This window comes from Bombus bifarius, unplaced genomic scaffold (assembly GCF_011952205.1).
Source record: "Bombus bifarius isolate JDL3187 unplaced genomic scaffold, Bbif_JDL3187 scf7180000007979, whole genome shotgun sequence".
NCBI classification, from domain to species: domain Eukaryota; kingdom Metazoa; phylum Arthropoda; class Insecta; order Hymenoptera; family Apidae; genus Bombus; species Bombus bifarius.
The window spans coordinates 578,322-855,892 of NW_022884364.1; the positions used below are offsets into that span (position 1 = coordinate 578,322).

Here is a 277,571-nt window from a genome sequence, read left to right on the forward strand (position 1 = left end):
AAAATTCAATATGAATAAATATGGTCGTATCGCGTGAATATCGAACATAAACGATTAAAGATTCTAGGAAAATAATCCATTCGCGATTCATGAAATTATCTTAATGCGCGTACCTACATCCCATTTCATTCTCCGTGCAAACAAATCTGAGAATTGCAGGGCTGCGTTTATCACGGTGCAATCGTAATAAACAGCTGCCATCCCGGCGAAATTAAAACCGAGCCATACTCATAAACCAGGCTCTTTCATAAGCGCTTACATGCGGCACACGTGAACAAGCAACCTTTTTTCACGTGTTTTCACGTGTTCACATTTACTCTCTGTGTCTCTTTCTCCTCCTTTTTTCTTTTTTTTTTTATTCGCTACGCTGCTATTCAAAGATACATACGAGCTTTAATAACAGCTGCCAAAACATTCAAAAAGCACGCGATTATAGGAATCGTTCGTTAAAGAACGAACATCTTTTTGTACATTTAGAAAAAAAAAAAGAAAAAAGCACGACAGAGAACTAACGAATATTCTGGTTGCAGGAAACGCACGATAAAATGTGACGCGCAAATGAAAACAAATTCTTCTACGTTTCCGTTTCGCTCGGGGATCGCCTTGTCAAAACTAATTTCACATAACCGAACCGTATCGTGCGAAAACGGACAAGAATGGAACGAAACGGTACCCCCGACGTTCACCATTGTTCTCGGTGCACTTCCGCAACGACCGAACGTCTGTTGACCATCAACAACACTGGGGACCGGCGATAGCTTTTAATAACTTGGCGCTGAACGGGATCGAAACCGAAATACCATCGTCCGATCTATCGTCGTTATTTCTTTCTAAGGATTATTCGCGATGCCGCGACTTAAATCGTCGAGTTTCCATCGAATGGAATTATTTCATCCATTTATACGGCGATAGTACAGCTTAATAACGCAGAGTGTAACATTTCTCTGCAAATTCCATCGATACCTGAGAAAGCGACGAACGAGTCGTAATACTTGAATTGTTTCGCGTTCTTTCAGATTCGAAGAATTCGTTACAAATTGATAATTACCACGATATTTCGCGTAACGCGTCACGAATTTCATTTCGGTAACGAGAGAAACGATAAAAAAATCCTCCGCATCCCTGGCATAGATAAGCTTACGCGAACGAGAGCGTGTTCTAATTGCGAAATTAACGTAATTAGAGCGGCGATGGTAAAACGGAACGACGATTCATCATTTCCTCGTCGTTTAGCAAATTTATCGATGCGAACTTGCCACCGTTCATCTATCAGCCTCCGGCTGTTATCGCTGTGTCCGTCTTAATAACGTCATTCGACGTACACATACGATAGATGAACAATTGAAGAGGAATTACGAATGATTAAATTATTATCGGGAAAGATTGCCGTGGATGTTACTTTGGCTTAGATCATTTTATAAAAATCAAGTATCGAGTAAACGTGACGATACTATTTCGTACTTTGAGAAATCTTCGAATCTTCGTCTAATCTAACGAATCGTTCGTCGCGGATGATCGCATGATATTCGTACAGAACCTATTCGTCGCGGATCGATTCCATTTCTAGGAGCTTGCAATAACCCTTCGATCTCCTTTGACACGCTCTCCTCTTCGGGATTGAAAAAAGTTAACGCGAAAAGCGTCTAACGATAACCGAATCCTTTTCAATATTTTCCTACCCAAGTGCTCGTCTAAGGTTGCCAATGCAATTCCTGACGATGCGACATAAGGATCCATTAGATACTGCGAATCCTCGAGGATTGTAGCTGAAACCCGATGGTAGAGGCGTATTCGACTTACGTTTCGTTTACTTGTAAAATATCCATGTTACATCTTAGTTATCCATCGATATATATAACTGCGATTTTTAAATCATCAGTAATCGCAATAATTTCATAATAGCTACACAGGTCATCGATTGTAGTAGTTCCTGGAATTCGATCACAGTTGCAGCATCTCTGTGCCGAGCGGGAAGGGGGTGATTCTACGCGAAAAAAGAAGTCGAAAATATAGAATAAAGATTTTTCGTTTGAGGCTTTGTTTTCGAGAAAATCGACTTTGAACTTTGGCTCGGCACGCGTGCGGTACGTTATAACGGATCTCACTGTAGATCGTTGTCTCGATGGAAAAATTAAAAAAAAAATTTTTATTCTATATTTTCGACTTCTTTTTTCGCGCAGAATCACCCCCTTTCCGCTTGTACCACCAGTTACCAACCACCCTGTATACAACTGCGATTTTTAAATCATCAGTAATCGCAATAATTTCATAATAGTTACACAGGTCATCGATTGTAATAGTTTCTGGAATTCGATCACAGTTGCAGCATCTCTGTGCCGAGCGGGAAGGGGGTGATTCTACGCGAAAAAAGAAGTCGAAAATATAGAATAAAGATTTTTCGTTTGAGGCTTTGTTTTCGAGAAAATCGACTTTAAATTTTGGCTCGGCACGCGTACGCTGCGTTATAACGGATCTCACTGTAGATCGTTGTCTCGATGGAAAAATTAAAAAAAAAAATTTTTATTCTATATTTTCGACTTCTTTTTTCGCGTAGAATCACCCCCTTTCCGCTTGTACTACCAGTTACCAACCACCCTGTATACAACTGCGATTTTTAAATCATCAGTAATCGCAATAATTTCATAATAGTTACACAGGTTATCGATTGTAGTAGTTTCTGGAATTCGATCACAGTTGCAGCATCTCTGTGCCGAGCGGGAAGGGGGTGATTCTACGCGAAAAAAGAAATCGAAAATATAGAATAAACATTTTTCGTTTGAGGCTTTGTTTTCGAGAAAATCGACTTTGAACTTTGGCTCGGCACGCGTGCGGTACGTTATAATGGATCTCACTGTAGATCGTTGTCTCGATGGAAAAATTAAAAAAAAAATTTTTATTGTATACTTCCGCTTGTACCACCAGTTACCAACCACCCTGTATACAACTGCGATTTTTAAATCATCAGTAATCGCAATAATTTCATAATAGTTACACAGGTCATCGATTGTAGTAGTTTCTGGAATTCGATCACAGTTGCAGCATCTCTGTGCCGAGATGACACGAGCATTTTGAGATTCCGTGCCCAATGCTGGAAACCCAATAGGGCTTAGATGTGATAGGTGGCTCAGGATCGAACGTAGAACCGTCTCTCCTTCTTCGGCTGTATCATGAAAAAGGATTGAAGAACTTGGCTCGTAAATGTGTTTCGTTCCAACCCACTCTTCATTCTTCTCTCGCGATACTTTTTCCATTCTGAAATCTCACGGAACGATCTCGAAGAGAATTTCAAGCAATGTTCGTTGACAGGAATTTTGCGTTTTAGGTTATGTTTGACTACATTTTCTCGTACTCATAAGGAAAAAGTGAAGCTCGCGGGGATACCTTCTATCTAATCCCGCTCTTCATTTTCGTACTGTAACGACTACCTAGCCGCGGTAGCGGCGCTCGAGAACTGCGAGCGTAATTTCTACGGAACCGTTTCACGTCAGATACATGGGTGCAAGTGCAATCCGCAATCGCGGAGGAATCCCTGGGAAGGAATTAAAGCTGACGCGAAGAGCTCTCAAAATATCTACGCGCACAACGACAACATTGTGTTCATGTGGCCACAAATAAGCGCATACGCGAATATTCTCCTACGTAATCTGCATGAAATTACGTAGTTAGAACACTGGCATTAAACGTACGCTTATAGCTGCGAGGAAACTTAGGCTAAGATTCGAGACGAAAGATCTGAACGTTGGATATCTCCGGCAGTGCTAATAGATCTTTCATTTTTCGAAGATTCAACGAAAACAGGAGTTTCGCATTAGAAACTACGAGGAACATCGACTTCCGGTCGAGAAAGATTCCATCTCGTTGCTAACTGGTCTTGCGTTGCCCTACTAGAGCTGAGTCAACATCCCCTAGATCTATTATTTCCCTTGCAAACAATTATAAGGATTCTCTGGACGAATAAATCTAGCTAAAGCTCAATGCATCGTCAGTTCGGCCAGAATTTCAAATGAAACGCGAACCTATCAAAGGGTTCGAGAGAAAAGAGAATCATCGCCGTAATTAACATTTCATCTCGTTCGAAATGTTATCGCGATTCTCTTTGCTTCTTAGCGTATCTATATTTGCATAAATTATATTCTATTTATTCTTTCCTTATCCTGCATCTCCTGTTATTTTCTCCCTGTTATTATCTCCTGTTATTATTATATTATATATTAATATATATTACAAATCGTTACGTTATCGTGAATTTTGTTACATTGTAATTTATTAGGATATTAAAAATAATTGCAATACGACTAAATACGAATTAACGATCGCAAAATTTTCGATGTTGTATAAGATTGAACAAAATCTGAGTAGATCTAGGCGGCAGAAAGGATTTCTACCGAAAGCAACACTACCGATCGAAGTGAAATATATAATTGATTAAATAATCTCTTGGATCGCGTTCGACGCATTAACTGACTTCTAGAAGCAAACCATCAGACAATATCGCCCAACAGGAATTTAATAAAGCCAAACTGTAGAACGTTGCGTAAGATGTGGCTAAAAGAAATGAACGCGGAACGTGCTTTGCATACATACAATCACTTTTCTTCTTTCCTCGTCGGTCTTCCGATTCTTTTTCTTATACCTTTTTCTTGCTTTATCAATCGGTATACTAGCCGATGCTTCCCTTTTCCGTATTTTCTTCGCGAAAATGCTTTATACTATACATCTTTTACCGAATCGTCCTTTTTTAATCTGAAAGAGCCTCCTTTTTACTTCCTTATCGGATATACATAATAGACGGAACGATACAGATTGTACCCACATGACCTCGATTTCCATTTTATCTACTGGTACGAATTGAACATGAACATGATTTATGGATCTCGCTGATAGAGGCATTCCTAAAAAGGTATATATAGCTCTCAAGAGGATATAGAATAATTACATATTATAGGTACTAAAGGAAGTAAGAGTATGTTGTACGAAATTTATTATTCAAAAATACATTTGCATTTGATTCATAAAATGAGATATTATACACTGCTGAAAATAATTAGCGGATCGCTATTATTGACTTGATAGATTGACATGTTATTCGTATAATACTGCGACAAATATTAGCCCTAAGACAATCATTAAAAAAAAAGAGTATACATACCTAGTAAATAAGTAGTATAATCAAACACGGAAAACGATCATTTAATTATTTTGAGCAGTGTATATGAGTAAAAGATCAACATCGTAAGTATGTAATATAACAAAATTTAGTTAGATCAATATTGTGTTTTTATTTGGTTAGAGCAATGCGCAAATGAAGCTACTGTGAAAACAAAATTTCTTCGACTTGTATATTAATTATTACTTTTAATGATCATTAAAATATCCTGTAATTAAATCTCAAAGAAGTTTACGTTTTATTTACATTTTACAAAACAAATCAAATATCACATACACGTATATGGATTGAGTATTAACAAATGGTTCACGTAGAAGTTTTTAATTTGTAAACCATACTAACATCATTTTAAGTTTCAACAATTTTTTTCTGTAGTTCATTTTCGTCTTTTATTCGTTTCTCCCTATAAAATCTCAGAATTGTATTCTAACAAATTGGTCATTTTTGGCGACGCATATCTTGCTCATTAATATCATATAACTAATATTCCTCTTGAATTTTTCTTCATAAAGAAAAATATGTTTAACACAAAGATTCCTAATTTGACATGAAGCGATAGATCTCTATACAAAAAAATTTCGAAGTCAAAAAACATTGGTATCCTAAACTGTTTTACTTTTTATGTGTTATTCTATTATATTGTCTATCAATTTACTGTTTTAATTTATACGAATATGTAACTTTCTATTAGAACGTTACATTATCACAGAATATGTACTGTACAGTATTTATATGATACAGGTCTGTAATCAATATAATTGGTCGTCATTATTTCCTTTATATCATCTTCTCTCTAAATCACGAATAATTTTATTATTTTTGACTAGGTGTTAATAGTTATTCACCAATGTTTCTTGTCAGTGTCAGAATTTTCATATTCAAATACATTGAAATACGTTTCATATTCGAAATATGTAGGCTAGATCACGAAGCTTGGTAAATTTCATGATATTAAAAACATATTTCCGAGGACCAAGCTTCAGTCATAAATACTATGTATAAATTGTATAATAATTACTCTATTGAAAACGAATAACGATAAATTTTATAAAAAAGTATTTAAATAATGTTCCTTGTATAATATTTTCATTCAAAATTATAAGTATACGAAGATTTTCGCTTCTTTTTATATACATACTTAAATACAAGTAAAGAAATACTTTAATGTATCAGTTTTCAATTTCTGGAATTAAAATAAATCTTTCAATGCGTATAATTAAATATTCATAATCTAATATAGTCACATACGTTTTTATCATTTATCCCTTTGCGTTACATGTGCAAATGTCCGTTGCATTCTCTGCACATTCTGATGGACATTCTTCTTTCATTTTTATTTCTATATCACAAACTTTATTATTCGTTGGTGGACGTTCATATTTACATATTACAGCATACATGTCACCACCTAATCGAAGTGCTAACCATCGATTTTTAACGACTGCTAATTTCAGACATTCACAAGTCATTTTTGCATAAAGATTCGTATGAAGCGTTCTACCCATTCCCTCTAATACGATAAGATCGACGTTATGTTTTACCATCGCAAGACATAGATCTAAATTGAGTCGGCTATTAAATATCAAATAATTCGTTAAAATATGTAAAACTCCAAATAATTATCTTGCAACTATATATATCACAATGATTACCTTAAATCAAGACAGGGACTAGCTTGAGCTGTTTCCATGGCAAACAAACGATTTTCTTTCAGAGCTTGTCTAATAACTTTGCATATTTTTGCTGCATCTCGTAATGTTACAACCAATTCTGGATATGTGACATCATTTAATGCTGGCATAGAATTAGCGCACAGTATAACCTAAAATAATTGTTATTTTAATTTAGGAAATATATTGTGGTCAAATTCGAAAAAATACAAGACAACTAACTTTTGTTCCTCGTTGTAATAAGTCACGAGCAAACGGTAAAATTCCCAATACTATATCAACTCCACTATTGTCAACGAAAATAGCAGCACATTTATGAGGTGGACCAGTTTTCAATCTCTCTATCCAATCATCCAAATCATCTTGTAGCCAAGGTCTACCTAAGTTTAAGAAAAATATCATATCATCTTTATTAATGATTTTCTTTTTTAATATATTAATCGTGATCATAAATGTCACAAGTCTGTGACAGTACCCGGTATTTTTGCTTGAGCTTCAGCAAAACCAAAATCTGTTGTCTCCATTAAAGTTGCAACAGCTTGTGCACCCCAGTCAAACATATTACCACTCAGAACTCCCAGAATCAAAGCTTTTATTTTTTCCGCTCCTTCCAATTCATCGAGAACTGCTATACGACTTTTTAAATATGTTAAGGCTTCTTCATTCTCCTTTTTCTTTTGCTATATGTAAAATAAAGATTATTATGTAAAATAAAGATTATTATGTAAAAGAAAGATTATATGTAAAATAAAGAAAATTAATTAAACATACATATATCAAAAAAATCATAACATTATCGATGTATAAATAAACTTTTCTAGAAACTTACATGCAGATATGGATCAGGAAAATCGAATTCTTTCATGCAGTGTTCAATAGTATCCAATAATACTCTGACTGTAAGTGTTCCATAAGCACTATAATGTAAAATGATTTAACATTATATTACAAATTATAGAATTATAATATATTTATATGATGTATACTTTTATTACTGAGCTGAACTTACAATGGTTGAAGATGTAGATAACGCAATCTGTTAACATATTTTTCCTTCAGTTTTGTTGCTCTATCTTTTGCAGTTGGACTATGTGGCTGACTGTGAATAGCTTTGGCCACAAATTTATCCACTGATTCTTCAAGACATTGAAGCCAATAATCTCTAGAAATATTAAACATTGCTGTATATGGTTAAAAGATCTACCATTCATAACTCACCTTGCTTCTTTATCCTCAGCAAGATCAGTTGTATCAGGATTGTAAGATGCAGGATCTTTCAAAAGTGGACAAAATGTTACAGCAGTTTCTGCTTGATCAATTTCCAACTGATCTACTTTAATTCCAAGATTCGTAGATATTGAATCTTTAAATCCTGAAGACCCTGCATAATTTTCCAGCCAACTATATTCATTAGACTGTTCAGCACCATACAAAAAGGCCCCAATTGCACCAAGATAACCTTCATGACGAAGGAAAAGAGGTTTTACCTTACCCTACACATAATTTAATAAATGTTTATCATTATTTTAAGAAAAATTTTGTTTTGGACTATGATTACGTAACAATGAGAAGTTTGAAACTAACATTCGACCAATATTTGATAGAATATGAAATAGTATGCATTGATAGAGGGTGGTTACGAAGAAAGTAACCACCGAAGTAAACTTTATCCATTTTATGTACAGTTGCATATAAACTTGCTATTTGTCCAATGTCATTGCTTACAGTAAATAAAAGACTTCTAGCAAGATCTGCCTCAGAATACTTTGGTCTTCCTAAAATCCAAATAACAGAATTTATTTCTTAAGAGATCTTATATAGTTAAGAGTTTTCGAGAAAAGACGTAAGAATATAGGTACTGAAATGATTATAAACCAAAGGAAAACATGTGATAATAAATAAGTTAAGCATACGACATATAGTTTAAGAAAAATGAAGATATATTTACATGTGTAATCTATAGTTTTTACATATAAGAGGGGATATATGTTTTGAGATAGTGCAGACAGGTGTGAGTCTCAGGTTGTGTTGGATACTCTAGGTGCTATATAGGAATGAGTGAGAACTAGAAATACATAATCCAAGTTCTTTTTCTAAGCCATGAAGCCAAAACATAATAAAGATATAAATACCTAAACATCCTATCAATAATTGTTTACTTTCTTACCTTTATCATTATAAGTAACTTTGCCAAAAGAAGATGCAATAAGGTCTGCAGATAAACCTTGTGAGGAATAATCACCTGCATAAATATCCTTCACTAACATATCAACATTACGGTGATCTCCTCTTTCTGCAAGTTGCAGCAATTCATCAAAGCCCTGTGTATTTTTAAACATTTGTAAAACTGTACTTATGTACTTCAGTAATATTATATAAATATAAAAACCAATAAATTATATACATAAGCTAATGTATATTGGACTGCATTTAATACTGATACCTTTCTTTTCGTAAGCAAACAACCTAATCCCCAAAATGTTCCACCTCCTGTAGCTGTACCACCAACTCTTTCAAATACTTTATCAGATTCAACCTAAAAGTATTATATAAATTAAAAAAAATAATACCCTACCCATTGAAGGTGACTAATCACTATATTTGTAACTTACTTTAAGAATACTGACACCGCTACCAATGTTTACTAACATATATGGAAATATATTAGGGTCAGCTTTTTGAAATTTATATTCAGGATTCCCATGTCTTTCAAATTCAAATGCTTCACAAGATATATTTTTAAGTAAAAAATTACAGCCTTTTATTAAACATGCGAATTCATCTTCTTTATCAACTCTAAAATAACGTTTTAATTGTGTTCACTTTTTGTTCGAAGTATTTGATTTTAAATTATAAAGAATTCATTTAACAGATGAACGACAAAACAACATAACTAATATTATCTTATATAAAATGCTTACATTAAACCTAATTTTTCTTGTAACAAAGCATTATATTTATATGCTCCTCCACCAGTCACTTTAATGTTTTTACCATAAAACCTCTCAACATTTACTAAATTCTCCTTCACAAAATCCAAACAATTTTCAATGTATCTTGTTTCAAACTTAACAAAGTGAAGCCTATTGCCTTCATGAACTCTGTATGCACGTTCTCCACTATTTCCTAAGCCTGTATCCTCATACAATGCCTTACGATAACTAATCGTTGAATAATAAGCTATTTTTGTCAAAGATAAGCCTGCAATCAAATTAAAGCCACAGCAATCTTTTACTGTATTATTAAAAGGTAATAGCTGATCGTGTTCATTTACAATAAATATACACAATTTTTTAATAACATTTAAAATATATTCTTAACTTAATTAAATTTGTGCATGAAAAAGGTAGTACAATAATGGTAGGACAATACATACCAATGTCGATCGCGAATTTTTGAGCATTTTTTAAATTTGCAAACACTTCAACAGCACTTGGCAATTTTATGGAATGAGTTCGTTCATCGTCGATTTCCAATGTTTCCATTTTATATTAATTTTAACGAACTACTGTGCTTTGAACCACGTAGATACTTTCACGACTACCAGACGGTATAAGAACTACATTACCTTAAGTATTAATTTTATCATCGTTTAAACATTTGCCAATGAATATCACGTACACATACAATAAAAGAAATTTTTCTGCTCTAGGACATACATGAACGCGCATGAATTAAATCCTTGTTTACCTGAAACTTATCACGTTGATTTAAAAATGGCTATTAACATTAAACAGATAGAGGCGCCGTTCGGTATACATGGCGCTAAAAATTTGATTTTAATCAAGTATTGCGTAGAATGCTTAATCACGTATAAATTAAGAAAATCAGATATTATAGTTGACATTTTTGTAGAACATACGACTTAATGGAGAATAGTACGATAATATGATTAATGGTAAAAAAAATTATGAAATTATAATTCTTTTTACATACATTATTTCTACATAAATATATTCATATATTAGGTTATTAGTATTTATGACGATAATTTTGACTATCCAGCGATACAATAATTATAAAAACTTATCTGACAAGGAGACAACAATATATATTTTTAAATATCATATATTATTTTATTTAATTAATACATTTCACTACAATTATATATAAAATATTGTTAAAAATAAATCAATAAAATAAAATAACAATTAAAATATATTCGGAAACTCAGATTTTACACATGTTCATGGAGTAAACAGTTATATTAATTTTTATCAGAATATTTATAAAATATAATACAATAATTTACAGAACATTTGCAATTAAAGTTAATTATATCGTACTTACACAAATATACTCATAAATTTACTATATATATATACAAAAATTTGTTAATTACAAAATAAGTATTATTTAATCATATGTAAATGTTATTATTAAATATTATTCACCTAGTACGGAAATAATGTTATTATATCTACCCCTTTAAGTTTCTTATATTCGTATATATGTAAAATGGCATCAAAGATACTTAGTAGCCTGTTGGAATCTGTGTTAAAATGTTAAAAATGCAGTAATTAAGCTAATATACTTTATATTGTTTAGTATTTTGTAAGTAAACAGTAATTGTGAATTTAATTTTTTAATATGATACATCTTTAAAAATTTGTTACACAAATTTATTACATATATTATATATATGTCATACTAAAATTTTTATATTGTCCAGTAAATTAAGCTACATTAATCACGTAAAATCGCTTATATATTTTTCTAGAATACACCAATTATATATTAAATATGAGCGCATATATATTGCTCCATATATTAAAAACTGTTTATTAAAACAAAAAATTTCTATTGTTTAAAAATCTGATCATGAATTTCTTCATTTTGAGCAAAAGTAAAAAATTGTGTAATTTTTTAGTTTTTTAATCATTCTTGGTTTTTCTTTGAACCCATTCTTTTTATCCTTTATCATAAAGTACAAAATCCATCTGAAATACAATATCAGACATGTCATTTCAATGACACAGACCCTGTTTATTAAAATCATATACGTGTTCCAAAATTTCTATTCAGGAAAATTTTGTATTTTTTTCTTTTGATAAAAGAGGAATCGATTTAAATTTAATATTTTGTAATAAATTATATGAACCATATGTACAAAATTTATGTGACACAAAAGGAATATAAAACGCACGAAAAAATCGATGCGATCTGAAAAATAAATGAGACATTAATTTAACATAATAGATATAAATAAAATTTAAAAATTCAAATGTGTAATTCACTTACCTTGCGGAATTTAAAAATTTAGATGACGTTATTATCGTGAAATTATCGTTTATTCGAGAATAATTTGGTTCTAAACTTGTGTCAGTACCAATGTCCAGGTCTAACACAAAATGGCATTTGTCTAAGCTAAACTACAATATAAAATATTATTGATTAGATTAGGCTTTGTATATAAACCCATACTTTTAATATATTTATATTATGATATAAATATCATCTTACATAACGTGTAGGTTCTTCTCTATTCATATCATTAAAATAGGGTTGTATAATACCAGTTGCATTTTCATGATCTAGGAAAGGTTGAGGTAACTGACCCTTAAACTCTGATCTGAGATACTGAAGTTTCCAACTAAAATATTGATTTTTTAGAAAATATGTATTGCTTTAAGTTGTATTTGTCAAAAAATATATTACTTACTTATTTGATGGAAAGAAAAAGCTACTCGGAAATCGGTGCCACTCTTTACCAATGCAAAAATTGATATTAATATCCTTAAATATTTCTCTCTCTAAACCAAGTTTATTAGCATCAATCATTACTTCCATTGGCGCATAATAGCCTGATATAGAACAGAATTTTATCTTGATTAAAATACATTTCATTCTCTAATTAATAATATACTTTGAAAAATTTTAGCTTTTTACCTTTGTATATTGCCAGTGATCTTGATATTCCAAGAAAACCACATATTAAGATGGCAAAAAATGTTATATGAACAGTATATTGTAAATAATGATAAGCAATGTGTGAAGAACTAAGCTTTGTCCTGATAAAAAAATATAATTTTTGGACAGTATCTACAGCTATACCTCCAACCAAACAAATCATTGGATATACAGGAAATAAAAATCGTTCTTCCTGTAATCAAAATATGACTATAGATATAGTCATGTGTTTTCATGGCCTTAATTACTAAATAATGTTACTTAATTTACCTTGTGAGGCTGTAAGAAAAACACTAAAAACCAAAGATATAATGGTGCCAATGAATACCAGTAAGATAAACATAGACGATCTCTTGGTCTGGCTGGTACAATTAGCCACACTAAAAGCTATATGATTCATTAAAGTATTAATAATTGTGAAGGTAAAAACATCATGAATTTTACAAATATTACCAATCCAAATGGAGCCCAAAGTGCACCAACAAAAATGAAATTGAAGTTCAAAAATCCATTATAAATATAATAACTGAAAGGTTCTGTTCCATAGATATTTGGCCCATGATTGGTGAAAACATTGTACATTACAATGTTCAATGGTGCTATTACCAATTTCCCATAATACATTGAATCTATCCATATCATTGGTACTAAAACAACAGCACCAGATATGATTACCCATTTCATAAATTTACTCCAGTCTTGTTTATGTATTAACATTTCCATTGCAATTGGTAATCTGCAAAGGATATGAAAAATATTTATAGCACTGCTACATTTCTGCCGTTTAAACTACTCTAATTCTACATAAAAATTATACCCAAGTAAAGCAGCAAATGGCCATCCTAATAAAGCTGATATAGCTGTAGCAAAGATTGCTAATTCATACTGCCGGCCATACCAAGCTGCTGTTGCAACAGTACTCAAATACCTGTATAAAAAGCATACAAAATTAAATAATCTAATTATTTCAACATTTGTTTAAATGATATTAATTTCATACAACATACATTGAAAAAGAGGATGGTAGAAATGCAGCACTAGCAATATACATGCCAGAGCTGAGGATAAGAAATACTAATGTTAACCTCCCTATATGAATCCCAAATTCTCTGCATACATTTCTATCAGAGAAAAATGATAAAATGTAATTATTATCTTAATATGATATTTATTGTTAACGAGTCCATAATATAATTCAACAGATACATACTTATAGAAGTATACTTCAGATAAAGCACAACCCACAGATAATAGACATCTTACAAAATAAAAGACTAGAACAGGATTTGGTTCTAGTAAGTAATGGTAAAGCTTTGCTGGTACCATATGAATCAGCAAATACATATATGATCTTAATGCATATTGTGGACTATATTCCCATGTTTGTTGACCGGTCCCATAAAGCAGATAGTGACTCTAAGACAAAATGCAATAAAAAAATAATATATGATTATAAAATAAATAACTCATTTATTAAAACAAAATAATGTAGTACAAATAAATTTATACAAATCATACAAAATTATTGAAACTATTAAGAACTATTCCTTACTGGTTCCCAATAGTTATAGGTTTCATCACAATCTGTTATGTGGCTCCAAATAGCAGAACAAAATCTAGCTGATAGAAGCAGCTTAAATGCTGTATCCACGCCAGGATATATGAGACCAGTATCAGAGGATTCTTCTGGTCTGAAACACATACCCTTAATTTTCCTTAAGATTTGTATTTAATTTCACATGCATGTTTACTTCATAATTAGTAGATTTATCTTATCCTAAGTAGAGTTTGTTAGCGATGAATTAAATATAAAAATAAAATAAAATAATTATCTATTGATAATTATAGAATTTCTATAAAATAACATATTTATGGTTCTTCATCAAAATAATTTAATATTGAATCACAAAAGAAAAGGTTAACCGGCATACAATACATTTAACTTTATTAAACACGAGATAACTAAACAATGCTCTATTCATTTTTTACTATTAAGAAAGAAAGAAATATTGCATCTACTTTGAAAATCTTCTGCCATTCAACTTTTTCAGTTCTTTCTTAGAAACAAAAAGCTGACGTTGACGTTGATTCGGCGCCATGGTTCCTCAAAGCCTTTTAACTTATTTAAATATTTGTTAAACTATACCAGTCTATTGATATTTTTGTTGATGTTAAAATCAATACTAGTAAATTTTATGATATAATATATCAAAATAATTATAAAAATAATTATGAAATAATTTATGTAAATATATTATAAATATACATATGCAGTTTCACATTTACTGTAACTATATTTTTGCTTGAAAATGTGATTCTTCTAATGTTTCTAATTCCCATATTTCTCATATTTATATTATAATTCTCAAAAATATTGTCTACTTGTCATGTAATAATTTATATATATATATATATATCTTTCTCATATTCTTATCTCCATAGTAACAAATAGCATTGTATAAAAATGGAGATTAAACCCAGTTATACATTTGTACCTCTTGCACAAAAGAATTTTGTTGGAATAAATGACAAAACGATTCAGGAATTTCTTTCCAAATGGTAACAATGTTAATTGATATATCATGTGATTGATTTATATGTATATACATGCAAAATTTAAAAGTTGATCCTTATCCCAAGAGTTGAATATAATAATAAGTTTATTTCAATCTTACAGGGGAATAAGAGGAAATTTTATTATTCAACATTTTACATTCAATGAACCCTTTCAACAATATCATAAATACCATTTGGCTGAAGTTAGTTAATTACCATATAATATGTTTTTAACTTAATTTTAAATAATTCTAATCCACTACCTACTATCTTTTAATTGTTTTAGGCTTTCTTTCAAGATAATATTGTAACTAAGGAATTATTAACAAAACAAGGAAATTATTGGTTAAAACAAGGTAATAAAGATATTTTTCTATAATATGATATTAAATATTGTTAATTTTTGTCACAATTAATAGGCATAGTAGCATCAAGTGTAGAAATAAAGCCAGTTCCTTGTTCTGTTCTAAACATGACTTTTTTTAACAAACTAAAAGATCCCAAAAATGGAGTTGTACATAAGTCTGGAATTATTTGCAAAAGATATGATATGGAAATAGAAAATTTTTTGATCTCTGATAATCTTAGAGCGGTATGGATCTTTATTACAATTAATTTAATAATAATATGTACTTATCTATAATAAATTTATAGATGTTATTAGATGAAGAATGTCCAGAATATAATTTATATTTAAAAGATGAACGCGAAGAATTTATATTTCATATTTTTCAAATGCTTGTTCTTGGTGGAATATTGTGTCAATATGAGGATGTTTTAAATCCATACTTAGAAGTGACAAAGGCCATTTATAAAGATTTAGTAAGGTTGTATAATACTTGCACAAATATTTTGTTCTTAAAGTCAATAATAATTATATTTTTTATTATCTTAGAGTACAAATGAATAAAGATGCAGACTTGTCAATCAGTACAATAGTTCTACAAATAGTGGCTAAAGATAACAGAGGACAAGCTTATTTTCCACATGATCCACATCATAAACAAAACATAGGATTTCTGTTAATTGATGGTACTACTCACGAGATTACAACATTCTTACATCAGTTTGGAGAATATTGTCTTTTACAATGAATGTAAAAAGAATTTACACATATAAAAAGAGTTATATTATAAGAATATTTTATTAGTATAAAACGTTATTTATTACGTAAATACTGAAAATTTTTATTAATTCATTACATTGTATTGTGCATTATTTACATTTTATATTCAACATGTACCTAACACATAATAGTTTGTTGATATATTACTAAATATATTACTAACACCTAGTAATATAAAATTTAGTAACAAATATTTTGATTATGCAATTCATAAATACTCTTTGGTATCACGTTAGTTGGCACTAATGAAAATAAATAAATAGCTTAGGATACTGTCTGTCTTGCACTGTTTTGTTCTATACTTCATTCTATACCACATTTGAAATCATATAAATGGTAGTTTATATTATTTTTTCTACATTATGCTTGTGTTTAATATAACTCTAATCACAGCACCTTTATGATTTGTAAACTTTGTTGTGATGTTTTCTCCGCTCCAGTTTTAAATACATGTGTAACTTTCTTCAAGCACTAACTGTTTAATCCTTACAATAACAGTATTTTCGTAAATGAAATAATGAATTTTCTACACATCTTGCCTGAGATCCATACATATTGATCCTACTAACATCTGAAATCTAAAATACGAATCTCAATATATTTTCATTTGTATATTTTTTTTTAATAGCTATATTGATTAATATAATTTAATTGCAAACTTACTTTGGTTGAAAAAGTGTTTTTCTTTATATCATAATTAATACTGGCTTCAAATAAACCAAATCCTGGCTCTGTTTTTACTTTCAACTGATAAGTTTCAGTAGTTAATTTTGTTTTTGCACTAAAATCTCCCATGAAACCATCTTGATCTCCTGATTTGTAGAATTTCAGTAAATCTACAATTTTACACTTTAACAATAGCAGATCAACATAAGTAAGAGTTATAAATTGTTTACAATACCTTTATTAGGTATAAGTTTAGCAGCCCACAATATCTCTTTTAATTTCAACTCTTCACATATGTTGCGATGATTTTCTGTATAAACATTAAGAAATTGGACAAAATACTTGGCTGCAGCAATCACGTTATCATCGTCAACTGAAATTTCTTGCCAACTCAGGCATGCACACCAATGTGGTTCTATAAATGCATCTGCACACGTTCTCTCTAACGGTATCTGCATCGTTATACAATATGATTATTTATCAATTTGTAACATTTATTGTAAGTTTATATAATTATTTAAAAAACATTAAATTAGAAAATTAAAGCAGTAATAATTCTGTTTTGATTTTCTTCTTCAATTTGATATAATGTAAAGATATATAATAGCATAACTTTAAAACAAAATAAATAAACGTAAAGTATTAGGTTAATTTATAAAATACCTAGTGCAAATTTTTTTCTCTGGGAACTATTCCATTTTGAACTTTCTTTACTCATAATACCTGATGAATAGGGGTAAAATATAATGATTTTGAGTTTAGGAATCCATTGATTCAAAGGTTATGCGTTTTTAAAGTTTGGTTCTCTTAGTGTACTATTTACTTAGCTTAATCACGCATAAAAGCACGTATATGTTGAAAGATTCCCAACATTTCTCTTATCTCTTGGCAGCAGTTTTCGATTAGTTTTTGTACACTAAACATCTCATAACTCTAAAACTAATAGCTAATTTTTCGACCCACGTTTACTGCGATCTTTTACTACTACACTGAAATTTGGCACCAACTTTTATGAACACCCTGTGCAGTCTTACCAATGCTAATTTACTCTATCTATTTAATCTATCTACAACTTTTCTACTTTCATGAGACAGTATCTAGTTACGTCGTCATAGTATATATCAACAAAGACGAACGTTCTGTATATCTAGCAGGAATAATACGAAAAAAGCTATACAGAATTTTGCAACCTTTTACGTATAATAGCTTTTGAACGGGAAAATTTTTAAACTTAAAATTACTTGAAGGTATTGCTTAAGGTTTAAGATATTACTTTCAGTAAATATAGATTCCGATCAAAAAATGAGATTTCATGTAATGGATTTTATATAATACCCACCTTATCAAATAAACTAATGGCTCTTTGCTGACGGTCTCCAATTTTTGGTATTTCAAAATTCAATATGCTTTCTAATGTTTTGTGAACGTCAAACGGTGTCGTTAAATAATGTGTATTATGTAAAAAATTGGCATAAGCTTCTGGATAAACTCTTTTAAACCAAGGGGGAAAAGCAAACGAAAAAAATGGTAATCTTTCCTCTTGTTTACCTTGCAGAGTGTTACGAATTTCTGCAAACCTTTAAAATGAAATTTACAACGTTAGTTTTTTTTAGATGTACAATCCTATACAACAATTAAATTTTTCATATCACTCAAACCTATGTCCATGATCACTCATCACTATCAATACTGTATTATTTAAATGACCAAATTCATTTAAGTTCTTTAACCAATTATGTAAATCTTCATCTACTACACCTATGTCATTATAAGAATCATGTGAAAGTTCTCCATGAAAACCAAATAGAAATTTTGGTTGATGTTTGTGGACATCAAAAATTTCTTTAATATAATTCAGCATTACCTAAAAGAATACTAATGATGTAATTGTAATATAATTCAAGAATTCAACCATACCATATGTCTAGGAATGCTTCCAATGCAATATTTATTGTAGTATCTAAAATATGGTGCAGCAGCTAAATAGAATGTTCTCATATAATGATCAGTTGGTTGTTTCTTAAAACCTTTTAGACGATATGTGAAAGTTCCAATATGATGGACATCCTCCATGAATCCTGTTATATAACCATTTTCTTTGTACTGATTCCATATCATTGGATATACATCAACATAATTTGCCTTTAATCCCATGCGTTTTCTAGTATCTGGAAGTTCAAGCTCAATCTTTCCAGTAAGTATAGGAATAAGAGCTTGTGGTGTTCCATCACCTACTATATTGTATCCTTCTAGTATTAAAGCTCCTAAGTATTCTTTTAAATACCGATATGTTTTTGGTAATTTGCGTATAAATGTATTTCTGGATAGAGAATCAAAGCCAAACATAAGTACATTTAGTTTAAGGGCCTTGTTTCCAACATATTCCCATTTACTTTTCTCGTTTACTTTAGGATCATCCTTCACTCCGGCCATAATACTGTGCCATCTAAAAAATTGTGTAAAATATAAATTTAACTAATTTGTCAGTTGACTATTTTTCTTAATATGTTCTTCTTACTTATTGCCATCTTTTGATTCACATTTAATATCAACAAAATCGCTATGTTTGAGAACATAGGAATCTTCAGACTCAACAGCAGGTTCGAATAATACATTGTAATCATCATCCCTAAGAATTTCTGTGAACAATTGAAATAATTATGTCTAGTATGTTCAATATGAACATACGTCATACAATTTCATAAAACTAACCACTGAAAGAGCAAATTATGGATCCATGTCTTTTCTTTGCTCTGCTGCTAATAATTAATCTTGAACCATGGAGAATAACCCAATTTTCTGGTGTACATTGCAAAGGTGGGACATCATGAATAAATTTGGTAATTTCTGGATTAGAAACATTTAATTGAGGTAGTTTGCAAGCCACAACTCCTCTGAAAACATATAGATCTCTTTGCATTTTTATATTTAAAATAAAATTATTCTAATAAAATTATATATATTATATGTACCCAACATAAGATTGTTCAGATTCCTTAATTAACCGAGATATGTGTATTCTGGAATAACACAAATTACAATTAAAGATGATATATTCTTATATTTTAAGGAATTAAATTATTGCTTACAGTTTATCCAGATTTGACAAATCATTGTCACTAAATCCCAGTTCCGAACGAAAAACTTGTACAGCACAAAACAGCAGTAAGACAAATAAAGCTGTTATTGTGAAACGACGAAGATAACATGACATAATCCTCATCTTTATTTAGTATATCATATCTGGAAAACAAAATGTATATTTTTATCTTATACTCTGCATATGAATGTTCTAACTTCTGGAAATATTTCAGGGTAATAAATTTCTTTAAAATTTAATGTAGTTTTCAAAAACACTGTAATTAATAATGTGATTAATAAGTAAAAACATTTGTTTATATACAGTCACAAAAATTTATTATACAATAGTAACTAGCATTAGAATTAGACATCAACTTAAATAACAAAAAGTCAAATAAGAGAAAAAGGAAAATCAATTCAAAAGGAAGTTTGTTAATTAAGTTTGTTAATTTTGAATTAAATTAATTGGCGGCATTATTATGTAGTGCCTATTAAACTATTTCCTTTGTGCAGAACATTGTATATAGTTCCTTACTAAATCTAATCCTTAATAAATTTAGAAATTAAAATTCAAGTCCTTTTTTCTTGTTATAAGATTACATTACAATTATTATATATTACTACATTATGGTTGAAAAGTTTCCTTTAAAAAATTAACTGGCAAGGTTTTGTTAGCATAAACGTACGTGAAAATCGACAATCCAGTAACTGGATAAGTGACTTTCTATATAATGGCAATACTTATTACGTTCGCAGCGTAGACGTAAACCCAATCGATTTTTTTTTTAAAGGAACCGTCGAATTAGAGAGAAACTTTAAGATTTAATGTATAAGTAATTATGTAATGTATTGAGATTTTTTCAATAAGCTTCTTTTCCTGTTACTTCCACTAATATTATAGGAGTGACAAGCATAAAATGAGCACATTAAAAACATTTAAAAACTTGATGTTTCTTAAAGTTTGTTTTTCCTTTTTCTGATCATTCATTTGCCTTGTTTTGAAATTATCTCCTATTTTATCACACCGAAACGTTGCAACAGCGAAAATATGTTATCGGGTATTGACATATTCCTCTCACAAAACTGTAGATAAAAATGACTTTGATTCCAAACTAAAGCTGCCACTGTGCAGGTTATTTAAGGGAAATGCGCATTAAAACTGCATCTCGTATATTGCAGAATCCACAAATGCAAAGAGAGGGAAAGAAAAAAATTAAATCTCTAATGCTTTCACCACCCGTCCATCATTATTCTTGCCGATTATTATTGATTACGAACGGAAAGATTTCAATTGTTCGACTTTAATCTTTTTTTATTATAATTATTTTATGATTATGATAATCTTTTTTTTTAAATGATAGCATAGAGATAATAAAAATAATATATATGAAATATTAAACAGAGGTATTTGATAATTTTAAAAATATAATAAATTAAAATTACGTACTTAGTAATGTATTATAAGCAATAAGAAGCTTATATGAGATTGATACAGTATGCACCCTGTTATCATTCTAAATACTTTCTGATAATGATTTGATTGCTTATCGATAAAGATATGTGAGTATTCAGTTATCAAAACAGAAGACACAGATCACATAAAAATTGATGTGAAACGTATCACTATATTAATGTTACTCAGCACTTCGTTGATTCCTTGTTTAGCTCAATATATTATTAATTATTTCCAAAGTATGCCGTCTGATCTAGTTAAAAAACTATGTATTTTGAGAATTCCTATCACTTCATTGCCTAATAATTTGACATATACTCTCGACAAAAGAAGTAACAATTAAGTAAAAATATACCTGTGAACAATGCGAAACTGGAAAGAGTTGGTAAGAATTCCGTATAGATTCAACACAACCATAAAGATAAACACTCGTATTAGTCGGAGGCGTGCCGAAAATGTCGCATGTACCAACGAAACATCGCAACGCGCAACGATGAACGATAAAGAACGGTGCTAGCCTTTCTCTGTGCCATCCCGCTAGGCATTTAGCAATATAGCTCTTACCAACTCCGTTATATTTACGATACAAGTAAGGATTTGAAAGACTGTATTATTTACGCGCGCTTCTAATTACCGATGCGGATCGTAATGCGTCTGCGTGAAAGCATTGAATAAATATGGAATCGTGATAAGGATCTTGCGACTTTGAAAGGATTAATAGCACGGGAATGATAAAATTATAATTTATATCGTTAAACAAAACAATGCAAAACTTTTAAAAGGAGTTAATCAATATACAAATAATATTTTTGATTAGTATCTGCTTTCTGTGGAATTTTTTCCACAACATGAACAGTCATGATATTGTACTGTTCCCGAGATGATTGAATTACAGCTCCACAATAAGTTCTAAGAGTAAAATAATATCCAATTTCGATAAATACAAATAAAGAATATCCTAGAAAGAGACCTGCAATACCACCGAACGATACAAGTAAATCTAAATAACCAAATCGTACTTCTCTCTTGTAGAGAGCTGTTGGCCATTTTCTCAACATAACTCGATTCGTATTTTTAGAAGAATTTTGTATTTGCGTTACGCTATATGACGCATGGTCGCAAGATAGCCAACAGTTACATTGAGTTATATCGATTTTAACGTTATTGAAACAGGAATACTTTGAAAGTGGGCATTCTGTTTTACCATCGAACGATAGAAACCATGGTAAACACTTACAATATTTAAATATCTTATCGATCAAACATTTCATTTCACAATCGTTAAAATTGACAAAATTTATATCTTGCTTAGTATAACATTTTCGTTGTCGAAGAGACAAATAACGAATATCGGGAGTTGTATACGTTATATGAACAATAAATTCAATATCTATAGGAAAATGTGCTTTTACTAGGGCTCTTTCACCTGGACTTGGACTCGTAACATTTTGTTGCGTATAGTAAACTCTGCAAATTAAAATCTGAATTTAATGATATATTCAAGACCTTGTAATACAAGTATCACTGATTATTTGTATTTTATGGCAAAAGAATTATTTAAAGAAAGATTTTATTTGTAAAAAGTAGGTATATATTTACCTTAAAGGATAACTTGAACTGAACATCCTAAATTCAAAACTCCTTAGATGATCAAGAATTTTAAGTGGCTCTAAATATTTAGATTTACAGCAAATACCCACAGCCGTATGTACTTTTACAAATAGTGCGTTACATGATATATTTATTCCCCTAAGTTTTATAATGAGTCATATAAAGTATTGTTTCAATTTTCTGTTTGTAACTGAGGTTAAAAAGTGATATTTACTTGTATACGCAGTCACTAATTAAAAGATCACAATCAGGTCCCATTGCTTCAAAAGTTTTACGAAAATTGTTTTTGTTTTTGTAAGTGAGAGGGAACGATTTTACATCGATACGTTTTTCAAAAATCCAATTGTACAATTTTTCGTATATATATATTTCACCCTATATACAAAACGTAATCTTATGAGAATAAAGTTATGAGAAAATGAGTAATTTTATGAGAATAACAGCTACGTTTACCTCAGGTATATCCGAATGATTCAGATGAAACCAGTCGAAGCAAACAAAGATTTGAGGAAATTCAATATTAACATTTTCTGTTATTATATCTAATCCGGTTATAGTTGGCTCTGTTTGAAATTTATCTAAGATGATTATGATTATAGCTATGATCGCTAATAGCGATACAAATGTCAAGAGAAACCATATTAATCTACGAATAAATCAATTAAAAATTAGATAATAATATAATAAAGAGAGAGAGAGAGAGATACTTTTAAACCGTTAAATAAGTTATTTACTTTTTATACAATTAATTGCAAATAATTGCTGAATTATAAAATTACCTTTCCCACTTAGGTCGTGTGGAATCCACAAAATATGGAACACCATGCAACGTGTTTTCCAAAAGATATTCCCTTGATCGGAATTTCAAACTGGAATGTAATTCCTTGCATGAAGGATTGTACTTGTATTTCATTTTAAACTGAGCCTGGCACCGTATACCTTTGCAGATATATTACTACTAATAGCAAATAAGCTGAACAACGAGATCAAATCGACCGTTTTTTGAATCGCATGTTCACTTTAGATCTATATTATGCATATTATGCACGTAACACGATTAATTTATCAGCTTGATCAAGTAAAAGGGAACAAAATAGAATTATAGATTAATGTGTTACAAGGCAAAGCAATAACGCTATTTAAATATTCCTTTATAATAAAGCGTACCACTTTTAGCTGATCAGTGCTGTTCGTTTAATTATTATACCGGTTAAAAATTTTGTAATAAAAATTATTGATCTTAAACGATAAAAAAAAACGGAGGTAAAGAAGCGAAAAATATCTTACGTTCTTGGCTGAAAGAAACAAAAGAAAACAACATTTATTATTCTCTTTCTTTCTAGAACGAAAAACGATTGCCAACAGGAAACTATCGATAACTATGCGTTTATTCGAAGTATTGTCTTTCGAATATACGTTTTTCCAGTTGCATCTCGTCATTTAAGAATCGGCCATCGTCTGTGGAAACACAAACAGTCCTCATCTTCGTGCCAGCTTCTTTATTATTTTAGACCACCCCCTCTTACGACCACCATCTGCATGCATACCGACGTTGTTCCGGTCTTCATACCCAGGAAAATCGACGATCACCGAGTTAAAGCGGGTGTAAACTACCCTCTTGATGTCTTCCTCGGATCAGATTTCGCACACAGAGTTCTGCTCTCTCTTAATGCGAAAATTCATCGTGCCCCATCATCAAGCGCACGACCGTTTGTTTTTCTAACTTAAAACACGTGTTTACGCATTCGAATATTATTCCTCGTGTCTCCTTGCATAGATAAATAAAGAAATTAACTGAAATATCAAACAGACAAGGATGTTTCAAGCGAAGTGAAATATCATCGAAGCGACATCAACGTTTGTCTTAAATAAGAAGAAACCCAAGAACCGAGGAATCGTATGACGGATTAGAATTGTCAGGAATCGCAGTAATAATAAAAAGATGTCTGAAACTTGAAAGAAACGAAGAAAAAGAGAAAGAAAAATGAACGATCCCCTTTGTTAGGGGGCCGCTCGACGCACTGGCGAGAAAATACTTCGGAGAAAAAGAAGCGGCGCTATTCTTGCGTCCAGGTGTGAGCCTGTAACGCCAGTGTAAATATACAACACTTACGCCATTCCGACGGAGCCTCTTCGAAAACTATTAACGTATCCTCCTATTGCGGCTTTGCCGACCATTCTTCCGTTCCGACCCATTTCTCTTTCTACTGGACCATGTTTTCGTCCCTTCGGAACATTAAGTGGCACGTGTTAAAGAACTTAATCAGGTAGCCATCAACGTTAAACAGCCACCGACTCGATCATCGTTCACTTACCGTCGATGAAAGATTACTGTCATTCGCCAATAGTATTTTACCTTGTCCGAGGGTGGATATGATATTTATGCCGTCAGGCACATATGGCGTAACAAATAGTATGCCAAAACATGAGATCACGATGACTATAGATCGAGGACGTTTGTGGAACTGTACATTTTTGTGGAAAACATTATTTACATGTTGTTGTTTATAGACTCGTTTACCATAGGATTGTTTATTTTCAATATTAAGTTCAATTAAATCAACGTAAACAGAGCGTTATGCTCTTATATTTGCCACTCTCTTTTTATTTATGTATATGATGTTATTTTGTATGTCTTATAATCGTAGGATTAACATACAATGATTAAAAAGCGTGATCACGTTATCTGCAGATTACAGGATTTGTCGTACTTTTAATTCTGATCTTCAAAATCCTTAGCGTAGTTTATGCGTGTTAATTGTATCAGGATAAAATTAATTACATTGCGATAGTGCGGCAAATATTCTACATACGAATAATCTGCAGTTGTCCTCAATTTTCGATGGTTGTAGACGCGACGTTACGATAGAAGAAGATTGATTGTCACAGAATTTATGATTTTATTATTAACATATTATATTCTATTTGCATTAATACACATGCACGTGACTGCGTTGCAAATCATGTCGATGAACTTTTCTTAATTAGTGACTGTTTCCCTAGTCGATCATTGTTCCTTGGGATACTAAATTGATTAGATTTCGTAGCTTTTCATAGGCCTGACAGTCAACGTTGCTTGAAGAGAAAGAGAAACCGATTAACATTTACTGCGCGTTAGTAACGATAGTAGTGACTGACTAAACTATAATAATCGATTAAATAAGCTTCTGGAACGACGGAATATATGATTTTCGGGAAGCTTATTTAATCGTTAGAAAACCTTATACGTCGCAGCGGCTTTCGTCCTTTTATAGAAAATACGGAAAAATAATAAGGATTGTTCATTCAAAAGGTAAGTAAAATAAAATAATAAAACTGATACAAAATTATAAAGAAAAATATCATAGAATATAAGATGACGTTCGAACCTAACGAAGGCGTAATTTTTATCACTGAACATTAATCGAACCGCAGGCATAAATTACTGTTATTTCAAGGAATTTCAATTTTTCCTACGCAAACTGTAACATTTCAGCAAAACTAATTTCTAGTTTCCGATTGGCAAGTTTATATTGAAATGCTGGCGATGTTTTGTTCCTCGATTTACGTAACACTTTCGACGCAAAACGACATAGAACGAGACGAAAAGCTAATTTTTATGTACGGACGATTAGTCGAGATTACACAAACGCAAGTATCCATGGAAGAGTTGTGTGGTCGTGACTCGGGTTGACTTGTTTATCGCGATCAGGAGCTGAAAAGTCAAGTTATTCACGAACAGCAAGTCAAGAGTGGGGAAAGTGGCGCCCAGTTGGACACCAGTGTATCAAACCGATCGCGATATACACTTGGTTAATTATTAGTGGCGCAATATGCAAGCATACGTCTGTGCAAATCACTCTCTACTTTCTTGATCGTTGGTTTTCTCTGTTCGTTCTTTCGTTTCATCTGATTCGAAGATCAAATCCTTAATATTAATAGTGATTGATAATCTCGTTGTAATGCAAACCGCTACCAAACGTCATTAAATATTCACGTAAGCTATCACTCATAAGAATCTGAACCCTTTCATCGATTTCATGGTTGTATACAGGTGCCATTAGAACGTAAACGATAAATCGTAAATTTAAATCGTTCGTTAAAAGTCACGATGAAATTATTTCTGAGCCCAAATAAATAACGTTTGATAAATTGATAACTTGGTATAGTTTACGAGTCATAGTACAAATAGTAAATACATAAAACGAGTTTTGTTCGTAATAGATAAGTAAAAGAGCTTGCTCATTTTAATTGCTTGACCTTCGTTCGGAATGCAGATTATTAAAATTCTGACCTATACGAAAAGTTTTTAGCTATAACCACAGTTATTAGGGTTATTACTTGTTCAGGATTGACATCGCTGTGTCTAACAAACTAACGTAACAAAATCTACTGAAAATAAAAGATCGCATTAATCGTTATTAGAGTATTGCTTTGACAAAAGTTGATAAGAATCGTTTTGATTGTGTTTCCTTTGATCGAGAGGTTCAGCAGTAAAGCGTACTTAAACACATTTTTCATAAATATACAGAATCCTTACTTGTACAACAAACATAATTTGAAAATATACAGATTTTTGTATCAGAAGCTAACACCCACGATCTCTCCAAATTAAAGACTTTTTTTTCTTGTACCGCTCTGCCTCCGAGCCACCCATTGCTTCCATCGTTCCAATCAAAATACAGGAATCTACAACATAGATTCCATCGCAATACGGAACCCGTCACGAAGATATTAAGTCGTCCCATAAGTTCCGCCTTGTTCTGTCGAACCTATGGAACGACCTAATACTATTAAAAACGAAGGTGGAGTCGTAAGTTGGCACGTGTCAGAGATTAAAGCGCAACAAGAGGCTCTACCCTTAAGTCGGCTGAAAAAGCGACGAGATTACGAGGAACCGTCGCTTCTGTCTATCCGATAGCGTAGGTCGAGCCTCGCTGATGATGAACCACGCTCGTCCCTCGCGTAAATCCTTGGTAGCTGTTCGGGATGCATGTGGGTGCCACGAACAGACGATCCGACCTTTGTATGTGTGACCGCGTTTCCTTGTGTGTACGCCAATGCGAGGGAGTTCTCGAAGGCGGTCTTTAGTCGGTCTTTAGTTTCGAGTAAGCATCCGTCGAAGATAGAGGACCCTCCTCGATTTATCCTAGCGACGGGTTTCCTCTTCCGGCTTAACTCTTTGCTCTCTCGATCCTTGTCTCTCGATCCTTGCCATTCGGACCGCGTTCCTCTCTTCACCCTTGCTTGGACCCTCCTATCGATCTCCTCTAATCGCTATTCACGCGATCAAAATTTATTCATGCCACTATACGACTTAATTGCCAATTCTCCGGCAACGTTAGAGCTTCGATAAATTTTGTACGAAAATCGTATCGTACAGTGGGTTTCTTCGATCGTTTGGATAAAGGAAGAGCGTTTGTGTTATACAATTGGTTGGTTGCTTCGAAATATCAAATTAAATTGGAAATTGAAAACGACAAGTTACTTAATTAGTGGGATACATAGATACACAAAGGAGCTGTTTGTTCGTGCTTTGATTTTTGAAGGAACGAACTCATGAAAATTCTAGCCCACGTGCGGTCCAATCAGTGCGATGAACGCTTGAAAAGCAAAATTGTGTTTCCTACGGTTTTGTGACTGTTCTTTTTACGATGTGAACAAATTACCGTCGTGTATCTTTGTTTTGCTCTTGTTGAGTCGAATTTTTAATGGCTGGTTTGATGATCAGAAACTTAGAGTTTGACGATGGATCATGAGAAAACGCGAACGTTAAAGTGCCGACGGTAATTAACGAAGGAGTGGAAGTTTTATTAGTGCGAAACGAGAGTTTTCTTTTGAAAAGCAGGGGTGGTTTCCTGCCATTTTGGTTCCTGCACCCGCGATGGAGCGGCGAAGAATGCCAAGAAGAAGAGGCCTTTCCTCAGCGGAAATTCGAGCCGGTGAGTTTATTGTTTGTCACTGATTTTTACGTATACTGTTATTTAAAAAGTATTAAGATTTGAATAGCGAAAAGTTCTTAATCAACACAGAATCTAAAATTATTCATAGTAAAATGGAATTATATACATAGCACGTGTAGGTTTTATTACATTAGAATTAGTCTTAACAATAAAAAATTATTTTAACGTAATGTATCTCTTAGATAAAAAACGACAGCTCATCGCGTTTACTTGCCACATTTTACTGTATCGTTTATGCGTAACGAAAGATCACATAAATTTGTATTTTTATCCCTTCAAGAGCTAGTTTTACCTCTTTTCTTCCAAACCAATAAATAATATTGCACATTACGCGTCAAATTGATATTTAACAACTTTTTAGATAAAACTGTGATGTATCTACGTTTCAAAATTTAATGCATTCCCTATCACTGTCGAAATACGATACGAAATAATATTACAAAACACTTTTCGGTTTATTTTACAAAAACGTTATAAATAATATAACGTAATGCCGTCGTACATGTTTATTACGTTAATGGAACAAAAAAAAAAAGACGAATATACTCTGTAACAGACTATACATTGCGCAAATAAGATAATTTCTTGTATTATCGCGATTAAATACAAAAGTAAGCATTAAAAGATTAGAAGATTGAAACAAAGGACAACATTTTAGCTTTGTAAACGTAATTTATATTTTCTTCGGATAATTAACGTAATTAACTAACAAATAACTACTTACTGTTAATAATTAGCTACTATTAATGCACTAATGCCATACTTGCATCTATCATGCTTGCCACAAGCAATAGCTATAAAGCAACTAAAATTCTGATTTATCAAGGGTTAGCTGCAATCGGTACGACCTAATAATAATCTTCAAAAGTGTCTGCACGATCTGAACTTCGTGAAGGTTCATTTAAAATGAATAAAATTTAAATTATGCCTTGCCGTTACAAGAATCGTGGCCATTAATCTGATGAATCGAGAAACAGGCCCGCGTTGTGTGGCGTTTTGTTAAAAAGATCACGAAAAATGAGACGAGTAAAGATGAAACACGTATTCATCCAATGTGGGAATATAACGTTCAGATAATTGTTACAAACATGATAAGCGAGAATATAAATCTTTATAAATTAAAAACACCAGAAATTCCTTGGATGATTCACCGTTAATCGATATTTGCTTCAAAATATTTGGATAAAATAGGAAAAGTAAATAAAGACAGGATTTACCGAACGAATGACAATATTCAACACTTTCGTAATCTTCTTTAGTTCAAACTATCTTCTCTCGTCACTTATTATCGCATCGCACAATTATTTCTTCCTGAATACTTTATAATTTTCTAAGTCTCGGGGAAAAGAACGTCATTGCTTGTCGGCCTTCTATTTTATCACGATATTTTCCTCGTTATTCTCCATTTCATTCTTAAATATTAAATATTAAATATGATATTCTTTTCATAATTCTCTGTTACCAATTACATTAACAATATTACCAATCGTATATTTACGTGAAAAGTGTAGAGATATATCTCGATTAAATAGAACGTAAATGTATTTATTCTCTACCAACCTAATGCTCATACCTTTGAAAGGTAAAGTTAGGTGCTACAGTTATGTACAAAGGCATCAATTTGAGCACTACAGATAATTATTACTAAGGAACAAGCACTGCTCTGGTTACTTTTCACGAGTTCATTTAACTCAATTCTACTTTGCGTATCCTCGTTATTTTAAAACATGGAAACTGTCTTCCACTAAACCTGCACATATTGTTGAAAGTTACGAGTTAAGAATTTATATTAAGAATTAAGAAGTTAACAATTTCTGTATTCAATTCTATTTGATAAAAAAAAAAAAAAAAAAAAAAACAGAACTATGCAGAAATTCCTCTGAGCGTATACTCCATAAATACGTTAGAAACAAGATAGGTTCAAGTACGAGTCAAAATGTCGAGAAGATAAAGCCGGTTAGTCGTATCTTTATTGGAACAAATGTCAACTGGCCCAGAGAAATGGAAAAAGCGTACATAAAAACTAATCCTATACTTCTTCCTTCAACTTATCTTTAATATCGACATATTCGACCTTCCGATAACGCTAACCCAAGATGATAACCACGTGCGCAGCATCCAAATGCTCGAGTAACAATGAAGAAGCTTTTCTAGTAGAAATCTAAACAAACATAGAATTTTTTTATATTAATTTCATGATATTCATATTACCACGGACAAGTGTTTAGTATTAATATATTCGCGTCGGGAGACGTGAATCGACGTCTAGTGTTTTTCAAGCGTTGCCGACGGCGGACGAAAAACGACGTTTTTTATTTTTTCAAGCGTCGCCAGATTTCCATTTACATATTTACCTCGAAACATTTTGCGCGAGATGAGACGACGCGCGCGGCATCATATCGACGTCAAAGTGTTAAAGGAAAGTTTAAACTCTGTGAATAATGTTGGAAATTAAATAAATTTCGCTGAATGTTTTCTGATATACTAATCTCAATATACTAAATTACATATTATTTGCTCGTGACATAACTTAGATTCTAACAAAGTAAAAGGCATCCTTAAGGTAACATAGGAATTGTAAGATAGAAATTTCCACAACGAGTAGAATAATTTCCATGCTCTTTTCCATTTAGAAAACAATAGTGTCTGATTTAAAGAAAACATCTCAGGTAGCAACTAGATCCAAAACAATATCTATCGTATTAGATAAAAGGAGACTTTGTCGAGTAGTGAGCCCATTGTTCGCTTGGCATTGTATTGCGAACAGATAATACTGATGAATGATGACATGGACGACGAAAAGGAAAGCGGTTTGCTCATCGTCATGTTAATCCTCTGAGTCTGTCGTAACTCATCTCGTTATATTTTTTCAATTTTGCACGAATGTTTCTGAATGGACACGTTGTGACACATGGATAAACTTATAAACATTAGAAGGAAATTCTACGAAATTAGAATTGTATGAAAATTCAAAACGATATTTCGTTCCCTATAAAATTTCTCGAATTCTCAATAATTTAATCTTAGTTAATATATTAAAACAATCGTATCAATTTTATATTAGGAAACACGTTAAACGAGTCCAATTTACTTGTCTCGCTTTTATATTTTTTAGGAAACTTGATAACCGAGCTACTTTCGTCGATTTCCTGAGTATATCGCGAACAATCCCGTTTTATGACAGACGATTCGGTTTGCGAATCGTACGTTTCGGGGGATAAACCACCCGCACACATAATGCCTCTATTGTAATCTCTGGCCTAAAGCTCAGATTTGCAAATAAACATGACTGGATATGTATATCTACGTTGAATGCTCCTCAGTTTCCAAAAGCAGCGAAACCATAGTGAAAATTGTAGTAGCACAAAACAAATCGTAGCTCCTAGCAAATAATCGTCAGCTACTCATTGTTCACGCAATTGGAAAGGAATGCGGAGAAATATAAAAAGGTTTATAAAGTTAGCAATTTTCTTGATCTTCCACTTCGTCGACTTTTTAATCATTCGCGCTTTACTTAAAGAACTAACGTTGAGCTTCAGAAACGAAAATATTTATCAAAGGAGTTTTGTAGACATATTCACAATTTATGTTTATATTGTTATAAATCAACTGAATTATTTTATGTTTGAATATCGCTCCTCCACAAAAATTAAATGAGACACGCGATATAGAAGCAAGACAGTTTCAAAATATGCTTGTACTTATACAACTAGTAATTATTTAACATAGTTGGACGCGGACCTGATATAAAAATGGTGGTAAGGATGATTCCCTCGCAACTTTGCGTCGAAGTATGCACGATATCGCGGGTCATTCGTTCACCCATCGACAGCTTCCACGTAGCACGAGTAACGACAAAGTGCATAGGTCATGAATGATGTAGGTAATATCATATAGTTGAAAGGCTAAACAATATTCCTGTTCGTCGAAATAAAAGTAATCGTTCGATTTCGAACTTGGAAATTCTATATCTATAAACGACTTACGCATTTCCGCGTGTCTATCCGATAAACAGACGTCTCTTACATTTCGTGGAATTGCAGCTTACTGGGACGCTCATTGTCAGTTGCGTTAATTTCTAATCTATATTACTCGCAGTTGAACTTCCATCGTATTTTTTCCTTTAGAATTTATCGTACGATTTGTAAAGGAAAATATAACGGCAACAAAGCAAATAGATCTTTCATACGTGTCAGAGAAATTCAAATTTAGGGAATAATTTTTCTTTCTTGGTTATTTACAGTTTATGGTAATATTTTCGAGGAAACTTCGAACCTAAATTGAACGATTTAACGATATTATTAAAATCACATTGTTAATAAATTTTTAATCAAATCGGATGATCACTAGGCTGCAAACAGTATCAAAATGATCTTCCAAATGTCTTCGTTCTCGAATATAGCAACTACACAAAATTAAGTAAAAACATTGAAATTAAAAATATTTTCAAGTAAAATAACTATACGTCGATAAATGGCGTCTTTAAAAAGATATCTTTAGACGTTCTCGTATAAAGGAATAAAGTACTTACGTTGAGCTTGAGCAATTTCGATAGAATTCGATATTTTCAAAAATACTTGACATAAAAATTCTCAGACGATTCGAGCGAACGTGCGTAGACAACTAACTCCAAAATGTCCCTAGACATAAAGTAACTACATATCAATTGCTGTAATTGGTCAAGTCCATCCGCGTCGAGAACACTACGGTCTGTTTCGACGCAACGTCTCATACATCTGATTTACCCTAAGTGAGCCGTCATTTTTCTGGAAAATTAAAATGTAGGAACATTTTGTAGAAATCGAGCGATCTCGTAAATACGGCAATTCTCGTAGAGATGCATAGGAAGGGAAGGAATACGGGGCGATAATAGGTACACATAGCGAGACTCGTTGTCGGAGAGCGCTGACCGCAGAGATAACGCTTTGACCCGTTACAAGCTTCAAGCACGAAATGAATGCCTTCACTGTCTCTTCCAAGTCGGACCCAATCCAAATATGTAGCCCTTTTTCTTACCAGCTCGCCCTTTATTAACCGTTACCACCGTTCTCCTGTAAATTCGACTGCTCTACCTTAAACCGCCAACTACTTCGGCACTTTTGATATGAGTAGAGTGTGCCGACTCCTGGCTTTCTTCTTGTTCTTTCTAAGAAGTTTTGCCGCTTCAAACTCACTTTGGAACGAGATTCGTATCAATTTGAAATTAACACGAAGTAATTAAAAGAGCAGAATATTGGTACCAATATTTTTTTTAAACATCTTGCATAAGTTTTAAGGGAAACATAAATTGTTAAAACATAGTTATGCTATAAGTTGCGTTTCTATCCCATACAGGCTTTAACCCTCTTACTCCTACTGACTTTGGGCTATATTATATAATTTCTTTAAAGAGTTGCAAGAACATTTTAGAAGTGGAAATCTTTGCCTTAATATATTATAATAGGAATTGGAATAGAACCAAGGTACAGTAACTTTTCGTAGAAAACCAAAAGTGCGTTCTAATACATTTCTTTGTTTCGTTCGTCGCTCGACCTAATCATAGCTGGACGAGAGTTAATTAACATTCTTTCATCTCATAACACACACGGTAACACATTCGATAATCCTCTACTTTTCATGATGTACGCTCATTCTCAGATATTTTGTTCAAGGCTATTTTTATGTACTCGTAAACTCACTGAGTACAGCTACTGTAAACTGACAAAATTGCGATAACGTGTAAATATTGTTTCAGAACTATCAGCAACCACCGAGTCCACTCAACAATCGGAAGTAATACTGCCTATCAATGGGAATGCCGTGATCACGGGATGCAAAGACCGGCCTCAAATTTGTGGAAAGGAAGCAGCTTGTCGTAGCTTCACAGACAATACGTCGAAGTGCGTTTGTCCGCACGACTTGTCACCACCTACGACGGACTTAAAGTGTCCAAATCGCCTAATAGGTCAGAGTCAAGTAGCATCTGTTCGTATTTTTCTTTAAGTAACATTTTTACTTCGATATATTTCTTTAATCTTCTGGCAAGTCGATCGTTGTATACTTATACCACAATATACTTTAGAAAATACACGCGAGCACGTGTACGGTATGGAAAATGATGCATGAAACTATTCGTCCCTGAACGTTTACGACCTAAAGTGGGAAAAGATGTTAAAGCGTGCTGTTTCTAAAAAAAGATCAGAGTCACCTTGACTTTCCGCTATGGAATTATATTTTTCTTTCTTAATCTTGTTAGAGAAGTTAAAATAAATCATTCCAGTTTGAATTCTAAACCAAATTTATATCTATTACTTCCGTCCCGGCGTTGAAGCGACTTTATGCGCAAATTACTTTTCTTAAGAAAAAAATCTGAATTTTGTATTTGTTAAAACGCTTGTTCAAATTTCGCTCGTTACGAGTTATTTTTCATCGAATTAATTTTCTTGCAACAAAAAATTTAGTACACGTAAACGAAGGTGACTTCATCCTTTAAGCAAAAAAAAAAGATAGCTTTATCAATTTTTGACAAATACTAAAGAAACGATCTTTCTACAAATATCATTATTAATTACTTTTTCTAGTTCCCCTAACACCTCGACCTATACCCAATATAATACCCCCAAATGGTAATTCTACCAACAGCACTACCGCACTTCCAGAAGCTGAACAGGTAATTACTCCAAATTACTGATTCAATTATTATTCGTCAACCTTTAAATATTCGTACAATCGCCTGCAAACATAGTTTGTAGTATTTTCATACTGTTCAACAGGTAGAGCGAGCGAGACTAAGGGTACCTGAAATAGTAGGAATCGCCGTAGCTTTCGTCGCGGTATTAGCAATATTGTTGAGTATAGTCTATTGCGTGAAGAAAAGGAGTTATAACGTGAAGTCACAGAGGAATTCCCTGGATGTACGTCAATCAAATAATAATATTGCAGTGCCTCCTAAAAACTAACGTAACATTTAAAACACTGTTATTTAAAACGTTGGATAACAGAATATTCTCGGTTGGTTCAAACAAAATTTTGATATCTAATGTAATATTATAACTTGAGTACAATAAATACAATGATATTGAGTACAATAACATTTTTGAGTATATTAATATATTTCCTGGAGAGTCATACAATAACTCCATACATTTTTTAATTTGGAAGGAAATATAATGATAAAATATTTTTATACCGAGGTCATCGGTTTTTTTTCTCTAGGAGCAAATATAACGTAATGTTCATTTATACTATTTTTTGCTCCATTTTATTCATACATATTTTTACATTATTGCTTATTTCCTTTTTCTTCTACGTTTGAAATATTCGAAACATTTGATTTTAGACATTCAAAGAATATTAATGGCGTTTAAAGATAAGGATATAAAGTACAATACTTTTAATTAACGTAACTGATTGTTTGACCACATTTCATTAAATGCAATCTTATACAAGCTTATCTTAATGTACAGAGAAATAAGCTAATGAAACTTAATAATGGCTGATTGGGACATTCTTAATTATCTTCATTATATTGAATTTACACCTTAAAAACGGGCAAGGAAAAACATAATTTCTCATCACGGTTTTAATTACAATTTCCTCCATATATCGGTATAGTTGTATTTATTGTTAATAAAAATAATAACACGAATAACAAACGGATCACATCGAAATAATTATAAACTCAGAACAGATTGGATTTTTAATCTGATCTAATTTCCTTTAATTCCTACTGTATGCTAGTGACAAAATTAACTTCTCTCCTATTAGATTTGCAAATATAAAATGTAAAAAATATTTTACTGGTTAAAAAATTGTTATGAAAATATGCTTGCATATGTTCTCTTCAGGGAACACCGATGAATCTGAAAAAGGGATTGCTGCTAGCGAATAAGTACACACCTAATCCACAGTATTTCAGTTGCGCCTCGCCAGAAGTGCCGATTCTGCAACGTGAATCTCTTGTATTTTTAGAAGATATCGGCGAGGGTTGTTTTGGCAAAGTGTATAAAGGTTTTTATCATTTTCATATATATCATTATTTCATATATTTCATTATCATATATATACTATCAAAGCATCGTGAGAACGTCTTGTGATTTATTTTTCACGAATATTATAGCAATAATTGACGTACTAACGAAGGTTTCATTTTTCATAGGAGAATCATGTGTCGGAGACTCGAAAGAGATCGTCGCGATAAAAGTTTTAAAAGAAAGTGCCTCCCGCGAAGCGGAAGAAGACTTCATGCGAGAAGTCGACATTATGTCTACGTTTGGACACAGAAATATTTTATCACTGAAAGGTGTAGTACTTCGGGAAGGTAATAACAGCCCGTGGATGGTTTTCGAATACATGCCTTACGGAGATCTAGCTGAAGTTTTGCGATCGAATTCTCGACAATTTAGTAGGACGACGAAACCCGGCCTGCAACCCTTAACTCAGGTAAATCTTATTAAAAAGACTGACCTTCTTCATTGTATCGAAGTTCTTTTCTCCTTATTTTCACCGACACTATACCATTACTTGTTTCAGGAGTCTTTACATTGGATAACTATTCAGATTGCAGCTGGTATGACTTATTTATCCGGTCAAAGATTCGTCCATCGAGATTTAGCGTGCAGAAATTGTCTGGTTGGTTCTGATCTCGTTGTTAAGATAGCAGATTTTGGAATGTCCCGGGATGTGTATACTTGCGATTACTATAAGGTAATAAAAATATTGCTAAATAATTTACTATAAGTTCAATGATTTATTAAAATAGGAATTTTTTATTCTCCTTAGATAGGAGGCTCCAGACTTCTACCTGTTCGCTGGATGTCACCAGAAAGCGTAATGTACGGACGCTTCACGCTGGAAAGTGACGTATGGAGTTTTGGGGTGGTTCTATGGGAAGTCTACTCTTTTGGCAAGCAGCCATATTACGGACATAATAACGAAGAAGTAAGTAAAACTATTTTGTCAGTTGCCAGAGTAAACAACAGTTTACTAAATATTTATCGTACAAAAAATACCTGAATTTACGAAATCATTTCATTTCATTCGTTCAAGCACGTTACCTTGTACCTGTCGCGCCATTGCTCTTTCTTACTACTTGTTTGCTACTGCACCACTTATAAGTAGTTTTAGACCTTCAAGTTTAAGGCTAAATGCAATTTAACGCGAACAGACTCGAACTCAAGCGACACGATATAACATTCCCTTCTTATTTTCCTCCAATTTCTACGATCTATCATATTTTATTAAACATTCGTCCAGGTGGTGAAGTTAATTTTCCAAGGAATAATGCTTATACCTCCGGAAGGATGTCCGCCATTTGTTTGCCAGCTAATGCGAGAATGCTGGAAAACGGATCCTAAGGACAGAATCAAATTTTCGGAGATATTAGAAAGACTGGAGAAAGCTAAAGGTAAATCTATTCAACAAGACACGTTGCCAAGGCCACCTCAAGGACCGGTCACTATTCGTACGCCAGACGTGTTGGATCCTGATGGCTATTTATTGCCAGCACCGACTAAACCACACGAATATTTACAAACTTTACCAGCTTTGTCTGATTGACAAGAGATTTAACACGCGAGTACTTTGACACGCGATAATTTATAAATTTCAATCAAAAATGAAAACTCAAAAATAATGTCTGAAGCTCATTGTAATACTCTTGAAAGCCATTGCTTATTTTATAACTGTTCCTATTGCGGTTTCAGAAACTTGATTCCATTTATTCAATCGTACAAAAAAAGATAATTCTACAAGCTTTTAAAGCTAATAGCCTTTAAACTTTGTATAAATACCATACCAGTAAAAACATCGGTAAGCGTAATTAGTTAAAATGTGATCCTTCAGTCCGAAACAATTCAGTCTGATAAAAACTAGAATAAAAATAATAAGAGGAAGATGCATTCATTGCTGAACAATTTGATGTACATATCTCCAATACTCTTTTAGGTAGATATGTATAGTTTTCTGAGGCGACATGCAAGAATTTGAATTTGAATTTGAATTTGAATTTGAATTTACAAGAAATACTCTTTTACATTAGATTATTTTTATAAATATGAACCATGGCCCTTTGTATTAACTTCTTCCTTTCGATATTTGTCTTTTATAGCGTCCGGATTGAAAGACTGATGTAAATCGATTTTGAGAATACTACTAAATACATTTCTCTTTATCTTAATAGATGAGATCGATGGATATTCGTTTGAATAAAAATTGTTAAAAACGAAAATGATAAGATACGAAGAAAATTATCACTTACGATGTTATTTAATTTTTCGTACCTTTTATACCTATACTTTTTTGTATGTAATCAAGAAATACCAATGATATCAGGGAAATTGTGAAAGTTCGATATGCCGAACCTTCATTGTCCAGGAAATAGTATTAATATTTTGTAATGTTAGGGAACTGTAACATACTTTTAATAATTTATTATTAATTACGATTACGATAATTATTTACGCGCTCGTATATCTAATTTCTTTTCTAACCTCACATCCCATCTACATATTTGATAATTTTGCGTTGCGATTTGTATAAAATGTTGTAGTATCGTGTAAAGAGACACGAATGAGAGACATTTTAAATATATTGTTGTTTTTAGTGTACGAATCATTGTATTAAATCATAATGTTTTTATTAAAGTCTATAGTGTACATTTATTAATTAAAATATAAGTACTATAACCTATTTCATTTAGTACGCGGAACAAACACTACACGCTACAAACTATAGCATTCAAATAATTACTTCTTCTATGATGTACTTAAAAATTGTGCTTATTTTAATATTTCAAGCTCGCGCCAAGAGATTAAAATAGTTCAGACGATTCCAAAAGAAGAAATATTGTTGCTGTGATACGATAGTATTTTGTTTGCAAAAGATAATCGATCGGATTCGAGAAAGAGAAGAGAGAAATTTGCAGTGTTTAGTTTCGTTCTGCGTTCTATAGACGATTATAAACGCTACTTTCGAATCGAACATGTACGACGATTGCATATTTCTTTCGTTGCGATTTCCGCAAAAACTATGGCGTATAGTGAACGAATGCAAAAGTGGTGCCATTCGTTGGAGCCTTAATGGTAATACGATTCTTCTTGATTACAAGAAATTTCAAGAACAGTATCTCGACGCGGGTAATTCCATCTTCAAAACGAAAAACATTACGAGCTTTATCAGGCAGCTGAATCTGTACGGCTTCCGGAAAGTGACGTCACATAATAGAGATCCAATTTGTAATTCTCACAATCCGGACGTTCATGAATTTTTGCATGAAAATTTTCGTACTGGAAGGCCCGATCTCTTGTCAAGAGTATACAGGAAAACTGCCGGAAAAATGAGACACTGTCGACGGCTTAATGCAAAATGTGCCGTGGAACAGAATTTTTTAAGCAAGGACTCCGATCATGTATCGCGTTTACACATGTGCCGGGTAAATAAAAATAGGAAATACTTTGTTTTCCTTGATAAATTAAATTAATTGAAAAATGATTCTTCTTCTTTTTTTTCTTCAGTGACAAAAATAATATTGGCATCAACTAGCTTTCCTTATAAAATCCTGTATAAATTACATGTAAAAAGCATGACTTTTATAGAATTTTTTTGTAAAATGTTTCTTTCAAGTTTGAAGTTCAAATACATATGCATATTCTATATCCTATCCTAAATCCTCTTAAAAATTTTATGTCTAAGATATACCTATTTAATAAGATTTTAATAAAAATTGAAACTTGTGTAATTTTCTTTAAATAAATTAATTTAAAAATCATTATTTTGAAAGAAGATATTTTTAATCAACTACCCTAAAATCTTGGCTATATTCAACAGAAAAAATTACAAAAAATTGTAATTGTAATTTTTGTATTTCACAAGATTTTGATTGTTTCCAGTTGGCGTTAACGAAAGCGCTAGAACAAATATCGCGAGAATACCAGCAAAAGCAAAATCGTATATTAAAAGATGAAAGTACTTTAAATTCCCCTGAAAAAGGTAGTGTAATCTAAGTCTTTATGAATCAAACATATTTATTTATTTATTTCATTGTTTGTATATTTATTTAATTGCTCCGCGGCTCACTTGAAAACATCCTTAAATTTAATAGTGTTGAAAAATATCATTAAAAGAAATTTGTTAACCAGTATAAAATACAGAATTTCTATTAAAAATTAATCTTAACATAATAAAATTTCAGTATTGAATAGTTTATATACGCCACAAAACCATGAACCCACCTATAGATTGGATTACAAAAAATTCGGTACCAATTTCTTCAAAAAAGGATAACTCAAATGACACACAACTTGCTTCCAGTGTTTATGTCGTGGACAAATTTTTCTAAAACTATTAATTAAATATCCAAGGAAAAATATATTATTTTATACGTTATTTGAGCTTTCTGCATTATCAGTATTATTATAATATTTAAGTATTCATAGGATAATTGCCATTTAGAAAATAAATAATATGTAAAATAACATTTTCCATTAAATATGTAATTATAAAATGTAAACTTCAAAATATAATATCTTTATATTAAACGTACAATTTATTTGTTAATAACAGAATTTATTTTTTAATATTTTTACAAACATTTCTTCTTAGGCTATGTATCACTACTTGTTGTAGGTTGATCAGTTATATGTTTCTTTTGTTGCATTTTATGTCTATTTAAAAAACTTTTGAAGGACTCTGCTTCCTTTCTTTCTTCTTCATCTTCTTCGTTTTTAAATGGATTTTCCACACCTTCTTCATCTTCACTTGATTCATTACCAGCGTGTTTTAAATATATATCTGAAATTTCTCTTCCACTATTAACTGTTGTTATTAATGGCATATTTTCTCCTGTAGCTTCCTGAGTTGCTCTTTCAAGTTGTTCTTTCTCTGCCTTTTGTCGCTGAGCATCTCGTTTAATCTTCATTCTCTTCCAAGCTTTCTTATATTCTCTTTAACGGAAAATTTACTTTTTGCATTTCATAACATATTGTATAAATATTATATTAATTAATGATATTAATAATAATATTTTTTATAAATACTATTGATATATGAACTTCATTTACCTTTCATATTCTTCTTCTGCATCTTTAATAAGTTCAAGAAACTTAGTAATACCAGCTCCTGTTGCAGCAGAAACTCCACAGCTACGTAAATGACAATAAAATTCATCAAGTGTAAGAGCCATACTACGTGTTAAGTTACTAATATAACTCGTTTCTGAATCCAAAGCTTCCTGGAATGCTTCAAAATCTTGCATCCAGTCTACTGCATAACTATGTTCGATGATATCAATCTTAAAACATATATACATAGAATTATATCATTAGATTAATTACTAGATAACACAATAATATTAGGTACTTTAACAATTACCTTATTCATAGCAACAATAAATGGTAATTTAGTTTTATAAAGTATAGAACATGCATAAAGCATGTTAGACATGAATGTTACAGGATTAACGCTTCTTACAGTATCTAATATATACACTATAATCGTTGGAAATTCAGATGCTAAAGCTTCTGTTATGATTGTCCCACTTGCTGACCATGTAAAAACTTCTATTTGCCCAGGAGTATCCAAAATTACATATTCATGCTCTTTGCCTCCTTTATCAATAAGTTCTATAACTTGATCAAATTTTGTAGAAAAAAGATTTAGGGCAGTAACAATACCACCATTTGGTCCTAAACTATACTGTTTCATCACTTCCTTATAATTGACAGTATCTCTAATATCTAAAACATTAAGAATTTATTAAAACATATTTGTAATGAAAAAACAGTAATAATATAATATATTACCTATGTTAGCAGGATAAGGAACTTCTCTACATGCAGGATCTAAATTTATTACATAAGGTTTTCCTGTTTTGTATAATACTGAAACAAGTCTTTGTACAAATGTGGTTTTGCCAGACCCAGCCATTCCAAGGATGATGATACATGTTGGTTTCTTCTCCTTCTTACTTATTTGAGCAGATACATCAGATTGAGTAGAAATATTTCCGTCAGCAGATTCAGAAATATCCATAGATTCAGACATATTGAATTTCGTAAATATTTTTGAAAACTTATTATTGAATAATTAAAGAATATCAAATCTGCATATTTATATTGTAGCAAATTAATCTAAAAGAAATCATTTCAATAATTCGTATTTGATAACCTAACTGAAATTTTGTAAACACAATGTAACTCACATATTAATTTTTATACTAATATAAATTACAAGTGAATTATAAAGTTCTTTTAATAAACTTTTTAATCATAGCTCAATGTATAAAAAGAGTTTTCAAATTTCCTTCAGAATACTTTACTCTGTTAAAAACAAACATAAACAGAGTTAAATCTTTATGCACGTATGATGATAGAATGTCAACTACGTTTTGTCCTATCGTTCTATACAAAATGCGCATGTGCAAATACTATTTTCATAGAAATAACTAAAGATGACTTACAGATACTTTGCAAAGCTTGTGGTAATCACATACTTAGTAATATCATACATTGAGACATAATTCGTAGATTTAAAAGTGATTTGAAATTCTTAGCAAAACGATATATAGATAAAATTAAAAAAATATGTTAAATAATACTTGAAATTTTAAGAATGGATTGTTGTAACATTTTTTTATTAAATATTGAATATAACATAATATTGCCTTACTAATTAAGCGTGCGAGTGGGGACTAAATCTTGTTAATTAACAAGGAGTTTCCACGGTATGATTTTGAATCAACTAACAGAAAAATCGTCCTGTATAATAATATAATATGATATAACTGTTTATTTTTAAAAAATAATATTTGTACGTATGTTTAGAACAATTATTCGTAATTGTTATCAATTACACAAAACATTAATTCAAATTTATTTCTTAATATTACGTCTATGTAATACAAAAATCTCTATACAATATTAAAATATTTGTACGTGTATTTAGAACAATTATTCGTAATTGTTATCAATTACACAATACATTAATTCAAATTTATTTCTTAATATTACGTCTATGTAATACAAAAATCTCTATACAATAATTATATAGAATGTACATATTAATTTTTCAACAGGTTTAGATAACTTTAGATCTTTCTTAAATTAGGTTTGAGCAACAAAATTCTGTATCTGCTTGCATAATTATGTTGTCTTAAAGTGATCATCTGTAAAAGTAGTATAAATATGTCCTTCACTTGTAAGAAAGTCAATTATCTCATCAACTGTTGATAACATATTCTTTGGCACACGGTTCTTGAGAGTCTTTCTTTCTATTCCATTTTCGCTATCATTTTCTGCTTGAATGACCCTATAGACTATAGTTTGTTCTTTAGTCAACCCAAGGTTATCATCTAGCATAGGGACATCAGAACTTTTATCTTCATTATTAGAAGTCTTTTGAATCTTTAATGTTACATAGGTCACTTCCAATAAATGATTAGTTAATTCATTCAAGGTAGTCAAAGGCCAAATCTTTAAAATTAATATATGTTTGATTTCAGTTTGTTCTCTTATGTATCCAAATACTCGTACATAGGTATTTAAATTAATTATTGATTCTGACTTTCCCACTGTCAACCATTGGAAACATGTAATATGACCTGTAATTAATCAATTAATATATTAATTTTATCATATTTCTTCAAAAATTTATTTAATCTAATAAATAAGAAATAATTATATACTAACATAAAAAATTATATTAATAATAACAATTTATCTCTAGAATTACATAAATTTCAAAATATTCCTGTTTGATACCTGTTTCATCTTCAATTTCATATGTCACTTTTGTGCTACTCTTCTCTATATGGTGTATAATTCCTACAAGAGTAATAATACTACCTTCCAAATTGTCATTAAGTTGTGTTAACTGTTGAATCATAACAGGAATTATTTTCTTGATTCTTTTACCAGTTTTTTTATTTCCGTCACTTTGATCCTGACTATCATTCAAAAATCCTCCTGATGCACTCACAATAGTACTGTCCAGGTTAGACCACATTGTCAATACGTAGTACAGAGTAAATTATTACGAAAAAATTTTTGTTACAACACGTGGTATAAATATTATATGAAATCTAATTCAATAATATATGAAATATATGTTTTCAAACTTAAACTGCGTGTTTGCCGATTGGCAAGTTCAAACACATTAATGAATACTGAATGTTGTTGCATGCTCATAGAGTGCTTAATGTCATAGACACAGGCATATATTTACACACATACTTACCGTTTAATATAAGATATATAACTGAAGATAAAACGACTGATAAGAAATTAACTTATATGAAAGATAAATCGAAAATATATATAGAATATACAATATAGAAACTCTCCCTACAGAAACAGATCCTTCACAAAATTGTACCAATCTGACAATAATCTTATCAATATGAGTAACAGCCAATATAGCCTTTTAAAATATATAAATATAATTTCTTAATACACACATCTTTATTATAGTTTGCTAATATATTAATGACTAATAATTTTATAATGTTCTTGTTTAAACAAAAATATCTCTGATTTAGATAAAGACAATTAATGTCTAGATATAATTAATTAAGATCTATATTAGCTGATATTAGCTAATTAAAATCACTTAAATATATAAATAAATACAATTTTTTTCGTTTCATATAAAGTTATCCAATTTATTAATTTCATACAGCTCAATCAAGTAATTACTTAAATTACATGATTAACAAGTAATAAATTTATTCATATACAATGGAAGAAGCAAAATACAAATAAAAAACTTTGATATTAGGGAAAAACTATTTTACTCTAGAGTAACATCTTTTTAAATTAGTTAATTTCAACTTTATGATATTTTTCACATATAAGAATTTATACACACCTCTATGTAAACACGTAATTAATATATATAAGTTAAAAATTTATATGAAAATAATAAACAATTGCATTTTAATTTCAATAACTTCTAAAACAATAAAAAAATTATACACCAATTTTTAAATGATTATAAATAAAGATAATGGTAACCAATTAGAAAACACTTCAATATTCTGTTATCCAAGGATAACAGAATTTAAATTTAACCAAGTTTTATTAATTTAATGTTTTTTTGTCAAATATACTGTTTACTTATTTTAAAAATACATAATTTACATAAGACGGCAGTGTATTCCACATCAACATGAATATATCAAAATTTGTGCTGATGAAATATTTCTAAATTAATAATTCTTTATGAATTTAGTGCGAAATTAAAACAATTTGAAGAGTTGATTTCCAATAAACAATTCAGTCGATATTTATAATTGATTAAGTCTAATAACTATGTACACAATAAATGAACTGGTTTTAGAAATCAATGAATAGCTGGATGGATATTCTTTGTACAAGAATTTTCTTACAATTTCAGCTTTTTAAACTGCTTAGAAGTTTTAGTGTACTTTGAACTCGAGATTTTAATGATCTGCAACTTTGTCCTAAACTATCTTGACCATATTTAATTATTATAGCACACAAATCTTCTTCGTCGTTACTCAGCCCAGTATGTAACTGGTATTTTTCAAATTCTGTTAGTACCGAATCTAAATTTTGAATCCTCTCTTCAAGTACCATTACTATTTCTTTCCAACTCTATAACACAGTAAACAAACAAATGAAAACATTGCTTAAATTAGAGTAAACAGCTAATATCAATTCATTCGATTAACTTACATGATCATTATCATTTAATGAAATAGATGTTATTTGTTTATTACATTTTTTCTTATTCTTCTTTTGCGAAGTCTTAGGTTGTAATTGTGTTGCACGCAGAGTACATATGGCACTAATAATTGCGAGAGTTTCGCTACACGTTGACGCTCTCAGTAAAAAATGCTTGAAAGACATTGGAATTCTCTTCTCAGGGATATCTATTGTCTGGAGGCATGGTGAAACTCGCAACATCTGAATACATTCAAAATCAGGATAACGTGACTGAGCAAGCGATTCTGCAAGTCGGGCGATTGTCTTCAATTGTTCGGAGTAATGAGCTTCGCATAACCTTTCGACTGCATCCATAGGAACTAACATTTTACATGATCTATTCTTTCTCCCCTCTAATTCAAATTTTTGAAGAATCGAAGGAATTTGTTCATTATCCAGCTGTTTCAGTTCATTAGAAAATCGAATAAGAAGAGAGGAACTGTCAGGTGCTATACATGCTGCTAAAATTTTTAATATTAAATCTCGCACTGCTAGTAATCTTAACATACATATGCGTGTTTCTTCTTGCATTCTAATATCCTCTCCGTTTTCCGTAAGAGGTTCCCATCCAGGAACAACCTGTTTAAGTAAAGAATTGCATCAATTCTTTTAAATTTTAAGTTTTCTTTTTTAATATGTTATGGATATAGGATTACCTCCAAATCACGATTATCTCGTAAAGAATTCAATCGAACAGAATCCTCGATTAGTTGTATATCCATATTATCTAAAGCAGAAATTAAAGATGTGGAACTACTGCACCAACCTAATTCCAAAAGCATCTTATCTACAGTAGTCATAACAAAGTGAAAAGAATTTTCCAAACGTTCTTTTAACTCCACAAATTCTTGAATCTTTACAAAACTTCCGTATTTATAGGCAAACGTTAAATGATCTGCGCTCTAATCACATATTATAATTGAATTAGATAGAATTTTACTTATTGATTAAAAGAATTTTATAATATATAAATACATACATCTTTGTAATTTGCAATAAAAAATTTAGTAGTATGATCTAAAGTTATGGTAGCTAATGTAAGATGGCCAAGTGGAGCAAGTAATGGTGCATGTAAATAACCCAATGAATCTAACTGAATATGTTTAACATCCAACAATGTAAAAACATGATCAGCTGCACCTACTAGTCCTGCTTCCAAATAAATTCGTATTAGTAGAATTTTTATATAAAAATTAGCCGGACTTGATAATAAACCACGTTCTAATAATTCCATTGCCCTATAAATATATATTATTATTTTTATTAGATACTAAATTTTTTCCATAAATACTTTTTTTACTTAAAAATATAAAATAATTACCTATAAAGATACGCTGCATCATTTGTATTGCACCATAATTCATGCAATAAGTGCGTTGCTAGAAGAATATAAGAATCTGCTGGACAAAAGTCTGTTGGTAATCTATCTTCGATTGGACATAATTCATTACCCTTCTTATATAATTTACATAATCGTTCTACCAATTGTTTTTGCTTATTTATATCAATATTTGGAGGATGATGAAAACCACAAATACGACGCAATTGTTCTAAATGAATGTGTCTCTGCAATTGCTTCAAATTAGTTGGGAATCCATCAGGTTTGACACCGACACTTTCTTCTATCTAAAAACATAACAGTATTCGGAATAAAATATCATACAAATGAATTGTTACTTTTATCTGAATGATACAGTTTGCTATCTTATTACTTACCATTTGAATCAACTGTTGCTTGCCCATAGGTGTTAATAAATGTAAGTATAAACGTAAATCCCCAACTACACAACTTTTTTCTCCAAATTGTGAAAAATACTGATACATTAAGTCAATTGGTTCGGTAACATTTTCAATAATTTCACCATTCTGAGTAAGCTTTAATAATTCAAATTTTGCAAGGTAAGGAGCTCTACATGTTTTCTCTAATGTGGTTATGATCTTATTAAGGAAATTTAAACATTCTTCTGGCTTTTGAAATTTAAGAGCCGCAAGAAGATAGTCTTGGTAATATGCCCAATTGTCAACACTATTTATAATACACAAGTAGTATAAAACATTAGAACATTATTACTTAAAGTTCACATACACTACATTACACTCACTTTTCACTGATGAGTTGCTTATATGCATTAACTGCTTCAGAAAAACGTTCCAATCTTAATAAAAGTGCTGCTTTGTGTTGTGAAACAGACGAAAGATGTGAAGCTAATGGCCCTGATAAAACATTTAACATTTCTTCATTTTTACCTTGAAGTTCTAATATCATTAAGTAAAGTTGCACTTCTTGTTCTGCTTCCATTTTTCCTTCTTTGATTAATTTTAATACCTAATTTTTATTAAAATAATGTAAAAGCTACCAATAAAACAATTTATACTTTGTCTTACTAGAATAATTTTACATTAATCCACAAACCATTCTTTCTGCTAAAGGTAAAGTAACTCCTTTTGCTAACTTTTCATCTGAATGTAGAGCTTGCATAACTATGCTCATCACAGCCCAGAAGTAGTAAGGATTTTTTGGTTTTAGTTTATATAAGGCAAGTGCTGTTTGTTGTTGTTTTTTATAATCTCCAAGACGAACATAGGACATAAAGAGATGTGTTAATAATTCTTCATTGCCAGGATCTACTTTAACTGCAGCTTCGTACACTTCGCTAATTTTATCAGCTGTAAATAAATTCAATACCATGTTCAGTTCTTTCAATAATTTAATATATATGTAGCAATTACAATTACCGGTATGTGTAAGAAATAATAGAATACAACTTGGACTTACGTTGGTGTCTTTCTCTATAGCAAATGCTCATGACCTGTAGAGTACAGTCCTCACAGGGAATCTCAGAACGTACTTTATCCATAATAATTTGAGATTCATTTTCTTTACCAAGTCGTAATAAAGCCAAAGCTTTGAGTACCCTAGCACATTGATTGCTTGGCTGTTTCTTAAGCACTTTATCTGCTTCTTGAAGAGCTTTCTTATTATTTCCGTTATCCAACCAATCTGAAATCCACAGTGCAAAAATGTTACATAACCTCGTTACCGGTCAAGTACTGAAAGCACGTTCTCTTATGACTTAAGAAATATAAATATTTACTCATTAATAATAATATTAACAATATACTTGCCATATATCGGACGTAAACGGCGCTCATTAACAATATTGTCCGCACGGGTCTTAGACGCCATGATATTTTTTGCAGTAATTTTAAATCAACAAACCAAAGTTTTCCTTCGTCCATGACATGTTCGTGTCATAAGGCACATTTGCATTGATTTTTTTTTACATATTGTGACTCCTTACGACTTTAAAAAAGATCAAAATTTAAAAAATAGGTATATTTTTAGATTTCAGAGATTATAATAAAGAAATAAATATTTTCAAATTCATACAAAATGTTTTTTCTCATATCAATATTAAATAAAGAACTAGAAGCAAATAATTCAATGGAACTAATTGTTTTATTAATTGTTAAATTTTATTATAAATAATTAATAATTAAAAAATAAATAAATAATTAATCCAACTTTTACTTTACAATATGATAATTATATAAAATGAAAAATTCAAGTTAAAATTCTCAAATACCATATAGAGAAAAACCACCTTTGGTATACTCAAAGATAGTAAACGTACATAATTTTATTTTGAGGACATACTCATTTTTATTTCAATTAATGACAAAAATTATGAAATTATAGTCGTCAAATCTAATATTAAAATAAAAATGATTAAAATATTATTATATATATACATAAAAGATAAAATTCGCGCCAGAAATATTCGTGTTGCGCTATTGCGTGAATTTGCTTTTGGTAAGATAATGTGAAATTGCTTTCAGAGATTATATCTAGAAAAATTCTTAGAAATTAGAAAATAAAAAAGAGGAAAATTTAAACTGATTTATTGTACAATTATGTGTAAAATATATCGCTTATGTATGTATTATTATTGTTCTTCCGCAGATTACAGACTTCATAGAATTCATATATATCGTTTATTGTATATTGTATATTATTGCAGCACGATGCGTTTGTGAAGTTCTATAAACTATTATAAGTAATATATCATAGTATAAAATCGTAAATCGTGTAAGGTGCAATATATAGCCTGTTGAACGAAACGACGCAGTAAACGTAAACTCGAGTTTCAGTAATCGACAACCAATAGTTGCAACCGCACAATCAAATTTATTTACGTTTACTGCCTTGTCTCGTTGAGCAGACTATGTATACTTTCAGTTTTATTTCATTGCGAATCTAATCTATATGTATATATAATTTATGATTGTACGTTCGCGCGTAAATTTTATAACTTTAGTTATAATTTACTCTTGTCACATGTCGATACCTGTGAACGCAAAATTTTTTAAATTTATCATTCTGTAAAAATAATCAATTAAACATCGATATGTGGTCATCAGATTTGGATAGCAGTATAAATCCTCGAGGTGGATTTTTGGAAAGTTTCAACAAAACAGACGGAACAAAAGAGCGTAAAAAACAAACTATTGTTCCTGCTATGATAGGAAATTTACTTTCTTTTTCTTCCACTGACGAACCAAAATTATGGGAGATCCCGGCTCGTATGTTTATGATTGTTGGATTAGTACGCAATGTTGAAGAGACAACAACAAAAATATCATATGATATTGAAGATGAAACAGGTTTAATTTAATTAATGTTTATTCCTTTTTCTAAGTTTCTTTCTTCTTGGTTTTTAGTTTTCTCTGTATTTATATATTTAGGTACTATCACTGCACTCAAATGGTTAGAAATGGATAAAAAGACATCAGATACTACAATGCAAATAAATACATATGTTCGCATAGTTGGTTTTCTTAGAGAACAAACTGATAAGCGACATATTTTAATTTTACGAATGTGGCCACTACAAACCTTGAATGAATTAATAAATCATATTCTTGAAGTTACTTATGTTACACTGAAAGCTAGAATGATGGCAAAAGATGTTACAACATTAGAGAAAGAGCAAGACAATAAAAATGATCTAAATGGAGAAGCTGCTTATTATGGAATGTCAGAAGCACAAACTTTAGTTTATAAAATTATTCATGCACAAAATGATACTGAATCTGGTATTGAAAGAGATAAAATTAAAGAAAAAGTACCAAACTCACTTTCAGGGCAAGTAGATGAAATTTTAGATTTTTTATCTTCTGAAGGCCATATATATACAACAAGTTCAGATGATTATTTTAAAACAACTTAAACAATTAATATAAGTTGAAATTTTTGTCTATTTATCACAAATATCAAGGTCTTTTGTTCAATTTGTAACATACCAAAAGGATAGATATAATACAACAGTAATAGTATATGTGCTATGTAAATGAATGTCATTTTTTTAAATTTTTCTATATATGCATCGATTTCAAAAAGCAGTATAAATTTTTTCATTTACTTTTACTCTTTGTAGGCTAATAAATGTTAATGTGAAAACTTCTTTTCATTAATGTATTATTTATAAGAACTTTTATTTTTAATATTCAATAAATTTCTTAACAATATACAGATTTTATGTACTTATTATAAAAACTGTAATGAATTATTTTTATTATATTTTACTGCAAAATTTCATAACTAATATTTTATAATGTCTAAATATAGTAATACGTGGAAAATTGATAATCTCTTTTCTTTTTCATTTATTTTTACCAAAATAACTGATAAAGTATAACTCATCTAATTATAAAAATTTTATTTCACTATAAGAATTACATTTGCGCAAACTGTGAAAATTCTAACCTAAACATTAACCTTTTATTACTCAAAATCATCAGGTTTGACAACCTCAAATAGTAGAATGTGATCACTTGCAACGGTTTGTGCATTTTGTTTAATTCGTATGATATTAATTTAAAAGCAGAAGAGCAAAATGAGATACGCGCAACTTGTGATGGGACCAGCCGGTAGCGGAAAGGTATTCTCTTTCTCTTTTAATAAAAGAATTTAATAAAAGAGTTTTAATAAAACTTATGAATGTAAAGTATAAGTATACAAAAACGATGCGATTGAAATGTGCAATTAAATTAAAATGAACGCATAATTACATTAATATAAGTATTAAACAATACACACATATTTTTTATTAAATATGTATTATATTACACATCAATATTAATAATTTTTTTATATAGTCCACTTATTGTTCTGCTATGCAACAACATGCAGCCAGTGAAAGACAAGTAATAGAAGTAGTAAATTTAGATCCAGCAGCAGAATATTTTGATTATGAACCTTTAGTTGATATAAGAGAATTAATTCAGTTAGATGATGCTATGGAAGATGATGAATTACGATTTGGACCTAATGGTGGTCTTGTATTTTGTATGGAGTAAGTTTATGAAATAAATTTTACTTTCTGTATAAAGATTATAGTGAAGTTAAACATTTTACATTTACAGTAAAATTTTATTTGTAGGTATTTAATAGAAAACTCATCATGGTTAGAGGAAAAATTAGGTGATGTGGATGATGATTATATCATCTTTGATTGTCCAGGACAAATAGAGCTATATACACATATGACAGTCATTCGTCAATTAATAACAATGTTGCAAAATCTCAATTTTCGCATATGTGGGGTATTTTTAATAGATAGTCAATTCATGGTTGATGGATCAAAGTTTTTGTCAGGTACAATGGCTGCACTTAGTGTGATGATTAATTTAGAATTACCACATATTAATATCCTTAGTAAAATGGATTTACTGTCAAAAAGTGCAAAAAAGCAACTAGACAAATATTTAGAACCTGATCCATACAGTTTATTATCAGACATGGAGAAAGATTCTTGGAATAAAAAATACAGAAACCTCACTGAAGCAATAGGAAGGCTTATAGAGGACTACAGTTTGGTGCGTTTTTATCCATTAAATATAAAAGACGAAGAAAGTATGGCAGATATTAAACTGACGATTGACAATATTATTCAATATGGAGAGGATGCTGATGTTAAGATTAGAGATTTTGATGAACCTATTAATGACGACGATAAAGATGTAAACTATGATGCAAATACATGATAATAGCTTTACTCAATAAAATATTTTTATGAAATATTCTTTTGAAATTTACTTTCGAATGCCAATGAAATACAAACAAAATAAAATAAAAAGAATTCGTTTAATTAATTTAATTACCGTTAGCTTACGAAAATATCTGTACACGGAAATGATGGAATATTAACACTATAAGGATTCATCATTCTAAATGTGCATTTATCGTATTAAATACAAACATTAGGCATCCAAATGCCAGTGTCGATCCGTGAGCAACAATAGCACTTCCTTCCCACCCTTCTTCTAAGTGATCTTTATTTTTTGTTTCAGACCTTGTCAAGTTACATTTACATAATACTCTTTTCTTCTCTATTTGTTTTTGAGTCAGAACCTTTTCTCTTATTATAGCCTTTACTGCTTCTGTTGTATCTTGTTCCTTAGTCAATAACTGGAATTTATCATCAGCTTCTTCTTTTATCTCTTCTACGACGCCTGTATAGTTACAAGAATATAGTACATTATCAACTACCGTTCCATATTCACTATAGTTTAATAATTCATAACGTTTGGTACTCTGTAAATAAAAGAATACAGATAGATAAAATAATACATCTCATAAGATATTTAATGAAAACAATACATATTGAAATCGTTATCCATTATTACCTCGTCGAAAAAAATAATAGCGTGTTTTGAAGATGTAAAGCTACAGTTACCATAATTAGATAAAACTAAATCACAATTTGGTCCACTTCCAATAGTAAGTGTTTTATGAACCATAAAAGTTGGTGGTTTAGGTTTGTGATTTAAAGAAAACAATGCCGCTCTGGCCCTTGTTTGGCAATTAATTATGTCATAATTTTCTCCATCTGGATCTAAAATTTGTTCTAATCGTTGTAATGCCAATGCTTCTAAAACTGGTCTTTCAAGTAACTGTATACCTTCTTTTACATCATAACCAAACTTCTCTGCATAATATTCAGTACTAATGTCATCATTACAACTACTTTCAGTTACATTTTCTTGTTCCACATTTTCCTCATATTTAATGCTACTTGTATCTTCTTGATTACTTTCACCCTTTATTTCATTGTTTTCTTCAATCTCCTTTTCTATTTCCATTGGTTCTTCCAATCTTTGCACTTTTGTATTTTCTTTTTCTACTTTAGGGAGTTTGTTATCATTATCTTCTACACCCTGCACTTTAATATTTTTACTCACTGGTCTTATGACAGCATCATGGTAAAATTGTACAGGATCTAATTCTGGTGGGTGTTCATAATGAAATTTTACAGAACAGGGTACCTTTACTCTTGTTCGACCTTCTAATTTTATCTTTGTTCGAAAAAGTGGATTTGCAGCACGCGCTTTACGTAAAAAATCTAATTTTACTGCATGTTGATCTATACGTTGATTGGCATATTTATCCCAAAGTTTAATACGTTCTGTCACTCTACACGAGGTTAATAAATTTTGATCTATGAAATGATTTGGATGATTAGGACACATCCATCTTCCGATTGGAAAAGCAGTGAGTGGTGGGTCTAAACAATCTTGATGAAAATATAATGGACAATAATCACATGCAATTAATGGTGCTTTTCTGCAGCTACGACCACATTCAAAGCACAAACGTGCTGGTAAAGGTACCATTAAATTATTATCTAAACAGTGACTTTTCCCTACTGAAAAAAAATCTTATAATTAATAATAAATTATGTAATAAATATCTATAAAAAATTAAATAATATATACCATTATTACTTCCACTTTGTTGTTTTCCTCTTCTACCTGAAACATAATCTACTTTATTACTACCAGGAAACATAATTGGTAATTGCAATTCTTTAGGCAATTCAAATTCTCTGGGATTAACTAAAGATGCTGCCAAAGCTAACACTTCTAATGCAGATTTTTTTTTATTCTTTTCATTTCCTTTAGTATCTAATAGATTTCTTTTTGATGCACATCGGCAAGCATAGCACAACCATTCTCCATTAGGAATATCTGCTGGATCCACTGCTGGATAACTGCAAATGATTATATATATAAAATTCAATTCATTTAAACAAAAAATTAGATTCAGTAAGCATTTTTATATTTAAAAATAATATTACTAAAGCCAGAAATATTGAATCTCATTTCTTTCATCTTGAAGTATCCAAACTCACTGGCATTGCAAATGATATGATGCAGGGCATTTGTCACAACATATAAGTTCTCCTCCATCTCGACAGGCATCACAGATATCATGATTGTGACCACGTCCTCTTCTTTTAAAATACGGATGCTTTTTCTCTTCTTTGTCCTTTTTATTTTTTGCTGTTTTAGAATCTTCTGATACAGGTGGTGCTATAAGAGCTTGAATTTGCTAGCGACACAAAAATTAATTATATAAAAAAGAAATATTTAAAAAATTTAGATATGCATAAGAAAATTATTATGTATAATGTAATTTTTCATAGATAAACGAATTATATTTCATTCTTACTTACTGGCATTAAACCACCGATCATTGGAAAACCATATTCTACAGTACCCATTTTGAAAGTAATTTTTAATTCTTAATGTTATAAATTTTTCTTGTTCAGCGTAGCATTTGTTTAACTACGAATTATATATTTACTCTCCCTTTTCATTTTTCATATCTAAGTTGGTTATGTATAAAACTTAGAAAAACAAAATATTAGATTTATACACTTAATCCTTGCAAGATACTGTAGATTGTGCTGTCCCCTGTATAAGAATTCAAAATTTCAAAGCAAATTTATGTAAATTTCATGATATATTTATTACTTTATATTTCTTCCATACAAATATAAATATTTTATACATTCACATTCTTACATTATTATTCTTATATAATGATGCTTAAAATATGTAAAACTCAAGTATCTGTATTCTCTAATATATTTCTTACCGTGTACTGCTTATACTTTTTACTATATGCTTAAGAAATGTGTTTTTCTATATATGATTATATTCTTCTTATACTACATTCTTGTATAAACTATACTATATGTATATACATACTTCTTATTTCAAATTAAGAGAGGTGAAATTTATGAACCAACAAAATATAAAATGTTTTTAAATATATTTTAATTTTGTTTGTAATAAAATAAGAATATTAATAAATGTTATAATATTATGATACCATATTAATAAAAAAACATTAACTCTTTTAAATAATTAAATAGTATAAGAAAAAAATTCATTGAAATTGTACACATAGATTAAGTAACACCGAACTTTGTTAATTATCTTAAAATAGACTTTTTATTATTTTAATTAAATTAAACCCAAATATCATAACATGTAAATATTATGAAAAATATTATCTATTGTGTTATTGATTATGTAGTATAATTGAGCGAGGAGTTCACTGCCCAGCTTATATTCATTATTTGTGATTGTCAGGAAATATTTAAAGAATTTGGGGTTCAAACGAAAGATATACATACGTATACGTTTTACTTGCGTTTGAATAAACAAAATTATTAAAATATTTATAAATTACATAAAATTTCAAAATGCTTCGAATACCTACTAACACCTTAATTAAAAGACAAATACATGGAAATGCAGAAATAGTAAAAAATTGTAAAGAAATCAGGAATCGCAATCCACGAAATTTAGAACGTTTAAGAATCGCAAGGAAACCTATAGGATATGCTCTTGATAAACGTGAACGTGGATATTGGCATAAGTAAGATAATTACCATAACATAATTTTTTCTATTATAACCTTAATAGTATACTAAGTTTTAATACTGTATCTTTTTAACACTTGTGATCAAAATTTGGATAGGTTGGTTGTACATACCACTCAACGTCATGTTGTAGCAGAAATATGTCATTTTGAAAATGGTCCAGTTATCACAGTATCAAGTAAAGATTGGGGATTGAAAAAACAATTATATAGGTTTGTAGACACTATAAATACATGAAATAGAAATGCATTGATTTGAAATTTGAAATTGCAACTAGCAAAAGAAACGATGACAAAGATTTCTAGATTTTTTCTAGACTTACGTAGATTATTTGATCAACTTATGAAAAATTTTAAATAGTTAATAATTAAATACTTTTCAAAACTCAAAAACCAAATTAAAGTTATACAAATTATTTCAGCACAAATGACTGTATAGCATATAAGTTTGTGGGACGTATGCTTGCACAACGTTGCTTAGAAAGTGGTATATCTGAAATTTATTTGAATAAAACTTCTTTTGTTATTGGAAAGAAAGTACAATCACTCATCGATACACTGTTAGAAAGTGGAATTTGCTTACAAGAACCAGAGCAATATAAACACCCAAGACCTGGGACCATGAATTATCCAGAGAAGCCTTGGGAAACATATGAATAGTATTCAGTTATGTATAAATATTATATAAAAGTATATATATAGTACACAGTAATAAATATAAGTTGCATAAACTAACAGATTTTGAATTATGCATTTCGTCCATTATAAAGTAAAGTAAAAATAATAATAATTTTCAAATTTTGATCTTTTAAATTTTATTACAGATCTTTTAAAGTTAGGAAAATATTTGAGGAAGGATATTCAAAAACATGTTGTCTATTTTAGTATTATCTGTCTTTATTATTTAAGCATTTCTTTTAATTGGAATATGCAAATTTATACAGCATACATTATACAAAGATAGCAATAAATAATCATGTTAATATTAAATAAAATTTAATTTATGACAAATACAATAAACCTACTGTGCTCAATAATATTAAATATGTATAAGTGTGCAGGATTTATCATTACTACACTAGTAACTATAAACTAAATTAATACTACATATTAGGCTGACTTATTTTGCATGCTAATAAAAATATTTCTTTACAAATATAATACTGTACTAATAATTGTATCATAATTGTAGATAACAAAATATCTAAATAGTTCAGAAAATTTATGAAGTCTTTTATTTTGTTTTTCTTTTTAATTTATGAAATCACAGACCGTGAGTCGTTTATGAAACTTAATTTGGTTGAGTTAACTTCATAAATAACTGTACTGTATTTATAGCTTTTATTTTTATTACTGGATTTTGTAAAGTGCACTTATATTTATTGAGACTCTGTAGAAAATCCTGCACATATGAAAAAATAAATCTATATATTACACTTTAAACATTAATAATACTTCAGTCTAAAAATTAAAATTTGAATTTTGAATACCGGTAATAGGGCATATATGTCATTGTTGAATAATATCAAATTCATAATTTTTAAGATGCAAGCAGTGTTTTTAATCATTTAACTATTTTCAGAATTTTAAAAACCTATTTGTATTCATTCATACATCCAATTTTTCATGAGAAACATCTATAATAGTATGAAATAAAGGATTAGTGTGCATATTTTAAGTTAAATATGATATAGCACATTTTTTAAATGATGATGATAATAGGTAAGCATTTTACTAAAGTATTTTGCTAAACGTTTGTTATAAGTTTAAGAAATGTATATACACAGTATAATATTCCCTAATAATTGATGTCTATCTGAAATACCGAGGAGAATTGTATCACAAAAAGGTACATAAATTTTTCTTATGAAAGTATAAAATAAAATTGAAATTTTATTTGCAAGTATGAATATCTACGCTTTTAACACAAGTTTTGCATTCAACGAAACAACACCAATGAAATTTGCACTCGCATCGTTCTCTAATGGTTGATTTTTGTGTGTTATATCCTCGACCGCAGCAAAGAAGATTACATCCATCCATACCGGATGATGTTCTGTTGCAAATTCTTCCGTGTGTACCTAATAAATATTTATTTTTTGTAAAGAAAGAAAGAAATTTGTATAAGCATAGTCTCGTGTAGTATTTATTTAATATTTTTGAAAATTATCAAAAGAAATTAATAAATTAATCATTTAAAGTTTTTGAATAAAAATTTGTTACCTAACGATCCAAGTGTTTCATTAGGAAGACAATAGTTTGGAGATTCATCCAAATAAACTAGATCATTCGCAGTAGGTAACGAAAATCTTGGATCTCGCATAGACAGACGCCCACGTCTATTTACTCTCACTTCTGTTGCCCCATCGTATTTATCTAAGAGAAAATCACCTGTAAAGATGATTAATATGTATTTATAATATTATTCTATTATCGCAACATTAAAAGTAACTACATTAAAAAAAATATACCAATTTCTCGGAAGGAAGCAAGTTGCTGCCAGCAAGTAATTAAGCTGCAACTTCCAGAAACTCCGTGACACTTGCACGTTACTTTGGACCGTTTTATAACAGCCTTTGGAAATTTGTTAATTTCATAATTATTAACGCTAATGATTTCTTTGTCTCTATTTAATAAAATGCAAATAAAAAAGAATGAAATTTACCCTGCGTCCGGCTTCGTTATTATGAAGATTCATTAAGCTTCTGCCTTGTTCTCTACTGCCTCTTTTAAAACTTCGCTCACGTTCTTTCACATCAACGAATGCTTGTGTAAATCTAAACGGATAAAATCTGTTAGAGAAAGCTCTCGATGAAAGCTTTGAGCATATTAAACATTGACAGTAATATACATACAGATCAGGGAGAAATTTAAAACAGTTAGTGGAATTAAAAAAGAGTTTGCAATAATTACTTGTAACCGTATTCGAGATTGTCTCCGCAGCCACCCCAGATCCAGTCTCGCTTTAGATCTCTGGGTCTGCTGCTTCTAGAACATCCACACGAGGATAATTGTCCATCTCTGCAAGATCGGCTAATCGAATATACCACTCCTGCAGCTGTGATCGCATGGACGAACGCAGTCTCTCTGCTTGCTAGGAAAAGGAACGCGTCCGTTTAAGTCTTTTTTTAGCATTTAAAGCTATGCCAATAACTGCTTAAAAACTTATTTATAAATGATAACATTTTAAAACTTTTATTTGTTTAAAGAGAATCCTTATCCTTGATCGATCCATGAATTAGTGTAATATTCTTCATTTCTTCCGTACTGTTTATTGAAACCTACCTATCTCTTGATTGCAATAATGAGATCATCGCATCGTGATGTGTCTCTTCGTAAATAAGAGGTTGTTAGGAAACAAGTATTGCCAACAAAAGGTCATTGACGAAGAAAGAAAGAACTTGATATAAGTAGCTTGTATAAAAGTGTTTTACCTATTCTAAGCATAGGTCCGAACACTGACTCATCAGAGACAGTGGAGCAATTCCACCTTCGGTCGTGAAATTGATGCTGGCACTCGTGAATTCCAAATTTTGCACCCTTCGCAACACTTGGCATGTGATCCACGGACAACTGGCATAGCTTCCCTTGGCCTTGCGAGAGCCCTTTTAGCCCATGACAAATGCTCGATGCAGCGACGTCGTAGGTTTCTATCATTTGAGCAGTTTCGAGTTGTGGAAAGTGTTGCAGGCCGATGTTTCTGAAACGATCACGGGAAAAAGCGATGCAAACGTTAGGATAAAATCAGAACGGAAAAGAATAGAGCGATAGATTAAGATATAACTTTTAGATCTAACTTTAAGATAGAGTTGATATAACTTTTCCACCAAGCCAATATGTACCTCTGTTGAATAAAAATTAAATCCATCATTTTGATTAACGTTAAACATTAACTGTACTGAATATTGTTTGGGATACTTCAGGGTAGCGATTAACAGTTAATAGCGTTATTCAAATATCACGTGTATTTTTACATTGTTTCAGTTATTTTATATTATATTAGTAAATTTCAATACGAGTTTTACAAGGATAATAAGTTTCAATGGAACCTCGAGCGAGATCTATTCTTAGCTCGAACGAATAACTTCCAACGTGGAAGCTTGTCCGATATTTGCAAAACCCATCTCGATCAACCACCCTTTGTTGAATACTCGACGCCCCCTTCTTTTCCAAAAGGCGTGTATAAATTCGGTCGAACTTGCAAAGATTTGTTACGCTGATTATACAAATTTGGAGCTGAAAAGCCGTGGGCGAAGAACGGTTCTCCGTGCCGATTTTTAATGGTACATTTGTGAGTCAACCGAGCGAGATGATGGAATGATGCCGTCACGGACAGAAGTCAGGGGGTCTCTAACGGATCTACCAATCTGAAATTCGAAACGGGTGCTCGTAAAGGTTTTACCAACGATATAAGCACGAGTATGAGTGTATGCTGTACACACTTGGATGCTCTGATATTGCCAATCGAATACATAAAATGGACGCAGTCTAGCGACCTCAATGCGCAGGATTGATGGGCAAAACGTGTAGGAAACAATAGGAAAGTTATGTCATATATAGTGTATATATATGAGGATCCGTGTTCGATATTTTAAGGGTAGTAGAACGGGTTAAAGATCAACATGTAGTGTACAAGTTGTTGGATATTCCCAAGTATCGAATCAAATTAATTTTCTCGTTCGCTCTCCTTACACTGCGATGAAATTTGCCCAAACGTTAAACGATGCCTTAAAATACTTTGAGTATAGTATTTAGGAAAGTAGATGGGTACTAAATTAATGAAGATTTTTACAATATCAAGGCTCTAATCATTTTCACTTGGAAGCAATATTCCAAAAGATAAAAGCTAATTGTCAAAATTTTTTAATTGTAACTTAGAAAGAGATACAACTTGTCCCAGTTATGTAGACCATTCTGTGTAGGAGATATCGCTCCTGACGTTAAGCAAACTGTATTATTACATCTCAGATGTTTCTATGCCGTTGTTTACTGCAGTTTCTAATCCCTTTTACTGGGGTGAAAGTTGCGCGTGATACTATCCCACGTAACATACAGTGCTTGAAGACATCACCGATAAATATTAAAAAAAAAAGGTAAACGATTTCAAATCAAGCAATTTGACTTTCATGAATACAAGCTTGAAGCGAAGTCACTCGAATTAAAGAAGCGAATTAACTAATCTGAACGAGATTTAGAGGATTAAGATTTTCAACCATTGGTCTCATGGTAAACTACACTAGGGTATGCATAATAGACTGCATTAATATTCCGGAACACGTTTTGGTTGTGATATATTATCAGCTTTGCACTCCCCTAAAACAATGACGCAGGGAATCATGGGAGGGGAACGATAATATTTCGAAGGATCCTGCCCACGCAAATTCGTGGGGCACTTCGTAGGCCGTGCCGTCCCAAAAAGTAATGCCCCGTGTCTCTTAAAAGATTATACCGGCAATCGTATGGTTTTACGTACCGGGTGTTCTAATTGAAATATTATATTTAATTTTAATCTCCCGTTGAATAAATTTTGCTATTTCAATTCATTGATCTAATCCTTAACTCTGTCAACATTTGGACAAAGAGATAGAAATGGGGCCAATTTTAATACGTATCCACGAATTTAATGATAAGTTAATTCCAATAGAAAGTAGAAATTTACAAAATTTTACTTTGCACGAGATTCGATCGTTACACATTGAAATATCAATCAATTTAAATATAATTTTATGTTCTATTATCCTAAATCGGATATGTGATAATTTTTTTCTGATAAACATTGAAGAGCGACGTAGACTTTATTCCTCAGAGTGCTCAGGTATACGTTATCCACCTTATTTTGCGTAGGAGTAATGTAATCGATCCGTATTATTTTAGTGTTAGCAGAGACGAACGATTGAGATAATGATTACTATTAGCAGTAGTAAATTATCAACCATGAAGTACGATCTCTCCATTAATACAACTAAAAATATACATTCCTTCGAGACTTTAAAAGTTACTTTGACTGTGCTCCTCATGTAAGAAATTCTTAAAGAAATGACTGTGAGTTTATGAGGATTTTATCTTTGCTTGCTGAGGATGAAAAGGAAGAAACATAGGAATTTAAAAGTAGGCAAAGTTTCATGCAATAAATAAATTATTTCAGAATGAACAAAAATTTTATCGGTATCATCGTTATATCGGCAAAAAGATCAAAACGGAAGAGAGGAAGGAAATAAAGTAAAGGAAGAAGGGATGAGGAACAAAGGAAAGGAAGAGACCATTTTGGAGTAACACGTACCTACTTTTGTTCCTACGGTTCGAGCAGGAATTCTTCGTTTTTTATGTTACTGTTTTTCCTATTTCTCGTTTTTTTCGCTCAACATGCACGTATCATTTCGTAGAAATCTAAGAAACGAAGAATAAGAATTGATCATATTACAAGTGAAAGAAACTATACGCTCGGTGTTAAAGCGAATCGAGCGAATTGCTAACCGATTTCTAGTCTAACATCGAACGAAAGAAACTAAAACATCTAGTGGAAAGTATCGTGTCGCGGCCAACAATGACGCCACTTTCTTCTCACGTGGGACGAGAAAAATGTCTCGAGGCCACCCTTTAATCTGACTGTTTCGATATCGTCGCGATTCACGGAGAAATAGTGCACCGGGAATGGCCTGGTGTGAATCAATTCATTCCTGCACTTAAACACACGCACATCGCCGTGTGTCCGGAATCTAATCTGGACGCTGGCTCTTAGTCGTGACTTAAGGGGTTGTTACGTTGATACTGGAGGGTAGATTAGCGAGAGAAACGCGCATTTTTGCGAGAAAATTGTTTTATCTTGCATAGACCATTGCTCAAGTTACGCTGTATCTTATTGCCGACTGAAATGTCGTGTAATTAATTCGCTCACGTAAAACCGTAAGTCATGGAAGAATTCAAGTCTGCCATTTACGACGCACAGAGTAGATACTCACGTCGAGTCTGTTCGCTGGATAAAGTATATAACAAGGATATGTGGCGAAAGAAAAGTTGGATATACAAATTTTTAAGAAGCAGATAAGGTGGGAATTCACTGAACAAAATCTGTATCTTTAAGACGGGACTCTTTGGTTTTGTTAAAGTACATAGAAATTGCTCGAATATTGAAAGTAATTTATTAAAAGCTCTTCGAAAGATCTCTCGAAAGCTCAGATCTAATTAGGATGTAGTAAAGATAAAATTAAAACGACCAGAGATTACATCCATCGAGTTCTTAACTTAAGCTCAGATAAGAGGGATTAACTTTTATGGAAATCATATGAGTCCCGCCCAAATGATTAGGCATTTTCTTGATCAGAGACGCTTAGCGATGAGATTTAGAAAAAAAAACCACTGTAATGACTGAAAGGGTTATTGATCATTTATCAACGATCGAAATCTATTAGTGTCATCTTTTGAATTTTGAAATGGGAAGCAGTGTAATGGAAAAGTTGGTGGCATTTATCAGCGATCAAAAGTGTTTGTTTCTCGACATTCTTTGTTTAAAATTAACAACTTTAAATTAATTATAATCCACTTTCGATACTCGCAACTTTGACATATTAGGTAGAGCCTAGGAAGAAAAATTGAACAAAAATTTATCAAACGAACTAGCCCTTTTTCATTTAACTCTTATTTCATTTGAAGCTTCGTTCAATTAATTTTAGAAATACCAAAAGTTAATTCGAAGTCTATCTCAGGCAATATCTTCAAAAAATCTTTGTTATGAAAGGGAAATTTTGAACAACTTCCTCCGTTTTCCTTTCTACTAAAAATATTTGCTATTTTAATTCAACTGGCCAGAAATTTCGACGAAAGGAAGGGATTTAGAAAAACATAAAGAAGCTTTCACCGAAGCAGAAGAAAAAATACCATATTCCCAGTGATTTCCAAAAATCCAATTACGAAGCGGGGCATGAAGGATCTTCACGGATGAAAATTCCACGCCACGAAATCTGTACCGATCTCGGAACTATTCAATGATTTGTCATGGACGTGCAGGGGTGGAAGTTAGGGGTGACTAAGGCAATTCAGAAATTAGACACACCGTTGTCGGGGGTACTTTGAGAAAGAGGACAGCGATTCTATGAAAAATCCTTCGATCGTGTTCCCACGACGCGATTTCGTCTCGCTGTATACAAAGAGCTATAAATTATGGTAGTCGTTGCGTGGGCAATTTTTGCGGGAATTTGATGAGGGTAGAGAACCGTACCTTTCTCTTCACGACATATTAATTTATCGATTATCGTCCTGATACCCCGTACTTGTGTTCTTCGATCTGTACCTTGAAGATTGCGCCGAGTAATTAGGCAATTTTGCGTAGGGGTTGTGAATTTCACGCTTACTCCTTTAGGGAAATCTGAATTATTATCTGCATTTAATAGCAAACATTATCAGGGAATGCACATTATAACGTTTTTACTTAAATGTTTGAATATTCGTAATTATATAAAAATTGGATATTACATTCGTAATTGAATATAATCAGTTATATCTTAACGGTATCGAAATACTCGATATTGGAACTTTAATTTAAGAAGCTGGTAATTCTACAAAAAGGGATACTCACATCCATGTTCCTGGTACAGTCAATGCTACGACGATGAGAAGTAATCGCGAAATAATGAGTAAGCTGCTGCAAACTGCCATCTTGCCTGCAAAGTAATTTCGATATAAGTATTAACTTCCAAATTGTCTTACCATTTTTCTCGATTAAGTTCTAATATACAAAAGATAAGACTAAAGAAAAAAAAAGGCAGAATTTATATATTACGATATGGGATACACATGTTGTCGAATGTATCTTGAAACATGCAATAAATCGTCGACGATAAAAATACATATCTCCGTTAAAAAAAATCTCTTTAAAAAAAAGTCAGAGCATTCTATTAAGTTTCTTCCACCAAGTGAAACAACTTTCGTGTGTAAATATTTATTTGCATTTACGATAGCGTGTATGCACTTGAACGGACCCGTTAATATTCGAGCTCCATTAAAAACCGTGTTATTCGAATTAAAAATAATTTTCACGAAACACAATCACGAAGAGTATCTGCTAAGACCATTTCACAAGGGAATTCCAAACAGTAACACCAAGTGCTTCACCCGGTATACAAAATGAGTACGTGAGTACACGTACTAGTATATACAATATACATATATACGTGTATACCAGTTCTGTGGGCTGCAAGCACGCCGTAGCCTCGGCTTGAAACGAAAGACACCTAAGTCCAGGCGATTATGGTACATCGATTCGACATTACACCTTGCTTGCTCCTGAAGCGACTCACGAGAGTCCTCGGTTCTTGTTCTCGGTCCAGGCCCCAGCCATGTACGCGACTGGTTAATAGAAACTACAGACCTGAGTTACGACTCGTAAACTCTATAACTTTTCATTTTCAACTGTTACGCTACGGTGACACGAGAACTATACCTGTTGATGAGTAGAGTCTAGCGACAATATTGTATTTATGGTTTATGGATATACTCTCGCCTTGATTGCACATGGCGAACGTACATACATCTGTTTGCAAGCGTTGACTTAGATTTGGAAAGTCTGTAATATTTTTAATACGTATTGCTATCAAGTTTCGTGACTTAGTAGAAAGGTGGTTTTAGAATTATAGCCTCACTTTAAATTTAATTCGGGCAGATTCTGTTTTGATGGCGGAAATAATAAATTTTCTGAATTTTTTTAGTGTAGTCATTTTGATCTGTTGGTTTTGCTAGTATCAAAGTGGAATGTCTGGAATTTTTCAGTAGAAAAGCCATCATTGGCCAGCCAAACGGTATGAATTTTATGTTATTGAACCTTTTTGATTCTCATGAGAACATTAGTGGGAAATATCTTAATTTAGACATCGAGAACTAATACGGAGGTATTTATATTTTCAAGGTCACTTTTATCTTCGTAGGCAAAATACATTATTTATTAACTACTTCGAACAGTTTAATTTTAGCAAGATATAAATACTTCTTTCTAAATCTAAAATAATCACGATCTCATTTTAGAATGGCGTTGCATCTCAAGGTCTTGGTAATCGATGACAGGTTCGTATAAAAAAGTATACCTTGGGTCTTGTTCGCGAGTGAATGATCTTGGGTAACCCGATCGCGGATCAAAAAGTTCCGCTACTGGTTTTAAAAGAAGCGAAAGAAGAGGCGCGTCGTTCATTAAGAAACGCTGCGCTGTTAAATCAAAAAGCTCGGCCCGATTATGGCACATCGATTCTTGCGTTACACCTTGCTCGACCACGACGGGTGGCTGTTGCATTCAAAGTTGCCCGCTGCGACTAGTTAATATATGCTACTCGCTGAAGTTACGAGTCGTAAATTTTGTAACTTTTGATCCCGGCTTGCTATAATTTCAGTGAACCGACCATGAAACAAATTAAACACGCTTGCGAACGGGAGCTTTTTAAAGGAACATGGTATCCTGTCGTCAGTTGCGAAATGTATGTCAGCAAATTACCGTAGGTGTAATGTTAATTTTAAAAAATGAGTAAAGATCCAAAAGTACATGCAGCACCTTTATGCGCGAACATGTAATAGTTTATTTGGATTGGATTTTATTAGTAAAACTATAAAATCGTGTATATCCGAATTAATGCAATGTACCAAAGTTACAGGAGCTAATGGGTCGATAAATTTTACAATCAAAATTTTATAGCAGTTGCCGTCTATCTAGCTATTGAAATATAACGTTTTCTGATAAAATTATTTCTCCTAAAACTCCGAGGTTTAGAAATTTATAGCACATATCGTTAAATGTGTCTTTTCACTACTGGATCCTTCAATTACCAAAAGTTAAGGTGTTATAATTCAGGTTTAAGAGTTATATGATGACTTTCATGACTGAATATAAATTAATTGCAGCCGGTAGGTTTCAACAAATGGGATAGGTATATTTTTTACCAAGATATTTATGTTTGAAACTGGATAGGCAATAAATTTAAAAATAACATAGCGTACTATATCATTTAGGGAGAGAATATAAAAATTCCAGGATTCTAACAGGATTTAAAGCTTCTAGTATACTAGAAAAGCACCCTGTATATCCTCGTCTATCTAACCCACGCGATCGAGCAGAATATTAGCCGGTGTATAAAATGCATTTGTGATCACGACAGGAATGTAAATGGCGTACTTCAGCACGTCTCTCGCGGGACCGGCCTCGAATTATCAGCAATAAAGTATCTCGCTGGCGTGTTGAACAAGACATGACCGGCGGTAGTGCAAGCACCGCTACATTTGTTGCTGAATGAGTTGGTCTTCGTCGGTTGATCGTTGATCCTGCGCAGCTGGATGGTACCACGCTGGCTATAATGATCGTAAAAGATCGTTGATCTAATATTAAAAGCGCACACGACGTTCCGTGGCTAACGGCCATTGAAAAGAGGAAAAGGAAATCTGTAAAGTTTCAAGAATCCTCGGCTCGCGATGATAATTAGGTACAGATCTTTAGGACCGCGAGGACGTCGTATCTTCAATCGTCGCCTAGAGATACGTTCGTTAACTTTGCCAAACGAAAATTTTATTTCAACGTAGATGATTTATTGTCATAATTAGTCGTATAATCATTCTGTTATTGACGTGCTTTTTCGATAAACATTTACCGGTCTACAATCGGAATTTTGTTTCATCATGACAAAGATCGTGGTTTGTCATTGTGATCTAAAAGTTATGGAAAAGTTATGTATATAACTTGCAAGTTGCATAGAGGATTAATCCTTATTAATTTATTCATCGAGTTCTCTTAATCTTTTTAAGATAAATCGAATTTATACAAAGAACTAGGAATCGTATTAGGAAAATGTATTTATGTACAACTTTTAACAAATAAAACGCGTCAATATCTTTATCTGTACTTTAGATAGTAAATTTAAGAGCAATCTGGACGAAACTGTAAATATCATAAAATCATGTTTCATGAAGCTATATTATGATCGTTTCATCGAGCTATGTAATAATTCATATAATAATGAAATGTATGTTTTTATGTAATCTGGTTGAGACGAATGGATAAAAAAAAATTGACATAAAATGTAAAACATAATTTCATTACTTTACTATTGCTGTTGGCCTTGTAGAGAAGCGCAAAGCAGCCTGCTTCCACCTGACCAGGAAACATTATCGTAACTTCACTGCCGATAAACTCACTGAAATTCTACGGTACACGTTTGCCGGCTACGAATATCTAAGGGGAGAGTGAGAAAGAAGAAAGCCAAGAATTGATACAAGCGGACGGGAAAGCATTAACATCGCAATTTAATTCCTGTTAGACTCGTAATTACATGCGCATTTCAGATATGTATATGTATAATACGCTCATTCGTATTGCGATTAGCATTGGTTTTGGAATAGTGTAAATGTTTTGGGAAAAGTGTAAAATATATTTTTATTAATTACGTTGCTTCCAAACATAAGGAAGGAAACATAAATTCTCGGCTCCTTTGAAATAGTCTTCTACGATATGAAAGTATCCTGACGTATAATCGTAAAATTATGCTCCGCCATAAATCATTGTCTAGATAACATCTACTTGCTATCCTTTTCAACAATATTCGGTAACCACTTTGTTTAAAGGACGGCGCTCCAATTTAGGAGACATCATGACGGCTTTATGCTTTACATCTTTCAATCCTATCTCGCGGTTCTACTAGACATGCAGTTCAAACCATTAACTTTATTACCAGTTTTACTCAAAAGGAGATGTCATACATAAGTGAATCTCGGTTGGCATTAAGGATATATACAATGCTACTCTTTGTTTTATTAATATAAGATACTAATACAACAAATATTTTTAACACCAAGAATATTACATAACATTTTGTATGCACTTAGCTAAACTGTTGATAGAATACGATTCAACATGGCTGAGGATCCAATGACATCTATTTCAAACTGGATTTTCTAAAAGAAACGCGCTCTTAAACGAAAGAACTAGATTCTTCCTGTTCAACTTTATCTGTGCACATAGAATCACCATCGATCACCATCAATCCTACGTTAGTGTTTTCGAGCCGTGTGCTTGTAGCTAATCTTTCCAGATCGTAACGTTCGATTTATATGACATCGAATACTTTCGAAGTACACGGAATAAAGTATTCCTTGGACGATATTCTGCTCGACGCTAGCGTATGCGATATGCAAGCCTGTGTTTTTACATTTTACAGGGCCATTATTCCACGTTCTTAAACATTCATAAATACCCAGACCACTTTACACCCAGGTAAGAGCGGATCGTTGTTTTCCATGGCAGGGAAAAGGTATGCACGTCGTTGCATCAACCTGTCCTCGACGAGTCGGACCGGGATTTTCACGAGGAGCGGCAGGACGACTCGAGTCCTCTTAACGAAGTTGCTGGATAGGGACGATACGAGAACACATTCACCGTACGCGTGCATGCGAGAAAACGAGAGCGTGCTTACTCGGCTTGTAGACTCGAGAGGAGAGAAAGGAGGTGCGTACAGAGGACTTCAGGTGAGGGACAGTAGAGAGAGAGAAAAAGAAAGAACTGAAAGAAATAATGGTGGAAGGGGATGAAGAGAAAGTTAAAGAAATTGTAAACATACGAGAAAGAAACAGGAAAGAAAAAAAGGAAACGATAATGTTGAATGGAAAAAAGGAGGCTGAAAGAGAGAAAAGAAAAGAAATTGGATAAAGATCTTGGGGGGAGCGAGCAGAGGACGGAACGGTAGAATGTCGAACGGAAAAGGGGAGAATAAAAATGAAAAAAGGAAAGAGGAGATAAAGAAGAAGATAATTGATCGAGGTAGGAGGAAATTATGAGAAAGAATAAAGAATGAATTAATATAATGAGAGAATAAGTCGTTTTGATGTAGAATATACGAAATTTTTATCCGGATAAAATTTTCGATGATTAAAAGAATTACAATTAAATTCATAAGTCCGATAAGCTAAGTATTCTCACATTTTATGCCGTTTACTGCTTCTGCTATCGCATGGGATACCTGTGCGATGATACGGCTATTATAGGATTTCAGTAGGTTTATCGGCGGCAAATTTATGATGTCTCCCAGTCAGGTAGCTGCTAACTGCTTTTATCCTTACTTACGTATGGAAATGGTAAAGTAATACGGATGCTTATTGAATTAAGCAAATTGAACTCGCTTAATTACGATGGAAATAGTTGTTTAATTGGAAACATATAAATTCGAATTAATTGCGATATCGATAATGTATATGTTTTAACACGCATACTCGTTATTTTCGCTGGTATATTTTAAAAATTTGTCAAAGAAAGATCATATACTTCAATAGTTACCAAAATTAACGTGAACTGAAATCTGATTAATCACATAATTATCAAATTCGTTTGGCGATTAAATTTACAACAATAAAAGATTTTTTAAAAAGGGAAAAAAAGTCTTCCACCTACAAAAGGTTCGTTGCAGGATGCACAATGGCAAGGCGCAATAGTTAGACAGCAGTACGATAAAACACGGATAATCATCGGATGAGAAACACCGGGCCTCGTTAAAAGTGTGCAGCAATTAATCTGCCTCGGGTCTCGTAAATCATTGAGCGGCGATCACAGAAGGGAAGTCGTGGATCAGCGGCGCGAATGTTCATCGATCGATCGAAGCTACCTCTCAAACGAAAGCTTACCTTAACGGCAATGTTAATCGATGTCGAATACCAACGCGCACACTGATTCTTCGCTAACGAGATCCGATTACTGACAGTGGCGAATTCAACGTCGAGAATTCGCATAAAATCCGCAGTTAAGCCACTTTTCAATGACGCACGCATAACTTTTTGTTGATTGAATGAGAGAATAATTACCGGATACGCAAAGGATTTTTTTAAATAAAAGCAATAGTACCTGAACCTTCTTGTGGAATTTACCTAATATTATTAAAATACAAATTATCGATTCATTAACAAATTCTTCCGTACTTTAACGATATTATGGTAAAATAGAACTATGAAAACAATATTGTAAAAAATTATCGTTTAAATTAAAAATGAATAATTATCAGAATAAACAGAGCACTAAGAATGACTAATAGGATAATTACGAAATACACAGAGCTAAAGGAAACGGTGTACGAGGTGTATGATATGAGTGATATCCCATTAATTCTTATCGTAAACTTCTCAATCAACGTTATTCCGCAATCTACACCGGACAACTTTCATCGTCTGCAACCATATACTATCTATGTATATCTGCTAGTACGAAAGGCTAGCGTCTTGCGTATCTGTCGTATAGCAAGGAAGTTACTTAGCAAAAGCTCAAACTGATGAGATAAGGTTGCTTGGTGTAACCTGCGCCTCATCCATAACCAGATATATGTTACGATAACGGAAAACCAAAACGTAACAACTTCTAAAATATTCGGTGGATTTGAAATGCCATGTCCATAATGAAATGCAACAGAGATCGTTTCTGTAGAACTTACATTTTGTTCGATGAGATACGTGTGTATTCCTTTCAGTCGCTTCTTTTTAGAATGCTTTCAAATTTTACAGATATCTAGAATATCCTGTGCTCCAATTTCACTCTGGTTTCAGTTGTAGAAACTATACGGTACATAGAAACCATAGACAAACAGTTTTAATGTTTTAAAAACTTCAATGTAGGATTTAATATAGGATTGAAACTTAGTAGAATGCTTCTGTTCATCTCTGTATAGTTGACTTAATAGTTCTTCGTTATTGAAATATTAAAATAGTCACAGTCCCTACATTTTCTGCTTAGAATCAATTACATAAGCCATGCATGCTTTTTTTAAAGATCCTACGAATATATCAAAGAATCTGAAAGCTAATGTAATTAACCCGTCAACTGTTTTATTGCTCACGGCTCCGGCATTTCTCTATTTATGCGGCGCGAACGTAACAAAACCAGATAGATCAGTTGCATTTTTCGCACTATGTGAACTAGTTTCGATAACGCCGGCCATTTAAAATTCAACGAGATATTGTTCCCGGAATAAATTGTCTTGAGTCGAGCCGCCATCGAAACGCGATTTGATATTACGATATGCGTATCCGTTTGTCAAATGAGCATTACAAAGATTCTAATCATTTTTGCAACGGGAAGACATTCCAAAGGATACGAACTACTGATTATCAAATTTATTTACGTCATTTAATCGTCATGTTTGAGAGAATCGCTGTTAGGTTTACTTATAAGGAATTATTAAAGAACATATACCACTATACGTATGTACGTCAATTAAAAGGAAAGAAAAACTTAGATCAACACGCGATAAATTTAAATTAAATTGAATTTGCGATATAAAAACGAAATAAAATTTCAAAAGCAAAGATGTATTATTTAGCTGTAGGAATGACTTTTCAAATTACATAGTCTTATAAAGGGTTAATGGGTTAGAGGGTTAAATAGAATAGGCTTTCTATGTATTTATAATCCTATCGATTTTAGTTTCTAATTACAATATTAATACGTTAATCACAAAGGCAAGGTTACATTATCGATAGTTAATTATCATAGCCCATTAAACCGATTAAACGATTACTCACCGAACCAGGTGTATCCAAAGTCGTTAAGGACGAGTTAATTATTGCCCCAGTACGATCGGGCAACGTTTCACTTTTTTATGGACGAAAGCCACACAACGCCACTTACTTTTTAAATTAATACCGATAACACAACTCGTGTCGGCTCACTTTCATCGAATCTCTGTTCAGATTTCCGGTTTTGCCGGGAAACCCATCATTTTTCACACGGCACAATTCATATCTCATCTTCAGCATCGAAACATTTGATCTTCACAAATACAGCGGAAGAAATTGTTTTCGATGAACAAAATTTTTCTTTTATCTTATTCATGTCCCTATATAAATATTACATGATATAGAATCGTTATAATATACAGTTAGCGATAGTTTGTTTCGAAGATAAGCGAACAATTCATAACTAAAATTAAGATTATAGTACCGTCACAAAATTCTTTGAAAATAAAAAATTGAAGATTTTCAATAATAGGAAAAGAGAAAGGATTATTTAATAATCAAATACTTGGATACACTGCCAACTTTTTTCTAAAACAAACTTTGATTACGCTTATCCGCATTAGTATGTTTAAAATATCTCACGGTTTCCTTTGTCTTCAATCATTTCCATCATGAATTCCGGCGATAATAACGACGCCGATTATACAGAGGGTGTAAGGAAACTTTCGTAAGTCACCGTTGATAAATATAAAAAAGAGGAATCGGCCGTGAAACAACGATCACCTGTTAGTCAAGGCAACCGGACGCGGAAGTGTCATCGAAAACAGTCACTCGAAACACCAACGGGTAAACACATTCTAATTCTCCATCATTTCGTAAGCTCTTCAAACACCGAAAGATTTCTTGTCACTTCCCTTTCTCGAGGCGTCCCCGACGAACGCTGTGGTTCACCGTGCTAAAATCCTCTCGACCTTCTTCGTGGCCCTTCATTCTCGTCGATTCGAAAAACGAAGCGTCACCGGAGCTGTTACGTGCAACTCCAAAACAACTTTACTCTCCTCCGGTCGAACGTCTTAAGAATCACCATCCACGTTGACTGGAAACTTATTTTAGAGTGTCCTTCCTGTTCACCACTTTGAGATCCCGTAAACGTTACGAGACCAGGGGAGCAGAAGGAAACAGAACCATATTTGGCACGTGAAATTCCAGCACGATCGGAAGAATTTTTCAGGAGCAGGAATCGAAAGAGGTTTCCTTTCGTTCGAAGGAGACTTTAGACAGAGGTAGGCAGGATCGGTAAAAAGAAGCCGGTCCCACGGCGGATCGGTTGTTGGATCATCTCGAGGACGTGTGCTGCCTCGTGGCAAGAGGCCAGAGACCGAGGAACGCTGCGAAACCGACTTGGACGACGTGTTACTGCGGAATGGTCGCAGAGTGCAGGCAGAATCCACGAGACCGTGGTACGTTTCGTTCTCTCCCGCTGCCTTGTCTCTCCTGCACGCCACGGGATCGGTCTCTCCTGCTCGTTCTCCCAAAGAGGGAGCCCCCTCGACTAGCGATGGCCTTAAGGCACCTCGAATCAGTTGAAACTGGCACCGCGAGTTCTCCATTATTGTGATTATTCACCGATCGAATGACAAAACCGAATAGCTTTGATTTATCTTCTATAATATGTAGCTCGACATATGACGAATAACGTTGAAGATAAATTGTAGCTAGTAGATCAGTTCGGATAAGTATTCTTTTTGAGATACTTGTCGCTATTGAATTTTACTTAATTGTCGAATTTCTTGAAAGATTTATGTTACCTGTTTCGTTGAATAATTTATCGCGTTAACTGCCGGGTAAATTTGATGTGTTAACCAGGGCGTCAAAATGGTATCACTTATTTCAGTAAGTTCAGCGTCGCGTTCGCGTAATATATGAAACATTTCTTTGAAATGTGAGTCTGACAAGCCATTTTGCCTTATCGTCAATTATCAACCACATTAAAAAAATACATAATAAGTAAACATATCAAAATCTCTTATTGGACGTACATTTAAACAATTTTTTAGTAAATTATAAATGAATATACTGTAACAGCTCTGTTCCAGAAATTGTTGAATACCTGAACTGACAATTCTTATAAACCTGAAATAACTTATTAGTTCTCGGAAAGGTACATTGAATCATGTGGAAATTACTTCAATTAATCGGTGACTTCCATGACGTCAGTGGAAGGTCTAGGTACCGGTTACCGGAGACCCCCAATGCCAGTCAACGTGTCAATATACGTGTAAATTGTTTGAAAACTCGTGATATAGGAGAAACTGAATGCCCATCACTACCCTCGACGGAACTCGCCGGCTGCTTCTCTCCCCTGTTTCCCTTTGCCTTTCTGTTTCTCTCCTTCCCCTCTTGCCGCTCTCTGGCCGGTTCATTGGTTCATCGGTGCACCGGTCCAGGCTCCGTATTCTTCTCTCTAATTATACCGTTACGTGCAATCGCTCGTGTCAATTAGCAGCTCTTTTTTTCCTGCCCGAATGCAACCCCTTCTTTCGCGAAGAACCCCGAGGAGGATTTCGATTCGACTTCTCCTTTCTTTCTTCTTCTCTCTTTTTCCTTCGAGTGATTCCGGAGAGACAAAGGGGTGGTTTCGTGATCCTTCTCGTTCGACAAAGATTTTTTTAGGAATTCAACAAAGGAACACCAACGAACGAATGTGGTATAGCAAAAATGAATCGAAAGCCAATTTTCGAGAACACTTTATTTATAAATTTCTGAAATAAATTGAACAGTTTCTCCGTCATATTTTTAAAATGATTTGTCTAGTAAATCTTTTAAAAAACCAATGTACAACTCACAGAAGTATTCAAGAAAGCAGTCGTATAGAGCAATTAGAAAGAAGTAGGGTATCTAAATAAAACTTTCATAAGCAAACAATAAGACGTACTATCAAGGTCTTGATACATGTATTAGTTAATGAAGCGAATTCATATAGTAAGGAAATTCTGTAGTGGTATACTACAATACGTATACACGTAATTATTTTTATAAATTTTATAGATCTTTACATTTTTAGAAATTATACGCCATTATTCCTTCTATAATGTTTAAATACTGATTATAATTTCTATAGTAAAATATAATATTTCACGTATCACAATCTCCAACTGAAATATGTAACCGTCTGATTGCTAGATAAACAACTGGCTATAATTTGCATATATATACAATTAGCGATCTGCTGATCCGATATATCAATCTTTTAGTCGTTTCGTTATAATAATATATTATTATTGGCTTCATATGATTATCGTCTATACTATATTAGCAAAATGGCAAACCTATATTTATTTAAATCATATCTATTATAAATCGGTATTTCTATAAAATATTTTACGTTACTTTTCTTTCAAAATAAATATAATTTATTACATGCTGGGTATGTAGTACAATAAAAATACTAAGTATGAAATAGAGCAATCCTTTGTATGTATATCAGGATTAGTTGAAGTACAATGTTTAACTCTCAGTGGAAAAAAGAATGTCGATACAATTATCGCCTTTAAAGGTAGTCTCCCTTCGGAATGAAGTTGGGTCATTAGTAAGAAAGGCAGAACTCTTACTCACATCGATGAACACGATAAACCACTTGTTTTACATGTAAACACGTTCTGCTCTGGTAATTGAACGGGTTCATTCTCAGGTTCTTCTACCTATTATCATCGAACTGACATTGAAATAGCGGTTTTTTTTTGCAAAAATTATTTTAGAAACGTTTTCATAAAAAAATTACTGAAACAAATAATTACGTACAGACAATGATTGCCGTGATAATAATAATAATTTATCGAACGTATCATTCTTTATTACACAATACGTTAGATTAAAGAAGATATTAGATTAAATATTTTAAAATGTATTATAGCTAATCTATTATTATATATGTATAATATAATATATTATAATATACATATATTATATGTATAGTAAAAGGCGCTTAAATCTTAATTTCTATGCAATTCGAAATATATTAGAGCGCATCACTAACTACAAGCCCTGCCTACCGAAATTTGCATATGTAGTGGTTTAACAGATCAACGTAATAGGCTGACGGGCGGCACTTCTGAACTTCGGGATCTTTGTCTTTCTTTTATATGTTCTCCTCGTCTTTTCATTTGGAACAGAACGCTCCTTTACCAGTCTTCTTGGTAACATGTTGAGTTTATCCCTTTATGAACTGGACCAGTCAAATCTTTTGGTCTCCACCATAAATATACAAAATGAATATCGCAGAAGGATATCGACCTTTTAAAAATTATATTGAAGCGCTCAATTGCGATATTATCCCAAATATTTGATAAAGCATAAAACAATCTATTTTTTATTATGATAAAATAAATGAAAGATAGGATAACAATTTTTTCGTAATTTCTTGATATTATATTTATATTTAATAATTGCCTTGGAAGAATAAAATTATTTCATATGATTATCCTGAACTCACGAGACTCTGAACTAATCAGAATCTTCCTGATAAATTCAACAAACCGAGTACATTATATCTCGTTAAGCAAGCCGTGTTCCTCGCCTGTTCGATTAATTCCTGTACGGATAAAGTCGTTTATTTGTCATAGTACCGGCTCTAATTCTTCTTCCTTTCTCTTAATTATACCGTTACGTGTAATCGCTCTCCTTAATTAGTAGCGTTTTTTTTTGTTCCGTTTCGGGCCAAGCCCTTCGTATCCTCGATAAATCTACCAACTTATCCCGTGAATCTTTCTTCACGGTCGGATAATAAATATTATGGCCGATTAATTACAAGATTTACTGTCGATGGTGTCATTGAAAAATTTCCATACATTCTATCCTTTCCTTTCGTATGGAGTGTTTTTTCTATATTAAATACAAGATACACGTGTGAATTTTTGTAACGTTTTATTTGCAGATACATGGAGTTTGATTAAAGATATTTTAATTACGCTATATTTTATATAGAATATTTTAAATTAATTTAATTACACTAATTTAATATAAAATAAAACAATCAATGTTTTCCAATCGTCGTGTAGGACTTACCTGATTTCATTCATTTCCAACTTCTCTAGATCTCATGAGATCTATCTACATTTCTATAGCCATTCAAAAGATTTCATACAATAGAATTATACTAACAAGGCATTTAGCAAAACTTCAACTGTATAAAAGAGTAATTTTTCAACTGAATAAACCGAGTGGGACGTCTGATATTACAAATTCTTCCAGTTGGTCGAATTTGTTCAGACATTGATAGGACAGTGGTAATTACACCTTAAGACCCCTCGTTAGAGTCGTGCAATTGCTCTAATAAATTTGCATATTTCTTGTCAAGAACACATGTGCCAACCAGAGCGTTAAATTATAGAGCAGTTCCTCTGATCCAAGTAATTGGGAGCTAGTGAAATTACTAAACTTTTTCTCTTTTTTTTTGCTGCATGTATATAATACTATTTAAGATTGTATGTAAATTAAATAAAAGCCTCGTAATAATGATCCACGTTGTTATGAAGATATTGTATTCTTACAATAATTAGAATTGTAATAAGTATATCTGGAATATCATACTGTGATAACAACTTCTTGTATTGTATAATATCTATATCGAATAGTTCTAACGATTTATATACATGAAATCATTCTTTTACAACATTTAGATAATAAATCAAAATTTGATGATGTTATTTAAAATGTATCGATGTATGAATGCTTTCTACATTTTCTACGCCCGTTACACCTTAGATGGCTGAAAAAGCTTCATATTCCAAACTACATATCAAGTAATACATAGTTCCCTCTGGGACATACGTAATCGTCGATTAAGCAAACGTTTATAATCAAAGATCTTTAGAAAGGAAAAGAAAAAGTTCGCTCAGTAAACTGTATGACCCGTAATTCATAGTTGCTCGTGAAACATTTATAATAAACGTTTTCCTCGCTCGCATATCGCACTGTAATAGCGATGAATTTACGACCGTATGTTACGTTTTTCAATGACGTTCACAATGCTGGCCTGTTATATGAGACCACGATCGAATCGCACAGTTAGTAAACTCAATAATTACCTATACCGTCTTGTATCGTCTGTTAAAGTTCTGATTACATGCCGGCTGGACGGTGTGAATAAAAGGCATCAACGAAATCAACACCTTCCCGATTATTATACGTACCTAATTTATATCTATTGCGATCCTTAGTCGAGATTTACACAACATAAAAAGTATAATCCTTAGAAATATAGATAAATGATTATTTTGAACCTATAATATTTAATTGTTAACTTCCTGTAACGTTCACATGATATTTAAATGCACATAAAACTTAATAATTAATAGTAATTAATATTGCAATTTTGTCGATTCACATTTATAAATGATAAGAATTACAATGATATTTTGCAGAATCGTAGGCTACAGTAAAATTACCATTTAATTATAACTATTTGTTCCATGTAAATTAGTTTCATGATAGATATTACAAACCATAAACTGTATGAAGCATTGCAATTAATTTTAAGAGATAACGAGTGTTAATGACAATGTCCAGGGACAGGATGCCTGACAGAATACATAATCAAGTAGTATCACGGCTAAAACGTAAACCATATGGCCATAATTGACCGATCATGAGATCACTTCGAGAAAAATAAAACATTGTAATTAATAATAAATGGCAAGAAAGACATATGTAATACATAGCCATATCTTCATTTATTCAAAGCTTCGAATTTGCATAAAAGTAGTAGGTCTGAAATTTTCTTCGATCGAACGAATAGTTCAACAGAAGCAATACTGCCAATTCCGTTTCCGACATTTCACACTAGCCGCAGGAGTACCAAAAGTATTGTCTTTCGGTATAATCATGGCCGGGATTAGAGCAGACACCGAGACATGCAATCCGCTCGTGTTTCCTGCAGCTACAGATCAAGGAGGAGGAAAAAAAGCATCCACAGTATTGTTACTACGTAGGGTCGATGAAACTGCTAGGTGGCATCTAATGAGAAGGAGCGGACAATGAGCCTTTCTAACTTAAGTGCCCTAGGGTGAATACCAGAAGGGTGCTCCTACCACCCTTCTTATTTCATTCATTTATTCTCACGCTTGCTTCACGAATCAGACGAGTTATCTGACGAGAGAGCTCCACTATGAATGGTTTCAATGTTTCCGCAATATTTCAAAACAGAAATCTAGTTAATCGAATAATCATATTTGAATTTCAAACATAAAATATGTTCAGAAGATTGTGCGAAGAATTTTGTTTCCACCATAAAATTTAAAGAAAAGGAAAGAAAGGTTCTAAATGATCATTATACCTATAATTAATTAATAATTAATATCTGATAATTTTAATGTAACATTTTTTAATATGTTATATCAAATATTATTTAACCATCTATATTATTGAGCGAACTACATAATAATAAACAAACTAATTTTAAACTTAAAACAAATTTTTATTTTTTTATATATGAACTAATCTCAACTATTTTTCATAAATATTCCCATATTGAAATATTTATTCAATGATCACATAGCAGTAAAATAATAAATAAGTACATACCAAGATATCATACCATTTTTTATAAAGAATATCAATTTCTTCTCTTATTGTTTCTAATCTAATTTATATCAGAATGATTAAAATCACTACATGACATCCATGTGACAGAAAAAGCTAAATAAAATTTAAATAAAATTTGATTCATCTAAGACATATTAGATATATCTAATAGAATTATCAAATGATTAATCAGTATCTTTTTATTAAATCATATAACTCTGTACAATTGTATAAATATTATTTTAAATTCTAGTGTAAGTTATAGAATTTAAATTGAATTAATATGAAAATGATATAATATTTCAATACAAATTTCTGTACATATTTGTTTAATAAAAATAACTCTGAATGATTATTAATATGAGAATAATTAGATTTTATGTATGATATATATTTTAAGTTATATATAAACTAAATTCTTTTAGCTAGTATTAGTGCAAAAACATTTTGTTTAATGTTTTTAAAATTATCATAAGAAATCATATTTCTTTTTTAATAATATTATAAATTCTTAACATCATTGTGTATTAGAATATCAAATTTAAGGAAGGAAATAACTTCAAAATGTTGAAATTTTTTAATTCTATTATAACTTAATCACATAAAAAAATGTACAATGAGTGTATTTTCTTATTGCATATGTTGAATTAGACGACTCTTCTAACTTCAAAGAAGCGTTTTAGATAGAAAATTTGTCCTATTGTCATACAAACCAAAACCATAGCTTCAAAAAATGCCCACATAACTACACGAGTATTTGTGCTTTCACTGATAGCTCTGTGATTGCGATCTCTAACCTAAAAGTAAAATATTAATTTTATTAAAAGCTTTAAAAAAACATAAGGAAATGAAGTACAAATTCTAAAGAGAAATTACCTGCATGTATTCTTGCTCATTTTTCACACCCCATAAACTTGTACTTAATTCTTTTATCATATCATCTATTTTGTTATGGTGTGAATCTGAATTTTTCCCATCTGAAGTGTTTTCTACAGGCTTTGGATTTTCACCAATATCCATGTTAAACATCACTACTTTTGGTGTCATACTACTTTTCTGATTGCCAAAACAATATGTATAAACACCAGCAAGATGTGCAGCAAATGTATATTTACCACTGCTTTCTTGATCACCTTGATAAATTATTTTTCCATCAGGACCAATTATTTTTACATCTATGTCTAGAAATCCACCTTCTGCTATTTCAAATGTAAGACCTATGAAAATAATATCATTTTTGTATGAATATAATAACATTATTTTAAAAGATATTATATGAAATAAATAAGGATATATCTAAGTTAACATATGGTATATACTAATATAAATACATTAGACAAGTACTATTACAGTTTATTATCTAAATTTTTAAATTATAAAATCCCAATAATTTTACCAAATTTGTTTATTTAATCTTTATTGAATTAAAATATTATCCAAATAAAAATTTAATAAATTTAAATTTGATTTATATTTCTTATTGTAATATATTATGCTAATTGAAATAAAATAGTAATTCTATTTGCATAAAAACAAGTTGTTTAGAACATTTTTAAAATAATGATATTTCTAACAGATTTGAGTAAATACTTGTATGTATGTCCTATCAAGTTGTAAGAATGTTTTAATTATCTAAATCAACAATTTTTAATAATGTAGAAAGATTTTTTTATACTATTTTACATGATTTATACCATATTAATTCCAAAAGCAATAACAGAACCTTTGTTTAATACGTGTATTTTTAATACTAAGAAATTTCTTCGATTAACATTCATCTCGAAACATAAGAGCAATTTTATATCAGTTTCATTTTGGAAGATTGAAAGTTAATATTTATCTATAATACATATATTAAAAATAAGTACAGAAGTGGAAACTAACCCATTTTCGTGCCTGTTTCCACATTGTCAAAGAAACATTCTTCGGCATGTGCGTCCACGGTAATAAAATAGCAGTTTACTCTGGAGCTCAAAAAAATTAGGAATAAACACGAAATGAGCCACCTCATTTTATCAAATTACAATTTGAATCAATTAAAATCGACATACGATTTGTCTTTTACCTGCCACTTCACAGTGGCATGTTGCTACCACAGCGCCACGTATGCATTCTGCCGTGAAATAAATAATATAGATAGATGTACGTCCTACAAGAATTATCAAACCCGTCAAAATGATAAATTCCAGATTTTTTTGTAATTATTAAACAAAGCTAGGTGTTTCCAACAAAAACCAAAATAAAATTACAATTATATATACATATTGATTTGCATCATATTAATATTTAATCAATATATTGAGATAGCCATTAAAGGCTAATTGTTCGTCTATTTTATTTTTATAATATAATACTAGAAAGTACCAATTACAATATGTTTAAATATTGAATAAAAATTATTTTACTTTTATTACGTAAATATATACTTAGAGATATACATTTATGAGATCGTAAGCCTATACAGCACTTCTGAGAATTGCGAGTAGAATTTCGAATAGATTTGGAAATTTGATAAAAGAACAGTTCATTATTACAACTACAATTTTACAGAATTAATTATTTTATTTTGTGCTGAAATCTAAGTCTTCTAAACATATTTTCTAAAGATTAGGTTTCTAATGATTTAATTAATTTTTTATTCTCTAATATATTCAATTCAAATTCAATTCAATTCAAAACGTCAATCAATTTAAAAGTATAATCTTTAAAATATGTATGTACTTGTATTTCTTTTACAAAACAATAACATCAAAATTTTAGCGCGCTTGTAGAAGTACGATGTTTATATAATTATACTATTCGAGTGAAACACTTTTTTTACTGATTAAAACAATTTTTAATTCATTATTTACCATCAATTTATTAAATTAACGTAATAGTGTATATATATATAATAATGAATGAAACACTATATTAAAAGTGACTTATTTAACTTCGGATGCATATAACAGAAACATTTTATATAATACAAAATATTACTGTATTTATTTATACATATTATGTGTATATTATTATCTAATCTAGTTTAGATTGTAGTATTATTTGATAATGTATTACTGTCACATGTAGTTCATTCATGGTTCATGATTTTATGTTATAAAAAAGCAACATAAAATACAAATTTTTTCTGAAACAATCAAAATTTATTGTTAAACATTGTTAAAAAATAAAAAGTAGGAAGTATGAGTGGTATGTGCTCCCGATACATAATAACGCGAAATATTTTTCACCATCATCGAAGACAAGATTTCGTTGTTACTTCATCTTTTGTACCATATTTATCTTCCAAACAAATACGTAGCAATTCTGATTCGTACGTATATATACATGGATATATATATACATATATATATATGGTATTGTCACAGTATCATTTATATAATTTAATTGTTATATATATATATATATATATATATATATATGTATATATAATGTTGTCACAGTATTATTTATATAATACAATTGTTAAAATATAGTACTTGTTTCATCATTACTAATTTTCAAGTGTAATACCAGTAAAACTAGCATATGTTTCCTATGAATCTATGGATGGGAATAAAAATGCTTCCAAGCGACCTATAATAATAATGCATGGTCTTTTTGGTTCAAAGACTAATTGGAACTTATTATCAAAAACAATTCATCGGGATACAGACCGTAAGGTAGATACCTGGATTTTGTGTAATGCAAGGAATACTTAAAATAAATTTATAGGTGATAACTGTAGATGCAAGAAATCATGGAGATTCCCCACATTCTTCAGACATGACATATAGTCATATGGCACAGGATATAGTTCAACTTATGAATGATTTAGGATTTCAAAAATCTATATTAATAGGACATAGCATGGGTGGTTCCACAATGATGTATGTAGCTTTAAATTACCCACAGCTAGTAGAGAAATTAATAATAGTTGATATGTCTCCGGTGAGGGTCAGTCCTCAGCTCATGGAAATGGAAAAAATATTCAAAGCCATGCGCACAGCAAATTTAGAAGGAATCCCAACATTGACAAAAGCACGTACTAGTATAAGAGATCAACTTGCAAATGCTATTAAATCATTACCTTTACGTCAGGTAATTAAATATTTATTATATTCCATATGAACAGTTAAAATAGCTGTCATTCATATAAACTAACATTTTCTTTATTTCAGTTTTTAGTAATGAATTTAGTAGAAGCAGATATTGGGAAATATAAATGGCGGGTCAATTTACCTGTATTAGAGCAAAACTTTGCATCACAAATAGCTGTATTTCCAGATGTAGGATCAAAAATATACAATGGACCGACATTGTTTATAGGTGGTTCTAACAGTGATTATATAAGAGTAGAAGATCATGATAAAATAAAAAAATTATTTCCATCCGCTGGATTTACTTATATAAATGGTGCAAATCATTGGGTTCATGCAGATAAACCAACAGAGTTTTTAAAAACAACAATTGATTTCGTTAATCAGACATAATTTATTATCATTTCATATGTAAAAAAAATACACAGTATATTTTGTAAATATATACATGTATTTGTGAAGTTTTTGACATTACATATAAATCAAGAGAAAAATAGTGAAGTAAAATATAATTTTATGCAGTATAAATAAATCATAAATGTTGTGCTTGTTAAGAACTTACAAAGCTCATCTCTTTAGCCTCTTGTTTGCTGCTTTCATAAAAAATACATTCAATGTCATTAGTTAAGATTTAGTAGTGATAAAACTGACAAACAGTTTTACACAAGGCCATATTTAAAATAATGACTATTTAAATATTAGGCATCATAATAGAATTTTTAATTATTATAAAATTAAAAAACATTTATTTAGCTATAAGTTCAATATAGAAAATTGTTCAATTAGATATGTATTCAATTAGAAGAGTGAAAAGTTGCATGTGAAGCAAATTCAACTTTTAAACATTAATCTAAAAATTTGTGAAATTTGCAATTATTTATAAAAAGAAATAAATTTGGAATTTTAAATTAGCTAAATATTTGCTACTATTATCACAATTATTTTTTGCAAAGTGCAAGTTTCCTACTGACTTTATCTACTAAAGTACATCATGTGTGTGTCCACCATTATATGCATAATCAGCTTTATTATGCATGACCAATTGATTGTCCACAAAATAAAACGAATCTGAACGTGTTTCAAATGGATTTGCAATCATTTCAGAAACTGTAAATTTTATATATTAGAAATTAATAAAATCACATTGAAAAATTATTTATTGCTTACCCAAGTCAGCAGGTAAAGTAGGAAACTCATAAATGTGTTCACAAGTATTCTTGCTATTTGGTATACAAAATCCAAATTGAAAGTCAAAGGTTTTCAACAATCTATCCCGAAAGAAATGACGTTCAATCATTCGGAAATTGTTCACTGGTTTAGAACCCACCAAAAACTCAATTGTAGCTCCGACAGTTTTTAGTTTAAGAAATTGAGGTGTAAATTGATACCGTACAAAACGGCCAGTATTAGCATCCTCACAACCAGATTCTTCATTTTCTGGTTCCAGATCTTGATTGGAATCACATTCTAAGATATAAATAATAAAATTTCATTTCTGTATAATATATCAAATATAAATACATTTGTGTCAAATTTTGTTGTAATTATCATTAATTATAATATCTACAATTGCTAACCAGTAGCTGGTGGTTTTGTTATCTCAAATAATATTGCTCCTGTCTCTAAGTCTCTGATTTGAAATCTTGTAAAATCTATGTCATAAATATTTGCCTCTGGAGAACATAAATACTCTGAAATTAATATAGATATGTAATATATATTTGATCTTCCTTATTTATTAATATATTGAAATACAAAAAATATCAGTATATACTATCTTACTGTCAGTAATTGTAGGTAATCGTAGCACCATTTCTGGGGTTATAGTTGTTTCCTGAATATTTCTATTATCTGTACTTTCCTGATCTGCTGATGGTGTAAACGGAGCAATAGCTTCATTTGACTTATTCTCGCTATCAACACTCATAATTTAAGCGTAATTGAACAATATAAAGACAATTATTTATATTCGAGATCACGTATGACAATTATAAAATATCACATATGATATTCATTGAATATCCTTAAATGAGGTTTCCCCTTGTCAAAAATATTTTACCTAATATTTTTCGTTGTAAAAATATTTATATACTCAATGTTACTTCCATTGCATGTATATTGTGGCATTTCTTTATATGTCAATAATTATTTACGTTTTATACAAAGTATTAATCGTGATATTATGGCTATCGAAGAAACTATCGACTTGATCACTTATTTAAGAAAGTAAAAAAAAATAACTAGAAATCTCGTGTTACTAGTACTTCGTGGATTTCCAGGGAAATTGAATTTTCAATTAAAAATTAAATTAAAGAATTATACATTTTATACATATATATTTATTTAGAGAATTAGAATATTAAACTACGCATACGTTGACAAACAGATATTTATGTTGTATGTTTTATGTGCGCAACAAAATAGAATTTTTTACAAATTATTTTAATTTACAATTTTAAAAATTGGTGAATAACACATTTTAGCCAATAGTTGCAATATCATGTAACTACGGTTTTATACACAGATTCGGCAATTCGTAGAATTTTTGCTAGCGGGGAATGTGATCATTTTGATCATGATTTTGATGTATTCTAATTCTCTTTTTAGTCGCATAGTGGCGCTGTCGCGAAATTCTGAAAAACACGCGCATGCATCTTTGTAACAGTAAGCGACGAAAGATGTTTTTAGGCCGCTATACTACCATCACTACTACGACTCTTATTGTGACCGTGGTCGGCACTCATTTTACCGCCGAAGCAATCATGCACCGATTAACGCATTACTTTTGACTACGTCATTGATAATGAATGCGTATATGTGAGCTTTTGCGAGTTTCGCGATAACGCCATCATGTTGCTAATAAGGAAATTAATGTTATATACGACATAAGATATCAAAATGTTAACATCTCACTCCGTAGGAATTGTCGAACCTACAATCATATGTATAAGGTCAATAAGATTCACGTTCTTACGAGATAGATGAAGATAAATAGAGTTCTCTGTCTTTGTCTAAGGCATTCACATCATGCCACGTATGTGCAGCCAAGCTTTTATGTTTTCTATGTTGATTTTTCACAACTGGACAGGACTCAATTTTCCCTAGGCTTCGGTATATGAATGGCGAGACTTATTTATATGATCGTGGTCACGACCAGTAGATTAGCTACTCATTTGTATCACGACTCAATTTTCGGATGATTTCCCCTAGAGAGTGTCGAGAACAGTTTATAGTCTATATGATTGTAGTCTGTCTCGCAGAGTGTAGTTTGAGAGCAGACCTTTCCATGCTCTCCATCTTGATGTTTTTCGACTCGAAAGCTGGACGGTTTTCCCTAACGAATGTCCAGACCTGTTTATATGATCATAGTGAATAGTGATTGAATAGTAGTTTAATATTTCACGACGTTAGATTCATGAAGCCTTCATATGTTTACAATAAACAGAAAATTTATATATGTATTATCGGAAGCATATTCAAGATATATAATAATATATAACATAACAAGTGTGTATCCTGAATATAACTACATATAATTTGTTGACAACAAAAGAAAGTTTTACAAGATAAGTGAAAGGTAAACTCAACTCGATTTTATTAATATTTATTGTCGATTATGTCAACTATTACAAAGAATGTTCGTACGGAAAATTTAAAGAGACGCTTAAAGGAATCGTTTTGTTTAATGGACACTGATACTGATGGTTATTTAGATTATCATGAAATGAAAGCTGCATTAAAAGCTTTGGGATTTGTAGTAAAAAAATCTTATATTTTATCTATTATACGAATGTATGACAAGCGTGGATATAATAAAATTTGTTTCGAAGATTTTAATTACATTGGTACGTTTAAACAAAAAATATCAAATTTAATCAAATAATCTGTTATTTATATTCTTAAGAAAGTTTGTAATAAATAATGCGTGTGTTTTCATAATCAGTACTATCTTAATTAAATTTTACACTTACATAGTATCAGAAAAGTTAAATAAGCGAAAACCTTTAGATGAAATTAAATATGTGTTCAAATTATTTACAAATGAGACTGCAAATGACAAGATAACAGTAGAAGATCTCCAAAAACTTAATAAAAAGCTTGATTGTAATCTGACTAATGAGGAAATGGAACTTATGATTAAAGAATTTGATTTGGATCAAGATGGTTCTAGTAAAACAAGAATTTGATTTTGAATTAATTAAATTATTGAGGAAATTTTAATTTTATTGTTTATTTCATTCATTTTATATTATAAATAATTTTGCAAATTATACCTATGATTTCAGTTGATCAAAGTGAATTCTTGGATATTATGGCAGATCTGACATTTTAAAGGACGTTTGTTTTCTTGTTGTGAATATAATTATTATTTCATAATATTGTTGTGAATATATTCATTAATATTGTCACAATGAATCTTGGAGTTAATTGGGAGGAAGAGCATAGACGGACATTATTAGAAGGAAATGCAATACTGGATCGCTCATCACAATCTATTGCTAGATCTCAAGCAGTTGCTGTTGAGAGTGAACAAATAGGAACAGAAGTAATTTCTGAACTGAATGAACAAAGGGAACGATTATTGAGAGCAGATAGAAGATTATCCCAAACAGATGAAGAATTAGATAAGACAAGAAGGATATTAAATGTTATGCGAAGAAGAATTTTAATGAATAAGTTTATATTAGTTTTAATTATATTACTGGAAATAGCTATACTTGGTGCTATTATATATAAGAAATTTATATAAGAAATATAGATTGTAAATATTATCAATGTTGTATATAAACATATATATATACATATAATTAATTTATATGTATATACGCACAAGCATTCAGTGCATTTTTATTCATGTCCTGTGTAATATATATTATGCAATATAATATATGTGCACATTTTATTTAATGTTACATTGTAATTAATACGTTCCAATGAATTATATGTAAAACAATAAATATGTTACAATTTGATGCAATTTTACAAATTGATATACCCTGAAAATCATTGGTATATGATATTGAATGAAAAATTATCAACTACACAATACTTGTTACTAATATGTATGCATATGTACACAGTTATTTTTAAGTCATCGACTGTACATACGTATTTTACAGTTATCGACTTAGCAGACTGAAAACTTAGTCAATGATTCGCCATAGCAAACTGCAGAGGGCGTAAAAAACACTCTGTTTTTTTCGAGATCGGTATTTCAGAACATGAGATACAAAGTCTCATATATAATGTCATGTCTATTCTATACTTAGTTAATGTTGGAAATTAGAACGACTAAGAATTGAGGAGTCAAGGAGAATCTTTAACATTTTATGAATTAGTAGATGATCGGGTCATGGCGTATGTTAATGTTGCTGAATGGAAAACTGAACAAGTGTGCGAATGGTTGAAAGGTGCGAAAAATTGAATTTCCTTTTGAATCAGTGTTATACATCGATATATTTTAAGGAACAAGTGTACTCTATTATGTGCAGAAACAATGTCGTGAAAATTTGCGTGTGAAAATTTTGCAGTATACGCCCGCACCTGTCTCTTCGCCCCTCTTTCCTTTTAATCAGTCCCTTTATTGCATGTATAAAACAGTATTTATTCAATTATTCATTACAATCACATAATTCGTAAATGATCATTATAAAACGAATCTTTAGTAATACTAAATCTTTCCTAAAAATATTTTAAAACTGCAATATTTTCATTTATTTTCCTAATCTGCACCGTTAATATTCGGAGGAGTTTATAAATGATTATTGTTCACGTAATTTCATTATTGTTTTTTTCATTGTTGTTACTTTTGAAAGAAACGAAATACTAAATGAGTAATTATTATAAAAGCAAAAATTATAATTATTTTTCTCTTATAACTTTGTTCAAATTCATGTACCAATCTTTCATTAAAATATTATGATTTCACTTTCACAATATCCTTTTTTTCTTAAAGTAATTGAATCCTTTAGAGAAAAAAATGCTTCTTGTTTTAGGTTTGGATAATTCTGTTCTTCCCTATGTGCATAGCTTTACTAATCATGGTGTTAATGGACAACAGTTATTAAGTTTGAGACCCGAAGACCTAGAACACCTTGGGGTATTGAAACTTGGTCATCAGGAAATTATTCTTGAAGCAGTAGAATATTTGAGAAATTTCCATTATGAACTTGATCGTGAAAATCTGCAACTATTGGCATTGCGACTGTCTTGTCAAGCGCATAGTTTACAAAATGAGTTGTCTCATCAGACAGATTCGAAGCCTGTTACAACCCAAACATTATCTGATGTAGCATCAGTTATAATGGCTGTAAAACCATTAGTAAGGTGGCTTGATCGACCTCCCTTTAGTGGACAATTAGAATATAATGACAAAAAAGTTGAATTAATGAAGTTAGCTTTGGAAATGGCCACATGTGCACAAAGAGATAGATTTGCAGAAAAACCAATAGAAGAAATTAGAACAATTTGTGGACAATTAGCAAAATTGGCAGATTATATAATACAAGATATTACTGATCCTATGATATTACAACCTGCTAGTTTAGATTTGGCAACATTAAAAAAGAAGCCAGGAGATGATTTAGTAAGTTCTGAAATAATATCAACTTTTTAAAATAGGGTAATATTCTTCTATTTTATTTTTATTTCTAAATAATTTTATGTAATGAATATAATATATATAAAATATTTAACATAAATCATAAAATAGTATACTTCATAATCATTAAAGTTATCTGCTACATCCTTTAATGATAAAACTATAACCATTGATTCAACACATCTGTAACTTCCTATTTAGATAGTCTTGTATTATAGAGTGAAACTGTTAGAGTAATATAATTATTTCCTAATAGGTATGAAGAATTAAAATTGGAAAATATTTTCTTTTGTAGGGATTTTATATTTTACCATCTTTTCATGGAGCTCATCAAATTGCGGAGATTAAATTTGGATCAGCTGCACATCAGTGTGGTAAAATGGAAGAAGGAGATGAGATTGTACAAGTAATTTTTCTTTTTTTTTAAATAATTAAAAAATTATATTTTTTATTCTTTTCTGTTTTTTTCTGTGTTTATTTGTTATGAATATATAATACAAATGTTTAATTTAATTTAAATATTTTCCAGGTAAATTATCAGACTGTAGTCGGTTGGGAACGAAAAAATCTTTTAGAATTATTTCGCGAAAGCCCAGCAGAAGTATTATTAACTTTGAAACGTAGACCAAGACATACAAAAATATATGGTCAAATTTACATAAAACCATATCGACTTCCAAGCAATAAAAAAACATCTTACACAACACGGTGGCAACACAATCTTCCTTCTCCAAGGCCAGAATTATTAACTATACCAGATTTTACAATGCCATTACCAAGGTATATATATATAGACATGTACCTCATTTATAAAATATATACAATTTCGTTTCTAATATAATATAAATTTGTAAATTTGTTTAGGCCAAAGAATCCCAGTCCAGAACCTGCAAGCATTCTAGATACTGTTAATATGTTAGACACAATGATTATAGATAGTAGCGATTCGGATAGTGAAACAGATCCACCTTTATCTATTCGATTATATTCTACAAAACCAAGAAATTCAGTTCAAAGACGAGCTACTATAACTGGTGCTAGTCCAACTACCAAGCATGGAATTGATATAGAACAATTTTGGAAAGAATTGAAACAGGAACATAGTACAACTTCTCAATTGCGGGACAAAGCAGCATCTTGCGCTCATGGTTTAGATAATGTACCATCAAATATACGACCACAAACATGTATATCTATAGAGCAAAATAAAAGAAAAAAAAGGAATGATGGACAAACTGACGATAAGAAAGTACAGTTTCAAGATAAATCTATGATGAAACATGATGTTCCTCAAATAGGTAATACAATCAGCGTAATAAACGAGAAAAAAGATGAATGTAAAACTACCCAAAATTGTGAGGAATTGTGCAGTAATATAAATACAATCAGCCAAATTTCTCAAACATCTGTTAATGTTACCAATAACAATAACTTGAGTGATACGAGTGTGCCTTTAGATGAATGCAACAATTTTATTAGGGATAAACATAGTAATAGTAAGAGTACGATAAGCAGTAAGGAACTTAGTATATGTAACAGTAAAGAGCGAGGAAGATTAGATAAAAGTTACAGTACACCAGCGTACGATTCAATGGACGCTGACAGTATAGAAGACAGAAGGCAAAAGTTGTTTCATGCGTTAGAACCGTCTGCAAATAATGTAAGCAATGTATCCAGTAAGACTGATGTTCAATTGACTTTTGCGAGTTCCGAAGATCAACAAAAATTAAGAGATATTGATGATCAAAAACAAAGTATTCAAATAAATTTTGATAATATTATTAAAAAAAATAATGATACTGATAAATATGTTACACAAGATAACAAAAAAAAACAATGTTCTGAATCTGAACATTTAGATTCGTTTAAAACTTCTATGTGTAAGGTAATTGATGCAAACCACAAAATCAGTATAGAAAATAACCAAAGCAATAATGAATGTATTAGTATTGATGTAAATAAATACGACAAAAAGAACATAACAAACAATTTAAGTGTAGAAACGGAAAATATATCAAAAATATGTAATACTCAAAATTTTACAAATAATTCAAGTTCCAATCATGAAACTAATGAAGATAAATTAGAATCAATAAATAGTTTTATGCAAAACAGTGGAGAAAATAATTCAAACCTAAATAAATTTGAGAAGATTCTTCAAACATTTAATGGACCAAACCACTGTGGTCTAACAGAACATAAAAAATTAACAGAAAAAAAAGCTAATGTATCAGTAAAAGAAAATATCCAAGCTCAAAGACAAGTATGGACAAATAGTGATGTGAATTTTACTGAAAGTAATGTACAGATATATAATAATATTACTAATAATATTACTCGAAACATTCCTCAAATTCAAATTTGTCGAAAGGTACAGAATGATAATACAAAAGCTGAAGATTTAATTATTCAAGGAAATGCAATGCAATCTTGCAAATGTGTAGAAGTAACAAAAACTGACTCTGATAAGAAGTTAGAAAATAAACCTCATCTAATACCTCCAGATCCGCCTCCACGTAAATATTATTCAAAGTTAACAATGGATTCATCTATAAGTAATACTTCAAAGATGTTTGATGACCAAGAAAAGTGTTGTATGCCAGAAAAAATTAATACTAGAAAAGATTTAAAGAGTTTGGAATATTATACGGAAAATCATATCAGAAGTACCTTGGATTATAAAGATAAGCAGGATTATTTTGACGTTTGTAATAGTTTTACAGAAAAATTAGAATTTATTGATGATATGAATACTCTAGATAACGAACTTAGACCTAGTTTAAACTTGGATTCTACATATTTAGAATACAATGATAAGCAAATAAAGGAAACTAAGTTTATCTGTGATAAGTATGAACCTATTGTTGAGAAGTCTGTATACACTAATTCAACAATGGAATACCATGATACTGAATCTTATTCTCAAAATACGGATTCTCCAGATGGTTTATGCTCTTCAAAGCAATTTCTAGATCATAAATCTAAAGTGTCTGAAAAGGAAAAAAGTTTTGAGAAAGGTGTAGTTAATAAAGCTATGATGGTGGCTAGAAGTATTGGATTGCATGGAAGTTTAAGCAAATCTTCCAGCAATAGTCCCAGAACTAATAGAAAACGAAGTATATTATTTGCAAGTAAGTAATTGTCACACATTGTATATATTTAATAGATATTAATATATATTAATCTTTAAATACTTATACTTATTGATTTTTACATTACCTTTAACTAGGAAAGCGGAATATCTCTGTTAAAGATATAGGCACAGGTGATTTAGAAGGATGGTTAACATACCGCACGAGAGGTGCAGGTGGTGCTTGGGCCAAAGCTTGGTTTGTTTTAAAGTGCTCTTCTCTGTACAGGTTCGTTAACCAAATTTTTATATCTACATATTTATCTTACAAATATTTATTTTATTATATTTTTAAATATAGGTTTAAAACTCAAAATAGTATAAAAGCTGACTGTCTCATAGCTTTAACAGGATTTACCGTATCACGAGCTGCCGAAGTAAAATCAAGAAAGTATGCATTCAAGGTTTATCACACAGGAACGGTATTTTATTTTGCTGCAGACACTGAAGATTTTCTTGCCTTATGGGTAGATGCAATTAACAAAGCAACCTTAGGTGCGGATGGCCACAGTAGGAATAGTGCGCTTTTCAGCGAAACTGACGAGAGCGATAGCGAACAAAAAAGTAAAACTAAAAATGTTCATACTTCGGAACATAAACCGAACTTTGAAAAATCGTTCGGATCATTAAAAAAAGTTGTTCGTAAAGATTCTCCCTCGTATAAGGATCATGAAATTAGTGGTGCTAGTTTAGATAGAAAATATCTAAAATTCCTTGGTGCAAGAAACAATGTACCTGTTCCAACTGCACAGTTTAGAAGTTACAGAAGAGTTCTTCCTACATCTACGCCTAATAAGTAAGAGTTAGTATGGAATACCTCGTTTAAAACAAAAATAAAATATGAATATTTTTCAGGAAACAAGATTCTGTTCCAAATTCGCCAGATTTGCAAATGACGATTGCAGGAAGTACATTTTATGGATTATGTGCATCTCATAGTGCTACTGATATGTCAACTAGCACTCAAGATATGGGTGATTACAGGCGTACCACAGACAGGTAACATTTTATGTTGCATGCTACAGAACTAATATATCAATTTTGTTATATTATTTAATCTTTTATAATTCTACTAAACTTAAATTATTATGGTTTTATTTTTTTTTATTGTACACGCGAAAATAAATTTTTAACTAAAGAATAATAGCAATTAAAAATATTGTTATATTTTGCATTTCATAATAAAATAATTAACTAAAAATATTGACTGCATTTATTTTATATGTATGTATATATTTTGTGCATGTTTTTCCTTATTGTAACTGTTTTCCTATACACTATCCTTAATGAAGTAGAACACATTTTATTTGCTTTTACACATACATATCTCTTGTTATCCTATTGAATATTGTAAAGTAATTAGTGAAATAGTATTTAATATTTAGGTGTCTCAGTAACAGAAATAGAAGAGCAGAAGATTTACAAGGTTTTATTACGTTAGAAGAATTCATGTTGTTGCAACAAGAAGATCAAAGACAAATGACGAAAACTAGGCCTGTATCACCACGGATGACTCCTTTAACTAGCGATCACGTTCATGTCCAACATAGGAACTTTCATGATAATGAGACTGTTAATGAACAATCCAGATTTGTCAGTGATGGAACTTTCAATAATGATGTTTATATTCGAAATAAAAATAGTGATGAAGTAATCAATAACGCTGCTTCTGCATATGGTTATTCTCGGAATATGGATACCATTCACGCAGTGCGACAATATAGCGAAGATTTTGATTCAGAAAGAAATGAATATAGAGGAGAATCATCAAAACATTCGGTTCATAAAAAATCGAACGAATTTTATTACGCTAATAAAAAAAAATTATCAGATGGCTCAAATATTCAACAGTTGAAGCCATGCAATTCATTTCACTGTAAAACTATCACAAATGACCAAAAACCTTCTTTGTGTCATAATAAATCAGATATTGTTGATGGGTCTGGGAGGCAAGTGAGCTTGAATTGTGAATATAGTACTAATATTTATACAAATCAAGCACAATCTTCAAGTAATCATGACATTTCTAGATCATATGATTATTATTTGCCTAAAAATGTCAATAATTTATCAGAGGACATGAAACTGACACCAAGACGACTTACTCGAAATGATGGTAACTTTCATTATTTATATAATAACTTTTTAATATATCAAGATTAATACGATTTCTTTTTCATTTAGGTTCTTCAGGATCTACCAACGACCTTACGTTTCATACTTTCTATGAAACTTTACAACGTGCAAAGAAAGATGCATCCATTAGTCGCAAAGGAAGTTTCAATCTAACAAATCGTCGTGATCATGTTTCTTCAGACAAGCATTGGTTGGACTCTTTGCGACGAGGTGATAAAAAAGATATCAATTGTGATAAAACTCGTTTGAAAAACGTAGCACAGTACCACCCACCACCTATACCAACTTCTCCATTCGAACAAGAAGGTATGACTGCTGCATTTGAGATGCATTTAGATAAAGGTGAACAAGTTCAAAAGACAAATCGATTGAAAAATTTGTTTGGCAATAAATGTCAGCAGAAACCTTCTACACTTGATTTACCTAAAGAAACACAAAAAACTTTATTGGGTAAATAATATACTTTAAATTTCAGTTATATTTTATAATAATCTTTGACTATAATTTATATATAAATTATAGGATCACCGAGATTACACAGAGCGTTATTTAAAGAAAAATGTTACAATCAGTCACGATTACCAAGTCGATCGAGCAGTCAGAGTCCTGGCGATAGTGGAATCAGTCAATCTCATAGTTCCTTCAGTGGAAATAGTCCTCAAACTCTCAGTCAGAGTTTTAGTTCGGTCAGTTCTGTTAGTGATTGGAGTCCAGATACACCATCGCCGTGTACTCCAAATTTAATATCGAAGGTATATATTTCAATAAATAGTAATTATAAATATTGTGTCAAATATTAACATAATAACAAGTATTTATTTTTAGGGTATTGCAAGTCAGCCCTCCTATCAGAAAGGTCATGCAAGCATAGGTAGAAACTCATTGACACCACCGACTTTGCCTTACATACCACCACCTACATCACCACCACCTGATTATCCTGGTCTTGAATATCCGCCAGTATTTGAACCTGGTACTTATTCTCTCTTGGATGCTTCATTACTACGTAATCGTAATAAAAGCAATCGAGATACTCATTAACCAATGACTCAACTTAGTTCGTTAATCTACACAATAATAACCAAAGATAATGTGTTTCCTTAATCATTTATCTATATATAATCAGGTATTTTATATAAGGAATTCAAAAACAAAATAATATTTTTTCATAAAGTATTAAAATTTAACCGTCCATTTTATAAGAATCTGAAGGTTATTGAATCATTTTTTTATACAAATTGAAATTATAATCTATCCACTCAATGGTAAGAGCAAAATAATAGTTGAGTGGACGACTGAAATTTAATACGATATACCATTACTTTAATAATATAAAGATTACTTGAATTAGACTACGCGCACAGTAGCGACAATTTGTCGCGCGATAGTTTTGTCACTCTCGCTCGCATCAATCTAAAGTTCAATTTCATCTTTTAATAAAAAAAAGTGTCCTGAATTGCGTTGTCAAATGCGCCCAAATCGCATTCTTTTCGTAAATGACAAAACTGTTGTGCAACAAATTAACGTTAGTGTGCGCATAAATTATTATTTGTAATAATTATTAATATAAGTTGCTAAATTGGAACTTACTACATCTTTTAAAATATTTTAATTACACTAAATGTTTATTGTATATTCATTATGAAACCCTATAATAATTACTAAGTAGGTAGATTTACATATAAATGTTATATATGTAATGTAACTTTTATACATAATACAGATAAAATGATATGTTAATGGATGAAGAAAATTAATGAAAAATTTGATGACAAACATTAATTGCTTGCAATAGCAAACAAAGAGATCAATTTTTTCATTTCTAAATGAATAATCATTTTATTATTATATTCATACATATATATGCAAAACTTTTTATTATAAATAACTTTAAATATGCGAAACAGAAGTGCTCTTGAATGAACATTATTAAAACACACAAATAATATAAATTACATTTCGGTAAAATATAGCAAAATTCTGTTATACTTTTTTAAACATATTTTATAAATAGCTTTAAATATACATTAATCGTCGTATATACATATATAGTATACATATATTCATACATTTATATATAATGTGATGATGTGTAAAGTGCCTACATATCTCTTTTATATAATTTTTGTATATATGATTAAAATCATACTTTTTTAGCTATTAATGTAATTTGAGCTGCATGACTTTGTTATATTTTATGCTCAAAAAATTTTGAAGAAGTATTATATAATTAAAACTATTCAAGTTTTAAATTATGTATTTTGTGTATTTTTTACAATAGTTTATAGTTATTATATATGTATCTATATATTAAAAATTTAATTGTATATAATAAGGCTGGCTATGAATATTATAAAACGCTTTCATTACTAAAACAAATGTTTGCAACGTGTACGATAATATTGAATAAAATAAATTATTCGATACACTTTTTATCATATAATATAATAATTAGACTGTGGATCGCATAGAAATCAGTGGAAGTTGAAAGAGATATGTAATCCAAGTTCATTTCCCGGACTGTGAAGCCGAAAAATAAAAGAATAAAAGGATATAGGACTGCGGATATATGTGTAAATTCATATTTTTATAAATCCAACTAAAAAATGGAATCTAAATAGACAATTGATTTATTTACTAAATAATGTAATGAGTACTAAATTCTGAGATTATTTAGATATTTTTAAATATTATGTACATAATGTATAATAATAGCGTTTATCATATATATTTTAAATGATACAACTTTGTTTAAAATTTATGTTTGCTTTGATTTTAACATATTCGTTTCGTTTGTTTTGTATGTTCGATTATCTCGTAACTTGTAACGCTCGATTAAAAATTATCTTATCGATAGAAAAAGATATCGATAACCTATCGAAGGACTTTTTGAGTTGTGTCTTATGTCGGTTGTATCCGCGATCGTTGTGTCTGTCTACTGGAATTTTGTGAACTAGAACATAAAATAAAAGAAAGAAATTAACAAAATGTCAGTTCCAATTGATTATATTGATTTAACGACTGACCTACCAGATCAACCTTCAAAATTACGAAATAAGGATGAAATATTTGTTAATTTAACAATAACAAAGTCACGAAAGCGTGGTTCGAAAAAACAAGTTGCACAACTTGAAGATTCTATCATGTACGTATATATTATCACATTATACTTCCTTAATTTTAATCGAATTTATTTGAAGGTAAACATTTTTTTAGAGAAACAACAGATAATAATAGATGTAAAGATGTACAAACAATGGAAATCATAGATCTAGATAATATCAATAGTCCAAAAGAAACTGGAATATGTTATGCTAATGATTCTGGAGAAGAAAAGTTAGTTGTATTGACCTGTCCAATATGTTATGAACAGTTGTCTTCTAAAATGAAACCTATGTCTACTCCTTGTGGACATATATTTTGTACAAAATGTATAACTCTAGCTCTACGAGTACCTAAAGTTAAGAAGTGTCCAACATGTCAAAGAATTATTAAATTACAATCTTGTACCCGTTTATATTTTTAAACATATAGATTTTGGTTCTCATATTTATGTACTTTTTATATTAGTACTATCATAAATATGTAATTTGCCCTAAGTTTTGAGTATTTTAAAGTGTATTTTATGATATTTCTGTAGTTATATAAATTCCAAACTTAATCTCTAATTATGTATAGCATATGCTGTTATTTTTGTATCTATTCGTTATAATAATTTAAGACTTAATACACTTTTAATTTATAAGAAAAAGAAATTAAAGCATTTGATGAAATCTAAAAGTGTATCTATTTCAATACATCTTGATTTAAAGGTCATTCATTGTTTACATTTTGTTGTTACCTTGAAATATCTCCAACATATTTAACATAACATGAACTATTTTATATCCTTTGTGTATCTGGTTTTATGAAATTTATTGACATGATTTGATGTATTCTCTCGATTAGTATAATTAAAATTTCAAAATGTTTAAGACAAAGAAAATACAAAAAGAAAATCATATGTCATTTTTCGTTGGAGGCACTGCAATTGGAATGGCTGGTAGATATTATTTTAAATTATAATATGATTATGTTCTTTGTATTCAACTTATGTAATATACATATTATTTATTTCATAGCTGGTCTATTAGCTGGAAGATTATTTTCAAATACATCAATTAAAAAAAATAAAAAATTTGGTAAGTAATTTTTAATAATTTAAATAAAATAAGAAAAGGTGAAATAATTCTTAATATTTTTCATTTTTTTCTATATAGAACCTGAAATTCTTATCAACAAAAATATGAAAAAATATTCTCAGGATGATAATATTTATGATGTATATTTTAATAAAAATCATCGTAATATACGTTCTAAAAGTGCTTCTCGATACAATGAGAAAAATCACATAGAGAAACCAGTGTCACCAATTTCTTTAAATAAATTTGATGATAAATTAAAAAATGATATTAATAATATTAATTCAAGTTGCAAATGCAACAAAAATGAACATAAAGTCTTTCATGATAACAAAAGTCATACTCCATATAATATAAGTATAGAAAATAACAATGAATACAATGCACTTACTGATATTTTTCCAGAAAACACAAAGGAAGAAACAAAGAACAATAATTATTTTAAATTAGAAAATACTAAACAAGAATCTTCATATGCTGTCCAATCAGAAAATAATGTAAGTGTTAAAGATGAAAATTGTTTGAAAGCATTAAATGTTGAAAAAGAAGTGTCAAAAGCTGCAAAAATTTATGAAAGTATGCAGTTAACAGACATATTTAACAGTTTATCTATTAATTTCTGTGAAAACAGTACTATTTATAAGAATCTCCCAAATATAACAAATTCTGGGAGTGGTTCAAATATTTCATCAAGTTACACTGATAATGCCAGTAATATGGCTACATATGATACTACATATTCCGAAAATGCAGAACAAAGTAACATTTTTAATTTTTCTTCTATTGAAGACTTTTATGAAACTGACATAATCTCGTCTACAAAACAGAATAATTTCAATGATATCTAAAAGTTTTTAAATGTAATAACTAGAGTGCAGATTTTTATGGGTTTTTAAAAAATTTTTAAAGTACAAAATTACAAAACATGATCATAATATGAAAAATATATAAACTGTCCAAAGTACAATGTTTTCTATAATGCTCGGTAGATAAAACAATTGGCCACAGAGATCCTTTAATGTGAAATATCAAGTTAAGCCATATTAATTCTTTAAAATTCTTTAAAAATCCGCAATCTAGTAATAACTATTACAAAGTTAAGTTTTTAAACTAATAACAATATTGTTATTTAGTTGGAATATTTTCTTTTTTATTACATGTATATTGACAAAAAAATATTTTGTATAATGAGAGAATAAATAAATGATTTAATACAATTAATGCATGCATATTTTATATTTTTCGTATCTATTTTTTACGTATTCCAAATTTGAATCGAGGTCGTTCATTGGTGTACTAATATTCAATGTCATTTCCAAACAACGGATTGGTTGATCTTATACATACGCCACGCCTACGCTCTACGTTATGGCGGCGCCTCAGAGAAATAAGGTACACAGTCTGTTGTGAAGAAAGAACTATGCTTTGTAATAAATTTAGTATTCGTGGTATTTTTGAAAATTGATGCGGTTCATCGTACGCGCTCAAAACGTGATAGACTATAAGAAAACTTCGAAATAATTTCAACATTAAACTGTGCAAGTTAATTAATTTACTACAGTGAATATAAGTTTCCTATAGTGTGTCATTGACTCGAGACGAAGTGTCAAAATCGACTTGGTTTCGTGCTATGTAAAAATTTCATCAAGACCATTACGAAAAATTTCATTTATTAAACGTCACTCAATCGTTTAAAATCAAGCTTGTTTGAATAGCATATTTATTATCCAATTACCAAATTTAGTGCTAGTGTGATTTCCACGGAAATGAAAAGATGTATGTGACGCCAATGCTTTGTTTTCTTTTTGTCGAATAGTTTTCGTTCCAAGTGTTACGTTTACGTAGTGATTTTGATAAAATGTAACCACTGTAGCATTTTTGGCCTCTGTCAGTGTTTTTTTTGTATATGTGTCGCTTTCTCTTTTTGTATAAATATTACAAATTTGAATAAGAAACGAATCAAAATTACATATTTTTGATGTATTTATTGTTTGATAATTTCTGTATAAATTATATTTTTAAAGAATCAAGTGTAATACATAATTATATCGTCTTCCAGATATAAAGTAATCATTAATATCAAAGTCTTAAGTAAATATTTGTATGTAAATAACAGTTACAAATACTTCAGTTTTATATAACATCTTTTAAAGTACGCTATAATTTCAGGTTTTTAAGTACATATTCAAGTTAAATGTTAAACATCATGGCACAAAAAGTCTTTTGTATGTAATTAACTATTAATTTGCGCTTAAACATGATACCAATGGAAAATAATTATCAAACACTCGTTAAGATGTGTTTGTTTAATGTTGTTTATTACTGATCACATCTTTGGTGAGGTCAGAGAGTGATGCCGGTTCATCAGATCAATGTTAATCCGCCTGACCGGCAACCACCTCTGTCGCTTGGTCCTTCCAATAACAATAGCCCTGCTGGTGGTGAAGGCTTACCAGAATGGACAGCAAGGGTAACTTCTCATATATATCTTTCTTTTTTTATCCATATATCTTTCATAAAACATTTATTTCCTATTTTAGTACTTTTTACTTTAATACAATTACTCTGTGAATATTAATGATCAAATAAATTCTTTTAGTTTTATATCTGCATCATAACAAAAAATATTAATGAATAAATAAATTATTTTAGTTTCATATATGAATCACAATAAAGAATTTTATAATATATAAGATATATATTTACTTTACCTATTGATTTATGTTTAATGGAATATTTATTTTTTAGGAATCAACATATGCAACAGTAGTTACAATCATACCAGATCATTGTCATTCATCTGTAAGCACATTGTCCTCAAACAATCATGATATTTGCAGGTAAATGTAAAATTTTCTTATTATAAATTATCTTCAAACAACTCTTTCTTACCTTTTTACAAAAACTTATGTATTATAGCACTGCTAAAATAATTGTTTACGAACAATATTTATTATACAATAATGTATGCAAATTTTATATTCTTTTTTTATTACAGAATATGTCATTGTGAAGGTGAAGAAGGTGCTCCTCTTTTAGCACCTTGTTATTGCAGTGGCAGTTTACGTTATGTACATCAAGCTTGCCTTCAACAATGGATAAAAGCTTCTGACACACGTGCTTGTGAATTATGTAAATTCACATTTATTATGCATGCTAAAACAAAACCATTTTGTGAGGTATCATTTCTTTGTATTTGTTCTGTATATATGAAGAAATTTTCGTTCAGATTTTTAAAGACTAAACCTATAATTTGCTGATTCTTAATTTAATAAGTTTGGAAAAATTATATACGATATTAATCAATGATTTTTAGTGGGAAAAACTTGAAATGTCTGCCCTAGAAGTTCGTAAATTATGGTGTGCGGTTGCTTTTCATGCAGTAGCTGCACTTTGTGTGGCTTGGTCTTTATACGTACTCGTCGAACGTTCCGTGGAAGAAGCTCGACGTGGATATGTAGACTGGTCTTTCTGGACTAAATTAATAGTTGTTGTAATTGGTTCTACAGGCGGTTTAGTTTTTATGTACATTCAATGCAAAGTATACATTACATTATGCAGAAAATGGCGAGCATTTAACAGGTATATAATATTATCAATAATTATTTCTATTTAGTTGCAAATGTTATAAATATCGACTATATTTTCTAGAGTAATATTTATTCAAAATGCTCCTGAGAAAGTGGTGCTTCCTCCCTCACCTACAGACTCTTTGAGAGAAGTAACATTGCCTCTAAAAGATCCAACTGCCTCTATGCCTGAGCTCAATCATACCTTATTACCCCGTAACATAGATCCTCCATGTGCCTCGCAGATGGTGAAACCGGATCCTGCCGCGCCTCCACAAAGGCACGACGCTCAATTGAAACTGTATGTATTTGATAAATTGTCCTCGTCCGAAGACAACTTGTAATACAATTGGGGGTAATACAAATGGCTGCTAATTGTGCACTAATGATTAGCAAAAAAAAATTGTAATGCAAACATAAGCATATGTCTAGAATAAAATGGTAATTCTAGACCGCAGTACGATTTTGAAAATCGGAGTTTCTATTTCGAAACTGTCAAATGTCCGCCCTTATGGAGCACCTTTATCTGAAACCTAGTACTTCAGTGCTTACATTGACAATGGGATAGCTGAAAGTGTTTAACCAGCGGTTTAAACATTTTCTCCAACTGTACATAATTATTGTATCTGTGATGTTATTAAATAAAATTTACCATATTTAAACAGTACCCTTAATGTTTATAATGAAAACTTGCGTCCATTTAGTAAAATTTTGATTTGGGATAAATAAATGAATAAATAAATAATGATGTTAAAGTAGACAATGTAATACCAATGTAATGTAATTCCTTGTATAAGGATTTTTAAATTTAACTTTTATTTTTAATTAAACTTTTCTAAATTATTATTAGAAAGAATAATGTTATATCAAAATAAAACATACTATTTTTAAAATAGATATTTTTATTACAAAAATGTAACAATTGATTTACATTGAAATCTTATACATTTTTTGTTTTGTCTTATAAACAATTATTTTATTTTGATTAATTTTAAGCAGTCGACGAATTTAATGAATACACATACGTTCAGTACTATACAAATTTAATTATATAAAATATTTCCTTTAATTGCTACCATTACTTATTTCTAAAAGACCGCCAATATTTTAATATGATATATGATTGCGTATATCCGGTCATTGTCATAAGAATGAAGTTGTTCACAAGTTACAAGTAATCAACATCGGTATTATTATTTATAATGTTAAATATTATATTAATAATAATACGCGAACAAAATTGTAGCATAATTTTCTCACTGTATTTATTTAATATTTATTATTTCGAATAATTTTAATATAAATATAGGTTTTATAGGATGCATGCAGTTTTGTAGTTGGCACCTCTAGTCTTCCGGAATATAATGCGAGAAATTACACGAACGCACTGACTAAAGTAGTGATGAGTTACTGAGCGTCATTTTGTTAAAACTGTATCTGGAGGTAAGGTGAACATTTGTAATCCGTATTTAATTATCTATTAATAATCAATCCATACATAAAATGTATCTGATTGCATTAAGAATATCCTCAAATTTTACTATTGCATAATAGTTTTATTATTGGTTATGTTCCATAGTAAAAATTAAATGACGCATAAATGTTTATCTTGTAATCTGTAATGTTGAAAGCGTGAACGAATTTGGAAGATAAATGATATAATTTTTAATTGTGCAGATATGTACATGTGTCTAATTTACATTTCCAAGATGAGTGTTTAAAGAAATTTTGATTTTGACCGTTTTACTTATTTTATACCGTTCGTTTTTTCCACGAGTAAGCGATGTAGCGTCACTAAAATGGCGATTACATTAAGTGTATTATTCGTGCAAAAATCATTATTCTTATAGGCAAGTGTATTTTCATAGGTACATTTGTTTATCATGTATTTGAAAGACTTAGTACTTATTTAAGTGATTTAATATTTATTTTTTTTCTTATTTATATATTCTCATAATATTTCAGGAGATAGATTTCTAAATTATAAATAATACTTTCAAATTTTATGTTGAATTCTTTTTCTTTTTTTTCTTGCCAGATAAAAATAAGGGAAGGTATCAAGGAATTAATATAAATTTACTAAGATAAGCAAAAATTTGTTTCATCCACTAAATATTCTAATAAGTACTGTTCTTTGAATATTTTATATACTTTTACATACTCTGTGTATCTTTTGTACATCCAAATTTCCCATAAATGCTTAAACATCTGTGGTCTAAAGAGTTATTACAAATTTGAAATCAAAATTTAATAATAAATATCATGTAGATATTTATTATATAAATATAATTTTTGTAGGTTTTAGTTCTATGTATAATATTACTTTTCAAATTTCAGCAATAATTCAGTAAATATATAAAAAAAGATGGCGGATAATGATGACCTCTTGGATTACGAAGATGAAGAACAGACTGAACAATTAGTTGATGGAAGTAGGGATACACCTGCTAAAAAAGAAGTGAAGGGCACATATGTATCTATTCACAGTAGTGGATTTAGGGATTTTCTTCTTAAACCAGAAATATTACGTGCAATTATTGATTGTGGTTTTGAACATCCATCTGAAGGTAATAATGTTACAAAGTATAACATACCAGTACTAAATTTTATATACGGTACTGTCTGCAATAACAGTTGACATTACATTCCCACGAACTGTCATTGGTATGTGTACATTATATTCTTATTAATTATTAATATCTCACTCATTTTTTTTTCTCTCCTTATTTCAATTTTTGGGACATGTACATATCTTGATAAATGCATCTGTGTGCAGATAAACTTACAGATTGTATATGCTCTTGCAGGCAGTACTAGGTTAAAACTAATATATTAAAATATATAGATATTTAATATAATCAAATGATGAAAATCTGATAGGGACAACAGACTAGACATGAATGATTTGTCTATATTAACTGATTACGTGACTCGTATAAATTATTATATCTTTTATGTTAAATATATGGAGATTTTTCATATAAGCCTTATTTACAGTACAACATGAATGCATTCCCCAAGCAGTACTTGGTATGGATATATTATGTCAAGCAAAATCTGGCATGGGAAAAACAGCTGTATTTGTGCTAGCTACATTACAACAATTAGAATTAACAGAGAACCAGGTCTATGTCCTTGTCATGTGTCATACACGAGAACTTGCTTTCCAAATTAGCAAAGAATATGAACGATTTAGCAAATATATGCCTCATGTGAAAGTAAGCATAACTTATGTCAAGTATATTTAATTATAATTTATGTGGAATCTTCACATGATGAAATATAATTATCATATTAAATAATGGTGACACTCTTTAACACCACTACCTACCACTGACGAAGATTCTTATATTTATTATATAACTTAGCTTTATAAAAGAAATATGTTTGTGAATAATGATTCATTTTAAGTAATGTATTTACATTACTAGGTCGGTGTATTTTTTGGTGGTTTACCAATTCAAAAAGATGAAGAAGTCCTAAAGAACGTATGTCCTCATATTGTTGTTGGTACACCAGGTCGTATCCTTGCTCTTGTTCGAAATAAAAAATTAAATCTGAAACACTTGAAGCACTTTATACTCGATGAATGTGATAAAATGCTCGAGCTATTAGGTATTTATAAATACAGTTCTTTTTTTATGTATGACTATAACCCTGTTGAATATAAATTATATACCTACATTTATTTTCAGACATGCGCAGGGACGTACAGGAAATATTTAGAAGCACTCCACACGGTAAACAAGTCATGATGTTCAGCGCTACATTGTCCAAGGAGATACGTCCTGTCTGCAAAAAGTTCATGCAAGATGTAATTAAAAAAATCTTCCTCTTCACTTCGATCTTCGATTGCTCCTACTTCGTTGGCCCTGTATTCATACCCAGGACAAAGCTCAAACCATACTATAAATATCGTTGACGGCGCACCCGCGGGTTAGGCTAGTTAGACAACACTTTGAAGGAGTGACACAGAATTCAATAACGAAAAGCCCCTCGATGTCTCCGGTTGAAAGTCAAGTTCTACAACTTAAACGTAACAAGTTGCTGCTCCAAAGTTTTCCTCCATTTACCGGATGACGAGATATCTACTCATAAAAGGAACGATATCTTCGTTTAAAATCGTTTCTTGAGTTAATCAAGATGACATTGACGATGTTTTAAAGCAATTTTATTTAGTTCCTATCTTCGATGTTCAAATCTTTTAAATTGTCTGCTGCATATTGAAATTGCCAAAGTTAAAATGATGTTCTGTATAATGTTACACGAATATTAGGAAACGTCATATATCTGTCGGGATGGGTTGGGTGGAAAAAGTTTCTGCAATTTCTATGGGCAGATGATTCAATCAGGTGTAAGGGAGGGATAGATTTTTAAATGGCATAGAGCAGCATTGAAAGCAGTTTTCAATTGGGTGGGGGGCTAAGAAGATCTCAAGAAAACCTGAAGACAGAAGAGCGCAAGAAAGAAGATGCAAGAGGATGAATGGGAAACTGGGGTTAGCTAGGATGATGATACTGCTGCAATTACGTGGCATATATCTAGAATTTGTTATTCGCGTTCGTCTTATCTGTAATCGAAACAACGTATTTTGATATTTTGCAAAAAAAGCTAATGGAAATCAATAATCAATTAATAGGAGTGAAAATGGAAGTGTTCATACATAGTTTGATCGTGTTCACTTCTATGTGAAAGCAAAATATAAATCAGTTTGTGTATCACGAATCATAAGCTATTTAAGTCGCGATGTAAAAAAGTATGTATCCCAGAGGCCGTTAAATTTTGTGATAATGAGCATACCAACAATAATCGAGGCCAATTCTGGGCATATTCCGAATATACTAGAATTTGGGAGAAGAGATTTGGCATCGAGTGGTCAGCGGATGTGTGACAGAACATTCATGGGTGCGCCTTCTTAGTTCTGTTGAGGTGACTGCTGAGTTTTCGTTGTTGGCACTGCCCAGAGATGGAAGTCGTCGGACCGTATGTAACCAACATGACTAATCCGATCGACAAATAAGCGCAAAAAACTGAGAATTTAAGCAGAAAGTTCTCGAGAAATCATCTAATATATTTTATTTATAGTTACTTAATATAAAATTGCCATTATCAAGGAAGCGGGAGAAATTGGGACATTCATAAAAAAATACTCTACATTTTCACATCATTTACGTCACTTGTTAAACTTTCATTTGTAGTTCATTTTATATCTCAAATTTGTTTTCAATGATTTTTTGTTTATATTTCTCTAATACTCGATTCCATTCGTAAATTTCGTTACATTTTCAACTTAATGTGTTACATCTAGAAAAATATTATATTGAATCTAGAAATTATCAAAGGTATGGTTATCTATAGGGTAAAATAGATAATCTTGTAAAAAACATTCTCTGCGCAGCCCATGGAAGTCTATGTGGATGATGAAGCGAAACTCACGTTGCACGGTCTACAACAACATTATGTGAAACTAAAAGAGAATGAAAAGAACAAGAAGCTATTTGAATTACTTGATGTACTTGAATTTAATCAGGTTTGTCCACAGACATCGATTAAGTGATATTTTTTATTATTTACTTTAAGATTTTCGTTATACATTAAGCTACTGTAATATTCGTTTCTATTTTACATCATTCTATAGGTCGTTATCTTTGTAAAGTCTGTACAAAGGTGTATGGCTTTGGCACAACTTCTAACAGAACAAAATTTTCCTGCGATTGGTATACACAGGGGTATGACTCAGGAAGAACGACTATCAAGGTACCAACAATTTAAAGATTTCCAAAAGGTAAATGTTGTCTAGTGTAGGCCTATTTAATATATATTTCATGTAATGTAGATCTGTAATATTTCATTTATTTCGAAATAATTGCAAACAAATACCATTATTTTAGCGAATTTTGGTAGCTACAAATTTATTTGGACGTGGTATGGATATTGAGCGTGTAAACATAGTGTTTAATTACGATATGCCGGAAGATTCGGACACATACCTACATCGAGTAGCCAGAGCTGGTCGTTTTGGTACCAAGGTTAATATTCGCACGATATATTATAATGTAATAATACTAACATTCACTTTAATACTCGGTTAATACTTACAGGGTCTTGCTATTACATTAGTCAGTGATGAAAGTGATGCTAAGATACTGAACGATGTTCAAGAACGGTTTGATGTTAATATTACAGAGTTACCAGATGAGATAGATCTAGCTTCATACAGTAAGTTTACTTTAATATAAAATTTGAATGCGTAGTTCAAAAATTTTAAATTAATTTCGATTTTGTTTCAGTTGAAGGACGATAAATATAACATCATTCCCCAAAATAAATTTGAGACTACGATAAAGTAAGTACTAATTATAGTTCCTCAATTTTATTATAGATTATTTTTTTATCGGTGTATCTTTTGTTACAGGCATATGAAAATTTAAACGCTATACCGTACACTTGTCATTATGTATCCACATTAAGTATAACATATATTTTGTATCGATTTACAATTTTCTTTTCATTGATCTGACAAACCTTATGAACAAGTGACATAATCAAACTAATTATAGTTACGCTATGATTCTTCTAATGAACTACAATAAATAATTCACATTGTGATTGTACAATACTATTTTAACTTTCATTCTACGTTCAGTAAATAAGAATTGCGTGTATAAATAGAACTAAGAGAATACATTTTGTGTCCTCTTTAATACCTTATGTAAATGAAATAAATATTTCTCTTTTTTTATATATATAGTACGTTTAATATTATCCTAATTAAATTCGTAGATTTCCTCATAGGTGTCCTCTTTAATACCTTATGTAAACGAAATAAATATTTCTTTTTTTATATATATAGTACATTTAATATTATCCTAATTGAATTATTAGTTAAATATAATTAAACTGTAGAAATGTATTTTTTGCTGTACTTTGTTAATAGATTTTTGTTACAAAAATTGCTGTGTATTCAGTTTGTATGTTTATACATCTTAGTAAAAATTACTTACATAATAAAAGTGATAATTTTACATTTTGTATGAATATTTTTGAGAAAAAAAATAGGAAATTGAAGATTTGCTATATAAACTAAAATGATAACATAATTTCATTTGGTTCTTGCTTTATTTTGAGATTTGTTCCCTCCTTGATTACCTCCACCACGACCAAGAGCAGCAGGGCCTCTACCACCACGACCAAAAGTTCCTATAAAAGAAATATTTATGTACGTATATACTATTTAATATATGTATATTTACATATATATTATATATGATTATACCTCTTCCACTACCACGACCTCGTTGACTTTGTCCTCTTCCTTTCATTTCTCCACGTCCCCTCGATTTCATTTGTACATCTTCTTTTACCATATCTATGACTTCATCAGGAATTCGTAAATACTTAATTGTACTACCTCGAATATAGCATTCAGGCATTCTCCAAAATTTATCGCCATCCTATATAATATATGTTACATTATATATAATAAACTTTTATACAAATAATTTATGAAATATTTCATTAATTCGAAAAAATGTATCGTTATTGTACCCTGGATGTACATATAACCTCTCTGAGATTAATATTCATCCAGCTATCACAACTAACTAAATGTCCATTATACGTTTCTCCATTCTTAAGTTCGACTAGCTGTAAAAAATATTAAATTATTTAATTGAAAGCACTAATATTGCTAGATTATATGAAATATAACTTTATAAATATATATTTGAAACTAACCATAGGATGGTTTTGAGCAGTTCTTAATAACGACAAAGGTAACTGAAAAATACAAATGTGAAGTAAATGAAGATAATAAAGTATGAAAATTGAATTTTCATCTAATTATTTTTAAATTTACCATTTTTTATCACTTTGATGTGTATTTAAATATCGCACGATCAACATCAAAACAAACCGTTCGAAATGTTTAGTTATATTATAGTCAGTATAACCAACTAAAATGTAGTTATAATATAGTCCAGACAGTCAAATTTTTCATATAATTATATTTCTTGTAAAAAAATCGATAATCTTATTTTTATAAAAAATACATTCAATAATTAATTTTCAAATATAAAACTATCTAACAATGTAAATAAAATTTGATTACTGCAGCTGACATTATTGGCTGTTGACTAGTGACATTCGAGTAACACTGCTCGTCTCGTTGTGCAAACTATAAATAATATTCTTTATTACAATATACATATACTTATAATTTTTATATTTTATTTGTTACAAAAGCAATGTTTTGTAATTACATCGTATCAAAAGTACCTACATTAATCAAATTTTTATTCGCGAATGCCTTATATCATCGAAAAGTAACTGCAAATATTTATTAACTGTTAATAAGTATTAAATTCATACAACATAATTTGAATTATATGAAAATAAAAATTATTTTTTTCAGCTTAATACAAGATATCTTTTAATGAGAATGTAAATGTACATAACTTAGGTGATAAATGACAAATGTTGGTAAAAGAAGATGCGAAAGCAGTTAATTTTGCTTCAATAAGAATTCAAAATATGGGAGGAAATGTTCATTATGTGGCTGGTTAAAATTTTCAAGAATTAATTAAAAGTTTTAATATTAAGAGATTTGTATGGTTCCAATCAGTTCATTATACCAGAACACGAGGGCTACAAAATAAAAATAGGTATTTTTTATCTTAGAGAAAAGACTTACAAGAGATGGCTAAGAAATTGATTCGAAAGTAAATTGAGCATAGAAAGTAAAGCATTAAAAAGACCAGAGAATCAAGGGAATGAATGCATGGGAACTGCATGGGAGATATGAAATAGAAGAAAAATCCTTAAAAATTCCAAACATAACAAATTCATCTACCAAAGATACTTAACAAATTACTTTTAATAACAAATATTGAAGGAAGTGTACAACAAGAATTAAATTTAAAATAAGGAAATGTTCTGTTTTTAACTTGTGGAGAAAAGATTCGCATGGTAAATACATATTAATTTATTATGTTTCCAACATTCATTAATTTAAATATATATATATTAACATTAAACAATTATATATATTAACATCAAATTTAAATTACAGTAGATATCATTAGGAAGAGTACATCTTGAATTTACAAATTTCTTATAAAGTAAAAATCAAAAAATTCGTATAAGGAATGTATTATTATGGACCACCGAATTTCCTTTATTTTTGTTCAATACTGATAAACATTAATCATTAGAAACCATGCATCATCTATTCATACAACCTCATCCAGATGATATGCAATATCTTATAAAGAATTCACTTTCTTAAATCGACTATCCACTATCCACTGTCTTATCAAGAAGGTATTCTTGTTAATTAATTAACGAGCTTAGTACTTATATATACCTATATACTTATTTTAATAAGTGAAATACTTATTTGTTCCTTTATAGGTTAAAGAATTACATTATGATTTGGTTATGAATGGTTTTGAGACTACAGGAGAATCAATATGAATTCACGAATCAAAATTACAAATAGAAATATTTTAAATGCTAAATATAAATGAATTATTTGAATATGAATTATTTATTATATAGATGAAATATTTAGAATCTGTTATCCCACTTCATGGTGGAATTGCTATAGGTATTTTATTTTTAACTTAAATATCAGCAATACCCAATAACATTGAATTATAGTAAAAAGATATTAAGAAACTTCTCAAGATTGGATCGTTTAATATGTTTAATCCGTAATATCAAAACTATGAAAAACGATGAAGCAAGATTTAATATCAAGAGTACTTTTGGGGAAATAAAAAGATTTTGTCATATACAGACAATAGACAAATAAAACTTTTTGTATTTTTTACTATAACGTAAAATTAATTCTAAAAGGTCAGCTTGTTATGTTATCTTTAAAAAATTCTTTTCAATAATTTGTGTATATTTTATACAATATGTCTGATATTTTTATATACTTTATAATAATCATCGTACTATATGAAAAATCTGTTTATATAATATAATATAATGTGACAATGAAAAGTATTCATATATTACTTTATAACATCAATTTTGTACAAAAATGTTTAAAAACACAATTTTATTTTAAGTAGAATAAAATTCAATTCCAAAGTATTATCCATTTTATTTAAATTTATTTCATAAGAATCTGCCTTATAATTTACAATATCTATGAATGTTGCGATTACTGTAAATCATAATACACCCGTTTATATCGCATTTTTATATTGTTATAAATATTGCGAAGAAATAATAGTATCACGAAACATAATGAAAATAATTTTAGCATAACAAAAAATATGATTGATGCTGCACTCAAAAGTATAAAAATTAATAGCTCATCTTTATATTTACTATGTCTGAACAAAATGTATAATCAACAGCTATATATCATAAGTGATAAATTTATTGCATGAAAAAGGGAATTACACGTATACCATATTAAGCAATATTTGCACAGCTTTAATTACTAAAAATTCTATCGATTTTACTGTAGAGATGTAATTATGTTACATTAACATACGTGTTACGTAATTTTAGCGATTAAAATTGCTATTAAACATTACCATACTGTTAACGATTTTGCAAAGTAACATAGACATGATCAGCCAGCAATAAAACAATATACAAAGTATACATACAACAGAAATGTGAAATTATGTTTTTCTATGTTAGGGTTTATTTATGTTTCTAAAAACGGTTAATAGAAATCAGCATAGAAATAAAATGATAAGACCAAATTTTAATGTACAAAAAAAGTGTTTTATTAGAATTTGTTTTTCTTAGGAAACTTTCACGCGTTCTATTTAAATTGATTAAAAAAAAAAAAATCTTTTATCTGCGCAGTAAATGTTATATATAAATTGAACATTGTCATCAAAGATTCTTTTTCATGAATTACGCTTAAAAATATGTTCGTTCAATAAAAATTCCCTAATAAACACGCTGATATGCTGTTATATTTAAAGTGAAAGAAAATTTCATCATTCTGTGTTAATTGTCGTTTCGACTTAGCGAACTGGAACATAGGTAAATGCGATCACAAAACATTTTGTTTCTTTCTTTACAGAAAATGAATTCTTATTTCAATTTTTATTGCAATTTTCATATAATATGGAAGTAAAAAGATTTTCTCTTTTAATATACTAAAATATCTCTTCATATTTACTATGCACAATACATGTTCCAAGTATTCAAGAATAATTCAATATCATAAATCGTTTAAATGTTTCAGAACGATATAAAAAAAAAAGAAAGTTTCCAAAGTTAATTTCCTGCTAAAATGTAAGTGTTAAAGGTGTGCATATTTTAACTCATCAATGGAAGAAGATGCAGTCTCATAACTGAAATTTCCATTTTATAATGACAACACGTTTGTTTTCGTATGTTCCTAGTTCTCTAAGAATCTATAATGCACTATTACGCATAACGTGTTAATTAATCGGCTTAACTCTTACGCAGAATAACGTAAAATTCAATTAAAAATTAGTACGAATATGACTACATTTCATCTACAAAACACGCATGTCGACTGTTATCCCATTACCAAAACTTAACGTAGGAACTTAGAAATCTCTAAAAAACTAGAACGTTTCAAAATAAATGTTTCTAAATATATAGAATAATTGAACATAGATTAATTACTTCAGTGAATCATCACATTTAGTATCTTTTGTTTACTTTTGCGTCTTTCTTTTTTTAAGTGCATTTTAATAAAACGTTCTCATAATTGTTAAAATTCATTCGATTGACACAATATACACCTAATCTTAATTCAGTTCTAAATCCCTATGTTAAGTGGCTGCATAAATCGATGGTCATGACAGAGGCGTAAATGAGTGATATTGTATAGTTTAGAAATAATATTTCTTTTGCTTCATTCAAATAGTTAAATATGACAAAAATTAAACTAAATGATTTAACAATAAAAAGTTCTTGGCTCGTACAATATTACCTTCTTTTTTATAGATTGTGTATCCCCGTTGTGGACAATAAAATGTAAATATACAATCACTAAATGAAGACTGATGTTTATAAAAAAAATATCATATTATTTTGTTTTTATATATACAACTCTACGAGGATTTGTACAATCTCAGGAAAAAAGAATTGTTTATTTATGCCCCTGACTGACGCTTTAAACGTGGAAACAAATTGAAGTGGACTTATAACCACTGAAAAATCTAATCGATCAATGATCAATTTCCGCGTCTCCGCTCACGGAAGAACGTAAATTTATCGATTAGATAATGTTCCGTCGTTAACTTGCCAGAATATATACAAGTTGTCGCTTTTTCCGTTTGGGAACACAGTGTTTCGCATGTTAAACGATTTACAGAAATTCGTATTCGAGATTATTCTTGGCATGGGCTTGAATTTATTCAATTATATTTGGCAGTATGAAAGTATTTTAATCTATATACGTGGATCGATCATGGTACTTTCAAAACGATTTGATTTCTTCGAGTCTATCTTTCGGGTGCCATATGAAATCTTTGCTTCGATCTGATTCGTTAAATTCGGCGTATATTCGTCTTCTTTTTTGTTAATTACGTACAATACACGTTTTTAAATAACAATCGTATTTCTTCATTTTCGCATGTTCGACGTAGACCGCAATCTTTGCGTACACTGTTTCGCCACTTAGAAAAATACTATTTTACAAGATGTGGCGAACTCTCGTGCATTGGCGCACAAGTAATGCATTCAAGAGCTCGCCGACCTCGAAGATATACAAGCGAACACATTACACACAAAGAGACATTCGTACACGCACTCATACACTGTTGTAGAATCAATAGACAATACGCAAATATGCAACACAATCATACATGTTACACATACGTATGCGTTTTTTTCGTATAGAATAATACAATCATCTACTCTTGCATAAGGTATGTTAAGGAAAACATCTAGAAATTCTAGAGGACACTGTGGATATAATGATATATACACGTATGATGAAGGCAGGGCTATATAATCGAACAGACAGAATGTGCACGAGCAGTGTTGTAAATATGTAGTACAAGTCATACAATTTTGTGTGATATTCTTTTCGACGCGGTTTTCGCGATATCTTCAGTTTTTTATCCTAAGCAAACAATACAATTTCGATAATTTATTAAGTATGGACTTATATACGTATAGAATGAAACGAAACAGCCATTTAACTACAATTATATCATATTAAAAGGATGGATTGTCGAACTTTTTTTTTTTCTTTTTTATATCTTTTTCTCTTTTTTAATTTGTAATAAAATGCTGCCTGTTCATTCCAATGCACCTGTTGTCTTATAGTAAAATGCTTTATCGCATACATGTAAACATTAAAATTTACCGAACTACTGTGTGAAAATGATTAGACTTAACTGCACTTCCTACCATCATCGAATGTTTTCTCACCCGGCCCGCCGGTTCCACGCATGTAGATTAAAAATGATACCATATCTAGAATAATACATATACAATAACATAAGTGCCAACGTTGGCAGTATACTTTCAGAATTATTATACCTTTATCGCATGGAAGTAGTAGAAACACGAGATACTTTACTGCCGTCAATGAAGTGTCTATTTAAGACATTTCACATGTTTATTGCGCATAATAAATAAGCTCGATATCCTATCGTTCTTGCGCGCAACGAGGTCGTATAATCATTGAATTTCAAGTGAACGCCCGTTCATAATGAGATTACGAAAAATATCCCTGATTTCGGACGGCCACTAGCAAATTTAATTAATGAATCAATTTGTTGAGATATGTGTTAATGCAATATGATTACAACAATTTCTCCATGCGCGATATCAGCGACTACAATTCTTCTTTTCATCAACCAATTATGTATCATAGAATAAAATGTAAAATTTCATATAGTAGATATAGAATTCGATTTGTTTTCGAAGTATTAATAAAAGAACTATTCTTTTTTCTTTTTTTGTGCTGTACAAACTTATGTCAAGTGAATAACATCAAAATGTTTCAATTAAAAAATCTATACAAATATATTCTATTGGTAATATAATATATGTTAATTTCTTTTTTAGTGCAGTGAATCAAAATAATTATTGAAGTTATTGGTTTTGCCAAAGTATGGTCAAACTGTTCAGATGTCTGTATGGTATAGATAATTCTGTATCGTTACTACACACAGGTACACAAGAAGGAATTATGTACACAAGATGACATATCCAAATACTAGCAATATTTGTAGCATACTTTGAGAAATAAGAGAAGTGATGGTGTATCACGATTTTTAAATATTGGCAAGGTATTATGATGGTCACGTTCATCGCGCCACAGAGTATATGACGATGAAGATGAAAATGGCAAAATACATAAACCATGCATGACATACTCAAAGCAAGCCAATGAGCCAAGCGGGCCAATTTCCTGGATATTGTAGCCATTTTTTCTGCTGCTTGGGTTTGTTCCAGCACCGGCGTCTCATACGTCGGTTAGTTAACCTTGTACATAATGTAAATGCAATTTCTGCTCATTTGAAATACCCAAGAATTATTGTTATTCCCTCCTTGAACCGATGTCATTTTCAGTTCCTTCTTGCACAAAATTAGGTAAATTCTAGCAAGCATTGCCCAGTATTTGATGCATTGATTTTATGCATTTTCGTCAATAGTAGGCAACCAAAATGCCATATTGGTACAGGCAGATGCTAACATCATATACTTAGGATTAAATTGAATACACTGAACTGGTGCAGGGTGATCTCCATTAAGCACACAAACTTTGTATCCAGTTTCAGCATTCCATACATGCACTCTTCCATCTGTGGATCCACTAAATACAAACTGTGAATCAGGACTAAAGCTGGCTTCAATTGCAATTCCTTTGTTGTTCAAATAACCAGCAAATGTTTGTAGCGGAGTACCATGAAAGGCATCAATCAAACGGATTGTGCTGCCATTTGTAGAGATCAAAATGGTTTTACCATCTCTACTAAACTTTAGTCCTGTCCAATCACATTCCTTCTCTTGAGATAATTTAAATGTAACAAATGGCCCTTTGTCGAAACTGCGTAGATCATACAGCTTCAAGAACTCTGAATTGACACCCGCTGCGAAAATCAGACCCTCTGGATCATATGCAGCAACTGGACGTCCCGAAACATTCATAACACCATGACAATTAGGAGAACGTAAGTCCCATAGTCTTAATGATTTATCTAAAGATCCAGAAAGAAATGTATCTTCTATAGGGCTGATACATAATGATACAACTTTCTTGCTATGACCTGGGAAATATCTGATATACTTATTATCATGCAAGCTTAGATAACGGATGGTGTCATCAATTTTTGTACTGCTGTGTATCGCAGTATTCTTTGCATGGGTGAAATGGATTAAATCTACACCATATTTCTTGGAATTGACTGTACGCACCTGAGTGCCTTTCTCACAGTCATATATCACGATCTGGTCATCTTCCGAGCAGGAGATCAAAGTATCCCCGTTTGGTGAAAAATCGATGCTATTTATGCGATCGGAATTTTCACGGAAAACTTTGGCCACCTTGAAGCTCCTCACCACGTGGTCAACGAGCTTCATGGTGATGGACGGCGCGTTCTCCCTTTCGTGCCGTCCTCTTAACCTCCCCGCTTCCGCAATTTCTTTTTCCTTTCTTCTAATATAGTCTAGGCGCCGAAGCGCGAAGCTTCAGCGGAGGGGTCAGGGGTTTGTCTATGTACCACTGTTATTCACCTCGCGGGAAGAAAAAACTCGCGGGGAGTTCAAGAGGTCAAAGAATCCAAAACGCAGCTCAACTATCACCTTGTTAACCTCCGGACTTTCTTGATTTCTCTTTTACCCGACTATCAGAGTTACTTCTCAATCCGAACTTGATTTCCTTTAATTTGACAAAAGGGCTCCTTCCAATGTCTCCTCTCTTTCCTACGAACGGACGCCGTCGGCAGACTAGCGCACACAGCACGCACAAATTCTGCCAACTGTTTAGAGAAATGGATGACGAATTACCGTGAACTGTTCTCAAGATACTGTAGATTCATACCGTGAGTAAAGCTATCGATCTGCGTTGACGTCGATGTAATGCCCGCCTCCTAAGAAACTGTTTTATCAGAAGGAACAGAGAATTTGAAATTTATTTAAATCCCTAATTGCTAAATTAAAACTTTTTCCCTCAAGTAGTAGTTATGAGAAATGTTATTTAACTGATTAAATTTGTTATCACGATAATGTGAAATTAATATCTTTCTCAGTCGTCTTTTTTTTATTATGTACTGGATGTGAGATGTTATATTTAGACAATGAATTTTTATGCATTTATAGGAAATTTAAAATTGCAAAAATGCAAATATTGCACATATTATGCAAAAAATATACAAAATATCCGAAGTGTAGAACTTATTATGATATTCAGTAGAAGAAATAAATTTCTACTGAGATTTCATTTGTTTAATTAGCTTTACAAAAAATGTATAAAAATTCATTGTCTAATTATATTTTATCTTAGTTATGGTATAGTATTATGTATATGAATTACTTAATAAAATATTATAATAAGTATGCAAAAAATATTTATTAAAGCAATTTAATTTCTATCCTTCAATTTGTAATTATAATCTAAATAACTAACTTTATATAGGATGTAATAATTCACAATTAGAATCCAATAATTGTGTTTCATTTATAAAAATAAAATATTAATTAAGCATTTTTATAAATTATTTTTATATTTGTTTTTACATATTTTTGAATAACTTTTTGTTATTTCTCAAAGTAAATTTTTATTGATAAGATGTATGCCAAATATTAAATGTGTAATATATCATTTAGGATTGGTACACTTGCATAAATTTTGAAATGTTTATTAGATATAATTTATTGTTAAAAACTTACTAATTAATTGGAAAAAGATGTATCACTGAAATAAAAATATAAAATGACAGCAAGACACAAATATATATGAATATTTTGTTATTTATTAAGCAATTATTTGCTTCTTTCTGCAGGATAAAATTTTGTAATACAATATATTGGTATTTAAAAAGTTTATCAGACATCAATGAATATTTAAATCCTAGAGTGCAGTTTTGTTATATAATTTATAAACATATAAAATTTTTATTATCACAAGATAATGTTTATTCTAATGTAATTAGAGAGTCACATTCTTTAATATCATTCTAATAATATTCTCCTTTATGTTTACACTTTAATAACAGCATAAAGATGAAAAATTCTAACGTTGCAAAGTCATAATCAAACAAGATGCATGTTCTTTTCTTTACAACATTAGTACAAAATATTAATTCAGGTTTTTGTAAAGTTACTGAACTATCACTTTGACATTTTCAGAGACACCATTATATATTAATGATGGAACAGTGCTATTTCTAGCTTATGTAAGGCTTGTTTTTTTATAGTTGATTATGAACTTCATACATTGTTAATGTTATCCTCATTTATTTATTTACCATCTAAGAGAAAATTTTTTAACTAAACACATGCAGATAAGGCAAATGCAAATTCCAGTTTCAGTCGCTACTTATACATGTTACTGTAGCCAGAAAACTGCATATAAGCATATTTTTGAAATTTTGGATGCTCTATTATTTTGATTGCATTTCATGTACATTTGCAATATCAGAATATATATTACAGATATACACATACATACATTTCTGTTTATCGCGAAGCAGCTTTTCGAAAAATATAAAAAATTAAGAGTAATAATTTGCTTTTTGTATTTTTATAATTCAATTGTAATTCGTAAAAATTAATAGAACAGTTTTAGTCTATTGCATGGTGTATTTTTAATATGTATAACAAATTTTAAATGCAGTTTTATTACACCAAATCGAGGAAAACAGAATGTATGTACGCATATTTGTTGAAATTACATTTTGTTATTTCTTCCTTGAAAAATCAGTTATTAAAAATATTATAAAACTGAATGTGAAAGATTGTGTTTAATAATGATACAATGTAATTCCATTAAAAGTGTTCAATTTATAATCATATGAAAATAGGTATGTGCATTTTTGCAATTAGAATTAGATATAAATGTTCTCTATGTATCAAATTCAATATATTTACAGCCTTTATTTCATTTTTCGTTTGAACTATGCGTTATATATTTCTCTTTTATAAATTTAAGCTTAATAATATATATTTACATCTAAATATGCTGCTGAAAAGTCAAAATTACTAATACTAGTAGTTCTTACAATGTATTTAAATTTATTATAGCGTTCAATTCAGTTTATTTTGCGTAAATTTCTTATGTACTATGTACTGTTTAAAATAGAGACTAACTTCTAAAGTGAATGTAGCCTCAAAATATTAAAGTTAAGATTATTTCTCAATAAAATATTTTTTGTTTTTATGTTATAAGGCTGATCGTATATTGACTGTTATTAAAATTGTATAAATCTATGTAGGAATTGTTCAAATGAACTATTTCATAAATTAACATTAATTTTTTGGTATTGTTATTAAATATAATGTAAATAAATATCTACATATTCAATTCACTGAATATTGATGCAATAAATATGTTCACAGAATTAGACTTATGGAATGTGAAAACGAGACACTTTATTTTAATCAAAATATTTCGTGTTGCGATATCGATCATTAAATTAATAAAATAGTTATGTAACTATTATACATCTATGCTGCCTTTATATATAACGTTTTATGTTCAATAGTCTTTCTTTTTTCGTTGTGATGAATGGTGAGTTGTAATTCCAAATTAACATTCAAGTGGTACACATAACTAAACGCTCAAATCATTCATGGTAAAATAATGAATCTCCATTTTTTCATTTTCTCACATTTTCATAAATGGACGACACAATGTACAGTTCTATTCTCATATTTCAAAATTTATCTTTAAAAAAGTATATATCGCAAAAGGTAATTAAAGTTTGCAGTAATAGTAATGACATAAATATATATTGCATAGAAAATTAAGTTATTAGCCAAAAATATAATTTTTGTGTTTCATTTTGCTTTGTGTTGTTATTAGGTAACTATTAAATAGATCTATATTTTAAAAGAAGCATCAGTTCTGGCACGCATTGCTATTTGACAAGTTTGTTAAAAGTTTATACTTCTTTTTTTCTATAACAATAACAACAACAATAACAAGTACGATATTTATAATAAACGTAATGTCCTCTAATATCATTTTCTTTAAAAGACATTACTAATGATTTGCTTGTAAGGAACATACATCATGGTCAAGCTCTGCATAAAGTATACTGAAAGTTACAAGCCATTCAAAATAGTAGTCAATGAAAAATTGTATATAAAAATCAAGGTAATTATCGTAATTTTAATAATATTTATTTATGAAGATTCCACAAATTTCTCATACTACTTAAGTATCAGTATACTCTATCCAAGTCAAACCAATTTAGAAAACTGCTGCAAAGAGCAATTAACTCTTTTATTGGTCCCTGAACCTAAAACTTGTACTTATATTTAGCACCTTACAATTTTTATGTCTGTTGAATTATTTGTCACGAGCTAAGAAATATAATTGATAAAAAAAAGTATCATTTTTATACTAAACAAAGACGTCATTCAATTTATAAACAATGCTGTATTTCTTTTATACTATTTATATATTGTTTCATAATATTGTTAAGTAAATCTTAGCTCAGACTGTGTACATTGTAGACGAACTTTTTAAATCAAGATTAAAATCAAATTGCTGATTTGAATGATTATGAACACAATGTAATATATAAAAAAATGTATATAGATTTATTAATGAACAATAGCTAATTTGTTTTCCTTTTAAACACAAAAGATATTAAATTATTTACGTAGATAGATAATAGTTAAATTGACAATATTCATTTTTAGCAATAAGTTTTTATATATCAATACCTTTTATTAAATTTTAGTAGTTCAAAAATTTTCTGGGGTTCAGGGAAATTGATTGTACTTAAACAGCAGTTTAGGCTATTATAAATTAGCATATTAATTAATTTAAATTATATCTTTCCTTTAAAATTGCACTGTTTAGATTTATGCGCGAACAAATGTAAGCGACAATTTTAAATTAATTCATAAATACGTATACATGTATACAAATATATATAGTATGCATATATATACACACGTATACTTACATACATGTGTATATCAATGCATTTTATTTTTAACACTCAGTTTCATTTCATAGCCACTGGACATTGTGTTTAAAATTTAAATATAGTACACGACACTTCTCATTCACAATGTACTGCAGTATTTTGTGATTATAGTCTTAATACTTTATAAATTATTATATAAAATGTTAAATTAATACTCTTTGCTTCAAATTTGTGCTATTTATGTAATGATTGTGCGGTGCATAAAAGTACGAATTGCTTAATTCATCAGGCCAATTGTTAATTCATAATTTATACTTACACAAACATGATTTCATACTCACATTTCTCTTGCGTAATGTATATACATATATATTTATATTATTGCGTTTATATATATTATAAATGTGTAAACTTCAAAAGCATATTTAAGTAATACTAAGTGTCTTTAATCACGCTATCTATTTTGTAGGAAAGGCCTCGTAGTGCTAAATATAAGAAAAAAAAATACAGTATAGATTTAAGTTTCCTTTCAGCATGTTCTATTCAAAATTTTTCTCTATATTTTTTCATGAAGTCAAAGTTCATGGAAAATTTCATCTTTTGTTAAATTTTTTTTTTATCCGTGAAAATGCATAAAACAATAAAATACATTAATTCTCAAGATCGTTTTTGTGCCCATTTCAAATCATCCGCCCTAGGTTTACAGCCAGTAGCTTTTTCGATTACAGTTTCTAGAATATACCAAAACCGAAGTTGTTCTAATGGCCAATTTAACCATCCAGTAGTAATACAGAAATAAGTTTCATGTGGCGCAACATGATGCACACGATGATGTTTTCTAGGCAATATAATTCTATGTTCTTGTAACCAAACAACCCAAGAAGGTAATCCAAAATATGTATGTGACCATTTATGTATCTGGAAAAAGTCTTTTATGTTATTGCTACTATGTCACTCTGGTAATACTAAATTTGATAGAATTGAAGAAGTTTATATAAAATTTGTACTTTGTTTCTTAAATATAAGAAGTTATCTGATATATATATCGACAAATTATATTCAATTACCTGATTAGTCATTGCCACAAAAATTGCAAGTAGAAACCAATAACAGGTCCAAACAAATTTTTGTTGTATCTCTGATTCTGGGAGAGTTAAGAAATCCCATGTTAATTTGTAAAGGAATGGAATTGTGACCATGAAATTGTCACCATTAGTTTCTATAAAATCATGCCTTGTTATGCTAGTTGGATCAATGTGGTGCTCTCGAAATGGTCTTAAAAAATTCTGGAAGTACACATATATACATATATATATTTATATGTCGGAGATGAAAGGAAAGCCGAAGCCTTTCCTTGGAAATTTTGGGAACATCCTCTAGTACCTTAGCCTAGATTTTATTATAGTTGTAATTGCTTAAGATTTGTAATAAGCGAGATTGGGTTCTAGGTGACAATCGGTCGCTGAACGTAGCCACGGTCACGGGATGGATGTTTTATCTAACGGAGGTCTGGAGTGGTTGTATGTGTTTTCCGAGAAATGTGGTTGTGGCGGCATGCGGCCTCGAGAGCGGGCCTAGCCACGTGTGATGTTGCCTCGGAGGTGCCGATGCAATGGGACATACATTGTATTAGTAATCAAAACTCCAGGCAGAAACTGCCTAGCAACGGCGTTTGGAACTTTCTCGATGCTTCCAACGAGTGTGCCTAGCAACGGCGTTTGGAACCTTCTCGATGCTTCCAAACGGGTATAGAAAACAAAATGCAATCGTACAGGGAGAAAAATCTCCACGAGGCTGGCATTCTTGCGATTGCCTTGGAGAGTGATACATCGAGCATTTTCGACGATCGCATTTGCGTCTAAGTTAGTTTCGCTTAGTAAAGAGTTATCCCGGTGACCGTGGATTCGTTTGAACTCAAACATTGCTAATAGTATTATTTAATTTAATTATTCGTAGATCGTATTATTCATTAGGCTTAGTGTTTGTTAGACTTATTATTAGTTGTACTTATTATTTGTTAAGCTTAGTGATAGACCTGTATATACGTGTAAATAAAATCTCGGCTTTGTGAAACGATGGCTAGTCCACATGAAGAGTCGTCGCGCGCCCAAAATTCGAATCGTGATCCGATATATATATAACAATTTTTTAAATGCATATATATATATAAATATATATAGATATGATCTATTAATAACTTTCATTGTTCAACGAAAACATTAATCTTAAACGTGTAAATAAGTATATTTTGTGCAACAGTTGTCTGCAATTTACCTTTCCAAGAACTGGAAGCTCCACAGAGCCCCATGTGTCAGCAGCCCAATGTACTAATCCAGATCCAAAATCTGCCGTAACGATGCCACAAAATGCTGCTATCGCTATCGAGCTCAAATTTTCTAATCGTAATCTGACAAGGATAAATATCGAATTAACTACGATGAGAGTAATGCAGATGCCTACACAAATGCACTCTTGCGTTCTTTTCCCTGCAATAAAAACATTATCATCAATCATCGTTAATCACCGAAATTTCGACAGTGTACTATTTTAACTACAAAATGTAAAAAATCTTTACATAGAGAGTGGTATCATAATAATGATTTTATAATTATTGTATAGATACAAAGATATGTATTGTTAGATTGCCCTTTATTTTAGTTCACACTCGAGAATTCCAAGGTGCGACCGATATATAGTTAGTATTTTGGCAAGTATTAAAATCAGAAAACATATAATGTATTTACACGTGCCGCTAATGTATACTTTTCCAAGATTTGATATTAAATATAATGAAATTATTAAATGAATCCACCGAATGTATTTTTATACATAACATATATTCAAAATTGTTTTAAATATTAATAAATATCGAAGTATCGCTGAAAATGTTTACGTAGGAAAAAATTAATTATTAAAATTATTACCAGTACTATAAAGATTTGCTAATTCTTGAGCACCCTTGTGATTAGGACCCCATCTTGGTACAGTTCTGTCCTCTTGTGAAGTTGAGACCACCGAATTGGCATTGGGATCGTCCTCGAGCATCGAATTCTCGTAGATCTGCCGTTCGGTTTTCACTGGCGCCAAGAAATTCGTAGCCATCGAGCACGCGGCTGATGCCGCTTGGCCCAAGTTTGCTACCTTTATCTCATCCATACTTAATATCGTAATTATCTTGAATATTCCTTGAATAATGCAAATCCTAACGTGTCTTTTTTTCTTTTTATGAGTCGGTTTTGCTTCGTAACGGTTGCGCGTTTTTCGACATTGCGATGTCTCTTTGAATCGGTTACTCAAAAGGCAGCGATGCGTTTCTATATATTCGTATAAAGGATTTATACTCTATCGAGTGGGTTCTTACAAAATATGGACGATCTTTTGAATTTTGTATGCAGAAACTGCCATAACGTGTTACGCATTATTTGATGTAATTTCTCATCATCTATTGTTTGATCCATCTGATTCTTGTACAATTTTCTCTACTGCGGTCATTATACCATTTATATGTTGGATTTACAGCTTTGTTGTTGCTCTACGTTTCTCCTAATTTCGTTCTGGATTCTTTGGATCTGAAGCCTCATTCGACGAAATTTGTACTATGAGAAACACACAAAATAACAATTATTATTACAATAAATAATTTTTATTCTGATATACATAATTAAAAAAAAAGATTGCATATGATTTTAATTCATGGAAATATTTTCTAATATAAACTTTATATTATGCTCGATTATTAATAAAAATACAATAAAACGTACTAAAAATTACGTATTTAATGTATGATATTTTACCAATATGATTATCTTAACATGCGAAAATTTTTCATTTCAATGACAATTTGAACAATCAAAACGAACATTTTATGATAAAGTATTGAAAGCAACAACCGCAAATATCGAACTTTCCTCACCGGATAACGTTTTTTATATCTAATTTCACATATCTTTATCGGTATACTACCTGACAACTAAGATGCTTGGGAAGGCTTCAATAATAATAATAATTCACAAAAGAAATATTGTAACATAATAACAAGCTACAAAACTTATTGTATTGAACATTTTCGACTTAACTTATTACCATAATTGTGAATTACTTTAATTCAATGATTTTATATTTGTTTTTTAAATAAGATATTACTAAGAAATTAACAGTAATAATATCGATTAAAGTAATTTCTGAAAAATCTAATAATTGCTCAAACAACATTTATAATAATCTTCTTCATTTTATTAATGCAAGTGAATTATAACAATTGTTGTATTATTTTATGCTTATAATAAATATCCATCAATCGTTTAATTATATTAATATAAATATTTCTTCAAAGATATCGTTTCATCGAAAAAATTTAAAGCGTTTAATTACAATATTTGTTGCAATAAATGCTATCACGCGTTATCTTTCAAGAAAAATGAAGATAACAATTTATAAATATCTAAGCTGTGGAATAACAACAATATAATCCGCAAAGTAGGTTAATTTCGCTTTTACACGAACTTAAAAAATAATTTTGATAATGTATCGAGTCCACTTTTAGTCACATTTTTAATATGCGTGTACCGACTAATCGAAATAATTCAAGAGCTACTTTGTGTCATGTGACATTATTAATTTATCTTATCTTATACCCATACATATAGAAAATTTAGAAATTCGAAAAATTGAACATCTAGGACAAAAATGAATTATAAAAAATTAATTGACTAATAAATTCAGTTAAAGTGTCTTTCTAATAAATAATATGTCATCTCTTAATTAGTTAATCGTCTGTGTTTACGTATATACAAGTAAAAATTTGACAGTTCGATCATATAAAATTTCGAATGAATAAATATTTTGCATATACACTCGTTCAAAACTAACAACATTTATGAGCCGCGATATTTTAACAAAATTGAATTTAACATTGCATTATAAATTATAATAAACAAATTGTTATATACTCTGTTGTATATATTTTTGCAAACATGAAATTTAATATCTTGTTCATTCATTTCTTAGAAATTTTGCACACACGATATTCTAAACCGGCGTGCATGGTTACGCACACGATAGATTTGCGCTCTATGCGTACACTACACGCGCACGACACGTGTATTTGTAATTAAAGGTGTAGGTAACACTAAATAATATACAAGCAAACATCGACAGATAATATCATAATTCAAAGTTTCAAAATGAAACATTGAAATTCATGGTAAAATGAAATTTCGAATGGAAATAAACATCAGGTAGAGCATACCCATAAGAGAGCCGATAAGAACAGAGACAGCGATAGAGAATCCTCGCAGAATTTAGAGAATTCCTTGATGTTTCTGTATGCGGTTGTTATCTTGGTCGACTCATTGTCCAGCCATAAAGTTGCTGAATTTGCACGCTCAATTAGTCACTGATAGGGTCACAAGAGACCTACGACGAGACACTATCGTACCTCGTAACGATATAACACGTACATATGTAAAGAAAACACGCATGATGTTCATATGCAGTCATGTATAAATTTCATACACGAGATTTTTCTTCTTTTTCGTCTCACTTTGTTGTTGCTACACCGTGATATCACCACAGAGAACTGGTAGTAACAGGTTTGGGAGTTTGTGTATTTTCGTGAATGACAAACACTAGTATAAGGACGTAAAATTGAAGGTAGCAAAGAACGAGAGAGTGCGTGCGTAAAGAGAAAAGAAAGATAGGAGTAATTGACGAAAGAATCGAGGAGATATACGTTGACACAAGTTGGCATTTAATTCCGGGGACCCGTGGTTTTCTCTTTTTCATAAGCCGAAAGGTACGAAAATAACGAATAAAGCGTACAAACGGAGGCGCTAGTTTCGCAGTGTATGCCTTACACCTTACACCGTTCTGTTCACCCGATTCTTCTCGATTCTTTCTCTTTTACTCGAGTTCACGTCACGCGATTTGCCTCTGTCTCTGACTCTTTCCTTCTTTCATACGAGAACTTCTCCTGCAACCCCGCCTCGTTTCGTGACGAACGACCGGCGCCGCCTGACGACCGTAGCTCGCGTCGCGACGCTCTCGTGGCGCCGTCATGCGGTTACCCTCCCTGATGTTACCACTTCTAGACATAAGAAGAGTTCCGTTGAGTTGAGGTGGGATAATTTGTTGCGCTCGTATTTTCATTCACATCGTTATTTCGAATATACATACGCATACGCGTTGTTCTACTTGATTAAATCGTCATTGCATTCCTCGCAACCTTATTATTACGTGTATTATTATGTTAATCCTACATTACTATTAGACGGTGGATTTTTATGCATTTATACAAAATTTGAAAGTGCGAAATTACACAGAATGCACATAATATGAAAAAATATATAAAATATTCAAAGCACTTTGTATAGTACTCTGTAGGTAAAACAATTTCTTACCGATCTTCTGTATTTTTAATTATATTTTTAATAATATGGATTTTGCATAAAAATCCCCGGTTTAATTATTATGCATATATACACTTTTTTCTTGAGCTTTTCATCATTGAAGATGTAAATATTACTAACTTTTTGGTATATATGTAATTTTATCTTACTAAAAATATGAATTTAAAAATTATTTTCTTTATCGTATTGTTTTATAACTCATTAGCTGTACACGCTTATGAGATTTACTTTATAACTACTTAAAATATAGTATGCAAGACGCACATAAATTAGGAACTATAGAAATGCATGTGGTGTATGTATACGTCATTGATTAAGTATGCAATATGTCATGATTATTAGTGTATGTGTATCATACACATTCTTACATTACTAAATGTCGTATATTTGTTAATTAACTTGAATCTGTACAATTAGGTGTGTAATCGTTGATATTAATGGTTAAACTCTTACGCATATCCTTAAATATCACGGTTATCTACAAATTCAATATTACGACTGAAGTTTTCAATTATTAATTTTGATATCAATTGTAACGTGCTCTTAAAATTCTCTTTATATGAAAATTAAAATTTATCACAATTATAATATAAACAATAAATTTATAATAAATAATCACATACTAATAACCTTATAATACCAGGCTTATATGTATATATATAATTGTGTATTTGTGTTGTACATTATATTTGTTAAAAACAAAGAATTTATAAGGCATAACCTTCGACAGCAAGTTGTTAAGTTTCAAGTCTAATGTGACCTGAAAGTCCTTTGGGGACTGGTACACATGATGTTTCACGAAATACTCATACTTTATTTAAAAGGAAATCGACCGAGAATGACTAGCTTCTAAGTTTTTCATGAGTTATATCACGGATGTATGTAGGTCCGTGATCACGTAATAGATAATAGAACAGACGATAACATACTATTATGTATAATAACAATCATATTATAATAGCAATTTTCGATATCGAAATTGTTAAATAAATTTTATATTAGCTTGATAGGAAATTATCGATTTTCTATCGAAAGCAATCGATTAATTTTCGTCATTAAACCAATTTCTTATACAAGGTATCAAGCTCGCGATCTATCTATAATTATATAAAAACATTGGTTTATGTACTTACCGAATGAATTTAAATATAAAGAGTTAGATGACCATTACAACAAAGCAGTGTCGTTAACATGAATTTTAACTTCTTTTCCATTAGTTTTTTTTTTAATATAATCTGCACTATTTTATGATATTTAATAAAATTTTGTTTGTAATTTATCTGTTTGAGGTTGAGTTCTTCCTTTAGCCTTGTACGACCAGTCTAGTTGCCAAGTTACAATAATGCCAAAATAAACTCAGAAGTGCGAAACTTCGGTTGACATAAATTCTTAACCGTGATAAGCACGTTATGTATACACAAGGGGCGGTTGTCAATCATAGAGGAACAAAAGGTGTTTCCCTTTTTTCACATCGGTTTTATTATGCTATTAAAGAAGCAATGAACGTAAGTTCATTTTTTCTAAGTATTGAATGTCAATAGCGGAAACGTTTCAATAGTATTCATTCGTGATTTGCGTTACGTGATTTAACAATAAATGTTGAATCATTGGACCTCCGCAATGTGAATATGAGATAACAACACAATTTCATTGGTGCGCGTGCAAACGTATAGGTGAGTTGCTATTTAAGTGCTATCAGTACCCAGAAACTAATCTGTAAGATAAAAGGAAGGTAACATCGTTCAATTTTCACAGAAGTTAGATTTCCTGCAATTATGTAATACTTCTTTATTTTATCAGCATTCATCATTATAAAAGCAAAAATTGTTGCTTTATATTTTCTGTATTATATATAATTTATATTTGATATTAAAATTGATCTAAAGACTTAAAAAATAGAATTATTATATATACCCATCATTTATGGAAGTTAATTTTATATGTAAGTATAATTAACATCGAACGATCGGATATTCTTACATAAGTTAATCTAATTTAATCCTCTTAATTTAACCTTCAACTCTTTATAATTACGTTGAACGACAAACTTTTAAATTTATTTCCTTTTTTCTTTGTACGCGCGCGTTTTGTCTGACTGGATGTTTTGATATGTATTGAGAAATTTGTAAGAAATATTTATTTATTTGTTTACTTCATAAATTTGTGTTAATTTTCATTACTTATGCATTATTTATGATTATACATGTAATAATTTTTTCTTCTAATCTAAAATTAGTTTCCTATTGTAGTTAAATTTTAACATTATACAATAAAATGTTTCATATATTAAATTTTGTACCAAATAAATTTTATTAGATCTGAAATATCCTATTTATCAATTAGCAAAGTATGCAAAGATATTATAAAACATTTGCTATGGTTACTATGTTACAAAATGGTAATATTTCCAGTAAACAATAAGCTATTCGTATGGCCTTATGAATAATGATTCAGATATTATGCTTCGTATAACTTACTATTAAAATTTAGTAATACAGTGTGTGATCGGTCTAGATTTTCCTTAGCTTCAAAAGACACTGAATCGGCTATGCGTGTCGAGGGTATAACCGTGACGACATGATACATAGATTCTCAAGGTACAATGCACAGTGTATAATGTGTGTCACAATGAAAAACCACTAGTTAATATTTTTTGCTGCTAATTGACTACATATCGGTTATTCGCAGACTTGTATGCTATGATATATACAATCATGATAAGCATAAGTACAAAAAAGATGATATTATGATCCGTAGAATGTACATACATATATCTGTAAGTACATATACATATACAGTGGTCACAAGAAGTATTTGCATACACTCCAATTTTCCACTGAAGTACTTTTTTATTAGGTTGTGAATTTCATTTTTATAGTATTATATCCTTATCGTAATATAAAAATACTAGTAAATGATGTAAAATTTAATACGCTTGAATTTAATTAATTATAGTACGTAAACGTTATAATAAATATAACAGTATGTCAAGTCGATGTAAGTCGACTTGAATTTTTTTAAATATTAACAGCCTTAATAAGTCATGAATATCTTCCAAGAATCTCTATGAATTTTCTATTTCCTATTTAGTAAATAATAATCAATTAAGTAATCATGAATAGATTCATTTATTTCAAATTTTTCTGAGAAATCCGTGAATTAATATTTATTGTATGCAAAAACGGAATCATACAGTGAATTCATGATGCTAATTTTGTAACACACTCATCGAAGTATCGTACAAAAATAGTTTCATTCATTCGTCGTACTATTATGTCACAAACTTTCGTTTGTAAGCCAAAGAAGTTGTCAGAAAAATGCAAGGTTTATTTTAAATTACTTCCGCAATGAATTAACACAATATCCGATATATATACATAACATCACATAAAAACATTTGTAATTTCACATATACAATATGCATGTATGTTGCTTAGATTTTAATCAATTTCATTTATATGTGTTCGATAATAACTAATATAAAAAAAAGAATGCAATATATATATGTATTAGAAATTATACTACAATTAGAGTAATTTTTAAGTTTCATGATAATATATGTAACAGGGAAATAAAAATTATTAGTAAACATTTGTACCAGTAATAAAATACGTGAAACTATTAACGGAACAAAGTTAAAACAAACTTAGATATATCTTTTAGAAATTTTTGTTCATTTTTACGTATATATTAATAACAAACTTAAAAATATTAATATAATTTATTAATTTCTCTAAATAAACTTAGGTTACACATATCAACCTTTAATGTAATTAAATTAAGTTATAATGTAAAACAGTAAATAATACATTTTTCATTGACTTTCATTAGTACATGAAATTCAGAAAATTACAGAAGTACATTGTATATATTTCCACAATCCACATTTATATGAGAGTGATCTTAAATTTATAAGTATATGACATTCAAATATTACTAGTCGGCAGCCAATAGCCGCATCCGCAACAACCACATTTTGTTTACGTTTATTGACTCGTCTCGTAAGACATAGTGTATGTCATATTTTAAACTTTCTTGTCATTTTCAAATTCGAGTATGATATTATTTAATGTTACTAATCTTATTACAATTATTTAAAAATTCATTTGCTCATTTATTAAACTTTCTAATTAGCTTAATATGTATATTACCATAATTATAAATAATAAACTAGTAAATCACGTCTAGTACATCATTGTTACACTATTCATATGAGGTTAGTCGTGTTTTCGTGTTTTAAGGGTTAGTAAATATGTCTTTAAGAGAGATTTAAACACATTATTTTAATAGTGATTATACAATATAATAATTCTATTACCTTGATTTACCAAAATCATGAAAGTTACTATGTTCAATGAAAATGATTGTATACTCTTAGTTGGAGAAGGCAATTTTTCATTTTCTGTTGCACTGTTCCATCTCAATTTAAAAATTAATATTACTGCAACATGTTACGAAGCTAATGTTGATCAAGAGCTTGGAAAGAAAAACATAGAATATTTAAAAAGTAATGGTTGGTATTTTTTTTGGAAAAGATTAATATTTTTTCTTTATATTCATTAATATAATTAATTATAAAAATTCTATGCTTTTCTTTTCAGGAGTTTGTGTATTATTAGGTGTTGATGCAACAAATTTAAAAGAACATCCAATATTAAAAACAAAATTATTTAACAAAATTATTTTTAACTTCCCTCATGTTGGTGGTAAAATGAGAATAGAAAAAAATAGGGAATTATTAAGACAATTCTTTATAAGTGCATCAGAAATATTAAAAAGCAATGGTCAAGTATTAGTTACTCTATGCAATGGTCAGGGTGGTACAGCTATTGACAACCCACCAAGACGTTGGGATGATTCATGGAAAATCATAGAAATGGCAGCACATGGAAATTTTGTACTAACAGCAATTGAACCATTTGTATGGTCATCTTTTCAAAGTTATATAGTAACTGGATATCGCAGTTTGGACAAACAATTTCATTCTGCTGGGGCTTTAACTCACATATTTATAAAATCTAAACCACCAACTGCTAAGAACATTGCACCTAAAAAGAAAATAAACATTCTAGAATGCAATAGTAATAATTTTTCATGGAAAGATATAAGTCAAATTACAAACATATCGCATATAAATGCAACTAATATAGATACTCGTACATATGCATTTGATATAACTTTTGGTGTTAAGGAAGAATTTAATCCAATTAAATTTTATGTTTTATTATATAATCATGCAGGACATATTATAAATGATGTTAATTTCTTAAAGTTATATGAATCAGAAGGAAAAGTAGAAAAAAGAACTTATAGAATAAGTTATAAATCTAACCATTTACCTTTATATAGAGAAAGAGTTATTAATATACACCAAAATTTAATAGCAAATATTTTGGAAAATAATTTAAATGTTGTGGTTGGAAGATAATGTTATTACATATGTGCAATGTACACATATAAAAAGTACAAATCAATGTAATACATAATTTAATAAATTCCTATTTATTTACATTTAAAATTGTGATTTTATTTTCAGATGTATTACATTCATCAAATAAGAAATCTAATTTTACATAAAAATTGTTGGAAACGAAGTATTTTATATACTGTTGCAATAAATATTAAAGAATGTAAAGATATAAATAAAAACATATTTAAATCATTTTGTACTTTTAAAAGATTTATAGAACAAAAGAATGTTCCCAAACCATTACGTAGTATAAAACCAAGAGCAAAGAATGATGCAGATAGAAGTATCCTTGATTTGAAGCAAGTATGAAGTTAAATAATTTTTCCTTAATTTGTGCTTAATATTTAAAAATATTTACCTACATCAATATTTAGGTAAGAACAATTGGAGGAAAAGGTGGAGATGGAGAAATATCTTTTTTACAATTATGGTCAAATGAGAATGCTGGGCCAGATGGTGGAGATGGGGGACATGGTGGTCATATAATTTTTGAGGTAAAAATTGAATAATTTGTTAAAACAGATTGAAGATAAATAGAATTGATAATATTTGAAATATTTGAAATATGTATACTTCAAATGTTGCAGACATCATTGTATGTTAAAGACCTTTCACATATAAGTTCTGTTCTCAAAGCTGAAGATGGAGAAAAAGGCTATAACAAAAGTTGTTTTGGAAAAAATGCCAAGCATACTGTAGTACCTGTTCCTATAGGTACCATAATACGCAATATGAAAGGAAGCATAATAGCTGACTTAAGTCAAGAAGGAATGATGTTTATTGCTGCACGAGGTGGTGCTGGTGGTCATGGGAATGCATTTTTTAAATCAGATGTACAACAATCTCCATGTATAAGTGAATATGGTGCGGATGGAGAAGATTTACAGTATGTGTTAGAAATAAGTAGTATGGCACATGTAGGATTAGTAAGTAAAAGTTATATTAATATTATGATTGATCTCTTAAAATTTAGTTAAAAGCTAACAATTCAAATGTTTGTATTAGATTGGATTTCCAAATGCAGGTAAAAGTACATTACTCAGGGCAATATCTAGAGCTAGACCAAAAGTTGCAGCATATCAATTTACGACATTGAAACCTCATTTAGGAATCATATTGTATGATGATTATGAGCAAGTTACAGGTTGGTAACACAATGTAATCAATTAATCAATATTTCTTTTTTATTATTCTTTTAATAATAAATTTGTTAATTCCCAAGTGGCTGATTTACCTGGTCTTATACCTGACTCTCATAAAAATAGAGGACTTGGCATACAATTTCTTAAACATGCAGAACGTTGTAAGGTTTTATTATTTATTCTCGATGTTGCCTCTGATGAACCATGGAGAGATTTTGAAACTTTAAAATACGAAATCGCAGAATTCAATGTACAACTAAATAAACGATTACATCTCATTGCAGCAAATAAGATAGATTTACCAGGAGCAATGGTTAGATATTGTTTTCTCTAATTAATATTATTTAAAAAATTAATATTACCATAATATAGCTAACTATATAATTATAGGAAAAATTGGAAATACTCAAACAAAAGATTAATTTACCAATTATTCCAATTTCTGCTAAAATGGGTACAAATATATCCACTTTATTAAGAGAAATAAGAATACTATATGACAAGGAAGAAGAAGAGAGTAAGAAGGAAAATGTATTGTAGTACAAAGAATATTTTGATTAATTATATTATATATTTATAATAATTTGTTAATAAAAATCATTTATAAAAACCATTTGTTTCAAAAACAATATTTAATATCAATTAACAGATTTTTCACAAATCTTAAAATTTTTTATCATACTAGCTACTTCCGACTGATTTAAGATAGTGAAAAACCATCTATTTAGATTTGTATACTGCTTTCTAGATGCCGGATCTAATACATGTTCGTACAACGGCATTAAGGCAGTGAAAACAGCAATATCTGCAAGACTAATTCGTTCTCCCACTAAATAAGTTTTTGTCAATAGTATATTATTTAGTTTCTTTAAAGAAGATAGAACATCTTCTTTAGATGTTTTAATATTTGTCTTCACATTATTTGGAACATTTTTTGAAAGACATGGCACAATCCATCCAAGTACTGCTGGCAAAATATGATTATCTGCATAACTTAACCATTGTAAAACTTCACTGAATGTAAAAGCATTACTCGAACATCTTAATTGATCACTGGATAAATAAAACGCGATCGCATTGCTATCAGACAACACAACACCATTTCCTTCTAGCTTAATACATTTTGATGTGTCATCATTTTTATGTTGTGATGTAGTTAATTCTATATTGCTATATTTAGCGACTATTTGAGTACGATAATATTTAATACTTCCAATATCACTGGAAAGTACCAATTTCTTTTTTAAAGTTTTAGAACATACAGATTTTTCGCTACTTTTCAATTGATCATGATTTTCATTTACAATATCTTCTGAAAACATGTTTTAAGTTCAGATACTTTCAGTTTATATGACATATTAATGTTGATGTATAGTAAATTAGATCCTACCTACTATTCCAAGCTTCGAGTTAGCAAAATTTTTAGCAGTGTGTACCAACTTAGTTACGCATGATATATTCGTACCCGAAGCCTGAGCAGATTCAGATTTTCCACCACCTTTCCCTTCCATGAGTGAAGCAATTTCTTGAATCCATTCATTTGCTTTTAATCCTTTATTTATAGCAGACTATTGTATTTTATAAAACATAATAAAAGTATTATTTTTATATTAATTAGCTTATTTGGCTACACGCATCTGATCTTACCTTAGATACTGCGCTAAGAGCAAAAATTTTTTTAGCATCAGGGTCGACACTTATAAGTAATGCACTTGTCTCTGGAGATATAGCTTTTATTTTTTTAAGGGCTGAATCTAAAGCTTTTGTATTACTATATGCTTGTAATACTTCAACTAGTACTAAACATCCAATATTTTGTTGAATTATTTCTTGAATGGTATCTACTACTGCATTGACTATTGCGATTTTAGCTACACGCTCTTTATCGTCGAGTGCCTTTCTTAAATCTTTTAACATTTTACGCATTTTATCCTATATTTAAATAAACACGTTTATGATGGTTACAAAATGAACTATACAAAAATGTATGTGCATGTATAAAATGTACCTTTTTCCAGCTTGAAATAGTAGCATGTGAAACATCATCTGTTAATTCAACTATTTCTTTTATGTGTTCTTTTATATTTACACCATCTTTATCAGCTACTATAGTTGCTTGAAGTTGGTCTAAATGATTTTGTAATATAGATGCTTTCTTCTGAGCTTTTGTTGCTTCAGGGCCTGTTAGAGCTACTATACGCCTAATACCTTTAGCAATAGCCTCTTCACTGGCTATAACAAAATCTCCAATATGTTCTGTATAATGTAAATGCCTAAAAAAAATTAAAACTATATAATTAAAAACTGTTTACGACCTTTATTGTACATTATTGAAAATATTAAATATATTTACGTTCCACCACAAAATTCTACGCTAGTTTGTAATGCAGCACTACTTAAAGGATCTTTTTCTAAGTCCTCAACTGGTATACCTATACTAACAACTCTTACAGGATCAGGATATGTTTCTTCAAACATAGCACGTAATCCTTGAATAGTTTTTGCTAGTGCTAAATTACTTTCTTTAGCATAGATCTTTTTATTTCCTTTTATCATATTACTTGTAATTTCCTCTACCTTTCTTACTTGTTCTGCAGTCATTGCTCCTATAAAAAGAGATGTTTAGAATATATGTATAGATTTTTTTAAGCATTTTAAAATATATTTTACATTCTGTGTGGTCTTTATTACTATTTTTTAACAAACCTTTATTTGTAAAATCAAAACGAAGACGGTCAGGTGCAACTAAAGAACCCTTCTGATCAACTTCTGTGCCTAACACTTTGCGAAGAGCATGATTAAGAGCATGAGTTGCAGTGTGATTGCTCATTATAAGTCTCCTTCGTGTAGTATCTATGTTCAAAAAAACTTTATCGCCTTTTTTCAATTTTCCTTGACCTACAGTTCCAATGTGTAAAACGTAACCACCTCTTATTTGAACATTTTTTATACGAACTTCGGTATCCTAGAAAAATGAAGATAGTTATCTTTAATAATTATGCGTAAATACACGTAAATTTAAGTACGGTATTTATTTACGTCATCATCGATCTTCACTAAAAATCCCTCATCGTATATTTGTCCACCCTGTTCTGCATAGAAGTTAGTTTGATCTAACAAAATCCCAACTTCTTCTCCTGATGATACTTCATCGACGAAAGTCTTTGCACGTCTAACAGCAATAACAGTACCAGTACATGGAACAAATTCATATTCTTCATATAATTTATTATTTACGACTTTGTAATTATATTTTGGCAAGTCGTTTGTTGGTTTAATTCCTTTATTTTGTAATTCAGTAATTGCATGAACATCCAAATTAATTTGATCATCTACTCCACCACTTTTACTTTGGGAAATAAGCTGAGATAAATTAAATAATTATAATTACTTTACCAATAATACATTCTGAATCATTGCTGCAAAGTGCTTGACATATCTAGTACCTGAGCTTGCTTTTTTGCTTCTTCGTAGCCGATTATATCTACTTTTAAACCTTTCTCTTCAGCCATAAGTTGTGTTAAATCAACCGGAAAACCATATGTGTCGTATAGACGCCATGCAACATCACCTGGGAGAACATTTGATGATTCTAATTTTGCTATAGTACGATTTAATAAATTACGACCACGCGATAAAGTCTTGAGAAATTGAATTTCTTCTTCATTAATGACATCAATTATATACTGTGGGTCTTTTTTCACTTCTGGAAAGATGTCACCTATATTCCCATAAAAAAGTAATTTTTAATATAAAATATATCATAAATAATATAAAAGACTTAAAAATCAAGCTGAAGGTGCTTACCAAGAATATTTACCACAACATTCACCAATGACCCAAAAAAACCAGGTTTAGCATTCAATTTTTCAGTTGCATAACGTACAGCACGCCTCAAAATTCTTCTTAGCACATATCTAAAGTTTCATTAATGATACAATTTATATGTTGGAATATGATCAAAATACGTAATTTAAGAAGACATGAATATATAAATTTAATAAAACACACCCTCTACCAGTATTATCAGGTACACCTCCATCTGCAAGAGCGATTGTAATAGTTCTTGCATGATCAGCCAAAACTCTATATGCCATATCTATTCCATCTTCATCTTCCATGCCTACCCTTCCTCGATAAGGTGGTGCTCCGGTACCTTCTTGTATTGCATCAAAAAGTGGTACAAATAAATCTGTATCATAATTTGCTCTTTTATTTTGTATAACTGACACTAATCTTTCTAAACCCAGACCACAATCAATGTGTCTTTTTGGTAACAGTTTCAAACTTCCATCAGTTTCTCTAAAATATTATATAACATTAGAGAAATAAAGCTTACTTTTATTATTATAAGTTACTTACCTATTAAATTGTATAAATACAAGATTCCAAATCTCCAAAACATCTGGATCATCTTGATTTACTAAATCAGCTGCTTCCCTATTGCCAATACGATCATAATGGATTTCACTACAAGGTCCACATGGGCCTGTTTCTCCCATTTCCCAGAAATTATCTTTCATATTTCCTGGTAATACATGACTAGGAGATACACTAAGAAAGTAAAATAAGTGTTTATAATGTCCTTTTATAAAAGCTATGGTAGTAATAATTGATACAATAAAAACTAAATATAATAATACTACTACTAAATATTAAAAACTAAATATAATAAATATCTAATTACCCTAAAGAAAGCCAGATTTGTTTGCATTCTTCATCAGATTTTAAATTATTTTTTTCATCGCCTCCAAAATAAGTTACATACAGTCGATCTGCTGATAACTTTAATTTAACAGTTAGAAATTCCCAAGCCCAAGTACAAATCTCTTTCTAAAGAATCAGTCATATATGTAGAAATTGCAATAACTATTTTTCAATAAATCATGCATTACATAATTAGTGTATTACTTTAAAATAATCTCCAAAAGACCAGTTACCCATCATTTCAAAAAATGTATGATGGTAAACATCTTTTCCAACATCATCTAGATCATTATGTTTTCCTCCAGCTCTAATACATTTTTGACTGTTAACAGCTCTCATTAGCTTTGCCATATCGCTATTAGGATCCACTGTTCCCAGAAATATTGGTTTAAACTAAAAATGATCAAAATAAACAAATGAATGAAAGATATATTTTAACAACTGGAGATAATAATATCTTTATTAAATATATTATACCTGGTTCATTCCAGCATTTGTAAATAATAATGTAGGATCATCATGTGGTATTGTAGAACTGGAATGCACGTATTCGTGATTCTTACTTTTAAAAAAATCAATATAAGCTTGGCGAATTTGCTTAGCACTCATCATTACAGTCATACTGATCTATTCTTTCCCACTTCTTTATTTCTATTTCTTCACTTCTACTTCTAAAATTAAATAATATATAATACTCATAAAGTAATTTGAACATATGGAGACAGTTTATATTGTTTATTTAAATAAAGCAAAATATTCAAGTAATAAATATTAATTAAAAAACTAAAATTTGTATTGACATCGTAATATTATAAGATTATGAAATATAAACAGGGGGCACAATCTATAAACTTACTCGAGACTAAATACGGAAGTTTATACCAAAGCAGCGAGCTTTACAAAAACTGGAGATAAGGATTTCAAAAGAGAAAGGAAAAGATATTTGCAACATATGTGAGTCGTACCGGCACTAGATTGTATCATAACCGTAACTTCAGTTCTTTGACTGCATTAACGGTCAAATCATCCACAACCGCATATACATAGTATATATACCAATGAATGATAAGACTACACATAAGCATACAAATAAAGATACATAACCAAAAAATTTTTTAGATTGTATCATCGTAATATTCATATATATGATTTAAAGAAGGACTTATAAAATATTACTATAGTAGCAGAGTAAACATTATCAACCTTTGTTAAGGAACGGTAAACGTAAATCAAAAATACTTTTCTTATTAAAAATATTTATTAATTGTATATTTAAACTATTTCATATTTCTTACTTAAATGAAATGTAAAATATTAATAAAATAATTATATCTAAGACTATTTTATTTTAGGTCATATTTAATGTATCAGCATATAAAAGAGAGGCAATAAAGGATTAAGTTATTGTTTCACACGTGTTTAATTAACAAGTAGTAAAAATGCCGTTTATGATTGGTAGAGCACCTATACGAAGAACATTAAATTATTTAAATTCTGGCAAATTAATTTTAAAAGATGAAATACAAATATTTTCTGTTAATTATAATACACACGGAGAACATCATGATGGCGCTAGGTAAGTCTTACATTATTTTCATAAAACTATATGGAAAATAGTTAAAATATTTATAACAAGTCTGATTTATATTTAGACGGTTTGTATTTTGGCATTTATCACAACTCCAATATAAAAATCCAAATGTGCAAATTATCACTTTTAGAAATATGACACCGACACCTTTTATAAAATGTTATTATGGTATGTTATGTGGTAAAAATTTTTATATATATATACACATATATAGCTTTAATTAAAATTATTTGAATGTCAGTTTAAAAATAATAATTCAATAGTTTTTTTGTAGTGTATATTTTTAGGTGAATTTTTTATTCTAACATTAAAAAATGTATAGATATTAATAAACATATTTCATATTTTTAAAAATATTAGATTTAAAAAATGATCTTTTCTTAATTTTATACAGAGAATGGAAACACTATGTTAATCGATATAGATGGCAAATCTAAGGAAGATATATTACATCATCTTCAAACTGTAATTTGTAAATCACTGAAAGTTCAGGAGGAAGAAAGTATATTGAAAAAGAAGATAGATAATTCTGCTAATTTTGGTGTTGGCTGTCCTAGAAGCTGTATATGTGTAATACCTGGTCAAATACCATGTCCTGCTATAGTACCTCTGCCATATCACATGCGTGGAAAACATATAAGAAAGCAAAATACAGGGGAAATATAATTTTGCTTTAATGAGTGCATTATGGTTAAAACAAAACTTACTATAGCAAAAAAAACATTTAGTATCATGTTTATTTAATTTTGGTAATTAATAGCTTTTTGTTTCTAGTTACTTAATATTAAATAAAAAATGATCATGTTTTGCATTACAATAAAATATGTATTTAAAGTATATATTTGTTTATTATATAAAAAGATATTATAGATTATGAAAATACGTGTACATTGATGTACATATTAAGCATTACATTGTTAGTGAATTAAGATACTTCTGTATCTAATGTGCAATCGCGTCACTGTAGGAATCATGTTGATAGTAAAAGAGAGATTAAAAAAGACTAACTAAAAAATATAAGACTTTATAATAAAAAAAATTGACTTAATACAGAGACATTACTTAAAGAGAAATTATAAATAATATAAATATGCCAACTATACGCAGTCATGGAACAAATGTTAATTAATAAAAATGAATTGATTATCTTTAATTATAACACTATAAATGAAAAAAAATAATTTAAATTATCTTCTTGGTTTATGACGATTATATGGCTTATTATTGTGATAATGATTGCTTCGATTATGATAACGGGTTGACGTGGACGGTTTTGGATTTTCTGGCTTTTGATACAATTGTATTACAGGTGATCCATTTAAAGGCTTATTCAATTCAAATTCTTCTTCCGATTCTTTCATCAGTTTCAATTTTGCTTCTATAGCTTGAATTGCTGTTTCACGACTATTAAGAAAATTATAGTAACATTTAATAATAGATATTAAAATATACTTTCATCTTAATATATTTATAAACATAAACTTACCTAATTCTTTTATCTTCTTTCTTAGCTCCAGCTAAAGCAGGTATATCTATTTTTGGTTTTGGCTTATCCATATCAGACTTAAAAAGAAGAAATGCTGTTAATATTGTAATATTCAGTTTACAACACAATGTTAATTTATTGATGTAAACTTAACATGCCTAAAGATTTTAGTATCTTTTTTTTAGCAAGAAACTTGTAAAGATCAATATTTCAATAGCACTATTTTAATAATTACCTCTGTCACACTGTGTGCCCATCTCACAATGATGTTTTTTGATCCTACTTTTAAATTATGTAAAGCATCTTTGGCTGTCTTAGCATCTTGAATAGTTTTGTACGTAACAAATGCATAACCTCTAGGTTGACCAGCTTGTGGACCTGATCGATGAAACAAGAGGTCGAACTTTTCGATCGTTCCATGTCTTTGGACAAGTTTTAGGAGTTGGTACCAGTTAACAGATAAAGAGTTAGTTTTTTCAGATATTTTCATCACACAAAAAAATTATATTACTTTCAAATAATAAAACTATCATGTTAAGAAAATATGGTTTGATTAATCTGAGTAAATACTTACTCATTAATCCTTAAATCTAAATTGCCCACCCACAATCTCCTATCTTCCACATGATTTGATTTTATGGGTTCTAATGGCAAAGGAACTTTGGTAACTGGCTAAAAATAAATAAAATTGTGATTACTAAAATACTATCATACATATACTCCAAATTACTTAATTAGACTGAAGTGTAATAGCATAACCTATTTACAATTTGAGAAATCAGTTTTACCTCCATATTCATAGTGTCTTAAAAGATATTACATTAATCGAAGAAACCTTAATCGCCGATATTGACTTCGAAATGTATTTTTCTGTAAAATTGGGCATTAGACCTCAAGTATTTATATGAAATCGTACAAATGCATCGACAACACATACATTCGCTTTACGGCAGTTTAGCAAAATTGTTCATCTCTACGGATGATAGTTACAAGTATTACGAGATATTTATTTGCAGAATAATTGAAATATATTGTACGAATATATATCGATATTTATAACGCATATCAAGGGCTCTATTATCTTTAACGATACTTCATCGTAGTAAATTGTTCTGTTATTTTCGAATTTAATATATGATGTTCAAGACTATTTTTAATACATATTTTCAACTATAATAATGAATGAATAAATATGAGTAAAATATAGCACAAAAGCATATGTGCATATCATGTTATTTATGATATGCGAATGAAGAAAATTTTGTTATTTTTAAATATATATTATAAATAGAAATAGTAAACAAACTGTAGTAGTTCTAAACATGGCGTCGTTTTTGTTAGATTACGAATGATGACAGCACGAAGTAACCGCAATATCGATTCTCGTTAAATTATATTTCTCTCTGTACAAATTCGTACAAAATACATCCCAAATGGAGAGATCAGTAACATCTGAGCAAACAGTTACTCAAATACAAACAGAAACTGTTTTAGAAACAGATATCACAGATTCTGCATCTCAGGTATGCTTAGTTCTATTATGAATACCTACGTCATTATTTCAGCCTGATAATGAATTCAACGTAATAGGAATTGTTTGAATCTAAAAAAGATAGTTTTTCATATGTCTACGGCATATCGGATACAGTACAAGTGATAAGTGTTATCAGTGCAAAAGTGTTATGTTAACAACACCACACAGTTCAATTTTTTTGGTGATCTTAGTTAATAGTTCAGTGAAATTGTATATATATTTATGGTAGTGAATAATAAAAATTCTTTGCAAAATCAACTACTATTTCTAAAAAGTACACAATGTCTGCTTTCATGTTCAAATGGATAAAAACAAAGCATCTACTTAATATATATAACATCAAAAATCAAAGGCATACATGTACAAGTATTGCAGATAATAAATCACCCTTGTCTGGAATTCGTGTTTTGGATTTGACTCGAATTATTGCTGGACCATATTGTACCATGATTCTTGGTGATCTTGGTGCTGAAATCTTGAAAATTGAAAAACCAGGTAGCGGAGATGAAGCACGAAAATGGGGTCCACCATTTATAGAAGGAACTGAAGAAGCAACTTATTTTCTTTCTGTTAATAGAAACAAAAAAAGTATATGCATTGATCTCAAGGAAGGTAGAGATGTAATTTATGAATTGGCAAAAAAATCTGATGTATTAGTGGAAAATTATGTCCCAGGGAAATTAAAAAATATGGGTTTAGGGTACGAAGATATCTCTAAAGTAGCCCCTCATCTTATATACTGCTCTTTGACTGGTTATGGATATGAAGGACCTTATACAAACAGGCCAGGATACGATGTGATTGCTGCTTCTATAGGAGGCTTGTTACATATAACAGGTCCAAAAGATGGGTCACCATGTAAAGTTGGAGTAGCAGTAACTGATTTAGCAACAGGTTTATATGCCCATGGTGCAATCCTAGCAGCATTATATCAGAGAATGAAAACCAATAAAGGACAGTGGATTCAATGTAATTTACTATCAACACAAGTTGCTAGTTTAATCAACGTTGGATCAAACTATTTAAATACTGGTAAAGAAGGAGTACGTTGGGGTTCAGAACATGAAAGTATTGTACCTTATGAAGCTTTTCATACAAAGGATGGTTATATGACTGTAGGAACAGGCAGTGATGCACAGTTCTTAGATTTACTTAAAAGAATGCAATTATTAAAATTATCTGAAATAGATAAGTACAAAAATAACAAAGCTAGAGTGAAAAATAGAAATGAATTATTACCTATTCTTAGAGAAAAGTTTAGAACAAAAACTAATAAAGAATGGGAAATTGTTTTTAAAGGTGCTTTATTCCCTTATGGTCCAATAAATACAATAAGACAGGTACAAAATCATAAATGTTGTGCTAAAATAACTTGAAAATAGTCTTTATACAAAAGAATTTTATAGGTTTTTGAAGATCCTCATATAAAACACATAAAATTGGTGCAAGAAATGGAACATCCTACAGGGAAGAAAATTAAAGTTGTTGGTCCTGCTGTAACATATAGTTATGCCACAAATAAAGTTCGAACTGCTCCTCCTATGATGGGCCAACATACTACTGAAATATTAAAAAATATTTTAAACTATACTGATGATAAAATACAGACCTTAAAAAAAGCCAAGATTGTGCAATGAAGAAATGTTTTTTATTTAAAAAAGATACAAGATATTTTTTAGAATGTATTAATATATATATATATATATAATAGCTTAATAATTTAAGCCTGAAAAAAACTTTTATAAAATAATTTAATTATATAATTTTAATATAACTATTGTTTATTATAAAATTAATGTATTCAAGTTAAAATAAATCTTCTAAAATATATTTGTAAATAAACATTTATTACGATTACACTTCTTAGCAATATGTATACATATAAATGTAAAAAATAGAAAATATTTCATTCGTTTCTGTTCTGTTTTAGGATGTACCAACTGTTCGATTATGTCTTAGAAAGCCAAGATCAAATAAGAAAGTTCAATGGACTCAAGGCACAGTGGATAATGAACATATGAATAAAAAGAAATCTAAATGTGAAATTTTGTGTTATCTAAAATTTAACACAATATTATTAACATAATTATATTCATGTATAAATGTATAATATATATGATATTGTAGGTTGTTGTATCTATGAAAAGCCAAGAAGTTTTGGTGAAAGTAGTTCTGAAGATAGTGATGACGAATGCGAACATTGTCATGGACATAAAGATGCCCACAAAAAGATTCCACGTCATAATGCAGAAACATCTAAAGAAGTATCTCCTACTCCAGGTAATTTTATCAAGTAAAATTATAAAGAAAATCATGTAAATTGTATAATATAGGGAAACTTTATAAATTATTACACATTTTTTTGCAGAATCAGTAGTAAATGCATCTATATAAATATCATGATGACAAATATTTTCTTTAAATGGAAAGATATACTGTTTGAATTTGAGTTGCATAGAAAGGAAAATTAGGTGATTTTGGATACAATTTCATATGGTGTCAAATATATAATAATACGTATATTAATGTATAGTTCTATATTTTATAGGACATTCAAAATATCAAGGAAATATCAGTTCTAAATACAGTTATATTATTATTATCCCTATTACTAATGTTGATATTTTTAAATAAATATTGTAAGTTACACTTGCAATACTTATTTATATTCTTAATAATGAGAGCATTGGTAAGGCATATCATTTAAAAGAGAGAAAAGGAAAATATAAACTTTTATTAATAGTATGGTTAATCATTGTTACATGATTTAATGTTTATATAGCATATGATTGAAAATGAATTTGTCAATGATAGTGGCCACTAAGTAACTCAAAAGCAAAAATATATACATTATTTCGTTGAACATAGTAGAATTAACTATAATTTTTATATTACTTAATTTAGACTATACATACCACCTTGTAGCTTCTCGATAGTTGTGAAGTAATTTAGACATGAATTGCAAAAATATTATTGAAAGTATTGTAAAAGTTTATTAATAGATTTAAAATTCTTAACGAAATAATTATAACGTTTAATATAAATTTCAACGATTCTTGAATAGTTTTTGATTATATATTGTATACCTATTACACATATATCACTTGTTCTAATATAATAATTGGACAGATATACATATATGTTAAATAATTATAACGTTTAATATAAATTTCAACGATTCTTGAATAGTTTTTGATTATATATTGTATACCTATTACACATATATCTCTTGTTCTAATATAGTAATTGAACAGATATACATATATGTTAAATATTTATGATAGGAAATAATACCTTTAAATTATTTTTTTGCTATAATAATATTTGCATATATGTATTTCTTTATGATTGAAATACCTTCATTTTGAATAGTTTTATATTACATCATAATGGGTATTAAAATGTAGATTTTATTCTAATTTAAAGTAAATTCCTAGCTGAGAATATATTAATTATAAATAGTTGTTTGTACAGTTCTGATGATACATATTTGTACATATGTATATAAAACAATAAAAAATTTTTCATTTTTTATCTTTTTTTATAGACACAAAACTATTGTAACATTTAATTTTTTGTTACTTTTTAATGAAAACAGTGTTAGCAATTGCTAATTATACATATTAAACACTTGTGTACCATCAAAGCTTATTCTAAACTAATTTAAAGATATCAGTCAGAAAATTATTTAAACATGAAATATTGTCAATTAAAATATGTCATGAAAGTTTAGAAGAGTCTTACACTCATACTTTGTAAATGTTTAAAAATATACAACCTATCTCTGAAGGTAATTTATCCTTAAGTACATACAAAGTCAGATAGAAACTGAAAAACAGTAAAATCACACAAACAGATCAACTCCGTTATACCTAGCAGCTTTCGATTTTCTTATAAAACAAATTATAAATATTTCAATTTCAATAAACGCCATTGTAAAAGAGAAATAAATCTTTCTTCAGTTATTAAAAATATGTAATGTCGTATAAATAAAATATGTGCAATATTGTATATTATATAGCTTAATTGTTAATTGTTAAAACAATATGTAAACATCTATAGATCATATTTGTAAATATGTAACCATTTATGTTCTTTATCCTAATTTCATTGAAAATAGAATTTGTAAATTCATATAGAGATATTAATATATTACAAATTGAAATAGAAGATAGAAGTAATGTAATTTGATGTATCTTTTAAAACTCTAAACAGAAATTTAAATTGGGAACTTAATAGTCTTTAGTTAATCAACGTTACAACTACTTTTTCGAAACTTTCGCCTATTACGTACTTCCATACCTCTACGAAAAGAATCTTCGTTTAGTCCCAGTGAACGAACTACAGCTCGACTACGCCAAACTTTAACAGTATAGTCGTCACTAGTTGTAACTAACATTTCAGGATCACGTGGATTGAAAGCAACAGAATTAACAACATCAGAATGAGGAAACTTGGCTAAACATACTCCATAATGTCTGTCCCAGAGATAGCCATGTTTATCTTCCGCACCGCTAATAATTATAATTTAGAGTTAACAGATTAAACTCAAACGGAATAAACATTAAGATAAAATATTTTAATAAATTTACCTTGCTACATATTCATTGCACACATCAAGAAAAATAAAGAAACATTCATTGTTTGGTGTATATGCCTTATGAGCTCTTAGCATGGTACCAACTTGTTTTAATGTTACTAAATCAATTACGTGTATATCGATTTCTTGAGCTATTGGAGGAGGTTGTAATGGATTTGTAATAACATAACCTCGTGGCCATGGTCTTGTATTTACATACAAATATCTAATGACAAACATACGCAATACGTTATTTATAATAAAAAATAAAAATATATATAAATTTATACTTATAGCATAAATGACTAACCTATGATCTGGAGAAAGTCCCATTCCTATAATGTGTCCATGCAAATCAATTAAGTGATCTACTTTATCAAATTGATCAGCTACAGATTCATAATTCAACCAATTGGTAAAAAATGCGTCAGAATTCTGTCTTTCTCGTTCTCTTTCTCTTTGTGCTATTCTTTCACGTAATGACGGTCCTGGATCTAATCGTGTAGGAAACTTTAAATTTTTTATTCTCTTGAAACCCACTTGATGCGGTGTGTAAGTTTTGGATCCAGTTGTAAAAATAAGATATTTTTCACAATTATTTGATAATTCATCATTATCACCTTCTTCCGTATTAGACGATTCTATCCGTAAAATACCATTAAATTTATACAATATTATATAAATAGTATATAAAAATATTACTATTATTAATTTGCAATAATTTTCACTTACCTCCAGATTCATTCTCTTCATCCCACTGAGAATTGTCGCTTTCTTTATCATTTTCCTGTGCTTTTTTCTCCATTTCTACTTGTCTATATTCCTGATTATATTGTATAGGATTAGCATATTCAAAACCATCACCAAGTTTCTTCCAATTCATAAATCCACCTTCCAATGTACTATATCTATTTGTACATGCTTTGCTTAATCATATCAATCGTTTTTAATACATATCTTTAAATTAAGAAATGTGTAAATGAGAAATGTATCTTGCTGAATTAGCTTACTGTAATCTGGATGATGCATGACGAAGGACAACTGGTTCTTCTTTTAAATTGTCACTAGAAGATGTAGATGAAATATCTTTATGGCTTGGTGGATTTCCCCTTTCTTCTTTAACATTGGAAGATGAAGGCTGATTTTCTTGCTCTCTAGATTCAGTTTGTTCAGGTGTTAAGCAATTAGCTACCATTATTGCTCGAACTGATGAAGCATTACCATTGTAAAATCTAAAATATATAAAATATCTGTGTATATTTATGGCTAAAAAATCGTTTTCATACTATAAAAAGTTATTTGTCATGTATGATACCTAAACAGTTGTGTCATAATAGGCACATGTTCACTAGATGTCTCTTGATTTGCCTTATTAAGCCATAGGAGACTAGTACTAACTAAATGTGCCAACCAGCATAAATTTCCACTTAAAAGGTAATGTTCACTGTACCATGTTCCAAATATGTCATAAGGTTTATTTATTACTCTACACTGAAGACCAAAGCCAGCTGTGACAAACAAAATTAAATTATTACTAATAATATATTTTCTTTGTTATTAACTCTAAAATATAACTAATTTGATATCCTTACGTGCTAATCTAAATACTGCTATTTCACCCGAAGTGCTCAGAGGTGTTCCAAAGTGTACACCAGAAACAAGTAACAAAGTATCTGAAGAATTGAATTGCGAAAACTGTGTATATTTCCAACTAAATGTTTTCATATCATGAAGGTACTTTACACTAACAGGATATTGACTTTTCCAAACCTAGGATAAATTGCACAATAGATCTTACGTTTTTGAATATAAAATACAAACAGGAATTATATAATTACAAAATAGAAATAACTCACGAAGATGTATCCATCTTTCGAACAAGTGGCAAACATCTTTCCATTATGCGAGAAGCTAACATGTAAGACTTGGTGAGAATGTTCTTTAAGTACCTCCGTTTCTAACAGTGGTGTATGATACGTTAAACGTTTAAATTCTCCTAACCAAGATGTCTTCCCTACAAAATACCTAATATATTAAATTGAAAACAGAGGAATATAAATAAACATTAGTATTAAAAATGATTTCCAATTATACTGCATAATTCGTACGTTTTTATTTTTAATCCCACGAAAATCGTGTTTATTGCTATGTTGAATAATTTATAAATATACAATAAAGTTAACCTGGCATAATGCCGATGTCTGGATCTATTTTATATGTCTGATAGAGCAGATCTTTCCAAAGAAATTCGTCGCACGAAACTCTGTGCCATGATTTGCATACTTCTCCAGCGATTGTCAACTCCCTTGGCGTTAGATATTGAAAAATATTCAAGAGAATGGAATCCGGCATATAATACCAGTCCTCATTTCTTTCGGAGCTTTCAGACAAACGATTGTTTCTCTCTTCCAATTTAATCGCATCTTCATTTATATCTTCCTGATTTTGCTGTGTGACACTCTCGTCGATGTCCATATCGAAACACAGTCCTTTATTTACTAGAACAGCTGATACCTATCAGTAACACTGTTGTAATGTGAACGGTTCCGAGAACGTACGAGTTTGACCGAGATCGAAAAACGATCGCGTTCAAGCGGTATACAGCAGGGTATTTGTATGTAGGTGATATGCTTTAAAATAGTTTTAATTGCTTTAGAACCACAAGAAAAATACTTTCAATATAAAGAATGAAAGAAGTAACTTTTTGATGAAGTATTAATAATATTAAAATAATTATTAATATATAGTATTTAATAGCATTAATTAACACGTTGACTGTCACGCAAATTTTATAAAGTGGCTATAAAATATATTTGTACACCACTATATTTATTATTTCATTTATATATTATTATGATTAATCAGATTAAATTATAATAAATTTCTTATCATTTAGTACCATATTTTACGGAAAATAAGGATATGTGCCAGTACATTTCGTAGTTGTCGTATATTTTGCTTTACAACGGAGTTACAATGTGCTGCACCATAACATTTAATTTTTGCAATATATCATTATATTTGCACATTTTTTTGTTATCGTAATCATTCACATGGTTAAACATTTATTAGTCCATGAAATTGATCATGTTTTAATCATTCTAAAAAATTTAGTAATATGGATCACTGATGACCATCGTGACAGCCGACGTGTTAAAAAATGTTCTTAAAATATATATTTTATATACGTACTTATCAAAAGTCCCATCTACTTATTGCGTAAGAAAATAATAAATTGTCTCAATTAAATATAAAAGTAATCTTTGACTAAATTTTCAATGTAAATATTGCGTACCGGATGTTTGCAAATAACAAGCGTAACATAAGTTGAAATGATTGAAAATTGTTGTAATGATAATATGAAATTAAATTTTTTGACAGCATATTCTAAATCTGGCAATAGACGATACAGCTTGTATCGTTAGAAATAGGAATAAGCGTTCCATATTGTTTTCTTTTTTAAAACTGGTCCTCGAATAACTATAGTACTATAGATAATGCGCGCACAAACACACATAATGTTTTCTATAGCGAGATAATACGTAGGTAAAAATGTGAAGAATATTGGTGTATTAGGTATTTTTTAAAAATAATAGTTGAAAAATGTATATGTACTTACCAAGTTGTATATGAATTATACAAGTAATAATTATATTCACAATTATATACTATTTTCATTGAATTTGTTAGCTAAAAATGAATATCAATTTTATTTCTTTACAGTAAAAAATCAATATGAGAAACAATATGAGGTTATGTTTAAATTAAAATTATTTATTAGTAGATTAAATTACTTATAAATAGTTGATTCTCCGTATTAATAAATATTACTGGCATACAAATGTTAATGATATGAATATTAAATCACACATTGATATTTTATCAAAAATATTTTATTAAAAAAAAATTATAAATATAACCTTTTGTAATATATACTTTTTATCCTAATAAGTTCCAAAATTTCATTTACACTTTTACCACACATCTAATTTACATGGTCTTTTACTTCATACACATAACTGTGGTCTGTTATTTGTATTGTTGACGTAAATGGATTTATAAGCTAAAATTTCATTATGGAAGGCATATAAGAAAGCATTTTGTTAATTAATACAAAAGAGTTTATCACTTATACCGAATTCATAAACATACATCTTTGATGTAGATCTTATGTAATACGTACGTAATGTATACACAGTCGTATTTGTAAACGAATATAAAGTAAGTATACTGCTTATTCTTATTATGTTAAGAATTACTTGCTTGAGACATTAATTGGCTTTCTACTTGCATATAAAATTGTTCTCCGAACCATTCTCTGTGCATTTCTAAGTGGCTACAACATTAAAGACATAATTTTGTTAGTTGCATGAAAAAAACAAAAATATTTAAAAAATAAATAATTAAGTATATATATATACCTAAGAAACATATCCAAATATTTCACAAGGACCTTTAGCTTTTTATGTGGTATGTCTGTTAATTGAAGTAAGTCTGGCAACTTAACTAAAAAAAAATTATTTATTTTGTTTTATTTTTTATTTAGAAATATTTGATGAAAATATTTTACATACCAAATAGTCGTGTTAAGTGAATGGCACCATAGTATGTGGAAGGATTTGGAGGACCTTCGGGTTTCGCAGATTCAGGCATTAATCTCCATTTGTTCGATTGTTGAAGCAAAGCATTGACTTGCGCAGATGTAACAGGTGGTATTCGTAACGTTACACCGCGTGGGCTAGAACAACGAGAACTTGTACTTGCAATACTAAAAAAGAAAGAACTCATCAATTTCGTAATCATATAAGTGATACAAAAATGATTTGTTTCCGTAAAAATTTAACTCACCTCGATAAATTTCCTGTATCTTGTTTAATTTCTTCGTATGATCTCAATTGTTTATTTTCATCTATAGAACTCACTCTGTATGATCTTAATCTTCGTTTAGAGTTTGCTATCACTTTCGACGTATCTATTTCTTGATCGTGTTCTTGAAATGGTGGTAAATGAGCGTACTCGGTATCTTCGTATTCTTCTTTAACTAAAACTTCTGAGTTTCTGAAAATTATATTAACCACAATAACTAAACTGCTTTTACAAGAAATATTTTTTGTTTTTCTCTAAAACATTTTAAATGATAAAATACGCGAGACATCCAATTATGAGAGATTACAAGAGATTTAATTTTCAATAAATTAAAATATTAAAACTTACTCAATTGGTTCTTCTTTCACAAGAGTTGGATGCTCAGTATATAAGAAAGAAGACTTTAAATTACAATATTGTTCTTGTTCTTGTCTATATAAAAGGAGATCGTGTAATGTAAAATCGAAATATATACGTAATCCATCAGCAACTTCTCTGCATATGTTTATTTCGTTAATTGTTTTTTCTATTGTATTATTCGTTTTGTTCCTTTGCGGCTTTTCTGGAATGTTTGTTAATTGTGTTGTTGTAAAGTGTTGAACCCACGATTCTAAAATATTTGCAATAGTAGGTTGTGCAGGGAGAACAGCTAGCTAAAATTCATGTTACTTTTTGTTACTTTCAAATTTTAGATTACACTTTCTCGATCGTAGTCATATTGTAATTTTTAAAAATGTGTGGAAACAATACCTTATTTTTATTAGTTATCAAGTCGTAATCTTGGTCCAAAATCCTTCTTAAAGTAGTGCCTATATCAAGATCAATTCCTGGTTTTACACTGGCACCAGATTGACTACCTCCACCACTGTCTTCATCATCGCTTGTTTCACCAACATAATCTGAACTACTTTCTGTATCTTCTTCAGTAATGACTTCCTTTAACAATGAAAATAAATATTTCTGTCAGATATAATATAAATAAATTTGTTACATATATTTGGATATATATATACAAATAATACCTCGGTATCATAATCAGCATGTTGTCCTGAACTGCCATCTTCTGATGATCCAGTTGTTGCAGATGTTGCTCTGCTACCACCACTTCTTGCCCTTCGTCTTGGTTCTTGATTTTCAGTTTCATTTAAACGTTCGGATAATTTATGACTTCTTTTCTTACGCTCCCTTCGATACAGATATGCTCCTCTGTTTGTCATTTTATTCACATATGATTAAATACAAAGAAATTTTATTATATTAAATTATTTTTCCATATAAGTGAAGTAAATATTTATTTCATTAACAAACAATTTCATACATACAATTGCAATTGTGCTTTCTGTGCTAAATCTCGTTGAAGTTGGCGATTTTCTTCTGTGTCTTTTAATACATATTCCTCTGTCACACAACGATCCCATGAAGAATTCCAACCCTATTATTTTATACGAGAATTTCATTTAAAATATAAATATAGAAGTAAGATAATATTTCACACAAGTATTTATTATTTACCTGGAAATGTATTAGATATTCAACAGCTTTACGTCCTCTTTGATCTTTGTTAACTATAACATCAAGTACCTAAAATTATACGTTATTAAATAACAAAAACTTTGTGTATTTATTGCCTTGTATTTTCATAATATACCTTAGAATCGTACAATACTTTTGCTTTCGTAGGATCAGGTTCATAACAAAGGACTTTTTCACCATCACAAAATTTAAATTTTGGCCCTCGAGTAGAAACCATTCCTTCCTAGTGAATAGGTCTAAACCACAAATCTTTTTCGTAAATAATCGAGTAACAATGCGGTAACAAATTTGTATTGTTTAGACTAACATAACCTTAAACTTGTTATATTTAAATGTAAAATAACCAACCATGCAGAAATTTCTGTATCAAATCATGTAAGACCTTTTATTTAATTTTATTAATAATCATTAAATGTATTGGATTTTCACATGATATATTATAAATATCGTGTAAACGAAAGTTTAAGTCTTCCGGTATTAAAATCGTTTATACAATTGTATCGTCGTAATTGTTTATATACAGCTAACCTTACTTGAGTTCAGATTTAAACACAAAGTTTCATTTGAAATAATTTTTGATCTGTGACGCATCAAACAAGGAAGTGACGAATATATGTAAAGATGGTTTATATATATTCATATTGCATGGAAACTCACCATATGTATCGATATCACATTCTTTTATATATATACATACTGCATTTTACATTAACGAGCAATCGAGATACTTCCTTTATAAGTTTACATCAATTATGAAATTATTTATCCTTGTGTACATGTATGAAGGAAAAGATTATGCAAATTATTAACTAAACTTTTAACATTAATTACAAATTATTTGTCAAATTTTGTATTATCGACATGTATATTTTCTACGATAGATAAAATTAATATCTGTATAATAAAGTTTATTTACCGATTGAGTTAATGTCTACTTATTAGATAGTTATACATTTTTCTATCAGAGGGAATTGTGTATGTGAATAATAAAGTGGGGCAGAAGAATCGTACGGATCGTACATACCAAGTTTCGTAGATCCATTTGTAATAGTGTGGTTTGTTTCGAAACGTGTTCAGTGTTATATCTTCTGTTATTTATACATGCATTCGGGTGCGGTGGAAAGCAGATTAACATCTTTATTTTGGATTATTTTGAGGATAGAAAAGTTCCAGACTGAGTGCACTAAATACGGAAGATTTGAAAATAATTGAGTATACAGATCAGTCTGTCAAATCAGGTATACTACACACTATACATACATATATGTACATAGAAATAATGTCTCGGCATACATCGTACGCTGTCGTGAGAACTATGTATAACGTAAATAAGTAAAACAAAAATCAGCTAAGTAGGAGAAACCTGTATGCACGAGTCGTGAAAGTGAAGTAACAAAACAGTGTTGCGTTAACCATATTTTAATTACACACTAAGAATGCTAACTAACTCTCGTTCCCGCTATTTCATGTTCACGTACAGAGTGACAAGAACTACTACTTACTAGACTCAAGATTTTTTTTTGCCGTTTTTCATTGTTAACTTTCGTTAATACATGAAAGTAGCAAAAGTTATTATTGTTAGAGAAAGTATTTGTCTATCTTAATTCTAAACTATAATTTAAACCTGTCTTTCAAATAAATACGTTACAACCAATTACGTACTTTTGCAGTCCTTAAAATATCTTCGTTTTGTGAAAACATATTATTGATTCGTTACAGGAGTGATATAAGTAGGACGAATAAGTTTTTCATAAAATCAGTTTGAAATAGAATATTTTGAGTAGAAAACTATTAATAATTCAGCCATATTCATGGCTTTGAAGGTATTTAATAGAATATTGTTGATGTATTTTAATAAAAAGAGAGTTTGAACAATTTTTTAATTACAACATCTTTCTTGTTAAATAGTACTATTTTACTAGGTAAAGTAATGATACTTTCATCTTAGAAAATATTTTACATTTAGAGTTAACTTTCGCAGATGTCTCAAAATTAACAATATCTGGGATGAATCACGTTTGGAGCAAATTAATAACATATCCACATATTTACTATATGTCGGTTTATTTTCAGCTTTTGTTTTCATTTCAATTTAATTTTATTTTATATGGCTCACGAAAACATTTGAACATATATTAGAGAATTTTGACGAATATATTATGTGCGTTATCGAAACTTTTTGAAGTTTCATTGATACTTTCTACTAGCGTAATTTGAAGCCAAACTGAAAATGATATGTAAGTTCCATTTTTGTACAAAATATTATATAAAATAAAATTAAAAAAATGTTTTGTATAATCAGATATAATATATCCATAACAAATTTTTATAAGTGCCACAATAATTTTATAATCTGCTGTATGTATTCATGTGTTCTTAGTTCTTAAATATGAAGTTTCAACCATGATATCATGTCATACAATCAAATCCACCGCCCACATGCACGAACATACATGTAATCAACTTATTCACGAATAGATTAGGCAGACAAATTCATTTTCTGGCGCATTACTTGTGCATTGTTCATAAGATAGAAAGTCTGTCATTCGCTATTTTCAATGCAGATGATTTCACCGTGTAACATTAAATAATTCTTTCAATATGTCGTCAGGATATGACATAATTTTATTGAGTGGTTTGAATCAAAGGACTAATCGCAACGCAATTGTCCGTGTTTATCTACGACGCAACGTGTTTACGCCTTTTGTCCTACGCGATAAATCGGGATCACGCGAGCTTTTCTCGCTAATTACAATAGTGATATGATTCAATTCTTCTGAGGAGCCATAATCATATGAACCGTATAGATCGTACTTAAACGATCATGTTTTAAATATTAATTTTTTTAATTTATTTTAGAGTGTACGATTCCTTATGTTATATAGACTGCGAGATTTTTATGCATTTATGTGGAATTTAAAAGCGTAAAATGTGCAGGATAGACATAATATAGAAATATATATGAATTATATGAATATAATATAGAAAAATATATGAATTATCCAAAATATAGTATATAATATTTAGTAGATAAATCAGTTTTCTACCTGGATTCCATATTTTTAATTATATTCATAGCGGTATGAATTTGCATAAATATCCGCAGTCTACTTATGAAGGTAAATAACTTGTTTTTAAAGAAGCTGAATACTGATTATGTACCTATAATTGATCAGATTAGCTTCTGAAAGACTTAATATCTTAATGTTTTTTTTTTCATTGAATGTGCAAATTATTCAGACGAATAACATTGCATGAAAAGAAAAATAATATTTATTAGAAAATAGAATAGAATATCTTTGTATCGACAAATTGAATTTCTTTCTAGAAATATTAGAATAGCAATCTAACCTAGTTATGTGAAAAGACGATTGCAAGATAATTCTCTTCTTATGGTTTCTAGCAGTATATTTAGCGGTTATGTTTATCCATGTATTACATTTGCCATTATCTTTTTATTTGGATTTATCATACTTTTCTTTACGATAATGAGCGAACAATCTGTATAATAATAAAATTAAACGAATAAAATTAAATGACCAATGATAGCATTATGGAAAATAAATTTGCCCGTAACTAGGTTAGTTATACCAGATTTCATATTTGTATTCCAATCCCTATCATTTTTAATTAACGAATTGTGCAATGTAAATAGTTCAGTTGCTTCTGCTATGTAAATAAACGAGAGGTATTTTTTAAGCAGATTAATTCGACGGTTGTTGAGATGGTGAAAATCAATCTATGGTCGGTCCTGATAAAACGAGATTGAAACTGCTATGTTTAACCGTATCGCGGTTTGCTAATTAAACGTGCGCAAACGAATGCCTTTACACTTCTCGTATGAGATTTCCTTATTCTTTCGTAAAAAAAATAAAACTCCTTTAAATCATAGCTTTTTTGAAATTTCAATAAGAATTCTTTAACTATTGAAGTTTTAATTATTAAAAATGTAATATTTCATATCGAAATTTCAAAAAAATTACAATTTAAGAAAATTTTAATTTAATTATTCTTTGATTTTTTTTTAAGTATTGCTATTTTTGTACTATCTTTACTATCTTCGATTATTTATTTTTTATATTTCTTAAAGTTTGATATTTCCTATTTAAAATTCAGTTTAATATTTAAATGAAAATTCATTCCTCTTCTATTAATAATATTATTTCTTGTATTCAATATTTAGTATTTTGTAATATTACAGTGAAATTTTTTTTAACGTGACCTATTACGATGGATCAAGGATTTCCAGCACAACATACTACAACGACGACGGTAACGACCACTTCTACCACAACACAAACAAGTATTCGATTCGACCCATCTTACATAAAAACATTACCTGGAATGCTGAAAGTCGCACAGGTGGTAAGTCGATAATAACTAGTTCAATGGATCGTAGCTTTGATTTATGTATATCACATACGAATTTTCATTAACATCCATATTGTTGTCAAATGTTATTCTCGTGAATTGCTCGCGAACAGCAGTATGAATGGGGCATAAGATTAGCGATGTTAATGAAACTCAAGGATGGATTCAGGTTTTTTACTGTCAGATTGTCATGCTAATTAATCGACAAGGATCTTCAACCTAAAATAGATTTCTTGTTCACATACTTTTATTACAGTACAGAAAAGATTTTGTAAGATGAATGTAAATACATATCTACGAGAATAATATTTTGTAAACGGAATTACTACTCAATTTATTATAAGATTATTATTTATGTAATATACTTAAATATGCGTATATATGTATATGTTTTTAATATAACGTTGTTGAAATTTTTAAAAAGTTGAACTATATCATATGTAATTATTTAACGATATAAAATTTAATTTTCTTAAGGATATAAAATATTAATTATTAATAATCTATTATGTTTTTGTAGGTCTTAAATCTTTTAGGTTTCATATGCATTACGGTAACGAGTCATAGCAATTTTAGTCGCGGAGCATGGTTTAACACTGTGGCCATGGGTGGCTTTTGGTTCACAGGAATATTACTCGTTTTCTACTTATTCCATATCGTAGAAAAATTCTCGAAAATTCCTTGGCTAAAAATAGTGAGTTTAAAAGAAAGAATAATTCATTTTCTAGATAAGATCTTAATATCTTTTAATAGGAAGCGAATATCCTAAATAGGAATCTGTTAAAAAGTTAACGTGCAGATTGCTTTTGCGCGAAGGCAAAATATTGATCCCAGTTGGAACTAGGACATTCTATTCTATATACGAACTTTGTTTATAATTCGTTTTAATTACTTTAATATCGTCATTATTTTTCCTGTTGTGTATTATCGTATTCAATATTTCCTTGCAAAGTAGTGATAATCAAGGATATTTCAAGAATAACTTAGCTGTATTTTTATTTGTAGGAACTTACATTTTGCATACTTTGGACTATTTTCTATGTGCTGGCCGCTTCTCTTGCAGCTGGTTATGCTAAATATGTAGAAGCTTTTGGTGCTGCAGCAGTAAGTTTTTGAAATTACAAATTAGAATTACTGAGAACTAGATGTCCTGATTGTTAGACGAGTATCTCAGATTTATTCTATATCTAGCTTATGCTTGTCTATTCAATTTCTATTGGTCACTTAAGATCATCGGAGTAAACATAATTAAGAAAGTAATTCATTTTAAACAAATTATACCTCGAAAAACCACTTTAAAGAGTTTGGTGTCTTTTTTTTAATATCATTATATATCTCATCGTAGTTCTTTGGATTCTGCGCCATGGTAGCTTACGGTTATGATGCCTGGCTCAAGTTCCATGCTTCAAGAAGCGGTGCCTTAGCGCAAGGACAGCATACACCAAAACAAGTATCTACGGTAACGAGTCCTGCGTACTAGTTTCATCACAAAAAATGTGTGACGTTTAGAAGAATTACACAAATGGACCAGTTTCAAAACATATCTTTGCTTTTATAGAGGGAGTTTGTTCTCGTAACTCCTATTCGTGCTTTCGTACGTTCCTCATTTTAACAGTTGAATGTGAAATGCTAACAAAACAATAACAGACCACAACAGATTTGAAATTGATTTCGCTATCTTTTATCTACAGAGCGAATGTATTCGTTTACGCACGGAAGCACGATATTCGATGATTTCATATTTTTGCGTTACAAGGGAACGATATACATACTATTATAACATAACGCGTATTTTTGAATCTCTTATATATACATATACAGTAACTGTACATTATTTCGTGAATTTTTAAAGTCTGTTAATATTAAAAGTAAATATTTTTAAGAGTTATTATATACATACACATATATTTGTATACATGTACAAGAAATATATGTTTAATCAGTATTGTGTTCATATTATAAACGAATTGTTGATATATTTGTACTCATTTTATATTTAATTTCATACGAATAGCAATTCCATCGCATTCCTGATTAGAATGCCAAATGGGCGGATGGTTACATTAATTTATTTATGATTACTCGCGAGAAGATAATGTTAGACTGTATTGTATAACAAACCATATTACATTTCGTCATCTACACTTATTGTTATGTATATTGTATGAAAAATCATATACCGGTAAAAGTTAGGGATGAAAGAATTGCTTATGTAATTTATACGCATGCTTTGATAATATTACGCAGCGTGTTACATGTATTTTGTTATTTTTATTCGACGAACTCGATACAGGTACCTACATTTATATGTACACATACTAACTAATTCTAATTACAAATTTCAAACACAAAGAACACACGATGACAATGGTCACGACAAAACTTGTATTGTATTACTTGATCGATGCTTTACGAAATAAACGATTCAATGTTACTTTAATTTTAAGCGTCGTTATTATCGAGATAAATAATCGCCAACTATGTTCTAACTTATAATTTCCGATGATTAGTAATTTAACTTGTTATTTTATGTTACATATTATGTTTTTCTTAATAAAGCTCTTTTTTAACATCACCCGAAATATGGTACTATTAAATATTTAAAAAATTGATGAATTATGAGAAAAGGATCGCATGAAAATTTTCTTTTGAATTCTAATGATCAAAGTTTCGATTGTTCGATATGAAAACTCAAAAAAGAAAGAAATTATATAAAATATATTACTAATGGTAACGAGGTCTACGAGTTTGCTTTTTACCCATACTCGATAGATCTATGGTTTTACCATCGGGAAGTACTAGTTTATTCTCTTGATAATCAACGAACCCGTTCTCTTCTTCTTCTTCTCGTTGTTCCTCGTCGCATTTGATACCAGTTTCGTACGTGTATTCTCGACGAATACCGTCTGGATCGATATAGCCGTATTTACCTCTAGTGATACAATCGACACCGATTATTTCTTCTTTGTAAGATCCGTCGTCGTTCTCGAAGCCCCAGGTGATTGAACCGTCCGGATTATCGTTGCGATATCGCCTAATAATCTATTGCGAAACATCGAAATGTCTTTAATAGATACTGTATATTAGGAATAATCTAATTAAAGTAATCGATATATTTTCCTCCTCATTTAACAGTCTCATTTTAGATCAGTTTCACTCTCTCTTGACAATAACTACTACAAGCATCATTCTCCACTTTTGAAAAAGTGTGTTAGTCCAATTACGAAAATGTTAGAAGTTTAAATACCTTGCGTCACGAAATTATATTTTTATATTTTATTTAGCACCTTCCTGCAAGATTGTATTTCGACTCTAAAACTTAATGCTTATATATCATAACTATTAAAATTAACTGGTTACATACATAATCTCGTTAAGGGAAATCCTCTCATTAATTAACTATTGACATGATTATTATGTGACAATAAATACAATACTGCAATATTTTAACTAATATTTTTATAAACAAAAATTATTCCTTTTTATCAGATAAATTCTAATAGAGCGAGGAAAATACTCTAGTCTTAAACGTTGAAGCTCAAACAGTGCTACCATAAGCTTGTTTAAAACTAACCTGTGCAACGGGCTTCTTTCCGCGAGTATCGTAAGATTGAGATGGTTTCACTGATTTTGCAGGTGGTTTAACCTGTTGCTTAAATGGTTCTTCTATCGGTTTCCTTGGTTTGTTCGGTTTTGCTGTCGGTCGATACTGAACTGGTGCTAATGCTGGTGCGGTTGGTATTCCACTTCCTCTGCCAGTTGGACTTCCTGATCCCGAAACAGGACGATATTGCACTGGTTGTGCAGTCGGGCCAATGTTAGCGGAAGTCCTCGATATCGAACCTACTGTACCAAGATTTGGAACTGCTCGTGGCACATTTTCTTCGCTTTCTTCGCTTCCTTCTTGGCTATCTGGAAGGTCGTCACTTAGATCGGTATCGTCATCTTGATTATTGTGATTCCGAGGTGGTTCGCGGTTTCGCGTTTCATCTGGCTCCTCGTTCACTGGTTTGATTTGTTGAGGAAGTGGCGCTGGTCCTGTGGGTAAATTTGGTCGCAATGATCTGATGGGTGTGAAACCTGGACCTGTTCCGATTGAATCTTCCGCTCCTTTGGGTCTGATAAAATAAGGTATAAAGATGTATAACGTAGAGAGTAATTTAAAAAAAAGATATTATATTACTGTGTTTTCGTGTAGTTGATTACTGGGATTAGGTTATGTTTTTACTCTAGAGTAACTTAGAAATGTAATTCGAATAGCTAAATGTTGAAATATTTTGAATATTTAAAGGATTTTTTATATTATTTTAACTCTGTTTAATCCTATATTGAGTTTTTATTTTTATTCCTATTATGTAATTTTTTTTTTGTATTTCATGTAAACATGTTATCAATACACAAATATGTTGTAGCACTATAAAAGTACATTTAAATTACTCAGCTAAATTTTCTCACAAGTTAAATGAATGAACTAATTCAAAATGACAAAATTTATGAATAACAAAATATGCATCATAAAAGATTTATATCGTTATGTGTAGTTATTTTCATTTAAAAATAGTGTTCAGATTTCTTTTCAGAATCTCATATGATATTAAAATCATAAATGAAATGTAGGATTCTATATCTCGTCTCCGTTAAAATATTTGATATTGTAAACTTAATGATACCTAAATGTAATTGGACGGCGAATTCGTTGATTCGCAAGTCCAGCTTGCGTTGGAAGTGCTGGTCGAGCAGATGGAAGTCTCTGGAAACGAGTTGATCGAAGAGGCGATCCTTTTGGTATATTGTCATCCTGATTAAATTGGGCCGAAGCCAGCGCAGTGACGCACGCCAACAACTATAATAGAATAAAATATTTTCGCAACATAGAAAGAAATAAAAAATTAAAGATAGCAATAAAATAAAGAATTATAAAATTAATTAACTAATAAAAGTTCCTTTTCACAAACGATATGTCTTTATATCCACGAAATAAAATGCAGTGTATCGACGCCAATTTAGTTGATGAACTAGAAAAAATAAAACATAAAAGACATAAAAGATATAAGTCTGATGAAAGGCAAATAAAATTAGCTCAAGGTAATATTAAAATACAATAATAATAGACGACAATGATGTTGACTGCGGATGTTAATGTAAATTCATATTTTTATGAATGTAACTAAAGCAATAGAATTCCAACAGAGATATGTATCACAACGAATAGTTGTGCATATTACTCACATTCTGTGCATTTATGCATAAATAACTTAATCTGATAAACATATGACACATTGAACTAATGCCTATCTTCGATTTGGGGTACTATTACGGAAGCACACACGATAAGCTTACGAGTTACACCAATCAGATTACGACAAGGTAAACTATGCGTTCCACGTACGACCGTCCTTCCACATTTTTTCCCTTCTCCTCAGCTTCTTTTTCTTTCATTGTTGTCACTACGGTGACTTAAATGTCAAGCAACAAGTTACGTGTGCGCCACATATGTTGCATTACACGAATGTGGGCATTATGCATCGCGAGTTCTCGAAATCGAAACGCTTTCACTTTTCTCCAAGTTCTGTACCATGAATTTTGTGACCAACGACGTGTTGTCATGTAGCCTACGTTAATTATCAAGCGTATATAGGTGCACGAATGCGATTAGAAACGCGTAAACTAGAATATCTGGACCGGTTTCAGACCAGTCCCTTGGTGGAAACCTGTTATATATCAAACGAATGCAAATGGAAAAGTAAGAACAATCGAATTACGATCGTGCCAATAAATGCCGGGATTCGACGGCTGTCTGCTTGATCGCAACCCCCTTCTAACGTGTCTCGAGGAGTTATGCTAACAGGTCTGTTCCCTCCTGTAATTTTCGTTATATAAGAATATGAAATACCGGTCGTGTTAACGTAACTGACTATGTAAGGATAATGTCGAATTACAGGAAAGTAAATACTAGGGATGTAAGAGGATCGATAAGTGCAACTGGTAAAAATTAAAGAAATGGAAGAAATCGTAACGTGTCTTTATCAATATTTTAGATGGAATTTCAAAATTCCCATAACATACGAGAATTTTATGCATATTTAGAATATTGTCTTAATCGATTGGCGTGCCTATTACGTTCACTACGTATATCGTGGAGTCGGCGCGTTATCTTTATGATACGCGTATGACAGACGACCTGTTCGTGTAAAATTTGTTTATAGTAACTTTATACAGGACACAAGTATAAAGTTTTTGCGATATGCAAATATCTGTTAGATATATAATCAACAGTGACTGTGTTAATAGTTGAAGGAAGTGAGAGCGGTATGCTGTCCGGTTTGTCTTGGGATTCTATCGAAAATTGCAGCAGGTGTTGCAAGTTGCTAACATTCTTGGCAAATCAAGAGTGATTAAGGTTTTGATGATGTCAGAAATTTTTTCCCTTCTTTCTTTATGAAACTTGAAATGTCGATGATTAAGTGCGAACTTCGGTATGTCAATAAGCTGGTAGTAAAAGTGTTTGAAGTAGGGTGTTTTAAACAAGATGGTGATAAATAAAAATAAATTGGACAAAAATGTATCATATTATCACGACGCTATAACACAATTCAAAAACCTTCAAATCTCGAAGTATCACGATCCCCGAAACCGATCTTTGCCAAAATTTTCAGAAACGTAAAATCAAAGAACGCAAAAATCTCTTTATGAAAATTCTCTAGCAACTTTAAGAATGCATTAAATTAGAAAATTTCATCAGAAACGTCAAAAATGCCTCGACATCTTCTAAAACTGGCAAGGTGAAAGAGGAAAGGAAGTATAGGTTGTGGCAATCGTGTTGGCGAAGTGGAGCCGGTATCGAACCGGATCGCCATATCCTCATCTATAGTTCCTCTAGTTCGCAGGAATGCACCGGACTCGCCAGAAAGAGGGAAAGAGAGAAAGAGAGAGAAAGAGAGAGAGAGAGAGAGAGAGAGAAGGGAGAGACAGGCGAATCGACTGGACATGGATTTGTTTCTTACGAGATTGCACTTCGTTCCAACTGGTGGCACGCGCTTAGATATTTATAAGGAATATACAATGAAAAATCTATTCGACTTTCTTGCCTGGCCACTTTCACCCGGTTTGCTTGTGCGAGCAACCCGTTAATTTTCGTCCCTCGTGGCCGAACGCTCGTTTAGAAATGCGTTCAAGATCTGTTACAATTTCTCTGCCGCCGAATTTCGTTTTCTTTCACCGCACCAGTTTGCTCGTTCATTCACTTCTCCGTGAATACTTTCACTTTCTTCCTTTAAACGATATGCCTTCTCTTTCCCCGTTCGTCGTTTCCGATTTTCTTTTCGATTTTGCGATGGATATCACGTTTTCGAAAGGCGTGCGTGAGATTCTTCGAACGATTCCGACTTGATATTGAAGTCACGATTTGGTGGATATAATTTTTCCTTTTTAATCCATTGACCAAGGGAAGAACGAGTTACTTCTCTTGGATAGGTATGACAATTTCTTTATTTATCGATCTCTTATTCTTAAGCTGTCATATCATTTTTATTAAAAATAAATTATGGTATATGTGAAGTATAGTATATTGATCGAAGAAGACTTAAATATATGATATATAATTTATATTAAGCTAGATTTGAATATAAAATACGTGATTCTTCGTTTATTTCGAGTAATATAATTTTTTTTCGATCTTTTAAACAGCAAAGTTTTAATATTTGTTTTACTGAAAGTGATTGTAAAAATAAGGGGAAAAAAATGGTAGAGCAGTTATGAAAAGTATGTTGGTTCGCGTTCCTTACGTAATATATGGCGATTACAAAGCATAACCGGTCGAAACAGAAAGCTGTTCTACTCAAGTGTATTTGGGAACATGGACATCTAGTAGGGCTGATTGAAAGGAATGTCAAGTATAAAGGAAACTCAATATGTAAGTTGATACAGTTTTTTACACATTGTCTAAAAACCTGTTTGTCTACTAGGAGTCTCTTGGCATGCGCTATTTCTTCCTCCCCCTTTACCCTTCTTTTATGATTTTATTGTAAACATACCACAATGACACAGCTTGAAACATAAAGTAAAGCCTAAAACTTTGCAAGAAAAATGTCCTTTTTATGAAGAATTTAAATCATTTTTCTATTTATGAATTTTAAACAAGAAACTCCTGTTTTCCTCCCTATTGAAATTTTTACTTTATGTTTCAAAATTTATGTTGCAAAATTACAATTATTTTCTAAATTACCCAATTTATAAAAAATATTTTCGCCCCTTTACTTAAGAATTTTACATTTTTCATATTTCCATTTTTTGAAACATTCAAACTAATTTAAATTATAATTATATCCCTTCTCATTTCATATCTTAACAATTTTTTAAATTCCAATATCTTCGAGTTAAAATACACTTCTAGAATATTTTAATTAACTTTCAACTTTCTTCCATCTCATAGATCATTTCTTCAGATTTGTCCCAAACATTTTCAAATTTCGCGCTTCGCGCGCAACACTTTCAGTTCCGTGGAGAACGAAATAGGATGGTCTATGGCAGCACATTCAAACTCAGACCTCTATTTTCATACCTCTATTTTCATACCTCTATTTTCATACCTCTATTTTCATACCTCTATCCAATCATTAGTGAAAGGACGTCGGGCTTTGGAACTTTTAACTCTATTACGGTCCATTGAACGTTATGCCACTGGCTAATACATGCCAGTTTTCCATTTCTCTATATTCTTTACTATCCTTTACTATTACTCTATTCTTCTTATTATTTACTACGTTCACTGTATTTACTATTATCTTACTTTACTGTCATTCTCATGCACTGAACCACACTTTTTAATTGTTAGCGAAACAGGAAAATGAAAAGTGGAAAAGCCATTGAGATAGACGATGGTTACGGAAAAAGGAAGTTTAGGGTGGATTCAACAAAATGGCGGACGACATGGGGGCCGAAGCGTCGCTGGATCTTTAATGGATGCAAAAAAGGGATGAATAGAAAAAACTAATTTTGGCTACTCACGATCACCGCGACGCGCATGGCCGTATCCTGTGTCCCCTGTCGCAATGGTGGTCACGCTGGGTGTGGTGCCGGCGCGTTTATGCCTCACACTACCGCGAATGACTCCCCGTCTCCGTGTTCTTATACCTATATCCCCGTTTAAATTCCTATGGTACGAGCAGCACGCAGGCCAACTTTCCCATCGGCCAGCAGGAATACGAGATCGCGAAACGATTCGGCACGTCACAGGTATACGCAGTTCTTTAATTTGTCTCAGCGGTAATATTATCGGTGTCCCGATACTGAACGCTCATCTTTCTTGTCTGGCGAACTTGAACCGTTATTCCCGATTAATTACTTTTGTGGAGACAGGTTGTAGTTTTACTTTGCTTTTATAGGACCCTATTTTAAAACTCTATGTAAGACTCTAAGAAGAAGATACAGTTTTATATCTTTACATAGTTTTATTTTAGTTTTGTGTAATTTTAATAGTTATTGTTAGTATTAGTGATAGTAGTATGATACACTGTTAGTCTATGTTTAACGTATATTATGGATTGTACATAATTATTAGTATTATATATGTATAAGTATAGTAGTATATATGAAGTATTATAGGTACAATAAAAAGTAATAGCAATATCAGAAATGGTCATTTATAATTATTTAATCATGTTAGAAATTGATGAAATAGGTGATTATATAGTATACTTTAGTACGGGTATTGTGGGTAATTTAATATTGCATTATTGAAATATTAAAAAAATTAATATTGTAGAATATTAACAATAATTGCCTGTAATGACACAATATAGTGTGTTATTGCATCAATAACATTAGTGTTTTTACTTTCATTACAGTCCGCATTTACTACTAGTTTATTTCCTAGTAATAAACATTAAATAGTACAAAACTTTCAGTTACACGTTTCTAATAAAATTAATATTTGTAACATAAGTATTAATATGTGCTTTTATAATAAGTATTAATATGCTTTTCAGTTTACAATTATTTTAGTGTTATATATTATGCTATCTAACTATTTTTTCAGCTGTATAGTATAATATTAGCTGGTGAAATTATATGTACTGCATTTAGGTCTGCCTATAAAATAGTTTCATTTGTGGATAATGTTTGTAATTCATCTACTTCCCCGGTATACCAGAAGTTACTGGGAAAATTGGCGCGGTAACAAACTTGACTACTCGTCGAAGCAATTGCGTGTGTTTAGTGAGAGTAGTCCTGATATAACATCATTAACTAAACTCGTTGCAGACACAGTATTAAAAACAGATATTAATATTACATATCAAGGATTTACCTTAGAATGATTATCTAAGTATTACATTTATTTTATTTCTTTTCAATTACTAAATTATTTATGTTTTTTACAGATATGACTTCAAAAACACAATCATACTAAATTTAGATAATATCTGTGTTAAAAAATTAAATATTACAATGAAACGTCACAATTACCTTATTACATTAATTTTACCTAAATTTCGATTTCATATTGTGACGAATATCAAACATCATATTTTCTAGAACAGAGAGTGTTTAATGTAACGTAACGTAAATACACATACATATGTAATTTGTATTAAGTATTTCATTATCGATGAAAAGAAATTTTCACGCTAACAAGCCATTAGGTTTTCAATGTTATCCAAAACGTGTGTATAATACATAACAATTAACACCAATTCAGAGAAAGAAAGTTTCGACTTTAGTTGATGTTCGAATGCTACAACTTTCTTTTATTAATGTCAGATAAAAGAATTACATACTTGGTCTGATAGTTACCTAGAGGAATTTCTACGGGGAGATAGTGTCGGAGTCTCGAATTCAAGGTCAGTGTCGGGGCTAAAGCCGACTGCACTAATCCTCGCAATACGATTGCAATGTATCTACAGTACCCTGAGACGTTATGTAGCCGGGTATAATTTACTGTATATTGTACTTTCACGTGTACGCGTACTATGTAGGCTGTAACTTCAGAACAAAAAGGTACACCAGCACTTTTGCGTCGGGAACAACTCAGATCTCATTTTAGTTAACAGGGTATTCTGTGTGGAGAACGATGGAAATGAAATTTACTCATTTTTATTCTATACATTTAAACATTTAATTACATTACATTTTAACTTATTAGTATTATTATTCCAGAAAGACGATGACAAAATTTTATTAATTTTATACCTATTCTGCGATTTTTTATAGCATTGGTATATATTATTCTTTCATGATAAATCCTATATGTTTTAAATACAAATTTCGCTTGAAAAATAAATGATGATAAATTTATGAGATTATTAAATAAACCAACACCTTTAACACTACTACAAGCAGACTAAGTATATCTCGAGCACGAAGGTATGCGATAATTGGTTATTATTCGATCTTCCAGAATGAACGAGATTCGAAATGTCATTTTGATATTTCTCTGGCGCACATTGTTATTACAGACTCTTAAAATACTGATGGACTTGTAAACTATGCACGCGCACTAAATGCAAATGTTACCAGAACATTCTCCACCATCTGAAACCAGTTTTCTCATCGCGTCTTCTTCGTACCTCGTAATACGAAGCGCACTTCGTTTTCGTGATTTTTTTCTTTGCAATTTTCAAGGTCAACCGATATAATTTACCATTAATTTCACATTTCAATATTTTTAACTAGAATTCTTCTATATATTTGTCGTACACTGTCTTCAAATATTAAGGTGTCTGCTTCAATATCTATATAGAATAACGTATTATTCGCCTACGATTGTTCTCCTTACATCAGATGAAAGATCTCATCTCGCATTCTTCAGTTAACTCGAATTGCTTAACAGACAAGATACTGTTTCATACAGCGTGAATTAAAAGAGGTCAAGTATGAAATTCTTTTAGGTCGAGCTCCAATCCTACTTTTTTAATAAAAAAACGAACCCTGTATGTTTGAAAAATTCAAAGAGAAAATGCTTGTTCCTCAGTTGTTTCTTCTAAAAATTCTCAGAAATAACTAAATCATTTTCCTTCATTGGATGAAACTATAAGAAATTAAACAATTAAGAAAAGTACAAGAAATAAAAAGGGCATTTGTATCGAGTCATCAAGATCTTTCTGAAAAAAGAACTCATAAGACACAATGTTGAATTGAGCAAATTGCATTAAAAGACTTTTCATATATATCATACTTTATATTTATACTTTCTGTTTTCATATATTTACAAAATAAGTCACAGTTTCATACTAATTCAATTATTTGGCTAATATATTTGGCGCCTATACATTATATATGCTAAAAAACTTTTTAATTGTTATCCAAATGACAAATCAATAATCTGAGATCAGTTACAAGAGTTAAAATCTTTCACAATCCTAACTCATCATTTTTAATTTCATTGAAAAAGGCAAAAGAAAAAAGGTAGACATCTTGCAAATAGTAATCCACGTATTACCAAGTGTAACAATACAAATGTGTCAAAGGAGGAGGGCCTATCTTGCCTTTTGCCAACGATTTACCCCGCAAGGAATGTCCAGCCGCCATTCGGTCAGGAATGCCGCGAGTTCGAACCCTTGAAGTCGAATCAGGTACGTTGGTCAGCAGGTCTGGGCAAGAGGAAGAGGAAAAGAGATGGTATGGAAGAAAGAAACAGGTAGATAGGTAGATAGGTAGGTAGGTAGGTGGGTAGGTAGGTAGGTAGGTGGTGCACCGGAGCAAGCGCTTTCGCGGGAGGCGAACACAGTGGAGGCAAGCGGAGTCGAACCGGCAAGCCAGACGGATCATTTTGTGGAGGCTGAAACCCCCATGAAACCGGTTCTTCCTTGCGCGCACTTCTCTCCTCTTCTTTATTCCTTTTTTTCCCTGGCAACGTAGTCGCCGTGTAACCATCGGCTGGTACTACTGCGATGCATACTCGCGTGTTACACGAGTATGCCCACGGACACGCACGATCTTTCGAATATATGGTACATGCGAAGGACGCGGAACATTATTTCGATATCGGTGATCTTGAACCGCTTTTTGTAAAATTTTCACTAAAATTGCTATTAAGCAGTTTGATATTACTAAAAAAAAAAAAAAAATGGCAATATAGCCCTCTTGAGGAATTGTCTTCATCTGTATCTCTTTATTGACGATGGATTAAAGAATTTGAATAATAATATTTCTTTTAATTTTATCACCTAATACCATAAGACCTAACGTCATTAGCAATGAATGTGTTAAGGCATGAATCTGATAAAAATTATTATCTGATAAAAATTTGCGAATTAATTATTCGATTAGTATTTTGAAGTACCGCGGATAAGGATTATCATCGGTGTTTGTATTTCTAGACTACAAAATAAATCATCAAATTTTTATGAAATAATATAAAGAAAAAAAAATAGGGAAGATAATAAGATAAATCTGTTTAAGATTTGAAGTATTATTTTATATTGTATGAAGGTATCGCTTGAACATATTACACTATAACTATAAAAGTAGCTCAGAATTAAAAATAAATTATTTATGTTATAGAACAAATATTTGGCCATTCTACTCTCTTAGTTTAATTTCATATAAATCCTCAAGTCTATAAGAATTCTATCAACTGCATGGAAATGGTTGGTACGCTTAAATCAACGTGGGAATAATCGCGAGTGTAAAGAACATATGTTACTAAACAGTGCGTTCCACAATTAATTGTCTGTGATTCCTGCAGCAAAGGATGTAGGATCGAGCAAACTGGATGCGACCAGTAACCATAGATGGCAGTTCGATGACTTAGAAAAGTCTGGTCGTCGCGTCGTGGAATTACGATGCGTTTTGTTCGAGCGATTCAACGTTTCAAGCGCGACGGTAGTACACTTTTTTTCGCTTATATCGTCGCGACATCGTCTGGCTTTATCTGGGATTCGCCTCGCTCCGTTGTCTGTTTCATCACCTGTCACCCCCTCGAATATCGCATAAATAACCTAACCGATGCGTACACAAGTGAATTTTAATGCATTGACTTAGAATTGTTAGGCTTCTATCGCAAACTTGCATCTCGAACGTGATATCTTATGCATTAGCAAGGCTATCACGAAGAATGTTTTAAAAAAGAAACATTCTACAGCTACTATTTTGCAAAGTGTTAAATCTTTCTTGGAAAAAAGATTTTTATCGTATCATCTCTAGATTTTTGTCTTAATAAATACAGTTTAATAATTCATTAGGAAGTACATTGACTAGATTTATTTTTATAACGTATGATAAAAACTTGAGGAGTATAAGATGTAGATTTATTTAAAGTGTTGGAACTTGTAATTACAAATGTTAAATCGTTCCGCATTATAAAAGCATCCAATTTAAGTTACGTCTAATGAAAGCAGTTACTTTATGTTCTATTCGATAGCTCGAGAAATTTTGAATTCTTTATCTCAATTCAAATAAATCTAGAGCGGTAGTAATTAAATGTAAAGTTATTCCATTTATCATTTTATTCGTTCAAATGAAAGAAAGAAGATATTCTTCGATCATATCTAACGTGTTTCACTATCAAAATGTACCGTCACTTAAGGTAGGTTGAATTAGTTAAATCATTAAAAATGATTACTAAAGTAAACCATAACCTCATGTGATATGAAGCAATACTAATTATTTTAGAATAAAATATATTATTCTATCAAAACATTTTAGCAGATAAGAATTATGTTTATACAGTCTTATTATTTCAGACTACAGGTTATTAATACGTATTTCGTCAGACCATCTGTTGCCTTTGAAACACTTCTTAGCGTTCTTAGTATAGAGTATAGAGTATCAACTTTGGGATTGGTAGATTTTTATTTTGATAAAAATGGCCTTATTATGAAATGTACAGAATCTTTCGTGAGCCTTTGAAACGCCTCTTAAGCTTCTTAATGTAAAGGACATCAACTTTGTGGTAAATTTTAGTAGACTTTTATTTGAATAAGACTTTCATGACTATATACTCCACAAAGTATTGAATCGATTCGAAGAATATAAAAATTTATTCAATCTGTCTGAATTGTAGAAAGACACTTGAAACGAACTTTTCTGTTAAGAAAATCATTGTCCTCGGTTTTCGAGCTAGCCGGCTCGGCAAACACGACGTTGGCAGCGTCATCAAGCTCCTCGTCGACCGGCCGATTGAACGCGGTTCGCGATCGTGCCGATTCCTCTGATTGGCCGAGCGAGCCGGCGTTACTCACGGCGCAAGAAGACTCTTTGTCTGTTTTTCGTCCGCTCGACTAGCCGGCAACCGGCGGAGCGCAAGTTATACGTGCAGTCGGAGGTCCTTCAGCCGTCGCGCCGGCTGCAATTATTACGCTCGCCTTCGAATTCGATCTCGACCCAAGTTCGTATATAGTATATACGTCGCGATTCTTCCACCGTCTTCGCTATCGAGATACGCGTCGGCCACGAAACAGAGCCACGAAGCGTGCCGGCGAACCGACCGGGTGATGTGCATTTAAAAAGTTTCGTCAGTCTGATACGAATACCGAGGATATCGGAGAAACGTCAACGAATTGGTTTAATTGATCGAAGGTAAGCCTTTTTCTCATGGAGATCATGTTAACTATTGTAATTCGAGATTATCTGTTGATAAGTCTTTTTTATTTCAATTGGAGCTATTTATCGACACATACATTGCAACGTTGATAGAAAGATATTTTATTAATAACTAACGTCTTTACTATAAATTTCGACAGTTTAGTATCTATACCTTTTTAGTCTAATCAGTTTTTATGATCGATTACAAGGATATAAGTAAAAAAACGGAACTTTGTTCTTTGATTTGAAATTTTGATGTTTTCATAGTGCTGTACGTGTATCTAATAATTAGACACAATCTATGCTTTTCGTATTTTATGGCTTAATGAATGCACAGTACATTTATAGACCTTCTTTGTGCGAAATGATCGGGTAATCGAAGTAAGAATAGTATCGACGAATGGAATTTAAGGATCGATGTTTTTGAGATTTTACACAATCTTCTCCTTTCTCGCGTTTTTGCAAAGGAAAGTATATGGAGGAGATAAAACTAGTTTTCGGACGAGCTACCCGGTACATAGAATGGTTGTATTCTACCGCGGATCCCGACTTCCTCTGACGACCTTCAGCCTTGGTATCGTTAAATCATTGAAGAGCATTGGCCGCGATTGCTTTAAATTGTATGAATAAATTTGTTAGAAAAATTACATTTTACGAAACAGGTCAAAGACGCATTAAAAAGATATATTATATTGACATTGCAAAAAGCTACTTATGTTTAATAGCGTTCGTCATAAAATTTTAATTTTTAATTTTTAAAAATGTCATGCAGAAGAAAACGAGTGAGAACCTAAAGAAACCAAGTTCCTTGAAACGCTAGACGTATGTTCTTACGAACATTCATACGAATGCACGTATATGTGCTTCAGGCGCGGACACTGCTTCGGTCAAGGTCGTAGTCTGCAAGTTAATGCTCTTTTTACACGTTCTCTTTCCTCGGCTGTATACGGTGTCTCGAAAAGGATGCAATTCTGTCTCTATGTGCGAAATATTATAAGACAACTATTTGTAACTAAATATCATATGATTAAAATGATAAAATACTTTCTAATATTTATGTAATCGTATCGTCAATATTTTTTATCCGATATAGATTTGACTCTGGAGTATATATCATTGATATGATAATTAATATCTTTCGATATCGATGTTTGCCTTGTCGAAGAGAGAATTTAATTTTAATATTAAATTTTTTGAACGTGATACTGTGTCGAGGATTGGTAACTCCACCACCGTTGGCGGAATCTAATAGCCAATGGGGTACGAGTTTCCTTCCCTCGGCGCGAATTGCAGCCATATAAAAATCATTTAAATTTTAGCACAGTTTAATGTTTCACCAGAAATGCATTAATACGGTCATGTAAGTATTCGAGTAAGTATATTAATTCATAGCAAATTATTTACTAAATAAAATAAGAAACTATATTAAATTTAATTTGAAACAAAATATATATGTATATCTTAATAAAATATTAATGTATAGTTTACAAATCTTATCTGAGATTCTTTATTTTAATTAATATCAATGTGTACTAGTTTATTCGATATTATTGTTGCCTCACACAACTATCAATGTGTTTCCTTTGTTTGCTAGACGTTAGATCGTAGCGTCATCTGTGCATAAGTAATAAAATTTGATATTCAATAAATATTGGCAAAAATATATAACCATTTACAAAGGAAAATTGAATAAAATTTATTTGTACATATACGATACATATTGCTATTTTAAGTAAACTTATATGTCGTGAAAAATTCGTTATACGTTCTCACAAATGCAATCAGACGTGGCGCTGCAAGCAGTGTACGTTAGATCCATTTTGATTCCAGCGACCAAGCTTGAGTAGCAAGCAGACAGTAGCGTCGTTACAAGTAGGATTGCCAGTAAATGTTCTGATTTGGTGTTATACACGCCTAACAGTATGAATAATGTTTTTGTGTTCCTGTTTTTATTCATTACATTAGTAGATACTGGATATTGTACGCAAAGGACTGTAAGTAACATGATATATTCTTGTTATTAGTTTATTAATAAGAGGAATTCGATTCGATTAATTTGGATCAGCATCTTTTACGAATGTAAAACAAAGGTCGCGCGTAATGTGATTCATCGTCTGATTGTTTTATCTTGTGGGTAGAGTCGATTTAGAAATTATTGTCATGTCTCAGTAATTGGAAGCAGTACCTTACTTAATGAGGAACACGAGTTCCCATAACCCATTTATTAATTAACGTGAGAACCCTAATAATCAAGCGATTAATAATGATATAATGTATGGAAATTTAGTAATAAATTTGCTTAAATGATAACAATAACAACAACAATAACATTCAATATATTATACTAAACAAATAGATGTTTGTATTTTTTCATAAAAATAAAATAAAATAAAAATTCTACTAATGCTTCATTTAATCATATTGTAGTTAATGTAAAATATGATATATAGAATTTATAATTATATTAATGTACTACTTAATTATTGAGTTGCAAACAATATATTTACATTTTTTTATATAAAAGAATTTGCCTGGCACTAGTTACGATCATGGCTGAATCATGACTGCGGCGCGATATGTAAAGACAGAAATTTGACAACAGTTTATCTAAGAGCTGATGGCCCCAATGACACTTTGCACTATCTGTGGGATTTTGATGGTAATCCATCTGTACTGTTAGCACTTACTTCACGTGCAGCTACTATAAACATAAGTTGGACGGACTTTCTTCTTAAGAGAAAAAACTCTGTAACATTTACAGAAGAACCTATTTATACTTTTGGAGTAGTTTTTAATAAGGTCAGTATATATGATATCGTAATACATATTGTTTTGTTACTACATTAAACCTTAATAAATTAAGAAAATTAACAATGTTTTTAGATTATAGAATTCAATGACGCAAATGACACAGCATTAATAAATATTGCTAATCTTGTAAATACCAATAGTTTACATCCCATGTTTTTCCAATGGGACCGTAAGACTCTAATACAAAATAATGAATTTGTTACATTAAATATGGAAGGTAATTCCTATAACGACAGTATTATGAATATCAGCAGAATGGGAAGCATAAAAGTATCGGTAGGTTATTTTATTATATTAAAAATATACATAAAATTTATAGTTTATTGATGTGATCTTTATTTACTTTTCAGCTGATGGGATTTTGTTCTCTTGATCACTCAGAATTTATGCCTCACATGTTACATACTGAGAATTCCACACAAGTTGATATCATTCTTGATCATTTACAAACTAATAAAAGTTTCACTAACAGCAGATTTGCTATCGAGCTGTTGGTAGTAGGTGAAGGAAATCCTGAAGTTCCTATGTTTATTAATCCAAAGAAAAGTTTGGACGATGAACATACACCTGGTATATTTGATGTAATGTATCATGATTTGTTTTCTTTACTAAAATAGATTAATTACGAATTTAATATTGTAATAATGTTAATATTATATGTTTTAGGTTGTTGAAGTCAGAACACCACCTTACAAAAGTATGGATAATTATGAGACAGAGGGAGCTTACTTACAATGGAGACCAGTTTCTTACACAACTATGTCTAGAGATATAACAGATTCTACAGAAACAATGCAATACCCACCACTAAAAGTATCTAATCACACGAGTACTATCATAGATTCTATGTTATACTGTTACTATGGAGATAAGGCTGACAATTTGCTCACTCAACGAATCATTGTGTCATTGGGGAGTAAAGGAGATGGTTTCTACAAAAGAACGTACTATTCTACATGGTAATTTTATTTCAATAAATATTCTTGCCTTTATCTTAATAAGATTTTGAAAATGAATACGTGACATTAATATTCTTTCCAGGACATTCTTGATTGGTTATGGTACACCACCTGAGGAACAATTTTCTTATTTAGTAATCCTGATCATATCAACTGGTTTTGGCCTCCCGATAATTACTTTGTTAGCAATAAGCTTATATGTTTGTATTTACAAACTGCCGAAACAAAGTGGCCAGGCATATTTGAATCAGTGAAAATGTGTATGTGAATTGTACAAAATTTTTAACCGCGTGATATTTGATAGAAATCCGTGCACGTTTAGTTGCATTATGGACAAACTACCGTTAAATATGACAGAAAGAATTTTCCTATATTTATACATAGCACATATATTTTTTACACACATTTTCAAATTGATATAAATCAATTTGAGGTATATATTAATGCAATGCATATAGATTATTCTGTACAAATTTATACATAGGTCATTAATAAACTAGAAAAAAAGTAATTTATAAGGATTACTTTTTAAACCAGAAACTTGTATACACTCCATATATGATACTTTACAACACTTCAAAACATTTAAATGGAAATTTTATTAGAAAGACATCTAAAATGTAAAATACGGATAAAACATAAATAAAAAGGATTATAAATCAATACCAAACAATACATTTTTCGAAAATACTTTTGTGGAAACGTGAAAAACTGCACGATATCATAATGGCGACGCGTGTCGAGGTGACAGTAAGATTGCAGCACGATCGGTGGTCAATAGGTAGTTCCTTAAGGAAAGACTTGCAGCTTACGGTACGGGTGAGCTTGTAGAGACGATTGGTTACTGTGAAAGGCGGCAAGCGAATGTTTTTAGGCGAAGGTAGTAAGGGTGGTGCGGTGTGGTACCGTGTTTTTCGCTATCACAGGGGTGGCGGGTGAGGTGCTGTCAGTGGAAGGGTAAATTTTCATTGATCCGTTCGTGGTACGGAAGCAAGGGGCGTACGAATTTACGAATCCTAACCGTGATATTGACTTCGTACCCTTTTTTATTTCGAATCGAAGTTACGATCGAAAGAAAATTTCCCTCCGCCGAGCTGTCGTTTCCATCATGGACCGCGCTCGCGCGAGAACGTCATGGTGGAGGAACGAGCGGAACGCCGAGGAACGGGCTCGATCAAAGGTTCATAGAGAAGAAGCGTATACCGCAATTGTCATTGGGTGAGTACGGATTTGTAGTTGCGACAGTCTCTCGCGCAGGTTCGTTGAGCGTGGTGGGTGGTCAGATAGGGTGGGGGGGTTGGTTCATGTAGAGGCGTTGCGAATGGTGCGGATATATAGTGGGGCGCTTCGAAACTAGTTCTCGTGGAGTCCGCTGCGCGAGATTGGCGCGTGGCGGTGCAATAACGTCCGCGTCGGGTTTGTCTAATCGTGACACAGTCCTCGAGAGAAGCTTTTCATCTAGTAAAAAGTGTGCACCAGACAGGGAGTGTTCTAAGAGACTCAGACTCAGTGTTAACGGGGGACTGGTGAACGGTAGTGAATTCCCGTGGTCAGGTTAGCTGGATAAAAGTAAAGGGGGTGAAGGTAGGAACGCGGACGAAGAAGAGACGTCGACAAGCGGGGGAGAGTGTTAGTGGCAACTAAGTGAGCGAGATAGGTTCAACAGAAAGGAAAAGGGTGTGAGCGGGAAAGAGACAGACAGTCAGTCGAAGGGGAAGGGGGGATTTACAGGGGGTGAAGAAAGAGTGAGAAAGTGTTAGGTTGGTATATAGCGGTAAAGGGAAACAGAGGAACTGAGACGCGCGCGCGCGTCTATGTGCCAGAAGGAACTGACAGACAAAGGAAGTGGAAAGGACCCGGTCGGTCCTTCGGTCAGGAAAGTTAAGGGTACGAAGGACGGTAGGAAGGCAGGAAAGACGGAAGGATCGTAGTCAGACGAAGCTGCGTTACGGGGTGACAGAATTACGAGTGATAGAACGCGTCGGGTCTGTCCCCCAGGAAGGGACCGTCGCGCGCAACGCGATCAATTTTCGTTGCGACGCGGGCGGCGAGACTGGAGGAAAGGAAGAAATGACGACTGCAGCAAGATACCGATAACCGGCCAGATAATGTTGTCGCAGAGCAAGTTTTACGCTCTCTTTATCCACTACACGTTTGTGTAGCGCGACACGGGGCGGGTCCTTGCCGCTGCGGTGAAGAACAGAGGTGCCGGAAGAGGAGGTGGAGGCGCGAGGAGAACAAAGGATACGAAGAAGAGGAAGAAGAAGAAGAAGCGGAAGAACGAAGAAAAGCAGTAAGAGAATCGAAGATATAAGATAAGGGAACGGAGATATTCGTTTGGAATTTTCCGAGGAAAGCCACGAAGCCTCGTCGTGATTCGTACGTCATTTATAATTATCGCGGAGGAAGAAACAGAAACGAGGAAAGAAACGAGCGAGAAACGAAAGAGAAAACGAAGAGAGCAAGAGAAAGGAAAGAGACACACACTACACACACGCACGCATACAGAAAAGACAGAAAAGTTTGTCGTCGTACGGTGTGTTCAGTTTACAGTGTCGTTGCTTGGTAGTGTGCTACCCTTGCCGAAGCTGAACAAGTAAGGCCCGCGGAGGTATCTCAGAACCCGCCCCTCCTCGACGTCGCAGTGCCTCTTCTCCATATCGCTACGTCGTGCTTCTTTTCGTTCAAGCCGCGACTATCCCTACGCTACCGGAGAAACTCCTCGACCGTAAGTGAAAAAAGATTCGAACAGTTTTATTATATCTCCTCTGTGCATCTGAATCGATCTGAACCTTCCTTTTATTCGATAATAATTGAAGTTATCAGGACGGTTCACGTGAGTGGACGAGTTGGCTAGGGTAAACAGCGTGTAAGATATTTCGTTGATTTTACTACTTGGTGACCGCGTGCGCTTCTTCTGAGGAGGCGCTAATGGCGCTACCTTGCAGCCCAACCACATAACGAATAATCGTTGTCGCAACATCATTTCTATACATCTGTCTGTTACTTTTTTCTATGCTTTAATCGCCAATGAAATTTTTCATTTCACCGCCGTATACCATGACGATCCGTGCTGTGACGTAAAAAATATGTTCGTCTCTCTCGTTCTGTTCCTCTTACTTCCTCTCACTATATGTATATACAGACATATATGTATAATCAATTACCGTGACCACCGTACAGTTTCGATTAGGTTGGACACGATAGCACGAATCGAATTGTAAGGTGACATATACGTATACGGCAGCAGACATACATATACACACACAAAGCACGCACATACAAATGACATATATCTACGTATAGCGTGACGCGCGACTGCTGTTCCATTCCCGATATATCGATCGATAACTGCCTCGGTCAGGGATCAGTCAGGGGTTCACTCTCGCGATGACGATAAGCGCTTGCTCTTCTTCTTTGCTCTCTCTTCTCGAGATTAGTCGCACGTGAAATAGCTTCGGTTGCCTTTGTGTTCGTGGTCGACGAAGGTCGTATTTGCCGGCGCGCACACTACACATCGGTTATATCGTGTTCTTTCGCTCCCGTCTATGCTCGACTTGTGTTCTTGTGTGTCTCGTGATGACCTTCCTCCGCGCGAAAATTGCCGGTCAATACGACGTGCACGATCCGCTTAAAAGTCGTGCCATGGTATCGATCACCGCCTCGTGCACGACCACCAGGCTCATTGGGACTTTCCTTGATGTGAAGGAAACGCGTGAATCGTGCCTACTTCGGATGTCGATCCTTCGAGAATGATCTTCCGCGAGTCCTCAATCGGCGAACATTCAATCTTTCGGTAGAAATTCATTGTATTCCTATATTGCTTATGCACGTTGAAAATGTCACTGCTATATTTTTATGTTTGTTTCTGTCATTAAAGATAGGAATTTGAATTGAGTTAAGAAATACAGAGATATTTGGATACGATATATTAAGATATATCAGTAAGAGGTTATTATTAATCGGAATTGAATTAGAGATGGTATAAAATCAGATGGGTTAAAAATTAGATTATTTTTATGTTCGTTGGTTCGTTGGTTGCTCGTGAAGTTCTGAATATGTATATATAAAATTAAATGCTACACGTGTGTCTCGTAGAATCATATATTCGCATCGTTTAAAATTTGATGAACTATTTAGCTTAATAAATAAAAGATCGATAGAGTATAGCCGTGTAATGTCAAAGGTCGTATCAAAGCTACATTGTCTGTAGCTCAAAGGAAGCGTATTTTCCCGTCCGTTCGTCGTGCGAGAAAAGCGTGACGTCAAAGTCGATTTCTTCGACTTAAACGTTCCCTTGCGGTCTGGAAACCCTCTGCCTTTTCTTTTATCATATTGATATTTCGATTCATTAATGCAATTCTCGTAAACGTGTTATTTGGCATTTGGCATGCAACAGTTTAGCAGTTCAATCAGGTGCTTATTATTATAAATGTATAATAAGAGTCACTGTGAAAGTCGAAGAAAGAATTGCCATTTAAAAATTTGTAATCTTGAGAATTCTTGCTACTTGAAAATGACAATTATAGACTATGTAGCTTTCGAGAAACATGGTCTTTCAGTTCGTAATTTTCTAGGACCGTGATTTCGGGCTATACAATCTTCCAGAATTGTGATTTCGAGGCTTTCAATATTCTGAAATTACTATTCTGAGATTAGTCTCTATTCGAGAGTCGTAATTCTGATACTAATGATTCTCAGCGATTCTAATTAAAATTTGTGCAGCTTTGGAATATATATATATAAGACAGTCATTATTCTTAAGAACTTAAATATCAAAGTTTATAGTTTTTGCTAAAAGTAAAGTTTGAATTTCAAAGTTTATAACCGTAACTAAATTTTACAAATTTTAAATATGTCCTAAATATTATCCATTATTATAAATATGTCCTAAAAAAATCCGAAATACGAATCTAAAAATTTATCCTCCACGAGAATCCTAATTACTAAGTTCTACATAATCCTAATAATGCCACTGCTAATCACAGTTATTAAATTACCAGTAATTACCAGTAATGCTCTATATTTCTAGCCATACTAATTACTGAATTTGTAATCGAATTATCAATCTGAAAATCTTTGTTTCTTAAAAATCTCAGTCAATCCAGTCGAGTTCGTTATCCTTATATCAGCGATTACAGAATTTCTCAATTTTCCGCCAGGAGCGATGATGATTCTGCAGGAGGCCTGTAAGTAGGATATAACTGGAGGCCTCGCATAGAAATGCTTTGATGGAACGTACAAAGCGATTTTTGTCGTAGTCACGTAGTCACGTTCATGGTAGAGGTAGTATCTAGAATAGGGAGTTTAGAGGTAACCTCTTTCGACGGTGATCCGTATCTCTCTGATCCTGAATGCGCCATGATAAGCAACGGCGCTACAAAAGCGCGCGCATGCGCAATACGAACGACGAGGGTAAAAGAAGGAGGAAGATTTTGCAGGGCAAGCGTTGAGCAAACGCAACAGGTGCGATATGCTCCGCATGACGTTTTAAGTAGAACTGCATCCGAAACGAGTATGCGTGGACTTTTCTGAAGCTTATAATATGCATATTAAGGCATTTCTGGGATTTCTGGCCCTTGTGTATCCATGCTCCTATGTAATTATTCGTAGAATTGGTACCAGACTGAGCGGAGTTGATCTTTTATAATCTGGTACATTTGGAACTAGTCCAATGTCGAATAAGATTAATAAACGTGAATAATTGTTGAGAGACTAATTTTAGAATTTTTACTTATTTTCAATACTTTTTTGGTAACTTCTTTAACATTTTAATATTTTCAGTAACTTTTTAATATATTTAATTCACATTTTGTTACTTTTTAGTAAATTTAATTATTTCCAGGTTAGGGTTTCAGTACGAATATTGATTAGTGGCCAAATAGGAATTAGAGAATGTTGATAATTAGATCGTTCTTTATAAAATAGCTTTCGAATCGTAAGATATTAAAATATCAGTCATGTTCTCGATGCCTAAGTTTAACTTAATGGGATTATTGAACTTGTCATTTCGATCGAGTATAATATCGAATGTAATATAATTATAACTTGGAAAAATGACATATCACAATTTACTGTGATTCAATCGAAGATCTAAATGTTCTATCATATTCCTCCAGTTCTATAATAAGAAAAACGATAACTTGGTTCGCTTTTTTGGTCGATCTAATATTAGCCCATAGACAAAGGGGGCGAATTGTCCAGGAAGGGCTAACATACTTCCTCTAGGGGAGGAAGATATCGAAGTATATAGAGAAAATGATGCAGGGTTCAAGGTTCTATCGATTGATGAAGAACACTTGATCGAGATCCCATCTCGTCGTAGGCTGGTGTTTCGAGGTGTAACGGCAAGTGAAAATCCGTAAGAGAAGTCAGGCGTTAGGCAGGCAGGCAGGCAAACGGGCAATCGATCGATTGTCCTCGCAAGAACGCATGGCCCTGTTCTGCACTATACTTTAGCTTCAGATATACTTTGTCTTTTGTGGGTCGTGTCAGTGCAGCTGATGCCGTGAGAGCAACAATTTGTATTATGTACTTAATATTTTTGTTAGTATCGTGACATACTTTTGAAATAGTACACACGTAGTAGTATACACGTCATTGAAATATGACAATATTATTTCTGGAAATATAAGTTTAGATATTATATTATATTTTTAGCTATACATATGTTCTACTATGATTTCTTTGGTTGGATTTTTTATTCGATGAAATATTCTATTTAAATGAAAAAATAATTCATAATTAATGTGTAATATATAATTTAGTACTATGTTTTTAAAAAAGGTACAGTAACTTATATAATTAATACTTTTATTACTTAAATTTCGTTTTCGTTTAAGATATGATCAATTTTGTGGCAATTTTATATAACTGAATTTTTTATATTAATTATTGTAATTGATTTTGAGATACTTGAAGGTTTTGAAAATTTGTTTAAATGTCGGTCGAAAAGTTAGTTGTTGCAAACCTATATATGCGTTAATGATTATCGATTCTGGCTTCTAATACGACTATTCTAGCGATAATAATCTTTTGGATGTCACGCTAAAACAGTAGGCGCACCCAATAGTTATCGCTATTTTGCCGTCCACCATTGGCGGCGCAAAGTAACTTTGTACTACTGCCACGCGAACTTTTATCATCTTCTACTTGCAACTTGTTCTTCGCAGCTTGTGAAGCAAAAACGCTTATGTGACTCTATTATACTATAATATAGTACTCTAGCTATAGTAGAAAGCTTAAGTAATTTCTTAACGTTGTTTACTATATTTTAAAATTATAAGGCAGATTAAAATCATATGGTTCATATCAAAATCATATGGTTAATTATTGCGAATGTTTTTCTTATCGGCAATATGATCTCTAATGCTAATTTTACTTCAAACATTACGTTTTAAATTTTACGATTTCAATTTTCTATTCTATTGAAATTTCATTCAAAATTTTACGATACGAGTTCTTCAACCGTTTGTATTGTAAATTTAGGAATTACAATCTTTTGCTTTCGTAGGTCCAAAAATTACAGTATCATAATTTCAATTTTTCAGAACTTAATAATTATGTAGAATTGATGAAATTTTTATGATGAGGAGTACAAAAATATTAGGTGATTATATCAATTGATAAATTCAAAATTGTGAATTGACATTTCAAATTTCTGTATAACTCGTGTACAACGTATGAGCAAATTATGTATTTATAGAATCTAAAATCTAGAATTTAGAATCTAGAATCTTCCAACTTATGTGCTACATATTTATTTAAATCCATTACAGAGAAAAGAACAGTTTTCAAATTTCCCATATATCGTTCCCGCACTGTACTATGCGCTTCTAATTGTATCCGAATCATACCCAATTCCAAGCATCAAATTCTTCTATTCCAAACTATATACCATTTCTTAATTACTACAAATTTACAATTAAAGACGTTTAAAACGTACATTTTTTTCGCGATTTTAAGATATCACAGCATGATTATTCTCATTTCCCAGTTTACAATCACGTGTAAGCTCTCCAATCCTCTTTGTAGTCACGATGTATTATTTCTTCCAATTTCGCTCAATTCTTCCCAGTATCGTTTCCAGTTCATGCCAAACGACCTACATACATCGTCCACTTCCGACTCATCCGAGCGTCCGGTAGCCGGAGTTTCCGCCACGGATAGGAGGATGATATACCATATATGGAATTAGGTGTTGGAGAAAATTCCTAAAAATCATGTGTAATAAATACATATATGGATACAGATCATTCTTATTCAGCCTTCAGACTGTGTTTTTGCCATTTTCAATCCTTGGCATTGGCGGATGTGGGTTCGAGGAATAGCCTCCAAGGATGGTGGTGGTAACGACGGTGCGGCGACGGTAGCGTCAGCGCTCGTTGTCATGACAACGTTTTTCCGCAACGTACCCGGCCTGGTTCGTGACGTCACGCAACGTCGGTATCGGTGTCGGTGTCGGGTCGCTGCTGTGCCACATCACAACGTGGAGAAAACGGTTTCCCGTCGCCGTTCCTCTTCGATGGCGCCACTGTGCTCTCTGGTACTCCATCAAGATGGCAGCCGTGCAATTACAGGGAATGCAGTGGTCGCCACCAATTGCACGATACCTATCGTTTCACGTGCGATGGAACAAGTTCCACAGAGAGATTATCTTTCTCTGTTCGACTTCCAACCACGACAAGAGTTTGTTTCGCCTATGGCGGTTTAAGAAAGAGGGATATGTGGAAGGAGTTTCAGGCGATCGACTTTTTAAACCACGGGTTAGGGATTTACACGGCCGAGGTTTGGCTCGATTCATGCCAGCATTCGAAGTAGATCATGCATTCGTTTCGGACCACTATATGCATCGGGACTAGCTTATTGATCCGTGATTCGAGCTTTCGAAAAGACCGTTTGGAACAGTTTCTCCCGACGACGTTTCTGTTACATTCGATTGTTCATACAATGGTTTTATATAGAGAGTAATCTAGATGGCATACATTTTATAAAGACTAGAATATTTAAATATTTGGGATATTTTATTTTAAACATCCACTAAAATACTCAATTTTAGATATTTATTATCATATTATATTATGGTATATCGATAGAATTTTTGTTTAATTTTAAATATTTATTCCTCAATGAATATACACGATGGCGTTAAAGTTTCCACATGTATAGGATAATGATTTTTCGAATATCTATAATTTTCAGCGAAAACTTGTAACGTTTTCTTATGTATAGGGGACTTTTGCTCCATCCTATAGCGTTTCGATCTACTCTATAAATATTTGTAATGTGGCAATTCTTATAAATTGTCATTTCTGAAGCGTCCTTGCAATTCCATACTCCGTACACATACACAGACTCACACAAAAAAACTGAGTGTTTAGACTCTTTAACGGGGAGCTCTTGTAACGTCGAATGCTTTTGTTGATTTCTCGATGAAGGCTGATTTACCGTAGACATACCTGACCCCGTTTCTCTCTAGCCTGCGTGTTGGCAGAGTGCCGTTTTTATTGTAGTCATATATCCGCAGGATAAAAGCTGCAATAAGCAATTAAATTGAGCTTCATCGCATTCCATGTCGCCGGATTATGTATCTTCTTTTCCATAATGTTTATTGCACTTTTCATGATATGTCCAGTATCGTAGCATGTAGGTACCTCGACTTCTTTACACACAAGTCATTTACTTCAAAATTTATTCAGGCCAAGGAAGATAATTATTGTGTATCTTGCTGAAAAAAATAATGAATACGTATGTGAGCATTCGATGTTAAGAAATTTCGTATTCTTGGAAATATTTATTAATGTTGAGATCTATTCTATCTCTTGAATAAAAGAAAATCTAGATATATAGGCGTTTCCATTCAGAAGTCTCAGAGTGATTCCCGTTTATGGTAAAAATTTAATAAAAATTGGGAATTCGGATTGCGTGTATTTTTCATTAAAATTTTTAATAAATCAGTAGTTTGTATTTCCTTTCTCACATAAAATGTAAAGGCGAATGATATTCCTTTATATTTCCATAAGTGTTTTGGTATATTTCAATTATTTTTTAATTTTCAAACAAATATAATAGATATTCCAAGGTTTTTTGAAGTTTCTGTGCTGACATTAAAAAATTAATTATTATCTGTCTCTTATTTTTCCAACTGGATTTAATTCTTTAGTATTAAACTGAAATGATGATAAAAACTTAACGAAACAACGGAAGTCTAAATAGCTTTTACAAATAATTTTATTAAAAGTATTGTAAGATTAAAAAATTTCTGTACGTAATTCATATATAAGATTGTTTGCAACAAATAATCAAATTGTGTTGAGGTTATACCTACTGCTCTTTTACATAGATATATACATAGATATATTACAACGTGTCAAATTGAAACAAGGAACGAACGAGGATTAAACTATCCATCATCCGGATTAAACATTTGCATGATATCGAACGTTATATATGTGATAACTAGTCGAGCTTTTCTATAGATCGATGTTGCTAACCTTCTTTGAAACGCGTGACACCCTTTTATAATAACCAAATAACCTGCAATTCCTTACATTTGCATAAAATGAACATTTCTAATAAGTTTATATACTATCGACTACGATCGCTAGTAAAATATCTTAAATGCAATCGTATTAAAGTAACCATGAAGTTTCGACTCTCTTACTTGCGATGCTTTTACTATAGCAAGCTTCAAGAATATCTGAGAAAAATTCCGCCATACTTACCAACGTTGCTACTCTATTATTTCTTTCTTAAATCATATATATTCAAGATATTTTTCAATAAAAACAAAACTTCTTTCTATAGTATTAAAAAGATTTCATTTCACAAAGAAGGGTAAAATTCCTCTTGCCTACGGATAGTTAATATTACAATCTTGCGTAAAAGTAATTTCTACTGGAAAGAAGGAAACTCAAAGGGATTCAGACGTAACATTTCGTTTGTCTGCAGAGAATTAATTAACATTTTTTATAATTACAAACCAAAAATGCCCGTTAGAAAATCTCACGTTACTCCCTTAGAACTTCGCAATCGTCAGATTTAGCGGTCCGGAATTAAAACGAACAAAATTGCACGCTGGTGCAATTAGCATAATCGAATTAAGTTGCAATTCTCCTGTGTGGTACGTATCGTTAGTTGGTGGCCGTCCTTAAATTGCCTCGGGCATCTTCGTCCTTCCTCGGGCGGCTACTCGGCGCTGTCCGATCCTACGTATACCCGTTCCACTGGCAATCAACCGTTCACTCTTACTTTTCCTGGTTTGCGTATGGGCGCGCGCGGGTTCGCCCGTTGGCGCCGCGACGACGACACCGATGCATAAGCGCGTGACCGAGTTCCGGCGGAATATGATCGACCGCACGAAACTCGGTCAAAGACCACCGACACCCTTCCTCGAGCCGCCTCTATATCGCATGCTCCGTGTACATTTTTGTTGTCGTGAATATGCGTGAACACGCCGCACTCTTTCACGAACGACAAAATTCTCGAGTGGCCGCTCGCTGCCAAAAGATATTCCGCCCGAAAACGTCGTGTATACGTATACGATCCTCGAGGCTGATTTAAGTTTTTTGTTTCTCATGTTCTTTCCTTTTTTTTATTATTATTTCTACCTTTATTTTTTTATGAGCTTTCTGTTTGTTGAATTATAGATTGATGGGATGTTAGACATGGGAAGTACTTTTTGCGGGATTCTCGTTATTTGGAGGGGTTCGGAGGAAAAGTGATACGAGTGATGAAATTTTCGATTCGAGGAAACCGTGTTAAATCTGTTGCAAATGTTTCGGTTTAATGGTAAAATATCTTTCTTCCTGATGTTTTGCGATATATGTATAAAATTATACTTTTGGTACATACACCTTTGGTATGTAGGATTTTGTCACGTTAAAGAACTAAAAACTCGGGATTTGATACATTATAATATCTTCTCTAACAATTAATATTAGATACCTTATGTAACTAAAAATATTATAAGATCGCGTATACCATCCAAAGTATGTATTACAAAATTCCGATACTATGATTAAAATTTTGTTTCCAATGTTAAAACAGCTATATCTTGTCTATGAGAAATCTGTATGCTTGCAAATACTAAGATACCTTTCTGTATGTAACTATAAAGATTTGAAAATTCATAACTAAATTCTCTAGATAAATATGGATATTACAGTCCCTTGTATCTGTATATTATTACTTCTTTTTGGAAAATATACCACTTCTCAAGTTTTTCATTCATTGTAAAAATATATAAAAATTTTTATCATGTATCGTAACAGTTTGCGTATGCTGAATGTTATTTGCGAATTTCTATGGGTGTATTATGGGTGGTTATTAAAGAGGTGCATTGAATTTTGGTTTCTGACTCAGATTTTTGCTTCTGTTGTAGATAAGTATCGATCGACTCGAAGATCAGACTATGTTATTTCGAATAACGGATTGATCACACCCGTCGCTTCATTCACACGTGAGTATGACACGAATGGGTATATGAGGAATGTGGATGTGATCTTATATGTTTTCTATGTGCACTCTTTAAGAAAATATTTGATAAGTAATTTGGAGGTACATACTTGGAGATAAATATATAATCTTTCTTATCAATAATTCTAACAAATAATTCTTGTGCAACTATTTAAATGATATATGAGTCGATTCTTTTGAACGAAGTATTGTGTCTGTTCACTGATGGTACGAATCTACTTGCACTTAACAGTGAACAACAGTCCACAGTAGTTTACTCTCCTCATCAGACAACGCGAAATGTTAGTTGCAATATTAGAATAGCCTTTTCGCAAAAAAAAAAAAAATTATACACTAAACAACATAGAATTCTGAAAGTTTTTGACGTAATATTAAAATAGCTTTTTTCAGGATATTATTCACTATATAAACTTAGATTTAAACAAATGTGTATCATAAAATTCCTAGAGAAAATCTATAGGTACAATGTTAATACAACTGTTTCACTGTATTATTCAGTACAATATCTATATATACGTGTACCATATGTAGCAATCCTAAGAGAATTACAAATTTTTTCAGAAAATTTCAAAATTCTTAAGACTACATTAGAATACATTAAATATATTACTTTCTACGTATATTTTTACAAACACGTAAGCCATAAAATTTCATGAAAATTCTCATCATAAAATCCCCAAAACTGTTGGTACAACACGGTCATAACATTATACACTGTATAATCTCACACTTCTACAAACATAATACCATAAAATTGTGTAGACCTTTGCTACATTAGAAAATTAAAAACCAAGAACCTTATATTACAATACTCTTTTTAACAATTAACATTGTACGTTCTATAAACCTAAAAACACCACGAAATTGCCTATGCTATTACAAACATATACAATGACTACAAAAAGTATTTGCACATATTCTTATCTTCCAATAATGCGATTCTTACCAAATTCTATTATTACATATTTTCATAATATGTAATCATGAGAGAGTACTGCTAAATGGTACGAAATTTACTTGGACTTTATTGATTATTATATTGATACAATAAATACAATAATATGTAAATACTTTTCGTAGCTACTGAAAGATTTCTTATCATATATTCATACATATTAATTGTAAAAATACAAGAATTCCTTAGAAGATTCTAAAAAATTCAAACATCAAGAGAGCGTCCCGTCTTCCCCGAAGCAAGAAACAATAAAAGACCAAATCATTTTAGAAGTAACTGAAAAATACAGTGGTGTATTCGAATCGCAGGTCGGACATGAAAAATCTTGGTTCGCGTTGGACGGTCCCCGACATAGCACGCACTGCCGCAGCGCGTTCGTCATTTCTCGTCGCCATTTCGTCGGAACGAGATTCAGGTAGCAGCAGCAACAGCATCATCATCAACGATAGGAGCAGCAGCAGCAGCAGCAACAGCAGCAGCAGCAGCAGCAGTATTAGCGTTAAAGTCAGAAGAAGCATCGTTAGAAGTAGCGGTAGTGTGCGCAGTAAGGAAAATATTATCAGAGGCGTCACGGCGATCGAGAAGAATAAGAGGGAAACGAAGAGTATCGGTAGATCGGCAGTCGACGTGCTGCACGAGTCGCATTTATCCGTCCGATCGTACGTAACGGCGTCGTCAAATCGGTTCGACGGCACGACGCATTCCGAATCGACGCCCACGTACCGGCCTCTAGCCGGCAAGTCGCGCGGTTCCCAGCATCGGTCTCGTCCTCGTCAGCCGCAGCCGCAGCCACCACAGCAGCCACTCTATTACCCCCCCGCATCGTGGGACACGCGCACATTACACTTCAGGAACTGTTAGCACCGATCAAAAGTGAGTATCTTCTGGAATTGAAGCACGTTAGATTGGAAATGATATACAATCAGAGTTAAAAGCGAGTATATACCATACTAAAATGAGTACAATATTAACTTGCCTGTATACGATACACTTATTTTGTACTGTTATATGTTCTTGTACTATTCGTTTGTATTAATACATACAGTGTATATGTTCTCATCGAGTTTCAATTTATGCAGAGTACGTGTAAGAGTTTTTGAATAAATTTGGCAACTTCAAGGTGTATACTCACTTTTTACAGAGTATTCACTGTTTCCGTGTTTCGATCGGTCGTAGTTTTAGTGGTACGTTGCTCTTTGTTCAGAAACCCGAACAATATTTGTAAAATGAACGATAGGCTATTAAGAGGCTCGTCACAGTCTCGTCAGTGTATGAAGTGGAATTGGTGCGCTGCTTGAGAGACTATCTCGTTCGTAATGTTTAAAGGAGCGTTCAGGGAATTGTCAATATTTAAGGTTCTTAAATTATTATCGATACCCTCGACGATCAATGTCGTATGTTGTCGATACACCTTGTTGAGAATCTTAAATATTGTCAATGATATTGACTGTTTAAACGTTCTTTAGGTTGTTAATATACTTTTTTTTTTACCATTAGTCTATGTTATACTGTTTGGAAATCTTCCAGTAATCTTCTAAATCTTTTCACCAGAAAAAGCGATAGTTTGTATTTATAAGTTTGAAGGCATCAATTTTCTGGTGCATATTTATTAAGAATTTCCTCTTCTATTTGATTGATATGTACTCTCTTCCTTTACAATTCTCAATCCTCATCTTTCCTTTATCGTATAAGTCGAGCTTCATTCGTTTGTTGCATTTGGGGGATATGGTTTATATGACTGGAATTCATATAAATTTATTTATTTTTTCTACTGATATAACAGGAGTTAACGTTCACATAATGAGATTCAATCGGCAGGAATTCCTTTAATGATAATTACAATAAATAAATACTCGTATACAGACTACTAGAAAAAAGGGCTCCGAATTTGAAAGGTAGTTAGTACTCTTCAAACGTCCTGATAAATATATATTAAATAACTATGTATAAACAAATTTCTGTTCAGATTGTGGATTATTATAAAATGAATTGTTTTACTATTTCTTGTTTTAATGATTATAAAAGATTTTCCAATCACGTAACATATTCGAATTAAAAAAAGAAAAAAATACAAGAGGCCAGTAAAATAGTCAGAACAGGATAAAAAGTTTGCGATAGTATAAAATAGTGGTAAAAAATTTCGAAAGATTTTGAAAACTGGTAAGGAACATATTAAGAGGAGCAATCGATGGTAGTTGGTAGTTGGTTCAAACTAGGTTGAATATTGAGGTATGGTACAGCTAGGATGAGAGGATATTTCAGAATCTCAAGGTTGCCATCCCCATCACGTGCTAGAGGCGATTTTCTGCTCACGTTTTTGGAATTCTGTTGTGTATATTTTAGAGTTCTTATCTGCCATCTTTTGTTAGCGTTTTATTTAAAATCGTAGATAACTGTATTTAGAACTGTATTTTAGTGTCTCTAAAATTGAAAAGGTGGTGGAGGAACTGGATTAATGTCCTTGAGTTACCGAAATTTTTGGCCCTGACTATACAAATGTGGAGCGTTATAATATAAGAGAGAAATGGAAATGGGACAACGTGATAGCAGCCAAGAGTAATTACGCGTTAATGCTATATAATACTATAGTACACGATTGTATACGATTGAAAAAGAAATATAGATACATTTGGTTTCGTCAAATAATAATTTAAAAACTACGAATATCGTAATGTGGAGCAAAAAGTTTAAGAAGTAAATTTTTTTATGATATTAATGTTTCTCGTCTCTGTTTTAAAATATTTTTAACGTGTACATAGAATATATCCCTTTGAGTGAAATGAGTTTATTATTATATAAAACGAACACACATAGTTGAAATGCAGAATAATAAATTGTCTTTATCTTGTTATCTCCTATGATCTGATCGTTCCAACACGATTTTGAGGACACTGAATGAGCTTGAAAGTTGACTGTTCGATAAATCTCATGCATACTTAATGAGCTTTCTATTTCCGTTTACAGGCGTCCTCAGGAACTAGATATTAGTGTGTCTATTTAAGGTATTATATTGTCCATTTAAAGCGAATCTGAGACGTCACGTGAATTGATGAAACTTTACATCGAATCACAGAAATTTATTAAAATTTGTTTAATTCTCTTAATAATTTTTACATTTATAAATTAGTCTAATTAAAATACATTTTTTAAATAATATCGAAAAGCCTCAAATATAACGTATAAAGCATTATAAATTCTTGTTGTATCACTGAAACGAAGCATTCTTTAGTTGAATACGGATTTACAACCTTATATTTCCGATCTAATTCCTTATTCACAAAAGCATTCATCAGATTCAACTAGTGTTTTCGTGCTTCATTCTTGTGACTTAAACTCGGTCTTACATTGTTCATGGCTTTTCAATAATACAATGTTTAATAATTCAGTTCTACAACGGGGCTTTTCGTTTCAATGCGATAAAACTCGTGTTGGCGGTGCTCCAATTTTTAAGCGCACCAGACAAATCAGAATGTCGCGACAGATCCTCAGATCGAAAAAAGTTGGACTACTTCGTCGTGCACCGATGCCTACCATTGATAAATAATAGCTTTCCGTACAGTTGACTGATTCGAGAAATTGTAAAAAATTTTAGTTCTACATTAAGTTCGAATTCCACAGGAATTTTGAAAGGGGGAAAGAAAATTATACGGAAGAGAAATTTTTTGGCAATTACACGGTAACCTAGCGTTGATAAATAGTACTTTTTCATATATTTAAATAGTCAATTAATTAGAAAATGTAAAAAATTCTGATCCCATATTAGACTCTAATCTTATACGAATTTTGAAATAAAGAAAGAAGACTTTTGGATATTATAGATAATATATTAATTGATATTAATAAAATATCAACGATATATAATATATAATAAATAATATCGTAGATAACATATATAGTTAGTTGTTTCACGGTTAATAAAGATTTCTTAGAGGTATAAGAGAGGATAATTCCAGTTTCATGGATAATTATGGATAATTTCAGTAAAAGAGAGCAAGGATTGAATATAAATCCAAAGTTTGAAGCGTTTTAAGTTATAAAAGAGCATACTTACATATACTCTCAATTCCTCGCATTTGAGACAATTTAACACGAAATTCTACGATATCGTAGCATCGTGAAGTTTATTACTAAGTGGTCTGAGACATAGACCTGGGTAAGAGGGTCTCGAAGTGTGCCATCCCATTATAGAAATAAGTTCAGCCTACAATTTCTTTAGAGTCGTGTATAACCCTGGCTTCGCGAATATCCATCCACTTTAAAGGAATGCCTACAAACACTTTCCATTATTGGTTTTTCCACTTACTTAGTAATTTGTTATTATCAATTTATAATTACAGCGGTACAATCTATGGTCAATTATGGTCAATAGAAGTGAATAAAAATAGAATTATTAGATTGGTTGAACTACTAGCGTCGGCCATAATAGAACTCAAAGGGAGAGAAAAGAATTTATCGACATCTCTTCGATAACTAAATTTAAGGTCAATTATAGATATTTTAAAACTTTGAGAACTCTTTTCTCGTTGTAACAGGTGAAATATTGGTTACTAAAATGCAATTCTTTCTGCAAGGAAATATACCGATTTATTCATTTTTCTAGATGAAAATAATCACGCAAGAGATAAATTTTAGGCTAATTACCGTTGGAAATACGGGGATAATTTGAATCCCGATTTAATGATAATTATATTAATTATATTTCCTTTCGCATGCCTGAAACATCCGATAGAAACTGAATATCAAAGCACAATGAACGAAAACCCCAATATTAAAACCTAAAAATTAAAAACGATATTATCTAAGACTAATGTTATTAGTATCAAAAAACGTGCAATACTCTTAGTATCAAATTAAGGATGTTATTTAACGCGTTAGGATGATTAACATCGAAGAATAATATCCTTAATGATCAAATTAAGAAAATTACTTAATACGCCAGAACGAAGAACATTATCTTACACACCTAGAATGATTAATATTAAAAAACAGATATCTCTAATATCAAGTCAAAAACATTATCTAACTTCAGAAATAAATATTCTCAATACACCAATATAGATGAACAGTATTTTTAATAACAAATTCGCAACATTATCTGATATACTGTAATAATTAATATCAAAACAACAATATCTTATCAATGTGAAATTATTTAATGGCAGAATTATTAATGTTAAAGGACGATAATTGACAGTTACACAATTAAAAAGCTACAATTGTCGTGTCCAGGAAGGTGGCTCAGCTGTGTGCAGCTTAGACAATGTCCGAAGATTCTGACTCTGTATCAGAGGAAGAAAGAAGTTTGTTCCGTCCGTTCACGCGGGAGTCCCTGGCAGCGATCGAGGCTCGCATCGCCGAGGAACATGCCAAGCAGAAGGAGCTCGAGAAGAAGAGAGCGGAAGGCGAGGTAAGAACGCGGCCGTGTTTCCTTCAGCCTACTTTATATATGTAGAGTCGCGAGCATCGATTCGAAAGGACCGTTGCTGGCTAGAAACTAGGATTCTTTCATTTTTTTTTGTCTTTTTTTTCAATATATTTTACATTTTCAATTACCAAACAATCTATACTATTCTTAAGTTTCAGTTCTATTTCCATGTTTGGCGATTTAATCGACGAACAATTTTCACGAGTGTTTCTCATCCAATGACATTTCTTTATTCACCTTTTTTTTTCTATTGAGAAATTCGAATGATTTATTGACTCCTACAGTTGAATATGAGATAGTATGATTCATTAATGGATCTGTATTCTTTGGTAGAAGCAGAAATTTCAGAGAAATTTAGTAGTTAATAGTTCGCAGAAATTTCGTGTTGCAACAGCTTGTCTGATTTACATAGAACTGGAGGAGTTTGTATGATTCATACAATTTAACGAGAATTTTTCAACTGTTATTTTAACGGACGTGAATCATTTTCGTCGATTATTCGAGCAATCGTTCTTAGCATCCAACTCAATCTCCCATAAAACCACATGTCCCTTTTACGTGCTACCCACATACATGGCCAAAAATATGTGACCATTGACACTGTAACGTGAACGATAAATCTCTGGATATAGCGTAGGATGATGAAAATCCGATTGAAAGAAAAAGAACGACCGTGTTATATTCGGTGATTCGCGTTTCCAGTTAGACGAGTTCCAAGAAGACACATACGACCGTTCTACGTAACGTGCTTATTAACATCGATACACAGGTTGTTCTACTTTACAGATCTCTATAGCGAGACCTCGAACGTACAAGCATCGCTGTTAAGTGCGTTACTAATAATTTTCTTCACCAGTAATCACGTTTGTTTACTTAAGAACCGATTGATATCTCTTCATAGAAAAAGAAATTACATTCAAAACGATTATCAGAACGAGCATCGATAGCAACAAAGAATGTCATGAAAAATGAAAAGTAATCAGACGATAACATTTTTAATAACTTTACTTGCGTAATAAATTTTATACTCACGGGCTGGTCAACGATTTTTCAATGATGAAATATTAATCGATCTTAAATATGTTAATTAATCACGGTGTTGTCCGTGAGGCTCGATGGACGTTTACAATTATTGTTCGTCTTTTTCTGTACTTTTTTTTCTTTTTTTTTTGGACGTACCTTTATTTTGCGTAGCTGCAGTGCCGTATTTTGTGAGATCTGTTTCTTCATGTTCACAAAACCATATCTCTATCTACCTATATTATATATATACATATATAATTATACGTCAAGCTGCGGTGTTTCTACCTAATCCTCTTGTGAACAACCGATTGTCGCTACCCGTCGCGTTGATTGTTTGCTTGATTTACTGCTGAACGTAGTGAAAATACATGCCTATCCTATCGACGACTTTTGTCTGTATCTGTCTATATACGTCTATATATATAATATATATGTATGTAATATATAATCTATATATATATATATATATAATATATATATATTAAACACGACTGTCGTCGACTAATGTATTGTTCTCTGTGTTACCAAAGATATGTTCGCGTACGAGCTCGATGTCTGCAGTGTCACTTATCTGTGCCTGTTTCTATACGTACATATACATATAAATATCGCTGTGTCGTAGTTCTCTCTCTCCCTCTATGCTCTTCGTTGTATTGTAGTATTTCCCGCCCCTTAACCGTATACTTACGTAGCCACCGTATATAGATAATATTAATTGTGCTGGGTCTTTCACTGGTAAGTTCATTATGGAACGATCTTTTCATCAATGTACTTATCGTATCGGTGTTAATTCTCTTCCCTTTTCAAGAGATTTTATTTGTTTGCCGAGTTTTATTCGAATTTCTTCTTGATCCAGAAATTCATTTGTTTAACGAATGTATCAGTTAAATGTATTTTTCAAATTAAACACACTTTAATCTTTTTACCAGTTTTACACGTATAGGAAATGTTAGTTAAATTACTTTTCGATTTAATGATTCGTCAATTAGAGGTACTACAATTAATTAGAAATATTAGTTAAACTTGCTTTTTCGTTCAATCTGGTTTGAACGTTATTTATTTCGAAAAAAGATACTCATTTATACATGATGCTAAATGCGTTTTCATTTAGTTTTAGAAATTTATCGCGTGGCACAGTAATGAACTGAGAATTTTTATTCATCTCCTTATATTGTTAATCAGACACTCAAGAGTTTTATGTTTATTATTGATTTTTTTCTTCATTTGCTTTTATAATGTTTAAAGATTATGTTAATATTGTCATTACTTTTATTAGAAAGAAATCTTAAAATATCGCACGTATAGAAAATTACAGGAAAATGTATTTCTAGTCATGACGTTCTTATAAGCGCGTCTGACTATAGACGGTCTGCTTCCCCTTGCATTGTTCCACGCTCTCTCCGCTACATTCTAGTAGTGTGGGTCAATAATATCTCTCTGTATCTTGCTTAGCTTCGTATACGTGCGTTATCGTTAACATTTTTGCAATAAATTTTACTAAGTATCCTTACGTTCTATTACCCTCTATTCTATTACCAAAAATCTTTTTTTATTTTTCTTCTATTAGAAAACGAAAAAGAAAAAAGGAAGGTAAACACTGATATTATGAATACATTTGAGGAAAGAATTCCGTAACAAGATTAGTGAAACGTCCTCGATATTAATCCAATTTCTCGTAGTATTATAATAACTTTATTGTCACTACGTGAAGCAAAAAAAGGGTGATTAAGTGTTTTGAAGAATTTTCGTAGAAAATGTTTTGCTAGAGAAAGTTTCTTAAAACTTATTTGGAGTCTGTTATACGATCGGAAAGACCTTAAAAATGTTCACACACGCTTACCATAGCTCTAATTACAATAACTCGTATATTTACACGAATGTGTTCGTTTATAATTAATTAGAAAATATTCTTATATATTTTTCATATTTCATGTAAAATATGGATCGCATTTCTCGATTTGAGACCTACATAGTTAAGAGTGTGAAATTCGATCTTCCCGATTAATTAACAGAACTTCTTTTCACTATCTCTTTTATATAACCCCGTAGAGTAAGACTAGAGAGGGAAAGAGAGAAGCGAGATGGTATCAATTGGTACGCTTCGATCTCTATATCCTCCTTTCTCACCTAGCTTGCCTGATCCCGCGATCCTCTCGCTTGAATATCCTTCGTATCGTATATATATGTATGATCAGATATATATATATATATATATATATATATATATATATATATGATATATGTATAGATTTCAACGAATATAACTCCGCATATGAAGTTTATATACATATATCTGTCTTTATATTAATATGTATGCACACTACTGTTTGTAAGTATTGGATATTTATTTATGATGATAGAATATCGCTCAGTTATTTAATGAAGGAAGAGAAGAATTACAATTACTATCCAATAGTATAATTTTCAGTAATAAAATTGAGAAACTCCTTATAGTCAAATTATTTAATTTTCTAATTATGAATTACATAAAGATTTCTTAGAAATATATATATATGTAGAAAGTACTGGAATTACTTCAGGCAGCGATATTTAAAATTGACACACACATTAATCAATTACGTATCTTGTTAGAAAACAATTATACTATTGCTAAATTATTTTATGGACGGCTTGAATCTATAGTCTGTCAATTCCATTAAAAGATTAACAAATACTGCTTTTAATCGTTAAGAAATTTCTAATTAATTTAGACTAAATTTGATAAAATTCAATGAAATTTTGTATTAGTATAAGGAGTGCGCTAAATTGTCCAGTGGCTTATGAACGGTAGTGTAATTTCTGTTTCGTATTCTCACTTTCTATTATATTTCTCAATCAATCCCAGCTTTATGATTCAATCCCAGTCCTCTACGTTTACGTATAATATATATTAACTGTATAGTTAACTATTACTCCTTCCGATAATCGTGTATTAGCGAGATTTAGTATTTTTTTATAGTATTTTTGTATCTTCTTTCTTATCCCAACCCTGGTCCCCCGTCACTGTAACTCTCTACATCCGTATTCTGTGTTTTTTCTCTGTGTGTAACGACTGTTTCTCCGTTTCTCCAATTTCAGGGAGGTTTTGGACGGAAGAAAAAGAAAAAAGAAGTAAGACGTTACGTCACGCTAAGTAATAACTGCACACACATACACCACACACCAACAAACACATGCACGTACACACCTATACAAGTATTCTCTTTTCGTTCCAACTTTCTATACACCTCATGATCATGGCTACGATTAGTGTACATACACACATATATTGTATATAAGGTGAAGTTGGAAATATTGTGCGAAAGATGATTCTTTGTACAAAATTAAGTCAAAAATGGGGACCAACATTTTTTTTGGACATTTAGATTTGGAGGAAAGCAATTTTGAAAACTCATGCATCTATACAGTTAACAATTATCGTTATTTCAATGGGAATTTGGAATAGGACAGTTTTTTGAAAAATATTTCACACGTGTTTCTTTTTATTAGAGATTTTCCACACTGAAGAAGCGAAAATTGCTCTGATCTTTAATATATAGATAACGTATTTGTGTCAATAGCTCGGCAACTATTGCAAATCACGACAATAAATGGACGAGCTTAATATTTTTAGAGGTTGAATTGGAACACGTAAGCAAATTAGAAAAGGTCCATTTGTTTAAATGTCATATTGAAGCCTATTTATCTCAATCGTATCGTTGATGAAATTTTCCTTTGCACTCTTCTGCATCTAATAACACGTAAAAGTCATGTAAAACCATACTATGAACGTATATATCTACGAATACGTAACAACGAGTTTCCAATATGAATTTCCTGAAAAAACTAAACTTCTGCCAAAAAAATGTTCTACATTTTGAATCTGTTATTGCACGTAGAATCATCTGCTGTCAGTTTGTACATAGCTTTGACCTCACCCTATATACACACGTGGCCCACAAAACGCATTCTATTTATACGTGAACGAACAATACGCCGTGACATTACACAATTTCTACTTTGCATTGGTCGAAACGACCATTCGATTGGCCACACACACACTTCTGTCACTCACTTGCCCGATGGTGCGCAACGTCCACCCACCGAGACACCTAATTTTCACCAGTGCCACGGTGTACATCGATTCCCTTGCGTTTGTTTCGTTGCCACGTGTCGATATATTCACCAGATTATTCCTGACAAGTCGTTGACTGGAGTTTTCTAATTAATAACACGGGATAGCTTTCCAGCTGTGTCTCATTTAGACTACAGTTCTCGCTTATTTCGTATCGACACTTGTATCGATTTAATCTCGTGTTTGAGAAGCGTCAGCTTTTTTTGGAAGTATCGTCCAGTTCATTTGTTTGGTCTCTCGTGCTGGTACGTAGTAATTTGTGTTGCGATGAAAGTGATTTTCATGAGCTTATGCATTCGTTGGAAATACAATAACATTGCACAGAATGTATATAATATACGAAAATATATAATACATATTTAGCAGGTAAAGGAAATCTCGGTTGAGATCCCATTTCTATGTCTGTGTGTATAAAAATCCACAGTCTAATGATTACATTGCGGATATGTTTATACAAATGTTTATATAAATTCATATTCTGTATGAATTTGCTCTCTAATAATGTTACGTATTGTTCCACCGTGTATTTCTTAATATTAAATAATTAAATAATTTCTATAAGTTTTAAACGGTACATATCAACGTTCTTACGTCTTTATGAGATATAATCCTTCTCGTTTACATCGAGAAAAATTCTTACTTAAAAAATTGACCATTTGTATCACTTGAAAATTTCTGTTCGTTTATCAATATACCTAGCAATTTCCAAAAATCATTCGAGACATCACTTTCACCGCAACGTCCTCACACGTACACGGCTTTTTTTCTTGTCAAATTGTGTCGATTTGTGAACCTATTATCGCTTGTTGCGTTGTTATGTAATTAAAGATCGTCGTTGCTACACAAATACCATTTATCAATTAGTCGAGAAAGATCTCTGTCGAGGCTACATCGTGGTCACAGAGGAACACGTATCACACTCATATGTGTATATACATGTATCATACATAAGTTGTATCACGCTGGACACACCATTTGTCAAAGAAACAACGCGCTTCTTGTGTACTGCTATGACATACGCTATTTCGCGAGTTGTGCTCGCAACGTCTTGCAACAAAAACGAAACGAGCCCTGCCTGTGCTTCGATTCTGTCACAGTCTGCTCAAAGATTGCTCGATCTTTAACATCGACGATATTTGAGTTTAAGAACGTTCGTTACGTGTTTTTAATAGAAAGAGAACGTCGAGAATAAAAGTTTCGTTCACTGGGTCAGGTAAATATGGAGATTTCCATGATATTTCAGCGAATACACCGGTCAAACGTGATCATAACGAGTTGTTCGCGTTCGTTTGGTGGCACGATTCTGTACACACGCATTTCGAACGGGCTTTTTGCTAAGAACTACGCATAATTATACACGGTACTTGACGTGACAAGTTGGACGAGTCGCGGTTATTAAGCGCTCGTAGGGAACTATTTGCGGAATGAAAAGTTGAAAGAAATGAAAAGGGATCGATATTGAGACAAAGATTAATTAAAAGATACTATTAAATTCTGTATAGTAACATCTTTTATGCTATCTAATTGCAAATAATATAGCAGTAAATATAATATTTTATTTTTATCGGAGATAAGCAAAACTCATAAAAATTTGATAACTAAAGGTTACAAACTTGCTAAACAATTTAAATAGAGAAACAACATTAAATTCGAAATTTCGCTTCTTCGTGTAAAAATCAATGTTCAACGATAAAGTACTCCGATGTACGATTAAAAACGAACTTCGTCGAAATTCGATAACACCAGATAAAAAGTAAATTTCAATTCTATTCTACATCTAAATGGAAAAGATAAAGGAAGTAAAAAAAAATTCACTGTAGTTCCAGTTATAGCGTGTATTTTCCGTAATGAAGCAAGCACGATACATCATTAAAGATAAATATATTCAGAAAAATCCGTCGCGGACACGACATTCGAAGAATGAAGAACGCGAACGCGAGAAGCTCGCAGAGTCCGACTTGTTTTTCTCGTCAAGTGCTACACGTCTGATTTAGAGCTCGCAGTCGCCTGGAAACGCTTCTATAGATCGTATGCCGTATATCCGCAATGCTTGGAGCTGACATTCTTTGTACGTAATCCTTTTTCTTTTTTATTCATTAAATTGCGCGCTTCGATAGTAGCAGCATAAGCGCGTGCAAGCGAATTCGCAGATGATCGCAGCGGCGTGGCCATTCTCCTGGAATCGTATTGATTTATCGTTGATACGTCGCAATACAGTCATCAGGCGAGACGATGCTCTCTCCTATCGAAGAACATTGATCGCGGCCGATTTTCATCCGCGGAATTTTTCCGACTCCTCCATACAGAGAAAGTCAAAATATCGCGTCTCCGATATGTTTGATTTTCGAGATGATTGAAACTTTTGGCGGAAAGCTTCGAAAGATAAATCTCGTGATCATTCATCGAACGAAATTCTTTCTCCCGATTTTTCTTTCCTCTATCCTCGGTTTTGTTCTTTGTTACAAAGATGAGTATTCGTTTAAGCGGTTCGAGAAGTTGATTAATTGTCGCGAAACTAGAATTGATACGAAAAACAGAAGATAACAATGGAATTGACATGGAAGTAAGCGAGTATGATTGAGATTTTAGAAACGTTTTCATTGAAGGTAGCGTCGTATTGTTTTCAGTATGCGCAGGTTTCAGAGGTCGTGAGAGATCGATTTTTAATCTATTAAGGGCCAACGTCGACGAAACGCTTCCTTTGGGATTTTTTTTTTTTTGGTAAATTTACATTATTAATTCCTGTTCTTTAACATTGTGGTGATGAAAAGGAATTCCAAGGATATCGTTGGTTATTTTATACCTACTTAGATTTACGTAGATTGTACAATTTCATAAAGTTCGACGAATCTTTACAGAACTACTTCAATTTATAGTGCCACGATAAATCAGTATTTCGCCGATTCATGGAAATTTTAACTTACAACGCTATAATAAATTATTGTTTCTTTAAATAATGAACATTTCCGTTGTGTATCTAATTTGTCCAATATATGTTTCTCTAAAGAATCTCTAATATCTTGATAAAACAATGTGTAAATTACTTGCACACGTTATTTTATCACGTGGTCCTTAATGGGTATTCTCAAAGCAACTTGCCATGTTTCCATTCAACTTCTCGAACAACAAAGCAAGAGGAAAGAAAACAGAGGGAAGAAGAAAGAAAGGAAAAAAGAAAAGAAGATCAATGAGGAACGTGTTTTGCTGCACCGTGTGTTCTGCTCTGGCCGTGAAGTTCAGCTTGAATATTCATCAACAGACACTTCTCGCTTGTGTAAATTAGATTTAGGTAGATCTTTATACATATATATTTAACGACCATAGTATATAGTTGGTTATTAGTAGTAGGTTCGTGTATGTGCATCTATAATAGCTTCAGAGGATACTATTATCTATTGGAATTTTTATAAAATGCTTTCCAGATAATCCAGCTAGATTAGGTCACGATCTAATTAATTTTCAATCGATTTTTACAAAAGCCGTGGCACAAAATTTTCAGCAGACCACTGACATCGAAAGAATTTTTATTCTTTGGCTTTGTATAAATGTTTCGTTTGATCGATACGTTTAAAGATTAAAATGTCTTCGCGGAACACCGTTCAGTATCAAAACATCGATACGTAGAAAAAGGATTACACTGGTGGTGAATATACATTTTTCACATTTCTTTCTTCGTGGTGCTAATTATTATCGCCAGCCGAAGGTTGCTGGTCACGCGCTGGTAGTTAACACTAAAACCCTAAACGCTGTCATTTTGATGTCTTCTTCTTCGTTATTTTAGTATCCTTATTCATAGAACTCTCTGATGATCTTTTATATATTTTTAAATATATAAAATTTTGAATACTCTACAGACAAAATTATCCAGTTGTAGATCTTTTTTTAAGCAATCAAAAATCGATCGTACGTGAATTTAAATTTCTACGAAGTATGGTAGAACATAAATTGAAGAGAATGTTCATGTTCTCTTAAAATCTCCATTTTATTTCATTCTGTCCATGTATCTTATTAACGCGATCGATAATTCTTCCATAGAGTAATTAAGAAGTATTTAGTAATGTTAAAAGAAAAAAAAAGAAAGAAAGAAAGAAAGGAAGAAGTATAAAACGAAGAAAATCGTACACGATCAAAGTGGCGTTCAACGAGTATCTGTGAAATTCCCGGGGTTCTAGTGTTAATGAAACGAGAAAAGAAAAGAACCAACGTTAAAGGCAGGTGGGCATACTTCGAATTTCTAATAATCGCTCGGCAGAAAATTCGCGGAGAGAGAGCGGAAACGAGCAGATCACGTGGACCTTACTCAGGTTCGTATGTTCACGACCCGCTTTTAGCACCAATTTCGTACTGTACACACGTATATGTATATAACATGTACATATAGCCGCCTTCTATACGACTAGTTGCCATAGCTGCTTTTCAGACTAGACGCGGAATAGATGTTCCCGATGCTTCCAAAGTAGGAGAGAGAAAAAAAAAAGGAAAGAAAGGAGAAGAAGAGGGGGGAGAAATGTGGGGCAGCGTCGCACTATCGGTAAAATACACGTAGTACGTGCAAAAACGAAAACCATCTCCGTAATATTCGTGGCGAGTACCATGAATATTTTATACTTTCGAACGTGCAGCATAACGAAACTTGCTACGTACTTCCTGATAATTATTTAATATTTTAAATTGAAAGGGATATTTTTTGTATAACTTGGAGTATCACAGAGCAAACTTGGTAAGCTGCGCGGTGGTTGTTTAATATTTCAGCCGGAAATTGGCACGTGTACGTTCGAGTAACATTATCGAACTTCGAGAAGCACGTGACGACTATTTAATTAATATTTAATAGCGGAGAATATTTAATACGTTGGAGACCGATGACACTGGATATAAACCGTTTAACACTTCGAGTTAACGACGGATAACGTCAACTTTATCGGGCAAATTGGAATTTTCAATCAAAATCATCTCCTTGCGACTAAGATTCTATTTAATGGATTAATTGGCTAATTTATGTTCTATATTGTATGAATTATTTTGTTTCGTAAGACCTCTTCGTAAAAACTGTTCGTATCTTACCTGTACGGCATAGAGATTTATATAAAACAATTAAGACAACGATTAGGACAGAAATTAAATAATCGTAACAGTTTTGAATTCTGTTGCTTCCCCTAAATTGTATTATCACGATTATAAAATCATAGCTACATTCTAATTATTTCATTTCTATGTAAAAACATTTTCTGATTCATATTGAACAGATTGTTCTATTCTAATACTCGAACGTATTAAAAATTGCCTCTGCCAATAATCAATGACGCTAATGCGGTAATGAAAGGTGCAACATGCGACGGATTTCACGGAGTTGGTTATATCCTCGGATCAGCATCTAAGAAACGGCGATAACTTTGATCCAGAAACGCCTGCCAAACGAAGCTCGGGACGTTCTTTTGCGATGCATAATAAGCTGTGGAACGATTAGGAACGCGTAGAGCTGATCTAGAAGCGGGTTATGAATAACACCGGTGCACACATAGCGGACAAGTATATATACAAAATGAATATTTCCAATAGATGAATAAATAATCACAAGACAATTCTATGTTTCTAATCTTTGCATAAATATACATAAACACTATATCAAGTTGTACATTTCGTACGGTTAAACTCTCTCTATATATATGTGTATATCTTGGAAATATTTATTTCATTAATCACCCTCGATGATATCTCGTTAATATCATTTTTTTCTTTTTTTTTTTTCAATACAAATCTATATCCTCGCGCAAATAATAATACGTAGCGGGGGTGTAATTATTTATTTTCTTTTACCTGTATATAATTTCTAGCACGTCTATACGAAAGAAAAGATTATGGCAATGATGATTCGATGCAAGACGACAAGCAAGACGGAGTCATATGAGAGAGACAGTGGTGTTTAGATGTGTTTCGTTCGCAGGTTCGGTATGACGACGAGGACGAGGACGAGGGTCCTCAGCCGGATCAGATGCTCGAGCAAGGAGCACCGATTCCGGTCCGACTGCACAACGAATTTCCACCCGAGTTGGCCTCCACACCTCTCGAGGATATCGATAGCTTCTATCATAACCAAAGGGTATCGATATTTTATTACGAAACCGGAAAAGATAGAATCGTATCAATTTTACGAACGAGAGATGTCCTTATCGGATATTATCTTCTATGTATTGCATGGAAGGTTTTAGTTATTTTGTAAGAACGTCCTGCACCATTTTCTAATAATTACGTGTTTCTTCTCTAATGTTAAAATTGAATGTTCCTTATGCGGAATATTGTTTGTTAAAATCATATTTAGAACAGGAAGAAATTTGCGTTTGACGAAGGAAATTTTTCATAAAATCAAGGATCTATTTTGCGATTTAATGTGCTGTTTAAAATATCTATAAAATTAATATTGAATCCTAATCTTGTATAACTCGCTAAAGTTAGTTATTAAGTAAGTAGTAAGTTATTAATTAAATTAAGTTGTTCAACAGAGGTTTTAATATCTCGTTTGAAAAATTAGAATTTTGCCAAGATACAAGAAAGGAAGTTCTTCCTGCTACTTGTATTCTTCTTCGTTCAATTTAGAATATTTATTCGTTATTTCGCAATAATCTGTACGATGTACCTCTATTTGAGAAACAAGAACGCGAAGAATCTCAAATATTTCAACGCATTTTAAAAATGAGAAACAAAAGCTAGATAAAAGAGGTTTTAACTAAAAACTCTTTTAGCAACTCTTTGCGTATGCTAATGAAAACAATTTTTATCGTTGTATGCATTGTGTAACGATCGCTAATGGGTCTATTACTTTTGCTATTTTCCTACTGTAATATCCTTTGTTTTGTTATCTTTCCGACCAGACCTTCGTCGTCATCAGCAAGGGAAAGGACATATTCAGGTTCTCAGCGACAGATGCGATGTGGATCCTCGACCCGTTCAACCCAATACGACGTGTGGCCATTTACATATTGGTTCACCCACTGTTCTCCCTCTTCATTATCACTACAATATTGGTTAACTGCATACTCATGATCATGCCCACTACGCCCACCATCGAGTCTACGGAGTGAGTATCGTTCGTTTTTCTCGCCCTCGATCTAGTGAAACAATGGCGAGAACATAATTTACATTTTGCCTACGTTCTCCTTTTTTGTCTTTTATTTTACGCGTGTAACGGCTGCAACGTGTGCACGAGTATCGGTCTTTGCGAAAGTCTCTACTTCGTCTTCTCTTTGCGAGCGAAGAAAATTATTGTTTATCGTATTCGACTTTGAAAGTCTCAAATTTTTCCATGTAAATTTCATAAATCGAGCGTTTCATATTTTTCTTTACGAATTTAAGGAATCTAAGGTTTTCAGCTTCCTCTTTGCAAACTTAAAAGGCTGTCAGTTTCGAAACTTTATCGTATGTTTCAGAAATTGAAAGTTTCAAACTTTACCTGGCAAGCTTCAAGAATCGGAAGTTTAAAATTTTTCTTTGTAATCTTTCAAGATTAAAGGCTGCCTATTCGTGGTGACTAATATGTACCTTTTTCTAGTAGCAAGAATTAAAAACTGATCTCTTCGTGGAAATTGAAATTCCTTTTGTTAACTATCGATTAACTGACCGGTTACCGAGCTCTACTATTTCGGAGTATTGCATCTTGAAGTTATGTTATTTATTAAAGAAGATCGACATTCGTGCGCTGATTTAAATATTCCAAGTCTTCGATTTTGTATGATTCTTGAGTGGATGGAAGCGAATCAGTAAAAGATGTAGGAACAGGAGTTCTGTATTTTATTTCAACAATCTTATTGTACCTTCGAATCTTTAAACACTATAACTGTTTGAATAATTTCACAATTATCTTCGAGATGAAACTCGTGTAAAGCGATTAAATGACGCAAGTGTCGGAAGTGTCGGAAATTACAATCAATTTTTTACTTACATTTTTGTTAACTTTATCGGACAATTATATATTTACGCTTGCTCTGCAGTGATTGTGAATCAATGTAGCTTAGCGTGCTTACGAGCCTAAGCCGGAGATGAGTCGATTTAGATCTCGTACAATTCTATTTTGCTCCTTCTCAATCATTTTTTTTTTTTTTTTTTACAACTCCTCATTCCTAAAATTTTTTCTTCTTTTCTCTCTTTTTTTTTGACTCGATAAATAAGATATTCGTTGAATCAAATTTTAACTACGAGTCATCGAAAGCTTAGGGCGAGTACACGTTGCTCAAAGTCTATCTAGATATTTCAAGCAATGTTCTACGTGTTATAGCTCTAAATATATGAGTAGACACTGTGATAAATATGTATAACCGTTGGTAAGTTTTGTTCTAGTCTCTCTAGAAGTAGCTTAGAGACGTGCGCGACCTGTGCGACCAATAAAACTACAATGCAATTAGACAGCGGATGTTTGTGCAAATATTAATTAACATATCTTCTATAAAATTGCTCCCAAATGTCAGTATATCGTGTCTTCTTAACAGAGACGCGTACTTTTTAAGAAAAATGTGACTCTGTAATGAAATTCTTTTATGATTAACAGAAAAATAATTCTTTTCGCAATAAATAAATGTAAATCTCTGTTTAAGTTTCGTTCGCGAAACTATAAATTTGTATAAATATCCGTGATCTAAGTACAAAAGGAAAAGAACAAAGTAGAAAAGAGGAAATAAAAGAAATAGAGAAACCGTATCGAACGAAACATCTGCCTTGTGTGAACGTTTCGTTGGTTGGATGGAAGAAAAAAATTGTTCGCTCGGGTCCTGCTCGACGATAGCTGACTTGTCTACGGCGATTTGTAATCGATTAGACGCCGATAGATAGCGATCGGATGCTATCGCTTAGTTTAGCAAAGACTCGTGTGTGTGTGAGCGCGCGCGCCAAAGAAAAAGAAAATCGCATTTAAAAGCTGAGTGGTGTGTTTGTTGTTTTCAGAGTGATATTTACGGGCATCTACACATTTGAGTCCGCCGTTAAGGTGATGGCGAGGGGTTTCATTCTGCAGCCTTTTACCTATCTTAGAGATGCATGGAATTGGCTCGACTTCGTAGTTATAGCTTTAGCGTGAGTAGTTAAAAACTTATTTTTTAACTAAAAAAAAAAACAAAAAAGAAAAAGAAAAAGAAAGGAAGGAAAAATGGAAAAACAAACGAAAAGAGACGAACGAGCAAACGAAAACCGAGAGGACCATACAGGCAGAGAAATGATGTAAAGAAAAACGAAGGAAAAGAGAGAATACCATAAAAAAAAACGGTAGAGTACAGCGTGTGACGAAAGAGAATATCACGAGACTTGTACAAATTTGAATTTACCTTAAGAAATTAATATTTTGCAAGTAATTGAAGCAACGATAATCGAAAAAAAGGAAAGTATTTTTATACTTGTGTAATAATTTAATTTTATCGATTTAAATATATTCCATCTTTTCAATCAGACAAAAAGGAATAAGAAGTAGAAAAAAGAGAAGAACGATAAAGAAGTACGAATATAGGATAACTCTACTTAGGCTTGACGAAAGCAGAATCTGTGACGTTAATGAAAAAGAGGATAAAACATTGAGCACAGATTGGCCGCGTTGTAATAATCGACGCGTCGATTCGAATCGAAGAAGAGAAAAGTCGTGAAATCGATATGTCGTCCGGTGGTAAGATCTGTTGGGTCTCGTGAAAGCGTGAGTTCTTCCCTTTCTTCAATCTCGATTGATTCTCGGAAAAGTTCACGGCGGAAGTTACGAGACAAATCTGATTTTCTTCACCGATGAAAAAATCCATTCTGAGCAATCTACGTTTAGAATCGAATTATTTAAAAAACCAAAAGAAACTTAACGATGTGGAGACAGCGAAGTGTAATTCACGCTTTTCCCCGTGAATCATTCACGAATCTACCTGACACTGTTAACGATGTCTCTTGCTAATTTCCATAAATGATTTAGTCATAGATTGTTCATTATTTCTCCGGTCTTCTATCGTCGTGTAATTATGAAAAATATTTTTAATGTTTTACTTTAATCGTTACATTGCAAATATTTTTCGTATTCTGAATATTTTCACGCCGACTATTAACGATATTTTATGTCGATCACCGAAGCTATGTCGTGAGAATAATAATAAAAATAATAAAAATATTGCTACGTAGAAATGTTTTATAGCAGGCTTTGTTTCGAACAGCCTGAGAGACACTTTGTGTTTTTTTCCTGTGTCCCTTAGTTCCACGGGTAGATTCGTATAACACGATGACGATGATCTTAGCCGTACCGCGTCGACAAGACCGATTTTGAATGAATCACGTCGTCGACGTCCGTACGACCAGAGTTGGTGCAGTGAAGCGTTTATCCACGAGAACGCTAATTAGTATACAAGATTAGAATGTGTTCAGGTTATTAAACGTAGATCTTATTTATCTATACAATACATATACGTATATAAAATACATAATATTTATTTGCTAGATACCTTGGCTAACGCTATCTGTTTGAAACAAAAATAAAAAAAAAGAAAGAAGAAACAGATTTGTGTAGCGAGACGAATCTTAACTCTTCAAACTCTCTTTTATCACACTTACACACACGTACTTCTATACAATATATTACATACAAAATATATACTATATGTATATACCTACATATACATGATATATACATATATTATACAATATTATGTATTAACACGTATTGTTACACAATTACATCGAATATACATATAATAGATAATGAATTAGTTTACTTAGATAGGGATTAGAGATTTTTTATTATTACATTATCATCATTATCATTATTATTATTATTATTATTATGTCTAGTTACCACAATCAGAGTATTTATTGATTAATTTATTTATTTATTTATTATCATCGTAATTGTTGATTAGAATAGCGTAATTATATCTATACTATATATATATATATATATAAACGTCGATTCGATCTAATCCATTTATTATTAATTGTCGTAGATTTAGTACATTATTATTATTATTATTATTATTATTATTATATATATGTGTGTGTGTGTATATATACATATATATACATCGTATTATATCACATATACATATATATTACGTAATTGTTGATAGATGGACAAATTACGTGTATCTTACAACATTAACGAGTATCCGTTTGCGACTCGGCATCACGAGAACGATATCACTCTCATGCTCCATTCACATTAATTAAACTAGAATTTAATCCTGTCATTATTACTACTACTACTACTACTACTACTACTACTATTACTACTACTATTACTACTACTACTACTACTACTATTATTATTATTATTATCATCATTATTATTATTATTATTACTACTATTACCATCACTGTAACAAGAGAACAAAAGAGAAAAGTAACGACAGTAAAAAAAGAGGAGGAGAAGAACGTGATTTGCAATTACATTCCCGTGATACCGTGGCATATCGAGCAACATCGAGTGCATGCAGTAATAGCTACCTGTAAAATATATATAAAATATATATTAACGTATATATTTTATATATATATATATCTTTATTTTTATTATTATTATTATTATTATTATTATACAAGCAGTTTTCAAAGCAGACGTTTTTTGGTAGGCAATAGAAAAATCTGGTAGCGAGTAATCGTTTGAGTATTATATTTAACTTTTTTACTTATTCTCTTCGATTCTTTCTCTCTCTGTCTCTCTCTCTCTCTCTTTCTCTCTCTCTCTCTCTATCTCTGTTTTTTTTCTATAAAATCGTTTTGTTTTTTTGTTTGTATCACTGTAATGTGTGTGATGTTCGGGTGTATTGCAGTTATGTGACGATGGGCATAGATCTAGGCAACCTTGCCGCTCTCAGGACATTTCGAGTCCTCCGAGCCTTGAAGACTGTCGCTATTGTACCAGGTATGCTTAGAGAAATAGATCAATTGGGTGTAGTCGCAGATTATTAGAGACTATTTCATTTTTATAGACACACTTTTGCCGCGGCTCGCTGTTTACACACACATTCTCTCGCATCATCACCGACAACGCCTATTCTCTGTTAATAATATCAAATCTCTCTATTTCAAACTCTATCCTTTATCAAAATGCTACCCTATACCTTCATATAATACCATTTCGTGTGCCACATTTTTTTGCTCGCCAGCCCCCTCCATCTTTTACTCGACTATCGGTTCAGTGATCATTTTTACCAAATTGAACGTTCGTCTAAGGATCGAACTTTTCCAATGTTGATCACTGAAAACAAAAAAAAAAAAAAATAAAGTCCCTTATGATTTTTTACCAGCCACCTATCTCGTCCTTCGTCCCTCTTCTCCCTCCATCGATGTTTCTCCTTTTAATAAAATAGAGAAAAAAAAGAAGCTCCTTCCATCTGTTTTTTTCAGTCAGTTCATCATCTCTCTTTTTCTCTCTTTCCACACGCTGAAACGAAAAGCGGTGTATTCTTTATTAAGATAAAAAAAAAAAAAAAAGAAAAAGAGAAAAGAAAAAGAACACATACGTAAGAAAGTTTACGTCCACGCCCGCCACTTGAACGTCGTCGTCGTCGAAAGTGTCGCTTATTTACTGACAAATCCATCTGGTTCCCTTTTTTTTTGTTTCGCTCGCCAGGTCTGAAAACCATTGTCGGCGCTGTGATAGAATCCGTGAAGAACCTGCGCGATGTGATAATCCTGACGATGTTCTCTCTTTCCGTCTTTGCGTTGATGGGCCTCCAGATTTACATGGGGGTGCTCACGCAAAAGTGTATAAAGAACTTTCCCGAGGACGGCTCCTGGGGCAATCTCACCGATGAAAACTGGGAGCGATTCGTTAGCAATGAAAGTACGTAATTGATTTCATGTTGATTGCCTGCACAGTTTGATATACTAGAAGATTCAAAAATTAGAGATTGGTAGGTGTTTCAATGGAAGTATAATAATTTTCGGAGTTTTTCCTCAATTATTGGGTAGTTTATTATAGCGATCATTGGGTAGTTTATTATATCTACGCTATCGAGGATAATATTAAAACACTGAAATAATAACGAGATGATTTAACATAATTGAGATAATCTTTATCAATATAATATTTTTGGATCGTTTTCTTTGAAGATATCTTTTTACTTTTTGACGATTACTTTTTACATTGTATGCATAATATTCGCAAGTTTTCAATGTTTCGTGAAACTTTTCTTTACTAATAGGCTCCATGGAAGCATGAATAATTCTCCAAAGAGTTTTTCTTCAGCCATTCAGAGTCGTTCGAACGTTCCGTCTGAAATTTTGTCTAAATAAAAACTAAAGTCCTAAATAATTCTGCATATGGTGAAGTTCATGAACTCTAATTAATCTTGTTTGTTATTTCGTTTAGCTAATTGGTACGTGGACGAGGCGAAAAACATGCCTTTGTGTGGAAATTCATCTGGAGCAGGGTAATTTAACCATTTTTTTCTAATTCCTACATTATCGTGCATCATTTATTGTACGTTACCATATTTAATGAATATAATTTGTTGAATGTAGGCAGTGCCTTCCTGGCTACACGTGTTTACAAGGATACGGTGAAAATCCGAATTATGGTTACACGAGTTTCGACACCTTTGGCTGGGCTCTACTCTCCGCTTTTCGTTTGATGACGCAAGATTATTGGGAAAATCTGTATCAACTGGTTCTTAGATCGGCCGGTCCATGGCATATGTTGTTCTTTATCGTGATCATTTTCCTCGGCTCCTTTTATCTGGTTAACTTAATCCTCGCTATTGTCGCGATGTCTTATGACGAGTTGCAAAAGAAAGCTGAAGAAGAGGAAGCTGCCGAGGAAGAAGCCATAAGAGTACGTATCCCTAAGAAAACCATGACTTTATAAGTGAACAATTTATTTTTGAGATAAAAATCGACTGTTATCGACTATTGGGTCAACTCTATTTTCTAACATAAGTACTCGATCAATATACAGTTCTCAAAAAATAAATGATTCACTCTTGTAAGTTGGTTTATCAGAACAATTTCTGAACTATAATTAATAAATCTACTTGCAAAAATCGATGCAACTATAAATTTTACGTATTTGCATTGTAACAGGAAGCCGAGGAAGCAGCTCTAGCGAAAGAGAATAAGCTGGCGGCGCAGGCGGCGGCTCGGGAGGCGGCAGCCGTTGCGGCGGTGGCCGCCGCCGATCAGATCGTCAAATCACCGTCAGACTTCTCATGTCATAGCTATGAACTGTTCGTTGGTCAGGAAAAAGGGAACGACGATAACAACAAGGAGAGGATGAGCATACGTTCGATCGAGTCAGTCAGCGAGCATAGAGTGAAACAGATCAACAATCACACGGCCACCACTAAACCACGAAAAGTCAGCGCTGTAAGTGTCTGACTGGCCGATGTCTCCCTCTTTCGTACCATCGATTTATCCTCCTTTGACGTAATGTACTATCTTTTGCCTCCTGTTATCGAACTTGTCCCCCTTGACCTCGCTTCTACGAGAGCGATTCACGCGAGGCTGTTCGATCTCGACTCGACTCGTCGGTAAAACTTACGAAAGTACACGGTTTTTGTTCGATTCCTTCCACTTGTTACAGAACTACGTTTTGATGATTGTTCTTATGGTCTACAGGCCTGTCCACAGGAGATTATGTAATCCTTAACCATCTGTGTTGGAACTGAAGTTACTATGATAGGAATATCAGAAAATTAGCATCATTCAGGGGTAAATCTTACAGCGTAGAAAAATTTACAAGACGAGTGTACTATGCATAGAGAGTGCAAAGAACATATTTTTTTTTCAAGTATCGAGTATTACGTTATATTAACCATGTCACATATCGAAAAGTTTCGGAAGCTCTAAACTTTCAAAATTCCAAAATCTAAAAATTGCAAAATTCTCAAAATATATTGAGAAACAAATTTACATAAAGACAATAAAAAAAAACATATTTGCAATGGAATTAATTTGTAACAAATGGAGCAGGATGAAGGAATCCTCATGTGGACAGCTCTGTTCTATCAATTTACGTATGTACAATGGTGCATTGCAAGCCGTTTGAAGGACAGGGTTGGCGTAGATTCGTCTTGTTGAGCGTTCGTCAACCGATGATGGTAAACTGAGTAGGAATGGTGGATTTATCATGGTGTGGTTGATGGCAGTTTAGGGAGATGGAAAGGAGAATGCCTTGAGAAACAAGGACGGTTGATGAATTATGATGAGGAAACGTCCTACTTAGGCTCAAGTTAGCGTTCGAAAGCGACGAGTCGAGCCCCTTCATAAAAGTCTATCGCTCTGTAGCATGCTTGTCGTACATTACTGTAATCGATTGTTAAGTAATGATCAAATTTGGTAAATCGTTAGGACGCTTATTGAAATCCTTGCTTTTCGTTGCGTTGAATTTTCTTCACTGATTCTGTCTTGGTTTCGAATGGTGTTTGATGATTTTTGACAGCGTTGCATTCGTTTTGGTTTCATCATCACCGATGTGGTTTCTCGCGGACGCGTGTTAATTACAAATAGGATATCATCGTTCGTTGACGTAAAGTAACGTTTCATTCTGTGCCGTCTTGCATGGTAACGCATGTGTGTAGTAGAGAAAGGAGATACGAATTTTCGGTTCAAATAGGAATGTGATTGATAAATCACACAATATAAAATATGCAGGTCTGTTTTCAATAAACATCTTTTAACGCTTTCAACATTCCTGTAATCAAAGATGTTACTGGTGGAGAAATGGTTAAGAAGGTTGACAGATGGATAAGATTTCCATCGTATGTATAGTAAGACACTTTATTTCCATTTTATTATATGTTGAGCAAGATACTTGATTTCCATTTTATTCTATATCAAAATACGTGAACACAAATTGTTAAAGATTTTCAAGAGTAAGTGTGTATTTCTGGAGAGTGAATCTGTTGTTCATCAAAATCTTGAATATAATCCGTTTTATTTTATTTAGTACTACTATTAGTGACATTATGGCACCAATATTAATAGTTTATCATATTTATAGCAATATCGATACTGGTATGATAATATTGGTACCAAGAAATACTCTGTATCAAGATATCAGATTCACATTCCAAAGAAACACACTTTAGACCCAGAAATCTCTAATAACTCAAACTGCAAGGACCAATAAAATGAAACCACGAAAGTAGCCATAATAGCCAAGTTATACTATGTAGATACCGCGGATCTTCGTGTCTCCCTTACATCCGTTTCAACAACGACGACATTTGATCAACATCGTTTTACCCTGATATGTTGCGACGACAGTTGTTAACATCATGCTCTATCTTTTTATCTCTCTATCTCTATCACTTCTCTGTGTATGTAACGCTTTTGCAAGTATTTATATAAACATATATATCCGTATGGAGTGCCTCCTTGGTGTACACATTAGACAACGTTACGAGCCGTTTGGTAGGAGATATCTTTTCTTGTTTTTTTCTTAAGGTCTCTCGCGCCGCTAATGGCCAGTTTACTTATGCCTACCAGGAAAGCCTGCGGAAGGTATGTGTGTCACGACGTGTCTGTCACCGCCGACCGTACGTACTAAATAGTTGTACCGGATCCATGATCCGAAACTTCATGTCGATACACCATTCGATCGTCGAAGGTTTCACGCGTTCGGAACGATTTTTATCAAACCGCCAAATTTGCCATTAGAGGACCATTATTATTGTCATTCAAGAATGCTTGAAGATTCGATCGACCACTAGTGCAATGTTCTATGTGACAAATATATTTCCTTTTTTATTTACATTCGTTGCTGTGAAGTCGATCTGAACAAAATTAAAAATGTTGGAAATTTTTCAAAGGATATTTTTAAAAAAGGAAAATGCAGTGGTCATTGGTTTATTCAAAGTAGAATATCTAATTAAATTAGATAAAATAGAATACTCTTATTAATCGTTAACTTCATTAAAAATATTTTAATTAGATTGTGGATATCTCTGCAAACTCATATTTTATGAACACAACTTTTTATTTTATGAAAAGAGCAGGACTTAAGCAGGTCCAGGATTGATTTCACTCGAAAAGTGCAACTGCAGAATTAATATATTCGTACACAGTACGGTTCGATTTAAGATCTTTAGAATCTCAAACATTCTTTGTTACGAATTTCTCTAACAAGCTGTCTCAATCTTTAGAACCATCGAAACTACCATATCAATTCATGAACTTCACCACTGAAATACTATGTTGAGCTTCGCGTAGCCTTTAAGCTCGCAAGAATAAAATTAGCAATGTCAGAATTACTAGATAGGATTTGTCTCTCCATGAAGGCATTGAGCTTCCACCTTAATCTCAACATGGTGATCATAACTTCAACGTTCGTTGTAGGGATTAAAACTCAGATAAAAATGGTTACCGGCTTTCGTGCGACCATTCTCATTTCATAGACCCTCCGAAGACTCGTCGATGAGTCCCCGTAGGAGACTGGATTTAACCCTTTCGGTACAGATTGCTTTTTATACCACACATTAAACGTCGACAGAATGTCTTAGAGTGTCTTCGTAGCCTGAATAAGTTTTTGGTATTTTTATGGAGACTGTGAAAAATAATGAAAAAGTAAGCTGATTTTCACATAGTGGTATGCAGTATTAAAAGAAAACCAGATTTTCTCAAGATATCCTGCATACGTATCGCGTAGAATTACTTGAGCAATAAATACAAAAATCAACAACTACTATTAAATCTTTCCACATAATATGTACAGCAACAAAAGTGCATCACGAACGATCTAACTATCAATTACAACATATGTAAATCTATCAACTTATGAAAGAGAACAATTCAAACTTTGCGATTATTGCAAAGAAGATTTAAATTACTGTGCATATATTTGTCCAACGAAAATGATCACAGACTTTCTGAAACTCGCATTAAACGCTTTATAAACTAATGGAATTTCTTCCATTTCGAATGCACAGATGCAAATATTAGAGAATGGACTCTGTTCGACGCACATAGGCGTTCACAAGGTTCGAAAGGGTTAACCCTTTGCGGTCGGCGTACTTTTCTAGCGATACTATCAAATAAAGCTCAAGACAATAAATATTTATCTTTAATAACAATCAACATCTATCCGATATTCAAGACATATTCCTCTTCTTCTTGAACAGTAGTCTCTAAGCCCAAAGACAGATCCACGAGCCTTGAAATTACATAATTACAAATAGTAAGTGCAAAGAGAAATTTTGAATGCGGCCACTGCGAAGACATCCGACCTTGAAGACAAATTTTAAATGCCCAAACTATGGCTACGCCTGGCCGCAAAGGGTTAATGTTACGGGGAAAAAGAACGAGGAGGAACCCGCCTTGCTCCCTTAAACGTGTGTCCCTTGACGTCCACGCTTTTCGAGAGAAACTCGAGAACAGTGAGAGAGAAAAGCGGTGGTCCGCTTTGTTGTAATTTCAGGCGAGTCTTAGCCTGCCTGGCTCACCGTTCAATCTCCGTCGAAGCAGCCGCGGTAGCCATCAGTTCACGATCAGAAATGGCCGGGGCCGTTTCGTCGGACCGCCAGGAGGCGACCGGAAGCCGTTGGTCCTGTCGACGTTCCTCGACGCCCAGGAACACCTGCCATACGCGGACGACTCGAACGCGGTCACGCCAATGTCCGAGGAGAATGGCACGATCGTCGTGCCCGTCTACTACGCGAATCTTGGGTCCAGGCACTCGTCGTACACGTCACACGCATCACGGCTTTCGTACACGTCCCATGGTGATTTGATCGGTGGAATAGCAAACGCGGGGAAACCGATGACGAAGGAGAGCCAGCTGAGAATCAGATCTGTCAGGCCACCATCCGTGAATGGCCATTTCACGGATTCTAATCAGAAGTACCATTACGTGAGTAGGCGATTTTTGGGGGGCTTGTACTAATTTCAAATGATGGAATACGATGGGGACGATTAAGGGGTTTTTGTCTATGAGCTGTGTTTAGGCGATGGTGTTTGATAGTATACACGAATAAAATGCTTTCTTTATTTCTATGTTGTTTTATGTTGCTGTATATACATATGAGAGAGAATGAATATTTTATCCAATTACAGGATAAGGCTTCGTTAATTTAGTAAATATAATTTAGAAGGTTTTAGTTTTAGTTCATTTGCTATTTATCTTCACTTCCTTATTATTTTATTTGTTCGTTCATCGTTGTATTAATATTTATTTGTCTCTGTGTTTTATAAACGTCGAATAGTAATATCCATCTTCTTTTTCCTTAAAGCTAAACATCCTCGAGTACACTTGTCGAATAGATTTTCTAATTGATTATATATTACGGAAAAATTCTGACGAAGGAATAAAGATTTTATTTTATGTTCAGGAGGGTGATCTAGAAGATCCCATGGGCAAGGCAAAGCAACAAGACAATCCGTTTATAGAGCCTTCACAACAACATGCCGTAGTTGATATGAAAGGTAAATTCATTTAAGAAAAACACAATAATTTAACGATAGTTATTTTGCATATTCGATAAACAACTTTTCTCTGGAGAAAACATAATGTGTCGTTTTTTCTTGCAGACGTGATGGTGCTGAACGATATCATAGAGCAGGCCGCGGGTCGACAGAGCAGAACACCGGAGCAAGGAGGTAATGTCGAGTTTCAGCTCCTTCGCTCACATTACTCTTCTTTCTTACAGTTTTCTATCACCCTTTATCACAGATGTGTATCTCTTGTGTGATGAGCATCCTGTCATTTTGATGTACACCGTTGTTAAGACTCTTGTACAGTTTTTCTCCATTGATATTCAGTGCTGAAGATTTTTGTCTGAGCGCCTTGTACATAGTAGACCGACTCCTACATACGTTATATACGTTATATACATCTATCTGTATCTCTCTTTTTTTTCTATTATTTAATTTCAATGTATAATTACGTCCAGACTCTCTTATATCGAAATAACCAACGAATTATTTTTATTTTATTCATTATTGGTTATTGTATTAATACCACAGTGTATTACAGTGCATGGTATAATTCCCGTTGGTCCTAATAAGTTCCATTTTTTGTTATCGTCTTACAAAAATTTAAAGGAAAAATGTATGAAATATAAAAGATAGAATTCACAGATACACGATACAAATAATCTTCTAAATCGTAATAAATAAATTCATCGAAATAATTGCAGTGCGTAAGCCCTCGAACACTTGGATGGATAAATGAAACAGAAAAGCGAAAAAAAGAAAGAAACGAATATAGATGAGAACCGTTTGTGATAGTTTCTTTTGGGGAAACAGAGTTTGTTTCCTGATGTATACGACACAGATTAAACATCCTCGCTGCAGCTACACGGTCCTGGTCGCTTCGTGCCTGGATTTCGCCTCAGCTCCTCGTCCGATCACCGACGTACACTGCAGCGAAACTTTAATTTTACCATAGTATTTTTTCGCGAAGGCACTCGCTTCGAGGGCACCACCGCGTTTACCTGCGTTGCACAATGAAGAATGTAGAATCAGAAAGCTTCATCGAGCGATGATTACTATCATTCGCCGTATCATCGACACTCAGTGCTCTAGAAAATGCGATTAGCGCTTCTAAAGTGACGTTACTAGCGAGAACACCAAGCAGCATTATCGCACATTGACCTTAGGTTCTTGCAAAAGCCAATACAGCAACGTCTAAAAGAATCCAATCAGATCAATTGTTTTTATCACGTTCAATTTTTCCCTCCAGATTCTTTTATTCCTGTTATTTGTAATTATTCTTTGTTGTAATTGAGATTTTATTCCTGTGTATACTTAATGGTGTTCGCGTTTTTTTATGATTTTTATCCACCAATAGTTGAATGAGGTTTTTATTAAAATTGTCGCAAAAAAAAAAGAGATTTAATATTTGGAAAGATATTTTAAAGAGAAGATTGAATTTTTGAACGATCATCCGTATTTTAAAGAGGAGATTACGTTCGTGAATTTGAGTAGGTCTTTTGAAAATTATATATACCACGTTTCTTTTATCCTAATTTCTTAAAATTCGATTTATTCCATTCTATCAGTATTATGTTCCACCAACCGAGGATTAATTGCATTTTGAACGTCCAAGAATTTTATTTGAACTCGTTCTCATCCCTTTCTTCCGCATAGCAACTCATGCAGCACTTTTATTCTCCACTTGGCCGCTTCGATTTTTCTGTTTACAACACTCTTGCACACAGCTTTTGGGCTGCGCGTGTTCTTGCTGCCTGCACATTCACGTAAAACGCTTTGAATGCGCACCATTTTTATTTTCTCTTCTCATTTTCTTTGCTTTCAGGAAAGGTCTGTAGTGTTCCTGTATTCTGAATTTTCTTCTTTTCCTTTCGTTTTTGGTTCTGTTTTGCTATGATATATATACACGCCTGCCTGTTTCTCGTATTTGATAATCTGTGGTCTAATGAGCTAAAAAGAATATATAAAGAAAACAAAAGGAATGTATAATAAAAGACTATGCAAGCTTGAGAAAGAACGAGAAAACCTCTTTCCCCAAAAAGAGTGGTGCCAGACAAAATTACTAACACGCGTTACAGTTTCGACCTATTACTTTCCGACAGACGACGATGAAGAAGGGCCAAAGTTTAAGGACAAATTGTTGGCCGCGGTGCTGCGTTGCATCGATATCTTCTGCGTGTGGGATTGTTGCTGGTTGTGGCTTGAGTTTCAAAAATACGTGTCTCTTGTGGTGTTCGATCCATTCGTAGAGTTGTTCATCACCCTTTGTATCGTCGTCAATACATTGTTCATGGCGCTCGATCATCACGATATGGACAAGGATATGGAAAAAGTGCTCAAGACAGGAAACTACGTAAGTAACATGGCTTTTAATAATATATCCTATGTGTAACAAAATTTTAATTCGTTTATAAAGTACCTATTTAGATATTTTGTAATTTTGAAGAGATTATTTTATTCTTGATCCTTTAGACGAATAATATCGTTGTCCACTTATAATATTATTCTTTTTTTATATTTGTAGTTCTTCACGGCAACATTCGGTATCGAGGCAACGCTGAAACTCATAGCAATGAGTCCGAAATATTACTTTCAAGAAGGATGGAATATTTTCGACTTCATTATCGTCGCTCTTTCGCTTCTGGAGTTGGGATTAGAAGGTGTCCAGGGTCTCTCCGTATTGCGTTCGTTCAGATTGGTAAGTCATTTCATGTATTTGTATTATTTGTAAAGCAATTTCGGTATAAAATATCCTGAAAATACCGTGCATCTATTTTTAGATAGATAAAGAAAAAAAACAAATAATATATTGTATAATGCGAATAATAAGAATAATGAAGAATCTATTATATTTTTCTTTTTACTTTCATTTAACAAATTATAATAAAAAGTACTGAATAATCATTCTGTTTCCAGTTAAGAGTGTTCAAACTGGCGAAGTCGTGGCCTACGTTGAATCTGCTAATTTCCATCATGGGCAGAACAGTAGGCGCGCTGGGTAACCTGACGTTCGTGTTATGTATCATCATCTTCATTTTCGCCGTGATGGGTATGCAACTGTTTGGAAAGAACTATACGGACAACGTTGATCGGTTCCCCGATGGAGATCTACCGAGATGGAATTTCACCGATTTTATGCATTCGTTCATGATCGTGTTTCGCGTACTCTGTGGAGAGTGGATCGAGTCTATGTGGGATTGTATGCTTGTGGGAGACGTCTCTTGCATACCATTCTTTCTGGCTACTGTTGTCATCGGTAATCTGGTTGTAAGTATATTTAACGAGCCTTACTCGTAACTGATACTAAATTACTTTCAATTATTAAATTACTCTTCACAAGGTTTGTCTAATATCCTTCTATTTTCTTCTTATTAATTCTTAAACGAGGCTTAATAAATTATATGGAAGCTTATTTTCAGTGATAATTTGTAACGTTTGTAACTGCTCACGAATTTCTAGTTTCAGGCTTAATCTTACAAAGTATGTTGAACTGAAAAAACTGAAGACCGAGGAAAAGAAATTTACTAACAAAGAATCGGCAACGACACTGTATTTTTTCAAGCAGATCTGAAATTTCATCTTTAAGAAAAGTCATTAATTCTTCATATTAGTGTCCTAGCAAACTAGATCTTTTAAATCATTATTCGCCTTCCTTACGATATTCTTCACCTTCTTCTCGTTTTTCCTTTTTTCAATTTCTTCAATTCAACATACATACATTTTCAAAATATGTTCTAGAAATTCAATTCTATCTCTTTTCAACATATCCTTATCAAAAGATTAGATTCTTCCAATTATTTGGTGTTTCGAATTTAACACTTCATCTCTGCAAAATTAAGTTACACATCCATTCTCAAACCAAAGAATCCTTCGCTTCCTTCATAAAGAGCATGTACGTATTTTCCAACGCATTTACCAACATCCTTCGCAAAAGGATTCTACATTCTTTATCAAGATCAAGCTCTTGTATAATTTCTTAAATTTAACATAAACGCCTTAAAGCACATTCATTTTCAAAATCAAAGTATCTTTCAATATTATTTTCCAATACGTTTAACTTAGAATTCCCTAAATAGAATCCTACTTCCTTTATCAAAAAACGACCCTTCAATCTTCCTATTTTAACACGGTCAACCCTAAAGATTAAACCTTAAAAGTTTAGCTGCCACTTCCTCTCTTAAAACATCATATCGACTAAACCAATAGTCTTCCTTATCATCTAAAGATAGAAACAAGGCGCGAGCCCGAGACGAAATGAAAATTGTTTGATGTGCAAACGAACAGGTGCTGAATCTCTTCTTGGCTTTGTTGCTGAGCAACTTCGGTTCGTCGAATCTATCGGCGCCGACCGCGGACAACGATACGAACAAGATCGCGGAGGCGATCGATCGAATAGCACGATTTATTAAGTGGATCAAGCGAAATGTCCTTTATCTTGCTAAAATGATGCGAGCCAAACTCACCAATCAGATATCCGATCAGGCGCCAGGTGAGGGACCGTCCAACAGTTGGAAAGAAGGTTTATATCCAATCAGATCGCTTGCTGTGTGCGCTGTGTAGTTCGTGGCACTGTTTTTCAGTTCTGCTTTTCACTTTAAACGAAAAAAGAACAACCATTTTATTTCTTTAAGTACTTTTATTTCGCTGCCAGTCGACGAAACGGACAAAAAGAAATGTTCCTTTATTAAAATGGAAAATTACGAAAAGGAGGAAAACAGCGCGAAAATAGTTAGCGAGATCGATCCTTTTCTTTTTAATATTTTATTGATCTCTTTTAGATTTGGTGCTTTTTAATTATTACAATCTTTTCTTTTTTTTTTTTTCTTTTCTAATTTGTTCGCGACAAACGACAGAGTACATTGACTGGTGACCCTCTTCTTTTCTTTTATCTTTTTGATGCAGAGTTTTCAATCGGTTCGCTATTTTTCTACGTTTCTTCCACGAATTAAAAATGACGGAGAGAAAGAGAGCGAGAGAAAGGGAAAGAGAATAAAGAGGACAGGAATAGGATAGATTAATTTTTGCTTCGCTGATTAGCCTGGCAGTTATACGTTGCTTTGCCTATTATTTTCACGTTGGAGAAAGTAAACGTCTCATCTCCCGATAAAATCAATCATCGCTTGAAAATTATCGAATAAGATCGAGTGTAGATTTTGCAGCATCGCGCGATACATTTGGATTGATCTGACTTTCAGAGATTGTGTGGTAAAAAATCTAGATTAATCGCAAATATGCAATGAATATTATTGAGATCCAGAAAATGGTCTCGAATTATATACTGGGTGTCTCAAAATAATTTTCACTAAATATTTATTAGTAGGAAAAAATATAGAAAAAGAGAAGAGTTCATAGACCATACAATGTACGAATCATAAAAATTAACGCGTATGAACCAAACTCTACAATTCGTATATGATAATCAATAATTAATTAGATGATTAATAAATTACATATATGAATCGTTTAATTGCTATACTTTATATGTGATTTGATCTCTTTTACATAATAATTCCAATAGTAGTTACGTGGTTTTTAAATTGACGAATTATAGATTATGTCAATTTTCCTTCCTCAAAAGTGGCTTTACCTGTAAAATGTCATTTATTTTATTGTCAAACTTGTTTCCGTGTTACATGTAAAGAAATTTTTCTACTAATATCGCAAGAATATCAAATGACAATATTAAATTACTAATAACGTGTGGTAATATTACTTGAAATGTTATATCTATATAACAAAACTGGAGATTATATTTTCAATAGTATTGAAAGGAAGATGTCAACTCTATACGACTTACTATTCGATAATCATTTTATGTGACTTTATTTTACGACACCCTGTATATAAAGCCAATCATATAATATAACAACGAACGTTACAAATCAAAATTCTATTACAATTTACGTAAATTAATTGCTCGTAAATTTTTGCATTATGTTTTCAAGCAAAAGAGTGTTGTATTTTCTTCTGTTTTACAACTTCTGCTTATTATTAATATTTTGCAACAAAGGAAAAGAAAAATACAATTATACCTTCTTCGATTCTGACCTAATATTAAATACTAACAATTAAACTACAATATAATCCATCATGTATCGCGTATTAAAATTAGTCACACTTGTACACCGTCGTTTAATTATAGCATCTTACAATTAGTACAGCGTCGTAACGAGGCTAGACACGAGAATATTGCATGAACAGAAACGACGAAACAAAAATTCTATTAAGAAAAAAAAAAAAAAAAAAAGAAAAGAAAGATCAAAATAGAGTAGAATATTTTTTCTATTTTTTTTTTCTTCTTCTTAAATATTTTCGGATCGACGATAGAGAATCGACGATTTCATAGTTTACGAATTGGTTACTCGATGAAAATCACGTCAGTTACTCTGTCCGATACAGAGAAATATTTTTTGACGAAATGATTCTGATAAGGGCGGGTTAGAGATTTTATATGACTGTGCAGATGGAATTGATCGCGATGGGGACCTAGATCTTGCAGATGGCGAGCTGGATGCGTATAGAGATAAAAAGAGTGCCAAGGAGATAAACCAACTCGAAGTTGCTATCGGAGATGGAATGGAATTTACCATCCATGGTAAGCGTATCGAGGAAAACGAATATTTCCTCGAACCAGTCATCCAGCATTTTTCTTCGATTCTACTCAATTTTTTCAAGTGTTAAACCCCTGCAGGGTGAAGGCTGGATCAATTTTGACTCGTACAGATATTTCATGTTTATTATTTTATAATTGAAAGTTACATTTACGTACTAATATTCTATCAGACTATTAGGTCATCGCATAACTTCTGTTGGAGAACATCTGTAATTACAACATGATATACATGTATATACATGATACAATAGAAAATATAGAATAGGATATATTATTATACTATTTTTTCTAAAAAAAAATCTTCTAATTTATTAGAAGAAGGACTAATCGCATCTTTTGAGAACGAAAAGATTTTTATTTTATTTTCTGTTCGCTTTACCCTGAAGAATAAAATGTTCGATCATCGTAATAACAATGATTCAGCCTTCAATGAAAAGGAGTTAAGTTTATCGTGAATAGTATTCGCTAATTTTTGTTGATAATTTTGTTGACAATTAAGTGAGGCAATATTTATTTTTTCAAAGGAGACCTAAAGAATAAATTGAAGAAGGGTAAACTGTGCATGAACAACAGCAAAGTTATAGCAAATTCGATAAACCATCGTGACTACAGGCTGGACAACGATTATATTAATCAGAACGAGGAAGATACCATCAGGTGAATTTATTTTTAGATTTTAGTTATTGTCAGTTATCGTTGAAGATCATTCTTTCGGTGGAAAATTGAGTTGATTACATACGTGTTTGTCTCTTCTTTCTTTTTTTTCTGGTACCCTTTGTGCAGTAATAAATCATATGGCAGCCACAAGAATAGAGCGTTCAAGGACGAGAGTCATAAGGGAAGTATGGACTCGTTGGATGGGGAAGAAAAGAAGGATGCGAGTAAAGAAGACCTGGAACAAGAAGAAGGTAAGATATTGAAATGTTCTAAAATAATATACTAAGTACAGATAATTAGTAATTCGATGTTTATGCAAATTCATATTTTTACCAACACAACTGAGTAAACAGAATACTTATTTCGTTACATTCTACTGCATATTTGGAGTATATTTTCAATGTTTCATATATCTTCACATATTATATGCATTCTGTGCATTTGTACGTTTTTAAATTCTTCATAAATGCATAGACATTCACAGTCTAGTAATTAATAATTTTCTAAATAAATACATACCTACTTACCAATCTGGCCAATATTTCATTAATCGTTATAATTATTATGATCATTATTGTTCCTTTTAAAACGAAAATTTATGTTTCCAAGATCTTGGAGAAGAGGGAGAGGAGGGAGAAGGCGTCCTGGGGGATGCAATTATCCAAGCAGACGAAGATCCCATCGAATCCGACTATCCGGCTGACTGTTGTCCAGAAAATTGTTACAAGAAATTCCCGTTCTTAGCTGGTGACGATGACGCTCCATTTTGGCAGGGTTGGGCCAATTTGAGACTGAAGACCTTCCAACTAATTGAGAACAAGTATTTTGAGACTGCCGTCATTTTGATGATCCTTTTGAGTAGTATGGCTCTCGTAAGTACATTTCATACATCTCATTCTTCTTTGTTGTCTTTATTGTCTTTTTTTAAATTATTTTTTATTATTGTTTTATTATCATCTGATTATATTCTTTTACTTCATGAATTTTAAAGATATATAGATTATAATTGAAAATGCGTTGTGTGATGTTTAGGCCTTGGAAGATGTGCATCTTCAACAACGACCCATTCTGCAAGATATCTTATACTACATGGACCGAATATTTACTGTGATTTTCTTCCTCGAAATGTTAATCAAATGGTTGGCTCTCGGCTTCAAAAAGTACTTCACGAACGCTTGGTGCTGGCTTGATTTCATCATTGTCATGGTAAGTCATATTTATTCAGACAATTCTCTTATATATCTCATGTAGTTTTACGATCTAAATGTGCGTAATCTCTCGTTCAAGAGAAAAAGGATAATAAGAAAAGATGTCTAATAATTTCTATTCAGATTTTTTATAAAATAAGTTAATAAGATAACGATTACTCACATGAAGGATGTTATATTAGATTATCTCGAAAAGATAGTGTCTTTAATTTCTATTTTTAACGCAAAAAGGAAATACTTTTATAATTCATATTTTTATAAAATGTCTCTAATCTACTTAATAATTTAGTTCATATCACAGCTAAACCTCGTTTACGTTCCCCAACCAGAAACAAGCTTACAATAAAATCCATAGAAGAATCTCTTATACAAAGTCCGTTATACCTTGAACAATCGTCTTAGCAACTTTGTATAAGACAAGGATATCAAAGTGATTAGAGAGAGGATGAGGAGTCTTTAAATACAAGAAAACAGAAACTCTGAAAGAAACTTTCTTTAAATGCATGCAACGCTTGAGATTTCTTCCAGGAATCAAAGATTTTGTAAACTTGTTCCAAAAAACAAAAAAGAAACAAAAGTTCCCCATCTTCAAGTTTCTCTGAATGACGAAGTGTGCCCTCCACCTTCTTCTTCTTCTCCTCCTCCCAACCACCCAAAAAGTCAGTTCACAAAGCGGAAGAGCTCAGCATGGAAACTCCCTCGTGGTGGATTACTGTAGTACAAACTCGTCTACGTATAATAACGTATATCTCATGTGTCATGTGTCACGTTCCATCTGATCGATATTTGATGATGATGATAGCTCTCACTGATCAACTTGGGCGCCATCTGGGCAGGCGCCGCCGACATCCCGGCCTTCCGTTCCATGAGAACACTGAGGGCCTTGAGGCCTTTACGAGCCGTGTCACGATGGGAGGGCATGAGAGTAAGTCATCGGTCGACGAGAAGCAAAAAAAAAAAAAAAAACCGAGAAAGAGCAGCCTCATCCGGTGATACGACGACCTTTGTATGATCGTGCAAATCTGACGGATTATTATTTTATCATTTTACGAAACTAAAATATAGTGTACAGAATATTTTTTGTGGAATTTAAGTGTAACTTTGTTGCAATTTTTGGGCTTGTTCATTTACTTTTCCTTTTTAATTTTTGCAGTTTAAAAGAAATTAATCTTTGCGACGGTATCGAGCAACTTTCTATGGTATTTTTGGAGAATTTTAATTTGAATAGGAGACATTGTTATTTAAATAATATTATAAGAGTAAGTAGTGCTCCTTTTATAATCAGATAATTTTCTCTTGTACATAATTTGTTACTATTGAGTCGAGTAATAAGTTCATTCACCTTTCACTAGTATGTACGTTTGATTTATAAAAATTGTTGAAAAATCGTATCTGAATTTTACCAATAGAAATATAAATCTATAGAGAAAACCAATAAAGAAGTTGCATACTTCTTTTGACAAATTTTATTCTATAAAGTAACAACACTTAACGTGCTGTTTCAATAACACGAAGAGTGGTCTTACTGCTCAACGTAATAGTAATAAATAAAGAATTAATAATATTACTATTAGTCATTAATCCTCGTAGTATTATTTGAATGATAATGTCTTCGTACTTTCCCAAAATTTATAAACCTTTTTAAACAAATGAATATCTAATGGTAGTATTTTTAAAAATTAATTTTTTCATCTTCAATCCGTCACGTTTGTTCTGAGGTTTTGGTTTTTTAATGAGTCGATAGGACAAAAAAGAAAACTGAAAAAAAGCGATTAGAAAGAAAGAAGGGAACAATAAGTAAAAACCGAGGGAAAAGTGACGAGAGAGGACATGATCGCTACAGTGATCGTAGCCTTGTACTCTGTGGTGTGCTTTCCGGTGTGCAGAGGTACACTGGTGTCTCTACTTGGTGTCTGCACTGATATTGGAGTTTTTGTCGTACTAGCTACTGCCGATGTACGCCTTTCCTAAACAGTCTTTTTTGGCACAGTGATCGTTGTGCAAAGTACAGTGTATCTATACATATAAACTATATATATATATACATTATATACATATACATATTATATTGCTTTGTGTGTAATGTACAATCTTCCTTGTGTGTTCATGTACGCGTGTGTACTACGTAATATATTATGCGCGTGTAATTTTGGAATTTGATCATCAGGATTTTGATTTTTCAACGTTACAACGCACCACGGTACCAGTTTAATTGATGTTACAATGAAGAAATAATCTGAATTCTCATTATGAATATAATTTTTCACCCACAAATCTGAAACAACGATCGTATTTAAAAAATTACGTAGAATATTATTATTAGAATATCTATCAATAATACGAAAATATGTGGCAATAACAAATTGCTTTGTTAGAAAGAAGAAAAACCTTCTACATCTACGTCAATTAATTCTTTTATCGAACTATCGAAAGAAAGTGCAAAGTACTTTTCTAATTGAGAGACTCTTCTTAACAATCAGAATATATCGAATGGTGAGACGATATAAAATTGGTACCTAGCGCGTCGTTACTGCTGGTATGACGAACCTTTTCATCTGTTTCAGGACGAAGCCGATTATCATGCTCGCAACCGAAAATATCTCTCATCAACTCATTCATTGCTCTCTGCATTGTCGGTCGTTCTCGTCTGTATGCGTACAACCGCGTCTTTCAGATAAATAAACACTTACGTAACTTAGAAGAAATTAGCTTATCGTAATACTCTGTACGTTTTAATTTCCTCGAAATTCCTAGAATCGCAACAAGCGCTGAGCGAATTCTTAAAATTCCCTTTTGCAACCACGATATTGCCAAATAGAACGCAGTAACGCATTTGAAAGCATCCTTTTAGCGAAGGATTGTACGCAAACAGGGGTGACACGACGTCCATTCTCTGTTCACTGTGAACCGCTACGTGTGCCATATCTGGTTTCTCTCAATGTCTTCGTCCCCCTGCTCTGGATATTTGTTGTATCTACGATGTGTATCATACACTATTTAAATGGAACGATTTCCACAGATGGGACGGACTCCTGTGTTACTTTAATCCGCTTCAATGGACTCCTCGATCCATCGACGGGAAATCGAGAGATCAGAAAAAACAAAACAAAAAAAAAAAAGAAAAAAAAAAGAGAAATAAGACATGAAACTAAAACCATACAAAACACGAATTGACGCGTCGACGGTCAACCAACAACCTCTACTTCCTCCTAACCCTTTCTTTAGCTATCTATTTTCTTCTCTTTCTCTATTCTTCCGTTTCTACTTATCTCTTAAAATTTTTCTAGTATTTGAAAGTTTGGAAATGATTATTGATTATGATAATGATAATGATGATGATTATGATTATGATTATGATTATGATTATGATTATGATTATGATTATGATTATGATGATGAATTCGTATCGCGAGTAGCCTGTCTACCTGTTGCTGTGATCCGCTCTCGTTTCTCGCTCGCAGGTGTCACTCATTAACTTCGTAGCGTCGCTCTGTGGCGCTGGCGGGATCCAAGCCTTCAAAACAATGAGGACCCTAAGGGCCCTAAGGCCACTCAGGGCGATGTCTAGAATGCAGGGAATGCGGGTATGTAGCCCACAGTCTCAGCAGACCTTGCCGATTACTTTCTTATTATGTTCCCGACCGAATCGATCATTCTCTTTAGCGGGCGAATCGAGCTTCCGAGTTGGGCATACGTCGTTAGAAACATCGCGATCGTAGGATAATTTTGATGTAACGATAGTTTTAGACGAAATAGTATCTCTGCTATGACAAACGAGTAATCTAGAACTGTCTAATTAGAAATTTCTTGCGAAGAATGTACTTGTTATTTGTTGTTTAATATGTTGGATTATCGTACTAGAGGATAATTGTACCAGAGGAAGCAAATAACAAAGATAGAACTATACGGTTAAGGTTTGTCGAATCAAAAGCAGAGTATAGCGAGACTCTTGTCTGAGAATGTTCGACTTGCTATATTTTCTATTCCAAGTTATTTGCGATAAGAATACCAAAATAATAATTAAAATAATTAAGTAACAACGAAAGTGGCTTGCAGATTTTGCAAATTCGTTCTTCGAAAGTATCAACATTAGGTAATTAACGCTATGACTTACGTTGATTGAACAATGCCCAACTTTGTTGACAATTTTCGATTCGTCCAGATTTTCAATTTGAATTTTCTCGGTGCCGTCGAATTATCTAGAACGAATAAGATTATTAGCCGTTCTAACAGAATTATCAATATCAGTAGTTCAAGAAAATTGTCGAAAATAATTAGAAGAAAATTAAAGATCGCATTTATGAAATAATAATGATAATAAAAATAACAAATAAAATAATAAATGAGTATGTACAAAAAAAAAGAAAAAAGAAAAATAGGAAGAAAATCAGTTTAACGGCGGCACCGTTTTTCTTTCATGGCGAGAATCGACAAAGAGGCCGATTTGAGTTTCATATGACACGGAATATTTTGTTTAGTTTTGTTGCATTAAAATATAGTTACTTACTTTGTTGTTAGTTATTCGAAAAATTAACGAAACAACTCTTCGGTCTCGCCGTGTCGAAGACTCGATTCCTTTTGCACGTGAACATAAGTAGGGCGATCGCGAATGCACTTGAGCTTAAAACTGCGAATGTTTGAACGGCACGTAGACTCGTTCTTTATTGAATAATTCTCGCGAGATATGCACCTTAGAGACACACGTACGCTGCTGTTCGTAAATTTTGGATCGACGAACGCTTCTCGTAAATTCGAGACAACACCCTGTTTATATAATTTCTACAAAATAGCGAGAACGATTAATGATTTCCAAGACATTCTCGCGTCTTTCGCGTTCTAATTTATAAAACGTTCTTTATATCTTTAGAAGATACGGCTAATACTTTGTAGATATTTCAAACATCAATTACGTACTATTTGAAAGGAAATCCAGGCAAAAACGTGAAATAGATTCTCAATTCTGAGTGAAGACGAAACGGGCGCTTGAAAAAACATACGACAATAGATTTGTATTCATTTCACGTACAAAGTGTCCCAAGTGTTTTTCCAGCAAACGGTGCTAGAACAAAGTAATAAAGAAACGAAAGAATATACCGTATAAACATATAGGCTTCTAAATATTTTGTAAAAAAAGTCATTTAAGAAATGCAAATAACAAGAAATTAGTGAAAAAGAAGATAAGCAGAATTGCTTCGGTCACGGTTATATTATATTCTTATTTTTCATACGATATGTTCGCACGTGTATCTGGTAGAAAAGTCTCGAAATTATATATTTTTAAATTATCGTTTCAAACAAATTTTACCATCTACGATTACTCGTTATTATTTGAATTATCGAAGAAATGAGAAAAATATCAAGGACTCTACTCTTCATCAGCCTAACAACTTCCATAGAAAACCACGGAAATATCAACTCGGCGATATCAACGCCTGCATAGGCGATGACCCTGTCTGCATAGATGTCGACAGATAATAAATCGAACAGCTCGGGAACGTATCCTTCGATTAAATCATTTTCAATTAGTAAGTAATAAAATAACCATGACAAGCTTAGACAAGATTTACGAACGGCGGTGTATTTAGATACTTATTGTGAAATTCAACGAGCCTGAAACAAACGTGCCTCATTTAGAAAACAGCTGGTCTCAACATACTCGAACAACACACGTATTATATACCTACATCAAACATACTAGTAACTTACCATTCTCGGATGAATTTAACAGTTTATATATCTCATTACAGACATAAAATGATTCTACATAACTGTAATACAAGGTCGCTGAGATACTGGGCGTAGAGTTACTGTCATGCCCACGCCCTGACACTATCTTACCCTATCTTATTATACAGTAGTTCGTAGCTACTAATTTTCAGCATAATCTGTCTACCTATATAAATGTATAAATACATATATATATATATTATATATAATATATAAACACGTAAAATCTACGAACCTACTATGTGATAGTATATATATTATATATATTATATATTATTTCTATTTCTGCATGGGATTGTTGCTTGCCGCTGAGGAACGCTAAAAATTTTCGCACGCCAAAACGCATCGAATATATCGAATGGAATGTCTCGCTGTTACATGCTTTGTGCGTCACTTGCTGCTGGCTTTCGTTTATTTCTCGTGTGAATATTCTATGTGCACACTTGTAGTCGTGATCTCGAAGCAACGTTAAGTATGCACCATACGTCACATCGATCAATGATCAGGCAAAGCGATACTTTGTTCCTTCTTAATTTGTCTCACAAGTCTATTGATTTCCACGAGGTTCGCGAATATTATACTTCGTGAACGCAGAGGCACTCCTTGTGTTCGCCGTGATTCTTCCTCTTCTACTTTTTTTTTTCTTTTTTTCTTTTTGAATTCTTTTTTTCTCTTTGTCTGTCTGAATTTGTCTGGAGACTTGTGATTTCGGTGTTTCATTGGTATACATATATATATATATATATATAATCTATGTTCGTGCGGTGTAGTTGTACGAAATTGAACGTGATAATTATTGTGTTGAAGTAAGTATGCAGGGTTTACCTCGGTTTACTGTTCCATAAAAAGGAAAGAGAACAAATTCATGGGAAAACTCGATTGGACTCGTTTCGTAGATGTTGTTGCGAAAAAGATGAGCCAAGATATTTTATCGACTCTGTTTCCTGATTTGATCCTGTGCAATCGTGAAAAATCGGGCGAAATCGAGCAGCGATGTTGCATGCTTCTTGTTTTCAGATAAAAATTATACGAAGCTGAACATTTGAACGTGATATTACATTTTTATACGATAGATTCTTTGCCCATTTTTCGTAGAAATTGACTAGGACTGATTTCACTCACGTGTTAAATTCAATTGAATTTCTTTTGCACTCTTATCAATTTTCATCAAGTTCCAATTATATACGATATATATAATAATGCGACATTCCTGTTTGCTTTCGCGCGGTGTTTTATCCTTTCGTTTATTTTATCGCAAAATACGAATCCAAGATTTACATTGCACATACGATGAATTCGTAACACACGGCGTAGACATTTACTTAGAAACGCGTAGAGATGCATAGAAACGCATACTTAAGCACATAGAGAAACAGAATTAAAAAAAAAAAAAGAAAACATTTATTGGACCGATTTTCAGATACTTTAACGAACGGTTTTGTCTCACAGGTAGTCGTCAACGCTTTGGTTCAAGCCATTCCATCCATTTTCAACGTGTTACTGGTGTGTCTTATCTTCTGGTTGATCTTCGCCATTATGGGTGTACAGCTTTTTGCCGGCAAATATTTCAAGGTAATTATTTCAAAAGCGTTTCTGTAATTAAGCATAATGCTTGGAACATATTTGACAAATGTTTCTGTTCAAATCTGATCAAGGAAAACGAGAGAACTGTACGCGAATCGCTGAAAGCTCGAGGAAGTTATTTCATCGTCCTAAATTATTTAGAATTTATTCACCGGAGATTTACATTCAATCGACTCAACATTCCACTCTTATACAGAGCTCTTATAGCTTAACAACTTACACCTGGTAGTATTAATCTTTCGATTGAATCGTATTGGTAATTCAAAACAAATTAGAGAAGTACTTTGCATTTCAAACTTTCACGATGATGAGATATTTTGATATTGCTTCTTCAGGATGAGCGATCGTGTTCCGATTTTGCACGTGCACTTGGCATTTGCATTTTGAGCTAGAAACACCATTGTCCATCCCGAAAAGCCAATATCGGAAAATTAAAGGTAGCAGAATGTTCCTATTTTTCCTTCAGCTTACCTTGAAAAATATGCGATAATAAAGAATCGTGAAACGTCGTGCGTATATTTTTCTATTTAATTAACTATATTCGTTGTCTCTTTACAGTGCGTAGATGCGAATAAAACAACACTCAGCCACGAAATAATCCCTGACCGAAACGCCTGTTTGGCTGAGAACTATACCTGGGAGAATTCTCCGATGAATTTCGACCACGTAGGAAAGGCTTATCTGTGCTTGTTCCAAGTGGCCACGTTTAAAGGATGGATTCAGATCATGAATGACGCGATAGATTCTAGGGAGGTGAGTGTATCGTTTGTAACTTGAATTAATCAACAATCATTGTTTGATTCTTTAATTAATCTTTCTTTTGTGTCTACAGCTCAACAAACAACCAATTCGTGAAACAAACATCTACATGTATTTCTATTTTGTATTCTTCATTATATTCGGATCGTTTTTTACCCTTAATCTATTCATTGGTGTGATCATCGATAACTTCAACGAGCAGAAGAAAAAGGCGGGTGGTTCCCTCGAGATGTTCATGACGGAAGACCAGAAGAAATATTACAACGCTATGAAAAAGATGGGTAGCAAGAAACCATTGAAAGCCATTCCACGTCCAAGAGTATGTAGAGAATTATGTCGTTGGAATATTTGTGAATTTCTTCCTCTTCGATTCTTCTCTTCATCCTAGCAACTCAATCTGATAATCTTTTTTACAGCGCTTAAGTCCATTTGTATCAAATTTTGTGTATAGTTGAATTTTGAACATTGCAATTTCCGTGATTAGTCATCTTAAATTGTAAAGCTTTAGGGGTTGCAAGCGTTTAATTGTAAAGTTTTGGCGGTGAACAACTTTTAATTATAAGACTTTAGTAGAATAAGAGTCTTTGGCCGTGAAATTTTAGTAATAGGAAATTCTTAATTATGAAATTTTACTGTGAGTGAGAATTTATAATTTTGAAATTTACTTATTGGGAACTTCCAATTCTAAAATTTTAGCGATTCAATGTGTTGTATCGTAACATTCTGACAGTTAAGTAAATCTTAAGTAAAATTTTGGTAATTATATGTTTCAAATTGTAAGACTTTAGCGAATGTCTATTTCGATAGCCGAATAGCTTATTAAGAAGTAGGTGCTTATCGAATTTTTCTACTTTCTTTTTCCAATTAAAAAATCTCTATTTTAACGCAAACATTTTGTCTTTCAGTGGAGGCCGCAGGCGATAGTGTTTGAAATAGTGACGGACAAAAAGTTCGATATGATAATCATGTTGTTCATCGGACTGAATATGCTTACGATGACGTTGGACCACTATCAACAAACTCAGACTTTCAGCGATGTTCTGGACTATCTAAACATGATATTCATTGTGATATTCACCAGCGAGTGTCTCATGAAGATCTTCGCTCTGCGTTACCACTATTTCAAGGAGCCATGGAACCTCTTTGATTTTGTTGTTGTTATATTGTCAATATTAGGTAATGTAATGTAATGATTAGTTCAGTCGTATGGCCCCCGTGAAATTGATACATGATAATGGAAAAGATAATCCTGTTAGCTTTTTCATCACACAACATAGCTCTCTCTTCTTTTTTTTTTTTTTTAATTAGGATGCAAATGAGCATGTTCAATTCATTATCTCTACTGCACGCAAAACTTAGCATCTTAGCAAAAAAGAAAGCGTACAGGATTAATATTTCACGTGTGCTGCAACGACTGATCAGCGTCATTATGTTACGTAGCCTTACATTGATGTTATGTGTAATCCTATCTTTCCTATCCTGTATAATCCTCGTTTCCTCATGGTTATGAACATGTGTCCAGTCATTAAAAGCAACATTATAGCTCTTTATTTATAAAGCAGATCAATATCCAAATATTTTTATATTAATTTTAAAAATTCACAAAATTTGATTCTTAACTTAATTCATTATCATTTGATTGCGCAATTTATTTATCTATTTTTTACATATATTTCTAATAAACTTTAACAAGTCTAATATCAAGTTTTTCATAATAAACTTTCAATCTTAAATTAACGATTTAAACGGTTTTAATGGTTAAACATTTGTTGGTATCTTTTTATATTGATATAATGTCGTATTTGACTGGTATTTACACATGTTGATTGATGTAAAGACGATCATTAGTCAAAAAATCGGGTAAGAGCGGGTCTGTATTACGAGAATTTTTTTCCAAATTAGTCTTCGTAGAAAGGAGTAACCGATTGCTAGTCTGCTCATCTTTAAACTTTTGAATGCCTAACACGAAAACCTACGACAATGATACATTTTTTTTTCTTGTACAGCACCGCGTGATCTAACGAGTGATCGAGCTTTAATCAAGTTTCTGTTTTTTTTATCAATCTATAACTGCATGTTAATTTTTTTTATAGCCAGATCTAACAAGAAGAAAAGATTAGAGAACAAGGGATAACAGTCCTTAGGACTGTATGATGCATGTTTTTTTTAAATCTATTTTTTTTTTTGAATCTTGAATCGTGCATCAAACACCTTGAATCTTCTTCTTGAAGAAACAAAATAAGAAACACTATTTTCACGAAACTCTTTGTTATCATTCATTGTGCAATATTATTGCTTACAAATCAAATTAGAGTTAGAAACGCATAATTTTTCACGTACTTTATATTCAATGAATGAATTAAGTTTCATAAGACTAGTAATCCTGTGTGCAAAGATTTTCCGTTGCATGGAACTTAAAACACTTATCAACTTAGAGAGCACCGCCTTTACCTAGATCGCACAACCTAATCTAGTTGACACATAAATCTTATCCTTTCTTATTGTCTTATTAAGGATTATTGTAATAAAATGCACATGTGTTCCCTTTAGGTCTGGTTCTCAGCGATATTATTGAGAAATATTTCGTATCGCCGACCTTGCTCCGTGTAGTAAGGGTGGCAAAAGTCGGTCGTGTGCTTCGACTCGTGAAAGGTGCTAAGGGTATTCGAACTCTTCTCTTCGCCCTGGCGATGTCGTTACCAGCTCTCTTCAATATTTGCCTATTACTGTTTTTGGTGATGTTTATCTTCGCGATTTTTGGAATGTCATTCTTCATGCACGTGAAAGACAAGAGCGGACTGGATGATGTATACAATTTCAAAACGTTCGGCCAGTCGATGATATTGCTATTCCAGGTAATTATACCTACTACGTTCATTGAAACATAATTTTCCAAGTATGCTTCAGTATGAAAGACACTGCAACGTGTATTGTATTATTTTATAATAAATTCTTTACGTGTAATTCTTACATTCTTCTGATGAAATACTGAATCATGTTACACAGCTAAATAAACTGGATTTTTGCAACAAAATCATTACATAAAAATTCTTGAATTCGTCTAGATGTCAACGTCTGCCGGTTGGGATGGCGTCCTCGACGGTATAATAAATGAGGAGGACTGCCAGGAACCGAACAACGAGATAGGATATCCGGGCAACTGTGGTTCGTCCACGATCGGCATCGCCTATCTTCTCTCGTACCTGGTGATCAGTTTCCTGATCGTGATAAACATGTACATCGCCGTGATCTTGGAGAATTACTCCCAAGCTACCGAGGATGTGCAGGAGGGTCTGACGGATGACGACTACGACATGTACTACGAGATCTGGCAACAGTTCGACCCAGATGGAACGCAGTACATCAGATACGATCAGCTGTCCGATTTCTTGGACGTGCTGGAGCCGCCGTTACAGATACACAAGCCAAACAAGTACAAGATCGTATCTATGGACATCCCAATATGCAAGGGGGATATGATGTTCTGCGTAGACATTCTGGATGCTCTCACGAAAGACTTCTTCGCGCGCAAGGGTAATCCGATCGAGGAGTCGGCAGAGATCGAGGTTCAGACGCGTCCAGGTGAGGCTGGTTACGAACCAGTTTCCTCGACTCTGTGGCGTCAGCGTGAGGAGTATTGCGCGCGTCTGATTCAGAACGCCTGGAGAAAGCACAAGCAACAACGTCTAGGCGGACCAAGCGAAGAAAGCGACGACGCTGACACCGATCCACGGGTCAGACAAACCGCGGTCTTGGTCGAGAGCGACGGTTTCGTGACGAAAAATGGCCACAGAGTCGTCATACATAGCCGATCGCCGAGCGTAACCTCGAGAACCGCGGACGTCTGATCGGCGTCCACGACGTCCCAAGCACCGCCACCGTCGTAGTAAGCGCCATCACGACTAACAACTATAGAATTATAACAGACGCGCTAATACTGCTCGCGGAGAGCAGCGGCCTCACGGACCTCGCGCGCGCTCTCCATCGACAGCCTTATAGTTGTATAAACAAAATATTAAAAAAAAAAAATACATTCCTCCAACGAGTTGCCTTTAAATCCATTGTAAACGCTACGATCGTTGGGAGACACGTCGCTAGCTGATGAACACACAAGAGCGAGAAATGGGACACATGAGGGAACAGAACACAGGATGTTTCATTTTGGTTTTTCTGGGCGAGTCGTTCGAGAATGGGGCGCGAATAGTGAGACGACAGAGAGAAACATAGACTGCTGATACCGCGTACACCCATCGTCCGTGCTCGTTGTTGGGATTGGCTCGGTTCTCTCGTTCCGCGGAGGAATATTTATGGAAGAAACCGTGATCGAATATAATAGGATTTGGCTACGAAACGAAGATAAGGATGGACATACGAAGAGGAATCGAAGGGCAAGAACTGATAACTGAGAAGAACACATAGAAAGAGTATAACGATAGTCGGTGTATAGAGAAGTGTACTCGACTATGAACAACGTAATCTTCGAGTCAACTTCCCCCCCTTCAAAAAACAAATCAGGACTCGACGGTTCACGTTGCAACGTACTCAGAATTCCTGCCCTCGATGGACTTCGTTACGGCATTCCTTACCGTTCTTCTTCTTTTAGAGATCGTACGATGACGATGACGATGACGATCCGCGCCAGCTGCGTTATATGCACGCGTACTCGAAACGCAATGAAACGAAAGCAAAGAATCATCTTTTCGCTCCGGCCGACATTGAAACGAACGCCTGCGTTCTACGGCGAGACAGTTAATATTGCCGCGTTCAGAAAACAGAGAAAGAAAACAAGAGATCAGCGATCGTTTCTCATCTACTCTAGAGGAAACAAAAATTAACACGGTACATAGCCGATTCGTAAAATTTTACCCGCGTATATTGGATTTTTTACATGGTTTTGAACAGCGACTCGCCAATTCGCTGATAAACACAACAAACGAAGAAGAGGAAGGTTATAGAAAATCTATAAAAATGTAAAAATCAATGTTGATTCGCTGCGGTCGAGGTTCGTGGGTGACATTTTGATCCGTTATTCTGGTCATCGTACAGTGGTGTATAAAGACGAGAGAGTTTTCTGAACCTGAAACTGAACAGAAAAGAAAGAAGGAGACGAGAAAAGAACGACGGAACAATGGAGAAAACGAAGACATTGATGAAGATGCTGATCATAACTGACGATAATAGTGAGGATGATCATAGAACGATTAAGATAACGATTATAAATGATGATGTTGATGATTATGATGATGATAATGATGATGATGATGATGGTGAACAAGAATGTTAATAATGTGAAATGTACGCGTAGTTTACTACATTCGCTCGGCTTGAACAAATTTTGCGCAATACGATGCGCGAACATCCGATCGCGCGGCTTTATTTTAACTGACCCTCTGCTTCTCTGTTTCTCGTCTCTGCACTTCGACATTTAATATCCATATATTATAACAGTTTGACGACTTTAATATTTGTTTTAATATTTGGTCATATAATTACTATTTATTTAAAAGATCTCATAAGAATTACTCGCATAGAGCGATTTAGGGAGAAATACGATTGGAGTAAGTCAGTCGGTAAAACAGTTATGTATCTAGATTCAAAATCTAACAACTCTTCTTTTTCCCTATGAGTTTTCATTGTTATGTTGATAGTTGTTGATGAAAATGTGACTATCTCTTTTTCAAACAATATTCTTGCCAAAGAGGAACAGAGAGGGGGAAGGTGTGGCGAATACAAATTTCGCAATCATCATCAGCTAGATACTTACACATTTGCAAAAATCTTACACAGACACAATCTTACACGACGTAGTGATGCGCTTTGGAATAAATGAATATACATAATAGTGTAACGTTATTCGAATAATTGTAATCGACAACCGTGCGCCCGTAAACCCGTCTCGCAGTACGCGTAGTATATCTTTCAAATGAGTAAAACGCCGCACGTTTAAATAGGCTGAAAGAATTAACGATTAACTCGGTTGATAACGTAGAATTGGGCACAACTGTTTTTGGCTCGTTTTCAAGTTATATTTCTAATAGATATTTAACTCTCAATTATTATGGTGAAATACTTGTTAAATCAGTAATATAATTAGGCAACTTTGAGATTTAAAATTGTATTTATTTGTTAGCGAAGATGAGTATATTTTATTGAAGTAAATGTTTTGTCATTTTCATATTGGAAAATTATTAAAATATTACGAATTGCAAAAACGATATAAATATTCAGTTTATCATTGTTGATGATTTTATGATTGTTATATCATTCGAAATTTTAATTCCGATCCAGTAAAGTGTTAATAAGATTATTAGATTCTGATAAATACTGAACTCGCCATATCGATTGTTAACCAGTACATTTTTTGTCAATAATTTCATATCTTCAAAGTTGTATATGTTCCAAAGCAATATAACGTCTACTTAAAACAATTTTTTATACATATTCGAATATAATTCACATTTTCTAAAGATAAAATTTAAATCTAAGGATTCGTTCACGTTTTAGTTAATTCATGTTATAAATTAATTTCTCCGAGCGAGAAAGTTGTGTCATTCTACATAGTTTAACAATAGATGCCAAATCAAGACGTTAAGTTTTGAAAAAAGAAATTGTTAAGATTTTAAATGATTATTTTAATGTTGGTTATTTAAAATATTTAGTACATAGTTTCCGTTGAATTATCAAATACGAATTATCTCCATAAGAGGTAACAAACGCCCAAAAGGTATCCTAAACAATTTCCGTTTGCGATTCGAGAAGCTGCACGATTGTCCAAGGACAATAACGATTAACGACACCGACGAAGCAACATATACTTTCTTTCGGTACGAATCGCAATATAAATATTTAAGAAGAAAATTCGGTATATTTGAAATAATTAAAAAAAGAATCGATGTTTCGTAGAAGAAAGGAATCGTCCGAGTTTGTAGCTCGATTTCGAACGGGTTTACGTGCTTAAGAACCTCGTGAAAGATCGTGTGCCTAATCTCGCGGATAGTACGATCCTATCTGCCATATGGCTAGATAGAACTGTGTCACGATTGAGAAAAGTAAATCGATACACATCGAACGAAATTCTCGATGACCGTTAACCATGGCATATGATTCTATCACGGGTGAATAACCTCAATTGCATCGTTCTCACGCAACATACGATCGCATAGATCGCGTGAAATAAATCGAGAAACGCGTTGAAACAGTATGCACACGGGGACAAACGAGAGTTCGTCGGAACGCGTCTATCAACGATGATAGCGATGCACGGTTCATTTCGCCATAAAAAAAAAGTACAGATCAACGTATATTATACACGTAGGTACGTACACGAAAGAAGCTAATCTCGATTTGGCGCGCAACGGGCGTGCGTTAGCGAAGCAACAACACAGAGGACAAAAATGAACTATAATGTGTGTGCGTGTGTGTGTTAACGCGGATTGCGCGATCGTTATTTTTCTACGTTTACATCCGCGTTCCGGAATGGAATAGAGAAAGTAAGAGATGATGGGAAAAGGAAAGAGGAGCGACACCGCGTTGTCCATGTTGTCTTAACCGGAAACAGGTGTCGCGCTTGCGGCGACGGAGACGCGATAATAAACGAACGTAGAATCGTTCTCGCTGGTCGAAAACGGACGTAACGTGGCAAAGAAACTCGCAGCTCGCTCGAAGGATTGTATTTGAAATGTGTGGCAGGAACGACGACGAGGACATAACGAAAGCGGTATGGTTACGGACGTTCTGTGAGCTAGAAAATGGTGTAAATTTGTTACAAGCTGGACAGAAAAAAAGAAAGAAAGATGAGGTTAAGGGAAACGTAGATATGATGAGGTTAAATGCAGGAGCAACGCGAGAAATAACGGGGAATTATGGAAAAAGCAAACAAAGAAAAAAAACAAATGTTCATTATTTTAAGCTACGAAGGCTCAAGAGGGTGAGGATCATTGTAAATTAATCGTACAAATAATTCACACACTATCGGTGTCGAGTCCGCTTTGTCAAAGTATTTTAGAGAAGCCTGTCCGATATTAATGTCCTCGTACCTTTTCTACGTATATTATAATTGCATTTCACGATTCTCGTCGCGGGCCATTCGATGATCCTTTTCGTGAGTACGCTTCAAAGTATACGCATGCGCGTGGCTGCGTCCTCGCGACTCGTTCGTTCGGAAGAGGTCGTCGTTCTTCGTTTCTTCCGAGACTCGGCTTTCTTACGCTCTGAATCTCTCTTTGAGACGATTCCGATAATATCCCAATACAATATATCTGCACAATCACATCGATTATCAATCGGGTATTCATCCGCTCATCATATCTATTATCTTCGGTAATCTTTCTGCAACGAAAAAGCAGAAACACGGATTACGCCTAAAAACTAAAAAATGCATACATGCATTGTATCGCCGTTGCTGTTCGCGCATATACTTGACGAGAAACTTCGAATTTTTCTTTTTGTAGGCGCACGTTATTCGAAAGTTGTTTCGTAGAGGTCAAAACGATCGCAACAAACGATACGGTAAAATGCATCCGGTATAACGTATGACATAACCTAACATAACACGGAGCACGATGAACGGCGACGACGACGAAACGAAACGAATCGAGGCACGAGATCGATCGACGACGAAATTCATTCAACTCGTCGATCCTTCTTCTATCGAAGTACGACGTATCTGATGGTCCGTCCGGCTCACTGTCTAATTACTCCGATACCCCCTCTCGCCCCTTTTTATGTTTTGAACCCCTCCCGTGCTGTAATATGTGCAAATAATTCGATAATAATCAAATGGTTTGTACGCATATAATATACATATATATTTTCGATACTACTTTGTCGAATGGGCAACCGCGAACTTCTAGAAGCAATAAAATTCTCGAGACACACGACAAACGTTAGAAAGAAAGAAAGGAAGGAAGTAAAAAAAATATGTAAACAGGGCGTGACGAACGAAACGAGGTGCAATCGCGCGGAAAGTGTTCCAAAACACACTGGCCTCTTTTTAACGATAAACGGATCTTTCGGATTCTGTAGGAATCGTTCTTCCCCCGAGAGGCACGCCAAATGAACATCGTTTCTTCTTCTTCTTCTTCTTCTTCTTTTCTCCTTTTTGTCCGGATACACATACACACAGTGCTTTTTATCTCGCGTACGTGAAGACTGTGATCTAGATTTTTCGTGATCGAATGTTCGATTGAATCGCAACTTCCCCGGTTTTCAATCGCGTTTACCGATCGTTGGTAAGCCTGTTAACATTCGGCCCGTTTAATCTACGATCGTATCGAAAAGAGAAAATCGTAAGAAGATCGGGAACACACGCGTCTCGAAGGGTTGCCAGAAAATTCGTTTGAGCGTAACGCTCGGAACAAAAACATGCTCGGGAACGGTGAAAAAAATGTTCGTTCGATCGGCCAAAACATTTGCAATGGCTGCGAAAAGGAACGAGGGGGAGGGGGGTGGAAGAGTATGCGTGGTGTGCTTCATTGATTTTCGTTTTACCAGAAACAAAAAATAAACGTACATTAAATACCAGCTTTTGCGCGACGACGGCTGTAAGATATTAAAGAACAAAAAAAAATATATATATACATATAGGGCTTTCCTTCGTTAAGCGAGGTAAGACGAGATTTAAACGTACTTTCTCCGTGGACGATACTGCCGTTACGCATTGTATAAAGAAGAAATGAAACTAAGTTAACTAATCGTAAATGCACGAAATTTTCTTAAACGGATAGCGAACAAAAAAAAACAAAAAAGGCTTTGTAGTGTCTCGAAAACTCTCGAAACTCATTAACCTAAACGTCGTCAGATAATAAAACTAACTGATGAGTACACAAAAGCTACTAAAAAAAAAAAAACAGAAAGAGGAGAAGATACGAAGCAGAAAAAATCCTAGAGTTGGGCTAAACAAAGGAAGATTTAAAAAAGATATATACAGAGAATAATTGAGTAAAGTGTCAAGCTGCGGAGCCTGTCGGCCAGTATAATGATCAAGCAACTGCCATGGGTCAACAAGCTAGATAGACGAAATGTGCTAAGAAACCAAAAAAAAGATCCAATTTTAACGAGCTAGCTGTCGAAAAAAACATTACGCGCGAAGGATCGTCCATTCAAATGCGTGCTCCGTGAGTGCTCGCGCTTGTGCACCGCGCCGGCGGCGCGCATGCGCAATTGCGTGCCGTGAATGCGCGCGAGCAAGCAAAGAGAGACATCGAGACAGAGTGCGTGCGAAAGAGCGTGTATGCGTGAAAGAATGAACGAGAGCGCGCGAGAGAGAGAGAGAGAGAGAAAGGGAGCGAGTAAGCGAGAAGAGTGCGAAAGGGCGAGAAAATGAGAGAGAGAAAGAGAGAACGTAGAAGAGCTCCTCCGTTGAATGACATTCATTACTATTAAACAAAATAAAAATATGGATTATTTGCACAATATTATAAATAATTACTATGTTTACTATGATTATTAAATTAAAGAGCAAATAATAAAAGGGATAAAAAAACTGTTGTTAAATAATTAATACGAAAGAGGGGATTGTACGAACAAAATAACGAAACGATTTAGCTGAAGACCGATATCGGATTTCAAAGAAAATAATAATAAAATGAAAATAAAGATAAAAAATAAAAGAAGAAAAATAGGGGGAAAAGACGAAGTTCAAGGAAGTGACGAGGATAATATGATGATCAAGACGAAGGAAGGATGGAGGAGGAAACGATTCGTTTGTTATCGATTAGTTAACGATCATCCTTACATTACATTATTGTAATTATATAAAGTAAACGATTATTACCATAATAGTTACAATTAACAAGTTGTTACCGCTTTGTTATACATAATATAATTAATATACTAAGATTAAACGAAAAAAAAGAGAAAAAAAGAAAAGTAAGCGAATGCATCGTTGATTCGTCCTTTACTTATGTAGATAACTAAATAACGATTCGACTCTATTATTGTTTTCAATGTCTTCACCGTATTCCTTCGTTTGCTACCCGATTTCGTTTCGTTGTTGAAAAAAAAAAGATTCGGTTTTGTCGGCTTACCTCGCCCGGCCACAATATACACACGTTTTACAGAGATATTTTCAATAAACGAAAAAGCTTAACACTCATACGATTGTTGTCCTTGTCATCATTTGACCCTGCAAACATGGAGCGACTGCCATCTCTATAGGCTGTCTCAATTAATATCCTTAAGACTTTCACGGCTCCAGTTTTTTCGACTTGTGCTTTCTGAAATTTTTTAATCATGATATTTTATAAGAATCCGTAACGTTTCATTATCTTTACAATTAGCTACGGTTAAACGATATTAACAGTAATTATTTTTTACTAATATTAATGGTAAACTGCAGTATTAACATTAGCATTAATATCTTGTAGTATAACCTCCGATAATGATAATCTTGTAGTACTGATATTGACATTAATAACTAAACTGATATAGTATTTACAAATATTCATATCACACGTCATCCTCGGATATCTATTACAGTTCGCTTTTGCACTAGAAAATCTTGTGTAGTAGCAAGTGCAGGGTGTTCCACAAGAACGGGATGCTTCGAATTTTTCACCAGTACAAAACCAATTCATAAAAACGTAAAGAAATTGCTTTACTCTAGTTCTTCAAATTTCTCCCTGGCGTTCTTCGCGTTTTATAAATATGTTCTTTAAAACAATCGTCTGGTCACGTATTTGGAACCAAACATCGCAAGCTAAATAAACTCGAGATAAAAAAAAAAAAGAAAAAAAACAGGGAAATTCTTAACGAAAACTTCACTCACATTCCGTGTGAAATTTGTTTAAACATTATTCGACCCAGCTATCAGGCTATTATTATTTCAATGAAACGACGATTTTTCAAAGAAGCATTTATTTATTATGCTCACTAATGTTATACTTTAACGTTAAGTCAATTTACTCCGTTCCAATTTTTCAGGCATCCGAAAATTACGTATTTCCCTTCGCGTGACGATTAAACATACTTCCAGGTATAAATAGACACCCGCCATGCTATAAAAAGATCGGCACCGCTATTTCGAGCCATGTTAATCGGCGCCACGTCGATTTTTTCGCCTATCGAGTTTTTGCCGCGTGTAAAATAAAGGTACTTGTCCTGAATTAACGCTGAAAGCAGCTTTCTCCTTGCTGCATCGATGAGGTACATACGTATACATCATGTCTGGTGTCTTTGGCCAGCCGTATATGGCTCTCTGGACCCGAATCATGCAGCATGAATACCTAATTTCGAAAAATAAAACGGTCTCCAAAACGTTTGGGACATTTAACGGGTCGCTTGACGCGCTATGCAACGAACAATTCTTGGAGACATAACTTTCACAAAACACACGTTGCACTCACCTTTTTAGCCGTTTTTTTCCTTTCTATTATTATTATTTTTTTTTCCGAATCGTTCTTAAAATATCCGCGTACGTTATTGGATTTCACGCACGTTTCGATCGAAACGCGCGCCAGAGAAAGAAAATAGAAGAGTAGATTCGGTTCTCTGAGAGACTTTGTTCTATTCTTCAGCATTTGATAAAATAGAAGGGAAAATAGAATGGATATTTGTAGATGAAGGCGGTTAAAATTTTTTAGCACAAGATATTTTTGGTTCAAGGTCTACAATAATGGCAGACATTAACTTAATTTATTAGTTCTATTAATTGTAATAAATAAATTAAACTTGATAAAATAAATTTTAACTTTTTATGCTTTCCTGCAGTTATACTTTTAAAGTTTTTTAATGATGCACGAGTAAATGGTGTTGAATACCTGAAGATACAGCTCAGTGGGTGAATCTTTTAAATATGGTGGTAAAAAATATTTTTGTTTTTCGTGTATTTCCTGGTTCAATTTCTGAAGCTGTTAATAATACGAAAGTAAGTAAAATAAGTCATTCAAATAAATAGTAATAAAGGATATGCTTAACAAAAAATAATTTTTTGATAAATTTGTTTAATTAAAAGACGCATAAGTTATATTTCCCTATATTTTTTATATTGAAAATTTTATTTTTATCTCTTATAGTTAACATGATAGATACTATACGTATTATCAGAACTCTCGTAAACGATCGTTGTGTCATAGCATCAAGGCAAACGATTCAACTCTCTAAAACAGAGGAATGTCGTGTACGACGACGTTAATTCGCGTTCTACGTGACAATCGCACTTTTTCAGATGTTTCGTAGAATACTATGTGATGCTCTAATAATTCTTTTCAATTATGTCCACGTCTTGATATGATATAAATTTGCCTGAATTCTGTCTACAAAGTAAACCGTTGTAAATCGTAGATCTATGCATTTATGAGAAATTTTAATTTGCAAAAATTTGCAGGATATTCATAATATGCAAAAGTATTCAAACCGTCCAAAGTATCCAAGGGAAAGTACTCCTTGTGATATTTAGATGGTAAAATAAATCTGAAGGTGAATAAAAAAAAGTAGAACAGATTAAAAAGTTTCATTTTTTTAGTTTCATAAAATCTGCAAATCTGTAAAGCTATATAAACATTTTCGGTCTATTCTAATAACAAATCAATCGATAACATAAACAATACAAACTAATTAATATTAAATTATTTAATGAAGTGAAAATATCACTAATTTTTTTAGACACCCTGTATACACATCAGAACAAATTGGTTGAACATGTGAGAAATGTAGGTCTTATACAATTATATGCAATTTAGGGTGATGAAAGCGCAAAAGTGCTTACAAGAAGCGATTACGATTTTAAAACGAATGCTACTTGACTTTGTTAAAAAGTAATCAGTGTGATTACTCTGGAGTAAGTATATACTTAATACCTTTTTTGCTACATTATTTAATTTACCTTTATGCATCAATCTCATCTTATGGATTAATCGATATTTCTGAATATATATTAAATGTAAACTTTTCTATTTCAAAAAAAGACAGAAGTTAAAGTTCAACTCAGATTAAAATGTCAGCTAAGCATACGAAGCATTTCTATTTATAATATTGCCTCTTGGTTCATCATATGTTTCAGTCTGACGTAATTCAGATCTGGAATGCAATACAATTTGAGGCTGAATCTCAAGAACGACTCGATGTCGTAAGTTCAAGGTTCCTGTGACTTAATACGATTAACAAATCCAATTATCGCTTATCGTATATAGCTTTCACGAAAAAGATGTACAAAGTATGATAATCTTTATTGCATCTCAAGGAAAAAACAAACTTTAGAATTATGTAACAAGTATCATACTTCATTTTACAGTTAAAAAAACAAGGAATTATGTTAAAAGAACCGCTTTCATAAATTCCTCTACTTTCTTAACCAAGGAATAAGAGATTTATAAGGCGAACTTCGTATTATATGTTCTGAAATACCGACTTCGAAAAAATCAGTGTTTCCTACGCCCTCTGCGATTTATTACGGCGAACATAGAAATTATTTTCAATTCAATAGTCCGAAACAAGGAAATCAATATTATTTATAAATATTTTCAACATCAATGTATTTATTTTGTATGCGTGCTTTGTGTGCGTCAGAGCTCTGTATATGTAATAAATTGAGACCAAAATCGTTGAATTCAGTACATCATGTCTGTGAGATCAGGAAGATGAAACATATCAAAATCTTAGAAGCTACACAATAGATGCCTAAGTTCATTGGATCCCATACATTTGAATTTGTATTTGGAAATCTGAATATAAATTTAAATCTGAATTTAAATTTAGCATTCGTAGCGTTGACAAAATGATCCCAAAATGGTAAGGAGGCTCTGGAGTCTTTCAGATATGGTTGTGCATTGAGTTATAAGTCTATCCCGTATCTTGTCTGTGGTGATGCATAATAATAAAGCAATGCTGTCCAGAGCCTATCACGTGACTGTCACTGGAGGAATTAACACATTCTCACAAAACCAATCTTATTTCATTTAGTGCACGTACACATATCTGCTTTGTACATAACACAAGAACATACATATATACTATGCATTATAACAATAATAAAATAGTGTAAGCATAGCAAGCAGTAAATTATTTGGAGCTAAACTAAGGCAACATTTAGCAATACTTAGCAGATGCTTATGCATTTAGTATATGTCAAAGTAAGTAAATAAAATATGTGAAATATGAAAATGTAATATGTGGATATACATGCAGAAATGTATCTACATATACATATTCATCAGTCATACGATTTATAATTTAAATTGCAATAGGTCCTGAAATTTGTTTAGATATTAACTTCTGTTAATAATCTCTATAAGTTAAAATTAATTTATAACTTGATATATATTTATATTTGTATTTATAATATAATTTCAAAATTGAAAATTTTCTCCAATATTATTAAATCTTTGATGCCATTTAATAATTATATCGGATTGGTTAATACCAATTACTCGTAGTTAGTAAAGTTCAAAAGTTTATGCTCTTGTATACTTTTACATAGTGTTTTCAAAGCAAATAGTACATAGTTGAAATTATATGTACTTGATACCTGCCACAGATAAAACAAATTTCTATGCATTGTCATAAAGTGTTCCTCCTTATTACTAATTTCCCATAAGAATATGCACTAGCATAAACATCCGCAGTCATAATGATTCGAAACGATCTTCTAAGTAAATATATAAGTACATCCATGGTGCGTGGGTGCATAAGATGAGTGTAAGATTCACCGTGCGTGATTCTGCGCGAGAGTATGGGGGGAGATTGGTGTAATGGGTGGGGTCTAAACGATGAATCCCTTCTCTTCTCATATCTGATTCGATCTGATTCGAGTCAGTTTCGCGTAGTCCACCAGTATTCTTTGTGTTCGACGCGTAATACGCGTTCGTCGATGTCCATGTAATGGCAGCGCAAACTGAGCGCCAGGCAAAGATAGTTACAGATCGTAGATGTCTCGAACTAGACACACTCCGCTCTAAACGTTAAACGTAACCGAGTCTCTATTCTAAATCGTTGAGAATCATAGAAACTTACTGTCGTACGAAAAAGTGAAGTCGAGACACCGCTTTTACAGTTCAACTGTCAAGATAACGAGCGTATTGCGAAAGACTGCAGAAGAGGTGTGGAGATCCCATCAACGTTATCAATACTGCATTGGACGTACTGACCTAAGTTTAGTACCGCGTTTTTTATGCTGTGAAACGTGAACGGACTTTGTGACTGACATTCTCAATTCACACAGGGAAAAATTTTTGGCACATGTACAGAAAATTCGCCCTTCGCCTAATACTTATCTGAATCATTCAGCCGACCGTCTGCATGGAGGTTAGCAGACAATATTCTATTTATATACTACATACACGCAATGCTATATAATTGTTTATAATGGAAACCTTGCTTCAAGGTGTTCACTGTATAAACATATCGGTATCGGAAATGGAAGATTCGTCTTTTCGATAAAATGTAATCTGTTTATTGGTTATAGCAAAGTATTTACATTCGCATCTTTACACATTTTCTGCATTTATTCATATTGTGTATATATACATATCCATATATATCCGTAAGTAAAATTATTGTTGTAATTGTAATTGTTGAAATTGTGAGTGTGTATTATTAGACTGCAGATGTTTATATATTTATGAGAAATGCAAAAATACATAAAATATCCCTAGCAAAATACTCGTAATATGTATTGGGTGAAATAAATTTCTATTTAGGTTCTATTTTCTTCATTTTGTTCATAAAAATATAAACTCGCACAAATATCCACAGTCTAGTTACTATAGTTATTAATATAATTAATGTATGTTAATATCAACATACTAAAATTATAGATTAATATGCATTAAATCATAGATTCAAAAAGTAGTGTTTTTCCAAACAGTATTAAGTTTCTAGAATTTTAGATATTAATTAATCTTGAATTTTTTAGGTATTATAATATATTTAATGAAATAAATTATTTATTCATGATGGAGAAGAGAAGTATCAGTGGAAAGGACATTCTAAGAATGGATGGTCTATTACCTCCAACCCGACGCTTACCAGTCTGCAATGCAGTTACTTCTACAGACAAAAAGAAAGAAAAAAAGTGGTCGATTGGTGGAATCTTGAAACGAATATCTTCAATAAGGGATTGTGATAGTTCTTCAAACGATGAAGAAATTGTATATTGTACAAGGCAGCCGAGACCTCGAACAGTATTTAATAGGAAATCACATAACGTTGTTCTTCATCCAGTTGAAAAGAGTTCGAATCAATATTTAGATATCAATGATTCAAATGACACTGCTGCAAAATCAGTAGATACAGCAAGTATGCAAAGAGATTCTTTAAACTCCCGAAGTAGTGATGGTTCATTAGATGGGTTAAGTAAGAAAGCGAGAAAAAATAAATTGAAAGCACAAGTAGAAGCAAAACGCGATCGCATTTGTGCAGACAGTAGTTCAGACGAAGAGTCACGTAAATCTTGTAATTCGTTGACAAGGTACCAAAATGAAATTGCTGGGCATAGTACACAAAAAAATGGTTTCTGCAGTAGAAGAAGTCGAGCAGCTCGAACAGAACGTTATATAAAACGTTTATCAAGGGATGAAGGTCACAAGTTCCCAGAAAACCTAAATAATATAGCAAATAAGCGTAATAGTCATGATTTCATGAATGAAGAACAATCATCTGTAGCTGTGGATACAAATGAATTATTTCAGCTTCCACAACAATCACCACGTTTTATCAATTATTCTAATAGCAATACCTTCCCTGTACAGAGATCTATTGAAAACTTACGACAATCTGGAATGGTTGCATCCAATTTGCAAGCAAGGTCGTCTACTGATGTTACAAATTATCCGACAGATCAATATATAACAGATTTAAACCAGAATAATACTTATGCAAAGCCAAATGTTTTGCACAAAAATAAGAACCACGTAAATCAGGAGAAAAATTATATTTTCAATTCACCCACGGCTAATACAGTTTATGCTGAACCATACGATTACACGACAAATCGTCAGTTTGCAAGTCGAAGTTCCTCTCCGCCCGAGCCTCCACCAAGAAACCCACGTTGTCGAGTTTTCACTTATAGTTGTAATTCTTTTCCATTTAATGGGAAATATCGTGCGACAAAATACGACGATACTCTACATGCTAAAATGAACGATATTCACGAAGTTACCAAGGATCATTTAAAAAGTTTAAGGTCTTACGAATCGAATAACGAAATCAATCGGTGTGACTCGATAAAACAATACCCACGGCGTCCATTGTCTCTGACTGTAAGCTCGACGCAGACTTGTAATTTATCAGAATGTACGAACAATAGACACAATTCAACTGGTAGACACATAGATGAACCATTGTTTAAAGAAACGGAAGCAATGAAATGTCAGAGGAGGAACGATCGCAATGATCAACTTACTTCAAGCTTTAAAAATTATGATACCAAATTACGTGAAAATAGATTATCTACTACTTATATAAAAAATATGCGCAATAATTCTACGTCACCTACTTTTAAGTCTTTAAATTGTTCCTGCGCAAGATCACCAAGTAAACAGATTGTAAGAGAAGATTCTTATAATTTACCAAATGTTACATTCGTAGATAATATGAAAACCGAAGTAAAGGAAGAAACAGAAATAACTAGTGAACAAGACACGTTAGAAAGGAAAAGAAGTTCCAAGAATCTTGAAGAAGCTCTTTCTGAGCTAGAAGCAATATATAATAGCCTTCGTCTTGGAGACGAAGATCTCCTTGACCGGGCAGAACGACGGAGTATGGAAGAATTTAGCCTACGTCAAGCAAAAACTAATACTGTTGTTCCATTTATTTCAGAAGATTCAATAGATAGAATGAAAGATGATATGGCTTACAGAAGAATGCACCCAAAGGAGAGACCTACATCGTTGTCGGAAGTGGTCGGCCAATCTGCGCTCTCTAATATCAGCTACCTGATAGCCTCGCCTATTTTGTCACGCAAAGATACAACTGATGATTATCTGTATGGCACGAATTACCTAACACGTCGAGACGAACCGGACGTAACGCGAGATGATGTCGTTTATCGGAGCATTCATCACGCTAACAACACGTTAAAGGTGATTGATCCTCAACCTCCGTTTGGAATACCTCTAGGGCCGGTGACGGCCGCTACGGAAAGCGATTATTTACACACTACACCGATTAAGCCAGACCATCCACGTTCGTCATACATTCCGCAATGCGAGCCTGACATTGTTACGGATGACTTGGCTTACCGAGCTCTCAGGAAGGATGCCAATACGCCGAGGAGCAGCATTGAAAGTAAATGCAGCATCACTACAGATCAGGAAACCACTTTTGGTTCGAAGAAGAAACGAGCGGTTAGATCTTTATCCGCCAATCTGTACGGTTTAATTAATCACGATAGGATTCATCTTAGAAGAGAACCTAATCTTCAAGATATTAAGGACGAGATAAATAACACATTAATAGATATCAAATCGTTACCCGTACGATCCGATAGGCGCGTCGTGAGCGATGGTGAACTCTCCGATTACGATCGATGGCGTACTGATGGTTTATTGAGGAACTCTAAAACTGATATAAATGGCAATCGTCCAATTACGAATGCGCATAGAAAGAAATTGCGTGTTTACGTTTCACCGTCGACTCGAATACAAGATGATAATAAAAATGAGGATAATGCGAGAGCACAGAATTCCGTGACATCTAATAACATGCTATCAAAGGCCTTGAACAATGAATTCTGGCAGAATTGCGAGCAGAGCAAATCAAATGAATCGTCCAATCATGATACGGAAACCGATTTCACGGCATACAGTCGTCTATGTCAAGATTTAGTCAATTTGATTGAAGGGCAAGACGATATGGAAGTGAAACTGACTGAGGAAACGAATGTTCCTTCAGAGCTTCCTGTAATAGCAGATGTCAATGATAGTAATAAAACGGAGGAATCTTCCATATTACATATACAGTCTTTAGGTAGTCATTATTCAGAAAATAATACGGAGAATCGTAAAGAAGATACGGATAAAGAAAACATAGAGAAACTGACGGAGACCCTCGCTAATCCTGAGAACGAATGTTCTGAGAAGACTGACGATAATACATTCGACTTCTATCTTCGTGTCGCGGACGAAAATGTTAAACTAATTGCGGAGGCGTTCAGCAGCGTGGCAGATCACTTACGTGATAGTCGTTCAAGCCAAAAGAATTCGCTGACGTCGCACCGTTCTGAAATAGAAACCGATAGTACGACGCCCAATACTAGTACTCGTAACTCCGTTACTTGTAGTCTAGACGACACAAACGATGATGATCTGTCTAGTTCATCAAGGACCACTGATGCATTAAATGTAGTTCCTAAAGAAGATACAACGATAACCTTAAGTGATGATCACAACTTTGTGGAACCGGAAGAAACGAGAAATGATTTGCATTCTAATCCAGAACTCGATCTTTCCAAAGCTGTTTATGATTTACAATTAGCAGCAGCAAGTTTATGCGAGCACGAGAAGGAAATAGAAAAACTAGAAGCTTTATTGAAAAAAGATGCAACAAATAACATTTCTTGTAGTAGTAACATCGAGGCTAAGGAGGATATTCCCTTGTTAAATATTGAGAATAATTTAATGGCGCTGAACGACAAAAATGAAAATAAGTGCGATATGGAAGAAACGATAACATCGACCGATGATAAACCACGCACTGTTGATCCTGACCCAAATAGCGAAGGTGAGAGTACAAAATGCAAGAATACTTGTGAACATGTTACCCCTCGTTCGACTGAAATGCGTATTTCATATGTTACTAACCTCATAACCATACTGATAACTACATATTCTATGGTTTTGCTGGCTTGTTTTCTTGCACTGCTTTTAGCGACCGTAGCGGCATCATGACTGGACCCTTAACGACAAATGTCTTAATGCATTTTATAATTAGAAGGTTTGATTCGAAGCGTTTTTCATTATTTTGAGACTATTATTATTTGAATCATGTTACTAATGTCGTAGGTCTCCCGGCAAATGATCATTTATGATGTGAACCATTCTATACGAGTGCATAACTAACTGATATACAACGTCGTTGAGCGACATGCGGCAGGACAATTGAGTTTTGTGTAAGATCGAGTTTCTGTGAACTGTTTCTGAAGGAATGATTTGTTCTTGTTGTTCTTGTTAATGTTGTTGGTTTTAATAAAGTTTAAACGTTAACTATGCTGTTGACTTTATTGTACATGGTATATATCATATGTATTTCATTATGAAAATGAAAATCTGTAATATCATACAATTGGATTAAATGTATATGTTAAATTATGAAAACATTAAAACACGATCTCTTTCGTGGAAATTTTTGTTTAACATTATTTAACCTTACCGTTTTTCTTATGCATTGCAAAATCATGAAAAAGTATTCATCGAAGTACATATGATAACACATGAATTTAAATGTTAAAAAATTACAATAAAGACATAAAAATTCATTGATGTGCCTACATTGAAATAAAACATTTTAAAATGGTAAATTATAGATTTTGGCTATATGCAAATATTAGTTATTAATTACACTTGTATATAAATTCATCAAGTAATAAAACAATTGTCTTTCCTCTCTGAAATATATATTTGCCGAAATTTTTGTTAACTACAGTAGAAATCAGTATAGTCGATAAAATCACTTCCTTGCCTCCATGGTAACACATCCATAGTGCTTTATCTCTTTTTGACGAAGAAGTCATAAATATCAGATATGATCTATTTTTATGACTAAAAGTGCGATTAGAATATATATTTTGGTAGTTCATTCAAGGTAGTTAACCCATTTTATCGAGGTGAAGAACGCACGATCATACCGTAAGAGTTGTGTGGTGCATTGAAGCTGAACATTGATCGTATAGTACTAGAGTAACAGGCCAGGGTTAGAAGGGGTTTGCTAAAACGTCGAGTAGTTATCGATTGCGGACTACCATGACGTCATCGTGGATCACGCCACATCCCCGCCCATTGAAACTCTGCTTGTGATTGGTTCGGGTGTAGGCCGGCTATCTATATCGAAAAGCAAAACCGTCGCGGCTTGTGAGTCAAATCCTTGAGTCTTCACATGCGCATAAATTAATTTATGCGATGTGAATCCGTATTATATATGGATAATTATATAAATCTTAACGATTATTATGTTCGTTGTGTCATGTTAACAAAATTTACGAGACTAAACGGGCAAAATCTCCGAGTATAAACTGTTCGCTATGTTAAAAAATTGGCGGGAGATTTCAAATGAACAATGTATTCAAACTACAGCAATGTTTTTTAGAAAGTTCTATTAGAAATAAAGCGAATTCTTCTTTTCATTCGTAATTTCTAATATTCTTCAAAATTATCTAGAACTTGGTGTGTGTAAAGTAATTTGTTTTATACTTTTTTCATCGACCTTTTTGGTTTCAAGCTTACGAATATCAAGATGGCCGCTATTGGATCGAGCATGTATAGAGTGGTCGGTGTTCTGCGCTGGCGTTAGTACGTGCGAGAGAGAGTAGGGAACGTTCAGTTTTGCCGAAAATACGCAGTATTCGTGAAACCTCAACGTATGATAGGTTAAAAATTTGACATGTGTACAACAAGGAGTAGTGTGTCATACATACAGAAGAAATGTTAAGATTCGAGTATTATTCGCGCGAATACTGAGCTAAACGCTCGTGTGCGCGTTATACATTATCACAAGTATAGGATCAACGGTGAATAGTACCAAGTTCATAGTATAGAAGCACGTGGTGTTAAGGCGTTCTTGGTTTATCTTATCAAGTATTCAACGAGTTATTGGAGATAATTTTTTACACCGAGTGAAGATTCGAAGGAGTTCGATCTCCACGATCGATTATCGTGACGAATGTAAGAATAACAAAATACATAATTTGAAGTGTGCTTGAAATATAAGTACCCAGAGCATTTTTAGGTTTGCATCAAAATTCTCCGCGATAAAAACCGATTTCCTTCTCGACGTGACATAAAAGCGTCTGTTGGTACGTAGATTGTAGACTGCAAGCGATCTGTCGAACAGCTGTCTTGTCGTCACATGTCGGTTTCGTTTACCCCCTGGCAGTGTTAGTCGATATCAAGATACAAAATTATATTTCGCTCTCATGAAAGACAACGATCAAAGATCAAAGATCACCAGAAAATTCTATCTCACGTAACTTCTCAGTCCTCACGTTAATCGTGATTCGAATTCAGTTCGTCGTCGACCGCTACACGGAGTAGTACGTCATATCGTAGATCGACTGTCCCTCGTGTCCTTTCCTTGTCCCTCTTCTTTTACCTATATATGTATATCTACTGTACGTACAGATATTACTTATACGCATACCCATACACCCACACCATTCTCAACCCTTGGATCGCGTATGGCGTATAGTGATAATTTCCTCTTTTGATCGCAGTGGGAAAACAGACTGTTAGTCGACAAGAATCGTCGAACTCGTTGAGAAGAAGTCACGAGATCGGAAAGTTAAGATATTCGTAGTGTAGTGTATAGAAAGGTAAGCAATGAACTTGCTTCATATCTCGTAGACGAATATTATTACTAATATTCAAGTCAATCAAAATTTTGAAATTAAATTCACGTGATATAATTTTCTGCTTTATGTTGAAAATGTTCTCCCGTTTATATGAAAAAACATGTGAATCAATCGTAAAATAGACTTGATATAAATCGACATGATATACAATTAACACGCGATGGTTTAGTTGAAATGACTTTGAATTACTCTCGATTCAAACTTCCGGAATGGTACTGCTTGCTGTAACTACAGATTGGTCGGTAACATTTTTCTTTCGTTTATCCTATCGTGTGAATATTGTCATGGTTGCGGCATTCCACAAAGAAGTAATCGATCTTTCAGTTAGATATCGAATTCACGGTCAAATTGTTCGCGGCTACTGATCAAGAACTATCGGTGAATGAACAGGTACTAGAAGTCACATGCGCACACGCATCTTGTATTGTGTACAAATGTTTGAAATACATATAAAATTGCATTTTGAATGTGTCTTATTGACGTTCAATTAATGTATACTATTATACGCTGCGTGTACTACCGTGACTAAGAATAGGGAAAAAAGCTACCACCAATTAAATGACGTTTACGCCGTTTATTCTTTCGTAACTTTTTTAAACGTAAGTAAAATTTTCAGGTTCAGTTGCATTTTTCTAGTGTTAAAAGATTTCTTCATTTTTCGTTTCAATTTCATACATACAATTTTTTATTGTCTTTTCCTTTCTTGGAATGGAGGAATATGTAATAAATGTTTAAGAGTTTATTGTGTCTATAGCAAAATGAAAGTATTCTTATCCTTTTGCGATTTGATCGAATGATTATTGTTCGAACGATGGGTACACAATTTTTAATTTATATAGCTGATGTTGAATGAGATTTTAACTAGAATATTATTATCGCTCTGATTTGTTTCCTTCTTTTGTTCTGAGAAAAATTACTACCTATTGCTATCTTCGCGTCGCACATGGCGGCACCCAGTATCACCTGATACTTTGTCAAGTAAGAGCTGCACAACGTTATATACCAATGTAGACAAAAGCAAGTGATACAGTGACGCAGCAGGTTGTTTTCTCACTGATTACTGCAATAAATTAATTATAGGAACGTGCAGTATGAAATGTTAGCGCATACGTCCATTAGGTTGATGCATTTTATCGATGATCGTGCTGTTCTATGTATAGGTTTCCTTCTATAACTTGATGTATCTGTCGATGTACAATTATTCTGCTCAATTTATTCTCAGTGTTGATCTTTAATTAATGACTATTTGGTGATTTGCTGTACACTACATATTATATATATATATATATATATATATATATATATATATATATAATATACACATGATTTATCTTTTTTCTTTTTTATATGTGGGGAAATCCTCATGGATACCCCGCCGTTTTTCTCGGAAGCAGCTAGATAGTGTCGGACTTACCTACTTGACCCTTGACAGAAATGCTCCGGGACCTTTTTCGAATTGCTGCCGGAGCACTCCCGCGTCCTCTCCCATTTTGAGGGACCCATTCCTCAGGTCAGGTTTGGGCAGTGACAGGGACCACCCCTCTCAACGCTATCCCCTGGGCCGTCGTGTAAGTCCGAGGAGGACCCAGAACCTCCTCGGCGTGACGACCTTTATGACCACCTAAGGCGGCGCAAGGCCATCCTTCGGGACCCTACAAGAATGAGAAGTTCTCACCCTGTCCCGCTCTGCCCGCATACATGATTTATCTATCATTCCGAAAGTATCGATCGCCGCACCTTATGTATGCATTATTCAATAACTGTTTCCTCATAATTTGTAACGCTAATATGTATTAATTATGATATACATCAGGCTATTATACGTTTCGTCCACGTCCAATTACAGGTACTTGTAATTAAACTTATCAACCGTGTATTGCCATTGCATCAATTATTATACATCATGTGTTACATACATAACTACGTTTTTTCATTCCTTTTCTTTTTTTCTTTATATAACTGCGTGACTTTAAAGTAATGCTTACCTATCATCAAATACTTTCAATAGCGTGCCATAATAAATATAACATGTGAATGTGTGATAGATATAGGGTAACCCCGTATTCACCTTGGCATAACTTAAGCATAACATGAGTAATGCAGGGTTCGACGTGACGTTCAATGTCGTGAGACTCTTTATCTCGGGGCTTCGCATTATGGTTCATTTGTTCTAACGCTTCTTCCACGCATACTACATATCGCGAGTGTATCGATAAATTTGATTCTCGTAAATCGTAGGACAATCGTTTTTTAGTTTCTGTTAAATCTAGCTTTTTATATAGATGGGATTTTGTGTAGTTATAATATTTATCGTATTACATTTTGCATCTTTTTTCTTTCTTAATTGATGATTAGATTCAATTAATATAAAATTCGACGTCGAAAACTTCTGTTATCTTTCCTACAATATATCAGATTTGACAGTTTTGTAACTGATTTATGTTGCGCCAGACATCAGTTCATTCCTATTATACCCTTTATGATATGAAGCTTGATAATTCTAATCATTTCTTCTTCGCTGTCTGATAAGTTCGAACCTTTATTTATTCAAATATCTAGTTGACGAAATTTATACGTGCTTCGTTGGAAAGGGGTTTTATTATCATGAGAGAAACTGGCTTTACCCGCAGCCCGTAATATTCGACGTACGTATATACAATTTGTTGTAGATATCTTCGAAGATAGCGGTATCAGAAAACTGAAAGTTCGCGTAAGAATGGAAATGAACATGATAAAGTGGCTTATTCTGTAGTCATTTTGTCCACTTTTTATATGTACAGAAGGTATCTAAAGAAGAATTACCAGTTCATGAATAACAAATATCATCAATCCACAAATAAAAACGATAGATTATTAACATTATATTAATTAAAATAGCTTCCGCAGTTTTTATCAGTTTATGTTTTGTTGAAGGTTTTATAAACTTGGAAAAAAAGTTTTCCGCCGAGAATAAAATTACACTTATCTTAATTCGTTGTATGGAATTAATTGAATTATCTCTTATATATTAACGACATACATATAATATGCGGCTTCTCTGTTTATCTACGTTTATTTGAAAATGTTGAAGTGGGTCTCACTTCAAGGAAAACTCCACATCTTTTCTAAAGTTTAGTTTTCTTAGTTCCCAAAGCCATTGACTATTGTTTAGCATTAAATCATTTTGAAGGGCCTCTCAACATCATAGTTTTCTAGGAACATGTCTTGCACGGATGATGTAGCGGGGTCCAGACAGGTGTATTTGTAGAAATAACCATAGACCCATGGCTTCGAAGCTCTTTCGTAAAGCAACGTTGCCAGCGTGCGGATGTGGATTAGCATACACATTGTACTTATACTTCAACTTGCTTAAATATATTTTCTATTATACATTCATCCACGTGTTTCCTCTCTCTCTCTATTACGAGATAAAACCTTAACAAAAAACAAGCTGCACAGTCGTAAGTAGCTTGTGTCTATAATAATTTCAGGTTATTATGCATAATTGAGCGACGATTGTAGTTTTCCATTTTCTTCTGTAATTCCATTCGTGGATTTTGTTACGCGGCGTGTAGTTCGCATCGAAATTGAAAATAGTGAAAAAGTAGGGAAAGAAAACGACGAATTTTTTAATATTGAGCAGTCAAATGTAAAGTTCCATTTCTAAACAACTTCGTAACTCTCGGAGATAAGGAAATCTTGAACCTGTTCAAACCAGTAATGTAAATACAAATGTTTCGACTATAGCAATGTTGTTTACTAGATATTCGAGAGATTTACGAGATATTAAGCGATTTGGAGAAAAGAAAAAAAGTGGTATATTAATTAATATTTTATCAAGATCATTCTGAGCAATTAAACTTACAATAACACTCAATTTTGGAATAGGCGGTCAATAAGGTTTTATTATTCAATGAAATTAATTTTCTGTTTCGATGTAAGAAGACTAAAATGTCTGTACAATTTCTAACAATAAACGCGTCCCTTTACAGGTGATAATATTTTTTACATATAATATATGATAAAAAAAAAATATTTTCCAGCGTGTTGAGTTCAATAACCGTGAGAACGCGGATCTTCAATTCCTCAATATACAGGATGGTTGGTAACTGGTGGTACAAGCGGAAAGAGGGTGATTCTACGCGAAAAAAGAAGTCGAAAATATAGAATAAAATTTTTTTTTTAATTTTTCCATCGAGACAACGATCTACAGTGAGATTATAACGAGACGTGATAAAGTGCACGCGTACCGAGCAAAAATTCAAAGTCGATTTTCTCGAAAACAAAGCCCCAAACGAAAAATTTTTATTCCATATTTTCGACTTCTACCACCAGTTGGTACCACCAGTTACCAACCACATGTCACGTACATGTGTCCACGTTTATCTTAAATACACATTCAAAAGTCGTGATCCGTGGTTGTATCTTTGTAATACGATACATAGTTCAGTGGTCAGGCCTTGGCATAAACGATTCAGAAGCCTGTCAATATCCAGTGGAATAAAGGATCGAAACATACTGCTATAACGATGCCAAGTGGAAACAAAAAATGTATACAAAGTTCTACTAATATCCTTATCATTACATCCCATTGTGTTCGAATCGGCTCGTTCGTGTTTTTTCCTCTGCAATTGTTATGAAACTATATACATGAAACTGATCCGTATACAATCAGAAATAATTTATCGAATCGTTTGGTATTTCCTTTCAGAATGACCTTATATTAGATTGTCCCAAAAGCTCGTTTCGTTTCATAAGGGAATAATAGATGAACAACATTTTTTGTCTTATATTATTTTATTAAATTATGTATGTTCCATTTTGTTCTATTACTACAAAATGAACGTCACACACAATTCAATGTAATAATATAAAACCTATTACCTTCTTAAATGTTATTGACGACGGTATCACGTATTGAACCATAGTATTGCGTTTAGTTCCTAAGTCCAAGTCATTAATAAAATAATTTCGGTTGAAAGCATGTTGAAACATTGTATGTTGACAGTTCCCGTGTTTCGTTAATAAATTAACTGAACATGGCGCTCTATAGAAATCCGTTTCTTGCTCGTTTACATAATTTGACCTAATATTAGAGGATGCCAGCCATTAGAGCTTCGAACGATCGAGCCGATTTGTGCCTCGTAAGCGATCAAGGGACATATACGAACGCTTCCCAGACAGGAAGCTGACCAATAGGAACGATCCAATTTGAATCTTCACGTGCGTGATTCGTGGACGCGTGATTTTATCTTTCCTGGTAAAATTGTAATTGGCAAGTTGGAACAACGCTATATCTGCTTCTAGCTCTAGTTCCATTTTACAAATCAATTTTCTGTTATGTTACGTACTTTTAACGAGGAGCAAGATTTTTCGATGCAGAGACTGTTAGAGAGAAAGTGGGAGGGAGAGAGAGAGAGAGAGAGAGAGAGTCGGAGCATTAAAATTTATGTGAGAAGTTTTAATTGCAGTCGAAATCCAGCTATCGTGTATGCCTTCGTTTGGCTTTAATTTCGAATCAAAACTAGTTGTACGTGCTATTAGTCTTACTAGAATATTGTTTAGCGTAAAGTTAGGATAGGTGGCTCTGTGAAACAGAGACTTCATCTGTGTGTAATTTGGAAGAATATTTACTATTGCAAGAGGAAATATTACATCACTTTGAATTTTTAGGAGGTGTTAGCAGTAACTTTCGCAACTCAATTTCGAGAGTTGAAACGGTAAACATAGATTTTTCGAATAGCCCGTGTGCTGTATTAAGTTAAGATAAATGGTTTATTTAGAATATTCCTTAGTAGGTTTTCATTAATTTTTGGTTCAATTTTCTGTTATATATTACGTATTAAATCATTACTGAAGGTTGACAGCTATTACGGAACAACGTTACGTAAATGTTTCACTTGCATCTATTCTCATTAATTTTCATTATTGGATTTGTTTCCCTTTTTCAAATATCTTGGCCATGAATGGAAATTCAAAGAAATTATTATTTTATGAAGTTATGCATATCCTTTCGATTCTTTGACATGTGTAATACTGCTTTTAAATATTATAAAATATTTCTTGCATTTTCGCAAATCAATGCAAATTTATATACACTATACAGTGATATATTTATATGCATTGTTTTTAGCTAATTTTATGTATTATTAATACGTTATACTTATCGCTTTCTAAGAAAATTCATTATAGAACGGTTTAATCCAGGCTTCAAGTTTTTAGTAGAAGATTACAGTATTATGTTGAGTCCACGATATTAAAGCCCCTTTTTTTAAGATAAACCCGTTTTCAAGGCTACATTAACGTTTCTATATAACTTAATCTTCGACGATGATAATAATAATATAGCTACTAATGTATGGAATATAATTGGCATTGAGAATATGCTTAAGAATGAAAAAATGATGCGAAATTAATTCTTCTAATTGCATAGTAATGTCTTCTTATTTTTAAATATTACAAAAAAATATGTTAATAATTTAATTGATGAAGATTGACTTGTAAACAGCAATTGTTGTAAAAGCAGGAAACAATAAGTTTGCATTTAGTAAACGATAACAAGAATATTCAAAGATTGATCGTTTGATTGTTTTAAAACAATTAAAATACGTTTATATTACACAAGGCATATGAGTAATGAATTTCTATTTTATTTTAATTGTATTTTCATTGCATTTTAATAGCATACATTATGGTATTACATAGTTTCTAATATTAGTATTAGCTATAGTATATAATGTATATAATGTAGCTATATAATATAGTATTATTGCATTTTAACAGTAATCAGTTACTAATACCCCTTGGTCAATAGCCATTACTAGAATTATCGTCGAGATCTAATTTATTACGACTTAAATCTATCGATCTATTGACATAATTGGCATTAATTGTTGTTTGAGTGACTTATTCTATTAGAAATTAGTGTTTTAAAATAATCCTCAAATTAATTGTTCAACATACACAGATGAGATCTGATTAAATATTATACTGTTCCATAAGAATGTCTTAAAGTGTGTACAACAATTTTTACTTATATAAGTCGATAAAAAGGAATTCTTCGTTGCGAGTGAAGATACGTAGGAGAAAAATCTGAATTACTGAAATGATTGAATATCTAGCTCATACTCTACAGTATTGGTCAAGGTTGAAGTTGGGTTACTTAAATACATATACATACGTGTACATATACATATATGACGCGGCAGCTTGGTCGCTCAGTGACCCCATTGTCTATTTTCAAAAGTCTTTCTGACTTATCTGTAGTTTGTCCTTTAGCATCGTTGTTATACTGATTATCTCAACACCACTTTTTTCAAGTCATCCTCTTACGTATTAAAAAGCAAGTGAATTCTGTTTATCTAAGTCAATTTATTTTATGTTTATATTTTATGTTAAATATATTATGTACACTTTATGTTGTGTTAAAAAGGAATATTAAAGAATGATAATTATGTTATTGAATGAAAAGGTTAATATATTCTATCGTAGTCATAAAAAATATTCATAGATTTACATTGATTACGTAACAAAAATAGAGAGAAGAGTGGACAATCTATAATCTTTAATATCAAGTATAAAAATCAAACGTTATAGGACATAGTCCCTCAGACTATATTAAATGAGCCATTGCTATTTCGATAGGAGTTACTTTAATTTCGTGAGGCTTCTCAATTTGACACGTCAACGTTGATAATGTTTCAATTTTTGTGACATACATTTTCGTTATAAATCGGCGCGTGGCAGTACGTGTATAGTAAAGTGCACTTAACCAAATTACTTGCTCCACAGTTAACAGACTGTGTAAGACTTCAAGTGAATTCAATGTCATCTTAATAGTCTTTCATAGCCAATATAGGGTATCCATAATGCAAGTGCATCGAGTATTTAAAATAAACAAATTCTTTCGTTATATTCTTTAGTTTCCATTTGCCATTTATTTCTCAATGTATAGTATAATTTCATTTTCATAATTTAATTTTATACTCGATTTTATAACTGAATATATTATTAAATTAGTATTCGCAAAAACAGATTCTTACTTGCGAGACTTCTAGAAACCAAAGAAAAGTTCAACCTACAGTCGAGAAGTATTGGAAACTATAGACACAATAGGCATTTTAAAAAAATGCAAAACAACCTCCGTTCTTTCAATAGGCATTGTTCAACATTAAGAGAAAATTGGAGAAATGGAATTGATGTAATTTTCCATTATCAATTACTATGAATAGCTGTTGTTGTTTGTGCTAGATACCGTATCTTTTTGCTTCCATGAAAGTTACATCGGCTGTATAGGAGGAGGAGGATGTGTATGTACATTCTATTTATATTCAATTATTGTAATTATCTGACCTCGATGTTTCTTTAATTCAAGAGTATAAGCAGTCTACATTTCGATACAATTTAATTAAATAATAAATTACGATCGTTCGGCGTTATGCTGATAAGAATTATTATCAGCGTTCGGTTTCAAGTGCATAGTTCATCTGCCTTGTTACGGCTCCGTTGCTCTATTTATAAGCTCATATCACTCGATAAGTACAGAAAATAGTCCTGTTGACTTAAAACAAGGAGAATCGGTATTTATGTCGAGAACGATTTTGATGATGCTCGGGTACAGTAGTAGGACATGTGCATCCTAAAATACCATTAACCACATCATTTGTGCCAACGGTTTTTATTGCAGTGTCATTAATCCGCATCAAATCAACTTCCATTAAAGTACAGGAGGTACTGATATCTATCTGTTGGGTATAAAGGCGACCAGATAGTGATCCATCATGATCGTGGACGAAAAACCGTGAGTCGCAATAATTATAGAAAAGAAAAAGACAAAATCACCACGCTCTTTTTTTTTATGCTATTACGAATATTTTTAACTACGCATGTACGTGTATTTTGCCTGCAGATTTACAATCACGCTCTTTCGAAGAACATTATGGTATAGAATTGGAATAGATCTGATGTAGTGTGATGTAAAATATTAATCTAGTGTTAGTAAGTTAGTTCAGTGTCGTAAAGTTTTGCTTCTTTCTATCTCCTATTTATGTCAATTCGATGATATTTATCAGCATGTTTGTGTCAGTATAATGAGGGGTAAAAGTATATAATACGCTGCACATTGCTGATGTTACAAAAAAACGAGAACTTTTCAGTGGATTGGTAAACAATCGAATGATAATTATAAATTGTAATGAAGCGAATAAAATGTAAGAGGCACTTCGATTCTATCTGTATCAATGTGTTTTTATCTGCGTAATTTGTTTGTTATTAAATTACGGATAACGATTCCGAATTATTCCTTCTGTATTCTTATCTATAATTCAGGAATATTTGATTGTGAACTATACTATTTTACTTTACTAGCCTCTTCCTTCAATGACTAATCAGTACAGAAAAATTTTGATGATTACTTCTATCTTTCTAAGAAATTGGTCCCTATTCCAAGTTTCCAAATAGCAATTGTTAACGTTCTTTTGCTTGAGACTGAATGCAACGTGCAATTTCACAATCTCTTGTATTGCATTTATCTATTAAGTCACAATCTATATCTTAAAGAAGTTGTTACATAATTGTACATTCATCCAGTCTTTGTTATTATATGATTTATGTTTCCTTGTAATTTGTCAAGCTGATAAATCTTTATCATATAAAAAAATGATAAGTTTCTTTCTACAGTAATTTAGATTTCGTGTTACAAATTACTTACAGAACGAGGACCCTTGATTTGTCCACGTGCTGATTCATAATCAAATTGCATTTTATGATTATCAACTTACGATAACTATCGATTTTTCTATTTTTCTACGAAACATTGCAACAAGTTGTTTCTTTCTCTCCTATGCTGGCTGGAATACCATGTATAGAAAATAATGTATAGAAAAAAATGAAGTTTGAATTTTATTCAAACGTTTGCAATTATAATTGTACGTGCATTTATCAATCAACTGAAAGATTCATAGCGTCGCCGTTTTTTTAGATTACAGTTAATGGTAAGTAAATTTGTTAATATCGTAAAGTATTGTTAATGTCGTAAAGTAAATAAGAAGTCGCAAATGAGTACATATCATTAATGGAAACAGGTATGTATTTTTCATTGCATAACTACATCTCATACATAATTCGTATTTGAATAATAGTCTTATTTGTTACATGTTATTGTTCCTTCGCGCTATCTCTATTCCCGGCTCTCTTCTATTATTTCTTAATTTCTTCATTTCGAAATAATAAAATATATTCTTTGTATAGACACGCAGAAAGAATGATACATACTAATTTTTAACAATCAAATCTGCTATTTTTTAATTGTTTATTCACAGCCGCATGAACCGCTATGATATATGTATATATATTAATTGTTGGAATCTATATTTAAATTTCATTTACAATAGATTATTAGCACGTAGAAATCAATTATCGGACATTATTACAATTAATTCATTTTAACGAGGAAACATGAACGATTGCAAATGCGTGCGGTTTATCTCAGCAAGCGAACCATGTAATTATTCTCGTTTAGTCATTCCATTATTTGTATTGAATTCGGAGACTATGCGTAACCGGCCTTGATCTTTAACGTGTTTTCGTGTATCGTGTTCCCACTGTATCTTTGCAGCTAAATAGTAGTAGGTTGCATGAAAAGTGAATTGCCCTTCGTTTGGAATCTCAAATAATGAAAAGACAATGCGAGTAGTTGGTAGCCGCATCTGGCACGAGCTAACGACGTTCAAAGTCCGTGAAGATATTCGAATCACATGCACGTTGGACGTGTAGAAGTACGTTGTCGCCAGACTGTAGTCACGCCATGTCTTTAATTGTATTTGTGTCTATTGGTACACATAGGGTGTCGCGTGGCGCATTCTATCGTTTTGAGGCGGTACGAAACGTTATGAGCAACGATTGAATGATTTTAGGTGCTTTAATTTTTTTGTAGTACTATGATATGAATGTGTATGCTGTTGCAATTTCAAGCTACAACTTCTTCCCTTTTCCTTCTTCGTCTTGTCAACGAAGAACGCACAATGTTTCTTCTTTTTTCATTTGAATAATCGTTTAAACGAAATACTCTAAGTGGTGAAACACGTATAATAATGCAGTCATAAGATAAAAATGGCGAAAATGCAGTTACCAACATCGTCACAGTGTTTTGTCTTCCTGATATACGGAGATAAAAGGGAAGTACGTAATAAGAAAAAATGGAAATTTCTTGAAAGTTCAACAGGTTGAAATTCAGATTTATTTACCACATGTGTACACGTGTATTTACATACACAAGAAATGGACACCTTTAGTACAATTGATTATGTTCACTTTGACTGTAATCTTGCTAATACGTATTTACATACACAAGAAATGGACACCTTTAGTACAATTGATTATGTTCACTTTGACTGTAATCTTGTTAATACATAAGTTGACAAGTTTGTATCAATTTACACATCTGTTCTCAAGTTGTTAAATCTAGATTTGCATTTTAAGCTTCTATTTCACGTGTATATAAATACACATTCACACGTGTGGTAAACGAATTCGAATTTCAATTCAATATATAATATATATAATATATAATTTCAATTCAGTAGGCATGTATTCCTTGTCCAGAACGTGTAACTTGTATTTACATAACCGTGTGCATTGTACATATATATTAAGAAAATGGATTATTTTTTTATCTTTAATAGCTTGACACGTGTTTCATATCATGCCACGTATATACGTGTACTTCACTATAGCCTCAATACCGTGACCACAACTTTTTATGCACGTATGTATATTCAAGCAATTCCA

At 32.1% G+C, this 277,571-nt stretch overlaps 42 protein-coding genes across 125 annotated transcripts in view; 23 read left to right on the top strand and 19 right to left on the bottom strand.

Annotated features, from left to right (window-relative positions):
* Positions 1 to 4,964: 4,964 nt before the first annotated feature.
* On the bottom strand, positions 4,965 to 10,613 carry LOC117204647 (4'-phosphopantetheine phosphatase). Of its 3 annotated transcripts, none has more exons than XM_033442228.1 (14): positions 10,528 to 10,613; positions 10,214 to 10,405; positions 9,759 to 10,038; positions 9,450 to 9,633; positions 9,281 to 9,373; positions 9,005 to 9,158; positions 8,422 to 8,612; positions 8,056 to 8,330; positions 7,847 to 7,999; positions 7,667 to 7,754; positions 7,313 to 7,517; positions 7,060 to 7,217; positions 6,820 to 6,989; positions 4,965 to 6,739 (listed from the first exon to the last, which is right to left on the bottom strand). In XM_033442228.1, the coding sequence occupies exons 2-14, from the start codon at positions 10,320 to 10,322 to the stop codon at positions 6,427 to 6,429; spliced, it is 2,373 nt and encodes a 790-aa protein (XP_033298119.1). In that variant the 5' UTR covers positions 10,323 to 10,405; positions 10,528 to 10,613; the 3' UTR covers positions 4,965 to 6,426. The 3 variants fall into 3 exon arrangements, with proteins under 3 accessions (XP_033298119.1, XP_033298118.1, XP_033298117.1); XM_033442227.1 differs by having other exon boundaries at positions 4,965 to 6,350; positions 6,416 to 6,739; positions 10,214 to 10,567; XM_033442226.1 differs by having other exon boundaries at positions 10,214 to 10,567.
* A 656-nt stretch (positions 10,614 to 11,269) lies between these two features.
* On the bottom strand, positions 11,270 to 14,906 carry LOC117204620 (alpha-1,2-mannosyltransferase ALG9). Of its 2 annotated transcripts, none has more exons than XM_033442161.1 (12): positions 14,767 to 14,906; positions 14,300 to 14,438; positions 13,958 to 14,163; positions 13,755 to 13,868; positions 13,565 to 13,675; positions 13,201 to 13,483; positions 13,018 to 13,134; positions 12,727 to 12,940; positions 12,500 to 12,641; positions 12,301 to 12,430; positions 12,079 to 12,209; positions 11,270 to 12,000 (listed from the first exon to the last, which is right to left on the bottom strand). In XM_033442161.1, exons 1-12 carry the CDS (start codon positions 14,844 to 14,846, stop codon positions 11,859 to 11,861), a joined length of 1,809 nt encoding a protein of 602 aa, XP_033298052.1. In that variant the 5' UTR covers positions 14,847 to 14,906; the 3' UTR covers positions 11,270 to 11,858. The 2 variants fall into 2 exon arrangements, with proteins under 2 accessions (XP_033298052.1, XP_033298053.1); XM_033442162.1 differs by having other exon boundaries at positions 14,300 to 14,452; positions 14,767 to 14,858.
* Positions 14,907 to 15,155: 249 nt separating this feature from the next.
* LOC117204621 (cilia- and flagella-associated protein 300-like) lies at positions 15,156 to 16,718 on the top strand. Its single transcript, XM_033442163.1, has 6 exons — positions 15,156 to 15,306; positions 15,425 to 15,506; positions 15,590 to 15,659; positions 15,723 to 15,895; positions 15,958 to 16,130; positions 16,199 to 16,718. Exons 1-6 carry the CDS (start codon positions 15,212 to 15,214, stop codon positions 16,395 to 16,397), a joined length of 792 nt encoding a protein of 263 aa, XP_033298054.1. The 5' UTR covers positions 15,156 to 15,211; the 3' UTR covers positions 16,398 to 16,718.
* Positions 16,719 to 16,794: 76 nt separating this feature from the next.
* Positions 16,795 to 22,133, bottom strand: LOC117204619. Of its 3 annotated transcripts, none has more exons than XM_033442159.1 (11): positions 21,985 to 22,133; positions 20,185 to 20,338; positions 20,067 to 20,115; positions 19,808 to 19,991; positions 19,614 to 19,734; positions 19,013 to 19,541; positions 18,754 to 18,959; positions 18,435 to 18,672; positions 17,331 to 17,547; positions 17,093 to 17,265; positions 16,795 to 17,007 (listed from the first exon to the last, which is right to left on the bottom strand). In XM_033442159.1, exons 2-11 carry the CDS (start codon positions 20,316 to 20,318, stop codon positions 16,909 to 16,911), a joined length of 1,950 nt encoding a protein of 649 aa, XP_033298050.1. In that variant the 5' UTR covers positions 20,319 to 20,338; positions 21,985 to 22,133; the 3' UTR covers positions 16,795 to 16,908. The 3 variants fall into 3 exon arrangements, with proteins under 3 accessions (XP_033298050.1, XP_033298049.1, XP_033298051.1); XM_033442158.1 differs by lacking the exon at positions 21,985 to 22,133 and adding an exon at positions 20,925 to 21,421; XM_033442160.1 differs by lacking the exon at positions 21,985 to 22,133 and adding an exon at positions 20,863 to 21,421 and having other exon boundaries at positions 19,808 to 19,989; positions 20,068 to 20,115.
* Positions 22,134 to 22,393: 260 nt separating this feature from the next.
* LOC117204754 (sodium channel protein Nach-like) lies at positions 22,394 to 25,723 on the bottom strand. Its single transcript, XM_033442479.1, has 5 exons — positions 24,020 to 25,723; positions 23,694 to 23,886; positions 23,455 to 23,615; positions 23,229 to 23,378; positions 22,394 to 23,096 (listed from the first exon to the last, which is right to left on the bottom strand). The coding sequence occupies exons 1-5, from the start codon at positions 24,151 to 24,153 to the stop codon at positions 22,415 to 22,417; spliced, it is 1,320 nt and encodes a 439-aa protein (XP_033298370.1). The 5' UTR covers positions 24,154 to 25,723; the 3' UTR covers positions 22,394 to 22,414.
* Positions 25,724 to 26,973: 1,250 nt separating this feature from the next.
* On the top strand, positions 26,974 to 39,804 carry LOC117204629 (muscle, skeletal receptor tyrosine protein kinase-like). Of its 3 annotated transcripts, XM_033442176.1 has the most exons (10): positions 26,974 to 27,216; positions 28,728 to 29,161; positions 34,917 to 35,126; positions 35,743 to 35,831; positions 35,914 to 36,075; positions 37,009 to 37,171; positions 37,320 to 37,603; positions 37,694 to 37,867; positions 37,943 to 38,101; positions 38,417 to 38,719. In XM_033442176.1, exons 2-10 carry the CDS (start codon positions 29,104 to 29,106, stop codon positions 38,717 to 38,719), a joined length of 1,602 nt encoding a protein of 533 aa, XP_033298067.1. In that variant the 5' UTR covers positions 26,974 to 27,216; positions 28,728 to 29,103. The 3 variants fall into 3 exon arrangements, with proteins under 3 accessions (XP_033298067.1, XP_033298068.1, XP_033298069.1); XM_033442177.1 differs by lacking the exon at positions 26,974 to 27,216 and having other exon boundaries at positions 27,704 to 29,161; positions 38,417 to 39,804; XM_033442178.1 differs by lacking the exon at positions 26,974 to 27,216 and having other exon boundaries at positions 27,730 to 29,161; positions 35,935 to 36,075.
* A 108-nt stretch (positions 39,805 to 39,912) lies between these two features.
* LOC117204633 (heat shock factor protein 5-like) lies at positions 39,913 to 41,511 on the top strand. Its single transcript, XM_033442184.1, is given in 5 exon segments — positions 39,913 to 40,592; positions 41,050 to 41,149; positions 41,352 to 41,391; positions 41,393 to 41,479; positions 41,481 to 41,511. Coding segments are annotated over 5 exon segments (708 nt in total). The 5' UTR covers positions 39,913 to 40,142.
* A 246-nt stretch (positions 41,512 to 41,757) lies between these two features.
* LOC117204631 (GPN-loop GTPase 1) lies at positions 41,758 to 43,287 on the bottom strand. The gene is made up of 4 exons (XM_033442179.1): positions 42,961 to 43,287; positions 42,530 to 42,894; positions 42,220 to 42,449; positions 41,758 to 42,102 (listed from the first exon to the last, which is right to left on the bottom strand). The coding sequence occupies exons 1-4, from the start codon at positions 43,199 to 43,201 to the stop codon at positions 41,763 to 41,765; spliced, it is 1,176 nt and encodes a 391-aa protein (XP_033298070.1). The 5' UTR covers positions 43,202 to 43,287; the 3' UTR covers positions 41,758 to 41,762.
* A 708-nt stretch (positions 43,288 to 43,995) lies between these two features.
* LOC117204632 (replication protein A 32 kDa subunit-like) lies at positions 43,996 to 45,618 on the bottom strand. 3 transcript variants are annotated; one of them, XM_033442183.1, is made up of 3 exons: positions 45,392 to 45,618; positions 44,917 to 45,140; positions 43,996 to 44,756 (listed from the first exon to the last, which is right to left on the bottom strand). In XM_033442183.1, the coding sequence occupies exons 2-3, from the start codon at positions 45,038 to 45,040 to the stop codon at positions 44,299 to 44,301; spliced, it is 582 nt and encodes a 193-aa protein (XP_033298074.1). In that variant the 5' UTR covers positions 45,041 to 45,140; positions 45,392 to 45,618; the 3' UTR covers positions 43,996 to 44,298. The 3 variants fall into 3 exon arrangements, with proteins under 3 accessions (XP_033298074.1, XP_033298073.1, XP_033298072.1); XM_033442182.1 differs by lacking the exon at positions 45,392 to 45,618 and having other exon boundaries at positions 45,001 to 45,360; XM_033442181.1 differs by lacking the exon at positions 45,392 to 45,618 and having other exon boundaries at positions 44,917 to 45,355.
* A 530-nt stretch (positions 45,619 to 46,148) lies between these two features.
* On the bottom strand, positions 46,149 to 50,162 carry LOC117204660 (N-alpha-acetyltransferase 25, NatB auxiliary subunit). The gene is made up of 10 exons (XM_033442269.1): positions 50,008 to 50,162; positions 49,658 to 49,882; positions 49,295 to 49,548; positions 48,984 to 49,207; positions 48,598 to 48,907; positions 48,203 to 48,507; positions 47,861 to 48,119; positions 47,538 to 47,783; positions 46,852 to 47,460; positions 46,149 to 46,770 (listed from the first exon to the last, which is right to left on the bottom strand). Exons 1-10 carry the CDS (start codon positions 50,066 to 50,068, stop codon positions 46,546 to 46,548), a joined length of 2,718 nt encoding a protein of 905 aa, XP_033298160.1. The 5' UTR covers positions 50,069 to 50,162; the 3' UTR covers positions 46,149 to 46,545.
* Positions 50,163 to 51,045: 883 nt separating this feature from the next.
* LOC117204636 (replication protein A 32 kDa subunit-like) lies at positions 51,046 to 52,359 on the top strand. Its single transcript, XM_033442187.1, has 2 exons — positions 51,046 to 51,546; positions 51,628 to 52,359. Exons 1-2 carry the CDS (start codon positions 51,291 to 51,293, stop codon positions 52,110 to 52,112), a joined length of 741 nt encoding a protein of 246 aa, XP_033298078.1. The 5' UTR covers positions 51,046 to 51,290; the 3' UTR covers positions 52,113 to 52,359.
* A 204-nt stretch (positions 52,360 to 52,563) lies between these two features.
* Positions 52,564 to 53,966, top strand: LOC117204635 (GPN-loop GTPase 3). The gene is made up of 3 exons (XM_033442186.1): positions 52,564 to 52,823; positions 53,041 to 53,237; positions 53,325 to 53,966. Exons 1-3 carry the CDS (start codon positions 52,779 to 52,781, stop codon positions 53,926 to 53,928), a joined length of 846 nt encoding a protein of 281 aa, XP_033298077.1. The 5' UTR covers positions 52,564 to 52,778; the 3' UTR covers positions 53,929 to 53,966.
* A 57-nt stretch (positions 53,967 to 54,023) lies between these two features.
* Positions 54,024 to 56,952, bottom strand: LOC117204634 (PHD finger protein 12). Its single transcript, XM_033442185.1, has 6 exons — positions 56,825 to 56,952; positions 56,400 to 56,640; positions 56,076 to 56,275; positions 55,660 to 55,934; positions 54,571 to 55,589; positions 54,024 to 54,478 (listed from the first exon to the last, which is right to left on the bottom strand). The coding sequence occupies exons 2-6, from the start codon at positions 56,445 to 56,447 to the stop codon at positions 54,107 to 54,109; spliced, it is 1,914 nt and encodes a 637-aa protein (XP_033298076.1). The 5' UTR covers positions 56,448 to 56,640; positions 56,825 to 56,952; the 3' UTR covers positions 54,024 to 54,106.
* A 284-nt stretch (positions 56,953 to 57,236) lies between these two features.
* On the top strand, positions 57,237 to 58,611 carry LOC117204628 (39S ribosomal protein L18, mitochondrial). Its single transcript, XM_033442175.1, has 3 exons — positions 57,237 to 57,613; positions 57,716 to 57,829; positions 58,039 to 58,611. Exons 1-3 carry the CDS (start codon positions 57,438 to 57,440, stop codon positions 58,274 to 58,276), a joined length of 528 nt encoding a protein of 175 aa, XP_033298066.1. The 5' UTR covers positions 57,237 to 57,437; the 3' UTR covers positions 58,277 to 58,611.
* Positions 58,612 to 59,474: 863 nt separating this feature from the next.
* LOC117204626 (protein Wnt-5b-like) lies at positions 59,475 to 76,376 on the bottom strand. Of its 4 annotated transcripts, none has more exons than XM_033442173.1 (9): positions 74,138 to 75,582; positions 68,766 to 68,938; positions 66,189 to 66,273; positions 61,051 to 61,316; positions 60,530 to 60,710; positions 60,282 to 60,393; positions 60,088 to 60,190; positions 59,840 to 60,007; positions 59,475 to 59,697 (listed from the first exon to the last, which is right to left on the bottom strand). In XM_033442173.1, the coding sequence occupies exons 3-9, from the start codon at positions 66,266 to 66,268 to the stop codon at positions 59,510 to 59,512; spliced, it is 1,098 nt and encodes a 365-aa protein (XP_033298064.1). In that variant the 5' UTR covers positions 66,269 to 66,273; positions 68,766 to 68,938; positions 74,138 to 75,582; the 3' UTR covers positions 59,475 to 59,509. The 4 variants fall into 4 exon arrangements, with proteins under 4 accessions (XP_033298064.1, XP_033298063.1, XP_033298065.1 ...); XM_033442172.1 differs by lacking the exon at positions 68,766 to 68,938 and having other exon boundaries at positions 74,138 to 74,451; positions 74,714 to 75,581; XM_033442174.1 differs by lacking the exons at positions 68,766 to 68,938; positions 74,138 to 75,582 and adding an exon at positions 76,258 to 76,376.
* Positions 76,377 to 82,214: 5,838 nt separating this feature from the next.
* On the bottom strand, positions 82,215 to 83,779 carry LOC117204672 (transmembrane emp24 domain-containing protein 2-like). 2 transcript variants are annotated; one of them, XM_033442287.1, is made up of 4 exons: positions 83,718 to 83,736; positions 83,537 to 83,616; positions 82,529 to 82,869; positions 82,215 to 82,449 (listed from the first exon to the last, which is right to left on the bottom strand). In XM_033442287.1, the coding sequence occupies exons 2-4, from the start codon at positions 83,538 to 83,540 to the stop codon at positions 82,300 to 82,302; spliced, it is 495 nt and encodes a 164-aa protein (XP_033298178.1). In that variant the 5' UTR covers positions 83,541 to 83,616; positions 83,718 to 83,736; the 3' UTR covers positions 82,215 to 82,299. The 2 variants fall into 2 exon arrangements, with proteins under 2 accessions (XP_033298178.1, XP_033298177.1); XM_033442286.1 differs by having other exon boundaries at positions 83,537 to 83,779.
* A 629-nt stretch (positions 83,780 to 84,408) lies between these two features.
* Positions 84,409 to 86,192, top strand: LOC117204643 (protein ABHD11). 11 transcript variants are annotated; one of them, XM_033442217.1, is made up of 4 exons: positions 84,409 to 84,425; positions 85,158 to 85,309; positions 85,367 to 85,732; positions 85,813 to 86,192. In XM_033442217.1, exons 2-4 carry the CDS (start codon positions 85,244 to 85,246, stop codon positions 86,122 to 86,124), a joined length of 744 nt encoding a protein of 247 aa, XP_033298108.1. In that variant the 5' UTR covers positions 84,409 to 84,425; positions 85,158 to 85,243; the 3' UTR covers positions 86,125 to 86,192. The 11 variants fall into 11 exon arrangements, with proteins under 11 accessions (XP_033298108.1, XP_033298113.1, XP_033298105.1 ...); XM_033442222.1 differs by having other exon boundaries at positions 85,169 to 85,309; XM_033442214.1 differs by lacking the exon at positions 84,409 to 84,425 and adding an exon at positions 84,653 to 84,965.
* Positions 86,193 to 86,209: 17 nt separating this feature from the next.
* Positions 86,210 to 88,293, bottom strand: LOC117204644 (protein unc-119 homolog B). The gene is made up of 4 exons (XM_033442223.1): positions 87,514 to 88,293; positions 87,309 to 87,422; positions 86,899 to 87,198; positions 86,210 to 86,838 (listed from the first exon to the last, which is right to left on the bottom strand). Exons 1-4 carry the CDS (start codon positions 87,656 to 87,658, stop codon positions 86,711 to 86,713), a joined length of 687 nt encoding a protein of 228 aa, XP_033298114.1. The 5' UTR covers positions 87,659 to 88,293; the 3' UTR covers positions 86,210 to 86,710.
* A 733-nt stretch (positions 88,294 to 89,026) lies between these two features.
* On the top strand, positions 89,027 to 90,496 carry LOC117204645 (vesicle transport through interaction with t-SNAREs homolog 1B-like). The gene is made up of 2 exons (XM_033442224.1): positions 89,027 to 89,308; positions 90,018 to 90,496. Exon 2 carries the CDS (start codon positions 90,143 to 90,145, stop codon positions 90,479 to 90,481), a length of 339 nt encoding a protein of 112 aa, XP_033298115.1. The 5' UTR covers positions 89,027 to 89,308; positions 90,018 to 90,142; the 3' UTR covers positions 90,482 to 90,496.
* On the top strand, positions 89,319 to 89,998 carry LOC117204646 (cell division control protein 31-like). The gene is made up of 2 exons (XM_033442225.1): positions 89,319 to 89,576; positions 89,707 to 89,998. The coding sequence occupies exons 1-2, from the start codon at positions 89,348 to 89,350 to the stop codon at positions 89,916 to 89,918; spliced, it is 441 nt and encodes a 146-aa protein (XP_033298116.1). The 5' UTR covers positions 89,319 to 89,347; the 3' UTR covers positions 89,919 to 89,998.
* Positions 90,497 to 91,084: 588 nt separating the features above from the next.
* On the top strand, positions 91,085 to 99,220 carry LOC117204603. The gene is made up of 12 exons (XM_033442138.1): positions 91,085 to 91,142; positions 91,728 to 92,317; positions 92,628 to 92,738; positions 92,862 to 93,112; positions 93,197 to 95,463; positions 95,562 to 95,691; positions 95,764 to 96,258; positions 96,318 to 96,461; positions 96,848 to 97,578; positions 97,647 to 98,048; positions 98,121 to 98,350; positions 98,424 to 99,220. The coding sequence occupies exons 1-12, from the start codon at positions 91,085 to 91,087 to the stop codon at positions 98,637 to 98,639; spliced, it is 5,625 nt and encodes a 1,874-aa protein (XP_033298029.1). The 3' UTR covers positions 98,640 to 99,220.
* A 1,139-nt stretch (positions 99,221 to 100,359) lies between these two features.
* LOC117204606 (E3 ubiquitin-protein ligase RNF4-like) lies at positions 100,360 to 101,414 on the top strand. Its single transcript, XM_033442142.1, has 2 exons — positions 100,360 to 100,743; positions 100,815 to 101,414. The coding sequence occupies exons 1-2, from the start codon at positions 100,586 to 100,588 to the stop codon at positions 101,122 to 101,124; spliced, it is 468 nt and encodes a 155-aa protein (XP_033298033.1). The 5' UTR covers positions 100,360 to 100,585; the 3' UTR covers positions 101,125 to 101,414.
* A 41-nt stretch (positions 101,415 to 101,455) lies between these two features.
* On the top strand, positions 101,456 to 102,882 carry LOC117204605 (putative uncharacterized protein DDB_G0277255). Its single transcript, XM_033442141.1, has 3 exons — positions 101,456 to 101,640; positions 101,720 to 101,779; positions 101,858 to 102,882. Exons 1-3 carry the CDS (start codon positions 101,565 to 101,567, stop codon positions 102,625 to 102,627), a joined length of 906 nt encoding a protein of 301 aa, XP_033298032.1. The 5' UTR covers positions 101,456 to 101,564; the 3' UTR covers positions 102,628 to 102,882.
* Positions 102,883 to 103,128: 246 nt separating this feature from the next.
* LOC117204604 (E3 ubiquitin-protein ligase MARCH8-like) lies at positions 103,129 to 106,015 on the top strand. Of its 2 annotated transcripts, XM_033442140.1 has the most exons (7): positions 103,135 to 103,555; positions 103,839 to 103,870; positions 103,949 to 104,249; positions 104,528 to 104,619; positions 104,778 to 104,958; positions 105,096 to 105,361; positions 105,431 to 106,015. In XM_033442140.1, the coding sequence occupies exons 3-7, from the start codon at positions 104,133 to 104,135 to the stop codon at positions 105,690 to 105,692; spliced, it is 918 nt and encodes a 305-aa protein (XP_033298031.1). In that variant the 5' UTR covers positions 103,135 to 103,555; positions 103,839 to 103,870; positions 103,949 to 104,132; the 3' UTR covers positions 105,693 to 106,015. The 2 variants fall into 2 exon arrangements, with proteins under 2 accessions (XP_033298030.1, XP_033298031.1); XM_033442139.1 differs by lacking the exon at positions 103,839 to 103,870 and having other exon boundaries at positions 103,129 to 103,555.
* Positions 106,016 to 106,655: 640 nt separating this feature from the next.
* Positions 106,656 to 112,090, top strand: LOC117204768 (ATP-dependent RNA helicase WM6). 2 transcript variants are annotated; one of them, XM_033442496.1, is made up of 11 exons: positions 106,656 to 106,791; positions 107,686 to 107,915; positions 108,346 to 108,566; positions 108,780 to 108,963; positions 109,044 to 109,162; positions 110,747 to 110,878; positions 110,987 to 111,133; positions 111,240 to 111,377; positions 111,450 to 111,567; positions 111,639 to 111,694; positions 111,764 to 112,090. In XM_033442496.1, the coding sequence occupies exons 2-10, from the start codon at positions 107,714 to 107,716 to the stop codon at positions 111,650 to 111,652; spliced, it is 1,275 nt and encodes a 424-aa protein (XP_033298387.1). In that variant the 5' UTR covers positions 106,656 to 106,791; positions 107,686 to 107,713; the 3' UTR covers positions 111,653 to 111,694; positions 111,764 to 112,090. The 2 variants fall into 2 exon arrangements, with proteins under 2 accessions (XP_033298387.1, XP_033298386.1); XM_033442495.1 differs by lacking the exons at positions 111,639 to 111,694; positions 111,764 to 112,090 and having other exon boundaries at positions 111,450 to 111,587.
* A 148-nt stretch (positions 112,091 to 112,238) lies between these two features.
* Positions 112,239 to 113,363, bottom strand: LOC117204770 (U6 snRNA-associated Sm-like protein LSm4). The gene is made up of 5 exons (XM_033442498.1): positions 113,207 to 113,363; positions 113,086 to 113,127; positions 112,897 to 112,995; positions 112,625 to 112,802; positions 112,239 to 112,548 (listed from the first exon to the last, which is right to left on the bottom strand). The coding sequence occupies exons 1-5, from the start codon at positions 113,207 to 113,209 to the stop codon at positions 112,451 to 112,453; spliced, it is 420 nt and encodes a 139-aa protein (XP_033298389.1). The 5' UTR covers positions 113,210 to 113,363; the 3' UTR covers positions 112,239 to 112,450.
* A 2,356-nt stretch (positions 113,364 to 115,719) lies between these two features.
* On the bottom strand, positions 115,720 to 121,335 carry LOC117204769 (WD repeat-containing protein 82). 2 transcript variants are annotated; one of them, XR_004487127.1, is made up of 2 exons: positions 118,849 to 121,335; positions 115,720 to 118,782 (listed from the first exon to the last, which is right to left on the bottom strand). XR_004487127.1 is itself a non-coding variant. In XM_033442497.1 (1 exon), exon 1 carries the CDS (start codon positions 120,895 to 120,897, stop codon positions 119,950 to 119,952), a length of 948 nt encoding a protein of 315 aa, XP_033298388.1. In that variant the 5' UTR covers positions 120,898 to 121,335; the 3' UTR covers positions 115,720 to 119,949. The 2 variants fall into 2 exon arrangements, 1 of the variants encoding a protein (XP_033298388.1); XM_033442497.1 differs by having other exon boundaries at positions 115,720 to 121,335.
* Positions 121,336 to 122,463: 1,128 nt separating this feature from the next.
* On the bottom strand, positions 122,464 to 134,566 carry LOC117204735 (transmembrane protein 189). Of its 6 annotated transcripts, XM_033442430.1 has the most exons (7): positions 134,302 to 134,566; positions 132,958 to 133,538; positions 130,666 to 131,502; positions 128,342 to 129,013; positions 127,692 to 127,903; positions 126,485 to 126,703; positions 122,464 to 126,335 (listed from the first exon to the last, which is right to left on the bottom strand). In XM_033442430.1, the coding sequence occupies exons 4-7, from the start codon at positions 128,571 to 128,573 to the stop codon at positions 126,075 to 126,077; spliced, it is 924 nt and encodes a 307-aa protein (XP_033298321.1). In that variant the 5' UTR covers positions 128,574 to 129,013; positions 130,666 to 131,502; positions 132,958 to 133,538; positions 134,302 to 134,566; the 3' UTR covers positions 122,464 to 126,074. The 6 variants fall into 6 exon arrangements, with proteins under 6 accessions (XP_033298321.1, XP_033298324.1, XP_033298320.1 ...); XM_033442433.1 differs by lacking the exon at positions 132,958 to 133,538; XM_033442429.1 differs by lacking the exon at positions 134,302 to 134,566 and having other exon boundaries at positions 132,958 to 133,618.
* A 1,330-nt stretch (positions 134,567 to 135,896) lies between these two features.
* Positions 135,897 to 139,049, top strand: LOC117204734 (mitochondrial ribosome-associated GTPase 2). Of its 3 annotated transcripts, XM_033442428.1 has the most exons (8): positions 135,909 to 136,337; positions 136,426 to 136,980; positions 137,461 to 137,597; positions 137,669 to 137,788; positions 137,882 to 138,220; positions 138,300 to 138,438; positions 138,517 to 138,749; positions 138,827 to 139,049. In XM_033442428.1, exons 1-8 carry the CDS (start codon positions 136,160 to 136,162, stop codon positions 138,974 to 138,976), a joined length of 1,851 nt encoding a protein of 616 aa, XP_033298319.1. In that variant the 5' UTR covers positions 135,909 to 136,159; the 3' UTR covers positions 138,977 to 139,049. The 3 variants fall into 3 exon arrangements, with proteins under 3 accessions (XP_033298318.1, XP_033298319.1, XP_033298317.1); XM_033442427.1 differs by lacking the exon at positions 136,426 to 136,980 and having other exon boundaries at positions 135,897 to 136,040; positions 137,361 to 137,597; XM_033442426.1 differs by lacking the exons at positions 135,909 to 136,337; positions 136,426 to 136,980 and adding an exon at positions 137,136 to 137,272 and having other exon boundaries at positions 137,361 to 137,597.
* On the bottom strand, positions 139,033 to 144,127 carry LOC117204731 (alanine--tRNA ligase, cytoplasmic). Of its 3 annotated transcripts, XM_033442419.1 has the most exons (15): positions 144,000 to 144,127; positions 143,621 to 143,814; positions 143,348 to 143,536; positions 143,124 to 143,269; positions 142,799 to 142,990; positions 142,448 to 142,738; positions 142,244 to 142,353; positions 141,883 to 142,157; positions 141,476 to 141,799; positions 141,143 to 141,401; positions 140,790 to 141,042; positions 140,445 to 140,709; positions 140,084 to 140,368; positions 139,827 to 140,004; positions 139,075 to 139,748 (listed from the first exon to the last, which is right to left on the bottom strand). In XM_033442419.1, the coding sequence occupies exons 2-15, from the start codon at positions 143,762 to 143,764 to the stop codon at positions 139,075 to 139,077; spliced, it is 3,585 nt and encodes a 1,194-aa protein (XP_033298310.1). In that variant the 5' UTR covers positions 143,765 to 143,814; positions 144,000 to 144,127. The 3 variants fall into 3 exon arrangements, with proteins under 3 accessions (XP_033298312.1, XP_033298311.1, XP_033298310.1); XM_033442421.1 differs by lacking the exon at positions 144,000 to 144,127 and having other exon boundaries at positions 139,033 to 139,745; positions 143,621 to 143,795; XM_033442420.1 differs by lacking the exon at positions 144,000 to 144,127 and having other exon boundaries at positions 139,033 to 139,748; positions 143,621 to 143,795.
* Positions 144,061 to 145,853, top strand: LOC117204737 (probable 28S ribosomal protein S25, mitochondrial). 3 transcript variants are annotated; one of them, XM_033442439.1, is made up of 5 exons: positions 144,061 to 144,189; positions 144,263 to 144,361; positions 144,496 to 144,719; positions 144,796 to 144,902; positions 145,129 to 145,853. In XM_033442439.1, the coding sequence occupies exons 3-5, from the start codon at positions 144,583 to 144,585 to the stop codon at positions 145,398 to 145,400; spliced, it is 516 nt and encodes a 171-aa protein (XP_033298330.1). In that variant the 5' UTR covers positions 144,061 to 144,189; positions 144,263 to 144,361; positions 144,496 to 144,582; the 3' UTR covers positions 145,401 to 145,853. The 3 variants fall into 3 exon arrangements, with proteins under 3 accessions (XP_033298330.1, XP_033298331.1, XP_033298329.1); XM_033442440.1 differs by lacking the exon at positions 144,061 to 144,189 and having other exon boundaries at positions 144,197 to 144,367; XM_033442438.1 differs by lacking the exon at positions 144,061 to 144,189 and having other exon boundaries at positions 144,197 to 144,361.
* LOC117204736 (probable RNA-binding protein 18) lies at positions 145,563 to 147,316 on the bottom strand. 2 transcript variants are annotated; one of them, XM_033442437.1, is made up of 5 exons: positions 147,009 to 147,316; positions 146,795 to 146,892; positions 146,456 to 146,642; positions 146,221 to 146,297; positions 145,563 to 146,138 (listed from the first exon to the last, which is right to left on the bottom strand). In XM_033442437.1, exons 1-5 carry the CDS (start codon positions 147,018 to 147,020, stop codon positions 145,922 to 145,924), a joined length of 591 nt encoding a protein of 196 aa, XP_033298328.1. In that variant the 5' UTR covers positions 147,021 to 147,316; the 3' UTR covers positions 145,563 to 145,921. The 2 variants fall into 2 exon arrangements, with proteins under 2 accessions (XP_033298328.1, XP_033298327.1); XM_033442436.1 differs by having other exon boundaries at positions 146,456 to 146,669.
* Positions 147,317 to 147,339: 23 nt separating this feature from the next.
* LOC117204733 (succinate--hydroxymethylglutarate CoA-transferase) lies at positions 147,340 to 149,584 on the top strand. Of its 2 annotated transcripts, none has more exons than XM_033442424.1 (3): positions 147,340 to 147,743; positions 147,811 to 149,094; positions 149,161 to 149,584. In XM_033442424.1, the coding sequence occupies exons 2-3, from the start codon at positions 148,036 to 148,038 to the stop codon at positions 149,389 to 149,391; spliced, it is 1,290 nt and encodes a 429-aa protein (XP_033298315.1). In that variant the 5' UTR covers positions 147,340 to 147,743; positions 147,811 to 148,035; the 3' UTR covers positions 149,392 to 149,584. The 2 variants fall into 2 exon arrangements, with proteins under 2 accessions (XP_033298315.1, XP_033298316.1); XM_033442425.1 differs by having other exon boundaries at positions 148,130 to 149,094.
* Positions 149,567 to 150,410, top strand: LOC117204738 (E3 ubiquitin-protein ligase PPP1R11-like). Its single transcript, XM_033442443.1, has 5 exons — positions 149,567 to 149,587; positions 149,685 to 149,793; positions 149,882 to 150,034; positions 150,123 to 150,225; positions 150,303 to 150,410. Exons 2-4 carry the CDS (start codon positions 149,772 to 149,774, stop codon positions 150,146 to 150,148), a joined length of 201 nt encoding a protein of 66 aa, XP_033298334.1. The 5' UTR covers positions 149,567 to 149,587; positions 149,685 to 149,771; the 3' UTR covers positions 150,149 to 150,225; positions 150,303 to 150,410.
* Positions 150,411 to 150,473: 63 nt separating this feature from the next.
* Positions 150,474 to 155,540, bottom strand: LOC117204732 (F-box/WD repeat-containing protein 5). Its single transcript, XM_033442423.1, has 10 exons — positions 155,526 to 155,540; positions 154,517 to 154,847; positions 154,190 to 154,347; positions 153,926 to 154,103; positions 153,649 to 153,841; positions 153,344 to 153,565; positions 153,066 to 153,241; positions 152,644 to 152,974; positions 152,347 to 152,559; positions 150,474 to 152,268 (listed from the first exon to the last, which is right to left on the bottom strand). Exons 2-10 carry the CDS (start codon positions 154,806 to 154,808, stop codon positions 152,001 to 152,003), a joined length of 2,031 nt encoding a protein of 676 aa, XP_033298314.1. The 5' UTR covers positions 154,809 to 154,847; positions 155,526 to 155,540; the 3' UTR covers positions 150,474 to 152,000.
* Positions 155,541 to 156,259: 719 nt separating this feature from the next.
* Positions 156,260 to 159,342, bottom strand: LOC117204708 (male-specific lethal 3 homolog). Of its 3 annotated transcripts, none has more exons than XM_033442386.1 (11): positions 159,261 to 159,342; positions 158,848 to 158,955; positions 158,712 to 158,780; positions 158,522 to 158,631; positions 158,222 to 158,405; positions 157,950 to 158,135; positions 157,548 to 157,852; positions 157,182 to 157,391; positions 156,908 to 157,071; positions 156,755 to 156,839; positions 156,260 to 156,669 (listed from the first exon to the last, which is right to left on the bottom strand). In XM_033442386.1, exons 1-11 carry the CDS (start codon positions 159,321 to 159,323, stop codon positions 156,582 to 156,584), a joined length of 1,572 nt encoding a protein of 523 aa, XP_033298277.1. In that variant the 5' UTR covers positions 159,324 to 159,342; the 3' UTR covers positions 156,260 to 156,581. The 3 variants fall into 3 exon arrangements, with proteins under 3 accessions (XP_033298277.1, XP_033298276.1, XP_033298279.1); XM_033442385.1 differs by having other exon boundaries at positions 156,908 to 157,101; positions 159,261 to 159,341; XM_033442388.1 differs by lacking the exon at positions 159,261 to 159,342 and adding an exon at positions 159,081 to 159,254 and having other exon boundaries at positions 156,261 to 156,669; positions 156,908 to 157,101; positions 158,848 to 158,968.
* A 364-nt stretch (positions 159,343 to 159,706) lies between these two features.
* LOC117204711 (CKLF-like MARVEL transmembrane domain-containing protein 8) lies at positions 159,707 to 165,543 on the top strand. 2 transcript variants are annotated; one of them, XM_033442392.1, is made up of 5 exons: positions 159,707 to 159,970; positions 162,934 to 163,097; positions 163,624 to 163,797; positions 164,109 to 164,207; positions 164,449 to 165,543. In XM_033442392.1, exons 2-5 carry the CDS (start codon positions 162,963 to 162,965, stop codon positions 164,581 to 164,583), a joined length of 543 nt encoding a protein of 180 aa, XP_033298283.1. In that variant the 5' UTR covers positions 159,707 to 159,970; positions 162,934 to 162,962; the 3' UTR covers positions 164,584 to 165,543. The 2 variants fall into 2 exon arrangements, with proteins under 2 accessions (XP_033298283.1, XP_033298284.1); XM_033442393.1 differs by having other exon boundaries at positions 159,707 to 159,969; positions 162,950 to 163,097.
* On the bottom strand, positions 165,246 to 172,310 carry LOC117204710. Of its 2 annotated transcripts, none has more exons than XM_033442391.1 (4): positions 172,110 to 172,310; positions 167,774 to 167,946; positions 166,678 to 167,221; positions 165,246 to 166,145 (listed from the first exon to the last, which is right to left on the bottom strand). In XM_033442391.1, the coding sequence occupies exons 1-4, from the start codon at positions 172,125 to 172,127 to the stop codon at positions 165,828 to 165,830; spliced, it is 1,053 nt and encodes a 350-aa protein (XP_033298282.1). In that variant the 5' UTR covers positions 172,128 to 172,310; the 3' UTR covers positions 165,246 to 165,827. The 2 variants fall into 2 exon arrangements, with proteins under 2 accessions (XP_033298282.1, XP_033298281.1); XM_033442390.1 differs by lacking the exon at positions 172,110 to 172,310 and adding an exon at positions 168,333 to 168,484.
* An 8,185-nt stretch (positions 172,311 to 180,495) lies between these two features.
* LOC117204709 (glycosylated lysosomal membrane protein-like) lies at positions 180,496 to 182,903 on the top strand. Its single transcript, XM_033442389.1, has 6 exons — positions 180,496 to 180,619; positions 181,167 to 181,424; positions 181,509 to 181,712; positions 181,787 to 182,017; positions 182,103 to 182,395; positions 182,478 to 182,903. The coding sequence occupies exons 1-6, from the start codon at positions 180,548 to 180,550 to the stop codon at positions 182,647 to 182,649; spliced, it is 1,230 nt and encodes a 409-aa protein (XP_033298280.1). The 5' UTR covers positions 180,496 to 180,547; the 3' UTR covers positions 182,650 to 182,903.
* Positions 182,904 to 183,709: 806 nt separating this feature from the next.
* LOC117204707 (sodium channel protein para) lies at positions 183,710 to 253,403 on the top strand. 35 transcript variants are annotated; one of them, XM_033442380.1, is made up of 31 exons: positions 183,719 to 185,123; positions 194,778 to 194,855; positions 201,057 to 201,234; positions 205,354 to 205,386; positions 212,334 to 212,489; positions 213,259 to 213,464; positions 215,321 to 215,449; positions 218,161 to 218,252; positions 218,964 to 219,176; positions 219,705 to 219,765; positions 219,857 to 220,166; positions 220,415 to 220,696; positions 224,748 to 225,179; positions 225,658 to 225,751; positions 225,857 to 225,925; positions 227,839 to 228,113; positions 228,285 to 228,458; positions 228,677 to 229,027; positions 230,045 to 230,279; positions 232,224 to 232,355; positions 232,898 to 233,030; positions 233,157 to 233,281; positions 233,640 to 233,902; positions 234,063 to 234,236; positions 235,041 to 235,163; positions 241,415 to 241,537; positions 242,108 to 242,302; positions 242,382 to 242,627; positions 243,214 to 243,484; positions 244,859 to 245,163; positions 245,374 to 253,403. In XM_033442380.1, exons 3-31 carry the CDS (start codon positions 201,088 to 201,090, stop codon positions 246,154 to 246,156), a joined length of 6,132 nt encoding a protein of 2,043 aa, XP_033298271.1. In that variant the 5' UTR covers positions 183,719 to 185,123; positions 194,778 to 194,855; positions 201,057 to 201,087; the 3' UTR covers positions 246,157 to 253,403. The 35 variants fall into 35 exon arrangements, 34 of the variants coding, with proteins under 34 accessions (XP_033298271.1, XP_033298263.1, XP_033298266.1 ...); XM_033442372.1 differs by lacking the exon at positions 235,041 to 235,163 and adding an exon at positions 237,700 to 237,822 and having other exon boundaries at positions 232,901 to 233,030; XM_033442374.1 differs by lacking the exon at positions 235,041 to 235,163 and adding an exon at positions 237,700 to 237,822 and having other exon boundaries at positions 183,720 to 185,123; positions 232,251 to 232,355.
* Positions 253,404 to 257,979: 4,576 nt separating this feature from the next.
* On the top strand, positions 257,980 to 263,445 carry LOC117204748. 4 transcript variants are annotated; one of them, XM_033442466.1, is made up of 4 exons: positions 257,980 to 258,547; positions 258,627 to 258,785; positions 259,158 to 263,176; positions 263,245 to 263,445. In XM_033442466.1, exon 3 carries the CDS (start codon positions 259,195 to 259,197, stop codon positions 263,128 to 263,130), a length of 3,936 nt encoding a protein of 1,311 aa, XP_033298357.1. In that variant the 5' UTR covers positions 257,980 to 258,547; positions 258,627 to 258,785; positions 259,158 to 259,194; the 3' UTR covers positions 263,131 to 263,176; positions 263,245 to 263,445. The 4 variants fall into 4 exon arrangements, with proteins under 4 accessions (XP_033298357.1, XP_033298355.1, XP_033298356.1 ...); XM_033442467.1 differs by having other exon boundaries at positions 257,981 to 258,547; positions 259,158 to 262,963; XM_033442464.1 differs by having other exon boundaries at positions 259,158 to 263,445.
* A 1,261-nt stretch (positions 263,446 to 264,706) lies between these two features.
* LOC117204749 (long-chain-fatty-acid--CoA ligase 3) overlaps positions 264,707 to 277,571 on the top strand; it is a 20,331-nt gene continuing 7,466 nt past the window's right edge. Inside the window, exons 1-2 of one of the 4 annotated variants that reach the window (XM_033442468.1) lie at positions 264,718 to 265,119; positions 274,471 to 274,584. In XM_033442468.1, the coding sequence (XP_033298359.1) occupies positions 274,565 to 274,584 (20 nt within the window). In that variant the 5' untranslated portion in view covers positions 264,718 to 265,119; positions 274,471 to 274,564. Of the gene's footprint in view, positions 265,120 to 265,462; positions 265,767 to 274,470; positions 274,585 to 277,571 lie in introns of those variants that run through there. The other 3 variants (XM_033442470.1, XM_033442471.1, XM_033442472.1) reach the window with 3 other exon arrangements.

What these genes read in the sequence shown, in the direction of transcription:
- LOC117204647 (XM_033442228.1), bottom strand. Translation starts at nt 10,322, where the DNA reads ATGGAAACATTGGAAATCGACGATGAACGAACTCATTCCATAAAATTG. An exon ending in GCGGTGTCAGTATTCTTAAA is followed by an intron (nt 9,374 to 9,449) that starts GTAAGTTACAAA and finishes TAATACTTTTAG; the next exon opens with GTTGAATCTGATAAAGTATT. An exon ending in GCTGAGGATAAAGAAGCAAG is followed by an intron (nt 8,000 to 8,055) that starts GTGAGTTATGAA and finishes TAATATTTCTAG; the next exon opens with AGATTATTGGCTTCAATGTC.
- LOC117204620 (XM_033442161.1), bottom strand. Translation starts at nt 14,846, where the DNA reads ATGGCGCCGAATCAACGTCAACGTCAGCTTTTTGTTTCTAAGAAAGAA. An exon ending in AATGGCAGAAGATTTTCAAA is followed by an intron (nt 14,439 to 14,766) that starts GTAGATGCAATA and finishes TATGTGTTTCAG; the next exon opens with ACCAGAAGAATCCTCTGATA. An exon ending in CCATTTGCTGCTTTACTTGG is followed by an intron (nt 13,484 to 13,564) that starts GTATAATTTTTA and finishes TATCCTTTGCAG; the next exon opens with ATTACCAATTGCAATGGAAA.
- LOC117204621 (XM_033442163.1), top strand. Translation starts at nt 15,212, where the DNA reads ATGGAGATTAAACCCAGTTATACATTTGTACCTCTTGCACAAAAGAAT. An exon ending in ATAAATACCATTTGGCTGAA is followed by an intron (nt 15,507 to 15,589) that starts GTTAGTTAATTA and finishes TAATTGTTTTAG; the next exon opens with GCTTTCTTTCAAGATAATAT. An exon ending in AAATTATTGGTTAAAACAAG is followed by an intron (nt 15,660 to 15,722) that starts GTAATAAAGATA and finishes CACAATTAATAG; the next exon opens with GCATAGTAGCATCAAGTGTA.
- LOC117204619 (XM_033442159.1), bottom strand. Translation starts at nt 20,318, where the DNA reads ATGAGGATTATGTCATGTTATCTTCGTCGTTTCACAATAACAGCTTTA. An exon ending in GAATCAAAAGATGGCAATAA is followed by an intron (nt 19,542 to 19,613) that starts GTAAGAAGAACA and finishes ACAATTTTTTAG; the next exon opens with ATGGCACAGTATTATGGCCG. An exon ending in GAAGCATTCCTAGACATATG is followed by an intron (nt 18,960 to 19,012) that starts GTATGGTTGAAT and finishes GTATTCTTTTAG; the next exon opens with GTAATGCTGAATTATATTAA.
- LOC117204754 (XM_033442479.1), bottom strand. Translation starts at nt 24,153, where the DNA reads ATGAAATACAAGTACAATCCTTCATGCAAGGAATTACATTCCAGTTTG. An exon ending in ACACGACCTAAGTGGGAAAG is followed by an intron (nt 23,887 to 24,019) that starts GTAATTTTATAA and finishes ATTTATTCGTAG; the next exon opens with ATTAATATGGTTTCTCTTGA. An exon ending in ATCATTCGGATATACCTGAG is followed by an intron (nt 23,616 to 23,693) that starts GTAAACGTAGCT and finishes TTTTGTATATAG; the next exon opens with GGTGAAATATATATATACGA.
- LOC117204629 (XM_033442176.1), top strand. Translation starts at nt 29,104, where the DNA reads ATGGAGCGGCGAAGAATGCCAAGAAGAAGAGGCCTTTCCTCAGCGGAA. An exon ending in GTGTCCAAATCGCCTAATAG is followed by an intron (nt 35,127 to 35,742) that starts GTCAGAGTCAAG and finishes TACTTTTTCTAG; the next exon opens with TTCCCCTAACACCTCGACCT. An exon ending in TTTTGGCAAAGTGTATAAAG is followed by an intron (nt 37,172 to 37,319) that starts GTTTTTATCATT and finishes CATTTTTCATAG; the next exon opens with GAGAATCATGTGTCGGAGAC.
- LOC117204631 (XM_033442179.1), bottom strand. Translation starts at nt 43,201, where the DNA reads ATGTCTGAATCTATGGATATTTCTGAATCTGCTGACGGAAATATTTCT. An exon ending in TCCTTATCCTGCTAACATAG is followed by an intron (nt 42,895 to 42,960) that starts GTAATATATTAT and finishes TTAATGTTTTAG; the next exon opens with ATATTAGAGATACTGTCAAT. An exon ending in TTATTGTTGCTATGAATAAG is followed by an intron (nt 42,450 to 42,529) that starts GTAATTGTTAAA and finishes ATATGTTTTAAG; the next exon opens with ATTGATATCATCGAACATAG.
- LOC117204632 (XM_033442181.1), bottom strand. Translation starts at nt 45,160, where the DNA reads ATGTGGTCTAACCTGGACAGTACTATTGTGAGTGCATCAGGAGGATTT. An exon ending in TGAAATTGAAGATGAAACAG is followed by an intron (nt 44,757 to 44,916) that starts GTATCAAACAGG and finishes GATTAATTACAG; the next exon opens with GTCATATTACATGTTTCCAA.
- LOC117204660 (XM_033442269.1), bottom strand. Translation starts at nt 50,068, where the DNA reads ATGGCGTCTAAGACCCGTGCGGACAATATTGTTAATGAGCGCCGTTTA. An exon ending in AGCAACAGTTGATTCAAATG is followed by an intron (nt 48,508 to 48,597) that starts GTAAGTAATAAG and finishes TTATGTTTTTAG; the next exon opens with ATAGAAGAAAGTGTCGGTGT. An exon ending in GAGATAATCGTGATTTGGAG is followed by an intron (nt 47,461 to 47,537) that starts GTAATCCTATAT and finishes TTACTTAAACAG; the next exon opens with GTTGTTCCTGGATGGGAACC.
- LOC117204636 (XM_033442187.1), top strand. Translation starts at nt 51,291, where the DNA reads ATGTGGTCATCAGATTTGGATAGCAGTATAAATCCTCGAGGTGGATTT. An exon ending in TGATATTGAAGATGAAACAG is followed by an intron (nt 51,547 to 51,627) that starts GTTTAATTTAAT and finishes TTATATATTTAG; the next exon opens with GTACTATCACTGCACTCAAA.
- LOC117204635 (XM_033442186.1), top strand. Translation starts at nt 52,779, where the DNA reads ATGAGATACGCGCAACTTGTGATGGGACCAGCCGGTAGCGGAAAG. An exon ending in GACCAGCCGGTAGCGGAAAG is followed by an intron (nt 52,824 to 53,040) that starts GTATTCTCTTTC and finishes TTTTTTATATAG; the next exon opens with TCCACTTATTGTTCTGCTAT. An exon ending in GGTCTTGTATTTTGTATGGA is followed by an intron (nt 53,238 to 53,324) that starts GTAAGTTTATGA and finishes TTTTATTTGTAG; the next exon opens with GTATTTAATAGAAAACTCAT.
- LOC117204634 (XM_033442185.1), bottom strand. Translation starts at nt 56,447, where the DNA reads ATGGGTACTGTAGAATATGGTTTTCCAATGATCGGTGGTTTAATGCCA. An exon ending in ACAAAGTGGAAGTAATAATG is followed by an intron (nt 55,590 to 55,659) that starts GTATATATTATT and finishes ATTTTTTTTCAG; the next exon opens with TAGGGAAAAGTCACTGTTTA. An exon ending in CTATTATTTTTTTCGACGAG is followed by an intron (nt 54,479 to 54,570) that starts GTAATAATGGAT and finishes TTTTATTTACAG; the next exon opens with AGTACCAAACGTTATGAATT.
- LOC117204628 (XM_033442175.1), top strand. Translation starts at nt 57,438, where the DNA reads ATGCTTCGAATACCTACTAACACCTTAATTAAAAGACAAATACATGGA. An exon ending in GAACGTGGATATTGGCATAA is followed by an intron (nt 57,614 to 57,715) that starts GTAAGATAATTA and finishes AAATTTGGATAG; the next exon opens with GTTGGTTGTACATACCACTC. An exon ending in TTGAAAAAACAATTATATAG is followed by an intron (nt 57,830 to 58,038) that starts GTTTGTAGACAC and finishes AAATTATTTCAG; the next exon opens with CACAAATGACTGTATAGCAT.
- LOC117204626 (XM_033442171.1), bottom strand. Translation starts at nt 74,744, where the DNA reads ATGATGGAAATGATTGAAGACAAAGGAAACC. An exon ending in CGGACCTATGCTTAGAATAG is followed by an intron (nt 60,711 to 61,050) that starts GTAAAACACTTT and finishes TCCTTTTCCTAG; the next exon opens with CAAGCAGAGAGACTGCGTTC. An exon ending in AATCTCGAATACGGTTACAA is followed by an intron (nt 60,394 to 60,529) that starts GTAATTATTGCA and finishes TTATCCGTTTAG; the next exon opens with ATTTACACAAGCATTCGTTG.
- LOC117204672 (XM_033442286.1), bottom strand. Translation starts at nt 83,663, where the DNA reads ATGAGGTGGCTCATTTCGTGTTTATTCCTAATTTTTTTGAGCTCCAGA. An exon ending in GGAAACAGGCACGAAAATGG is followed by an intron (nt 82,870 to 83,536) that starts GTTAGTTTCCAC and finishes TTATTTTCATAG; the next exon opens with GTCTTACATTTGAAATAGCA. An exon ending in ATGAGCAAGAATACATGCAG is followed by an intron (nt 82,450 to 82,528) that starts GTAATTTCTCTT and finishes TTTTACTTTTAG; the next exon opens with GTTAGAGATCGCAATCACAG.
- LOC117204643 (XM_033442210.1), top strand. Translation starts at nt 84,835, where the DNA reads ATGAGTGGTATGTGCTCCCGATACATAATAACGCGAAATATTTTTCAC. An exon ending in ATACGTAGCAATTCTGATTC is followed by an intron (nt 84,966 to 85,157) that starts GTACGTATATAT and finishes CTAATTTTCAAG; the next exon opens with TGTAATACCAGTAAAACTAG. An exon ending in ATCGGGATACAGACCGTAAG is followed by an intron (nt 85,315 to 85,366) that starts GTAGATACCTGG and finishes ATAAATTTATAG; the next exon opens with GTGATAACTGTAGATGCAAG.
- LOC117204644 (XM_033442223.1), bottom strand. Translation starts at nt 87,658, where the DNA reads ATGAGTGTTGATAGCGAGAATAAGTCAAATGAAGCTATTGCTCCGTTT. An exon ending in ATTACCTACAATTACTGACA is followed by an intron (nt 87,423 to 87,513) that starts GTAAGATAGTAT and finishes TATTAATTTCAG; the next exon opens with AGTATTTATGTTCTCCAGAG. An exon ending in TACTTTACCTGCTGACTTGG is followed by an intron (nt 86,839 to 86,898) that starts GTAAGCAATAAA and finishes TAAAATTTACAG; the next exon opens with TTTCTGAAATGATTGCAAAT.
- LOC117204646 (XM_033442225.1), top strand. Translation starts at nt 89,348, where the DNA reads ATGTCAACTATTACAAAGAATGTTCGTACGGAAAATTTAAAGAGACGC. An exon ending in CGAAGATTTTAATTACATTG is followed by an intron (nt 89,577 to 89,706) that starts GTACGTTTAAAC and finishes ACACTTACATAG; the next exon opens with TATCAGAAAAGTTAAATAAG.
- LOC117204645 (XM_033442224.1), top strand. Translation starts at nt 90,143, where the DNA reads ATGAATCTTGGAGTTAATTGGGAGGAAGAGCATAGACGGACATTATTA.
- LOC117204603 (XM_033442138.1), top strand. Translation starts at nt 91,085, where the DNA reads ATGGCGTATGTTAATGTTGCTGAATGGAAAACTGAACAAGTGTGCGAA. An exon ending in CCTACATCTACGCCTAATAA is followed by an intron (nt 96,259 to 96,317) that starts GTAAGAGTTAGT and finishes AATATTTTTCAG; the next exon opens with GAAACAAGATTCTGTTCCAA. An exon ending in ACGACTTACTCGAAATGATG is followed by an intron (nt 97,579 to 97,646) that starts GTAACTTTCATT and finishes TTTTTCATTTAG; the next exon opens with GTTCTTCAGGATCTACCAAC.
- LOC117204606 (XM_033442142.1), top strand. Translation starts at nt 100,586, where the DNA reads ATGTCAGTTCCAATTGATTATATTGATTTAACGACTGACCTACCAGAT. An exon ending in CAACTTGAAGATTCTATCAT is followed by an intron (nt 100,744 to 100,814) that starts GTACGTATATAT and finishes ACATTTTTTTAG; the next exon opens with AGAAACAACAGATAATAATA.
- LOC117204605 (XM_033442141.1), top strand. Translation starts at nt 101,565, where the DNA reads ATGTTTAAGACAAAGAAAATACAAAAAGAAAATCATATGTCATTTTTC. An exon ending in CACTGCAATTGGAATGGCTG is followed by an intron (nt 101,641 to 101,719) that starts GTAGATATTATT and finishes TTTATTTCATAG; the next exon opens with CTGGTCTATTAGCTGGAAGA. An exon ending in TAAAAAAAATAAAAAATTTG is followed by an intron (nt 101,780 to 101,857) that starts GTAAGTAATTTT and finishes TTTTCTATATAG; the next exon opens with AACCTGAAATTCTTATCAAC.
- LOC117204604 (XM_033442139.1), top strand. Translation starts at nt 104,133, where the DNA reads ATGCCGGTTCATCAGATCAATGTTAATCCGCCTGACCGGCAACCACCT. An exon ending in AAACAAAACCATTTTGTGAG is followed by an intron (nt 104,959 to 105,095) that starts GTATCATTTCTT and finishes AATGATTTTTAG; the next exon opens with TGGGAAAAACTTGAAATGTC. An exon ending in AAATGGCGAGCATTTAACAG is followed by an intron (nt 105,362 to 105,430) that starts GTATATAATATT and finishes TATATTTTCTAG; the next exon opens with AGTAATATTTATTCAAAATG.
- LOC117204768 (XM_033442495.1), top strand. Translation starts at nt 107,714, where the DNA reads ATGGCGGATAATGATGACCTCTTGGATTACGAAGATGAAGAACAGACT. An exon ending in AATATATGCCTCATGTGAAA is followed by an intron (nt 108,567 to 108,779) that starts GTAAGCATAACT and finishes TTACATTACTAG; the next exon opens with GTCGGTGTATTTTTTGGTGG. An exon ending in AATTTAAAGATTTCCAAAAG is followed by an intron (nt 111,134 to 111,239) that starts GTAAATGTTGTC and finishes CCATTATTTTAG; the next exon opens with CGAATTTTGGTAGCTACAAA.
- LOC117204770 (XM_033442498.1), bottom strand. An exon ending in AGGTTATATGTACATCCAGG is followed by an intron (nt 112,803 to 112,896) that starts GTACAATAACGA and finishes TATATTATATAG; the next exon opens with GATGGCGATAAATTTTGGAG. An exon ending in AGGTCGTGGTAGTGGAAGAG is followed by an intron (nt 112,549 to 112,624) that starts GTATAATCATAT and finishes TTTCTTTTATAG; the next exon opens with GAACTTTTGGTCGTGGTGGT.
- LOC117204769 (XM_033442497.1), bottom strand. Translation starts at nt 120,897, where the DNA reads ATGAAGCTCGTTGACCACGTGGTGAGGAGCTTCAAGGTGGCCAAAGTT.
- LOC117204735 (XM_033442435.1), bottom strand. Translation starts at nt 128,573, where the DNA reads ATGGATGAGATAAAGGTAGCAAACTTGGGCCAAGCGGCATCAGCCGCG. An exon ending in AGCTTCCAGTTCTTGGAAAG is followed by an intron (nt 126,704 to 127,691) that starts GTAAATTGCAGA and finishes GTGTACTTCCAG; the next exon opens with AATTTTTTAAGACCATTTCG. An exon ending in TTGTGGCAATGACTAATCAG is followed by an intron (nt 126,336 to 126,484) that starts GTAATTGAATAT and finishes GACTTTTTCCAG; the next exon opens with ATACATAAATGGTCACATAC.
- LOC117204734 (XM_033442428.1), top strand. Translation starts at nt 136,160, where the DNA reads ATGAAAGTTACTATGTTCAATGAAAATGATTGTATACTCTTAGTTGGA. An exon ending in GTGGTCATATAATTTTTGAG is followed by an intron (nt 137,789 to 137,881) that starts GTAAAAATTGAA and finishes CAAATGTTGCAG; the next exon opens with ACATCATTGTATGTTAAAGA. An exon ending in TGATTATGAGCAAGTTACAG is followed by an intron (nt 138,439 to 138,516) that starts GTTGGTAACACA and finishes TTAATTCCCAAG; the next exon opens with TGGCTGATTTACCTGGTCTT.
- LOC117204731 (XM_033442420.1), bottom strand. Translation starts at nt 143,764, where the DNA reads ATGACTGTAATGATGAGTGCTAAGCAAATTCGCCAAGCTTATATTGAT. An exon ending in GTATTTATACAATTTAATAG is followed by an intron (nt 142,739 to 142,798) that starts GTAAGTAACTTA and finishes ATAATATTTTAG; the next exon opens with AGAAACTGATGGAAGTTTGA. An exon ending in CTATTTCAAGCTGGAAAAAG is followed by an intron (nt 140,369 to 140,444) that starts GTACATTTTATA and finishes ATTTAAATATAG; the next exon opens with GATAAAATGCGTAAAATGTT.
- LOC117204737 (XM_033442439.1), top strand. Translation starts at nt 144,583, where the DNA reads ATGCCGTTTATGATTGGTAGAGCACCTATACGAAGAACATTAAATTAT. An exon ending in GAACATCATGATGGCGCTAG is followed by an intron (nt 144,720 to 144,795) that starts GTAAGTCTTACA and finishes ATTTATATTTAG; the next exon opens with ACGGTTTGTATTTTGGCATT. An exon ending in TTTTATAAAATGTTATTATG is followed by an intron (nt 144,903 to 145,128) that starts GTATGTTATGTG and finishes AATTTTATACAG; the next exon opens with AGAATGGAAACACTATGTTA.
- LOC117204736 (XM_033442436.1), bottom strand. An exon ending in GGGCACACAGTGTGACAGAG is followed by an intron (nt 146,298 to 146,455) that starts GTAATTATTAAA and finishes CTTCTTTTTAAG; the next exon opens with TCTGATATGGATAAGCCAAA. An exon ending in AAAGAAGATAAAAGAATTAG is followed by an intron (nt 146,139 to 146,220) that starts GTAAGTTTATGT and finishes TTTTCTTAATAG; the next exon opens with TCGTGAAACAGCAATTCAAG.
- LOC117204733 (XM_033442424.1), top strand. Translation starts at nt 148,036, where the DNA reads ATGTCTGCTTTCATGTTCAAATGGATAAAAACAAAGCATCTACTTAAT. An exon ending in CAATAAATACAATAAGACAG is followed by an intron (nt 149,095 to 149,160) that starts GTACAAAATCAT and finishes AGAATTTTATAG; the next exon opens with GTTTTTGAAGATCCTCATAT.
- LOC117204738 (XM_033442443.1), top strand. Translation starts at nt 149,772, where the DNA reads ATGAATAAAAAGAAATCTAAAT. An exon ending in GAATAAAAAGAAATCTAAAT is followed by an intron (nt 149,794 to 149,881) that starts GTGAAATTTTGT and finishes ATGATATTGTAG; the next exon opens with GTTGTTGTATCTATGAAAAG. An exon ending in AGAAGTATCTCCTACTCCAG is followed by an intron (nt 150,035 to 150,122) that starts GTAATTTTATCA and finishes ATTTTTTTGCAG; the next exon opens with AATCAGTAGTAAATGCATCT.
- LOC117204732 (XM_033442423.1), bottom strand. Translation starts at nt 154,808, where the DNA reads ATGGACATCGACGAGAGTGTCACACAGCAAAATCAGGAAGATATAAAT. An exon ending in AGACATCGGCATTATGCCAG is followed by an intron (nt 154,348 to 154,516) that starts GTTAACTTTATT and finishes GGTATTTTGTAG; the next exon opens with GGAAGACATCTTGGTTAGGA. An exon ending in GGACTTTCTCCAGATCATAG is followed by an intron (nt 152,560 to 152,643) that starts GTTAGTCATTTA and finishes GTTTGTCATTAG; the next exon opens with ATATTTGTATGTAAATACAA.
- LOC117204708 (XM_033442385.1), bottom strand. Translation starts at nt 159,323, where the DNA reads ATGCGTCACAGATCAAAAATTATTTCAAATGAAACTTTGTGTTTAAAT. An exon ending in TGATAACTAATAAAAATAAG is followed by an intron (nt 157,853 to 157,949) that starts GTATTGTTTCCA and finishes CATGAATTTTAG; the next exon opens with CTAGCTGTTCTCCCTGCACA. An exon ending in TCACTTAACACGACTATTTG is followed by an intron (nt 156,840 to 156,907) that starts GTATGTAAAATA and finishes ATTTTTTTTTAG; the next exon opens with TTAAGTTGCCAGACTTACTT.
- LOC117204711 (XM_033442392.1), top strand. Translation starts at nt 162,963, where the DNA reads ATGGATCAAGGATTTCCAGCACAACATACTACAACGACGACGGTAACG. An exon ending in AAATTCCTTGGCTAAAAATA is followed by an intron (nt 163,798 to 164,108) that starts GTGAGTTTAAAA and finishes TTTTATTTGTAG; the next exon opens with GAACTTACATTTTGCATACT. An exon ending in AAGCTTTTGGTGCTGCAGCA is followed by an intron (nt 164,208 to 164,448) that starts GTAAGTTTTTGA and finishes ATCTCATCGTAG; the next exon opens with TTCTTTGGATTCTGCGCCAT.
- LOC117204710 (XM_033442390.1), bottom strand. Translation starts at nt 168,383, where the DNA reads ATGTGTCATATGTTTATCAGATTAAGTTATTTATGCATAAATGCACAG. An exon ending in TATGCATAAATGCACAGAAT is followed by an intron (nt 167,947 to 168,332) that starts GTGAGTAATATG and finishes ATTCTATTATAG; the next exon opens with TTGTTGGCGTGCGTCACTGC. An exon ending in CGCCGTCCAATTACATTTAG is followed by an intron (nt 167,222 to 167,773) that starts GTATCATTAAGT and finishes TTATTTTATCAG; the next exon opens with ACCCAAAGGAGCGGAAGATT.
- LOC117204709 (XM_033442389.1), top strand. Translation starts at nt 180,548, where the DNA reads ATGAATAATGTTTTTGTGTTCCTGTTTTTATTCATTACATTAGTAGAT. An exon ending in GATATTGTACGCAAAGGACT is followed by an intron (nt 180,620 to 181,166) that starts GTAAGTAACATG and finishes GCCTGGCACTAG; the next exon opens with TTACGATCATGGCTGAATCA. An exon ending in ATACACCTGGTATATTTGAT is followed by an intron (nt 182,018 to 182,102) that starts GTAATGTATCAT and finishes TATATGTTTTAG; the next exon opens with GTTGTTGAAGTCAGAACACC.
- LOC117204707 (XM_033442347.1), top strand. Translation starts at nt 201,088, where the DNA reads ATGTCCGAAGATTCTGACTCTGTATCAGAGGAAGAAAGAAGTTTGTTC. An exon ending in GACTGTCGCTATTGTACCAG is followed by an intron (nt 218,253 to 218,963) that starts GTATGCTTAGAG and finishes TTCGCTCGCCAG; the next exon opens with GTCTGAAAACCATTGTCGGC. An exon ending in GTCCAACAGTTGGAAAGAAG is followed by an intron (nt 230,280 to 232,223) that starts GTTTATATCCAA and finishes ATGACTGTGCAG; the next exon opens with ATGGAATTGATCGCGATGGG.
- LOC117204748 (XM_033442464.1), top strand. Translation starts at nt 259,195, where the DNA reads ATGATGGAGAAGAGAAGTATCAGTGGAAAGGACATTCTAAGAATGGAT.